At 40.7% G+C, this 237,206-nt stretch overlaps 2 protein-coding genes, 1 long non-coding RNA gene, 1 other non-coding gene and 2 pseudogenes across 8 annotated transcripts; 3 read left to right on the top strand and 3 right to left on the bottom strand.

Annotated features, from left to right (window-relative positions):
* Nucleotides 1–21,132: 21,132 nt before the first annotated feature.
* Nucleotides 21,133–31,724, top strand: Hey2 (hes related family bHLH transcription factor with YRPW motif 2). Its single transcript, XM_052169854.1, has 5 exons — nt 21,133–21,333; nt 23,289–23,367; nt 23,495–23,578; nt 26,377–26,458; nt 29,516–31,724. Exons 1-5 carry the CDS (start codon nt 21,251–21,253, stop codon nt 30,205–30,207), a joined length of 1,020 nt encoding a protein of 339 aa, XP_052025814.1. The 5' UTR covers nt 21,133–21,250; the 3' UTR covers nt 30,208–31,724.
* Nucleotides 31,725–40,655: 8,931 nt separating this feature from the next.
* Nucleotides 40,656–41,293, bottom strand: LOC127674230 (cell division control protein 42 homolog; annotated as a pseudogene).
* A 1,833-nt stretch (nt 41,294–43,126) lies between these two features.
* On the top strand, nt 43,127–43,947 carry LOC127674231 (60S ribosomal protein L7a-like; annotated as a pseudogene).
* Nucleotides 43,948–46,885: 2,938 nt separating this feature from the next.
* Nucleotides 46,886–46,957, bottom strand: Trnae-cuc (transfer RNA glutamic acid (anticodon CUC)). The gene has a single exon. It is a non-coding gene; the product is annotated as a tRNA-Glu (tRNA).
* An 8,646-nt stretch (nt 46,958–55,603) lies between these two features.
* Nucleotides 55,604–224,300, top strand: Ncoa7 (nuclear receptor coactivator 7). Of its 3 annotated transcripts, none has more exons than XM_052169264.1 (16): nt 55,604–55,891; nt 82,231–82,351; nt 129,286–129,506; nt 152,335–152,414; nt 163,562–163,669; nt 167,394–167,507; nt 168,486–168,611; nt 170,551–170,735; nt 173,023–174,065; nt 174,862–175,030; nt 207,408–207,555; nt 215,125–215,256; nt 216,495–216,647; nt 221,348–221,443; nt 221,832–221,905; nt 222,199–224,300. In XM_052169264.1, the coding sequence occupies exons 2-16, from the start codon at nt 82,293–82,295 to the stop codon at nt 222,332–222,334; spliced, it is 2,844 nt and encodes a 947-aa protein (XP_052025224.1). In that variant the 5' UTR covers nt 55,604–55,891; nt 82,231–82,292; the 3' UTR covers nt 222,335–224,300. The 3 variants fall into 3 exon arrangements, with proteins under 3 accessions (XP_052025224.1, XP_052025225.1, XP_052025226.1); XM_052169265.1 differs by having other exon boundaries at nt 173,056–174,065; XM_052169266.1 differs by lacking the exons at nt 55,604–55,891; nt 82,231–82,351; nt 129,286–129,506; ... (6 more) ...; nt 174,862–175,030; nt 207,408–207,555 and adding an exon at nt 213,741–213,892.
* On the bottom strand, nt 70,407–80,847 carry LOC127673576 (uncharacterized). 3 transcript variants are annotated; one of them, XR_007975218.1, is made up of 5 exons: nt 80,380–80,847; nt 78,239–78,442; nt 77,377–77,567; nt 74,149–74,243; nt 70,407–73,596 (listed from the first exon to the last, which is right to left on the bottom strand). It is a non-coding gene; the product is annotated as an uncharacterized LOC127673576 (long non-coding RNA). The 3 variants fall into 3 exon arrangements; XR_007975217.1 differs by having other exon boundaries at nt 70,407–74,225; XR_007975216.1 differs by having other exon boundaries at nt 70,407–74,243.
* Nucleotides 224,301–237,206: the final 12,906 nt, after the last annotated feature.

A 237,206-nucleotide genomic window follows, 5' to 3' on the forward strand; every position in this document is an offset into this window, starting at 1 on the left:
ACCCCCGAAAAAAAGACCAAATAAAAACTAAGCAGAAGATATAGGAATGACGTTACATAATTATCAAAGGAAATATCAAGCAAGAAGATATTGTAATTTGTAACACTCTTCACCAAACACTAGGGCACCTAAGTTTCTGAGGAAAAAAAATTTCTAAGTTTAAATCACATATTGACACTCTCATACACTGATAGTGACTTCAATATCCCACTCTCACTAATAGACAGGTCAACTAGACAAAAAAAGAAATAAAAATGCTGGAGCTAACTAACAATATAACCAAAAGGGACCAAACAGGTATTTACAGCACATGCCATCCAAACACAAAAGAATATAACTTCCTCTCAGCAGCTCATGAAACTTTCTCCATAATGGACCACATACGTGGACACAAAGCAAGTTTCAACAGACACAAGAAAATGAAATAACACCCTGCACCCTATCTGATCACATACATTACAACTAGATAGCATCAGCAACATAAAAAAATAGAAAGCTTATAAACCCATGAAGACTGAAAAACTCACCACTGAATGAAAAATTTTAAAATTAAAAGATTTTTTAGAATTGAATGAAAATGAACACACAACATACCCATATTTATGGGACACAGTGAAGGCAGTTCTAAAAAGCAACCTTGTAGGGCTAACTTCCTACAATTAAAAAAATTAGAGAGATCTCTCATAAGAAATTTTAGTAACACATGTGAAAATTTTTTTAATGAAAAGAAGAAATACACACCCAAAAGGAGTGGAAAGATTGCATCAAATTCAGGGATGAAATCAATAAAACAGGAACAAAAAAAAATCAGTGAAACAAGAGTTGGTCCTGTGAGAAAATCAATAAAATCAACAAACCCTAAGTCAAATTAACTAAAGGGCAGAGATAGAAGATCCAAATTAACAAACACATAGAAATTATAATCCACCATATAAACAGACTGAAAGACAAAAGCCACATAATTATCTCAGTAGATGCAGAAAAGGCCTTTTAAAAATTTAAGGTCTCTTCATAATAGCTCTGAAAAGATTATGAATACAGGGGGCATACCTCAACACAATAAAGGAAATTTACAGTAAAAATACAACCAACATCAATTTACATAGAGACAAACTGAAAGCAATTAAAATCAGGAATGAGAAAAGGTTTCCACTCCTCCAATATCTATTTATTGTAGCACTTGAAGTCTTTTTTATTAGATATTTTCTTTATTTACATTTCAAATGTAATCCCCTGTCCTGGTTTCCCATCCAAAAAACCCCTATCCCACGCCCCCTCCCCATGCTCACCAACCTACCCACTCCTGCTTCCTGGCATTCCCCTATACTGGGCCATCAAATCTTCCCAGGACCAAGGGTGTCTCCTCTCACTGATGTTCTACAGACCATCCTATGTTACATACGACGTTGCTGAAGCCAAGGGGCCCTCCATGTGTACTCTGGTTGGTGGAACTCAGAGTTCCTGGGTTCCACCAGGAACCCAGAGTTCTGGATTCCACCAGGAACCCAGAGTTCTGGATGTACAAGTTGGTTCATATTGTTGTTCCTCCTATAAGACTGCAAACCCCTTCATCTCCTTGGGTCATTTCTCTAGCTCCTCCACTGGGGACCCCATGCTCAGTCCAATGGATGTGAGCATTCATTTCTGTATTTGTCAGACATCAGAGCCTCTCATGAGACAGCTGTATCAGGCTCTTGTCAGCAAGCAAGCACTTGTTGGCATCCATAATAGTGTCTGGGTTTGGTAACTGTACATGGGATGGATCCCCAGGTAGGGCACTCTCTGGATGGCCTTTCCTTTAGTCTCTGCTCCACACTTCGTTTCTGTATTTTGATGGGGATTGCATTGAATCTGTAGATTGCTTTCAGCAGGATGGCCATTTTTACTATATACTAAAAAACACAAAGACCCAACAAAGAAAGAGAACTTCAGACCAATTTCCATTATGAATATTGATGCAAAAATACTCAAAAAAAATTCTCACAAACTGGATCCAAAAACTAGTAGCCAACATAAAACTAAATGGAGAGAAACTTGAAGCAATCCCACTAAAATCAGGGACTAGACAATGCTGCCCTCTCTCTCACTATTCAATATAGTACTCAAAGTCATAGTCAGAGCAGTTAGACAACAAAAGGAAGTCAAAGGTATATAAATTGGAAATGAAGTCAAAATATTATTATTTGTAGATGATATGATAGTATACTTAAGTGACCCCCAAAATTCAGCCAGAGTACTCCTAAAGCTGATAAATAACTTCAGCAAAGTGACTGGATATAAAATTAACTCAATCAAAACATTTGCCTTCCTCTACTCAAAGGATAAACAGGCTGAGAAGGAAATTTGGGACACAACACCCTTCACAATAGTCACAAATAATATAAAATATGTTGGTGTGACTCTAATTAAGCAAGTGAAAGATCTGTATGACAAGAACTTCAAGCTTCTGAAGAAAAAAATCCAAGAAGATCTCAGAAGATGGACCTCCACATAAAACCAGATACACTGAAACTAATAGAAGAGAACATGAGGAAACGCTTTGAACACATGGGCACAGGGGAAATTTTCCTGAACAGAACACCAATGGCTTATGCTCTAAGACCAAGAATTGACAAATGGGACCTCATAAAATTACAAAACTTCTGTAAGGCAATGGATACTGTCAATAGGACAAAACTACAACCAACAGATTGGGAAAAGATCTTTACCAACCAGTTATCTGATAGAGGGCTAATATCCAATAAATACAAAGAACTCAAGAAGTTAGACTCTGCCTGGCAATGGTGGTGCATGCCTGTAATCCCAGCACTCTGGGAGGCAGAGGCAGAGGCAGGCAGATTTCTGAGTTCGAGGCCAGCCTAGTCTACAGAGTGAGTTCCAGGACAGCCAGGGCTATACAGAGAAACCCTGTCTCAAAAAAGCCAAATTAAAAAAAAAATTTAGACCTCAGAGAACCAAATAACCTTATTAAAAATTGGGCTACAGAGCAAAACAAAGAATTCTCAACTGAGGAATACCAAACGGCTGAGAAGAACCTAAAGAAATGTTCAATATCCTTAGCCATCAGGGAAATGCAAATCAAAACAGCCCTGAGATTTCACTTCACACCAGTCGGTATGGCTAAGATCAAAAACTCTGGTGACAGCAGATGCTAGCAGGATGTAGAGAAAGAGGAGCACTCTTTCACTGCTGGTGGGATTACAAGGTGTTACAACAACTCTGGAAATCAGAAAACTAGACATTGGAGTACCAGAGGACCCAGCTATACCACTCCTGGGCATATAGCCAAAAGGTGCTCTAAAACATAACAAGAACACATGCTCCACTATGTTCATAGCAGTCTTCTTAATAATAGCCAGAAGCTGGAAAGAACCCAAAAATAAAATAAAGTTCATGAAAAGAAGAGAGGAATGAATACAGAAAATGTGGTATATTAACACAATGGAATACTACTCAGTTATTAAGAACAGTGACTTCATGAAATTCTTAGGCAAATGGATGGAACTAGAAAACATCATCCTGAATGAGGTAACCCAATCACAAAAGAACACACATGGTATGCACTCACTGACAAGTGGATATTAGCCCAAAAGCTCTGACTACCCAGCATACAATTCACAGACCACATGAAGCTCAAGAAGATGGAAGACCAAAGAGTGGGTACTTTGATATTTTGGTCCTTCTTAGAAGGGGTAACAAAATACCCATGGGAGGAGATACAGAGACAAAGTGTGGAGCAGATACTGAAGGAAAGGCCATCCAGAGACTGCCCCACCTGGGGAATCCACCCCATATATTGTCACCAAACCCAGACACTATTGTGGATGCCAACAAGTGCTTGCTGACTTGAGCCTGATATAGCTGTCTCCTGAGAGGCTCTGCAGAGCCTGACAAATACAGAGGTGGATGCTCTCAGCCAACCATGGGACTGAGTACAGAGTCCCCATTGGAGGAATAGAGAAAGGTCTGAAGGAGCTGAAGGGTTTTGCATCCCCATAGGAGGAATAACAATTTGAATCAATCAAACCTTCCAGAGCTCCCAAGGACTAAACCACCAACCAAAGAGTAGACATAGAACAGCCCATGGCTCCAGCTGCATATGAATCAGAGGATGACCTTGAGGGACATCAATGAGAGATGAGGCCCTTGGTCCTGTGAATGCTTGATGCCCTAGTGTAGGGGCATGTCAGGACAGGGAAGGAGTGAGTGGGTAGGTGGAGGGAACACCCTCACAGAAGCAGGGGGAGGAGGAGGGGATAGGGGGTTTTCAGAGGGGAAAGTAGGAAAGGGGATAACATTTGAAATGTAAATAAAAAATATCTAAAAGAACAATACTAATAATAAATAAAGTTCATGAAAAGATTCTGGTTTTGTATTTTGTGGGTTCTAACAGTTAAGAGTTTGTCTTGATTCTCAGAAGAACTTTTGAATAGTGCTGCATGTTTCTTGTACACATTTTGAAGGGAAAGAAGAAAGGGGAAGGGATGAAAGAGTAGGATATCTAAGGTAGGTAAGAGAAGGAAATGAAAATGCTCTACAGCACCCCATGTGTACTCTTTGGTGGTGGTTTAGTCCCTGGGAGCTCTGAGGGTACTGGTTAGTTCATAATGTTGTTCCTCCTATAGGGCTGACAGCTCCTTCAGATCCTTGGGTCCTTTCTCTAGCTCTTCCATTGGGGACCTTGTGCTCAGTCCAATGGTTGGCTGAGAGCATCCACCTCTGTATTTGTCAGGTACTGGCAGAGCCTCTCAGGAGACAGCTATATCGGGCTCCTGTCAGCAAGCACTTGTTGGCATCCACATTAGTGTCTGGGTTTGGTGACAGTATATGGGGTGGATCCCCAGGTGGGACAGTCTCTGGATGGCCTTTTCTTCAGTCCCTGCTCCACACTATGTCTATGTATCTCAGCCCATGGCTGTTTTGATCTCCTTCTAAGAAGGACCAAAGTATCTATCTTTCCTTCTTCTTGAGCTTCATATTGTCTGTGAATTGTATCTTGAATATTCCAAGCTTCTAGGCTAATATTCACTTATCAGTAATTGCATACCATGTGTAGTCTTTTTGCAATTGGGTTACCTCACTCAAAATGATATTGTCTAGGTCCATCCATTTGCCTAAGAATTTAATGAATTAAAAAAAGAATTAAAAAAATAAAAAGAAAAAAAGAATTTAATGAATTCATTGTTTTTAATATCTGATTAGCATATGTAGCAGAGCATGGCCTTGTTGGACATAAAAGCATGGTGTCCCAGTGTAAGGGAATATCAGGACAGGGAAGCAGGAGTGGAGGGGAATATCAGGACAGGGAAGCAGGAGTGGAGGGGGTTTTCAGAGGGGAATCAGAAAGGGGATAACATTTGAAATGCAAATACAGAAAATATCTAATAAAAAAAGAAGAAAAGAAAATGCTGTACAGCACACCAACTTCCAAGATGCTTCTTTGAAAACACACAAGCCAAGAAAAGTGAAATTCCCAAATTACATACAGTGAGAACAATCAATGACATATGCTTGCAAAAAAAAAAAAAAAGAAAAGAAAAAGAAGGTATTAAAAAATTAAAAAGGCATTAAAAAGAAATTAAAAGAGATTCAAACAAAAAACAAAATAGAGATTCAAATGAGATTACCTTAGTAGAAAAATTGTAAACATCTAGGAATAGAATTAACATACCTGATATAAAATCCCTGATATTGAGAAAAAACTTGATAATAAAATTGAATGTGGAGGAAAAGGACTAAGGGCTTAAAGCAACTGGAAGAAACAGGAAATATTCGGAAGGTAAAGAAGACAGATAGACATAGCAGTATAAAAGTCTCAGATACAAAGAATCCAACATGTGACTCAGAGAATGTATTAAAAAGCATTCTTAAATCATTATTCTTAAAGATGATCACATTTAATTTAAAAATCACTTACATTTTAAGAAAAATTTTACATAGAATAGTGTATTCTTTTTTTTACTCGATATATTTTTATTTACATTTCAAATGATTTCCCCTTTTCTAGCCCCCCACTCCCCGAAAGTCCCATAAGCCCCCTTCTCTCCCCCTGTCCTCCCACCCACCCCTTCTGACTTCCCCGTTCTGGTTTTGCCGAATACTGCTTCACTGAGTCTTTCCAGAACAGGGGGCCAAATAGTGTATTCTTTATGAAAGTTTTTTTTATTAAAGTATTATTATGTGTTACAGAACTCAGTCCTCTGCACCAATCAGTCATCACCTGTCCAAGATAAGTTTTGCCTACTTACAAGTGTCTATATCAAACTCTGGCCTATGGACTGTTGATATTTTCTCATTATAAAAAGGAAATGTGGAGGGTCATTAGACTCACATCTGTGATTCCAGCCACTATTTCTATCAATCTTATGCGTTCTTCCCTAATTGCCCATGGATTAGGGTCTCTGGTGGCACTAGATTTGCAGGTTGGGGAAAGTTATCTGAAGGGGATCTTCATCTATGGAGCCATGGGAAATTCATTGTCTATGTTACTTACTGGCTTGCTTCCCCTGGCTTACTCAGCCTGCTCTGTTAGAGAACCCAAGAATACCAGCCCAGAGATAGTACCACCCACAAGGGTCCCTTCCCCTGGTCACTAATTGAGAATATGCCCCACAGCTGGATCTCATGGAGGCGCTTCCCCAACTGAAGCTCCTTCCTCTGTGATATCTCCAGTCTGTGTCAAGTTGACACACAAAACCAGGCAGTACAGTCTACATTGGGTGTGGACTCTTCTAGTTCAATTGCATTAGAGTCACCTATACTTTGTAAATATATGCCAATAAACTCATTGCTTCCCCGGATCAACCTCAGTGGAATCAAGCTTAGTTTTTTATGGGACTTTATAAGAAGGAGAAGTTTACAGATTCTCAGGGAGAAAATTCTCACAACAGTAGCATTCCAGTTCCAGGAATGCCCATAGAGTTAAAAGACACTTTTCTTTATAGCACAGGAAGTGAAACAAGCATCCAGATATGATGCTTGGTTGTCCAATCCCTAAGCCTCACAGAGATATGACTTATGTATGTAATTACATCTATGTGCATTTTACACAACTAGGTTTACATCTCAGATGAGGTTCTCTGGGAGAATACACAAGACATTTTGTAGAAAGCAGCTTCCAGGTCAGTCTTCCCCTCCTTGGGAGGTATATAGTCAGTGTTCCTGACACTGTATTGAGTCTCGACTCACTCAGGTGCCTTCTCAGCTAGTTACAGAAACCTCTAGACATTGGGGGTGTGTGTGCTGTACAATATGGCACTCTCAGCAAGGATATGCAGCAATGCTCAGGGATCATATTGTTCTCTCTCTCCCTCTCCTTCTCCCTCTTCCTCCCCTCCCCCTCTCTCAGTAGTATCTTCCAAAAAAAGAAGCCAAAGTATCTTTATTTGCAAGTGATATGATTATATAGATAGATAACCCCAAAAATTCTACCAGGAAACTCTGACAGCTGATAAACACTTTCAGCAATGTAGCGGGATACAAAATTAACAAACAAATTCAATAGTCCTTCCATGCAGAATAACTGACTGAGAAAGAGATCAGGAAACAAAATCTATTTCAACCTTTAAATAATATAAAATGTCTTAAAGTGACTATAGACAATCCTATGGAAGGCTTTTTAAATAAGAACTTTAAGACAGTGAAGACAGAAATTGAAAAGGATGTTAGAAGATAGAAAGATCTTGCATGCTCATGAATAGGTAGGATTAATATAGTAATAACGGTCATCGCTCCAAGCAGTCTATAGATTCAGTGCAGTCCCCATTCTTTACAGAAACTAAAAGGACAATTTTCAACTTCATATGAAAACACAAAGGTCATGGGATAGCTGAAACACTCTTGAATGACAAAGGAACTTCAATTCTCAAATTGTACTACAGAGTTTTAGTGATTAAAACATATCAAAAACAGACATGCTAATCAATGGAATATAATGGAAGATGTAGATTTAAGTTCACACACCTATAGATACCTGATTTTTTTATATATAAGAAGTCAGAAAAAACCCACTAGGAAAAAGACACTACCTTCAACAAAAGGTGCTGGTCAAACTGGATGACTGCGCATAGAAGAATGCAAATAGATCCAAACATATCACCCTGCACAAAACCCAGCTTCCCACGGACCAAAGACCTCAACGTAAGGCCATGTACAGTGGATCTGATAGAAGAGAAAGTGGCACTAGAACAAAAACACAGGAACTAAGAATAAATTGATAAATGGAACTTCAAAAAACTGAAAAGCATTCGTAAAGGTAAGGTACACCATCATTCAGACAAAGTAGCAGACTACAGAATGGGAAAAGAATTTACCAACTACACATTCAATGGAGAGCAGATAAAATATATAAAGAACTAAAAATAAATCAAGAAAACAAATAACTCAATTTAAAAATGGGGTACAGATCTAAACAGAATTCTCCAAGGAAACTCAAATGGTTGAGAAGCACCTTTTATATGTTCAACATCCTTAGCTATTAGGGAAATGCAAATCAAAGCTACTGTAAAGTTTCATCTTACACCCATAAGAATGACCAAGATTAATAAAACAAATGACTGCTCATGCTGGCTCGGATATGGAGTAACGGGAACACTCATCCATTGCTGCTGAGAGTGCAAAATTCTATGGCCATTATGGAAATCAGTGTGGTGGTTCATCAGAAAGACGAGCATCAGTTTACCTCGCGATTCAGTATATTACTCTTGAGCATACACCTAAAAGACATTTTACCCTACTACAGAGAAACTTGCTCAACTATATTCACTGCTGCTCTGTTCATAATAGAAACTGAAAACAACCTAGATGTCCATCAATAGATGAATGGATAAAGAAAGTATGGCACTGTCTGGGGATATGGCTCAGCAGTTAAGAGCACTGACTACTCTTCCAGAGGTCCTGAGTTCAAATCCCAGCAACCACATGGTGTCTCACAACCACGTGTAATGGGATCTGATGCCCTCTTCTGGTGTGTCTGAAGACAGCTACAGTGTACTCATATATATATATAATAAATAAACTTTTTAAAAAAATACGGCATATTAACACAATGAAAGGTTGCTCGGGTATTTTAAAAAGGAAATCATGAAATTTGCAGGTAAATGAATTGAACTAGAAAATGCCCTGAATGAGGTCAATCAGACCCAGAAAGACAAATACGGTGTGTATTTACTTATATGTAGATGTCAGCTGTTAAGTCATTGATAAACACACTACAATGTATAACCACAGAGGTTGGGTGGAGTTTAAAGAACTTGTAAGGGAATAGCTTTCCCAAGAAGGGAAATATAGATCGTTATAGACTGAAAAGGTGATGTGGTCTGGAACAGGAAGTTTGAATGGGGAAGAGGCAGGAAATGGAGAGGAATACTAGGAAAGACAGCTTAAACTAAGGGCCATTTGTGGGGTTGTATGGAAACCTAATACAGTAGAAGCTTCATGTTATATATCATATATGAAGGCAATCTTAATAAAATATCCAAATAATGAGGTACACAGAGCCCTAGATGGACATTGTTTGTCACCAAATGAAGCTTCCAGTATTGGAAATATATTATATTTAATTGAGTTCTCGGCCAAAGGGATCCCAGGGGAACCCCAAGCAACCCAGACTATTGACAAGGCTATTGGTTGTTCAAATTGAAAGCAAGGCCCCATTGCTGAAGACAACACCTAAAAAAGTCACTGAACATGGAGATGTCAAGTTGAGGGCCTTCATCCCAACTTTCTTGGTACTGAAAGGTACTTGCTTGTTACCAAAGAAGAAAGGTAAACACCAACACAGCTACAAACAACTTCGATTGACAATGGTGACCAGCCAATAAGAAAAGCTGGTGCATTAGCAGCACAAAACTTGCAATAGTAACCAACCAAGATCTAATTGGTTTTAAGGCTTCCTCCATTAGATGCAATTTATCCCTGATATTGCTGGATGGCCAAAATCCTGAGACTAGATAGTCCAGAGACCTAGGGAGAATACGGTATGTATTTACTTATATGTAGATGTCATTTGTTAAGTCATTGATAAACAAGCTACAATCTGCTGTACCAAATACTACTGTTCTGCTGAAAGAACATAGCAGTAAAATGACTCCCAACAGCATTGAGCTATATTCATAGATCCATGACTTGCTCGGCCATCACCAGGGAAGCTTCCTCCTGCAGCAGATGGGAACATGTATAGAGACCTACAGCCAGCCAGTCTATATGTGGAGAAGGAAAGACTTTGGAATACTGGCCCAAGAACAGATGCCTCCAACAAATTCCTGGCCTCGTGGCTTAGGGAACCCCTTGGAATGGCACACAGAAAGAGTATAAGAGCCAGAGGGGATGCGGGACAGCTAGACAACAAAGCAGTGTTGATTCCATTCTGTTGAGTGCTTTGTGCTAAGAAAGTTCAAGGTACTTTGCCAGCACTATAATTTTCTGAAGCACGAAATAAAACCCACACAGAAAAATCGAAGCCTTGTGGAAAAAACTTAGGGATTAGCTTTATAAAGCCATTAGCCCGGGAAGAAAAGGCACCCAGTGCTAGAAGCTCTTTCTGAACAGACGCTTGTTGTCACTTAGGAATGAAAGGAAAAGAAAACTGATGCTGAATTATGGAATACTAGGAGTTTCACATTTAACTTAATTGATCTTTAAATCAAATCAGTGAGCTATATATTTTTTGGATAGAAAACTAAGAGGAAAATTAATGTGGCTTAAATAACATAGGCTATTGACAGAGGGAAGAGTTTAGCTCAGTCTGCATGATTCCAAAGGTAATGCTCTTTCCAGGACACACACAAAGTAGAAGAACAAAGGCCACCAATCTAATAATAGTTCCTTTCGTCTAGGATTTCGTCCTTATCTTTGAAGAGAACAGAAGAAAACAGACTTTCCAAATGAATTGTTCTTGCAATACCCTCCCAACACACCAGCGTTCAGGTCCCCATTGCATATTTGAATTGTGCATAAAGAGTTAGTATTTGGTCATTCACAAGAAATATTCCTTTTAAGGTAGTATGTGATTCACTACTATCTATCCAGTGCTAATCACACAACGCATATCAACTGCCCTTTCCAATCACAGTGCCATGACCATCATTACCATGGGAAGAATCCTAAAACTAAAGAAAATCTGTAGATTCCTCAGTGAAAATAGGAGACAGGTTGGGGACAGGCATGGCTTTGGAAACTGTAAGGACAGCCAACATGAAAGCCAACCTTAAACTCAAAAATATGCCACTTATGTGCATACTAAAATTGCTAAAGATTTGGTTCTATACAATTCCTTACAGTTCTGACGTACTGAGCCGGGTGTGTTAGCACACACGTGCAGTTTCAGCACCCTAGGCATGAATAATTAAGCTCATTCTTGACTTACTATTATTTATTAAAATGCATTGCTTCAAAATTATATCAGATTATTGAGGGGCTGACAGATGTAAAAAAAAAAACAATAGATAAAATTGAATAAGAAAATATCAGCAAGTAGATGCAATGTACAGAATGAAGCAAACTCTCAGTTTGTGAATGCTTGGTCGTCAACGGGCAGTCTGAGGACAGTCCCAAACCATTTGAAAACTTAGTGGCTTCTTGAAGGCATAAATTCTGATAGTGTCATTTATCAATCACTCATGTAAGGGTGTTTTACCGGGAATATCATGGGCACCTAGATAATATTGGAGGGGAGTGAATTCACTCCTACATATAAAATATGATACAATAAATTCCAATCTGAATAAAGTTTTTTAAATGGGAAAAATAAAAAACATAGTACAGGGCAAATGGAACTGACCACAATCCTTGTTACTATAATCTCGGAATAGCAAATTCTCCAGAGGGCAATACACTGTGTTGCTTTCAACTACCCAAAAGATGAAAACACACTAGGCAGTTCATTGGCAAAGTAAAATTTAAAATAAAATAATTTCTGAAGAAAAAGTCTCTGTGAGGCGGATGCACTTCTCTGATTTGAGAGGCACTATCTAGCTTTCTTCTGTCTCTTAACAGGAATACTTATTTGCTCTCAGGTGACAAGAAGAAAGCTTTAATTCTAACATTTTCTTACTGAGCATCATGGCTACTTTCCAAATACATAGTCAATATTTAAATACAAGTAACATCCATATTAGCAAGGCCTTTGTGTAGAAGGATGTAAGGGGTTATTATCTAACAGTAGCTGGATGACACATGTTATAAAATCCATGAATGTTTGCTAATGAAAGACTTCTGTAGAAAGGTGAATTTAACCCAGTGCTTCTAACCCTGTAGGTTAGGACCCAGTTCACAGGAGTCACTAGAACCAACCAAAATAGCAGATATTCATATAGTGATTTATAACAATAGCAAAATCACAGTTATGAATTACTAGTGAAAATAATTTTATGGTTGGGGGTCACCACAACATGAGGAACTGTGCTAAAGGGTCACAGGTTTAGGAGGATTGAGAACCACTGTTGTAACCTCTGAGTAGTAGTAAGAAAGATTCATAGCTCAACCTTTCACTGAGAGCATTTCAGCTGGACAAATCGAGGGATAGATAGCTGGGTTGCTGTACTTTGTGTTACTTTAAAGTCAACGAAGCTTAAAAATCTCACGTTAAGAAGTTCTCTTAAATCATTGAGGGTATAACCATGTTCTGACTTTAATTATGACATGATAAATTTCTAACCAAATCTGTAAATAGTTGTATGCATGTTGTGAAGTAGTTATATGAATATTCCACAGAGCAGGTGTGTGTGTGTGTGTGTGTGTGTGTGTGTGTGTAATTATCTTATATAAGGAAAACTAAAGAATTCAATCAAAAGCAGTGTTCCATGTGCAGAGTTCCACCTAATAGTACTCTTCCATAGTAGCTTTTCATCTCTGTAATTAATACTTGAGACGGACAACTCACAAGTTAGAGAGACATATTATAGCTCACAGGTTAATTGGTTGAAACCCATGGATACTTGGCCTGTTGCTTTGGACCCATGGTGGCATGGTAGGAGCACACAGTTCAGGAGATCTATCCACGTTATGGAGGCCAGAAATCACAAAGTCAGGAAGATGTTGGTTGTCGATATCCCACACATGGGCATAAACGTTAATGACCTAACTTCCTCTGTACATCTCTATTTCCTAACTGTCTAAACACCTCTCAGTTGGCCACAGGCTTCAGACCAAGCTTTCAACACATGGGCCCTTGGAGACATTTAAAATACACATTATCACAGCCTCAATAGGAAACTGCACGGAGACACAATCACCATCAAATACCTCACTTTACAGAACTGGAGTTAAGAGTACTTGCTATTCATGGGTTAAGAGTACTTGCTATTCATGGGTTAAGAGTGCATACTACTCTTGCAGGTGACCCAGAGTACAGTTCCCTGCACCCACTTGTGGCTCACAAGGTTTGTGACTGCAATTCCAGGGGTTCTGATGTCCCTTCTGGCCTCTGCAGGAACTTTACACATGTGGTACAGACACATGCAGGCAAAATAATCACACATAAGATAATAATAAGCAAGTCTTTTTTTAAAAAAATCCTATTTCTGAGGCTGTGGAGATGGCTCTATGGGTAAAGATATTTGCTGTGTAATCCTCCAGCATCCATCTAAAAAGCCAAGTGTGCTACCAGAGGCCTTTAACCCAACATTGGGATTAGGGCAGGATCAGAGATAGGCAGATGGTGGGAGCTCACAGGACAGTCAGCCTAGCCAAAACAGTGAGCTTCCAGGTCATTAAGAGACCCTCATTCAAGGTAATAAGAAAGATAGAAATAAAGGAAGATGCTGATGTTCTTTCTCTGGTCCCCTTCAGACTTCCATGCATCTAATTGGTCATGGGCATCCACAAACATACTCACATGCTTGTAACACACACACACACACACACACACACACAAATCCCATTTCCCAAGACATATCTAAGGACATGCCACAAAGCCAGCTAAGTAAAAGCAATACTCTTATTATTTCAATGGAACTTGAAGACCAAAGTTTTTAGGTCATCTCTGCCCTTAAAAGTCCTTTTTCCTCTGGATTGAAGCGGCTGCTACAGAACACCCTCCCCAACTCCCGTCAATGAATCTTCGCTGTCTTCGGGTGCATAGCATATAGTTTTCTGTCTACCATGTTCTTGGCTCTGTCAGACTTTATTTAACTCTGCTTGTGCAGAGTTCCCTATTATTTTTTCCTACTATTTCAGGGAGAGAGCATTGAATCTAGCTCACCGTGCCTCACCCGCGTTGCTCAGCGGAACATTGCTCACAGGAGCCATTCAATATCTTAGTGGGCAGGAAACAAACAAAGGGGCACTGTCCAAAAAAAATCCCGTGATGATTAATAAAGGCTGATTTGTCTACTCTCTGCATGTAAACTACAGTTTTATGAGTAACCTGACCCATAGCTCTTTAGTTTCATTTTTAGATTATTCCCACTACCACTGGCAGCTGCCCACGCACATACAGCCCTATCTACCTAGTCCCTTCTGTGCTGTTCTCAATCCACACATTATAACAAAGGAGAAAAGCATTTCAGGGTGAAAATTAAACTACAGATATTCTTTCCCCAAGTGATTCCTTCAAAATAACTTTATGGTTAGAACTTTTAAATTTTGTTCAAAACCTCATTGTCTTAACCAGAGAGTGCACATAAACATACTTGAGCAACATATCATCAGTTCCCGTGGTTTTCCAGGGACAGCATTTGGACACCAGAAGGAGCCGCTTTCCTCTGCTAGCCCTCTTTGTACAACAATTTTATTTCCATTACACTGGGAGGTTCGGAAGTACTAAGATCTGATTTCCTAAGGTTCTGTATTTTAAAAGCTGCATAAGCAACTGCCTTAAAATGTGATTTATAGAGTAAACAAAAGATAAGGAGTTATAGATTCTAAAGTATGATGGGCAATGATTTTTAAGAACAAATGTCCTACCAGATATATAAACCCTCTAAATCCCTCTGTGTAAGTGGTAGTCAACTAGAAAGCACGCCCTCTCAGACTAAAGCTGCTGGATTGTATTACTATTACCAAAGCCTTTCAAATGCTAACAACTCAGCCATGGCAATTTTTAAACTTTCAATTTTGCACTATACTCCTATATAGATAATTGTATTTGTAGAATGACTTATACATACATACCCACATAAATCATTTATATATATTTTAGTAATGTTTTGTCTTCTGAAGTCAAGCCTTCAAATATTTCTGGTCTTGTATCTCCTGAATGCTGGGAGTTTAGATTCATAAATTAATAATGTTCTCAATTAAAAGTGCCATGGAAACACATAGTGTGTCTTTCTTGCATAGGCAAGGCGCATTGCAGCTGAGCCTGGAGCTGCGTGTAAAGTCCCACAACATGCTATTGCCACAGTGTCATTGCCCTGGTCCATGTCGTAGTCCCCCAACAAACTGTTATTTTCTTTAAAGTATTTATTTGATAGAAATGCAATGGCCTATTCAACAGAACACCAGATTCATCTCTTTAAAAAATGCTTAGTCTAGTATTCCCAATATATTCCCAAGCTGTTAAATCATTTTGATGCCTCAAACCAGAAGACACAAACTGCAATGCTTTGTATATAACCAACAGATACAGAGAACTAGCCAAAGATTTATCTAGTAGAACAAATTTAGCTATGTCTAGGGAGAAAAACAAATAAAAAGTGTTCTTATTCTATGTTTTTTATATTGTCCATAGTTCAACAGGTTTATAAAATACTGAGGCCTGAAAATAGCTTGTGCTTTTCTCTCCATAGTAAATCTAAAATTAGTGAGTTATTTTCAACCAATATAATTTTTTTTTAGAGACACCTACCACATTAGTCATATGACAAGGGTATGAATGTGAACACATCTAATGGAAATGTTCTGACAGATAATGTTAAGAAAATGTAGACATTTGTTTGTATTCTGTGGGCAAATAATTTTTATGTTTCTATGGTGGTTAATATTTCAAAATGTTTTACTTTCTTCTGGTAATGCCAGCCTAGCAGATCCAGGAATCCTTATCTTACATGACTTGCTTCTTTAAAGTGAGGAATCCCCACGCCTTGAAGTACCATTGAGACGTTGATTCTATTAACGTCAATTAATTAATCCTGACAGCTTACTGGATGGTTTGTTCGGTAATTTAGAGCTATTGTTTTCATGAACACATCCTGCCAGTGTTATTTTCTTGCTATAAATAATATAGATACTTAGGGAAGAATTTTAGACAAGGAAAACAATTGTTTCAAATAATTCGACCTTTTGAGCCTGTAACCTAGGCAGCCAAGCAATTTGGTTAGAATACAATTGCTGAATAAAACGTCTTTATTTTTTGAAATGCTAAGTGTACGCACTTTTCTGATTATAAAAATAAGAAGTTCATTATGGTTCTCTTCTGCCTTGGCCAACAGGATACTCCAGACTGTGAGCGGCCATTCAGGGTTTTCCCACTTTCCTGCTTGGGCTTGGTCACTTTGTATCTTCACAGTCTCTTCATGTTGTCTATTCTATTATTCCACTGTTACTAAACTCAGTGTTTATGAGACAAAGTAGCGAGTTCATTGCTTTTGATGAGAAATTCATTCCAAGCTTCTATTATGCACCCACTATGTGCCAGGCATCATTTTAGATGATGGAGATACAGTCAAGAATCATATTCATGAGAGAAGTGAGCATATTTCCCTGCGTCTATAAAACAAGAAAGGGGGAACAGCTGCTAGTCAAACCAGCAAGGAGCAGAGAGAAATTTACAGACATCCCTTTGCAGAAAAACCTGTTACCATCAATTTGCCCTCCTGGAAGAATTTAGTTAATACAGTGAGGGCTGATGTCCTCTGACTATTGCTTATTTGGGTATGGAAAACTCATTCCTTGCTGCCCAACCCTCTTCTCAAGGCTCCTATAATAAAGCCAGCCCTCACCCGTGGGCCTGTGCTGAGTACTAAAAACACTAAGATCTCAGGAAGGAAAAGCGTTTAAGTAGATCACCCCTTTGTGTCACAAATCAGCCTAAATAACACAATTTCCAGGAAAGGGAGTTTGAGGTCTTGGGTTTCCTCCCTTGCAATCTTTGATATTGTAACAAGCAATCGCACCTAGAAGGGCTACCCATAAATACCATCCATGCTGTGCACCTAACCTGGCAAGAATACTTGCTGAAAGGAAACATTGTTGAAGAGATGATTTCAAGATTGGTGGGCTTGGACTTTTAACTCGCTTTCAGCTTTGTGTTGTTTTTCTGGCTTGGCTATTCCTGTCACAAAGTGACCCTAGGCTGGTCTGCTTGCTGCCTGCCTTAGGTTGAAAAAGGGTATTGAAATTTACAAGGATCTTACCCTTGGCCCCCACTCCCAGGGCACAGCATTCTCACACCATTTTAAGATGGTTCCTGCTCACTATCGCTCTGAAGTCAGGCAAGGCTGCTCAACAAGGCTGCCCACAGATTAGCACATGCTTATCACCTGCCTGGCAATTGCAAATGCCCTTCCTCTGAGAGAGAGAGAGAGAGAGAGAGAGAGAGAGAGAGAGAGAGAGAGAGAGACAGAGACAGAGACAGAGACACAGAGACAGACAGACAGAGAGAGACAGAGACTGACTTCTTGATGCTTGCATTTCAAAGCCCTGGGCTCCCCAATTTGAACTGTGTGCATGTAGACTTCTTACACTTACATAAAGACCTTAAAATATCAAAACTGCCCTAACTTCACAAATTATATAGACCTTGCTGAGACAAGCAAATGTTCCAGTAGTGCATATTTTTTGTTTTTTATTTTTAAGAAACAGTGAGCAGCATCTCAATGCAAATAAAGAAAACACCACAGGACTCCCTGTGAGAAAAGAAAGCAGCCCAATATCCAATTCATTCCCAAAATTCCTCAGGAGAGTTTTTAGAAGAGCAGCAAAGAAATCACTTCATTAGTTTGTGTACTAAAATTTCCAGTTTATGGGGCAAGGTAAGACTTGCTCAAGTTTGCCAAACTTGATGTAAGTACGAAAACTCACAATGTAATAAACGGGTAGATCGTTGGGAGAAATATCAAAACAACTGCATTTGGTCTCCCGAAAATCTCTGCTTTCCTCAAGTTCCTTTCCTACTCAGTGAGCGAAATTACTTAAGCACCAGGGACCAGATGACCAATTTAGGGAGGGCAGGTCTACATCTCCCATTTCCCCTTAGATTTGTTGGCCAACAGCCTTATCTTTCTTTCCTAATGGCATTTCTAAGACAGTCCCTCCTCCCCATATCTATCAGTCTAATATCCCATTGTTCAAATCTTTCAAAAGGAAAGAAAAGCAGATTGCTCTGTGCAAAGAATGTCTTTTCTTCTACCCTGGTTCTTAGTAAACTTTCCAACAACTCTCTCTCTCTCTCTCTCTCTCTCTCTCTCTCTCTCTCTCTCTCTCTCTCTCTCTCTCTCTCCCCACCCCCCAGTGTAGCAGAGCAGAGCAGAGATGGGGTTAAAGTCTCAAGGTTCTCTTTCTTTCCCCTTGCTTACACCACCCCAGTTCCTCTCCCACTCCACCCAAGCTCGATTTTTTAAAAGTAGGCTGAAGCTCTAGCAAGAATTTATTCTGTTTCTACCTCTGACCCAGACGTGGACATAGAAAAGGCGCCAAGGCAGGCGACAGGAAAAAGGGATGCTTGAGAATAACCGATATAAAAGAAAACTACTCTAATTGGGATTAAATATTTTAAAGATTAACTAGCGAGCTCTGTGGAGACTTAAAACTGCTGTCTTTTGCCTTATTCATTCTTCTTTACATACACGTTTGGTATAGCAGGCTCGATTCTAACGCTTTTAATATATGACCCTTGTTGGTTAAAAAAGCATTCAAACCAACTTTAAATCCGTGCGTGCTTTCCGAGTGTCTCCGACATATTCTTTTATGACACTGCACCGCAGTTAAGCCTTCAAAGAGAAAATGGAAAAACTTTAACCAGTTGCTACTTTATTACAAGCAAACCATTTCCTGCTTCATTTTTTGCAACCATTATAATTAAATGCACTAGTGTAATGAGAAAAAAAAAAATCTCTTAGGGTTGTGCCACCCCAGCCCCACACTCCTATAATGATTTCAGGTTTTGCTTCGGGTGTTTGGAAGATCCCACAAATTCTCTCCTGTGCTCGCGTGGCAAACTTTAATTTCAAGGAGTGGGGGAGTAAAGCGCTGGGAACTCTCGCTCTGGTCCCCTACTCTAGCTGGGAAAGGGAGGGCTGCAGAGCTCACACTCAGCTGAAACACTGGATAACCACAGGGTGCAAGCCTGGATTGTACTGGGCCAGCAGCCTCAAGCTGCCTGCTCTGTATCCGAGCAAATGCCCTGCTGTCCCTAAGCACCCAGGCGACCGCCCAGAGACTGAGTGAGTGTCAAGCTGGGGAGTCCGCCACCCACGGTTCTGCGGTCCAGCAGCGCTGACCCCTTCCTGCCTTGCCAGGCCCTGCCCAGTCCCCGATGACCCTATGATTTGCCTGGAGTTGAGTTTCAGAAGTCAGGACAGAAAGTTTCAGGTTTCTGTTCACACGGTTATTCAAGACACCGCGGTGAGGACCTCACAAAAGAGACCAGGGCCTGTAGGGAAGGGGTTTTGTGTTTTAAGGACACGCTGGCTGCAGGTCCTTGGCGTTACTCCGGCTCCTTCCCACTCTGCATCAACCCAATCTGCGCCCGAGTCCAGTCTTTTGCTGTTTCTTTTTCTCTTGTCCTTTCCTGCAGCATCGGTCTAGTGTAACCAGGGAGTGGAGTTTGAAAAGGGTGCCCTTAGTCAGATTTCCAGAAAGATAATTATCTGTGTAAGGTGGAGGGTCTTGATGATTGATGGATGTCTCTTTCTCAAAGGCCTTTTTCCACCAAGCACAAAGCAGGCCAAAAGCACTCTCGTTGGACCCCCACTAACCTCCCAGCGCTGCAGCGCCAGACGGTCCAGCACAAGCCGGACTCCCCGAGACTGTCTTGCTCACTTCCTGAGTGCACGGAAAAGTCGGTAGAGCCTGCTCAAAAAACAAACAACAACAAAAAGCAAAAAACAAAAAAAAAATCCAAAAAACAAAACAAACAAACAAAAAAAGCCCCACAGAGAGAGGTAGCAACTTGAAAACAGAGTTTGAACACACCTAAAGTTTAAACAACCCATGCTGTCCGTGCACTAAGAACTAGAGACCCGGGCAAACTTTACAAAACAAATTCAGTGTATAAGTAAGCACGAATCTTCTCATCTTCTCGCCCCGATGCTAAAGAACTCCGTGGCTGCACACACCTGAGAAATTGGAGTGATGACTGGGACATTTAATTTGGATAATCGAAATCTGAGAACATTGAACTCGAAAACCTACTCAGATTTGTGTCCTAAAATCCCGATTCCCATCAGTAAGGAGGACACTACTCAAGCCTACCATTTACTGGGATAATTACACACACACACACCCTCCAGTTTTTGTGTCCAGAGACACAAAGGAAGTAGCCAAGGTGGCAAATCCAACAATGCACCAGGACAACCTCCTGCAGTAAGGCACCTGGACCGGTGAGTAGGCGTCCTTAATCTTCCCACAACCCAGAAGCTGCGGAGCTGGCAGGGTGAAAAAGCAACTTTGACTTAAAGCTTTCAAAATCCCCTGAGGGTCAAAACGACTGCTCTGGTCCGCCACTCAGCAGCTTGGATCCAGAAGAGGGACAGCCCAGAAGGGTGGATCGCCAAGCCTTGCACCTCCACTCCCACCCCGACGTCACACACGCTCCTTCGCACTCAGCCACGCGCTAGCGGTTATTCTTTAAACCTAGGTTAGAAACTCGGCGGGAGAGATCGCGGCTTGCACTTGAGGGCCCAAACCCCGGGAACCCGCTCTGGACAAGCCCGCCCCGCGCGCTCTCGCGCCTGCACCGGCTCCAGCCGCTGCAAGCTGCCGCCTGCGCTCTACACCCGACTCCCAGGTGCTGGGCCGCGTTCCCACGCCTCTGCCGACGCCTTTCGGCTGTCATTGGCCAGCGCGGGTCCGCCCCTCCATATTAACCAATAGAAAGCCACACCGTCCCAGGGAGGCGGGGCCTGGAGAGTGGCCAAGGCGGGCACACGGGGAAGCGAAGAGGCCCCGCCCGCGCTGGGAGGCGTGGCCAGTGCCGGGTCCTGCGCCCTGTCTGGACTGAGGCGTGGGAAAGAGCCTCCAGGAGCCGACCGCGCCGCCGGGGGAGCGGCGCCTGCAGAAGAAGCAGGGCAGGGAGGGAGGGAGGAGGCCCGCCGGGAGCGCGCTGCGTCCCGTCCGCCTAGGCGTCAGTAGCTGCTCCTTCTTCGCCGCGATGAAGCGTCCTTGTGAGGAGACGACCTCCGAAAGCGACCTGGATGAGACCATCGACGTGGGGAGTGAGAACAATTACTCCGGGTGAGCGCGGAAAAACCGGAGAGTGTCCGGAAGCTTCAGGTGGAAAGCAGACCGTTTTCCCCGGGAAGTGGGTGCTCGTTGAGCTGGAGTCGGGTGGGACGAGAGATGGGGTTCGCACTAGGCACGGGACGCAACTGGAAGGGAACTGGACTGGAGCGTGCAGGAGATGGGAGGGTCCCGGGCTGTCAGCACAGGGCACCGCATAATGGCACGTCCGGGCGACGCCCCCGATACTGGAACTGTATTTAGGGACAGTTCCAAAAATAGGTCAGGAGAAAAGAAAAGCAATTGCATTTCAGTTTTGAGAGAAACTGGGATCGCGATTTGAGTTTTTGAGAAGTTAAAGTGTCTGTGCTGTTAAAGCTAAACAGGCTGAGTTGCAGGTTGACAGAGGGTGATCTGGCTGACCTACCTGCTCGTGAGTGACAGCTGTAAGGAGCAGATGAGGCAGCAGTTGCTTTGACTGCTGGTTCTTTAGTCTCTTGAAGATCAAGGTTCTGATCACAGGAGAAAGACCTCCCGTTTCCTGTGACAACGAGATTACCCAGGCATTTTAGAGCGGGGCGGGGGGGGGGGGGAGCAAATGATAATTGCTTCTAATTGGCATGCCCAGAAGCACCTTAATTATTTATTTGCAGCTGTCACTCAAAGAGTGAAATCCTTCCCGCATATAGAAAACTGGATTTATTTCACGGGCTTATTTTAAGATGTAGAAATCAAATCCTGAAAACAGCAAGAGCAAAAAAGATACTTGAGAGAATGTTTACCAACTCTCTCATTCTTAAAGTATTCTTTTAAAAAATGAAACCGGAGGCTGTCGTGTGAAAGGGTGAAATCTGAAGGGGTAAAGAAGGAGTCCATTGATTTCGAATTAAGACCCAGAAGTGAGTGAGGCAAGAGGTGGTAACAGAACTTCTAAAAACAAAAGAGGACACATAACAGGACCTGGAGAATTTAAAACACTAAAGAAGAATAATACCTGTGAATTTCAAAGCGACAAAAAGCCCCGGGAGACTATACATTAATCAACCAACTACATAACCAAATAATCAGTTGATTGAACCTTGCAGTGTAAAAATACCTTTTAGTAAGCTCAAGGTGAATTGCAACTTCTTGAAATGTAAGCTTAGTTTCAAGGCTGGTGATACAGTTTCATTTTCAAAGTTTAAACGAGCAAAGTACAAATCTAAATTTTGAGTTTCTAAACAATGATATGGTTAGGGTATTCTTTTAAAGGATCAATATGCAAAACTTAAAATCTGTTCTTTTTAGGTTATCAAATATGAGTTGTTTTTGGAATAGTACAAGTGTTAGGTTTTGTTTTAAAAGTTGCATGTAGAGACACATTTGGCATGTGGGGCTCCTGAACGTTTAGTATGTCTGGCAGAACGGATGGGAGGTACACATCCAGATGGATTGTTGACTTTTAAGAAATACATGAGGAGGAACGGGACACACTAATCTGGCCTTTCACCCTAACCGGCTATCATTATTTCATCAGTGAACTCAAAAGCTCAGGTTCATTTTTGCCACTTGAATTGGCAGCAGAATTACACATAACATTTTGGAAATCACGATTGCTTATTTAGTGTATGTGTTCTGCAAGCGGCCCATCACCGTCACTGTCAAGTTCTGTTTGCAGAGGTGTAAGTGGTTCTTCCCCATGCATCCTGTGGGTCCAAAGGATGGAGCTCAGGCCAGATGTTAAGGCAATTGTGGCCAATTGCCTTAACTTACTAAGGTGTCTCAAGGCCTCAATAACATTTTAAAGGCATAATTACTATCTGAAAACTAAAATAAAGCCCCCCAAAATAACATATATTTGAAAAAATCAACAGACGAAAAAAAATAATATAATGCTCAATCAATCAGAATATTAGTGGGTGCCATGAATCGGGGCAGGGAAGGGGGTGATTACATTGATACAGCACCTGACTAGTCTTCCTCCTTCACAGGCACAGTGCAAGTTCAGTGATGAGGCCAAATTCACCGACAACCACCTCTCAGATTATGGCAAGAAAGAAAAGGAGAGGGGTAGGTGACCCCCCCCCCACCCTTATACCATGGAATTAAGCATGTGTGTCACTGCTGTGATTTTCTTACTTGGATAATTTTTCTGTGTATGTACCCTTAGATTTTTGCTTTGCTTTCTTTGGGCTAGATCATAGAAAAAAGGCGTCGGGATCGAATAAATAACAGTTTGTCTGAGTTAAGAAGACTAGTGCCAACAGCTTTTGAAAAACAAGTAAGTTATCCCACCCCACCCCACCCCCAAAAAACAGCTCAGAGCATCTGACTTTCTCATTTGGGAATGTAGATTCTTCTTGAAGATCATTAAAATAATGGCGTGTGCTCTGCACACCCTGATCCGGCATAGAACAGCTATTTCAATAAAATGCTTTGTTGTGGCAGAACTATTAAAAACATAATCCATCATGAAGTCGAAAACATTTCCATTCTTTAGCGTATTTTCCCCTTAAGGGTAGCAGTGTTCCTGCTTTCTCTGTTCTTTCCGTGAAGCCAGCAGGGGTTTTGTTTAAAACTGTGCTGTATATGGTATTGAAAAACAAAAGTTTTGTACGTGAAATATCATTTTTCCCTCAAATTTGGAAAGTACCATTTAAAAAAAAAAAAGAAAATCAAAGTTAAGGAAGTAAAGCTTCTGTTTTGGTTTCCTAAATTATTACTAATACAGTTTATTTAGCAAACTACTTTCGTTTTTAATTCTTGGGTTAATAGAAAATTGTTTGATTTAGGATATAATTTGGAAGTTTGGAAAAATAAAATTAGGCATAAATGTTGCTTTTCAAAGATCAGGTATTCTTTTTCATAAAAAAGATAAAAAGCAATTGCCATTTGGGAAAGTAGAAAACAAACACACTTTCCTTTGTGGCTTTGGGTCGTTTCTCTTATTCTGCCTCTATGGCTGATGCAGAGGCTTCTAAGAGCGTATTTCCAAGTATGTAGCCATTTCTGTGTAGAAAGTGTTTTCAGTTGAGTTCCTAATGGGTGTTGCTTGTTTATGCCGTTTTTGTTGGTTTGTTTACTTTGTGATTCTGCAAACATTGTAAAGCAAGCCCCACAGAGAGCCTCTGGAGGCCATCCAGGGCCGCCGCCACCGTTGGCCACTTTCACAGCTGCTACTCAGACATCTTCATGGACATGGTGAACAAGAAGAAGTACCGGACATGTTCTGCTACTGTTAACTCTATGTATTTAAGACAGAGAAAACATAGACATAAACTGCAATTCATGTGCCAACGCTGTCTTTGATAACTTACATGGACTATAAATTATGCTTCGGATTAATGTGCCGCAAATGAAATGAAGATAACCTTTGTTGCTTGTTTGTTTTACTTTTTGGAGTACTTTTTGAGTCCTGAAACATCTACACCGTGACATTAAGAGGCAGTCACTCTGTGATCTTTTCCCTTAGTCTTAGTTTGTTAGGCTCTTTTCTTAAATATTGACTTAAACTTTCAGAGCAAGTCTCAGTCCTTTGGCAGCTAGTTACTGTAAACACACACTTTCCCATTTACAGGGTCTGGCTGCCAACCCCCGAGAGCTGGCCCTGCCACAATTAAAGGAGAGTACTCTTTAGAGATGCCAAAGAACTGACACTCCTGCTATTTACTGTTTGCTGATATTTTTTTTTTTAAGTATAGGGGGAAAAAGCATATTGGTTTAATTATTCGGCTCCTCTAGGAAGTTAGTTAGAAGCCACCAAGCCCCAAGTCACCCATAAGTGGGGCATTTCTTTCAATTGGTTTCCCAAGACTGCTTTATTTAAGAAGAGGAACAATGACAATGTATTTGCAAGACTATGTTTTTTGTAGGTTTTTGTAAGTTTTTTTTTCTTCCAATAATTTACAATTTTTATTCACTTTAGATCCCAATCACAGCCTCATCCTTCCTCCCTTCCCTGTCCCACCTTAAAGTCCCCCTATTGTCCCCTCCCTTTCTCCTCAGTAAAAGAGAGCCCCGTCCCAGGACTTCTAGTAGTCGCAGGACTAAGCACACCCTCTCCCACTGAGGCCCAACCAGGCAGTCCAGGTAGGGGAAGGGGACCCAATGGCAGGCAGGGAACAGAGATCAGGACAGCCCCTCTGCCTCACCCCCCACACACACACCCCGCACCGCCCGCCACTTGTTAGGGGACCCACGTGAAGACCAAGCTGCAAGGAATATTTTAAGAGTAGTTTTGAATGATTGGTAAATCCTTAGGCACAAAAGATGCTCCTTAAGTAAACTGCAAATTGGTCCTTTCTGTTTGTGATCCTAGAATTCACAGTGACACCTGCTGGTAACCTTGAGCGTCCTTTCCTAGTGCCTTTCCTTTACTGGCTATCTTAAAGACTTACTGGGATTTTTTTGCTATTTTTGAACCTTCTACTTTTGATGCTTTGTTAAAGTACTATATCCATATTCCTCAAGAATTAACATTCAACTGTTTAACTGCTGTAGACTTTAATAGAAATGACAATAAAATGTCCCTTAAGAAAATATATCATTAATGAAGGCAGAGTTCAAAGTTCAAGAGCTTTGCAGTTAGCAAAGTGTTTGTAAGATGATTTTAGGAACATAATTGCTCTTACTATTCAGTCAATCATTCCTTTGACTCCTTGTTCTGGTCTTTGCAAGTTAATGCCATCAGCTGTGCTGTAGTAGTTGGTGTTTTAAATAGAAAGTTTAGAATGAATTCAGAGTCTGCCCAGATGACTAATGAACTGTTCTTCTAGGAGACACAAATTTGGGCTCAGCACCCATCCTGGGTGACTCACAAGCACTTTTAAGTCCAGCTCCAGTAGGTTCTGATGCTGGCCTGTATGCATACACACATGCACAGACACATACATATACATACACACAGACACATATATTACATGCACATATACAATTAAAATTTTTTCAACTTTTTCCTGTGATGAAATTAAACATAGAATTTTATAAGAGGAAAGATTGGAACTATAGTACTAAGTTCAATATTTAATGTTCTAAGATATTTCTGTAGGACTCATGAGACTTTATTATTTGATTCTGAAGGGATCTGCCAAGTTGGAAAAGGCTGAAATACTGCAAATGACAGTGGATCATTTGAAGATGCTCCAGGCTACAGGGGGTAAAGGTAAGATTTGGTACCGTTCTTCACCCCTTTTCTACCTTTCTCTTTTCTTCATCTCCCTCTAACGTTATAAGGAAGTCACAGTTGAACAGCCCTCTGATGAGCTGAGATAGGCAGTCCCAGATTAAAGCTGTGGAAATCAATGCTAATGGCAGGGTTGAACTCCTGGGAAAGAACCTCTAAAACAAAAGAAGCACTAGACCCTGGGTTTGTGTTTGCTTTCATAATACTGTGGGAGTAAAGCTTCCTTCACAGCAGCCTGGTCAGACGTTTGTTTGGGATTTGAGAAGTTCGTGCTGGAATCTGGACAGAAAAGCAAAACAAACACACCAAAGATCCAGATATGAACAGGGCTGGGATGTATGGCTCTCCTCTCTCACTGTCATTCAACCAAGGCTAGGACCCGGATAATTTAGCCATTTAAAGGAAATGACTCTGGAATTATTTTTTGTCACTGTTGCCCAGACTATTTTGGCCTGTCTTGACTTTACACCAACCATAACATTTGAAGTACAGTTACTAAATCTCTAGTAGAAACATCAACAGAACAGGCTCTTCCTGGGGAGAACTCATAGGAGTAGATATCCACATGCCACAGTAGACTGTCCTCTATACTGGGCAGTTGTACCTCATAGAAGAATTGTCAGGTCAGAGTAGGACCCCCATGCTAAAAGAGCAAAACAAAAAACAAAAAAAGATGAAATCATGAGAGTCATAATACCCATTCAGATTCATTTTCCTGCTTCCACTCCAGTCTGACTTCAGGTCAGACTTATGGCTTAGCAGCTCTTCAAGCATACCTTTGATATCCATCTCAGCCAGATTTATTCATAACTGAACAAAGAGAGAAAGCATCAAGGTATAAGTTCTGAGGCTGAAGGCTTCCACAATGCAGCTTAGGCTTCCTCTACACAGTCTATGGCCCTAGATTTGAGCAAGGCAGGGCAGGGCAAGGAATTAAAGGCAAATCACTTTTACTAATCTGAAAACTGATAGAACATCAGACTTGACCCAAACCATCCCATACTGATGGCTGGAGGAGAGACTTCTGTACATGATGTCTATAATCTGTCTCGGGTCACAATGTCCCAAGAAACTGTCTTGAGCCAAGGACAGTCAATATAGGATGCAAATGTTCTTGTAACATAGAAGCCAGTGGTTAGATCTTAGAAGTCAGTTGTTCCGCCCAGCTTAGCTGCACCTTTGACCTGAGTTAGAAGTAACCAGCTGGTCTTCGAGGGTTAAGCTAGCAGCATGTGCCCACAGGTCCTAAGTAGTGTGACTGTCTCTAACCTGCTACCTTGGGATTCCAGGAGAGCAGTGAAGTGAGAGGTGGTCATGGAAGGCTATGGATGACTCTACCTTCTCTCGGATTGGCAGCCATAGGGTAAAGAATTGCTATCAAAGGCTCAAATATTTGGCATGCATTGTACATCTGAAGAGTAAGGTTGTCCTCTCACCTTACTCATTCTATTTGATATTACTTCTTACTCATGACTATTTGAGCAGTCCTAAATTCACCCCTGATGAATTAGTATGCAGATATTTCCAACCATATGCCATATAAGTTGTCTGACTGATGGGTCCCTAAAGAGGTCATCCCAAGAAGAATGTGTAGGCCTTGAACAAGAGGGGATGCCAGTGTTTCCTCACATGCCCAGCTCACAGTTGCCTCTGGTGTAGAGGAAGGACATGGGTTCTAAGGTACTTGCATGATGGTGACTTCTGGTTCTCCAGTTCGTTAGCTCTGTCACAGGGGCGGAGTCAACTCCTCCTCTCTGAGCCCCAGTTTTATCCTTTGTAGCACAGAGACAATGGTGAAGGCCTCCTCACATATGGTTTTAAATTAATTTGCTTGAAGCCTAGAAACCTTCCCTGGTACAGAGGAAGTGTACAGAGGAAGTATGGACTCAAGACCCACTTACATGAGTCAGCTGCTTATCTGTGTTTCCCTCTGCGTCCAACATAGAATAGGAATTACATAATTCATATTCCTTAAGATGCAATAAGACTCAGCCATATTCAGCCATAGAGCAAGCAGATATCAAATGTCACTCACTTTACAAACACCAGCAAAATTCAAAAGATCATAATAGTTTCTAGGGAAAAACCCAAATCTCATTTTTTTTCAGAATCTCTGGCCTGTGATCAATGCCTTCCTCCTTTTGAGAAAGTCAGAAGCTCAAGCCTGCAGGGGACCCTAAAGACTGTCATGTGGGGTCCTTCCATGGAGGCATCCTCATGAGGAACAACCTTTCCTCCTAATCCTGGGCACTTTCTTAATAACTGCTCTGGGGTCTAAGGATAAAAACCAGTTTTACTGCTGATACCCAGCCCTTCATGATAGTCTCTTCCTCAGCTTAGTGAAATTTCTCCTGTCCTGATGGTAATATTTGCCCCAAAAACCCTTTTTATCATTTCCAGATTAAGCAGTAAACATAACAAGTTTCTCATAATGCTTCGAATATAAAATAGTCTAAAGAAAATAGGTAAGTTTTGCTCTGTCAAAGTAAAAAGTGATACATTGTAAATGCTTCTGAAGAAAAAAAAAAAAAAGAGGAGGCTATTGGTACTCAGAGACAGAGTATGCATTTAGCCGTGCAGGTCCTGGGTCCTATCCTGGAAAAGCCAACTCCTTGAGACTTTTTCTATTTCCAAAAAACAAATAAACAAACAAACAAACAAACAAAAACCATGTTTTTTGAGGGAAGTCATTATCCCACAATACTAAAGCAAAGACATCTCTTCCCACTCTGGTGGGGGTCGGGGGGAGGGGGCAGGTATTCGAAACATGAATGCCCCATCTTGTTTTTTCTTATTGAGACATTCCAACGCTAGTTTAACTACAACACTGCTAAAGTTGTTGTGCATGCCACATGTAGAGTATCCTTTCTTTACTCCTGAAGAAAAAAAGATCATAGTAGCCATTGTATTTTCAGAAGAGTCATCTCATCTCTAGAGAACACGAGAGTGCCATCTAAGAAGATGGCTATTCGTGTGCCGTGTCATTTTCCCCGACTTTTGCCCCCTCACCTCTGACTCTCCTCAACCCCTCTTTAGGCTACTTTGACGCCCATGCTCTTGCCACGGACTTCATGAGCATTGGCTTCCGGGAGTGCTTGACAGAAGTCGCTAGGTACCTAAGCTCGGTGGAAGGCCTTGACCCATCGGACCCACTACGCGTGCGCCTTGTCTCTCACCTCAGCACCTGTGCTTCCCAGCGGGAGGCCGCAGTGATGACGTCCACCATGGCCCACCATCATCACCCCCTGCACCCTCACCACTGGGCAGCTGCTTTCCACCATCTCCCCACAGCCCTGCTCCAACCCAATGGACTCCACACATCGGAGTCAACCCCATGTCGCCTCTCCACATCTTCAGAAGTGCCTCCTGCCCATGGCTCTGCCCTCCTCACAGCAACGTTTGCCCATGCAGATTCTGCTCTTCGGATGCCATCAACGGGCACCGTTGCACCCTGCGTGCCACCTCTCTCCACCTCTCTCCTGTCTCTTTCGGCCACTGTGCATGCTGCAGCTGCAGCAGCCACAGCCGCTGCGCACAGCTTCCCTCTGTCCTTCGCAGGGGCCTTTCCTATGCTCCCATCCAATGCGGCGGCGGCAGCCGCTGTTGCTGCTGCAACAGCAATCAGCCCACCCTTGTCAGTATCTGCAGCCTCCAGTCCTCAGCAGACAAGCAGTGGGACAAACAGTAAACCTTACCGACCCTGGGGGACAGAAGTTGGAGCCTTTTAAGTTATTCTTGAATCTCTTTGCAATAGTAACTCATGCCCTCCACTTTGGAATCAGCTTCAAACCTCTGCACCCTGAAGGTAGTTATACAGTTACGTACAGATCTACACAGCAGCAATAAAGCGATCTGAGAAGCAAACTTCACACAAATGGAAATGTAGTATTGTTTTTTTCTTTGTTTAAGGCAGCTTGGCAACTAACATCAGCAACCTGAAAGCGGCACACCTATTTCCATTTAAACTTTTTTTGGGAAATACACTGATGTCACGACCCAGTGGTGCATTCATACTCCTGACTTGGAAAAGAAAAACGCCATAACTGAGTTCTCCTGATGCTAGAAGGGAGAAGAAAAAGAAATACCATGTTTTCTAAGTGCCTGGACTAAGGAATGTATTGTAGCACAAGATCAGAAGGGTATAGCTGTCTGGTTGAGAAAGGGAAGGAGCAGACAATGTGTTGGGCTGCAGATCTCGTGTTCTTTGGAAACCAACAGGTTTTATTGGAGAGAAAGATGAATGAAAATTAAGCTGAATGACCTAGTTTTATTTTTGTTTTCTTTATATAGACTTGCCAAGCAGTGACATTTAGCAATGCAATGAAATAAGCAGTTCCACCATAGGCCCATTAACAAGCATTTCTGCTCTGCCTTCAAGCGCCCATACCTCTGTTGAGCCCTGGCTGAAAGCACAGTGCTTCTTTATGTAAACTTACAGGTATACAGTGCTAGAAGCCGTCACCCACTGTGCCCACCAGAGGCTCATTCACACCAACTCGAAAACTCTTCAGTTTGCAATAGTTTGGATTAATTTATTGTTTCACCTGGACTATTTTTATATGTTTAACTTCTCCAGTTTTCTCCTGACAACATGAAATGTCTGTTTTTTGGTCTGTCTGGGGCGGAGAGTGTTGCATTTCTGAAAGTAATGAAATGAGTAGAGATGATATGGAAGGGAAAAGCTACATGGTGTAAATGCCCTGGTCAAGTTAGAGACTGTATTTGATCCCAAATCACAACGAATGTATGTAATGAGTTGTACATAAATTATTTTTGTCCATGCCTAGACTAGTGCTACATAATGGTGTTTTGGTTTTGATTTTTTTTTTATCTTGTTTAGTGACAAAATAATCTCTTAATACATTGAAGTTGAGCACATAAGATTTTATATTTGAAAGATAAAGACACAGCACGTATCCTTATGCACTTCATTTCTCTGCTGTGTGGAGAAAGCAATAAACAAGAGAATGTTAAACATTATGCAAAGTTATACTCATAAATATGTTTTTAAAATCGCTGTACCTGGTCTTTTCTGTATTACTTTGTAACTTTTTTCTATGCAAAAGTCTATGTGTCACTAATTAAATGACGTCCTTTTTTGACTATGTCATGTGGATGAGTTGCTCTTCAGAATGGCAAGCTGACATTGCCTTAGATGTGAGGCCTTCCTTTACTAACTCAGCCACAGCATTGTGCCATGTGTCTCAAGATCACTTAACTTACAGAATTCACACATTACTTTAAAATAAACTATATGGAGCTTATGGGTTAAAAACGGGTAAGAATTTCAAAGGCAAAAAAGGTGTTCATTGTCCTCTACCTTGTGTTGCTTCTTCCTTATTTATTTATCCTATTTATCGACAGGGTCTCGCTGTGCAGCACATACTGGCCTGGAATTTGCTGCAGAGCTTAGCTTGGCCTGAAAATCAAGATCCTGCTGCCTCACACTCTCAACAAGTAGCATCATTTAATCATAACCTTTGCTCTTGGAAAGGTATAAAAAGACTTCCAAAATAAGAGGATATCAAACATAGAGAATGAGCTAGAATGTGTGTCATATTGTATAGCTCAAACACTAGGCATAGTCATGGAACACCAGTAGACAGATAGGTGATAGGCATGGAAATGCATCCCGACGGTGAGTCCCCTGTGTCTTTGAAAGTTTCATTGATAAGGTGGAGATGTTGTAGTTGTGGCCCCCTCTTCAGAGAAGGCTTAAGTCAGGCAGAACTCCTAAATCCCTGGGCCAAAAAAAGCACCAAAAGTATGAAAAGAGATCGTTGTATCATTCATGTCAACATGCTCAGATGAAAAGATTGGGGTGGAAGGGCAGTCACAATAGAGGACAGTCATGTTTGCTTTTGGAAAATGAAGTATATGGTATTGTGATGGTGATTTCTGGCTTGTGAAGCTATGTACTACTTAATTTAGGTTGATCATTTTCATGTTTGTTACAAAAGGATGTACAAAAAGGATATAAGTCTTTTAAAAATTGTTTCAGGGGAAAGGGAAGAACTTTTAGGAGTCAGTTTGTTGGTGGGTTTTATGTAACAGTCCCCAAGTTAACTCAGAGGCATTTTAGTAGAACAGAAGGAAGAAAGGAGAAATTTGAGGTTTCCCCAAACATAAAAGCTATGTGTGTGCACACTAGAACATAGCTTTGCGTTTCACATCAGCGAGTATGTACACATCTTTAAACAGTACTACGCAGGTTTGGAGTGGTGTAAAGGAACCTTACCCTAACTGTTATAGTGGCTTTAAAAGGAACAGGCATGATGTGGTGCTGGGAATTAAGAAAATTTATCTGGCAGCAGTGAAAGAGGGGGTTATTGTTCTTTTTTGAGATCATTGACACATATGGCCTTTCCTATTTTATTTGAAGAGATGTGAAGAATTTTAAAGTAATATCAAAGAAATAAAAGTCCAAGTATTACCTAGAATAGTGCCCACTACTTCACATGTACATGGGGATTATAACAGGAAGGAAGCCTTTGTTCATGTCTTTCTATGTGACTTATTCCAAGTGCCCATCATAGGTTATTTCAATTCAAGACTAATTATCTGAGAGACACCATCCCAAAGGATTATGATTTCAGAATTGCATGTTCCCGTAGGTCTAAGTCTTTATCAATTGCTGTTGATTTAACATCATCTTAAAAGAATATGGACTTCTAAATATAAACTTTACAGATTGATTATAAAACACTTTAAGTGTAAAAAGGAAACCATGCATTTTGAGTTTGAGCCAATATACTAATGATGAATGCAATTTTAGAAGTAACAGCTAATGATATAAAGAGCTGGCTACCTTAACGTTCCCTTAAGTAACTTTGTAAGTGTGGTGATCAAAAGATACCGGGTTTTTTGTTTGTTGTTTCCATGTTTTAGCTGCCCAGTGACACTATGCCACTTCATTTCCCTAAAAGTGGTATTAAACTTGCCCTTGTGATGCTCTTGAGGTCTAAACAATCCCTGAGATTGTGAATGTTCCTTCCAACTGCTTCAGCAAAGCATCACAGCAAACATGGAGTTTGAACCATCGCTATAGTTCACAATCCTTGAAAGGATATGTCTTTGAAAGTCAATGGAAGATATTGAAAAGTGCCTGGGTGATCTGTTGTAAGGGCAGATCATGTGGGAAGTGATGTCTAGGTACAAGGCTTTCTCCCATGCCCTCAAAGGAAAGGGAAAGAAGGGTTGGTTAGGGAATCACTTTGTTAGCTATGTAACCATTGGAACTAGGACCACCCTAAGACAAAGGACAAGAAAGGAACTCAACTGAAGCCCTAATAAGGAGTAAGTCATGTTCCAGAAATCTGTTCTTCATTCAAGCCCCATACCTCTATTATAGAAGTCACAATACTGTATCAACATCCTGAAAGCTAAAAAATGATATTAACTGTCTGGTATCATACCTAGCACGTTGACTGTGACTCCATGTGGGTCTGTTTACTTTCTCAGCCCAAACTTTTGGCTATGGCTTTGGTGATATTTTATTATTTTTGAACTCAGAGTCATCTAGAATACCCCCAGGATCTCACCCTACCAGGGTTGACTGAATATAAAAATAAGTCTGCATATAGGTTTAGCATGAAGCTGCCATCTCTCCTTAGCAGGTGAGAGGATAGAAAATGAAATAACTTGGGCTAGAGAGATGGCTCAGCAGTTAAGAACACTGACTGCTCTTCCAGAGGTCCTGAGTTTAATTCCCAGCAACCACAAGGTGATTCACAACCATGTGTAATGGGATCTAATGCCCTTCCTGTTCTGGGTGTCTGGGTATAGTGACAGTATACCCACATACATGAAATAAATAAATAAAACATTAAAAAAAAGAAAAAGAAGAACTCACGTTTACTCCATAATGCCATATTAAAAAATTCTTTTGACAGGTGCCTTGCCCTTTTGGGCAAGTGAATTTACCTTCTGTGCAGAATACCAAAGAGTTTTTGCAATCTTTGTAAGATGACTGACAACATACAAACAGAATGCTGAAGAATTAAGAAAAGATGTTAAAGTTATTATAAAAGATAAGAGGTGTGTGTGTGTGTGTTGATCTATTCAAAAATATTTATTCATTCTAGATCCATTTTTTCATAAAGCAAGCCTTCATTTGGTCTGTGCTGACCTGCATCCATTGTAAAGTCTCATTACTAGGAAGGGCTCAAACTGCCCTGAGTTCTTTAGACTAGAGTGGGGGGGGGATGGTTTTTGTAGTAATTGCAGTTCGGATGTACACATGATGTTTCAAAAATCCTTATTCCCAATGATATCTTTGATTCTAAGATCTTAACCTTCCATGTTTGGCTTGAATGCTCCTGCCATTCTTTGAGTCTGTGGTAATAGCAGGAACAGTAAATGCCTTCAGCCGAGTGCATTACACAGTTTAAGGGTAGAAAAAGATTTAATACCTTTACTGAGTTATCTCTACATGGTCTTATGTAGGCTTTGAATTGTAACCATTTTGTGTTTTCATTATAGTGAAAATGAAATGGCATTTTATCAGATGGGAAAAAAACATTCAAGTAATAATGCCTATCATTTACAATGTTTCCCTGGTGTAAGAGTGGTGATAGATTTTAAATTGCTATAGGCTCCTGAAGCAATGGGGTATCCTCAGTTAACCCCTTCTTCCTGATGATAAACTATTGAACTGATTACTATTTACTGTATTGCAGAACTGCTTCCTAGATCTTTCAGCACATCTTTAAACCTTTGTCTCCTGTTAGAAAACACCTTAACACTTTTTCAAAACCAAAACAATATGATGAAGGAGACCGTGCTGCCATTGTGTAGACTTTGTGCTGAACCAGGATGCTGGCAAGCAAGCTCATCCTGGCCAGTCTTTCCCAGACAGGTGCTATAAACAGGCTTTTTTGTTGGATGAGAAGGTAATCTGGCAAGATAATAGAAATATGTTTTCAGTCTAAAGGGTAAAACATAGGCTGTATTTTACTCTCATCATGAACACTTTCGTCAAGCTACAAGCCACTCCTAATGAGAATGAAGCTAGTCAATTTTTATCTCACAAACCACCATTATTATGTTTTTGTTAGTTTTACATCTTTCTGCTGGCAGAATGATAGGCATAGAGTAGTACAAATGTCTAAGTGTGGCAATAAATCAAAACTCAAACTAAGCGAGGAATGAGTACAGAAAATGTGGTATATTTACACAATGGAATACTACTCAACAATTAGAAACAATGAATTCACAAAATTTTTAGGCAAATGGTTTGATCTGGAAAATATCATCCTAAGTGAGGTAACCCAATCACAAAAGAATACACATGGAATGCAATCTCTGATAAGTGGATATTAATTAGCCCAGAAGCCCTGAATACCCAAGGCACAAATCGCATAACAAATGACTTCTTCCATGAAGAAGTATGGAGAAGGTCCTGATCCTGGAAAGGATTGACCTAGCATTGGAGGGGAATATAAGGACAGAGAAATAGGAAGAAGGTGATTGGAGAATGGTTTATGGGACATATGGGGAGGGGGGATCCGGGAAAGGGGAAATCGTTTGGAATGTAAACGAAGAATACAGAAAATAAAAATATTAAAAAAAAAACCTCAAACTCAGTTTATTGACTATCAGATGAGGATATGAACTCATAGGCAAGTATTATCCATGGCATACATTCACCTTTTGCTGCTACCACAGAGAGGCTTGAAGTCGACTGTGCCCATCAAATGAGGGCTATGAAATCACTAGTACTACTGTTGAATCAACCTGTACATAAGTTCAATGTAGTGCACCAAGGAGCAGATTTGAATCAGGTGTTTCCTGAGGGTGACTCTTGTGAGAACAGATCTAGACACGAAAACCATGAATTACATGGTTCACATAGATCACAGCTTCACCGTTGATGTGATGTGAATCTCAGACTCTAAGGATATCCAAGAAGTAAAGTCATAGACATGGCTCAATATAAAGTATGTAGCCACTTCCCAACACAGCAAGATCCTGGAGAAGGCCTTTGTCCAGGTGCATAGAACGTAAGAAAAAAAAAAAAAAGAAGCAAAGTTCACAAATTGTCCTCAAGGTAAGATGAAGTGAGACAGCAGTGAAGATTCAATATCTACTTGTTCTTTTAAAACAGCTCTGGGGGAAAAGTCCTTGGTGTGTCCTCTGCTGCCACGGAAAGGACATCATAACAAGTCAGCCGAGTGCTCAGGGAAAGCACACCTTCACAGCCACATCTGGGAAAACTCATGTTTAATTACTTTAGTCAAGTCTATTAATCACTTTTAACATGTGAGAATGTAGTAAAATTCTTGGTACTTATTCAACAGACCACTTCAATTCCATATTTATAAGTCTAGTCGTTACCACTGTTTCCTTCAATACTTATATCTTTCTTTTCTTAAGTTTCAACTCTTAGAAGCTGGGAGATGACACAGTCAGTAAAATGTATTCCATGCAAGCATGAGGATCTGAGTTCAGATTCTTAGCACACACATCAGGAAGGAAAAACAAACTAAAACAGGTGGTGTTGCAGAGATGGTTCAGCTGGTAAACACATTGGTTAGTTTTCCAGAGGCTCCAGGTTCAATTCCCAGCACCCACATAATGGCTTACAAGTGATTGTAATTGCAATCTGAGAGGATCTGTTGGCATTGTCTGATGGTCATAGCCACTAGACATCCATGGTACATAGACATACATGTAAGCAAAACAGCCATAAACATAAAACAAAGAGAAAAACACCTCGATGTGCTGTGCATTTTTTTCTACAAGCTCAGTACTGGAGACTTGGGACCAGAGGATCCCAGTAGTTCACTGGCGGCCAGTCTAGGCATCCATGAATTCCAAGTTCAGTGAGACCCTGTCTCAAAAAAAAATAAAGGGAGAATGACTGAACTATAGAACTTGGAACTTATTTTTGAGTCTGTGTTAGTTTTCTTAAAAATCTTTCTCACTAGGAGTTTCTGAAGACTAAATAATAGCAATAAGACTTTATACATAGTGAACGATCAATAACATTAGTGCAGCTTCTGCCCAAGTAATGTGAAGACCCAGAAGTTCATATGCAAAACCTCTACTTCCCACTCACATATCTACATTCAATGCATCCCAAGGAATGCAGCATACATTCTGTTTACATTAAATTACTATCATGTGCATATTGCTTCTATGAGCAAATTTATAGATTCACAGGCTTAGAAGAACATAAACTTGGCCAATGCTTCAACTTACACATGAGAACAACTGAGACCCCCCAAGTAAGATAAACATTTGTGCAGTTTCACCTACTGGCCTAGCTTCTAAGATGTGGTTCTTTTGGAGACAATGTGACCATAAAGTAAGCATTTTCATTCATATCTTTTATATTTTAGTGGATTTTGTTTTGCTGTGGATGAGGTAACTAGTTCCATTTGTTTTTAAAGATAGTGTATCTTGTGTGTCCTGTCTTCAAGAACAATGGTTTGAGCTTTTTTGTTTGTTTGTTTGGTTGGTTGGTTGGTTGGTTGGTTTTTTTTTTTTTTTTTTTTGGTCTGATTGAAAATAGACACTCTGGGGAAGTCTTGGATCATTAAAAGAAAATCTTAACTCTGATGAATACTAATGAATTTGAGATTATATTACTGTTTTTAGATGATGTTCTACCATATCACCAAGTTCATAACACCCAGGTCAATGGGATTGTGTTCTACCACGCAGCCCTTGAGGCAGAATTGGTGGCTTATCCCTTTACCATGTGTCAGTATGGCTTCTACAGAAACAGCATCCTCTTGGTCTTTGTTCTGAAGATGAATTTTTAAGGTCAGATTGCAAAGCTGGGAAAGACCCATCATGAAGTGGTCTTCATTGTTGTCCGTTGCCTCTCTCATTTAACACCCAGCCTTACTGGTTTTCTTCTTGCCTTGCTGCAAGACCTTGCCTGTGTCCCTTTCAATTAGAATGTTTGTTCTCTTTAGGTGACTCATCTTCAAATTTCTGATCAAATGCATTATTCTGTTGGTATCACTACCCCAAAAAGAACCTCCTTGTGTCCTTGCAAGGCTGCATTCTTCCTTTTCACAGAACTTAGCAATTGAAAGTTGTCTGTGACTCTGTGATTTCCTATACTAAAGAAAAATGATATGGGATGTTTGTCTCCCATTGCATTTCTAGGGCCTCTTTGTTGTTTGTCTGGTACAGAAGAGTAGCTCAACATATATTTGTGTAGATTGAATAACTGGATGAATCCTTGGATGCATAATGGAACGAAGAATGAATGAATGAGAGTCCTAGTCTAGACTAATAGAACTAATTTGCATTTTATTTCTTTAAAGACTCCCACTGAACTTTAATCTGAAACAACAGTAAGTACATGTATAAATAAAATCAAGCACAACCGATGAGAAGAAAAATCTTGACAGACAGACAGAGAGGGAGGAAGGGAGGAAAGGAAGAAAGGAGGAAAGATGATTATTTTCTATTTCCCCTGTAGGCAAACAGATCCTAGATTTCAGCCATATTCTGTCTTAATAGGGCTACTTGGAGAATGAATTTGTATCACATGAGGCTAGGATGCCCTCTTGTGGTATATTTTCATATTTATCATTTTTCAACCTGACTGCTTTTTTCCCACCTTAAAAGCATTTTTTCCTGTTAATTGTTCCATGCAATTATCTCAAAAGCTAACTAGAAAATTATCATTTCTTTATTTTTCATCTTACTTAAATATTAAACCAATGCCAAAGAATAACACACATTAGGTTCAGATCATCAAATGACTGTGAACCTGCAAAGCCCTCTCTGTTCTTCCCAAACTGGTTTCCATCTTCCTTATTCCTTTAAATGCCCTGTTTTATTAAGAGTGTTACATCAACTGATATATCAATAAATAGCATTTATTTTTTTAATCTTTTGTGAAGGGTTTTTGTTTGTTTAATACATCTGAAAAGAATTCATATGCAAAGAGTTGAGACACATGAAAGCCTTGGATCAGCACTAATGAATCCACATGATCAGGACTGGGGAAGGAGATTACCTAAACATTTTTAAAAACTGGAACCTGCAAACAAAATAATCTGATAAAGTCTCTATTAACACTTATAAAGAATCATGAGGCTTTCTCCATTTTTCTTGAGAGAGCTTCGCCCAGTTGTTCAAAGTTTCCTCATGGGCATGAAAGAAGAAAGGGGCTAGCCTTGACTGGTCGCCATGTTAGTTGAAAGTATGCTCCCCACCCCATATGCTCATAGCCTTTTAATGAAGCAGGCCTGTAACTCGTCATCTCAGAGGAGCCAGCCATCATCAGTAAGGTGTGCTTCCTTACACCATCCGTAAAGAACTCTACAGACCAGGTCTTCAGCTCAATCAGTGAGTTGTAAATCTATGCTAAGCATATAAGAAAATGACTACAGGGGCAAAAGAACTTCTTTTTTTTAAAATTAGGAACTCAATCCATTTGGTGTATTTCAAAAGGTACAATCCTTTTTTTCATTTATCAATGAAAGAAGTTAGAAATCATCCCCCTCCCCAAATCAGCAAATGGCAAACAAATAGCCTTGAAAGTTACAGACACATGTAGAGTGCACCCTAGAAAGAGGGGCAAGACAGCTTCCACCCACCCTCATGAGTTTCATCAAAGACTGGATCCACTTAAGGGTGGAGAGAAAAGGCAACTTTCAAGAAGGAGTATGTTATTAAACGAGGCATTTCTATACTCCTTCCTAAGAGCACCACATAAGGACACAGTTGCTAACCTAGACCTAGGGAGTGGGATGTGGAAATAATCTGTCCTCCTCCCCCACGGGCTGTCCTCTAGTTGACAAATTTTAAAATACAAGTCTAAGAAACAACCCATATAGAGCCCAAAAGGAGAGAAGTGTTGAGGAAAAAACAAAACAAAATGAAAATAGAAGATACTAAGATGCCCCACATTACTCTCCAAAATGGAGCCAGCAAGGAGCTTTGACAACTTGAATTAGTCTCTTACAGTCAACACAAACATGCCTTGCTTTTAAACAAATAAAACAACAAAACAAAACATTTGAGGGATTTGGTTGTTTTTTCAAAAACAAGGAAAACAAAAACTAGCACTCCATGCTTTTCAGACAATACATAATTTTTCAAAATTAATTATTACTGTAAGAGCAGGGGGTGCATTCTAACGGGCCTTGTTTCACATGAGTGCACGTGGGTAGGTGTGGGGCCTTTGTCACTACTGCAGAAAAGAATTTTAATTTTTAATCTTTAGTTTGATCCAAACATTGCTTTTAGTATGATGACAACACCAGCTGTGCAGAAAGGGCTCTGGACATGCATTAATAAGCAGCACACACCTGTGGCTCTTCTTGGGTTCTGGAGGCTCCAAGGCAGCCAATACTGCTTCACCAAACACATTCTTTATCCCTTTCTGTGTGAGGGTGAAGCACTCCACATACTTGACAGCCTTCAGATCTCTCGCCAGCTTTTCAGCAGTCTCTGGAGTAATAGGTTTCTGTTTCTTCTTGGCAAGTTTCTCAATAGTAGAGGGGTCATCTCTGAGATCCATTTGGGTCCCAACAAGCAAGAAAGGAGTCTTTGGACAGTAGTGAGTTATCTCAGGTACCCAGTTTTCTTTCCCATTTCCAAATGAGGACGGAGAGACCACAGAGAAACATACTAGGAAAACATCTGTCTGTGGAGAACATAGAGGTCATAGTCTGTCAAAATCCTCTTGCCCTGCAAATTCAAAAAGTCCAAGAGTCTTTTTGATACTTGCCACCCATCATAACCAATTTTGACTGCATAGTTGTCAAAAATAGTTGGTACATATTCCGATGGAAATTTGTTTGTTGTGTAGGATATCAGGAGACATGTTTTACCAACAGCACCAAGATACAATCACGCTAGAGTCTTATTTATTTGAGCTTGAGTTTGGGCTCACTGCGGACACCGACTAAGCCCTGAGCGGAGTATCAAGCAAGCATTTATAGAGTTAAGCACACAAGCACAGGGTATCCAGCTTGGCATGTATCTGACTGGGGGTGGGGGGCTATTATGGAACTTGTTGCCCTTTAAAATGATTGATTGATGCTGGAAGCCAAACGATAAACTTAACTTCTGCTTTCCTCCTGATTGGTTGTTGTTAGGGGGTAACCTGGAGAATAGTGCTAGGTCTCTAGGGCTTGCTGGGAAGAACCTGGAAGCTAGTGCTAGGTTCAGGCTTGTTGGTTAACTCAATTTTAAGCTTAGGTCAGGTTCTCTAAGATGGATCCTGAACCCAAGATTGAGTTGGTCTGGCTTGCCACACCTTCATCTTCTCCTCAGCTTCTCAGCAAGACTCTGCTTCCTCTACTACCTCCTACTTCTATGTTTTTAATTATTTAACCTTTATTTTTATTTTTTTTTAATTTATGACTGTTTTGTCTGCATATGTGTCTAATTACCTCATGTATGCTGGGCCCTCCTGGAGTCCAGAAAAGGATATTGGATCTCCTATGGTTGGAGATACAGGTGATTGCAAGCTACCATATGGTTCTGGGAAGAGCAACCTGTGTTCTTAGGCAAGGAGCCAGCACCCCGGCTCTTTCTTAAGTCTTACTCTCTCTAACATCACAGTTGCTACTTCCTTTATTAGTTATGCTGCTCTTTTCATTTCCTGAGTTTATTCCTTCATCACCTGTCTATTTACAAATTTCCCTTTTTGGAGATTCCAAATCCTCCCAAGCTTGGTGGCACAAGACTTCTCACTCCAGTTTAAAAATGCTGTGTTGGGAAGAAGCTGGGCTTACCATCTCTGCCTGCTGGCCTTCTGATCCCAGCATCTTCTGTGTGATCCCCTCGACTCTACTAATCATACAGAGCACACATCCTGAGATCAGTGGTGGTGATGATTGTTCTACATTCCAGATCCTGTAGCTTCAAGGCCTCTTGAATGCTGAGTTCTATCGAATTCCACGTGCAATGTTTAAGCAGGTCACCAAGTCACCTATAATCTGGCTGCATGTCCCTATCTGAACTCATCCTGCATTGAGTCCCAGCATGTGTCCCTCATCACATCCCAGGTGCTGTCGCTGTGTCTATGGCAGATGCCTGCTTTGGTCACTGTGATAGTTAATTTTAGGTATCAACAGCGTGGGATTGAGCATTCAATAAATGCCAATGATAAAGTGCACTATTGCCACGCTCTGTTTGCTGGAGGGATATGAGGAGGTGTTCCACGAGAGGTAGCCTACTGAGTATGTGGGCTGGCTAAGGAAGACTGTGGTGTCCTCCAATCACTGAAGTCCTGGAGGGAACAAAAGCCAATGTTTGCATCAGTATGTCCACGAGCTGAGACACTCTGCTTTTCCTGCCACTGGACAGCAGAATTAAGACTCTTGGGGTTGAGATTTCAAGATTTATATGAGGTTCACAAGTCTTCAGCTATGGCTGAAGAATTCTACTACCATCTTCCTTGGCTACGAGGCTTTTCAGAGTTGGACTGAGCTCAACTACTGCTGCCTCAGGCTCTTCAGCTTCTAAATGCCCCAGCATGGTACCTTTCAGCCTTCATAATCATATAGTCAGTCCCCACAGTGACTCTCTTTTCTTCTATGTGTCTACTTAACCAGCTACCTATCTGAGATGGTTAATTTAGATTGTCAATATAATTGGGGTAAGAAATGCCTAAGTTAGAAAATCAGGACAATTCCCTCGTCTTTCTCTCTCCACCAACTGAGCAAGATGCCCAAAGGAAAGAAGACCAAGAGGAAGAAAGTGGCCCCAGCTCCTGCTGTCGTCAAGAAACAGGAGGCTAAGAAGGTGGTCAATCCTTTGTTTGAGGAAAGGCCCAAGAACTTTGGGCAGGGCATTGGGCAGAGCATTGGGGAGGGCATCCAGCCCCAAAAGAGACCTAACACGCTTCATCAAATGGCCCCACTACATCAGGCTGCAGCAGCAAAGAGCCATCCTCTGTAAGTGGCTCAAAGTACCTCCTGCCATTAACCAGTTCACCCAGGCCCTGGACGGGCAAACAGCTACTCAGCTGCTTGAGCTTGCCCACAAGTACAGGCCAGGGACAAAGCAGGAGAAGAAGCAAAGACTGCTGTCCCGTCCTGAGAAGAAAGCTGCTGGCGAAGAGGATGTCCCAACTAAGAGTCTCTCTGTCCTCCTAGCAGGAGTCAATACAGTCACCACCTTGGTGGAGAACAAGAAGGTTCAGCTGGTGGTGTTTGCCCATGATGTAGACCCCATTGAGCTGGTGTTTTTCCTGCCTGCCCTGTGTTGAAAGATGGGGGTGCCCCTACTGCATCATCAAGGGAAAGGCCATGCTGGGGCGCCTGGTCCACAGGAACACATGCACCACTGTTACCTTCACATGGGTTAACTTGGAAGGCAAGGGTGCTCTGGCTAAGCTGGTGGAAGCTCTTAGGACCAATTATAATGACAGATAAGATGAGATCTGCCACCACTGGGGAGGCAACGTCCTGGGTCCTAAGTCTGTGGTTTGTATTGTCAAGCTGGAAAAGGCAAAGGCTGAAGAACTCACCACTAAATTGGATTAAATGTACACTAACTTTTCTGTACATAAATATAATTAAAAAATTAAAAAAAGGAAAATCAGAGATTTGATCTTGGGGGCTTTGAGCTAATCAGTGGAGTAATCCCTTTGTGGATTCCTAAAATGATGGAATTACCATGTCGTGGGGGCATCAATACATGGGGATGTGTTGTTAGAGGGCTGCTTCACTGTTTCCAAGTTGCCATGGTGTGAACTACTGCTCCACCATACTATCCTAGCCATGACTGGCTGACACCTCTGAAAACAGGAGTCAAAAAAAAAAAAATTCCCCTTTTAAGTTCTCTTGGATATTTTTGTTACAGTAACAAGAAAGCTAATTAACACCATGCCATTTATCTGTATGTCTATCATTTGTCTCTCATGCTTATCTATAATCTATTATCTACGTATCATCTATCTCTATCATCTATTATCTACCAGCTGTCTATCATCTATCTATATTTATCTATCTATAATCTATCATCTATTACCTGTATATCTGTCTATCATCTATCTATCCATTTATCTTCTGTCTATCATCTTCTAGGGGTCTATTATCTATCATCTGTCTATCTGTCTATCTATTACCTATCTATCTATCTATCTATCTATCTATCTATCTATCTATCTGTAATCTAACCTCTACCTATCATCTTCTAGGGATTCTGGCTCTCTGGAACACCCTAAAATTATCACCATGCAGGACCCCCCTTACATAAAATGTACATCCTCAGGCAATCTAGATACCACCCGCCTTTCTGTTCATTTTGGAAACCAGTGTTTGAGTTCTAGTTTCAGCTGGGGCCCACTTATTTTCTTTGCCACGTGACCATGGTTCTTTGAAGAACCTGACACATCACCATCAGTGAATAGTGCCTATTATTTTGTTAGTGATGATAATGGTGACAAATACACTACTGCCTTATTTTCACAGTGAAGTGAAATTCTCCGAAATCAAAAGACAAGAGCGCGTTTTCTCTTAACTCAGTAGCACTTAAGCCATGAGCTTCATGTCGGCAAACACTCAACGTTTTCCTCCTTAAATCAATCACCGCACAGCTAAAGGGAAGGCAAGACACTTCATTTGGTCTATTTTGAGTCTTTATTTTTTTAATGCCATTGTAAGAGTTTGGATTTGAGCACAAAGTGGAAAAAACAAAATACAAATCCAAACATTCCCCAAAATAAAACAGCAAAGGAGAAGCAGAATAAAGTTTTAGGACCAAAAATGTGGAGGTGAATGTAAGACCATTCGTATTCTCTTTGTATCTACTATTCACGTAATTTCTTTCTGAGAAGTCCTAAAGCTCCAATTTGCCTCAAATTATAAAAGTTCCCATTCAAATTTTGACTCCTGACATACGAGTTGCAGGATAACATATGTAAGAGGTAGACTGGGGACTACCCTTCTGAATTTAAGAAATTTATCACAATGGTGTGATTTTCTTAGAAAAAAAAATGAAGTAAACTCCTAAGGTGTTGTCAAGCTTGGAAAATGACCCATAATAAATATACACAATAAATCTCTCAAAAAATATTAATATAGGCTATTACATATTCTGTTCTAAAGTAAATACTGGGCATAGTGGTACATTACTTTAATCCCAGCCCTTGGGAGGCAGAAGTAGGTGGATCTCTGTGAGTTTAAGGTCAGCCTGGTCTACATAGTGAGTTCTAGGGCTACTTAGTAAGATGCTGTCTAATAAACAAACAATTTTAAACTAAGAAAAAAACCCAAGCAGATAATTCATCATTCACATTTACCAGAAAGATCTTTTTAAATTTATTAAAGAGAACAAGATAGACACACCTCCGCTTTAAATAAATATGACATCAATATATAAGAAATAGAAATTGACTCAAAACACAAGCATAAATCTTCCCAAAATTATATTCTTCTTTTATCAGTCACACTCAAGAGTAAAAAAAAAAAAAAAAAAAAAAAAAAAAAAAAAAAAAAAAAAAAAAGCTTTCTAAAAATCCCTGCTTGTATACACATCCAAATTATTATCAAAGGCTGGAAATTGTAACAGATGAACAAATGTTTAAACAAATATATTTCAAGTGCTTTATCATTAAGGATCCTTAATACTTGTTTAATTTTCTTTCTTTTTTTTTATTCGATGTATTCTTTATTTACATTTCAAATGATTTCCCATTTTTCTGGGTCCCCACTTTTCGCAAGTCCCACAAGCCCTCTTCCCTCCCCCTGCTCCTCCCTCAACTCCTTCCTATTTCCCTGTTCTGGTATTTCCCTATACTGTTGCATTGAGTCTTTCCAGAACCAGGGGCCACTCCTCTGTTCTTTTTGGACATCATTTAATATGTGGATTATTTCTTGGGTATTCCAAGCTTCTAGGTTATTATCCACTTATCAGTGAGTTCATACCATGACTGATCTTTTGAGACTGGGTTACCTCACTTAGTATGATGTTCTCCAGCTCCATCCATTTGTCTAAGAATTTCATGAATTCATTGTTTCTAATGGCTGAATAGTACTCCATTGTGTAAATATACCACATTTTTTGTATCCATTCCTCCGTTGAGGGACACCGGGGTTGTTTCCAGCTTCTGGCTACTACAAATAGGGCTGCTATGAACATAGCGGAGCATGCGTCCTTATTACAAGCTGGGGAATCCTCTGGGTATATGCAAATAGACATAACATGTTTTGAAATATAGCTATTTAAAACATTAATAAAATAGAACCTTTGTTATCGACAATAAAGTAGCAATAAGAAACAAATTACAGTAAAAAAAATTTAAACTCAAAGTTTGCCTGTACATTTATTTGTTTATTTTATGAATATGCGTATGTATGTAGTTGTCTTCTTCATACTCAGCAGAACAGTGCTTAGAATTGAACAACCATTTCAGATGGTTGTGAGCCACCAGGTCGTTGCTGGGAATTGAACTTCTTGATAGAATTAGAAAAACGGTATTTCCCTGACCGGGAATCGAACCCGGGCCGCGGCGGTGAGAGCGCCGAATCCTAACCACTAGACCACCAGGGAACTTGTCCTGCTTCCTTCTGTTGTTTTATTTGGTTCATTTAAAGTGTCGGATGTATTTCCAATCACTAGAGGGCAGATTTGCTCTGAACTGTGTGCCTGCTCTTGATTGCCTTAAGAATGAGCACCAGAAACTGGAGCCCTTTTTCTGCGGACCTCAAAACCGCCTATAGAAGGGACTTAAATCTGATACCCTTCTGCCTGCAGTGCTGGAGAAATCCTGAATTTCTCTTACTATTGCGTTCCATGAAATTATTTCCATGCCTCGGTAACTTTCGTCCAAATCTTGCCATTAGCTTGTTTTCTTGACAGTCTTAGACACGACTCAAATCTAACCTGTCTCTGTTTGTACCTTTGTATCTTTTTTCCTTTATTTACACGTGAATAGTAAATGTCATTAATACCAACAAAAGTGGCAGAGAGGACACCTCAAAGCCGTTAGTGTGTAAATGCAGGCACTGAAGGGCATATCACACATGTAAACTAATACGTGTACATATATTATTATATGTATCGCATGATCGTGCCTTATTTGGCAAATGCCATTTGGGTTAACGACGCGATTAGCACTGGAGTGACTGTTGTGAGCTATCCTCACCATCTTCAGAAGATTCCCATCTGGGCAGTCGCTTCAGTGTACACTAACTCAGCCAGGAAACTGTGGAATTGCCAAGAGTTCAAGAACCTTCCAGGCAGCCCCCATCTACAAACCCTCAAGAAATATGAACCAAGAGAAATGTAAGCCAAGAGCCCGTTGTGCAGCGAGGTGGGAAGGGGCACAGTAGGCACGACCCCACGAAGAACTGGCTCCCCAGAGCCTCCAGAGCCACTGCGATCATCAGAGTCCGCTGAGCTGGGCTTAACTATTGCCTCTTGTTTTTCTAGCATGTATTTCAAATGATGATTAAATAAATCATTGATATGATCTAAAATGACTTAAATACACAAACAGGAAAGTTAAAGAAAATCGCTAAGATTAATTACTAAAGTATCACCAAAGAAGTCCACACTTTTTTTTTTTTTTTAAAGACAGGATCTCATTTTTTTGAGACAGGGCTGCAAGCCCTGGCTGGCCTCGAATTTACAGAGATCGTCTTCCTCTGCTCCCAAAATCTGGCGTTGAAGTTCTGTGATAACCTTATATCGTAGTTTTAAATTTAATTTATTTTATTATTTTATTGTTTGTTTTTCCAGACATGATTTCTCTGTGGATCCTGGCTGTCTGAGAACTCGCTCTGAAGACCAGGCTCTATCTCAAACTAAAAAAAAAATCCTCCTCCTTCTGCCTCCCAAGTGAGAAGATTAAAGGCTTGTGCACCGCTGCCCCATTGGCCCCTTGTCCTATTTTATATAGAAAATGCACTCCCATTTTGCCAAACAATTTCAGTAGACCAGGGTCATGTGAACCTGTGCAGTGTGTTCAGAGCTTTTCACAAGTGTCTCTGCATCCCTGAAATGCAGCTAGTACTAACTTAGATGTGATTCAAGTGTTGCATTCTTATTGGCTTCTCGAACCTTAGTGTAAAGAAATAAAATCTCAATACTTTTTAAACATTGATCCTTTTTAAAATGATAATATAGTTCTATTGAGTACATAAAATGATGTCTTTATTTTTTACTGTTGTAGCTAATTGAATATTTTAAGCTTGACTAATGTTATCTTATAGTAGTAATAAGCTAGAGCCACTAATGGCTAGTATTTTACTATGTTTGGTTGGATTTTTTTTCCTGAGTCACTTGTGGTTATTGCAATGTCATGGTAAATATTTTAACACTTATCATCTCATAAGAACTAGCAGTAAAATGATCACACTCAGGACATTTGAGTTCAATACAATGCTTTTATTATAAGATCAATAATCAAAAGTTTCATTTGTCCTGAAACATCCTTTATAGTTTTTTTTTAAATATTCAGGATCTAATTCAGTTTCATTTCTTTAAAATGTAAGCTTCGATTTTCTTTTAGCAACACTGATTTTTTTTTTTTTTAATAATGGAGGACAGTTATTTTGGAAAGTCTCTCAACCTAGATATTTCTTTTGGCAGGAAACCTACCATAAATGATACATTCTCTTCCATGCTTTTTATTAGAACAAGTACAGTGCAAGATCTTCCACTCCTTTGTAATGTTGGTTACTCCAGAACAAGAATGTCTCGTCCATGACACACACAGACTATAGTCATCTGAGATGAGAGAATCTCAGTTGAGAAAATGCCTCCGTGAAGTTAGTCTATAGGCAGCCCTGTAGGGCATTTTCTTAATTAGTGCTTGGCATGGGAAGGCTCCACACATTGTGGCTGGCACCCCTCTACACTGGGAGTCCTGGCTCTATAAGAAAACAGGCTGAGCAATCCCTGAGGAGCAAGCCAGCCATCATGATGGGGTAGTGTAAACCAAAACAACAACAACAACAACAACTAGAAAACCTTTCCTCCCCAACTTGCTTTTGGTCATGGTGTTTCATCATAGAAATACAGGTGTGTCACAGCAGGTCACACTATTATGCTTATGTCCTGCTATGAGATGGAAGACACCACCTTACATAGCAAACGAACTTCATGGATGATTAAATATCTTGTGGTGGAGAAAATCCTCCTAAATCACCTTGGGAGGACCCAAATCATCATGTGTCCCTAAAAGTGAAAGAGGGAGGCCAGAGAGTGCTCTGGTAACGTCATAGGAGACTCAAGTAACTATTACTGCCGTCAGTAAGCCAGTGTTCAGGGACCTGGAGCCAAGAAAGTGGGTAAGGATGGAGAGGCAGACTCTTCCCAAGCTTTGGATAGAAGACAGGCTTGCTATCAGATTGGCTTCGAGATCTGCACTGGACTCCTGAACTACAGCCCTTTAACAAATGTGATGTTTTGAGATCCAAGTCTTTTGGGAATTTTAAAAGCAATTATAGATTAAATGGTAAACTTGATGACTTGGTGGCGGTATCTGCCATATTTCTCGACTGTAATGACATTAATTAATATTGGAAAAAGCAAGTACAGCGTGAGGACGTGATTCTTTGCTACTCACAGATGCTTCTGCATTTGTGGAAATGCCATTCAGAATCAGTTTCTTGCTGTAGCGCTAGTAATTTGGGGGCCACTTAGTTTTACTCTTCTTTTGTAAAGAAGAACTTCCCTTCCTCTCATTAATATTTACTCCATTTGAATGCATTGTTTGGGGCTCATTTATTATCTTGTTTTGTGAGTTCATCCAAGGTACTTTAGGACTGATTCTTGTAGTGTCTGGAATATTGCTATACATAGAATACTTTGTCACTTTCTGGCCAAATACAATTCAGTACTAAATATATTTTGTACTTTATAAAGTAACCTAGAGAAGGTTAAAATATCTTCTATTCTTTAAATGTTCTTTTTTGTACTTTTTACCAAGGAGTAGCACATTGTAACTATTTTTCATTTTTATCAATTTATTTTAAAACATATTCATCATGAGTAACATTCTATCACCATTGATAACTGTACAGTATTGTTTCTAATAGCTTGTTCTTTCCAAAGTAGAACAACAAATAATCGAGCCAAGTGATCAGTTTTTTTTTATTAATTTTCTCATAAGGGAGCCAATTTCTGATTTGTAGATTTCATTCAAGCACTGTATTAAGGCACCAAAGTCACCACCGTGAACAAATGAGACTGCCAATTTCAAGGATTTATGCATGTGTGTGTATGTATGTATGTATGTATGTACGTATGTATAAATGTTAAGTATGTGTTGTGTAAGTCTATGTGTGCCACATATATGCTGGTGCCTACAGAAGACGACTTTGGGTTCCCTCAAGCTGGAGTTTCAGGCAGTTGTGAGCCAGTAGAAGGGAATGCTGAGGACCAAACTCAGGTCTTTTGGAAGAGCAGGAAGTGTTCTTCCCACTGAACCATCTCATCAGCTCTTGACTGCCCATGTCATAGCTTAACTTGAGGTGACAGTCAAAGTAACCAGAAAATTACAGATAGCAAAACAAATGTATCAGATACTGTCATACATTTATTTAATAGATTCAAATCTATCTTTTATAATGTATGTATATAGATAAGACTATAAAATGATACAGTGCCCTGGAAAGTAGTTTAGTAGTTTCTTATAAAATTGAGCAAGCACTAACCATATGACCAAGTACATGAACTCTTAAAATCTTAATGTCTCTGCCCCCCCCCCCCATTGCTGGTATTACAGGTATATGGCCTAGCATCTGGTTTCTTTTATGTTTTCTCAAAATCAAGAGAGTATCTTAATGACCCAATAGACTAGTGGTTCTAAACATTCCTAGCACTGCGACCCTTTAATACAGTTCCTCATGTCATGGTAACCCCAACCATAAAATTATGTCATTACTATTTCATAACTAATTTTGCTACTGTTATAAATCATAATGTAAATATCTATGTTTTCCAATGGTCATTGGTGACCCCCAATGTGAACAGGTCATTCGACCCCCAAGGGGTCACAACCCACAGGTTGAAAAACTCTGCAAGTGAGCAATGATCCCGGCTTGTGAAAATGAGCTGCTGCCTTCACCCTTATTATCTCTTTAGATATTAATTAGAAGTTAACTAACTTCTTTAGATGCAGTTGTCATCAGTGTCACTGACAGCTTGTGTCAACCAGCCCAAGTCCAAGGGTTGGAGAACATGTATTTCTCTCTGAGCTAGACACAGAAGGCTAGTTCTAAATACTATCACTCCAAATACTATCACTCTCTGTGTGGTAGCTGTTATGATCTTGAACATTGTGCAACTTCAAAAGAACCACACCAGGCCAACTAGTTGGTGACCCTTGGTGACGTGGTCACAGGTAAAGGTGAGCTCAAAGGATTCTGGGAATATTATGGCCGTTATCTTGGCCACAGGTGTCATGTTGTCATCTATGTGATGTCACAAGTTTCAGAGGTGCTGGTACCAACAGTAGTAACCTCAACTTTTCATCCACTGCACAAATTTCAAACACCTTTGCACAGAAATATATATCACTATCAATATTTCAGTGAGCCTAATTCCTTATTTCTCTCTCCCCCTCTCTTTCTCTCTCTCTTTCTCTCTCTCTCTCTCTGTGTGTCTGTGTGTGTGTGTGTCTGTGTGTGTGTATGCATGTATGTATGTATTCCTCTATTATGATCCACCTTATTTTTTGAGACCCCCTAGCTTTTCTGTGAGCACTGGGGAATTGACTCAGGTTGTGTAGCAAGCACTTTACCAGTTGAGTCATATTCCCAGACTCCTAAGCTCATTACTTAATCAGGGACCTTTATCAGCAAATGTTAAGAGCCGTATTTACCTATATTCTTGAAATTCCAGTTCCACGAGACACGGCCAATATTGCATTTTAAAACAAACACTAGCCATTTTCTTCAGTGCAGAATTCTCTCCAGACAGAGAGGTAAAAATGATACTATTTGCATATTGTCACTGATGCTCTCTAGGCACACCCAAGGCCTCTAGAAAATTACTTTGAAGAACACAGAGATCCAGGTGCCTCCCACTGGCTTAGTTCCCACTTCATGAAGACAAGAAGACCAGAGCAAATGAAGTAATTCACTAATCCCTTCTCTCTTTCCTTCTCAAAGAGCTCCCTACCCCTCTATCTATGTAAAAGACTCACTATATAAGGACTATTTGCCACAGAAGAGCATGTCTAGTGCACTTAAACTGCTGCACCCTAACTGCTCCCCTTTATCAGAGGAAGAAGTCCTTTCCTTCATATTTGCTGCACGCTTCAAGTCCCAACAGTTCACCACTTTCTACTAACCAGGTACAGTGAGAGGTGCTATGGAGACAGTTTTATTTTAATCCATTACTTTACTAATTAGAGATAGGATTTTGCTATGTAGTGCAGGCTGGCCTGAGACTGATAATCCTCCTGTCTCTACCTCCTTAAATGCTGGCATTATAGAAATGGACGAGAGATACACGTTTTGAAAAGAAAACCTTTATTACCCTAACACATGCTATTATAGTAATAGCTGACCTTTATTGATTACACATTCTACACACTACCTATTCTTCATGAATTAATTCCTTCCCTATATATCCATCCTATGAAGATGGTGCTGTGATCATCCACCTTTGAAGATAAAAGCACCAGAGCGTTAGAAATTTATCCAAAGCCAGCACATGTTGAAGCTGTAGTCCAAAGGTAATCTGTGAATTCTTAAGGATTGTCATGTTAATATATATTCTAATAGTATTTGATCTAGCTGCACTCAAATTACCCCCGATTCTTTCTGTATATCGTTTCTACCCATTGAAATTTGGTAAGCATTCCAGACGAATTTCCTGTAATAAGGAAATGTTGTGTCCTGTGTTGTCCAAAAGGCAATCACAAGCTTTATTTTGTGTTTTAGAACTTAATGTATGATTAACAGACTGAAAATCATAACAGCTGTATTTCATGAAGTCTGAATGACCACATTCGATTGATGGGTACTGTACTGAATGCAGAGGATGCTAATTCTGATTTCTGCGCAAAAACTCAGATAAATCGGTCAATACTCAGTAACAAAAAAGAATGACCAAAGAAGCACCCCACCCACAACCATGTGAGTACAACACCCTATTCTGTTCAGACTTTCACTGTAGTGACAAGCTATAATTAGCATGTGATCCAGCATGTAATCCCAGAGGAGCGAGCAAAGACAGTAACATTGTTTGCCATTGCTTTGGAAAAGTTTGGGAACACTCCATCAGCAAGTCACCACTTTAAATACATACTCAGTGCCTAAGAGAAAAGAAATCAAGGCTGGTTTTATTTCTCACCAGAACCTTGGGTTCGTAGGCACAAAAGGTGCTGACAGAGTTAAAGGGTGGCAAACAGTAACTGCAGCTCAGTGAATAGCTCCTGCAGAGCCCGCACTCAAGGTTGACACACTTGGTTAAGCAAACAGCAAAGTTCTTGTCCTGAGTGATTTCAAGTTGTTTTTCATAACAGCACTATGTATGTCTTCCTTCCCGAAATTGGGTCATTCTGAATTGGGGCTTTAGATTCACCAGCCATTATCAGAACAGGACTGAATCATGTGCCTCTCCTTCCACTCACGGCAATAGAGCTCACTGTTCCACCCTGACCTCCTAGGTGCTAGCCACCTCCCCCCAAAAAGCTAACCTATGTTATTATCGAAACTTAGACATGACATGATTTTTCTGCTCTTTTAAAATTTGTATTTTATTTTTTTGATTCAGGGTTTCATATAGCCTAGGTTAGTAGTTGAGGTTGGCCTTGGATTCCTTGTCTTCCTAATTCTGCCTCCCAAGAGCTGGGATTACAGGGCTATGTCACCATTCAGTGTGTGTGTGTGTGTGTGTGTGTGTGTGTGTGTGCATTTTTATCAGATTTATTTTTATCAAGTTTAGATTTCAAAATCATAACAGAATTCATCAAAGAATTTTGAGACCATCACCTTTTCACTGGAGACTTCCAGCTATGTTTTTCTTCTGATACAAATAGAATCATGTCTTTATATTTTAGGAACCCATTTCTTCCTTTGCTGAAGGCTGTATCATTTACCAAAAGGTGTGTAAAGAGCACGGAACATGGAAAGAAGTCTCTCCTACTCAAAGCATAAATATGTAAATCTGATGTCAGAATTTTCAGATGGTCAGTGTAAAAACTAGGAAGTGATTCCATATTTGCATGACCATGTAACATCACTTGCTGCTGAAATCTGAAAGTCATGACTGTTCAGTGCTTTGCTCCACCCTCCAGAGAGACTGGCAGTACCAAGAAGCAGCAGCAACCAGGGGAAGCCTCTATGTACTGTGTGAGTTGATGGCTTAGGACACACCAGTCATTCATTCACACACACTTTTTTCTTCCTGTATTTAAGAGTGATCTTCACGACCAGATCCTCTGAGTCATCTTGCAGTGAGAGCCACTGGACTGTTAATGGAACAACATTCAATACCGGCTGGAAGCCCACAGGAACAGGCCCCTGGGCTCATTCAAAAACCCTTCCCACTGAGCTGCTCTCCAGACTCCTCCAAGAGCCTGCTGGACTGCCCAGTTGCTACATTGCTTTGCCTTAGTTATAACGATTACAATTTGGCAGCTTATAGGATGTTGTACTGAGGACAGAAGAAGACGGTGGGCCTCTTTTCCAAAGGCAATGCCAGAAAAGACAGAGGATGAATTTCTGGTTACCCCTGGTTCTAGAGCTAGAAGGGAAAGGAAAGGGACTTTAAGGCTCCAGCAAGGACTCTAACTTCAGCTGTGCCCATAAGCGCTAACTTCCCTCCAAGATCCAGCCAGTAGCCAGCTAGAAGGGATGAGATTAGGGGCCAGGTAAGCAGAGCAGACCGTTCTCAGTTCACGGACAGCTTGACCATGGCCCCGGGGCCGCGTCACAAAGGGCCGGGCCTGCGGAGGCCGCGCGCGCAGCTCTCCGGGGCACAGCCGCTGGGCCAGGGTTGGGGGGGCCCGAGCCACCTCGAGGCTGTCCAGCCTGCAGCTCCGAGGTCGCACTGGGCAGGCAAGATGTCACAGCGGCAGGCCGAGCCGCTAAGGCGGGCCGCTGAGCTCCCGGGCGCCCGCCGCAGCAGACGAATGCTGCGCGCGCCCCGGGTCGGGCGGAGCTAGAGGCGGGCGCCGGGCGGGCGTCGCGCCACCGCAGCTCCCCGCCTTCCGCCCCGTTCGCGCCCCGTGCCCTGGCCGTGGGTGCCGCTGCAGGCATCTGGGTGAGGCCTCCAGCATCCCGGCGGAGGCTGCTCGGGCCAGATCGACACCCCGGAACCCCTCAGGAGCGCACCCCGCCGCTTCTGCAGCCTCCCTTCGCTCCTCCTCGGTGGGAGATCCACCCCCTCCCCCTCGTCCTCTTCCTCCTCCCATCCCGGAGGATGCGCTCCTCAGCGCCCAGCGGCAGAGGCCACAGCTCCCAGAAATGCGTGCTCCCGAACCACTTCGCCCAGACCCGCGGAGCCCGCGCCCCCGCCCAGTAGGTAGGTGGCCGAGGCGGGGCCAGGCCTTGGAGGCTACCGGCTGCTGATGCTGCGGCCAGGAAGAACCGGAGCCTCCCTCCAGGGCTGCCAGCGCTCCGAGGTGTGCTAATGGCGCTGGGCGCAGCACCCGGGGGACCCGAGACGCTGTGCTTGGAACGTTCGAGGCCGAACCCGGGCGCAGGGGCGCTGGACCCTCCTCGCCAACAATCAGGGGACCCTCCGTTGGGGGCTGAGGGAGCTTGGAAGGATAGGTTGGTGCGGGGCTTCTTTGAGAGGAGAGCGCTGCCTTTTTCACCAGCTCAAGTAGACTGTGTCATTGCATTTTTAAAAAGGAGAATCAGCAAATGCGTTCTTCCTGTCCTTTTTGCTAAAATGTAGATGACCACAGTTGTTGTTTTAGAGGTATTTAGAGGTGGTTGTGGATTTTTGTGTAATTTACAGCTAGCCGAGCGGTATATAAAGTCATTGGTGCAAGTTTAACATTTTGGGTGCCAGTTTAAGGAAAGTCTTTCTAGAAATCAGATTACCTAAGTGATGGATGAGGCTGGCGTGTTCTCTTAGGATCTGGCGGAAGCCCATGGGTTTGAGAGCTGCAAGTTTGATACAGGTGTCGGGAGTTGAGACTCTGAAAGATACGCCTGTTAGCCAGCAGAGGCAGCCTTGTCTCCAGCCTTGCCTTCAACTCCGAGCTGACCCTTGCCTTTCTGAGAATCTGGTTAAGCCTTTTTACCCCCCTGTTCTTGAAGTAAAATTCATACATTAAGGCTCTTAGTGAAAATATTTCCTCTCAGGCTGCCGTTTTGGATTTTACGTTAAGCAAAAAGTTTAGAATTTTTTTAAAAAAAATTGCCGTTATAAGCTCCAATTTTATAAGCACTATTTCGATTAGAGAGTTCGGCAAACTGAATCAATATAAATACAAAGAGGACCATCATTACCAGTTCCTCCTGCCCTGCTACTCCTCTCCCCCAGTTCTCCTTTTCCCATTCTATAATTTTCCCGTCTTGAATGCCTTATAGCTGTTTGTTGGTTATTTTTTGAATGAATGAAATTGTATTTCAAGGTACATATTGTATATAACCCAACCATTTAAAATTATAGTATGTTTGTTGTTATTGCTAGTGCAGTTAGCTGTATTTTTAAAAATGGCTTCTTTCTATAAACAGGGTAGCTTGATTATTTTTCATTGACATTTCTGGTGTCAGCAGTAAGGAAGGCAGTTCTCTGTCTAGGTTTACTTCTTGCCCACTTTCCATTATTATAGCAATCGACACTGTTTCAGTTTTACTTTCGAAAACAATTTAAAGGCAGACTTTAAAGAAAATTCTTAAGTTATTTCAGAAGGAGCAGTGATTTGGTTAATAAGTAATAGGTAACTTGTTTTAAAGTTGAGCTGTGGTTTATTTTTAATATATATATTTCATTAACACTAAAGAGGAAAACAAAACATTTAAAAGTGTCTGTGGCTCGAAAGTAACCTCATATATATCATGTAAATAGAGATTTATTTGTTTGTTTGTTTATTTTAGATGCTAGGGACCAGATCCAAGATTAGTTTGGAGGCTTCTGGTGTATTGGGTTAATACTGTTTGAGCACCATCCTCAGCCTTAGAAACAACATTTTAGCTATTTTCCTCTATAGATTGAGGTTTTTGGATGACCCAGTGCCTTTTCTCCTTAAAAATGTTTAGGAGAAAAGAGAAACACAACAACAACAACAAAACAAACAAAAATTCCACAGAAAAGACCAAACTCTATGCAAAGACTGCTCCATCCATTTCTGTTTGCCTTCCGTTTGCACTGTGAAGGTTTGCGTTTTGACATTTGTTTTACTGTCACATAACGTAGTGAGTCATCATTAACGTCTTGTCACTCTCTCCTTAGCACATTGCCTTCCCCACCCTAATTTCCATGCATCTTCTTCCTCACTACCCAGAATATTACCCACAATCCTATTTTCACACTTTTTTGGTAAATCCCAAGTACTGTTTCTTATCTAATCCAGTTGGATTGTTTCAGATGGGTGAAGAAAAACTTTTAAATAAAAGGTAGGAAGACCGGAGGATATTGTTGGAAGAGGAGGTGCGATTAAACCAATTTGTTATAATATATGAAAACAAAGCAGGTTGCCATGCCCAATAAAGATAGGGGCATTTTTAGAATCTTTCCTATAATCAAGGTATTGAGTAAATTATTTGTGTTGTTTGTTCCGGAAAACCTCTTATTTTCTAAGAGAGCTTGTGGTTCTGATATGCCTTTTACTTCTTTTAAAATGATGTTTTTATATGTGTGTGGCTGTCTTGCCTGCAGATGAGTCTGTGTACCATGTGCATGCAGTGCAGGTAAAGGGCAGAAGAGGGAGGCATATCTCCTGGGGCCAGAGTTATACACTGTGGTGAGCCACTGTGTAGATTTGGGATTAAATCCAGGTTCTCTGCCAGTCCTCTTGACAGCTGAGATATTATCCCTCGGCCGCGCCCTACTTCTGCACACATCTTACTTTTAACTTCTGGACAGTTACTTGTTTATTTAACAGTATGTGAACTTGAGAACTTGAGAACTTTCATGATGTTCTATGACGGTGTGCTCTGAAATTAGTCAACCAAATGAGAGCTTTTTTCTCGTTACAGAAGGAGGCAGCTTCTAATTTTTTTTTTTTTTAAATCTGTGCCCTGAATGGAAGTGTTGCATCTTTAGGATGTGGTGACTCATGTGTTGAGGCTTGCCTCAAGAGCCAGCTGCAACACTGCCTCCACATGCACCACAACAATGCAAGTCTAAGCCTACATTCTGCATCTAGTCTTTCTGTATCTTCCTCCTGGTGTCTGTCATTTTAGAAACTTGTCCATTTTTTGTTAAATGTGTGTTTTCTAACTCTCACCACCAAATAATTCTTTTTAAATTAAACAGAATCCTCTCAATTCACACACATAGAATCAAGATTATTAGTATTATGGGGAAAACACTTGGAAGTAAATTTAATAATCTTCCATTTCGAATATAGGGACTGCATGGTTGAAGAAGAAGATTGTTTTCCTCACTGGGTACATGAAATACATCTGTTTCTTCACACACAACAGACTATGGATTGTCTATAAAGTTGATTTGATTAATTGGTTAAGAAATGGTTTCTAGATGTTCGGTTGAACAAAGGCCTTGCCTGTCTTCCTCTTATTTAGACCAGGAAAAGTCTAGCTAGAACTGTCCAGACTGTGCAGTCTTGGTTTCCTTGTTCAGCATTCTTGACTGCTTGACATCTCTTTCATTGTTTGCATTGGAAATGATTCACATAGTGGACTGTGGAAAAGAAACTACTGTTAGATCCCTGTATAGATGGGACCAAGGGAGGAAGCGTTCTTATCTTACAACAGTTCCTGTTTAAAGCCCATGCAAAGCATTCTGTGGAGCTCTGGGTGCCAAAGCCATCCATCCCCTGAACAATTAATATGTGCAGTATCATTTCCATTATGCAAAGAAAGAACCAGATGTTCCTCTTTCTGTCTTAGTGACTTGCTTGAGGCAGATTTGCAACTTAAATTCTAATAACAATGTAAAAAAATCATATGATTAGTATTATTAGTCTTCTAGCTTTCTCTTTTTCCTGCTTCTGTTTTACCCTGTTTCTCTTTATTCTGATTCTTAACTAATTATATTTCTCATATTTTATTGAGTGACATTATTTTAGATGACTCATTCTTAATAGAACAAGAAGAAAATTAAAAAATATTAAACTGAATAAATGAAAGAATTGCAGATGACCCCCAAACATGTGGTGCTTCTGATGAACACATTTCAAATTGGCTACATTAAATGAGTTTTGCACAAGTATTAAAATTTTGAAATATTAGAGCTGTGTATATAGAGGTACTGGCTGGTTTTGTGTGTCAGTTTGACACAAGCTGGAGTTATCAGAGAAGAAGGAGCATCAGTTGAGGAAATGCCTCGATGAGATCCAACTGTAAGGCATTTTTCTCAATTAGGGATTAATGAGGGAGGGTCAGCCCATAGTTGGTAGTACTGTCCTGGGTTGGTGATCCTGGATTCTGTAAAAAAGTAAGCTGAGCAGGCCAGTAATCAGCACCTCTCCAAGGCCTTTGCATCAACTCTTACCTCTAGGTTCTAGTCTTGTTTGAGCTCCTGTCTTGACTTCCTTCACTAATGAGCAGCAATACGGAAGGGCAAAACAAATAAACTCTTTCCACCTCAACTTACTTTTTTGGTGTTTCATTGCAGCAATAGAAACACTAACGCAGAAGTTGATAGCAGAGCACTGGCATGTTGCTGTGACAGACCTGACCTTACTGGGGGGGGGGGGGGGATTGTAGAAGGACTTTTGAACTTTGGCCTAGAAAAGCCATTGAGTGTTGAGACCTCAGTGGGCTGTTCTCTAGGAGCTTGGACGATAAGAATGTTGAAAACAGTCCAAATGATAGAGGCCTGCCTTGTGAAATTTCAGAGGGGAGATTAAAGACTCCATCAGGGCCATTTGCTATTCTGGTTTAAGATTCTGTGGTTCAGGTGAGCTGGAGCTGAAGCATCGGCTATGATAAACAAGATACCAGAAGTATTAAAATGCAACCTTTACATTACTGGGACAATTGATGCTATTTAGGTGATGCTAAGAAATTAGCAGTGATAAGAAGAGACTAGCATCACTGAGATGAAATCTGGGAAGTGAGAGGAGAAGCTGTGTTCCAGAGGCGGCCAAGGTTGTATCTCCTGGCAGCTGGGTTTGTTAATGTAAGAGAGTCACCCAGGTGATACCAGTTTTGAAGGCGTGAAGGGGTTATGGAGAGCAGTTGAGGCTTGGCAAAGTGAGAGGTCAGGAGAGGCTATTGGTGAAGGTGCGGGGCTGAAGGAGTCATGCAGAGAAGTTGAGGCTTGGCACCAGTAAGAGAGCCTAAGAGAGGCTAATGGTGAAAGTGAAGCCCAGTTGCAGCAGAAGACAACAGTGTTTTGTAGATGTCAGTACCAAAGGATGACCTGCAAGAACAGTAGGCAGCAGTGGAACCAGCTGGAGCCTAGAAGACAAGTTATGTGTGTTGCAGAGGGCAGAGCCTGAGAAGTGACCCAAGCCCTTTAGAGGCACCCAGAAGACTGAGCTGATCCCAGACATTGGTTGGTTGGAGTTTATTTTTGCTTTATTTGATTGCGACTGTGTAATGATTTTTCCCTCCTAGAAATAATAGAGTATTTTACTGGAGGCCACAGTTAAGAGATTTTGAATTTTAAAAGACTTTGGATTTTAAAAGATTGGATATTTTAAAGGGACTGAAAATTTAATGTGTTTGGATTTGTAAAGACCTTTAAAGTTATGTTTTTAATGTGAGATCTTGGGGATGATTAAGAAAGGAAGGGTTGGGCTTAATAGTGATGTGTTTGTGTGTCCAGTTGGCAAGGGGTCAGTTGTACTGGTTGGTTTTGTGTGTCAGCTTGACACAGCTAGAGTCATCATAGCAGAATGAGCCTCAGTTGAGGAAGTGCCTTCATGAAGTGCAGCTGTAGGGCATTGTCTCAATTAGTGATCAATGGGGGAGGGTTCAATCCATTGTGGGTGGTGTCATCCCTAGGCTGTTGATCCTGGGTTCTATAACAAAGCAGGCTGAGCAGGCCATGGTGAGTAAGCCAGGAAGCAGCACTTCTCCATGGATGGCCTCTGCATCAGCTCCTGCCTCCAGGATTCTGACCTGTCTGAGTTCCTGTCCTGACTTCCTTCAACGATGCACAGCAATGTGGAAGTGTAAGCCAAATATACCCTTTCCTCACCAACCTCCTTTTTGGTCATGGTGTTTCACAGCAGCAATAGAAACCCTAACTAAGACAAATGGGAAACAGTATTCTGCAGTTTTATAAAACTAAATTCCACTTTTGTAAAGTCAAAGTCTACTTATTTTTAAACTATTGAACATCTGCAGGTATTTGGAGTTGGTGAGACTGGTTGACTTAGTTCACTTATATCTGGAGTGTCTGGATTCTAGATAGATTTCAAAAGTCATTTTTAGCCAAAGGGTGAATCCAACTAGCTCAACAATTTCTGTACTGGCCAGTCTGACCACTGTGCCCACAGACTGTGTGACTTAGCCGTGTTCTCTTAAATTACAGCATTCATTTCTTCTCAGAGTCTCTTTCTTGTACCACAGTATTCAAATGATTGTATTTCCCGAGTGAATTGGCCAGATTCTCTTTACTGTGTAGTTATGACAGGTAACTTAAAGTGGTTGAATTGTGCCAGGTGAGTAGTTATTTACTATTGTGTGATACTGTGTTTGATGTGTTTGTCTCCCAGGCTCCCAGGCTAACATTATCCCTCCCCGTCTGTCTCCATCATTTCTGGAAACCTGGATTCTGGCTTAAAATCAATTTTCATTCCAGTGTAACTTTGCACGATAGCAGAAAGTTAGAGGAAGGTTTTGAATAGAGGCATCTGTCATTTAATTCCTTCTCATCTGCAATCTTTCTTTCCTATTCATGGGTATGTGTAGCCAGAGATTGTAGCTGAAAACCCTCCAGGGAGATTTTTTTATTCTTGCATATGCAACTGTGAACAGGAAACCTACTCTCTCCTATTTCTTCAACTCAGCCTGTTCCCACTGCTGGTCTGGTACCTCAGGTGTTTAGGATCTAGAGTGTACATTCGGCTTCTATCTGTACCTTAGTTAGCCTTCCTGCTAATGTTCCATCTTCAGACTCTCTACGTGGTCCCTACAATGCATGCATTGTAGTTTGCTTTTTTGGGTTCAGTGACGAGGACTTCATCTTCTCTCCCATACTCCTTGATGCTATTTGACCCACAGCCATTCTTACGCAAGTGCCCTTCATCTGCTGACTGGACCCTTTAAAAACATCTCATGGAAATTCAGTGTTATGTGCAACACACTCACTGTATTTGTTTGCTATTGTCCCCATGTTAAGAATGTTATTTTAGTGATATAAAACTAGTCACTTTTTGTCCATGCATACTTCTGTTTGTGGTCCCCTCTTCTTATAAATACATCAGTGTCTTGGCTAGATGTGGTAGTGCACTTCTCTTCCCCAGCCCTTGGGAGGCAGAGGCAGGTAGATGGATTCCTCTGAGTTAGAGGCCAGCCTTGTCTGTATAGTGAGTTCCAGAACAACCAGAGCTACCTAGTGAGACTGTGCCAAACCAAACCAAACCAAACCAAACCCACCAGTCTCCATTTTTCTTGTCAAGCCACACAGTTCAGGCTTCAACTCCAGAGGCCTTTCTTCATTGAGATTCTGTAAACTCATGGAGCTGTAATGGCCCCAACAGGGCTTGTCCTGATAACTGGGCATTTCTTGTAAGTAATAAAATTGTCTTCTTATTCACAGTAAACAGTGATTTTAATTATTAAGTAAGTCTGGTCAGCAACATAAAACAAAGTTAAAATATTAACTCTTTGTCTTTCCATCCTACTCAACTGACACCTATTATATGTCCTTAGCATGTTTAGTAATCATGGGTAGATTTAATAACTCATCATCAAATATTGTGTCGATATTCTTTAAAATTAACTTTTGTATTCATCATGATCTCTCTTTGGGAGAATGTCTTTCTTGTCTCCAAACATAGGCTTTTCTCTGGAATTGGTATTACAAGGAGCTAATGATTTTATGTTGCTTTAGTATTTTGCATGCATACATGTCTGTATGAGGGTGCCAGATCCCCTGGAACTGGTGTAACAGACAGTTGTGATTGCTAGGAATTGAACCTGCCTCCTCTGGAAGAACAGTCAGTGCTCTTAACCACTGGGCCATTTCTCCAACCCCAGAAGTTTTACTTTAAGTTATTTTATTATTTTATCTTTATGGAGTTTTGTCTGAATCCACCACTTGTGTGCCTGATGCCCAAGGAAGCAAGAAGAGGCTGTTGAATCACCTGGAATAGGAGCTACAGATGGTCGTGAGCTGTTATGTGGGTGCTATGAATTGTTTCTGGGTCCTCTGTAAATGCAGCCAGGGCTGTGCCACAGTGCTCCATACCCAAATACCATCAGGAAAGAGCCAGTCACATCTGTGTGCCCAGGTAAGACCACCATGTCTGTTCCAAGCGGCCCACCGGGAGACCTCAGGATACTGGAACCAAGGAGTAGCCAGGAACAGGATCTTTCTGGTTTCTATCTGGTCTGCTCCTGGAACTGATCCTGTGCCACAGCGCTCCATACCCAAATACCATCAGGAAAGAGCTGGTCTCCCAGGAGTACTGACATACCTGTGAGCACAGGTAAGATCACCACTTCTGCTCAAATTCCTGGCCTAAGAGGGACCCACGAAGAGCCATCAGGACACAGGAACCAAGAACAGCCTGGGCCAGGATCCTTCAGATTTCCCTTTACACCCCTGAGCTGACCCTGTGCCACAACTCTCTACACCCAAATTCCAATTGGAGAGAACTGGTCTTCCAGGAGTACTGACACACACGCTTGCAGTAGGGATAAGCCACAGCAAGATCAGCTAACACCAGAGATAACTAGATGACAAGAGGCAAGGGCAATAGCATAAGCAACAGAAACCATGGCTACTTGGCATCATCAGAACCCAGGTCTCCCACCACAGCAAGCCTTGGATACCTCAACACCAGAAAAGCAAGACTCTGATTTAAAATCATATCGCATGATGATGATTGAACACGTTAAGAAGGACATAAATAACTCCCTTAAAGAAATACAGATAAACAGCTAGAAACCCTTAAAAAGAAACACAAAAATCCCTTGAGAATTACAGGAAAACACAAACAGGTGAAGGAATTGAACAAAACTTTCCAGGATCTGAAAATGGAAATAGAAGCAATAAAGAAGTCACAAAGGGAGAAAACCCTGGAGGTAGAAAACCTAGGAAGGAGATCAGGAATCATAGATGCAAGCATCACCAACAAAATACAAGAAATAGAAGAAAGACTCTCAGGTGCAGAAGATACCATAGAAAACATTGACACAACAGTCAAAGAAAATGCAAAATGCAAAAAGCTCCTAACCCAAAACATCCAGGAAATCTAGGACACAGTGAGAAGACCAAACCTAAGGATAATAGGTATAGAAGAGAGCAAAGATTCCCAACTTAAAGGGCCAGTAAATATTGTTAACAAAATTGTAGAAGAAAACTTCCCTAACCTAAAGAAAGAGATGTGCATAAACATACAAGAGGCCTACAGAACTCCAAATAGACTGGACCAGAAAAGAAATTTCTCCCGTCACGTACTAGTCAAAACACTAAATGTACAAAACAAAGAATATTAAAAGCAGTAAGGGGAAAAGGTCAAGTAACATATAAAGGCAGACCTATCAGAATTACATCAGAGTTCTCACCAGAGACTAGGAAATTTATAATATCCTGGGCAAATGCCACACATACCCTAAGAGAACACCAATGCCAGCCCAGGAACTCAATTACCAAAGATGGAGAAACCAAGATATTCCATGACAAACGAAATTTATACAATATCTTTCCACAAATCCAGCACTACAAGGGATAATACATGGAAAACTTCAACACAAGGAGGGAAACTAGACCTTAGAAGATGCAAGAATGTAATCTTTTAATAAACATAAAAGAAAATAGCCATACAAACATAAAAACATAAAAAAATAATAGCAACAATCACTTTTCCGTAATATCTCTTAACATCAATACATTCAGTATCCCCAGTAAAAAGACATAGACTAGCCAGGCAGTGGTGGTGCATGCCTTTAATCCCAGTACTGGATTTCTGAGTTCAAGGCCAGCCTTGTCTACAGAGCGAGTTCCAGGACAGCCAGGGCTACACAGAGAAACCATGTCTCAAAAAACAACAAAACAAAAAACCCCCAAAACAACAGAAAAGACATAGACTAGAAGACTGGATACATAAACAGGACCCAGCATTTTTCTGCATACAGGGACTATTTTCCAAGCAAATAGTCCCAAGAAAACGAGCTGGAGTAGCCATTCTAATATCCAATAAAATAGACTTTCAGCTAAAAGTCATCAAAAGAGATAAGGGATGACACTTCAAGCTCATCAAAGGAAAGATCTACCAAGAACAACTCTGAACTCTGGACATCTATACCCCAAAAGCAATGGCACCCACATTCATAAAAGAGACTTTGCTAAAGTTCAGAGCACACATTGGACCTCACAATAAAAGTGGGAGAATTCAGTACCTATCTTTTATCAATGGACAGATCATGGAAACACAAATTAAACAGGGACACATTGAAACTAACAGAAGTTATGGACCAAATAGATTCAACAGGTATCTATAGAACATTTCATCCTTAAACAAAAGAATATACATTCTCATCACTTCATGGTACCTTCTTCAAAATTGACCATATAATTGGTCATAAAACAGGCCTCACCAGATACAAGAAAATTGAAATAATCCCATGCATCCTATCAGATCACCATGGACTAAGGTTGGTCTTCAATAGCAACAAAAACAACAGAAAGTCCACATACACATGGAAGCTGAACAATGCCTTACTCAATAACTTGGTCAAGGAAGAAATAAAGACTTTTTAGAATTCCATGACAATGAAGGCACAACATACCCAAATTTATGGGACACAGTGAAAGCAGTGCTAAAAGGAAAACTCAAAGCTCTGAGTGCTTCCAAAAAGAAACTGGAGAGAGCATACACTAGCAGCTTAACAGCTCATCTGAAAGCTCTAGAACAAAAAGAAGCAAATACACCTAAGATGGGTAGACAGCAGGAAATAATCTAACTCAGGGTTGAAATCACCCAAGTAAAAACAAAAGGAACCATACAAGGAATCAAAACCAGGAGCTGGGTCTTTGAGCAAATCAAGATAGATGAACCCTTAGACTAACCAGAGGGCACAGAGACAGAATCCAAATTAAAATCTGAAATGAAAAGGGAGATACAACAAACTAGGAAATCCAAAAAACATCAGATCCTACTACAAAGCCTATATTCAACAAAATGGAAAATCAACAAAATGAAATGAACAATTTTCTAGACAGATACTAAATACCTAAGTTAAATCAGGATCAGATAAACCATCTAAACAGTCCCATAACCCCTAAAGAAATAGAAGCAGTCATTAAAATCTCCCAACAAAAAAAGCTCAGGGCCAGATGGGTTTAGTATATAATTCTATCAGACCTTCAAAGAAGACCTAATACCAATACTCTTCAAACTATTCCACAAAATGAAACAGAAGGAACACTACCCAATTCATTCTATGAAGCCACAGTTACACTACTTATTCTACCTTGGAGATGGAATCTGTCTAATCAGGAACGTGTTAAATTTCCTTTCATAGAGGACTTCCCAAGAGATTTTTTTTCTACTTCTATCATGTTTAGTGTTCCAAATAGACTTTAAAAAGTGAAAAAAAATAAAAATAATAAAAGGAGCTAATGTTCCAAAGAGCATGTCATGAAATTTAGGGCTCTAAAAAGAAGAAAGAGACCCTTTGGAAGTTGAACGTGTTCAATAGATGACATGTACCATCCAGAAAAAAAATCCCATCATAAAGAATAACTAACGTTAGTGACACATTTTAAATTCTAACCTAGAGGGTATGCCAGGCACTCAGTTTATTACCAAATGCCCTGAGTGGGGTGATGGATTTCATGACTTATTAACAATCTTTGACAGTGTTTAGCCCTGTTTGTGTGAAATTTCTGTCTGGTAAATTATTATCACAAGCAAATTCTTGTGCCGGGTGGCACAGGAAGAATTCAGGAGAATTCTGCAGTTTGTACTCACTTCGGGTCTCCTTGTTAACCTCTGTAATTCTGACCTCATTTTGCAAACATTGGGTTTACAGATTTGTTTTTGCAAACAAGTTGATGGAATTTGCCAAGAGTGCTCCAAGTACCAGAGACGAATTCTCTTGAACCTGAATGGATGTATCCTCTACTTCATAGTGGAAACCATAATTCAGACTATTGCTCTATCTGTTGGGAGAGCCTGCTCAATTCTGTATTCTTAGGGATATCTATCTGAGCTGTGATGATTTCTCCAAGGAGTACCCATTTATTAAGTCCTACTGAAACATAGCTAGCAACGTACTTTGATGTTTTAAGTCACATTGCAAATCTCAATATGCCGTAATGTATGTGTGTGTGTGTGTATGTGTGTGTGTGTGTGTGTGTAGTTTGAGTAGAAAAATGAACAATTCACAGGAATTTTAAAATAGCTAAGATATGAGCAAGCATTGACTTTATTGCATCAAAGAATTGAGTTTATTGTAATCAGATTACAAAAGTCAGAAACAGCTGACAAAGGAAGCGCTGTTTCATATCACACAGAAGGCTAGAGGGTGTGTTGCTTCTTCTATTAGGTGGAAGACAGTCTAGTCTTAGAATTTCTCAGGCCCAGTGGTTCTCTTTTGAGGGCACAGGATGGTGATGAGAAGGCCAGTGGTAAGCTAGATGGGGGGCAGAGTGGACACTACAGCAAACAATGTAAAGACCATCCTACCATTTGTTACTGCCGTGTGAACTGAGGCAAGTTAGTTTCTCTATCTGTCAAGTGCAGATAATAATAGTATCTAGCCTCCTACATCACTGAGAACATTAGATCATTTATATAAAGTCCTGGAAAGGCTGCCTGGTTGGTGCAAGGCAAGCGATTCTGTTAGCTGTTGTCATATTATGAAAATCAGAGAGAAATCTAACATTGAAACCATTTTTTAAAAAATGACAGTGGTCATAAAGGCCGTGGTGGCGCACGCCTTTAATCCCAGCACTTGGGAGGCAGAGGCAGGCGGATTTTTGAGTTCGAGGCCAGCCTGGTCTACAGACTGAGTTCCAGGACAGCCAGGGTTATACAGAGAAACCCTGTCTCTAAAACAAAACAAAACAAAAAACAAAAAAAGTCAGTGCATATATACTTAGTCATCAAAATAAAGCTTTTAAACAATATTTAACCCTGAGTGATATGGTCATAGTAATTATCAGATCATGTGTCCAGTGGTGAGCCCAGTTTCTCTGGGAGGCATGGTTAGGGATAGTAGAGGTATCAAGAGAAGAGACCCTAATTTGATTTTATGGTATAGCAGCATAGAAAAAAAGGCCCAAAACAGGATTAAAGCAGTTTTTTTCTATTTGATGAGAGCATGATTTATATTTTTCCCACATTTTGCTTGTTTGTGTTTTGCAATGATGATTATCAAATACTGCAAAACATATAGAATTTCTGTATTCTTGCCTCTCATCTTTACAGATTGTATATTCAGCTGGATATGTTTCATTTCCCCGTCTTTTCAAAACTACTGTAAATTCACTTCCTTAAGATCTTCACCCACATACAATCTGCTGGGATTTTCTTGTACTTAACTTGCTTTGTTTGTGTATAGACCAGTCCCAAGGTCTCTCTCTCTCTCTCTCTCTCTCTCTCTCTCTCTCTCTCTCTCTCTCTCTCTCTCTCTCTGTGTGTGTGTGTGTGTGTGTGCAGAAGATGTGTTCATGCATCTGTCTGTCTGAAACACAAAGGTTCAACTGTTCTACTAGCAAGCTCAATGCCTAACCTCTCCAGAAAAATAAAGCAAGTGAAAAGATTTTTGTGCTGATATTTCACAAACACTGTCTAAGCCACCCATTCTAAGCATACCCATTCTGAATGCTGGAACACATAACTGCCTAATTGTTCTTACAGTAAACTCCCAGGGACTACACCCTTCATTACTTTGTGGCCTTCAGGTTTGTTTTTAGCACAGCATTACTAAAATACACACAGAGCACAAGACCATAGATAGGATGCTACTCTGCTCTGTGATGTTCTCGGGAGTGATTGAGGAGTTTTGGGTTTGTTCATCCACTTTGTACATGCTTCTTGTTTACAATTGCTTGTTTGATGTAGATAGTTTCATGAACCTGTCAGAGGATGTATTTAAGGTTTATACATTTATTAGAAGTTTGTAGATCTCACACTTTCTGGAAAGGATGAAAATCCTAGAAAGTGTTTTATCTAACTCCTCTTTTAGTTTTGACCAGTGGTTCTAAAATGGGACTCACACACCTCATCACCTGTAAGAAGACACATTTAGAATGGCTATATCATCTTTGATTTCTGTTTTATATCTCATATAAGGGGTATATCATGAACAAGACATGGGTTTGTTGTCATTGCCATTGATGAAAATAGGATTTTAAACTCAGACACTTCTGATGTGGGATATGCTTCAGTACAGATCTGAATAGTGACAGGCACTACTGTTCTAGTACCTGTGGTTGGTTTCTGTTGTTTAACAATAAGTTAGAATCAATTTAAGGCTGGAGAGGTGGCTCAGTGGTTAAAAAGCGCTTACTATTCTTACAGAGAACCTAGGCGGGGTTCCTAGCAGCCTTGTCAGGCTTCTCATGACCACTCGTAATGACAGTTCCAAGTGACCCAACACTGTATACTGGCCTCAGGGGTCTGTCTCACATATGCACACCATCACCAACCACAACACCAGGTAAATAAAGTTTTTTAAATTCTGTGTCCAGTCCCAGCTAGGAGTTGTGCTTCACGTTCCTGTGTGTCTTAGTTTTCCATTGCTGTGAAGAGATACCACAACCAAAACAACTTATAAAAGAGTTTATTGAGGCTTATTATCATCATGGTGGGTAGCAGGGCAGCAGACATGGTGGGTGCTAGAGCAGTCACTGAGAACTTGCAACCTGATCCACAGGCATGAGGCAGAGAGAACTAAGTGGAAATTGCGTTTACTTTTGAAGCCTCAAAGCCCACCTCCAGTGACACACCTCCACGGAGCCCCACCCCTAATCCTTCCCAACTGGTTTGATCAAGTGGACCAAGCCTTCAAATATGTGAACCTGTGGGGGCCATTATCATGCATACCACCCCAGTGTGTAAACCTGTCTTAAACTGCAGGGGGTGGAAACAGTCCACACCTTTTTGGGATTCACAGCCTGGCTGAAAAGTGTATAAAAGAAGGAAGTAGAAAATGCCATGTCATTCAAGGTTGCACTAGGAAACTGGCAGTGTGATTTTGTTCATTGAAAATCGTTAAGGTATGATGCACACATCACACACAGGGCATAATATACAGTCACAAATTCTAAGACTACATTAAACTCATGTCGAAATAGTTTCTTGATAAGCAGGTGAGGTTTTATGCTCTTATCTCCCGATTACTGGCGTTATCTGGACGAATGTCTATTGTTTCTCAGTATACTATTTGCCAGTTCCTTAAATGGGATTCTGATATTTCCTTTAAATGATGAGAGATAGCAGCATAGTAGTCCTGAGGGGAAAGTAAAGTTTTTTGATAGCATGCCTTTGGAATAGTGATAATTATGACTACATTATCACTTTGGAATAGTGATAATATAGAAAAGTAATTTAAAATCAGCATATTTTCATGTTAGGTTTGTAATGACAATGTATTATAAATAGGGTGGCTTAAAACAACAAACTTAGAAGCTGGAGAGATGACACCGTGGTTCAGAGCATTTGTTGCTCTTGCAGAGAACCCAAGTCAAATCCCAGTACCCAGATTGAGGCTCAGACCTGTAACTCCAGTTCTAGGAGATCTGACAGCCTCTTCTGGCCTTTGAGAACACAGAGAGGATGGTACACATGCATACATATGCGCAAAGTACTGAGTATACATAAAACATGCTATCTACAAAACATAAAAATGTATTTACTTATAGTTCTGAAAACATATGTCCTCCAATCTGCCTATCAGCAAGGACACATCCCCTCTGACACCTGTACAGAAATCCCTCTTTGCTGCTTCTGCTTCTGGTCACTTGCTCTTCCTTAGCTTGTAGCCATATCATTCTAAGCTCTGGCCCTGTCTTTACCTAGCATTCTCTCCGTGTTTTAATGCATGGACATTTATAAAGAAGCCATTGTATTGGTCAGGGCTCCACACATTGAAGAGTGACCTAATTTTAACTAATTGCAATTTTAGTGACCTACTTTCCAAATAATGCTGCCCCCCCCCCAATGAAGGACTGAAGATTATGAGTTTAATCTGTGGTTTTGTGGTAATTCTATTCAACTTATAACATTGAGGAATATATAAGTCTTTGGACACGTATCCCAAGACTACACAAGATGTCAGTTGATGTCTTCTCAGTGAATATTCAATAGCCATGTAAATTAAGTGTGGGACAACTGGAAGAAAAGAATGGCTCTTGGGTGTTTTGTCATTTGTCTACTTCTCTTTGTGGGTTCTAATATCTCAGCGATAGCTGGGAATCTATATAAACACAGTTACATTTTGTGTGACTTTTGGTCTTTCTGATGAAACTCCCTATGTGGGTGAGGATGTTACTGCAAGGCATTGGGTTTTCAAACTGCCTCATAACAGCGTCCAAACCTCAATGGCATTAGAGTCACAAGTATTTACTTCACAATGACCAGGCTGCGGGCTGACTGCGGTTTGGCTGATCTCTGCTGAGTTTGGCAGTGCTGAGGGCCAGGTCTGTTCTACATGTCCTAAAGCTGATAAAGGAACGTCAGCCACCCAAAGCCGGTTCATTAGATAGAGAGCAGTGACTCACCAGACTTGGTGCTTTGGGTCAGAATAAGTAATTTATTTTATTAGTGCTCACTGTCTATTCTGCCCGTCAGACATCATGTGACAAATTTAGTGGGTATCAGGAAGTACCCCCTGTGTGCTGGATAATGTTGGTTGTCAGTGTGGCAAAATCTACAACTCTCTGGGAAGGAAGTCTCAATGGGGGATTAGGTTGGCCTGTGGTTTAATTGAATTAGGAGGACACACCCTGAACGTGGGCAGCACCATTTTAAGCATTGGGCACTGGACTGAATGAAAAGAAGGAGCAGTCTCTGCTCATGACCGTGGATACAGTATGGCCAGCTGCCTCCTGACTTCTTAGAAATGGACCATAACCTGAAACTGTTAGCCCAAACAAATTGCTTCTCCCTTAAGTTTCTTGTGTCAGAATATCTTATCAAAACAGGAAGAGAGAGAGAGAGAGAGAGAGAGAGAGAGAAGGAGGGAGGGAGGGAGAAACAGCTCTGTACTAGTGTAAAAAGCACAGCAAGCATGATGGGGTTGGAGTGGGAGGTACATAATGAATAATCCAGTCTACCACAGATAATTTTATACAAGATTCTATAGAGAACTTTCTATGGAGTAACTCTGCATGAAATAAACCTTTAAAGAAAGGTATTCACTAAATGCTTGTTTCTTGACCCAGATTTTTGGAAAAATATACCTAATTTGCCCCACCCCCCAAAAAAACAAAATAAAACATCGGAATACTTTATCATGCTGGTTCAGTATCAAACTGTGCTCATTTCAGACTGTACTTACTACGGCTAGCTGCTTGTTGGACATGCTTGCTTGCTTGCCTAGGACAGGATCTTCTTCCTTGTTTCAGCCTAGGCAGATATAGAACATATTCTTTATCCTACCCTGGGCTTCAAAAGGAGGCCATCTTCCTGCCTCAGCTATAGATGCTCTGTGCACGTTGCCATCCAGAGCAAAGCTGACCAGGCTGCAGGCAACACCTCTCATCATTACCCAAGGTGAACAAGGCAGGCTGTGTGCACTCTACTGCTTCCTGGAGAGTATGCTGACAGTATTTTCATACAGAAAGAAGCCATACGCAGTGTGCACAACACTCCAAACGCATGTAAGAAAACAACTGTTTAAGGAAGCCTCACACCTCAAAGACCTTCTAGAAATATGCAGATTCATGTGGCTTGACTTCTTCCTCTTCCCCTTCTTTCTTCTCCTCTTTCTCTTCCTCCTCATCCTCTCTTCCCCCTTCACAAGATAAAGAACCAAAGAAAAAGCACCAGAAATGCCAACAGATGTAGAGACAGACATGTTTGCATACTCGGGAATCCTGTAAAAACCAAAACCATAACCCAACCAAACAAAACCCACCTCAATTTAACATTAGGAGACAAAGAACCTCCAAAGACAGTTGATCTAATTTTGTCCATTAGCAATCTACTGCAGAGCATAGGACCTACCCTTAAGAGTAGTTTGTTTCCCCAGTGAGACTTCCTTGGAGAAAAAAAAAAAAAACTTTTTCCGTTTGCAGGTGGCTCTCAATTGAAGGTAGCTTCTGGATTAGGGATGGAGGCTTGTGTCCACTTCTCCCTTTAGTCTCAGACCCCTTTTGATGCAGACCCTGCAGGCCATTTGCCTGCTGCCACAGTCTCTGTGAGTTTCTATGTGGTTCAACCCTGTTGTGCCTACAAGATCTTGATTTCTTTTGCTGTCCTCCCATCTCATTGGCTCCTACACTCTTTTCCTCTTCATGCACAGGGTTCCCTGATCCCTGAGGGGAGAGATTTGATGAAGACATACCTTTTAGGACTCAATGTTCCATGGTCTCTCACTCTGCGTTCTCTCTGGCTGTGGGTCTCTGTACTTTTTCCCATCTGCTACAGGAGGAAACTTCTCTGATGATGGTTGATCAAGACATGAGTATTACAGAATGTTTTTATTAGTCATTTTATTGCTGTGCTCCTTTGGCAGAACAGAAGCATTTCGTTTTTCTCTAGGACCATGATCTACATAGACTCAGGTTCTCTGTCGCCAAAGCAGCATTGGGTATGGGTTCCATCTTGTGGAGTGGACCTTAACTCAAATCAGGTATTGACTGGTTACTCCCACAAGCTCTGTGCCACTATGACACCAGCCTGTCTTGTAGTCAGATCATTTTTTTTATAACAAAGGACTCGTTGGTGTTTACCTTTCTCCTTTGGTAGTGTGTTGAGTACCTTCTAGTGCCCTGAATACTAATCAATAGGGGTGTTGGCCCTAGCTTGTTTGGTAAGTTGTTTGGTTATCTTTGGCTCTAGGGCTTTTCTGTCTTACTGGGCCAGCCCAAGAGAGCACCTGGGTTGTTTGAGGGGTTCCCATGGGAGCCTTTTGTTCAAGAACTTGATTAGCTATAACCTACTTCCGGTACTGGCAGCTTTATTTAGTAGCCAATTTGGGGTCTTTCTACTTATTTATGGGGCAATTTTATTTAGATTCTTTTCATATATGTATACATTTATGAAGCTTCTACTCTATTAGTTTTTCATATGACTCATCAGAATACCCTAATTTTTATCTCCTTTCTCCCTGCATTCTCTCCGTTCCTCCCTCTTCCCTCCCTGTTTGGTCCTTTCATTTCAATATGCTAACTCCCCATCCATAACTATTCTATTTCTCCTTCCTATGGAGTTCTCTCCCTCCTAGTCTCTTACTTTCTACCTCTGATGTTATATGGATTTTAACTTGCTTCTCAATGACTTAACAGTTAACATCCACACAAAGAGAATACTGTAACCACGGGCTTTTCCACCTGCACCCAAGCGCCCAGAGTAATGACTCTAAGACTTCTTACATATGAATAAATGCCTAGGCCAATAATAGCTTTGACTCATTTCTGCTAGCTCACAACTCAATCATCCCATTTATTCTGAGTGCTACATGGATGCTTACCCCGCCTTCAGATTCATACGACTCAGATTCATTACTGACAGGTGATGCTTCCATACATTGCACAAGTGAGTCTCTCTACAGAATACAAGCCATCTTTGTTTTTGTAGGTCTGAGTTACCTCACTAGGGATGATTTTGTTTCTCATTCTTCCCATTTGCCTGCAAATTTCATGATTTGATTTTTTTAATACCCAATGTATAAATGTACCAAATTTTCTTTATTTATTTATCTGCTTATTGACTTCTAGGTTGATTACAATTTCTGGCTATTATGAATACAGTAAAATTGAACATGGTAGAACAAGTTTTCCAGTAGTTAGATGAAGTGTCTTTTGGGCTTTTGGGTGTATGCTCAAAAGGGATATATGTGTGTGTGTGTGTGTGTGTGTGTGTGTGTGTGTGTGTGTATGGGTATGTCTATGTGTATGTATGTGTATATGTATATGTATATACTGAATCTTGAGGTTCATCTTTCTGAGGAACCACCACACTGATTTCCATAATGGCTATATAAGTTTGCACTCCAACAATGGGAGAGTGAGTGTTTCTTTTTCTCCACATCCTCTCCAGCATGACCTATCACTTCTTTTATTGATATGGGCCATTTTGGTTGGTGTGAGATGAAATCTCAAAGTGGTTTTAATTTGCATTTTACTTGGCTAGAGTCACTCAAAGATATTTTATATTATTTGAAGCTATTGTGAAATGTGCTGTTTCCCTAATTTCTTTCTCTGTCTGTCTGTTTTTGTATCTTGCTACTTTTCTGAAAGTGTTTCTCAGCTGTAGAAGTTTTCTAGTAGAATTTTTGGGGTCACTTATAAATACTATCATATCATATACAAATAAATATATTTTCCCTTCTCCCCTTCCTATTTATAACCTCTTGATCTTTATCAGCTGTCTTATATTTCTATCTATGACTGCAAGTTCCATATTGAATAGTTATGGAGAGTGGAAAGCCTTATCATGTTTCAGATTTAGTGGAAATACTTTTGAGTTTATCTCCATTTTAAGTTGATAACATGGGCTTTCTGCAAACAGTCTTTATTGTGTTGAAGTATTCTACTTGTATCCCCAGTTTCTCTAAGATAGGGTTTTGGTTAATCATAGGAAAATGAGGTCAATGCAGTTGGCTATACTAATATCCCTAACCACCATCTCCAAACATTGTACTCCAGCCATAGTAGACGGCTAGGGATTCTGCAAGCCCTGATTGTTCCCAGACATCCACTTCTCCATCCTGTTCCAGCCAGCTTCCTGTGCGTTCCCCTGCTGACTCCTGCTCCTCCTTCATAACCCAGCACTGACATCACCTATGACTGTCCTTGACACCCTTCCTCTTCCTGGAAGCCATTGGCTCCCTCTGTGCTGCAGGCCTCTGTATCTGCCAATACCAGAACATGCACTTTTCATCTTTAATGCTTGATGAGCCACTGCCTCTAGCCCTTCCTGAGCTTCCAGGCTGCTGAAGGGCTGCCTTCCCTCTGCACACCTACTATAGGGTATTTGGTCCACAGTAGATGTTTTCACAGGAATCCACTCTGGTTCTGCTGAGTGAGTAGCTTTCTGAGGACATGCTGAATCTCAGGGGTCCCTGGTTCCTATTTGGGAATCATCTCATAATATCCTTGAGATCTAGTGCATAGTTTACATGAGAATTTTACTCTAGAGTTTACTAGAGGATTCTCTTTCTAACTTAAGTTGAAATTAAACTCTTTCCCATCTCCAGGTTTGTAGCATTTCTTACATATTTGATCACTCCTGATTCCTGGTTTTTTTGTCTTGGAGAGATCTTGTATGAATTTCCCCTTCTTAGAACTTGTAAAATAACCAGTTCTGATTAGAGGTAGATGTTCATTTATAGAATGTAGTGCTTGGGGTGGGATTTCCTCTCTGTTCTGTAAGTATACATCAAAACTCTCTCATTTAATTCATGTTTCTGAGGAAGAGAAAGTGAACAAGAATTGATCCCCCCACTTACCTTACTGTTCACACACTTAGGTGCATTTCCCTAGGGACAACGCCCTTGACAGATTCTTAACCTTCCCTTGTTTATTAATCTGCCTCAGGCGTAACCTTTGGCTTTGTCTGGCCATCTCACCTCTGCTGTGTGTGCTCTTTGTATGCCATTCCATGTTTGTTTATTTGGGCATTGTCTCTTGGTTCTCTTGAAGGTTTGTGGTGCAGATTTGGATTTGGTTCTGTGTCTCTCTTCCCATCTTTTTCTTTTTGTTAAGAAAAACATTCAAATTTCTGGTGAGTTTTGAATAGCCTTCCATGGTTTGAATGTGGCTGTGAGAGAGAAGGAACACCTGTCGTTTTTTGTTATGTATAATTTTCTGGAAGAAAATGTCTCCATAAAAGGTATATCTTGGTCACTTCTGCAGGGGCCAGATTGGGTGTCACTAAGCCCCTAATGTGTGTGCCTGACTTTATTCAGCTGTTATCAGGAACAATGTCCTTGGGGAGACAAACAATGGGTGGGCGTTGGGGACTGCCTGCCTGGTTATATCTGCCTGCTCAAGGACTACAGTGTGTCAGATGTGGGCCCAGAAGCCTTGCAGCACATTGCAGTCCACATTAGCTTGCTACAACAGGGAGTCTCCATTAGCTCTGCCCTTGAATATGTTGGTGATACTTCAGTCTCACACAGAGGACACTGTACTCAGGATTCAAAAAATATCTTATCTGGATCGTAGCTTTAAGGAGGGGAGGGGTTTCTGTGTTTTTTGAAAAATGAACTGAATTTAGGTTGATATTGGCCATTCTGGTTTAAAATTGAAAAGAAAAAAGAAAGAAAGAAACATTTAGATGAATGATTTATCTTGCACTCCCTCAGAAAACACTTTTATGTCTGCAATAGACCGTAATTGCGGGAGACTCTCGTCCTGAGTGTATTGATATGGGGAACGTTAACATTAAATGAATGAAGTGCTTTTAAGAAGCCCATTAGAAGCACTTACCCAGAAAATGCCGCTCCTATTAGAGACTGAGTTAGGGGCGCTGCTTCCTCACTGGAGCGTGAAGTCTGCAGAGGGCTGCTCTGTGGTGTTCCCCAAAGTGCCTTCTCAGCCAATGTGGACCTCTTCCTGTTCTATCTGCTGCTGTGTTTCCAGATGAAAGGAGTACTTCTGTCTTGTTTTAAGAATCATTTTAAAATTCAAAGACTGAAAAAAACCAAACAGAATTAGCATATTTTAATTTATCTAATAGAATATTGGGGGTGGGGAAGGGTAGGGCTTTGGCTTAATTAGTTGTAACCAGAACAATAGCACCAGATATCAGTTCACGGATTGTTCCCTTGTCTCCCTCCCTTGCCAATTTTTGTCAACATTTTTCTTCTGGAATCAAAATATTGGCATTTGGCATTGGCCTTTAATATAAAAAAATTTCCAATTAGATTGTCATGGTTCATATTTATTCATGAGAAGAAGAAGTCTAAAAAACAGAGATCATAACATATTGGAGCTTTGTGGAAGAGAACTTTAAAATAGGCCATATGGCCCAGGTAGATTGGAGAGTTGAGGCTTTGAATCAATTCAATACTCTGAAGGAAGCTGAAAGGAGCCTACATCACCATCAAAATTTTTATTATATATATAATAAAATAAATATAAAATAAACTTTATTATATATTTGTTATATATTGTATGTAATATTTATATACCAAACACTTTTAAAGTTTACCCTGTGTTGAGCTCTTCACACCAATTCTGGATTAATGTGACCTCTTGCTTAAAAAACTTTTGTCAGAATTGGTACCAATTGTAGTACCATATACTTAGGAAAGCCAAAGGTAGCCAAGGTGTTTGGCGTGAAAGCAGCTTACGGTTTGGACTGTGGAAGCTAAGGGAAGAGGTGTGTCACATATGATGCAATGCCCTGAGGTAGAAGATAGCAGGTGACTTGCATTCCTGACGAGGAGAGAAAAGGGCACACAAGAAAGGCTTGTGCTAGATCTGGTCTGGAGAAACAAGGTAACCTCGAGCCCAGGAAAGGTATGAAGAACAGGGTAGAGTTGAGAAAGAGCCCAGATTCAAACCATAGTGTGGGATAGAGCTAACTAGAGCTAGAGGTTCGGCTCCTGCCTTTCTCCTTTTTCTTATATCACCCCAGATTCTCGGATGGACATAAAGTACTTTAGCTCACCATAGTTTGGCCTCCATGCCCACTGCTCCTTGGACTCAGTTCTAGCTGGTAAGCCCAGCTACACTTGTCTTGCCTGCATGGTGTTTGCTGGAAACATTAGCCATTTTATCCCATGTTACATTTTTTGGGTCATCTCCCATTACTTTTGACTCCAAAATTTATTACAAGACACCGAAGAATACAAAACTGGATCTAAATCCCTGCTTCATTCTCTTGAGTGAGGGAAATTAGTTGATATCTCACATCCCCATCCTCACATCCCCAACCCACTTAAAGACAGGATTTCTGAGTGAAGTGGTTCTGAGGATTGACAGTGAAGATAATAGGCTGTCATAAGTGACGGTGGTCGATGACAGCGAGATTGGTTCCTTTCCTCCATCTTGGGGGTCCCTTATCTCTATCTATCAATCACAGTCTTAACTATCCTGTATGCTTTGTTATGTTACTGTCAATGTGCTAGATCCTGAAGTGTTTTTTTTTTCTTTGATAGCTCAGAGTTGCTATGATCCATTGGCAGTTTGCTCCTGTTTGTTTTCCCCATGGGATTAATTTTCTATTTTTATGTTTCTGATGTCACAGCTTGTGCCAAGCATCCAGGGTAATCTCATAATATTAGGTATTTTTCTTTTCTTTTGTTCATTTTGCCTTTAATTACAACCATATGCTGCAGATTTCTTATTCTTTTCCCTCTTTAGTCTCCTAACCAAGTGCACCAAAAGACTAGAAAATGTCTCTAGTTGACGACCCACAGGCCCTTAGAAGCCATACATGAACCCCCTACACACACACACACACACACACCACACACACACACAGGATGCCCTCTTCCTGTACACAGAATGGTAGCTCTATTGTCACAGTCTACCTGGTCGGGAAGAAGAAACATGTCGGCCTTCATTCCTCCTTCTCCTGCCCTATCCATATTGAATAGACCACCAAATCTCAATTTGCTCACCTCTTAAGTGTTCCTCACATTCATTCCTTTCTGTACCAAGTGCTGTCGCCCAGTTTTCAGCCTTGTTCTCTTTAACCAAATTTAACCCTAAGTTCTGACGACTCTCCTGCCTTCATTGTTTGAGGTCACTGGATGAGAAAGTCGGTATTCTCATGAATAGCCATTGGAGTACTTTGCTCATGGCATAACTGCTGCAAATACAGTCCTTGGAGTTCACTTAGAGCTGGCTAGCAACAGCTTCAAAGAGTGGGAAGTGCAGGGTGCCTAGCAGGGGTGATGGTGGGTCATCTTTCGTCCATGACTTGTATCCTTTCTCCCAGGCCTTTCTCTTCAGTCCCACGCTGCTGTGCTGCAGTGGCCCTGGGCAGCAGGCAGCTCTTCTGTTCTCTTGTTTGGGTTCAAGCAGAACCACTTCCCTGTAGCTGTCTTGGGAAGCCCACAGTAGCACCCACATCCTTAATGTTTGAAATGAAGGTGTCAGATGGCTTAGTAAGGCTGAGTGGTTTGTTTTTTTAATGTTGACTGCTTTGGGGAGGGTGGAGTCTCAGAGATGGTGACTGGGCAGTTAAGAACATATGCTATTCTTGAAGAAAATTGAGTTTGATTCCCAGCTTTCACAGAAGGCAGCTCAGAACTGCCTCTAATTCCAGTTCCAGGGGATCTGAGGCCTATGGCCTCTGCAAGTACCTGTACTTATGTGCATGTATTCAAACAGACACACACATGTAATTAAATCTAATTTTTAAAACATTAAGGCTTTTAATTGACAAAAATTGCATTTTTATCAAGTCCAACTGGACACATTTTGAGCTATGTACATCTTAGAATGCTAATTTTAAGTGTTCTTTCTGTAGTCTCCTGTGACACCCATGTCTCCTCTGAAACAGTAGATTCTTGTAACATTACAGTTCTGTATCAGCCTCACATAAGACAGTGGATCCCATTAGAGTAAATCTAATGCCTCATTTAGCTTGAAGCACAAACTAATAGTGCCTTTTCTATAATGTATGTTGAGTGTGCAACTGAACTGAATTAAAATAAAGACAGAGACCAGTTTGTTTTGTAAATGTGCTTTGCTTTCTTCACATTTAAATGTGAGCCTGAGCATGCTCAGTAGTGTGTGAATGCCAAAGCACTGTCAGTAACTGAACTTGCTGAACCTGGTAGTAAGTGGACTTGGAGGATTTTGGGCAGAGGACTAGCGTGATGAAAGTGGTGTTTAGGGAAGACTGCTCCATAAACAAGCTTTTGTTATTGATTTAAGCCATCACAGCACGGGGAGTTGAGGGTGTCTGTCTAGAGAGAGGCCGAGCAAGCCTCTAAAGGCATAGCTTTCAGAGTAGTTTCCTCTGGGCTTCCGTTTCCACAGTTGCTCAAGTAGTTAAAAAGAGAATACCAAAGTTACTTTTACTTTTGAACAAAGCATATTTCTATAAAATACTCACGTAAGCCATCTTCATACTATTCGTGAGAACTATTTAGAGTGAATTGTGGGGAAAGAGAGTTTGTGAGTATGGTATTTTAAAAATAAATTTGTAAAAGCAGTTTGTAGCACTAGCCTGGTCTTCTGGTCAGTGAAGTTTTTGTTTTGATATTACTGTTAATTATGAAGAAAGCATTCTGGTTTGGTTTCCCCTCCCTAGTCTGCTTTGTGGCTTAGCATTCTAATTGTAGTGTTGTGGTTTGCCTGACTCCCAACCCATTTGCATTTTGTACTTAACTCATGTGACTGTTTCCTGGTTAAAGTTTATCCTTCGTTTGTTTTGGACCATGTCACTCTGCTTTATTCTGCATCTTATTAGCCATTATAAATGTCTGAACTGATAGTTGCTTTATTTTTTTTAATTGCAGGAATATGACTCACTGATTAAAGAGGACTGTTTCCAAACACTTTGCACTTTTAGCTGTGTATTATGGATACTAAGGAAGAGAAGAAGGAACAGAAGGAACGGAAACAGAGTTATTTTGCTCGGTAAGCATTGACTTTGCAACATTGTATCAGTGCAGTGCTTTAAATCACTAACAAAGGAGACGACTTGGGCCTGGAGAACCTCTTGGCCCTAGAAGTGTGATTGTTCATCAATAGAGCTGGTGACCAACAAATGTTCAACATCCTCCACTTTGTCCTTTTCTACTTTTGATGGTTCCAGCCTCTCAGAAGGTATAGCAGGCTGGTGCTGGTCTGCAGGATGCTTGGACTTTTGTTTTAGCACTAGGTTCTTAGCTCCTGCTGGTCAGGAACTCAGTTGGCTGATCACTAATGTAAAATTTCTGTGGAGAGTCACTACTAAAAATTATGTGTTTTGCAGATGGACTAGATGAGATGATGTCCCTAGAGTCTGCATCTTTGGCTTGTCACAGGCTCAGGCAGCTGTTTGGCTGCCACTACTCATAATTAAGTGATCGATAATGCTGTTGGCCTCAGAGCCAGCCTAGGTTTCAAGTGATCATTATGGGCTCCTTAATTGTTATGCTTAGGAACTGAATTTAGCCTTGTTCAATCCCCAACCCTCAATCTATGTTTGTAAAAATGCACTTTCTGTTTACTAAAATATAAGCCTTAGAACTAAAAGCAAAGGATTTCTTTGGTCAATATATTTATCCAGAAATTAAGTTGTGTTTTAGACTTTTAATGCGATAAAAGCAATAGATTGATGACTTAAAGTGCATGAGTGCTTTAGCTGTACAACTTCAATATAAGCCGAGGACGGAGGTTATTTTATCTTCATTTTACAAACAAGAAATATAAGACTCAGAAAATGTTTCATCCACTTCATTCAGCTCCAGAGTCAGTATTCAAACATAGGCTGTGTCCAAAGGACCCGCCCCAGTCAGAATAATAAATCACAAATCGGGCACTTAGGAAAGGAAGAATTGAAGTATTTACTGTAGCAGAGTATTTCCTGCTCTTAGGACTAGAGTAACAAAATAGGGGAAGGAAGAAGTCAGTCACAGGATGGATGAGCCATTAGGAAAATAGTGCACTCAGGGTCAGGACTGTCTGACTTTTTGTGTTGACATAACTGGCTATTGCCTTGTAGATGTGTGTAATAGAGAAACCCTGCATCCTTCAGTCATTTCCCCCTTACGTGTTTCACATCTAGGAAACTGACACTGATGCCACCTGCATGTGTGTGCGTGTATGTGTATTGTGCATATTTAGTTACATGCACTTCTATCTTGTGAGTGGATTTATTTGGCGAGTATCCCAGTTAACCTCTACTGGTGTCTTCATAAAATGGATACTATGTGTTACCCAATTGTAACTAGGCTCCTTTCCTGACTCTCCCTGATACTTTTTTAACTACTCAGTGAATTCTTAGACTCAATTTCTCAATCCAAGACTATGATGTAAATGAAATCATGTACCACATAACCTTTGGCAATTAGATTTATTTTCCTCTCTGTGATCCACTTGTGATCTATTCAAGTTGTTGCCTGTATTGGTTACCAATCATTTATTCCTTTTTGTCAAACGATTTTCTTCCATGGATGGACAGATGTTAGCTTTTTTGTTGTTTTTCCATTGAAGAACATTCCTCCCCACCCCCTGCCCCTCCCCCCACCTTTGGGATGTTTATAAACAAAGCTTCTTATTGCCACCAGTCTACAAAATTTGTGTGAACACAAGTTTCCATTTCTCTAAGTTAAAAACTCAGTTGTTGGGTCAATAATAATTTAACACTTTACTTTATAATAAACCACCAGTCTTTCCAGAATGAATGGTTTTATCACATGACATTCCCACCAGCCATGTATGAGTGATGCTGTTTGAATTGTCACTAGCATTTGACAGCATCAGTTCTTACTTTAGCTATTTCAATGAGTGTGCAGTAAGAGTTCATTGCAGTTTTAATTAATGCCTGATGAACACTATATATACTTATGAGTGGCTGTTCATAAGTATACTGCCACTTCTGGATCTTCAGTGAAACTTATCTACATGGTTCCCCCCCCCCATTTTTCTAATTGAATCTCCTGACTTTTACTGTTGAATCTGGGGGGCTTGTTATACATTTTATGTATAGTCTTTTATGGGATGGGCAATTTGATAAATAATCTGGTATAGCAAGTAGCTTTGGGTTGTTTTTTTCTGTTTGTTTTTTTGTTTTGTTTTGTTTTTCATTTTAGTAGAGCAAAAGTTTCAGATTTTGTTCTGGTTCAATTCATCAGTTCCTGCTTTTGTGAATTGTGCTTTAGGTGTCAAGGGTGACATTTCTGTCCCTGTCCTAGATTCTAAAGATATTCTTTTCCTCTTTGTTTTCTAAAGGTTTTTAAATATTTTGTTTTATATTTAAGGTTTTATTTCATTTTGAGCTGGATTTTGTATGCAGTGTGGAATTCAAGCCAGCGTTCTTGGTTTCCTGGCCCTTCTTTTTCCCTTCTCTCTACTGGAGCCCTGTGGGGACAGTTCTAAAAGTGGTTTCCTAGTCTGGCTACAAAGGTATCCGCACATCGCAATACTAACCTGGTTGATGATGAGCAACCTACTTCATGCTACCTTCTTGCTCTATAACTCTGAAAGGAGTCCCCCTAAACGCAGACCCACACAGGGAAGAAGCTTTTCAGTCCATAAGCGTCCACTAATTTGGGATGTGCACCTTGTCTTCTTCTGAAAGACCGTCAGAGGAAAGGCATGCAGGAAAGGCTTTTGTGTGACCTTAGCAGTTTCCTGGGTAGACCAAGGTGAACATCAGTGGGACCTTAAGACAAATTAACAGAGAGAGCAATGGCGAAGGAGAGAGAGACAGACAGACAGACAGACCGAGACAGAGACAGAGATACAGAGAAAGGCAGAGGTACAGAGAAAGGGGGAGAATGGGGAGAGACAGGATAGAAAAGAGGAGGAAGAGAGAGAAAAAGAAGAGGGAAGGAGAGAGAAAAGATGCAGAGAGAGGAAGAGAAGGGGGAAGGAAGGGAGGAGAGAGAGAAAGAGGTCACCTTGTAGTTTAGCTATACATGAAAGCCGGAAATGGTGACATTTTTAAAAAGCAAAGCAAAACAGCAAAAAGCCCCTACAAAATTTAAAACAACCCCCCAGAAAAGAAGAACAACAAAAAAGAAGTAAAAAGGAGCCCCACCCCTAGAGTCTAAATGTTTCCAAATGCTTCCTGATGAAACTGGAATTGTTATAAGGAGGAATTGCCCAATGGAACTTACTTGAGAGCCGGTTTCTGGCCACACAGGCGGATTTTTCTGGGGCAGTGTACTTCAGGGCAGCCCAAGCAAGTCCATGCAATCTCTGGAGAAACACAAAGTCAGGCCAAGGGCAAGGCCAAATTGATGCAATCCCAGTCTTTCTCTAAAGTCAATTACATACTTCCCTTAAAGCTCCTCTTATGCAGAGAAAAGTAAAGGCGAGGTCTGTCCATCTCTGCTCACCAGCACTGTATGAATCTGAGGGCCCAAACCCCCTTCAAGCCAATTTCCTTCTTTCCAGTTAGTAAACAGTAATTGGATTCCTTTTGTGCTATTCATAAGCATTGTATGACTTTGTTTGATAAATACCCTTTCAGCAAACCTCTCCTTCATTGATGTGCCTTTCACTTGCAACAAGGTTAAACTGAAGAGTCTACCACATAGTGCCAGGAGCTTGGATTCCTAGCTCCCGAGAGTCTGAAGGAGGCAGAAGTACGCAAAGGAAGGAGAGTCTCAAGTTCAACAGGAGCTTGGACTTAGGAGTGAATCCCAGACCAGCCATAGTGAATTATAAAGAAGTTATACTTGAATAATCCTGTATTGAATAGTTATTTGAAATCTAGCTGTATAGCTATACATCGAAATTTCCTAGCCAGACAAGGCTAATATACATTGAGACCCAGTCCCAGAAAGAAAGGAAGGAAAGAAGGAAGGAAGGAAGGAAAGAAGGAAGAAACAAGAAAGAAAAAAAGAAAAAAAGCCTCAAAACATCAATAACAGAAATAAACAAAACCCACCAAATGAAGAACAAAATTATTAAATAAGTTTATTCCTTGTACTGATAATGTTCTCTGGGATGATATTTAAGTATGGTGATCCTGCTTGCCTGCGTTTCCATTGTTGTTAAAATGCAGGTATTTCTTACTTTCCTGCCAAATGGCCTCCCCCTTCCCCTTCCCCTCCCCCCCCTCCCCCCCTCCCCTCCCCTCCCCTTCCCTCCCCCCTCCCGTGTTTATTTGATATTATTTGCATCCTGTGATTTTCATGTTTGTTTCTGTGTGTATGTATGTACATATGTGCATGTTTGTATGGTGTTTGTGTGTGTGTGTCTGTGATGTATGTGGTATGTGACTGTGTTTGTGTGTGCTACATGTATGTATACATGTGTTCTGTGTAGTGTTTGTGTGTGTGGTATGTTTGCCTATATGTGTGTGTTGTTAGTGTGTTTGTGTGATAAGTGTGTGTGTGGTGTGTGTATCTGTACGTGTCTATGTAAGTATGTATGTATGTATTAAGGATTGTTCCCAGGGTCTCCAATGTTCTAAACATACACACTACTACTAAACAATACCTCAAGCCCATCTTTAAATGTTTTGTCAGAACTAATGACCTCAATTTCGTCCCTGAGAACAATGATAGGAGAGACTGCATACCTCCCACAGTTCTCTCTACCTCCTGACAGGTGCTGAGGCATGCACCTGCCCAATCCATACTCAGAAAAATAAAAAGTAGAAAAGAGCTTTTTTACATTTGGAAATACAATGTTTCAGGATCAAGGGTTACTTGATGACATTAAGCCAAGTGGTAAGCCAAGGTTCCAGGACTTTCTGGGAAGCTGCTGGCTGCGATGGGAGGGTTGTGGGAAGACTAGGTTACTTTTTACCTCTACAAGCTCTGGGAGGTCTGGCAAATAGACCCCGAGTGACTAAGCTCTACACAGCAGGCCCCAGACTTGCTGGCTTCGCCTTCTCTTGGCTTATCACCAAAAGCAGAACCACCCCTCACACCCACTCTCTCCTCTTAGCTGCCCCTGTCAGGGCCAGCAGTATCATCCCAGCCCCCTCTGTCAGCAGCTGCAATGATAAAGAATCCAGAGCACAGAACACGCTTGTGCACCCATTCCCACTCCTGATAACTAAAGCTGCACTCCCACTGCCAGCCTCTGCCCCAGCCTTTGCAATCCTGAGCCTCCCAGTTACCGATGTGCGACAGTCACTTCAGTAAACAGCCTTGGACAAGTCCTTGAAATGTCTTTTACATCTCTCCATTTGCTAAACACAAATACTACATGGTAAAGTTTTTATTTTATCATTTCTTATAACCACTGAGCCATCTCTCCAGCCGGGCATAGTGGTGACACGCCTTTAATCCCAGCACTCAGGAGGCAGAGGCAGATGGATCTTTGTGAGTTTGAGGTCAGCTTGGTCTACATAGTGAGTTCCAGGACAGCCACAGCTACATAGTGAGATTCTATCTTGAAAACAAATATGCATAATATATATTCACTTCTTTCTTAAAGCTTCGTGGTAAACTTTCCCTTTCCAATAGAGAGAAACCAAGACAGCTGTGCAGAGCGAAAGATTGCCAGGTGCAGTGAATGAATGCTTATACAGTTAATTCCAGGCCTTCCTCCGAAGGCTGCCGGCACATTGATCCTCAGCTGGTCCTCATTCCTGCAGGCTGGTCTCATCTGGTGAGCTGCTTCTGTTGTTGAAATCAGGGAAGGAACTCTTATATAATAAACCAAAGTAGAATCTCGAGCTTCCCTGAGACACTTAGGTAGTACAGTTAGGGAGTAGAAAATTATAAAGTAGAATTACAGTTCAAAGGGCCTTGAGAAATCTGAGTTTCATCTATTTAACAGTTGGGCCCTATGCCCATGAGGCAAAAGTATTAATGATGTGCTACTGGCTTAACCCCAGGGTACTTTATACTCAGCGACTGGTAATCAAAGTCACTGTCATATATTAGGGAGGCATGCCTGAGTCGCAGACTCTCTGCAGGGTCCTTGTGTGTCCTTGTAGGGGCAACGGGTAGTCCAATGGTCACTCTTGAAAATGTGGAAGATGTTGAGGTAGCCAGAGGCCTGGACTTGTTACCTTTATCTGTGATCACCATCTTTTTCCAGGATTCACTGTAAATATTACCGTCTTCCTCCATGCCTTGATGTAAGAAAGGCTTGTGAAAAATGGATCCATATGATCTTTATACCAAACATCTGAAAAATACAAATCTTCATGCCTGAATGGGATTTGGCTGTTATGTAAATTGGGACCTAAAGATGTTGATATCAGGTAGGCATAAAAACAACATCTGGTCCCACCACCATTGTCTGTACCCATCCAGAGCTCAGGCTCCACAACCCTGCTCAAAGCTGCATGGCCCCTTTTGGCAGACAGCATCTTGTAGAGCACAGCTTCTTCAACTGTAGGCACACCCCTGATTAACAGGATGTGAGGATCTTGAAAAACTTGGCACCAAGAAAAGGTTTCTCGATGTAGAATGACCAAAGCATAACTGAAAATCAAACATAAATTGAGTTCTGGGGAGTTTTGGGCGGTTTAACCCTGCTCCATTACACAGCTTCCCTACAGCCTAGGATTCAAAAGCAGAGTACATGGGTGTGTACTGTGGTGCCTCTCAGGGCTGGGCACTGTTGCCTAAAACATCTCAGCTCCTATTTGAGACTGCGGTCTGTTGTGAGCTGCCGTGTGTTTTACTGTATATACAGGTGCTCTGCTTTTGTAGAAAACACAGTTTAATTATAGAAAACAAAGACTACAGTATTTCCCTACTCTTCTTCCTTAGCATCTAAGTATCAAGTTAGTATGTCTGGATTATATACTGTGTTATAATACCTGTTTTTTAAAAGAATTATTATTATTTTTTGATGTATTTATGTATATGCCTCCAAATGAATGAAGAGGCCAGAGGAATGTCAGGTCTCCTGGAGGGTAGAGTTACAGGCAGTTGTGAGTTTCCAGATGTGGGTGTGAGGAATTGAACTCAGGTCCTCTGCAAGAATGATATGTGTTCTTAACCACTGAGTCATCACTCCAAACCTTAATGCTTGATTTTTTTTTCAAATTGCAGTTTGAATTACTAAGCAGAGTTTAACTTAAAAAAAATTACATGAATCTAAGTTTGGGATTAGGATAGAATGTATAATATAATAGTTTCTGTAATGGCCTTAAACATACCTGTGCCCTTTGTGCTGAGTATTTATGGAATGACATTCTCAGCCTTCACAATTATAAAATAAAAATGTGGGTCTTTTCTGAAGAATATTGGAAATTCTAAATGTCAATTACCAGCTAAGAGTTATTTATTTATAGAAAAATAAGCAAAATCATCTGTTTCATTAATATTCAAAGGTGCCTTCCTCTTTAATAAATAATAAAATTATACAAATGCCAAAATTATTTTAAAGTGAGTGGATGATTAATTATCAGTAAATGTTTAATCTGTATTTGTGCTTTATAATACTTATATATGTAGGGTCATGCACAAGTTTTTCAGGTAAAAAGGATAATGTTACATGTAGGAAAAGTTTGAAGAGTTCTTTTGTAGGTTAACTCAGGCTATGTGACTAGCTGTTCCTTATACTGTGGGTGGGACAGACATCCACGGGGAATCCTGGCAGCTTAAAACTAATTTAACCCATTGTAAATTAAAATGGGAAAAAATTCACTCTAGCTTCTTGAATTTCGAGTTATTTATAAAAGACCTTTGTAAAGTATTTTCTTTGAAGATATCCTGTATTATGTTTAACCAAGTAAATCCATCTATAATATTGTTGCTGTTAGCATATTAACCAACCACAGTGATAGGAAACACACTCTGCATATTTCACCTCTGTGACAGGTTTTTGAATTCAATCTTCTTCAAAGCGACTGGTTTTTCATAATAGACAGAAATATACCTGACACAAATTCTGACCGCCTATGCTGCCAAATTGGGAGAGGACAAAGGGGAATGCTCTTCCTCCTCACATTCTCAGGGCATGAATTGATCCTAGAAAGAGCCCATCGTGTGGGCAGAGTGGTGCCATGTGAACTGTTGCCCTTTTAAATTTAAGTCTGTAGACGATTTTATCCCACTGGCCATCATTTGACTGTCCATTTGAAGTTTTAGGAGAAACTGATTACCAGTTGGACTCAGTTATTCCTTCAGATCACAGGTTTTCACTGTATTGATTCTTGAAAGGCAAATGACACAATTTTAAGAAGGTGGTCACTGTTAAGTTTATATTTCTTGCTAGTTTGTTTTACCCTGCAGCTTCCCTGTCCTTGCGGCTCCTGCAAGATAATGGTGTATGTGCACATTTACTGGTACTTTACGAAGTGCCTTTGCAAACATTTGTTCTATGTGCCCATTGACCATATGGGTAGCTTGAATACATGGGATGAATCTACTGTTCAGGTTGACTGTTGGGTAGCCTGCTTAGAGTGACCTACAGCTCCGCCTAAGGGGTCTGGAATACATTCTGCAAAGTTCTGATTGGTTTATAGTTTATAGTCCATCTCCTCTCAAAATGCCACCTGGCAGGAAAAGACTCTTAATGGTTCAGTACTCCTTCCAGGAGCTAACACAGTCTTTGTTAACCAGTGTTAAATATTTAGTGACCACGTGAAAGACAGAATATGTCAAACATCATCTTAAATGTAGAGTTTAAATGGATAGCGAGCCTTGATTTTTATCGCCATAAGGTTTGCTGTACTCAGTGATTTTATATTAATATATATATAATAAAATAATATATATTAATCTTAAAAGTATTAAGAATATTTCATAAGCCTTGCTTTCTTTGGATGGTTTACTCATCAAACTTTTGTGTGCACAGTGCTGTTGTTTAAATCTTTTTTTCCTATCAGACCAGGCAGCTCTTAAGGAAATATTTACATATTCTTACCGTTGATTACTGGGAAAAACATCTACAGTCAAGTTTGACCTGCTAATGTTTCCTGGAAATCATTAACTTTTTTCTAGTGATTAAAAAGGAGCTTCTGAATACTTAGCCATTAGCAGTTAGAATCATGTGTTTTGCTTCCCTTTAAGGAGAAGGTTGAGCAATTTGATTGAATTCCAAGTACCATTTTTCTTTTCAAGCTGTAGGTTACAACCCACTAGGGAGAGGTAGGTCATGCGTTCAATTCAGTAGATGGAAGCAGCAGTTAAAATCTTTAATTGACACATAATTATATATAAGATATATAACATTTCATTCAGATATACTTATGAGATATATAGCATTTCAATGCATGAATAGAATGTGTAATGATCAGATTAGAGTAACAGACATGTTTATAGACACAAACATTTATTGTATTTATTTCTTTGTATTCAAAAGCTCCTCTGCTATGTACTTGACTGTTTCTCTTGGAGCCCAGGCAGCCTTGAAGCTCCTGGATAGTTGAGGATCACCTTGAACTTCCAATCATTCTGTCTCAGATTCCCCCAAGTGCTAGGGTTATACCACTGCTATACCACTTTGTTTGGCTGGACCTAGGCTTTTTAGAGGCTTCTGTGTTGGCTCCCATAGTGGTTATGGAACTCGTCGGTCCTACCAACGGCGTGTGTGAATTTTCTCTCTTCCATTCTCCCCACTCACTTACAGTGTGATTGCATGTCATCTCATTATGTTTTAAATTTCATTTTAATTTTTAAATCTCATGCCTAGTAATGTTGGAAATTTGTATTTGTGTGTTATTTGCTTTACTTTTGTTTACTTGCATCATGTTGATGGTAAGAGTCACTGTGCTTGTCATCATGCTTGATGGGAGGTGCCTTCCCATGGTGAGTCATCGGAAGAGACCATTTTTATATATTCGTTGGCCATTATACATCTGCTTTAGGGAAATGCCTATTCAGATTACTTCTTATATTTTAACCATATTAACAGATTAGGACATAATGGTTTAGAGTGGGTAACCTGGATGTAGTAGAAATAGTAGTTTGTTATAAAGTGTCAAAATAAACAGCTTGTGAAAGTTTTATGCATATTATATATATTATATGTATTTTAAGTATACACACATAAACACTAAATCCTTTTTATTGTGTACCACACTTTAAAGTTTTTACATTGTTTTATAAGGCCCTTTGGTTAGTATCTTGGAAATGAGTTTGCTTTATACCTTTGAGTGTCTTTGAAGTTATTTATCTGATGACTATTAACATTTGTATCTTCTAAGAAGGTTCTTAAGCAATTCTTAAGTTCCAGTCTGTGGAGCTACTTACTAGCCATGGATCGCAGGCATAGGTTTTGTTGTTGCTTTTTTTTTTAATGTCTCGAATATGGATGTAATAGTACTATGTCCTTGGTGAGGTTGTTCAGACGATTGAGTAAGCTAAAATTTATGGTCTTGGGCTGCTGAGGTGGCTCTTACAGAGGACAGGGTTCAGTTTGCACACCTACATGGTGGCTCATAACCATCCATAACTTCAGTTCCAGATGATCCAACACCTTTGGAACACAGCAGGTACTTGATGCATACATCTTGAAATGCATACATGGAGCAAAATCACTCATACACATTTTTAAAAATTTCTAAAACCCTTAAAATACATGAGCTTAAGAACAATACTGTAAAAATAAGTGCATATTAAACTTTGCGTGATGGCATCTGCTTGTAATCCGACAAGAGATGGAGAGATGGGAGGACTGTGAATTCAGGATCAGGCTGGGCAGCACAGCAAGGCATGTCTGATATAAGAGAAACACCTGTAAATTCAGAGTTTGTGTAATTCTTGAAGTTTTTCAAGAAACGTGTTTTTGATGATGTCCACCACGAAATGACAGATTGTCGGGGAAGATGAGTGTGGTGAGCTCATGGTACCCTGTACCATGATACCTGGTGTGTGTGTGTGTGTGTGTGTGTGTGTGTGTGTGTGTGTCTTTGTACTCACATGCGTATATATTCTGTATGCTTTTGTATTTATTTTTTTTAAAGACTTACTTTAAATCTTAAAAGTTGAGATTTAATCTTTGTGTGAATGTTTTGTCTGTGGCCCTGAGATTACTTTGTCTCGTTACTATAAACTGAGTATTTGTGCTATTCTTCCTAAGATTTATAAAAGTTCTTGATGCAGTAGTGTCAATAGGAGGAACTCTTGGGTCATCAGGCTGTGTGATAGGGCTGATAAGAATACAGGACAAGAAAGGGCCCATCGGTTAACCAGGAAGAGGGCCCTCTGCAGGAGTCAACTTCATCAGCACCTAGACTTCATTCAGTCATGAGAAGTAATAGTTTAAACAGCACAGTCTGTAGTATTTTTGTTCCAAGCGGCAAATATCATGGAAGACATGTACATATCCGCCGCCTTTAACTGTTGTCGGCACAATGAGTTTCACTAAAACTGGGCTGTGGACTGGAACTTTGTATTCCATACCTCCCACTTGAAATTCATCCGTTGATAATTTTAGCAGAAATCTTATTTCCCCTCTTTTCTTTTTCTTTAAGCTCTCTCCAAATAGTCCACACTGTCTTCAAACTTATCATCCTCCTGTCTCAGCTTTGTGAGTGCTGAAATTATAGATGTATACTACCATATTTCACTTTAGGAGGTTTCCTTTTTTCCTCCTAAACGCTTGTCTGAAAATTCCAATAAGACATGAGGATGGTCCTCCCACCATCCTCATGTCTTAAGTGCTGACTGTGGGCCAGCATCTTGGCTGATGAGGTCCAGACAACTCCCATTTGTGTCCTAGTTGTGATTTAGCATGTTGGCTCCCTCCTATCTCCACTGTTTCGATCTCTTCCCCTGATTTCTATTTCTTATACTTTGTTCCATTTTCAAAACCTTACTATGCTACATCCTTCAGCATGCTCTTGTTGTATCTTATAATGTGTATATCACTCCGGACTCATCCTCTTGAGGCTCTTCCGGTTTCATTCTTCTTCTTAGTGGGCCCTGAGGGTGTTAAGGACCTTAAGGACCTTTCTTAACCTCTCTTGGGACCCTTGGAGTATATCCAGTAAAGATGTTCTTTTCTCTGCCTTGTTTGTAAAGTATTATTTACTGTTAGTTCTTTTCCAGTTTCTTGATTCCTTAAAAAAGTCTAGCCCCATGTGTCATACTCATAAGTTATGAGTTGTTTGCTGTGAATAATAGTTTGTAGATTATTTACTCTTTGACAGAGACCGATTTGCATTCTGTGTAACCTCATATTAACCCCACGAAGTAGTTCCTATTATCATCCTTACGGACAAAGGTGTTATACCTTAGATGTGGTATGCTACTATCTCAGGGTCACATAACTGATTGGCTGCGGATGCAAGTCTCTCAGTCCTTTTATCTGACCTCTCTACCACACTTGATCACTATGTTGAATTCTAATGAAGCCGTGTTGACTTGCATTTTTTGGAACCTTTTAAGTTCAAAGTACAAGGATAAGTAAGAATTACCAATTAAATGATAAAAGGATTTAAGTACTGGAGTTGTATACTGTGATTTTTTTCACTGAAAGGTTTTCTTAAGAACTTTGGAGCAAGCTAGAGGTGCTATGGTTTTGAAGGAACTGTCTGACACAGCAATAACAGAGTCTTCTGGCCTTGTCTGTGTGTGGTTTGACAGCAATTCAATTGTTGTTTGTTTTGTCTGTATATTTAGTGTAGGATCTTCCAGCTTAGTTATATGTGACATGAAAGTGCTGACAAGTCTTTAGCTGTGGGGCATTTTTACACACTTCTCTTTTCCTTTGTTTATAGTTCAATATAGAGATTACATAAACAAGATGGTCTTGGCTCACTTTGGGGAGCACTTATCTTTATTTTACATTTCTATTATGTAATGTTTTCTCAGATGACATCTTCATGTCGGTATATCTTGGACACTTTGATTACATTCCTCCCCAACACCCCACTACCCTCTTTTCTTTGTCCTTCCCCATAGTTTCACTTCTCCATTTTTGTCCTTTGTTCATGCATGATTTTATGGATAAAGACCAGGAGCCACAAATGAGAAATGTCTGACAGGATTCATTTAGAATGGTGCTCTCGGGTCCTGTCCTTGTGGTTCATTCTTGCTGAGCTACCACAGCATTGTGTACTTGTCTTCACTTTTCCTGTCTCACACCTAAATCCAAAAGAAACTGGAATGTGTAGCAGGGGAGGTTTGGGAGACCTGATAAGGTAAAGGTTGGGCCATGATTTGCAAACTTGATTTGCATCAAGCCCAAAAGTGAAGATAACAGGGAGCACCCATTTCAGTGTTTCAGGGTGGGGGTGGGGTGAGGGTGCATTGAATGAGGAACTTTGACTTTTGTTCTGAAGCAAGACAGTATCTAGTGGCTGCTGAGGCAGGAGGGGGTAGAGGGGAAGAAAAGGGTCTTTGCTCAATACATTTTGTTACTTGCATATGCAACTGATTTTATTTGAAGAAAAGTCATAGATGACTTGGAGTTGGGAGATGGGGAATGTGGCTTAATGGCTGTAAGATGAGTTAGAAAGTGTTTAGGTACGGAGAGGAGAATGGTGGTCTAGGTTGTTTAGATCATATGAAAGCCCTCAGATGCATATGGATTATATAAATAAAAATTTCAAATGTTTCTAAGAGTTTTATTTATTAGAACACTTGGTAAGGTGGATGGACAAATCGTAACCATTTGAATTTATGAGGTACTGAAAAGCCATTTATTTGTTTTAAATATTTTCTAAACTAAAGAAAAACATTATGTTGATGAATCACTACTAGGTTTTGCAAATATAATTTGACCACATATTTAAATACACTACAGAAAACATCTATAGTATGCAACAGAATTGAACCAAAATAGATCCCCTTGGGAACACATGAAGTCATTTACATCCAGTAGCAGCTGTAGATGATTTACGTCAGCTCTCCTTCCCTCATTTTCTACATGTGTGAGACTGTCTGGGTTGACAACTACACAGAACATATGCTTTACAGTTTACAGCTACAAGGGGTTTGTTTTAGATGTTACATAACATGTGATATGAGGCAGCTCATATCACATGTTATGTTTCAGGGTAATTTCATCAGCCAAAGAAACAGACTGCTCTTGGAGTTATTGTTTCCAGAAAGTAATTGCACAGATGCTACTGGGGTCCCTGGTGAAAACAATCTCCATTTCAATGGCTCCATTACCAACCTTCCTTCCTTCCTTCCTTCCTTCCTTCCTTCCTTCCTTCCTTCCTTCCTTCCTTCCTTCCTTCCTTTCTTCCTTTTTCTGTCTGTCTGTCTTTTAAGGGCAAAACATTTCCTTTAACTTTGTTAACCCAACAATTTAAACAGATAATCAGAGAATTTAATTTTTGTTTGTTTGCTTGTTCGTTTTGAGACAGGATCTCTCTACCTAGCCCTGGCTGACCTGGAACTCACTATGTACACCAGGCTGGCCCTGAACTCACAGATATTCACCTGCCTATGCCTCCCAAGTGCTGAAATTAAAGGTGTGTGCCACCACCCCTGGCTGAGAATTTAAATTTTTAAAGCCACAACAGCAGGTATATATAATTTGGATATTTTTTTCTTTATAGCAGTAGGTGTAATGTGGTGCTACAGAGATACTCACAGATTAGGAGCACTTACTGCTCTCACTGCTCTTGCAGAAGATTCAGTTCCATTCTCAGTGTCAACTTGACTGCTGACAATCAAATGCAATTCCAGCTTCAGAGTATCTGGTACTCTCTTCTGACATGAGACTTGCACATGGTACACATTCATACATGCAAGCAAAAGACTCATGCATATAAAAGATAAACCTGAAAAAAGATTTAAAAGTGAGTATATTTGAGGAATAAAAATAAGGTAAGATCTGGTGGTGGCATATGCCTTTAACCCTAACACCTAGGAGGCAGAGGCAGGCAGATCTCTGTGGGTTGGAGGCCAGCCTGGTGTACAGAGTGAGTTCCAGTTCCAGGATAGCCTGGGCTACACAGAGAATGCCTGTCCCAAAAAAAAGGGCACAAATATATGCAAATACATTATACATGTATGCAAATTCATCTAGATATATGCAAATACATTATATAAACATATTTTAATATTTAAAATATTAAGATTATATATGAAATATACATGTTTATATTATCTTTTAAAAAATATTTATTTTAGTTTATGTATGGGTCTTTAGTTTATTTATGGGTCTATGCCTGCATGTGTAGGTCTATGCATGGTATGTGTAGAGGTTAAAATAGGGCATCAGATTCTCTGGAGCTGGAGTTAGGTTGTGCATGCCATATGAGTGCTAGGGAAAACAGTGCTCGTAACATGGAAACATCTCTCTAGCCCCTGTTTATAATATCTTTAACAGATCATTGAAATTTTGAAGTGATCAATTGAGTTATAAACCTGACATATATAATCTTGCCTTCTTCATCCTGTTTATATTAATGTACGTGAGAAATCATTTGGTGTTTATGCTATCTGATGCAACTTAGTTATGTAAGACCCCTTCCAGTTCTTTGACTCAATAAATGTGAGTGTTTGTTAGCATCCCACAGTGTTTGGATTTGAAATGTGGCACCATCTGTGTTACGGGACGAAAGGTCTCCACTGCTTGTATGCACCTGTTGTGCCCAGAGGGCAGAGTGTCCAGCAAAGCAAACCTGCTCCTTGCTGGAGTGAACATTCCGTAGAGACATTAGACTAAGCAAAACACGCACGCCCTAACCATTCCAACTGTGCTTGCTGTGGGGAATGTAATGGGTTATTATCAAAAGTACTTAGAAGGGCAGCAGGCACTCTACACAGGAGGGACATTCGAGGAAGAACATGGGACAGAAATGATACTTAAATGTCATGTGACATTCTTTATACCAGGGACAATGTGTGCCATTAGTGTTTAATAATTTGATTATGAATGGGTAATCTTTGGATTTAGAACGTGAGCTCTGGACAGAGAAAAGGAGATCCTAGTCTAGCTAGGGGAAATGCTTAGCCAAAGGGGCCACAAAGTGACGAAAACCTTCCTCCTGTATTTCAGGGCTCTCAGGGCATCTTGAACAGAATGCTTTAAAGGAGAAACGTTCAAGAGAGAAGAGATTCGTGGCTGCATGGCCATTTTAAGTTTGAATAGCTAGACAAATGGAATAGCCATTAAGAGGGAACTATAAAAATGGCAGTCTGGAGAAGAAACCTAATGATATAAGTAGGCGTGCGCTAGGCTTGAGATGCTTGAGAGATAGCCAGTGGGTCCACTAAGTTCACAGTTGGGTGTGGGAGGCTGGAGAGAAACAGTGGGTTTGGGCTGACACGGAAGCTTAAGAGTTCTTGGCCCCAACCATGGGAAGGGATGGGGTCATAGAGGCAGACGGCATAAAGTCAATATAGGATAGAGCTTGGGAATAAAGAACCAAGTTGGAACTTCAGCACTTAGTGGTCTAGTACAGAAAGGAAAGCATAATGAGCCCAAAGGAGGAGGAGTCACGGCAACCACATAAGCAGAATGTGTCAGAGCAGAAGGAAGGTTCAGCCGTTTAGAAAGCAACAGCAGAGTGTAAGTGAAGATGAAGACTGAACCTGAGTTGACTTCCTGCAGCTTGACCATCTGCACGTGGTGAAGACTAAAAAGGAATACTGTAGACAGCAGGGTGACAGCCTGGGCTATGTGTAGGGCTGTGTAAGATAGATCTCACTTTATGGAAAGAGATGAGGGACAACCTGGGCTGTAGGAAAAAGTGGGACAGACTGGGCTACTTGGACAGAGACAAGGGTAACACAGAGGGAAAACTGGATCAGCCTGGGCTATGGGAAGAACTACATGGTGTAGCCAGTGCTGTGTAATGTGAGAAGTGGGCCAGCCTGGGCTATGTGTGTTGGCATGCCTATGTCTCTCTCTCCTTTACCTGAGGCAATGCCCACACCCTGTAGGTAATGCTCGAGGAAGTGAGACAGCCTGTTCTCTGAGGACTGAGATATGGGCCAGGCTGGGCTACCTGCAGAGTTATGTGAGATGGCCTGGCATATGCAGAGATCTCCCTATGACATAGCCTGTGCTATGTGGAAGAAAGTACAGGCTGTGGGTATGTCCCCTTGGTTGATTGACAGATTGTAGAGGACTCTTATGCAATTGTAGCCTAGGCTATCCTGCATGTCTCTCTATATTGCTCAGAAACTCCCACATTTCATTCCCTGTATTCCATGTTGACCCACTGCTCAATCCTCCTAGCTTGGGCTACCCCTCACCTCTCTCCACATTGCCCAAGTTGGCCTTGGTCTTCATGATTGTAGCCCAGGCTGTCCTGCTTCTCCCTCTGTACAGTTCAGGTGGTTCCACTTTTTCTTGCAAGTGTCCCAGTCCAAACTACTATATTAGGACTGGCCATTTGGAAACTGTAGAGATAACTCCACTGACAGAGTGTTTTCCTGCAAGTGTAAGAACCTGAGTTCAAGTCCCAGAACTCATGTGAAAAAAGCCAAGCATGGTGGCAAGCACTTGTAATCCCAGAGCTTGGACACACACACACACACACATGACCACACACATACATGCATATATATGACTATATACATATATGCATATACACACAACTATATACACACACATAGACATAGACACATACATATATGACCCCATACACATACATGGCCACATATGTACACACAGTGACACAGGCACATACATATACAACCATGTACACACATACATGACCACAGACAGACAGACAGACAGACACACACACACACACACACACACACACACACACACGGACGTTGCCAATGAATAACTGAATAAAAGTAGCTCCTGTGTACAGGAGGGAGAAGGCTGTTGTGTGTTGGTGGAGTCCAATATTCTAGGCAGTTCTTTTGGAGCTTTGTCTAAAGGAGAATCCAGAAATCCCTGCCATGCCGCGGGGGAGATTATAGAACTCTGAGAAGGACGTTTTAGGATTGCGGAGGAGGTATGCGGTTAGGGTTTGGGCCCATAGGGACCTTCCGTCAGAGACATCTCTCGGGGAGATTAGAAGACTGACCTCTCTGTAATGGCAGAAGTAGAGTAATGTTCATCAAACAGAGCATGTGCAACACTAGATCATTTATGGCCTGGCCATCTTGGGCCTGTAATATGTTGTATAATGTGGTGGTATGTGGGTTCTCTGTAGTTACTTGTTCACAGTGCTAGGTGCTTTTAAAATGTCTGTTAAAAGTCTTCAGGACAGCTCCCTGAGGAAGTTGGTTATTACTTTTCTTGTCTTCACAAGCAAAGAACCAGGTTTGGTTACACAGTAGCTACCACAGCCACACAGCTAGCTAGCAAACAGTGTGGCCAGGTCTCTTCCTACTTTGTTCAGCATCAGAGCTTTGACTTCTACTTCCTTCATAGTATCCTCCAGATACATTATCAAAATAGAGAATCCTCTTCCATAGTAGAAAATTTCAATTGTAGTATCTTATGAGAAATTCATTTAAAAATCTTAGTAGGGGCTGGTGAGATGGCTCAGCGGGTAAGAGCACTGACGTCCGCTCTTCCGAAGGTCCTGAGTTCAAATCCCAGCAACCATATGCTGCCTCACAACCATCTGTAATGAGATCTGACTCCCTCTTCTGGAGTGTGTGAAGACAGCTACCATGTACTTACATATAATAATATAATAATAAATAAATGTTTAAAAATTAATAGCTAAGTTTACTAGTCCAAACTCAGAATTTTAATTCTAAAAATTTAATTGTTAGTTTCCAGAAACTTTCATAACTATTAATATTATTATAATATGCCTCATATTATCTATCTAGAGATGGTTGAAGAATTCCTACATGTTTCAGTTTACTAAACATTTTTGGTATGTTTTATAGTTTTATATGTCATTTAAAGAATTGGATGTAGAGTTAATGCCAGGAATTAGAGCACCCCTGGTGGTATTAACGTTTTTCCTTGCTGATATGAATTTAATAAATAAATTGGCAATTTTATAAACTGATTTTAATATATAAGTGTGTCAGTGGAATCTGTTATAGATGAGTACCAGTCTTTCATGTCTACTTCAAGTGAAGTCTGTGCTCTTGATGGTACTTGTGGCGATGCTGGTAGAGCACTGAGAAGCCTCTTGAGGACACTGTGGGCCTGTTGCGGTGCTCTGTCCTCTTCTTAGAACTAAAAGCAGCCAGCCAGCAGCAGACCTGTTTCTGCATGTTCATTTGAACAACTCACAGTGAAGCACTTGTGTCTGCTCAGTTCTGATAATAGCAGCTTATTTCTTTCCCTGCATACAGAGCTCTGGGTATCTCTAGGACATTTCATGAGCCTGGTGTTTCTCTGTGTGTTATCTTTACAGGAAGAGTAACAGTACCCAGTGATAAGGCTATTAGCTGATGCTCTGTGGAGGCTGAGAACTAAGAAGAGATGGCGTTTTCTAAGTCTCGGGCTCTGTCAGCTGCCTACTTTATTGGTGTTTTCCCACTCTTCTAATACAGGAACCCTTTAGTTGAAAAATCTTGTCTAGCCTACCTGGTGAGGACTGGAGTTTCCATGACACCACAAAAGGCTTCTTCCAGCCCAGACTTGACCTTTCCTGGCTTTGCAATGTCCCAGGGAATTCCCAGAGTCCCCAGTTCTTTATTTGAAAAATTCTCATCTGTAGAAAGATTTTTCAGATTTTAGTTAAATAAGACATTTTCATGCCTTACTGAGACCTTGGCATGCTATTTTGTGAACTCTGTCTCAGTACACTCAACCTGGAAGCACTGTGAAAATCATGCCTACAGTAGTGTGCCCTTATTTTAGTACCCACGGTGACTAGCTTCTAGCAGCCACTAATTGGTCCTTAAAAGATAACAAACCCGTTGTCTAATTCCTGTTGCTTTGTTTTTGTGGTATCAGGCTGCTCAGTATGTTTCTCAGCCATCTGGTGGGTTTTTGTTTTTTATGTGTGTGTGTTTTTGACAACCAGATGAGGTTTGTACCTTTTTCCTCTAAAAATTTTTGGGACTGTTCAGAAATGATTGGTAATGGTTCTACAGCTCAAAGTTCTCTATGATGCTCTAGAGCCAACTGGTAATGGTTCTGCACCTCAGAGGATTGCTATCCTATGGGGTTAGGTCTTTCACCTTGTTTTTCAATTTCCTCTGCGCCATGGAAGTGTTTTCTTTTTTGGTTGTTAACACATTTATTTGATGCAGCCACAAATGTACTGGAACTACAATATCACATTGGTTTAACCTCTTTCACAAGCTACCTTTTCCAGTGTGCCAAGGCTGTGAGTCTGCTGGTCCTCGTCTCATGGTCCTCTCAGCATCCCTGACACTTCTGGTTCACTCTCCTGCATTGTTTAATTGCAGCTACTTGTTCAGAGATGCCGTTTTCCATCATTCTGTTGCCTGTCCTTTGCTTTCCTTTCTGCTCAGCTATGCATCGTTTTGCCCACTGAAACCTGACTTCATCAGACTGCATTTACTTCTCGGCATGCCTTCCTCTGTGGTGGAGTTGACAGAACTTGTTGTTAAACAACGTTATATCACTCTTGAGCCATTTCTCTAGCTATGAAATAGTATTCATCTGTCCTGTAATATAAGAAATATACAAAGGACTTTCTAGAAAAGAATGCATGGCCTAGTATTGTAATATTGCTTCTAGTGTAGATGCAATGGATTAGTATTGGACCTCAGAGGTGTAGGGCAGTAAAAAGGACTTCTAAAAAAGTCTTGGCTAGCAAAGTATGGTAGCACAGACCTTTCATCCCACTAGTGGAGAGGCAGAGATAAGCAGAGCTCTATGAATTCCAGGTCAGCATGGGTCCAAGCCAGTAAGACATTGTCTAAAGAGTGGCATTGTGTGTGTCTTCAAGTGTAAGTAACCATTTTCCATGAAGGGAGGAGGAGGATCACCGGCAAAGAGCAGACCATGTGGAGGTGAACACTTATGGAGGTACACAGGTTTTACATGTGACACCGACACTGATAGAAGCTTTGTTTTCTCTCAGAGAAGTGTGTTTTTTGAGAGGATAGTCCTTTTACACAGTCTATTCAATAATTCTATATATTCCATTTAATTTATAGCCAATATATATTAGGAAGATAAGATGAAAAAATCATTAAAGACCCAGCTCTTCAAGATTCATCCTGACAATGTAAAGGCCCTGGGGAATCCCTTCCAGTCTCTTCCCTCAGTCTTTTCATTGTGAGTGACAAATTCCTCTGGAGTAATTGTTTTGATAAGTCTTCAAAAGGTCTACATGTTGTCTCTTTGTATACTAAACCATTTTTCCTTGATAAAATTTTGGTTGCTTTCAATCTCCCTAAATATATTACTCTTAAAGATAAAACCCTAAGAATCCCCATCAAATATTCTCGAAACAATTCCAGGACCTATTTGTAACTTTTCAGGTAAAACACACAGGCAGCTGCTCATTGTTCTTCTACAGATGAAAATTTCCCAGTGAGTTGGGAAATGAGTCTGTGAGGCCACAATCATTGCTTCTAACCTGACTGTTGGCTGTCAGTAAAGAGCCCTCAGCTACTTTATGAGAGTCCATCATTTATAATGCTTAAAGATCAGTTTCCTGTGAGCTTTGAGTGATGGACTACGTAAAAGTCACACCTAATTGGAGAGAAGTGTGCTAAGTTTACCCTTTGGAGAATTGCTGTTCCGTGTTGGAGGTTCTTTATCAGGACTCCTGAAAGCTACCAGGAATTCAGTGTTCCTGTTTGCATCACCTGATGCTCCAGATGTCAGGCCTGTGGAGTGACATTACATTGTCGTCTCCCAGCATACTGTGGTGTCTTGGCCACTTTTCTGCTGGATATTCTACCTACTCACATGTTCTTACTTGTTTCTGATATTCTCTAGAACTCCAGGTTTTTGTTTATTTGTTTTGTTTTAATCTTACATACATTACTTTTCAACCCTGAGGCATCATGGTAAGAAGAGAGATTGAATTTTTTAGTTGAAGGTTTTGGTTCTAGAAATTTCATGGTTTGTTTCCTTGAAGTCATAAAATTATCTGCATTGCTTATTTAGCTTCACTGAAGATAAAATGGAAAGTTAAGAAAAAATTATAGCTTTCAAGTGTCAGGGCACAGACCAGCATGTGTGAGATTCTGACTGTGTTATTCAGACTGAAAAAATGCAGGGTTTAGTTAGGTGAACACATAACTAGACTCTCAGAAGTACAAAGTATCCGGGCTGGTCTTTCATTTCAGAATTTCAGTAGAGGTGGAGACAAAAGGTTCCCTGGGAACTTAGCATTTTGGTGCACCCTAACACTGGCTATCTGCATTTTCTATGTAACATCCCAAGTAAACATCCCTCAAAGGAGCCTGCTTGTTTAGCCCGTGCTGCCTGGAGATGTGTTGAGCTCTCCCCTCTGAACTTAGCATGGCTGCCTCAGCCTCTGTAAACAACTGGCTGCGGTTCCTACCTGAAGCTATTCTCTGCCTGCCCCCAGTCTTTGTTTGCAGGTACTGTATCATTGTTTCCTCTGGGAAAAATAAAGGACTTTTAAAAAACCTACCATGCTAAACTGGCAAGCTTTAAGCCAGCTGTTCTCAACCTGTGGTTCGTGACCCCTTTGCGGGGCTGTCACCTAAGACCATTACGTTCACAACATTACATTCACAACAGTAGCAAAATTGCAGTTGTAAAGTAGTGTCAAAAATAATTTTATGGTTGGGGATCAACACCACAACATATTAAAAACTGTTTTAAAAGCATTAGGAAGGTTGACAACTACTGTTTTAAACTATTACTCAAAAATCACCATGAATAAAACCGATACTAAGAAATGACAGGGCCTTTAAAATCAAGTTGCACTTCACTTTAATTCATAGTGGAAGGGAATTAAAAGAAACGTAGGTGGGTTTTTTAAAAAAAATAAGCATAGGTGCTTGGTTTATTACCAGAGCACTCTTAAGAATCACCTATCTATATATCTCATAGCACTGGCAGAGAAAATGAAATAACTGAAAAGATAAATGATACTTATTAAATATGTGTGGTCATAATATAGTTTATTAGCTTCATGCTGTTAGGAAATATGAAAGGTTTAGAGTGAACCATAGTCCAGGGCACTTGACCAGTATGTGTGAGATTCTGAATTTGATATTCAGACTTAAAGAAAAAAAAAGACTAAGGGATTTTTTAATGAACAACAAAAGATTTTTGTTCTCTAAATAATGGATCTGTGGTATAATGGTTTAGATTTACGTTGTTGTTCATTTTTTTTAGGCTTTCAGGGCTGGGAAATGTGTTACTACCATTTACCTAAGCTAACTTCTTGGTAGAGATGAGTTACTGAGTCATAGAGGTTCCTATTTAACCAGGGTCACGGGACTCTTAGCTGTTGTAAGCCACAGACATTTGCTTCTAATGTCAGCCCCAGCTTTTCTCTTCCTGAAAGACCTAACCAAAGGCTGCTATGAGGTTGGCAACTCACTCCAGAAGCTAATCTCCTACCCAATCAATCACTGGCAGCCATTGTTACATGTTCTTCCACCAAGACACTTAGGTACCCATTTTGTCACATGATACAACTTACCAGCTTTCCCTTTGCCAGGGAAGCACAACTCATCAGCCTGCATTTGGGAGTCATTCACATAGAGAAAAAACAACAACCTTACCTCTTATGCAAATGTCACTAAAATGTAACAGAAAAGAGAGCAAAGTGCCTTTGGGGATTAGCTGATTCATAGGAAGGTAAAGTCCAGGACTAGATTTGTCTAGATTGTAGCGCTTCAGTATCACATGACTCGTTGCCTGTGTGGAAGTGCTCTCATTCTTTGGTCTTTTCTATCTTTGGTAAATGCTGCTGACTCAGAGTCCCCCATTGTGCAAGAGCAGGTGCTGCTGGTGTATTTACCTGCTGGTCACTCGGGTCCAAGGTGTCATGTGATTGTATGAGCTCCAAGAGCTTTCTGGGAGCACGCCTTGGAACCCTGAAGCCATGGAGACTAGCTAGGCTCCATGCTGTGACTGGGCTCAGTTATGAGAAGTGTTTGTTTCATTTCTGGACATGGGGTAGAGCCCCACCCAAATCTACCACTAAGTGAAAGGTATAGTTATTGGTATTTGAGCTGTGTCAAAATACCAAAGAGAGATAGAGTACTGGGCAGGAAAAGTCTAGTATAGCTTTTTGTAGTGTGTAACGCACTAAATTATGAATCATATTTAAAACTTTTATAAAGCAGAATGATGTAGACCAAGTTTTGATGATGGGAGTGTTTTAAGAATTTTTTTGGATCAACTTAGCAATATTTTGATACCTACCATTTATCTGTAATTTTCCATAATAATCTTCAATTTTAACATGTTATTCTATATTTTTTCTACAATTTTATCAGAAATATTTTCCATGTAAATCTTCAATTCCATCATAAAATGTTTCTACTTCCTTTTTTAAATTAATTTAGCAGTGTTTTTATGTCTACCATTTTACTCTTTAATTTTCCATGAAAATTTTCAATTTTAACGTGTTTTATTTCTTCAGGTTCATCAGAAATACTTTCCATGTAAATCTTCAATTCCATCATAAAATGTTTTTACTTCCTTTTTTAATAAATAAAAGAATGAAAAAATAATTTTTATGGCGGTGCTACAAATTGAACCCGAACTTTGCACATGCTAATCATGTGTGTCCCATTGATCCCTATCTGAAAACCTGACTATGGTGTTGTGGAGGCCAAACATACACTTGTTTTTTTCTTGTTTTTATTCAATAGATTCTTCATTTACATTTCAAATGATATTCCCTTTCCCAGTTTCCCCCTTCCCAGAAAACCCCCAACCCATCTTCCCTCCCCCATCTCCATGAGGATGCTTCTACACACAAACCACTCCCACCTACCCCCCTCTCACTTTCCCCACGCTGGGACATCTATTGAGCCTTCAGAGGACCAAGGACCTCTTCTCCCACTGATGGCCGACAAGGCATTCCTCCACCACAAATGTGGCTGGAACCATGTGTACCCCTTGGTTGATGGCTTAGACTCTGGGAGCCCTGGAAGCTCTGGTTAGCCAATATCATTGTTCTTCCCATGAGGCTACAAACCTCCTTCAAACTCCTCCATCAGGGACGCTACACTCAGTCCAATGATTGGCTGCTAGCATCTCCCTCTATATCTATAAGGATCTGGCAGGGCCCCTCAGGAGACAGCCATATCAGGCTCCTTTCGGCAAGCACTTCTTAGCATCCACAATAGTGTCAGGGTTTGGTGACAGTTTATAGGATGAATCCCCAGGTAGGATAGTCTCTGGGTGGCCTTTCCTTCAGTCTCTGCCCCACATTCTGTCTCCATAATTGCTCCTGTGAATATTTTGCTCCCTTTCTCAGAAAAACCGAAACACCCACACTTTGGTCTTTCTTCTTGAGCTTCATGTGGTCTGTGAAATGTATCATGTTTATTCTGAGCTTTTGGGCTAATATACACTTAACAGTGAGTATATACCACAAACATACACTTGTAATTCCATTGTTAAACACATATTTCTTGCAATAATTTCTATTGAGTTTCCTATGTTGAGATTCTATGATTTAAAAAAAAATACTTCTTGGGAAAGGAAATGGAAGAGATAGTTTAGTAATTATTGTATCACCGTAAGTTACTTATAACTCATTTATAGTTTTAAGTTTACACAATTTTACATAGAATTTAGAGGACCTAACTCATTGTTTAATGATAAATTCACCCTAAAAGAATATCTGAATTAATATTGATATAGATTGCCGGGCGGTAGTGGCTCACACCTGTAATCCCAGCACTCTGGGAGGCAGAGGCAGGCAGATCTCTGAGTTCAAGGCCAGCCTGGTCTACAGAGTGAGTTTCAGGACAGCCAGGGCTATACAAAGAAACCCTGTCTCAAAAAAAAAAAAAAAAACCAAAAAAAAAAAAAAGAAAAAGAAAAGATATAGATAAATTAATATATTGATATATTAATATATTGATAGGTAGGCTTGTTTATTTATATAGTATTAATAATGATAATTATGGGTAATGCTGAATTTTAAGGCACTTTTATCCTGTGCCTTCATGAATTATAATAAGTACATAAGTCAAATGTTGAGATGCTCTTTTCACAGGACTCTTTAGCAGGATGAGTGCACGGGGAGGCTGTGTGAGGATGGGTGGAAAGTCTTTGGTCAAGAGCAGTGACATTTTCCTCAGTTTCTCTTTTATTTGAATTATAATTGGTATACTCCTGGAGGAGTCTCAGAAATAGTTGAAGATGTGCTTGTTTTCTCCCAACTGATGAAGGAGGGTTAACCACCCCAGCTTTTCATCCAGAAAATTTTAAGGTTTCAACCCAAGCTGAGTTTTACCGTGCTTTATCCAGGAGCATAAAATCCACAGTCCTTGTAAATGTTTGCATTAAAGCACATGTATTAGAGGGGATTTATATGAGTAAATCTATGAGAAATTGCCTTGGCATTTGTCTATAGCTATTAAAAAAACCCAACCAGCCAAAAACAATCAAATAAACAAACAAAACAACCAACCAAACAATAGTTGGAAGAGCTGGCAGGGTAGCTCTGAGGTCTCGGCATAATTTCCAAAGCCAAACCAAAAAAAAAGGTCTCTTGGTAAAGATGTTAGAAACCATGCTTGGTCAGTGTTTGATTATTCAGCTTAGTCAAGTGAATTATAAATGAGTTCATGGTAGAATACTGCCCAGTCTCAGGGGCATTGTCATGTGCTGCTCAAAATCCAACAAAACTCCAAGCATCCCTGTATCCTTTCAAATGCAGTTAGGTAGGGTTTAATTTCTCTTATTACACTATGTACCACAACTTCATTTGAACTGTTGGTCCTTTTTAATATCTGTGGCAGGTAAGATTCCAATGCGTGAAACCTAGTAGGTAGTCTCAGAAATTTGGAAGGGTGAGGCAGGAAGATAACATGAATTCGGTGCTAGACTATAGTGTGCTACAGCACAGGCATCTGTTCTAACTTGGCAGCAGTGTGGTAGCCTCCTGGGAGCAGGGGACTACCAGGTTACTTAAAGAGGGGAGAACTAGTCCAGTTGGATAATTTGTAATTAGCTCATTCTATCTTTCCAATACTGGCATCTATTCATCTTATTTTTATATTTTTATTCACTTGTTTGTGGTCCACTTTCAAATATCTATTTCGACTTTTAAGTGCACGCGCGCGTATGTGTGTGTGTGTGTGTGTGTGTGTGTGTGTGTGCATGTAGAGGTCCATGGTTAGAACAGGTGCCATGGGTCCTCCTGGAGCTGCAGAGGTGGCTGTGATCTGCCTAACCTGGGTGTTGAGAACTGAACTTGTGTCCTCCTAAAATGTCGTACTGTTTGCTGAGTCATTTCTCCAGCCCCTATCTCCCACTTTTAAATCACCTGAGAAAAATGTAATATGTGTGTGGCTCACATAATATGTAACTGGTTTTGTTTTGGTCTAGCCTCAACAGTATCTCGTTCAAAGAAATAAAGATGATGGGGAAAATAATCAAAATAATTCAAATATGTGGTTCATTTCTCAGAAAATACATTGGGTATATTTTTTAAAAATTACTTCTTTGACACAGGAACTCAGATAGTCGAGAGTCACCTTAAGCTCACTGTGGCTTTAATTCCTGATATCCTATCTTCTGTACTACTGGGATTGCAGGTGTGTACCTGCATTTAATAAAATTGCCGTGGGCCCTCTCTTCTCTGTCTACTTAGTACTTGGCTCTTGTTTGCCTCCTCGCCTTTCCCTTTACCTGTGCAAAATCTCTCTGCACATTGGCCGACTGTCATCTCCTGCCGTCTTCGTCGAGCCTCTTTCTTGTCCATTGGGTCCTCTGTTCTCATCATTACTATTATCATTGTCTCCCCTACCCCAACAATGTAGCCCTTATCTGTCCTTGCTTTGTAGACCAAGCTGTCCTCCAAACTCAGAAATCTACTTGCCTCTGCCTCCTGAGTGCTGGGATTAAAGGTGTGTGCCATCAACAGCTGCTTTTGTTTCTTCTTCTCATCTGTGTTATTTCTGTCTGCTTCTTCACATATGTCTTAATAAGGTCAGAACAAGGAAAGGGAAGAAAGCAAACCCATAGTTATGTCACAGAACTAAGGAAAAAGGCCAAGGCATGGTGTCTTCTCTTTGTTGTTCATGTAAAATTATCTATTCTATCATTGAACTGAAGATGCAGATCAAAGGATGTATCAATTAGTATGAAAAATACTAGATTGTGCACTATGATGGTTTGAATAAGCTTAGTCCAAGACAGGGTGTGGCACTATCAGGAGGAAGTGTATCAATGTCAGGGGTGAGCTTTGAGACCCTCCTGAAAACAGCTTGCTCCTGGCTTCCTTTCAATGAAAATGTAGAACTCTTGGCTTCTCCAGTACCATGCCTCCCTGGATGCAGCCAAGCTCTCACTTACGTGATAATAGACTGAACCTCTGAACTTGTCCTTTATGAAAGTTGCCTTGGTCATGGTGTCTGTTCACAGCAGTGAAACTAAGACACACACTAAGCTTCACGTAGTTAGTATATTATTGTGAGTGTGGACCAGGATCCTTTGTTTCTTTGTCTTCATTAGTGGCACATACATCAGCCTACTTCTGTGAAGTGGCAAAGTACTGAAGATGGGGACACTGAAAAAAATGTGGTGTCTTTTGCACCACCCACAGAAGAAATTTATTGCAACAACCTTAGGCAAAATGGGAGGCATGAGCTGCAACTTGGTAGAAGTCATTCTACAGGAAGCAGCACTTTACAGTGTGAGGCTTCGGCCTTCTGATGGTCTGAAATGACCCAATACGAGAGAACACTAACAGTACTGTAGAGTCCACTGTGACAGGTGGGTGGCGGACACAGTAATCTTCAGACACGGGTTCGGGACAACTGGGAAGGAAGGAAATAAAAGCCAGTGGAAAGCAGGGGCTCCTGCTTCCGGACTCCACCCTGTTTTGTTGTGTGGTACTATCAGTCCCTGTTGCTGTTTCCTGGGCCTTCAAAGGGAGCCTGAAGTCCAGCTTCTCCTGTGGATCATCAGCCTCTTGAATGCTCATCATTCATTCATGTGGATCTCAAGCAACACTCTTGGATAACGTAGAGAATGTTGACTCTTCTATCCCTTGTAAGCTGTAGAATTCTGCCTCTTAAAATGAGTCTTTAGCAGTCCAGCTGCTTTCTTCTGTGCTGTGTTTGAGTTTGGTTGTCTAGCAAAAAACAAGAGTATGTGTTTTCTGATCGTCTCATGTTTTCTGGATGTTGCTAATACAGTTTAGTTTGGATATCAGTCTCTGATTAGTTCCTATTTCCATCAGATGCTCCAGGTGTTAAGTGTTCATCCCTACAAGGATGTCCTCTTTTCACATTTTTACACAGAGGTCCCAGGTCTCAGGGTAACTAGGCTTCTGTTTGACTTGGCTAGAATTCTGGGAGCCTTCCACGATCCTCTCCCCAGACTGTTTCCCTGGAAGGATTTGTGTTAACTGAAGAAAACATCTCATTTATACTTATATTTGTTACAAAGGATTCAAGTCCAGAACAGCACAAGGAAAGAGTTGGCAAAGACATGGAAATCTAGGGGGTGCTAAGCTACTATGACGTCTTCAGGAACAGTATCTTTCCAGCCTAAATGTATTCAGCACCCTGAAAACTCTCTGGACTTTTAGGGGCATTTAATGGAGGTTTCTTTATGTAGATCTGATTCCTTAGATCACTGGTCATCAGTGGCCAAATTCCCTTTCCAGTTTCTTTTGTCTCTCTTGAGATCAACCTTGAAAGGACAAGTCTGGAAACCCCCAACACTCTGGTTACTTTGGTCTTGTGATGTCTACTCCTCATCTTGAGTCTCTCTGGGTATCTCTCCCATCCTTGGCTTCGAGTCATTCCTAGAACAACAACAACAACAAAACACCTCTTTTTCCAAGTGTTTTAGGCTCTCAGAACTGAGATAAAGATTATAAATTTATATAATAGGTAAATTCCTCAGAATTGAGCAAAGATTACATATTTATTCCTGTTATTCCACAGGTGTTCTTTGTGGTTGGATACTTAGGGGATGATGATAGATAGCCTGAACATGACCAAAATCCGGTTGTATGGTGTTGATCCTGGAGAAAGGTCCCCTCAGAAATATGAAAGCAAGGACCAGATTTTTCTTCAAAAGTCTCTTTTGTGTTGACTCTTATATACAAATAAATTATCCTTATCCCAAAGTTCTACATGAATATTAAGAAGGGGAGAGAGAGAGAGAGAGAGAGAGAGAGAGAGAGAGAGAGAGAGAGAGAGAACGGCTTTGCATGATTCTTTACTCCAATTTGTGATCAAAAGAACCTCCTAAGGAAGTGACTAATAGGCATAATCAATTGAAAAAAAAAAAACCTAAGACATTGAATAGGCATCTTGGGTATAAATTTAGCCCATCTCTCAAAACTAATTTTTAAAAACGTTAAACTTAATGTTAGATGGTTCTTTTTTAAGTATTTACAGTGGTGAGCTATGAGGTCATTTGTAGCTTGTGACATTGAAGCTGGGATCCCCAGACCTTATGTAAATAAATTCTTGGCTTGGAAAGAATATCAGTGGGATTCTGTGGAAGGTATGATTGATTGGCTGAGAAAGGAGATTGCCTTGAGCTAGTGGACCAGTGGGCTAACCATGCAGCAAGCAGTCCAAGAGATTGTGTCAGACAGGGAAGACGTTAAGGTCTAGCACGTAGCACACACGTGTGCACTTGGCCTCACATCTCACCCTGACCCTGACTTGCACATGCATGTTTTAAAGCACCTTATCATGAAAAAATATGTATATGTGTTTCCAGAATTATTTAAAGGTAACATAAAATTAATAGGACATACTCTTTAAGTCAAGAGGAGAGGGAAATTTTTAGCTATAGAAAATTTTAACTTGAATTTCTCTCCAGCGACTGTCTGAAGTGAGTACGGCCAGGAGTGCAGGGAGCCCAGGAGTGGCACAGCAGCTGCGACAGGGTCCTTCTGGGGTCCATCTGCACCCAGGAGCTGGGCTGAGCCACAGTCCTGTGTGCCAGGGGAGAGCTGGTCTCCCAGGGGGTTTTGGAGGGGTAAGGGGATAACATTTGAAATGTAAATAAAACAAATATCTAAAAAAAAAAATTAAAAAAGCTTGAAATAAAAAAAAGAGAAAAATTTTTAACTTTATGCTACTCATAGTTGTTTTCTGTGAGCATGTCCTTTCTGCTGATTGAAAGCAACATGGTTCCTTACTAGGCTTGCAGAGGAGAATTTGTGCAGAACTCGTTGTTTTCAGAATCGTTCCATTTTAGATTCTGTTTTCGTCCATGTTTATGCAATCCAAGCAGTTAACAGGAAGAGCAGTTAAGCAGTGGCTTTCAAGCTTCCTAGTGTATACGACACCATCTCTTGGTACAGTGGTTCTCAGTCTTCCTAATTCTGTTTAATACAGTTCCTCATGTTATACTGACCCCCAACCATTAAATTATTCATTGCTATTTCATAACTGTAATTTTGCTACTGTTATGAGTAGTAATCCTTCTTCTGTGTTTTCTGATGGTCTTAGGTGATCCCTGTGAAAGGGTCATTTGTCCCCCTCAAAGGGGTCAAGAAGCACTGAGTTAAAAGCTGGCAATGAAACTCGTTACATCATTGTGTTTCCGCTCGAGGGTTTTCAAGGTGGCCGTATGTTAATTGTTTGCTTTTCACAGAAATGTACACAAGAAAAGAATTCTCTCAAAAGAATTTTATTACAAGTAAATTGTGTGTTTCATTAAACTATGTTCCACTGTTGTTTTCCATATCAACTCATTGTTGTATTAGACTCTTGGCTGTCATCCTGACAGACCACACCAGGCCAAAGCAGTTCCATGTGAGAGAGGTTTATTGTGGGGGGATGGGGTAAAGGGGGCAACAGTGAAAAGAGAGAAAATAGAGAGAGAGAGCTCGAAGGTCAAGAGGGGTCTGCCTTTTATTTAGGCTATGATGTAACCACTCTCAGGTAAACATGGAAGGTAAACCAGATGAATACTGGGAATATATGGTGATTGCCATGGTAACACATGCATGGGTCCCTGTTGCCTATGGGTGATGTCTTGTAAGCCTATGTCTTAAACAAACAAACAAAAGACAAATCTAAGGAGTATTGTTGCCTTCATATTAATATTCATATCCTAATCTGACAGACCAGTAATGTTTCCCTTCATAGCAAAGGAGACCATGAAGATAGTATTAAATTGAGGCTCTATAAAAAGGAAGGGTATATGGGTGGGTCCTCTGCACAGTCACAAGTACACCAATACGGAGGCAGAGGACACCCGACTACACAAGGAGGAAGCAGGACACAGAAGTGAGAGTCGAATATTGCTGTCTCTGAAAGTAAGGAAGAATTCTAAGAAATGCTAGTCTACCAGCTGAACCAGGCAAGCACAGAGATTGCGGGTGGCCATCCTGCCCACTTCTTGATTTCGATCGGGTGCCACTGATTTCAGAGTTATGATTTCCAGAACTGTAAGACCAGGTGTGTCATTTTTGGGTTTTGCTTTGTTTTGTTATTATGATTGATGTTGTTGTTGGTGCTGGTGGTGGTGGTAATGGTGTGTGTGTGTGTGTGTGTGTGTGTGTGTGTATTTGTATTTGTGGAGGTCAGAGACTAATTTGCAAGAGTCAGTTTTCTCCTTCCATGTGGGTTCCAAGGATTGATCTTCTGCCATCAGTTTTGGTGACAAGCACCTTTCCCTGCCGAGCTACAGTACCATCTCCTCTGTGTTCTTTTAAGCCATAGGTCGGTGTTAATTTGTTACAGTGGCTATAAGGAACAGATGCTGCTAGTCAGTGAGTGAACCATACTAAAATAAGTAAGACCCTGGATAATATCATTGTAAAACAAAGGTGAGTGAGCAGTTTGCAGTTCTTAGCATTTCTGTTTTGGACTATGATTAGCTTGTTTTGCTGTGTTTATCAGCTTATTTTTGGCTGATAAGCAATGAAATCAATATATAGTCAGTTATATTTACATATCAACTGATTATCTCTAACATAGTGACTCAATTAATATTCTTTTTGTCCCCCTTTCTCTCCATCCCCCTCTCTCCCAACTCCAGTTTATAGCTAAGAGATGTGTCTCTTGAAATGATGTAACTTAATTCCGTTTTTCAATTTTATGATGACTTTATTGGTGTTAAGTGTATTTTTTAGCTCACGGTGGGTTTATCTAAGTCTAGCCTACTGTATCCTGAGGAACACCTGTATGCCCACTCTCCTAACCTTAGGTTCCCCTAGAACGTTTCCAGTCTGTGCCGTAGCACCTAGATTTTCAGAATGGAGCCATATTATTCAGAAAGCCATTCAACATGCAAAAAGCCTGTCTTGTTTTGAATAGAAGGCACACATTTTACCCAGTATACATCTAATCTGCAGCCTTTTCGTTGGAATTCTGTCACCGGAGGGTAGCTGAAAAGGTCCCAGAAATGTTCCAAATGAACTAACTCACCCCCAAGACTCTTCTGAGAAGTTCAGAGCTGTTTTTCACAACTGTACTTAGGTTATCAAAGGTACCTAAGATACGCTGTCCCATCACTGTCTTAGTACCAGAAGAAACTCCTCAAAAACAGACATTGTGTTCTTACAGCTTGTTGTAGCATCAAATTTATTGGTCTTCATTAAATTGCAGTTGCTCATTGAGGCCAAGAGAAGTTTATGTCTGTGTGCACCTATATGCAGAGATGTCATAATGATGGATATCTTTCTACCTCTCATGGCCCTTTGGTTTTTTATTGTTTTTAATTTAATTTTTGCTTATTCACTTTACATTTTCCTCACTGCCCCCCTCTAAGTCTCTCCCTCCCACAGTCCTTCCCTCCTGTCCCCACTGCTCCCCTTCTCCTCCTAGCTGGCACCTCCCCACCCTCCCCCTGCACTTCCAGTCTCTTCCAGGCTAGGCGCTTCCTCTCCCACTGAGGCCAGGCAATAGAACATACCCCACAAACACAAGCCACCGCTTTTGGGATATCTCCCACTCCACATAGACCCTCAGGAAAATGAAGCTGTATATCTGCTACAAATCTGTAGGGAAGCCTAGGTCCAGCCCAGGTATGTGCTTTGTTTGGTAGGTCAGTCTTTGAGAGCCCCAAGGGTCCAGGTTCGTTGACCTTGTCAGTCTTCCTGCAGAGTTCCTATCCCCTTTGGGGCCGGAAATCCTTCCTCTCATGGTCTTCTGAATCTATCGTTTTAATTTACTGGGGAATTTTCTGATTTGGTGCGGGAAGGATCTCATTTTGATGATTATACATAGTGAAGAAAAAGAATTTGTATCTAAAATTTGTGTTAGTGGAGTTGGATACATCTACAGATTTTTCTCAGTAACTGTTCAGAATTTTTGCTTTTATTTGGTCATAATTCCAAGAGAATTTTCCTAAGTATTTTTATACATTTATATTATTTAAGTGTATGAGTATGTGTGTGTATGTGAGTGTGTATGTGTGTGTGAGTGCATGTGTGAGTGTGTGTGTATGTGAGTGTGTGTGTGTTTGTATGAGTGTGTGTATGAGTGTGTATGTGAATGTGTGTGTATGTGAGTGTGTGTGTATGTGAGTATGTGTGAGTATGTGTGAAAATGTGTATGAGAGAGTATGTGTATTTGTGTGTGAGTGTGAGTGTATGTGTGTGTATAAGTGTGTATGAGTGTGTGAGTGTGTGTGTATATATGAGTGTGCGCAAGTGTGTGTATGTGTGAGAGGGTGTGTGAGAGTGTGTGTGTGTGAGAGTATGTGTATTTGTGTGTGAGTGTGTGTCTGTATGTGAGTGTGTGTGAGTGTGTATGAGTGTGTGTGAGTGTGCGCGAGTGTGTATATGTGTATGTGTGAGTGAGTGTGTGTGTGAGAGAGTATGTGTGTGTGTGAGAGTGTGTGTGAGAGTATGTGTATGTGTGTGTGAGTGTGTATGAGTGTATGTGTGAGTGTATGTGTGTGAGAGGGTGTGTGTGTGAGAGTATGTGTGTGTGTGAGAGAGTGGGAGAGTATGTGTATGTGTGTGTGTATGAGTGTATGTGTGAGTGTGTGTATATGTGTGTGTGTGTATGTGAGTGTACGTGAATGTGTATATGTGTGTGAGTGTGTGAGTGTGTGTGTGTGTGTGTGTGTGTATGTGTAAACCTGAGTACATTATCCTCAGAGGCCAAAAGAGGGCATATGGAGCTGGAGTTACAGGTAGTCATCATCTGTCATCATCATAGGTGTCAAACTTGGGTCTTTTGCACAAGCAGTACATGTTCTTAATTGCTGAGTTTTTTCCAGCTCAAGTGATTTTTTAAAAAAACTACCACCCCCTCAAGTTTGATTATTATAGTTAGCAAACATCACAATTTTGGATTTGTAGGGAAACTGAACTCCTAATTTACAAAACCTTAAAAAAATGAACTAGAATGGAAAAAGTGGCACTCTTTTAGAAATGACAATTAGTCTGTCATTCACAACAAAGTTAAGGATTTATAGAGTGAGAAAAAGGACGCCAGCCTGCTTCCGTGCTGGCGACATGCTGAACTCCCTTCATGTTGTCTGGGCTGCACTTTTTATCTTCTCTCCTTTGCTTGGATCCTTACAAATCTCCCAGTAAAACAAAACCAGCAGCAGCAGAGATGTAGCTCATGTTTTCCAGATCTTACGAACCAAGCGCAGGGTGTGTTCAACTTCCTGTACCATTTAACCATCTCCAAAAACAAACCAAAGTTAAATTTTATGTCAAAGACAATGAACCCAAGGCTTAGATTTAGTAACTTGCCAAAGATGTGCACCCCAGGAACAAAAGATTATTGAAGCACAAAGGATTTTATACAATTGCTGGCCTCATTCCTTCACTTTCTCAAACTTAGATATGAGTCAGGCTTAGAAAACCTTCTGTAGGTCAGAAGGTCTATTGACAGGGTGTAGCCAAGGAACTGAGGGGCAGACCAAAGTCCCTTGAGGGAGCTAGATCAGCTGATTCTGGCAATCAGAAAGGGGTGCGGTAGGGTGGGGCTGCTGGCCACAAATTCACAGCAACAATTAAGGTCAAAAAGAAGGATATACCAATAAACAAAAGTTGGCAAAATGTTACCATAGCTGCTGATAGTTATTATGTTTCTATTGGTTCTTGCTTTTGAGATTACAAAAGATGCTCCCCTGAAGGGGTTTACAGCCCCATGGGAAGAACAAAGGTGTCTGCCACCCAGATGCCCCAGGACTCCCAGGGACTAAACCATCAACCAAGGAGTACACATGGTTCCAGCCAAAAATGTGGGCATCAGTGGGAGGAGTGGTCCTTGGTGGGGTGAAGACTCAATAGAGGCCCCAACAAAGGGAAATCAAGGTGGGTGGAGGTGGGAGTGGGTAGAGTGGAGGGGCATATTCTTGGAAGCAGGGGGTGGGAGGAGGGGTTGGAGGTTTGGGGGGATGGAGAAACCGGAAAGGTTTTAGCGTTTGAAATGTAAATGAAGATTATATTCAATTAAAAAAAAAAGATGCTCCCACCTCATTTTGAAAGAGTTCAGCATCAAATTATATAATTATGGGAGTTCTACTGTCCTCAATGGGCAACTGTAATCTTGAATCCACCAAAACCTACCTGTGTGTGTTTACCTTTGAATGTGTTTACCTGGGTGTGCTTACTTGTGTGACTATGTGTTTGTGTGTTTACCTGTGTGTGTGTTTACCCGTGTATAGTTGGTCTGGGAGGGTTTTGTTGTATTTTCCATTTATTTCACAAAATGAAGTAACAGTAGAATACTATTATGTAACATTTTTCATGAGCTCATGCTACAATTGACTACATCTTTTATGTTAGAATTTATTTCCCTAGAAGTCAGTTTGAGGGAGAAGTTTTGTATTAAAAGGACTCAGTACACATCTCCCATGGTTGGTAAATTTTGACATTCTATGTTTTCTTTCTAGAGCTATTAGCCTCAAATTGTAAAGCAGCGGGTGTATTTTGTTGTTGTAATTGCTGGCTTATCATGTTAATTATTTTTGGGTTTTGAGAGATTTTATATGTAAATGATACAGCCTATTGAATTTTGAACTTTCCCAAGTTTGGGACCTCTACAGTGGAAAGAAAATACACTTAAGATGTGAGTCTTAAGGCAAACAAAGGGAAGTGTAAGATGTTTGAGTTGGTTTACTGTAGATTTAAAAATAATTTTTTTATACATCAGAATAGCTTTAGCATATTTCCTAATTTTCTCAGCTAAATATTAACTGTTAAAACCAGGCAAGACCTTAAAAAAATCTCAGTCCTTTGTTTACTTTGCTATAATTCCAAAGGAAGTCACAGAGCTAATTACTGAATGGACAAGGCCAGACCCCAGATCTGTATTCAAATCAAATTTGAGCCAGCTCTTCATCAACCATGAAGCCATCCCTTCTTCAAAGAGTTTGCAGATTTCCCCCAGTCCACTCCATCATACCATAAAGTCAAAGGAGACAGTGTTGTGTAAACACCCTTAGCAAAGCAGCCTGCCAGCCAGGGGCAGTGAAGCTAGCCTTGATTTGTAAATGCCTGCTCCACAACTAGACTGTGCCCTGTGACCTTGGGAAATGGACCCAGCTTTTCTCAGCCTTTCTTATCTATGAGACAAGATAAAACTGCCTGCCTTTTGCATTTATAACATACATGTAAAGAAGGCAGTTCAGAAAATTAGCCCCTTAACTTCTGTTAAAAGAAAGATCTTCCAAGGTTTTCTTTTCTTCTTTGTTTCTTTCCTTCATTCCTTCCATCTTTCTTTTCTTCTTTCTTTCTTTCCTTCTTTCTTTCCTTTCTTGTTCTTTTCTTTTCTTTGTTCTTTCTTCCTTTCTTTCTCTCTTCTTGAAGATTTATTTCTTTTTATTTATGTGTATGCATATTTTGCCTACCCTTATGACTCTGTACCATACACACATGCAGTACCTCAAGAGGTCAGGGATGGGGGTTAGATCCCTTGGAACTGGAGTTAAAGAATATTCTTATCTGCCATGTATGCTGGGAATAAAATAAAACCCAGGTCCTCTAAGATCAACCAGCACTCTTAATCACTGAACTATATTTCTACCTTCCAAGGTTTTCTTTTCTGTGGGGGTCCCTCTGTGCAGCCCTGGCTATCCTGGAATTCTCCATGCAGACTAGGCTGGCCTCAAACTCAGAGATCCAACTGTCTCTACCTCCTGAGTACTAGGATTAAAGGTATGTGCTGCTAAGTCCTGTCAACTCTACAAGGTTTTATTGATAATCTTTATGAAAAAGTAAAACTCAACTTTTGGGCAAAATGTTTATGCCAAGTTCTTATAGAAGGAAAGACTCTTCAAGACTTCTCTAAATAATTAAAAATTTAGATACCTCTTATACGTGGTATAAAAATTTAAAACTAGAAAAAGAAAATACAATGAAAAAATTCTCATTCTCTTCTCTCTGTCCTTAGTAGCTATTTTTTTCGTAAACTCACGTCACCATGAGTATGTGCTCATGTAGCCTGTAGACATAGCCCAGGCATACACTCACTGGGCTTTGAATACACTTCTCATCTTTGCTTCTTCACTAACCTCTGCCAATAGGGCTGCAGTAGCTATGATCAGAGCTGCCAGCAATGGTAGGATTGGTCTATGCTTTGTTCCATATTACTACTAGCGTAAGTCCATTAAGCACTTGAAATGTATTATTTTTGTATTAACTTTTTATTGATAATATTTAAGCTTCACATCATGTACCCCAGTCCCATTCATCTCTCCATCCCTTGGTATTTGCCCTCTGCCCTTGCAAACTCCTCCCCTCCCCTCCCAAGAAAGTAAAAAGCAAAAGCAATACAAATTAGAACATAAGAAAATATCTGGTTATGGTAGCTGTAGTATGTCACTGTGCCTTACACGGTGTACCCCTTTGTCCACACATCTTTACTTGCAAATGCTCATGGCCATGAGTCATTGGTCTTGTTAGAAACCCCTGGCTTCTGCTACACTATCAATACTGGATTCTAACTGGGACTCTTCTCAGATATCCTGTTACCATGCAAATCCTGCAGCTTTGGATCTGTAAGACTGACCCTTTCACACACTCAGTTCATAGAGGAGGTAGATGTTAGGGCAGGCCAGCTCAAAGCCCCTCATCTGGTCCTGGGTGGTAGCTTAGTTGGTCAGCCTGTCCGCTCTCCCAGACCCACACTACCAGGGCAGACTCTCAAGCACTGTCCAGGTTCACCTAATGCCACATCTGGAAAGGGATAAGGCCAAGTTTCCTGCTCTCTTGCCCATGAGGCTGGATCACCCTCACCCACACTACCAGAGCCAGCTCTACTGTGCTTCCAAGTTGAGGTACAGAGCCCACTCTCCTGAGTGTTGAAGCCAGCAAGGAGTGAGGCCAGCTCTGCACAGTCCCTGGACATCACTGTGGTCCCAGGAGGCAACCCAGACCAGGGATGTCCATGTGATCTTTAGTGTTAATGTGAGGCATGGACATCAACACCGCTGCTGCTGCATGACCACCAACCCAGACGTGGGCCTCATTGGCAGCACAGGCTGGGACTTCATGACCTCACGCTGCTCACATCAAGCTATTTCACTCCTCCTTCCAGCCTCACCCTCCACCGTTCTCTTTATAATGGCCAAGCAATTCAGCTTCTCTTTTCTCTCTGGTCTCTCTGGTCTACAATATACAAGTTATACCACATACTTTATATTGTAGTGGCTCCTGATATGAGAGGGCCTTGTGGCTGGCTGGCCTCTGCGTCAAAATATATTATTTTACAACTGAATTTTAAATATTTAGATAATATTGAAAGATCTTAATTTAGTAATAATGGGCCAGCAAGGTAGCTTTTTTTAAAAACTTTTTTAATGTTTTTATTAGATATTTTCTTTGAAAGTAGGTTACTATCTTGCTTTTACCAGAGTGAAGTTTCCCTCCTTGTATTGATGTTTTCCTCCTATTATCTTTTGTAGGGCTGGGTTTGTGGAAAGATATTGGATAAACTTGGTTTTGTCATGGAATATCTTAGTTTCTCCTTCTATGGTGATTGAGAGTTTTGCTGGGTATAGTAGTTTTGGCTGGCATTTGTGTTCTCTTAGAATCTGCATGAGATCTGCCCAGGATCTTCTAGCTTTCATAGTCTCTGGTGAGAAGTCTGGTGTAATTCTGATAGATCTTCCTTTATATGTTACTTGGCCTTTTTCTCTTACTGCCTTTAATATTCTTTCTTTGTTTAGTATATTTTTGGGTTTTGATTATTATGTGACGGGAGATATTTCTGTTCTGGTCCAGTCTATTTGGAGTTCTGTAGGCTTCTTGTATATTCAAGGGTATTTCTCTCTCTCTTTAGGTTAGGGAAGTTTTCTTCCATAATTTTATTGAAGATATTTGCTGGCCCTTTAAGTTGTAAATCTTTACTCTCAGCTATGCCTATAATCCTTAGGTTTGGTCTTCTCATTGTGTCCTGGATTTCCTGGATGTTTTGGGTTACAAGCTTTTTGCATTTTGCATTTTCTTTAACTGTTGAGTCTATGGTTTCTATGGTATCTTCAGCATCTGAGATTCTTTCTTCTATCTCTTGTATTCTCTTGTTGATATTTGCATCTATGTCCCCTGATTTCTTCCCAAGGTTTTCTATCTCCAAAGTTGTCTCCCTTTGAGATTTCTTAGTTGTTTCTACTTCTGATTTTAGATCCTGGATGGTTTTGCTTAGCTCCTTCACTTGCTTGTTTGTGCTTTCCGGTAATTCTTTAAGAGATTTTTGTGTTTCCTCTTTCATGACCTCAGCCTGTTGACCAAAGTTCTCCTGTATTTCTTTAAGTGTTTTTTTTGCGTTTCCTCATTATTAGCTTTTGTATTCTCCTGAATTTCTTTCAATGATTTTTGTGTTTCCCTTGCAAGGGCTTCTAACTTTTGATCCATTTTCTCCTGAATTTCTTTAAGTATGTCCTTCATGTGTTCAAGTACCAACATCATGACCAGTGATTTTAAATCCAAATCTTGTTTTTCTGGTGTGTTGAGGTATCCAGGACACGCTGCTAATGGAGAATTGGGTTCAGATGCTGCCATATTGCCTTGATTTCTGTTAGTAACGTACCTATGTTTGCCTTTTGCCATCTAGTTCTCACTCATGTTAGTTGGTCTTGTTGTCAATGCTGGACTCACCAGTGCAAGCTGCCTCTTCCCAGCTGGTCTCCAGGTGCACAGCTGACCTCCTGCACTGCCTGGAGACTGGGTGCTGTGGCCCAGGCTGTTGTGGCCCAGCCTGTTCCAGATCCAGAGGTGGAGACTGGAAGGCTCCAGCCAGAGGCCTCAGGACTGGATCCTCCTCTCTGTAGGGCTGGACCGGCTTCCTCCCAGCCAGGCTCCAGGTGCACAGCTGGCCTCTTGCACTTCCTGGAGACAGGGTGCCATGGCCCAGGCTGTTCCCGATCCTGAAGTGGAGACTAGAAGGCTCCCGCCAGAGGCCTCAGGACTGGATCCTATGCTCTGTAGGGCCAGACTCACCAGAGCTCGATGCTTCCTCCCAGCCAGCTTCTGGGTGCACCAGATATTTTCTTTATTTACATTTCAAATGTTACCCCTTCCTTGGTTTCCCCTCTGAAAACCCTCATCCCATTCCCCCTCCCCCTGCTCACCAGCCCACCCATTCCTGCTTCCCTGTCCTGGCATTCCCCTATGGTGGGGCATCGAGCCTTCTCAGGACCAAGGGCCTCTTCTCCCTTTGATGTCCAACAAGGCCATTCTCTGCTGCCTATGCATCTGGAGCCATGGGTGCTTCCATGTGTGCTCTTTGTAGCTTTTTGATAAAAGTGCTAGCTTCAAAAACATGGCACCTGAGTTTGGTCCCCAGTCCCCACATAACTGGTGGAAGAAAAGAGACCCTGTTCCACAGAATTAATTCTGACCTCCACACAAGTGCCATGGCATACACATCCATGTGTGTGTGTGTATGTGTGTGTGTGTGTGTGTGTGTGTGTGTGTGTGTGTGTACTAATTATTTTATGGAACAGTGCCGCACTAGATAGCTATTTCTGTGGTACAATTTTCAGAAACACATGAACTTTGAATTTAAAATTAAGAAAAGCCAAATGTTAATATCAACTAAAGAAGGCTGTGGTTCTATTGGTTATCTTTGTACTGAATTCAAGGCTGCATGGATGCTAAGTAAACACCCTATCACAGAGCTGTATCCCTAACCCATCCATTTAATATATTTTGAATTATAACATTGCATGATTCTGTTCAAATGAAATATCTGCCTCAAGAGGTGGGCATCCCTTCTTGAAAACACAAAAGTAGCGATTAGGAACAGGTATGACGAGCATCTCTGTGGGGGAGTGATTTGAAGCCCAGTGAGCGAGTGGCTCCGTTGTGTGCTTGCCCAGTCACACAGCAGTAATGAAGCAGTAAACATGAGCCTTCCCTCAGCCTTGAGCATCGGTTAGCAGAAGTCCTTTCTTTTGGAATGCTCACTGCAAGGGCTAGTGCGTGCTTTAGTGTCTCAGCACTCTGTGTTCCTCTCTACATTGCTGCCCAGAGAAGGGAACTGTAGAGTCAGGAAGGTTTTCAGAGCCATGTCTGATCAGTGCCAGTGTCCCAAACTCATCTTCTATACGTTAGGAAACTGGTTTGATTCAGTTCTATAAATTATTTAACAGTATCACCTAGTTGTCCTGCTAGCTGTGGCAAGGACAGTAATGGGAAGAGAATGAGGTATGCTTATATCATGGGAGTGCCTTTTGCTTTACTGTTTAAAAGAAAAAAACCACTGTAAACAAGGTCTTCTGAATACCACGGTAGGAAGATAGAGAGTCCAGACCATGGCTCACTTTGTTCTCGGGGAAGGTCTGTCACTATCATCTCCCTGTGGGAAAACTGATAATTAAGGTCAAAGTCCACCATGACCAGATAGCCACTGAGTTCTGCTCAAAATGTGAGACTCTGTTACCAGGTTTTCTTCTTTTCTGACCTTGACTGGGAGGGGGATATTCTAAGCCCCCACACTTGCCTCTACCTGAGAAAAATCAGGTAGCATAAAAACCTGGAGTTCTCAATGCTAATGAGGTATTTAGACAGGCCCTGAGTGCTCAGCCAATGAACTTCTTCCCTACTTGGGTATTCTGCTTGGCAAAAGGTCTTTAATTCCTGGTTCATCCTGAGGAAGGTATATGCATTCTCACTCACCACCAAATAAAGCAGTTTCACCCAGCAAGGACCTTCTCTTTGTAAAGGATCATGCGGGGTGGGCATGGGAGGGCTTCTTTCCCAACTCCTCCATACACTGGGCACTTATGTAGAACCAAACTGGGATCCACCCCTGTCCTGTGCTCTTCTGGGAACTTCCTGCCTGACACCTGGGGACGCCCCGAGGGGAGCTGCCTACCTGGGACTCCTTTCCCAACTCCCAACTATGCCAGCAGCACCTGGGTACACAGGCAACTGAGAACCACAGCAATCCTCCCAGTGGCGGGCTAGTGGTGCTCTGTGTACCCTAAGGAGAGGGCAAACACCCGGCATGGCATCTCCCCTTGCTTCTAGCTTTCCTATTAGCTCCCTCAGTCATCACACTTAAGAATTATTCTGACTTTTCTACAGTTTGAATGTTGTAGTACAGTATATCACTTTTATGATAAAACAAACAATAATAGTATTGGAGAAGTCATCCAGGCAGAGCATCTGACATACTCATTGGGAAGAGAACAAGAAGAGAGGTAGACTTGCTTGGGAGGTTTAGCAGCTAGAAGGGATGTGGTTTAAATGGAACAGTGGAAGGGAAAGATAAAAATGATTGTTCTTGTACTTGTGATTTCTTTTAAAGAAAGTGTAATCTAACCGAATAAAGATTTGTTTTCTTCATTTATGCCTATAACAATCAAATGCTAAGTATAATCCAGTGCTTTGAAGATGAGCTCCAGGCTCAATGATAAATCCTGTCTCAAAAAATAAGGTGGCCAGTTATCAAGGAATAGGCCTAGTGTTGAACTCTGGCCTCCACACACACAAATACACGAGTGCACACATATATACAGATCTCCACACAGAAATGTGCACATAGCTCAAGTACACACACACACATTCTCAATGAAATAAAGGAGTTTGGTTTTCTATAAGACATTTGTTTCAGTTGATCTCAGTGCAGCTATAGAAAATCCCTACTGTGAGACTAATGTTACTGTGTTAGATGCGACTCTAAAAACAAAGGAGAAAACTTAAAAAGCTCCAGAAAGCAGAGTCTGAGGACTCTTATCTTGGCCACACTCATCAGGCTGCCTCAGTCTTGGAAAAGGTGGTAAATATCTATTCCCGTGTCTGGAAGGACGGGCTTCCTATCAGAGTTCCAGGAATTCCTCTGATTTCCAGCTGCAAGACCACAATGTTCCAGTTCGTTATAATGATTATGTCCAAAACAATGATTACCCTATTCAAAAACAAAAACTGATTTTAGAAAAAATTCTAAAGCACTAAAATGTACTCTGCTTTATTCTAAACTAGAATTACTATAGTATTACTATTTTCTATCCATTTTCCCTTTCTGAAGTAACAACTGTTTGGCTATACCATTGGCAATATTCTGTAAAGACAGAGACAAAGACAAGTAAAACAATATATCTCATTTTCTAATTTCCATGAGCAAAAATTAGTGTCTAATGAGATGTTCCCAAACACTGCTGCTGCTCATCAAAACATGTGCCCCAGATCAGAGTGGATTTAATTATCACTGGGAGAGGGTGAAACGGGGACAACAAGAGGAAAAATCCAGAACATGAAGAAAACAGCATATCTCAGGAGACAGAGACAGAACTAATTTTATGCATCTGCTTTCTTCTAGAAAAAAAAAACGTCATTTTTGAATGATGTGAAAGGTTCAGTTCAAGCAAGGTTTGATGATCTCATTGCATAGAGCAGGACCAGCCTGCCCACCCACACCCAGCATTTTGAGAAAGAAGTCAGGACTTTACAGAAACCACGCCTTATAAAGAGATGCTTGATCTCTCCACAGAGCCAGGGCATTGCAAGTTAAACTTCAAGTGGTAATTTGATACGAAAAGTATTATTTTAGTAGAGGCATTATCAGACCTAACTTCATGAAGAACCACCTATTCTTTTACCAACAAAATGGCTTAAAACCTGATAGAAACTAACAATGTGCTCATTGAAAATAATCTCTTATTGAAGTTCCTTAACTTTAATTTGTAGTTTTGTGTGTGTGTGTGTGTGTGTTCAGATAAGTACACAAAGAGATGTGTACTCCCCTGCTCATTTTCCCCAGCTGTCTTGTCTTTTAGACCATTTATACAAGTAAATGAAAGCCTTAGATGCTCAGTGAAAGATAGCATGTAGCACACTGGCCCACTTCCTCCAGCTCTAGGATCACCCCCATCTTGAACGGACTCAATACATGCCTAGTGCATGCTGCCTCAGTCTCAGTGAATTCATATGCACATCCGTCCTGTTGATTTAGAAGGCTCGGTTTTCTTGGTGTCCTCCATCGCCTCTGGCTCTTTGTTTCCTGCTTCCTCTTCTACAGGGTTCCCTGGGCCCTGACTGGAGGGATTTGATGCCAACATCTCCTTTAGGGCTGAGTGTTCCAAAGTCTCTCATTCTCTGCATAATGTCTGGCAATGGGCCTCTGTATGTGTTGCCATCTGAGGCAGAAGGAAGCTTTTGATTGATGATGGCTGAGCAAGGCACTTACCCTATCCATATCAAGGAGTGGGCCTTGAGTCAAATCAGACATTGGTTGGTTACTCCCTCATTGCACGAGCATATCTTGCAGGCAGGACACCATTATAGATCCAAGGGTTTGTAGCTGGGTTGGTGTTTTATCTTTTTTGGTAGCATACAGAGTACCTTCCTACCTGGACTAATGATGTTAGCTGGAAGGAGTGACAGACAACTCTATGTAGGTACCAGCTTCACTTCTCCATGTTCAATAAGCTGTGTGTTGTCTTCAGTTGTGGAGCCGAGGGCAAGAGAACTGTGTAGCAGAATGCAGACTTCAAATCTGAAGTCTCTTTTTACCCAGGCAGTTAAGCATAATGCCCAGGTTCAAGAGGTTAGAGGCCTTATGAAAGAGCTTAAGCTCTGTAGAACACAAACTTTCTCAAGGACTTGTTGCCTAGAGGGTGCACCCCAGTTCGTTGCAGAGCATGCATTCCTTGGGAAACATCTGCAGGGGCTGGATTCAGTGAATGAGGATTATTTTCAGTGCATACACCTTGGCCTTGGAAGTAACTAAAATCATCGGATATGTTCACTAAGTTATCAGCCAGTGCTCATATGAGTAATCACAGTGATGCTCCTAGTGTCTATCCATACTGTTACCAGGGGATTTTAGATCTTAAGAGATGTAGCACTGTAGGGCTCTTATCATCTATATAAAGGAAAGAGTCACACAAACCAGAGTCAGGTGTTAGAATTCTTGATCCTGCCTGTAAGCCAGAATAAGATACGTTTCATACCTGCTTGTCTCTCAGTTCTTGGGTACAACAGAAAACCACGCTTTTCAAAACATGCAATGCCCCAAACGAGCCCTTATAGATGGGTTACTGTACCTTGATTTAATAACAATATTCATCATCGCAGGGCCTATAGAAAAATTTCATTTTTCTTAGACCTAGAACATATCCCATACTTCTCTGACATTTATTATTGTGGATGCAAAATTGAGCAAAGACCCCCTGGTCTTCATGTTAGAATAGTTAAGTGGCTAGAAAAGAAAAATAACTTGAATAATTTTATGAGACTCTGCCTTTAAACTACTATCTCCTCCTCCTTTTGCCTCCTCCCCTTCTTCCTCTTCCTTCTTTTTAAGTGAAAACAACTGAGGATAAAGCTCAGTCATAGCATGCTTGCCCATCATGTACAAAACCTGGATTCAATCCCCAGTTCTACCAAAAGAAAGGTGGAGGAAGACCCAGGCCTGTAAGCCCAGCACCTAGAGCCAATCTGTATGCTTGCTTGCCAAGAATTGAGAGAGGAGGGAGGGAGGGAGGGAGGGAGGGAGGGAGAGAGAGAGAGAGAGAGAGAGAGAGAGAGAGAGAGAGAGAGAGAGAGAGAGAGAGAGAGAGAGAGAGAGAATCAGAGAGTGTTTTATATATCCATTTTAGAGTCCCATAGCATAAAATTAGTATGGCATGTAACAACTTCTTCAATGTTTCTCTCTTTTCATTCATAGACTAAAAAAGAAAAAACAAGCCAAACAAAATGCAGAGATAGTCTCAGCTGCAGCCGTAAAGAGTCATTCCGGGAAAGATGATGCTAATTCAGTCATTTTGGAACAAGACAAGTCCAACATCGCAGCAGAAGGGGACCACAGCACTGATGACAAAAAGAAGAGAAAAAATAATCAGTTAAAGGAAATCAGGCGCACGGAACTGAAGAGATACTACAGTGTTGGTGAGTACTTGTGACACCGTGGAAGTATTTTCTTTAAAAAGCTGTCATAGGCTGAGCATGGTAACATTCAACTAAAATCTCCGTGCTCAGGACAAAGAGGCTAGAGGAACAAAAATCAAAGCCAGCCTAGGTTACATGAGACTTTAACAATAGCAACAACAAATTGTGATGACTGTTAAGCCAGATGTGAAGCCAGCCTGGATGACATGGGAAGCTCAGGCTAGGCTGTTCTCTGTGTGTAGATAAGCCTAACCAAATCTCAAAAATAAACAAAACCTTCCACCCTGAAAAACTAAAATCTGTAATGATTTGTCAAAAATCACCATTTATGAGATAACATTATACTAACAGTATGGCATATAGAACAAGTACCCATGCCCCTGGCTCTTACTGTATGTGTTATATGATATAAAAAGGATAGCTGTGAACCAACATACTCCACTCAGCGCTGGACATTGGTTATCTAATAGTCTGTCACATGGTTTACACTGATGAACATTTTCCCTGTAGGAGCAATATACTTTTTTCTCTTGTTTTTGTTTTCTTCTGAGTCTGTGTGTTTGTGTGTGTGTGTGTGTGTGTGTGTGTGTGTGTGTAGATTATTGATAGGGATCAAATGTTGAATTCAGAATCTTCTATTGCTCTCTCCTTTATTTTTGAGACCAGTCTCACTGAGCCCAAAGTCTCTCTGGACTTGCTGGCCTGCTATCCTCCTGTCTCTGCCTCACAGCCCTGGAGTTTTAGGAGACCATCACTATGTTCAGCTTTTTACATGGATTTTGGGAATCAAAATTCAGGCCCCCAATTGTACAGCAGGCACTTTGCCCACTGAGCCAGGTTTATTTCTTTTCCTTAGTGGTTATACATAGGTCCATAAAAATACTGATAGTAGTGACTGCAGTGTTTGGAGGAGACAAGACCTAGCACATGTTTGGTAGAAACAACCACTAAACACAAAACCCCTCATTTAGAATAAGTCCACAATGTTCTAGAGTTCCTTAGACTAGCCATTGCTGCAAGTGCACAGGGAATAATGGCTTGAGTAGCTGTATCCATCATATACCGATTGCTCTGTCTTATGCAGATCTGAATATAGTTCAAAGAGCGTACAGAGAGAAGGTATTAAGAGTCAGAAATTTGGCTTGATATTGCTAGGCAAAGAGAGAAAAAAGGTGTAGTGGTGCTCAGAGAGCATCCTGCAGCTAAAGTCATGAGATGAAGTAGTGCAAAATAGTAGGCAGATCTGAAGACCTGAACTTGATCCAGACCCTGAATAATCTTAGTCCAGATTGTGATGGACTTGCAGAGAGACATATCTTCTACTGTGTTTACCATAACTTCTTAATGGGCCTAATGTTATATGGTCAGTGTCTACTTTAATATGTTCCGGAATCACCTAGATACAAGCCTCCAGGGCACATCTGCAAAGCGTTATTTAGCCTATGGGCATGTCTTCAAAGGATTCTTTTGATTAGGTTAATTGAGGTGGGAAGATCCATCTTAAAAACTGCTAGCTCCATTCCTTGAACACAAATATCTACTCTTCTCTTCTTCCTGGCTGAGGAGACATGACCAGCTGCTTCAGGCTCCCACAACCTTGACTTCCCATCAGAATGGCCTTTACACTAAACTGTGTGCTTGCGGAACAGTTTATGCTTTGCAAAGCGAGGTGTCACAGCAGTGAGAAAGTGAGAGGAACAGTACTTGTCAAGGTCATCCTGCACTTCACTGAGGTGGGGCAGTGCTTGTCAAAGTCATCCTGCACTGCACTGGCGTGGGACAGTGCTTGTCAAGGTCATGCTACATTACACTGAGGCAGCACTGAGAGCTGCCTCATATGCATTGCTCTAACAGACAGATGAGGAATCTGCTCTCAGCCATGACCATGGGGCTGCTAGTACTGCAGAGGGCAAGTGACCTATGGCTAAGCTGGGGGCCATTGATGTCAAGCCATCAATGCAATGTGCTTGTAAACACTGTACAGTCCACCCTAGTGAATGGGGCTCTCAAGTAATTAATAAGCTTACACTTAACATTTAAACCATCAGTATACTCCACTACTTCTGAGAAGAAGAGAATTAAGAAAGTTGTGTCGCGTCCTGCTTTGTGTGACTTCTTGCTTTGTTAATTTCTGCTGTAGGGGAATCCGTTGAAAGTGTGTTGTTGAGTTTAAAATAACATCCCTGTCTTTATTCTGCTTGTTCATTATGACCCCCCAAATCAGTTCAGTTACCATCTCTTCTGAGACTCCCTTCCTGACTCTGTCCAGGCCAAGCCAGTTCTTGACCATTTTCATGGATGGTCAGTGCAGTGTGGGATGACCTTGACAAGCACTGTCCTACCTCAGTGCAGTGCAACCATTCTCTGGTTGCAGATTATTTAGACCCTATAGTGTCTCCGCCTTGACAGGTGCTCTTTGTGCATGTCGTCTATGTATATGATGGACACACCTGTGTTCATTTGTGTCAGTGGAGGCCAATCTTGGGGCCATTCATCACCATCCACCGTGTATTTTGTACAGGGTCTCTCACTGGCCTATAACTCATCTGGTAGGCTAGCCTCGAAGCCTCAAGGTTTTACCTAGCTCTGTCTCCTGGTGCTGAGATTACAAAAGTGGGTCAACCTACCAGATTTGTGTATGTAAGTGTGGAGGAGTGGGTAGGTTTCGAGAAACACGCTCTGTAGATCAGGCTGATCTCAAACTCAGAGATCCATTTGCCTTTGCCTCCTGAGTGCTGAGATTAAAGGCATGTGCCACCACCTCCAGGCCAGACATTTTTTTATATAGGTACTAGAGATTGGAGCTCAGGTCTTCATACATACAAGGCAATCACTTTACTCAGTTATTTCCCTGTCCTGACAGATGCGTTTTAAATGTGCATTCTGTAGAACATATAGATGAATGAATACTCTTGTCTTATTTGGCTCCATTTATGGAAAGTTCTACAGGATATTGGTTAACAGTGCAGTCATTTAGTTGAAATTGCTATGTGGTTTTCCTTGTTAATAATAGTAAGAGATGCCATTATGTCATCCTTCAAGAATGACAGTGATGGCCACTGGCTCGGAGATTTGGGGAATTCCATCAGGAGAATCCAGTGCTGGGATCAATCCTCTGGGTGGGTCACTAAATTTCAGGCTTCCTTTGCTCTAACCACATTTGACCATAGTTGGAAAACGCCCACTCAGCTCCCACTCAGATCTGATTGGCCTCAGTCTGTTGCCTTTCAGAGTCCCATTCCAGGATGTAGTTCTATACCACTAGGGGGAGCATCAGACCTTGAGCCAAGAGTCATTCCTGTTCTACTGCCTCTTTCTGTGTTGCTCCTCTGTGGCAGGACTGTGAGGAGACTTGACAGTGGGAGGATCTTGTCTGCTAAGGATTTAGATTTGCCTGGTAAAATGCAAGGAAAGTTGGAGGAAGTGCCATTATTTCCAGGACGAATCTGAATTGGTGAAGACAGGCTGTGCTGAACTTTGGGAAATGAAGTGCTGAGGAGAGATTCTGCTCACTGGAAGAGCAGTATATGCTAATTAGGAAGAAAAAGAGCAGTCAGTACAGGGCACATTTGAAACTCAAGAATGAGGAAGTATTTTGTGATGGATTTTGTGTTTAGAGATGTGATTCTGAAAGTCTAAGGCGTTTCTTTCAAGGGGTCTAGAGATGCCTGTTTATTGCTCTTTACAGATCTGAGGTGAAATCTATATGTGAAAGAGGTGATCCCAGGAGCAGAGGCAAAAGTGAGCTAGTGGTGCTAAGCGACAGCATGAATTCAGAAATGCATAATGGAAAAGGTATAGGTGGGAGTTGTCCTATCACCTGGGTACAGAAAGTATGAAGCAGTCTGTCTGTCTGTCTGCCTGCCTGCCTGCTGGTCTGTCCTTATCGTAAGACAGAGTCTCACTCTGTAGCTCTGGATATACTGGGATATACTATGTAGAGCAAGCTGGCCTCGAACTCACAGATCCACCTACCTCTACCTCCTTGTGCCATGATGCCCTCCCTGCAGGATTGTTTTATTTCTTGAATTTTATGCATTACAGAACTATTTCAAATATTGGCATACAGGAAAGAAACAGAATTCAATAGCATGACAAAGCAAAAGCAAAGGCCTTGCAAAAAGATTATTAATTATGCAAATACAGAGTTTGTTGAAAGCAGTTACTTCTGATGATTGCCTTTTCTGCATATGCAATGTAATTATCAGAACTAAAGAAGGATATTTTGATAAAATGTTTTTGTTTTTTCAAATAGATTAATCTGTGACTCGTTGAAGCCTCGGGTAATACATCATTACTATCTCCTTACACAGTAATAGCATGCCAATAAGGACTATTATAGAGGGACTGAGTCACTAGAATTGCCTCATCATAACAATATGGTCCCGATTCTATAAATGTTCTGTTCCGTTTTTGAGAAAAAAGTAGGAAAGGAAGTAATCACATTAAGACAGTTTGCATCAGATAATCTGAGATTTAGTACCTAGCACAGCACAAAGTAGGTAAACATCAGAACGTTTCTAGAACAAGTGAATTCTACCTTTCTGTGCTTGCGCTTATATTTGCTAATATATAGGACACTTACTCTATTTATATGGCATAAACTCTTAAGAAGTTGTGTAGGAGCCGGGCGGTGGTGATGCACGCCTTTAATCCCAGCACTCTGGGAGGCAGAGGCAGGCGGATTTCTGAGTTCCAGGCCAGCCTGATCTACAGAGTGAGTTCCAGGACAGCCAGGGCTACACAGAGAAACCCGGTCTCGGAAAAAAAAACAAATCCAAAAAACCAAAAAAGAAGTTGTGTAGGCAGTGGAGAGATGCTTCAGAGGCTAAGAACATTTGCTGCACTTACAGGGGACCCAGATTCAGTTCCCAGTACCTTCATGGAACTTCATGACTACCTATAACTCTAGTCCCAGAGGATCCAATGCCTTCTTTTGGCCTCCTAGATACTGCATGCATGTGGTACACAGACATACATGTAGCCCAAACACTCATATATAAAATAAAAATGAATAATTTTTTAAAAAGAAATTGTTTGATGATTCTGTGTCTTACTGTGATTTTAAAATTAGCTGTTACTAAGTTTTTAGGAAAATTATTTTCAGACAGAGTTTCAGTGTGTTGCACTCGCTGGCCTGGAAGTCACTGTGTAGAACAAGGCGACCTTACACTCAGAGCGATCATCCTGCCTCCTCTGCCCCTCTGCCACTGCCATACCAGGTTAAAGACGTGTGCATCCATGGCAAGCCTCGTTTTATACAGTTCATCAGAACATTTCTAAATCTCCCAAAAGATGATTAACTTATTGCCACATCAAACTCTACTATTAAGTTGGCATAAAATATTTTTACTTTAAAAGACCACTTCATTATTTTTTAATGTTAAGATAGTGCACGTCTTCCCTTCCAAATCACACAGGTAGGATAAGAATATGAAAAAGCCATAGATTTCAATGTAGGACCATTGTTCATTTGAAACATGTTCATGGAAATACAAGGATAAGAAGAGATGGATTTTATGTCAGGAAAATAAAGCAATTTGGAATAAAGTATATTATTAAAATAACATAATGTGTTAATTAACACAAGTGTTAATGCCAGGGGTCCTGTAGAGCAATTTAGAAACATAAAAAGATTTGGTTCTTTTCAAAACCGGGTCAGTTTGTGTAGACTTGACTGTCCCAGAACTCATTTTATAGACCAGGCTGTTCTTGAAGTCATAGAGAACCACCTGCCTCTGCCTCTTGATTGCTGTGATTAAAAGCATGCACCACCATCTCCCACCTACTTTAAAAGAATATTATTTGGAAAGCCATTATAATGAAGATAAAGGAAATATGAAAGCGCTTAGCATTTTGTGATTGCCAAAGCCAAAGATTTCTTAAGGAAATCATTTGTCATGAATGTAATTCACCTTCTTCCCAGGAACCTTCCTTTCCTCCTCCTTCCCAGGCACCTCCCCTTCCTCCTTCCAAGGTACCTCCCTTCCCTCCTTCTCAGGCTCTGCCCCTTCCTCTTTCCCAGGAACCTCCCTTTCCTCCTTCCCAGGAACTTCCCTTTCCTCCTTCCCAGGAACCTCCACTTCTTCCTTCCCAGGAACCTCCCTTCCCTCCTTTCCTGGCACCCCCCCCTTCCTACTTCACAGGCTCCTCCCCTTACTTCTTCCCAGGCACCTCCCCTTCCTCCTTCCAAGGCACCTCCCCTTCCTACTTCACAGGCTCCTCCCCTTACTCCTTCCCTGACACCTCCCTTTCCTCCTTCCCAGGCATCTCCCCTTCTTCCTTTCCTGGCACCTCCCTTTCCTTTTTCCCAGGCTCCTCCTCTTCCTCCTTCCCAGGCTCCTCCCCTTCCTCCTTCCCAGGCTCTTCCCTTTCCTCCTTCCCAGGTACCTCCCTTGTCGCTCACCCCTTCCCCCCTCCCCCCCCGCCCCCCCCCCCCCGTCCTGCTCTCCATCCTTCTACACTTCCTTTCCTTTATTGTTTCCTTCTTTCTTTTTTCCTGAGATGTCATTGTATAGTTCCTAGGCTGGCCTCAGATTCATGGTAATTCTGCTGAGCTTCCCGATGTGGTAGAATGTGTGTATCTTAACATCAGCCTCGTGTAGTTTCTCATTTAACAAGCCTGTCATGTCTACTACATTCATTACAGTTTTCTATCCTGCATTCAAAAGAAGATGAACAAGAAAAAGCTAAAATGCTGAAAATTTCTACTGATCGTTTGCTGTAGACTCTTTGCTTCTCATGAAAACAGGAAAGTAACCAAGAACTGGGTTCTTTCCCATAGTGGCAACCTCATCAACTTTCCACACAATGTATCACTTTTTCTAAGGGTTTTGTTTTGTTTTGTTTCTTTTAAAACCACATGGTTGAGTTTCATATTTGCCATTTGATTTTTGCTTCAATTCACAGGATTAGAAGGGCAAGGTTATATTATTTTTATAAGTTTATTTCCAAACATAAATAGGCCAGGCCATTAATATATGATCTTCAGCTCAGGAGTGTAAAGTCTTCTTGTACTTTCAATTTTAAAGATTAGAAGGACACAGGATTAAAATAAACTTTTATGTGAAAAGAATATGTCAAGAGCCTAAGGGGTTGGGGATAAGTCTCAGTGGTAAAGAACAGGCTTGTAGGTCCAAGACTTAGTTCAATTTCTAGTCCAAAAAATTACCTTAGTAATACTGTTGTAAAATAACCAGGAATGTAGCTAAAAAGGAAAGTGAAAAGAAGGAAGATGTCAGATGTTGGGGGATATGGAGGAAGGGTCTGAGGGGGAAAAAACCCCACATTCTGCATGAAAAGACAAAAAGAAGCAACCACAGCCTCTGTGAGACTGGAAGTCTGCATTCGGGAGTGCAAACACTTATTTGAGCATAGAAATCAAAGGAGTTCATCATATGTAGGACAATGTGAAGGAGAAAATGTAGGCTAACTGTAGGAAGGATTTATGGGTCATGGATAAATGGCTTGTAAAATAGTTCTAAGTAAAACTATAAAATTTTGTTATGAGGCCAGGCACAGTGGTACATACTTTTAATGCAAGGAATTGGAAGGCAGAAGCAGGCCAATCTCTGTGAATTTCAGATGAGTTTGATCTACATAGTGAATTATTGAATAGCCAGAGCTATAGAGAGAGACCTAGTATTCTGTTCCAGTCTTCATTTGAGAGGTGAAAGTTATTTTTCATGTTCAAGTTCGCAGACATACCAACTGTCCAACATGTTGCTTGTATCTCCTGAAACAACCAACTGAAAGGGAGCCTTGTTCTTAATATGAAATCACATCAAAATTTTGGCCTTAAGAAAAGAAGTCATATTAACTGGTTGCGAATACCACAAGAATTAAGCTGAAAATTCATGGTTATGAGCATGAGTATAAACTGCATCCTGGTTCCCCCAACGCCCTGATCTAGCCCCTCATTTTGATGCAGAATTGAACCAATTGTATAATTCTCAGACTGACAGATACTGGGAGACAAGAACAGAAAGAAAATAGAGAGAGACCCTCCACCGGGAGGAACACCTGTCTCGGGTGTTTGGTGCTCTTTCACCTCATGACCTTTATAAGTACTTCGCAGGTGAAGGGTCTTCTTGTTTCCAGAGTCTAAGAACTTCATAGATACCTGTAGAGTGGCCATGTTGATCAAGACCTTGATGCCTCTGCAGCCTCCAGCATGGGCTTCAATGCAGTGGTGGTTTTGTTTTCTGTCCCATGCTCTACTTCCAGCCTATTTGTGAAACTTACTTAAAAAACTTAAAATACTAGCATGGGTAAGCCTTCGTCTAAAGCAAAATTGTTCTAAAGTTTAGAACAGAGTTAGACATTCTAGTGGTTAGAGAGTTTGAGTGTCTGTCTGGAAGGTAGTAGCAGGGAAGTAAATGGCTCTTAGTTAAACTGGCTTTGCCTCAAGAACTTTATTACCTAAGTACCCCCATGTGTCTACCAAACACAGCCTCCTGTAACCTGTTCTTGTCATTGTTGCAACAACAACAACAACAACAACAAATTGCTGGTACTGACCAGGAAGCTGTGTATTAAAAAGACAGGTTCTCCTACATTTGATCTTGAGTTCAGAGATTAGACTTGTCATAAGCATAGCCCATCTGCATGACACACATTCATTCCCTGATGTGTAGTGCTCTGTATAGTGTAAAATCTCACAGCATGTGAAATACCCACATGTGTTGCACAAGAGCGCATGATCACTGGCCGTTTGACCTTGAAAAATCAAATTATCACCAAGTGAAGCAGAAAAGACTTAAGGGGAAAAGATACTGAAGTCTCAGAGACTAGGTAGCTTATATCCCACAGAACTGTCATAGTCTCTAGGCTGGGAAGTCCTTCATGATCAAGACACTAGTAAATTCTGAGTCTGTGGGGCACTGTTTCCTCCACTAGGTATATGAGGGAAACTGGGGCAGGGTCTCTTTTCTGGACTCATTCATAATGCTTAGTCTGAGTGACTGGTTTCCATCTCCTAATACCATGATCTTGGGGGTGAGAATTTCAACACAGGAATTTTAAGGGACATGTAAATTGGAACCACAATAAACAGATTGATGGTAGAGAGTAATCTAGTTAAATCTTTGTGGAGGACAGTGTAGCTATATTTACTGAGAGCCTTGTTTTTTGAATACTCTTTGGCTCAAAAGTTCTTTCTGCTAAAGTTCACCATAAGAAAGCAGTCAGGAAACATTAAAAGATTTCACTGTAGTGACTATCATACTATTTGAAATAGCATGAAAGTATAATTAACATGATGGATATAAAATGTATTACTAGGTACTATTTTTAATTAATTAAGTGAAAACTTCTCAAAACCATGTAGTAGGAAATAGTTCTAAAATGTGGTTCTATTTTTATTAAAATGACAATTCACATATATAAGTATATAAAATTCAGATGAAGAAGAACTGGAAATAGATTCTCTAGAAAGTAAACAATGGCTGTCTCTAAATGGGAGACAGATGAGTGAACTGTGTTTCTGCTATTTTGTTGAATTGTGTGCTGTGGTAATTCTGTATCTTTCTAAGTTTGTATGTTAAAATGAGCATTCCCTTGGACCAGGAAGGTAGCTAAGTGGGTAAAGACGCCTGCTGCCAAGCGTGAGGACCTTGGACCCATGAATGTCTGCTGTGGGCTGGATGCTTGCTTTCCTGATGGACTTCATGACTCCTCATGATGTACAACAGAAAGAAGCAGCTTGTTTTACAGAGTTAAAAAAAAATGAGATGTTAAGGAGTATACCAAAGCGAGTGTGGGCTAGAGTGTGACAGACACTAATGCATTGCCCTCTGCCGACAAAGCCAGAGAGATGCCTTGGGCACTGTTCTCAGCCCTGCAAGTCAACTCTGGAGCAAAAAGCAAGCCAACACAAACTAGAGCATTCTTGGTTCTTAGCACAGAAGAAAGAAGAGACTGCAGGTGAGCTTTCTTCCCCTGGGCTGTAATTTTAATGATGGTGGAGTTGACCCTTATACTTAAGTGAGTTCACTACTGCTGGAACATGAGTATTACTTCTAGACCTGCTCATATGGACAGGCATGCTCTAAACACCCACTGAGCCTATGGCTAATATAAATCAGATGATGACCAAAACTGCTGGAATCCTCTGTCCTTACATATTCACGTTTGTGGGCTGTCATGGCGGACATGGCTTTCATTACTCATCCAGGACAACCGCCATGTGTGTGGTAGAACAGTCTCTAGATAGACAGTTCATCTGCCCTTGAGATGCTTCTAGATTTCCATTCAGTATGACTCAGTTTAGTTAAACATTAACAACATTAAATAGTAGCACTGCTAACCAGTCATAACAATATACTGGGTGTGCCATACTTGAGAGAGGAAGTAGTATGTAGTCCATGATTTCCTCTGTGGCAGATGGTAAAATTCAGTGTAGCACTTCTTCATGCATACTTTTAATTTCTTTTAAAAGTTATAACAGTTCATAATTTCATTTCTTCAGATTTTTTAGTTACTCATCTCATTGACTCCAGTTAGCAACATTAATATATTAGGTGTGTTTAATATATTAGACAGACCGATAATATGAGTTGTGATGTAGAAATCCAAGTCCTATATTTTATTCAAAGTCGTTATTTATGACGGTATTGTTTTTATTAATTTATTTATTCACTTGACATCCCAGTATAGCCTATCTCCTTTTCTCAGTCCTTCCCTCTCAATTCCCTCCCCCACTACTCCCTCCCCTTCTCCTTAGAGAAGAGGAGATCTACCCCCCATGGGCACCAACCTGCCCTGGCACATCAAGTCTCAGCAGGACTGAGTGGGAAGTGAGGCCCAATAAGGCAGCCCTGCTTGTTTGTTGGTTAATTTTTTTTGGTTTATGTTCATTGGTATTTTATCTGTAAGTATGTCTGTGTGAGGGTGTCAGAAATCCTGGAACTGAAGTAATTGTAGTTACAGGCAGATGTGAGCTGATACATGGGTACTAGAAATTGAACTCGGGTCCTCTGGAAGAGCAGCCAGTGCTCTTGACTACTGAGCCATCTCTCCAGCCCCATGGTTTTAATCATTATATTATATTATTATTATTATTATTTTATTATTATTATTTATTTGCCTTTAAAAGTGAGTCTTTTCCTGTTTCCCAGGCTAACCCCAAACTATTGAACTCAATTCCTTCCTCCTGTCTCTGCATTATGAGTAATTGAAACTATAGGTATATGTCTCCACATCTGGCTTAATTATGAAATCTTGAATCTATTTTATATTATATTATATATATATTATGTTATGTTATATTATATTATATTATATAATCTTGAATTCCAGTGATCTAACTTTTTGTTTACTTAGTCTCATTTAGCCCTCTTTGTAGATTGCTTTTCCAGAATTGCCTTGTGTAAGGCATCCCTATTTTACATATTCACTCAAATTTTCATGGGGATTAAAAGATAGAACTGGGCTCATATGTTGTCTATTTGGTGCCTAAAGTAAACCTACCCAACAGGTATTTATAAAGAAATCTAACATTTCTCAATGTTTATAATGGTGATTTTACTCTACACTAAATGTCCATCTTTTTATTACATGTTGCAGTGTCTTAATTGCTATAGTTTTACAAAAGAACAGGCTGCATGATTCTGAATTATTTCTATTTCTTACTAGTATTGTGCTATATTTATTGCTAGGTATGTTCTTAGTAGACTGAACCATGCCTGGGACTTTCCCATTTCAATTTCTATTACAACTGTTGAGTTTGAGGCCAGCCTGGTCTACAGAGCAAGTTCCAGGAAAGCCAGGGTACAGAGAAACCTTGTCTTGAAAAACAAAAATTATTATGTCTGAACATTTTTCTAAGCAATCTTATAAATTTTGGCATTCTTGTGATAATGTTGGTTCTTTAGAAAGAAAACTATTTAATAGCCATTTTTGCTTTTCATACTTAAAACACTTACCCTTTACTTAGACTATAACTCTAAGATAATTGCATATAAACCCTAATGTAGAGATTCTTAATTGATCTTGGCTAGTGTTTTCTTTTTCTTTTTTCTTTTTCTGTTTTTTCTTTTAATTTTACTGTGGTACCAGGGATCAAACCCAGACTTATGAATACTAGGCAAGTTCATTACCACCTAATTACATTGCCAGTCCACTAGTTTGTTTTTCGTAATTGCTTTTGGTTTATAACATGAAGTCTTGTCTCTGTTTATAAAGATCTACTTTAAGAGAATTTAATTTTCCATGACAGCCTGGATAAACACACAAGTACCTGGAGCACATTCCAGTGTTTCTGCATTATACTGCTAAGACAGTGAAGCCTGCTCTTTATCTATGGGGTTTCCAAACTGTCTCCATGGCCCCTATTGTTTCTGAGTTTATGGCCATTCCAAAGTTAGGGTTTTTTCTTTATGAATAACTAGACTTGGATTCATATGACACTGTGTTCTTACTTAGTGTCCTGGGAGAGTCCATATTCATGAACCTTCCAGGCTTTGCAGGAGATGCTCTTAGGGGCTGATTCTCAAAGCACATGGGAGAGGGAAAACATGCAATGGAACATGCACAATGCCTGTGGGATCTCTTCAACAAGCTTAGAGCTAAGCCGCAGCTGTAAACTAAGGTTCAAGATGACCTTAAGTACTTAGCCAGCCACTGTAGACCTGTAAGTATAACACTATTCCTGGGGAGACATGAACAAACTAGTCCCCTATCTACTCATCCTATATAAGGAACTAGTGAGTACTTGAAGTTCTAACTAGAGCAAGTAGACAACAAAAGGAAGTCAAAGGTATAAAATTGAAAAGGAAGAAGTCAAAATATCACTATTTGCAAATGATATGATAGTATACTTAAGTGATCCCAAAAATTCCACCAGAGAACTCCTAAAGCTGATAAACAACTTCAGCAAAATGGCTGGATATAAAATTAACTCAACAAATCAGTAGCCTTCCTCTACTCAAAGGATAAACAAGCTGAGAAAGAAATTAGGGGAAAAACACACTTCACAATAGTCACAAATAATATTACATACCTTGAAGTGACTCTAACCAAGCATTGAAAGATCTGTATGACAAGAACTGCAGGCCCCTGAAGAAAGAAATTGAAGATCTCAGAAGATAGACAGATCTCCCATGCTCATGGATTGGCAGAATTGATATAATAAAAATGGCCATCTTCCCTAAGCAATTTACAAATTCAATGCAATCCCCCATCAAAATTCCAAATCAATTCTTCATAGAGCTAAAAAGGGCAATCTGCGAATTCATTTGGAATAACAGAAAACCCAGGATATTGAAAGCTATTCTCCACAACAAAAGAAATTCTGGGGGAATCACCATCTCTGACCTCAGGCTCTGCTGCAGAGCAATAGTGACAAAAACTGTATAGTATTGGTACAGAGATAGGCAGGAAGATCAATGGGATAAAATTGAAGACCCAGAAATGAATCCACACACTTACGGTCACTTGATATTTGACAAAGGAGCTAAAAACATGCAGTGGAAAAGAAACAACATTTTTAACAAATGGCGCTGGATCAACTGGAGGTCGGCATGTAGAAAAATGCAAATCGACTTATTCTTATCTCCTTGTACAAAATTCAAGTCCAAGTAGATGAAGGACCTCCACATAAAACCAGATACACTGAAGCTTATAGAGGAGAAAGTGTGGAAGAGCCTTGAACACATGGGCACAGGGGAAAATTTCCTGAACAGAACACCAATGGCTTATGCTCTAAGAACAAGAATTGACAAATGGGACCTCATAAAACTGCAACTTCTGCAAGGCAAAGGACACTGTCAGTAGGACAAAATGGCAACCAAAAGATTGGGAAAATATGTTTACCAATCCTACATCCTATAGAAGGCTAATATCCAATGTATACAAAGAACTCAAGAAGTTAGACTCCAGAGAATCAAATAACCCTACTAAAAATGGAGTACAGAGTAAAACAGAATTCTCAGCTGAGGAAACTCATGGCTGTGAAGCACTTAAAGAAATGTTCAGCATCCTTAGTATCAGGGTAATGCAAATCAAAACAACCCTGAGATTCCACCTCACACCAGTCAGAATGGCTAAGTTGAAAAACTGGGGACAGCAGATGCTGGAGAGGATGTGGAGAAAGAGGAGCACTCCTCCATTGCTGGTGGGATTACTAGCTGGTACAATCCCTCTGGAAATCAGTTTGACGGTTCCTCAGAAAATTAGACACATCTGAGGACCCAGCTATACTACTCCTGCGCATATACCTAGAAGATACTCTGCCATGCAATAAGGACACATGCTCCACTAGGTTCATAGAAGCTTTATTTATAATACCCAGAAGCTGGAAAAAACCTAGACAATAGATGAATGGATACAGAAAGTGTGGTATATATACACAATGGAGTACTACTCAGCTATTAAAAACAGTGAATTCATGAAATTCTTAGGCAAATGGATGGAACTAGAAAGTGTCATCCTAAGTGAGGTAACCCATTCACAAAAGAACACACATGGTATGCACTCACTGATAAGTGGATATTAGTCCAAAAGCTCAGAAAAAACACTATACAACACACAGACCACAAGAAGCTCAAGAAGGAAGACCAAAGTGTGCGTGCTTTAGTTCTTCTGAGAAAAGGAACAAAATACTCACAGGAGCAAATATGGAGACAAAGTGTGGGGCAGAGGCTGAAGGAAAGGCCACTCAGAGACTGTCCTACCTGGGGATTCATCCGATATACAGTCATCAAACCCCAACAGTATTATGAATGACAAGAAGTACTTGCTGAAAGGAGCCTGTTATGACTGTCTCCTGAAGGGCCCTGCCAGAGCCTTACAGATACAGAGATACATGCTAGCAGCCAACCATTGGACTGAGCTCGGGGTCCCCAATGGAGGAGTTAGAGGGGAAGACTGGAGGAGCTGAAGGGGTTTATAGCCCTGTGGGAAGAATAACAATGTCAGCCAACCAACCCCCCACCCCCACCCCTAGGGTTCACAGAGACTAAGCATCAACCAAGTGGTACACATGGTTCCAGCCACAATTGTGGTGGAGGAATGCCTTGTCAGGCATTGGTGGGAGGAAAGGTCCTTGGTCCTATGAAGGCTTGATAGATGCCCCAGCGTGGGGAAATAGAGGGGGGGAGGGAGGGAGGTGGCAGTGGGGTGGGTGGTGTGCCTCTTCTTGGAGGCAGAGGATGCGAGGATGGGTAGGGGATTTTCTGGGAGGTGAGGAAACCAGGAAAGGGTATAACATTTGAAATGTAAATGAAAAATAAATTCAATTTAAAAAAAATCTAGAGATATCTTAAAGTAAGAAAAAATGACACTAAAGTCCAACTTTGTGAACTAATGTGTTTATTGGCGTTATTTACAGGACCATGTATGAGAGATTACTTAAATGATCAGCGATAACTCAAAGGTACCTACATTGTCTAAAGCCCACCCAGTATGCCTGACAGCTCAGGAAAGCTGGAATCCTAGAGATCTGCTCAACACATCAGAGAGTCTCCTTCTCAGCGGCTAGTGCTGCTTGTATAACCTGGGGGAGGGGGAGAGGTTAAGGCCGCTCCTTCAATCTTTAGTTTTCAAACAGTTGTAATGTTGTTGCTGTTATGGTGAGGGTTTTTTTTTTTTTAATGCAGTGGAACTTATCAGATGGTTTTGGTGGTGAGAGGGGCATGTATCCAAGTAATCACAAGGCTAGTTTTTTTCTTTGAAATGAGTTTTAATAATCTGTCATCTCAGTACCACATGACTCTTTGATAATGCCTTGGAATTTTTAACACTCGGCTATTTAGATGGCTGTTTAAGTATGTCATTTGCACATGACCCATTTTAATGGCAGCTGCACTTAACTCTGTACCTGGCTCTGAGATTCATCCTGCATCACACACATCTTCCTGCTTCCTCAGTGATGTTATCAGGAAGTTCCTTATGCTATAGCTGGCAAACTTGATACAGACAGTTCTTTATAGTATAGCTTGTTGACTTGATACAGACAGTTCCTTATGGGATAGCTAGCAAACTTGATATAGTTCTTTATGGAATAGTTAAACGGCGTGACATACACAGTTCTTTAAAGTATAGCTGAAGGACTTGATGCAGAACACTTCTGAGTTCCCCTCTTTCTATTATGCTGCCATTGGAAACTGCTTATTTTGATCTCAAAGTGAAATTATGATCAGATGTTTGGTGACGTGAATGAGCTAGCACATGATTTGATTGCCTGGTTAAGGTCATGAAACTGTTACAGTTGAATGCATCCATTTCCACTGTTGGTACATGCCGATCATAGAGCAGGGGCTCTATTTTTTAAAAGATCTGGAGATGCAGATAATGTTGCCTTTGCCTCTTTGATTCTCTCTCCTTGGTGCCATTTAAACCATCTCTCCTCAGTAGAGTGAGTGATGAGGGTACGATTTTATCATCTGGACTTACATCCTGATAATCTTACCATTATTTATTTAAAAATTTGAGAACATTTAAGGCTGAAATTAGACAGGGGTAGCCCTCAGACTCTCTGTAGCCGGTGGTGGCCTTGACTGCTTGATCCTTCTGCTTCAACCTTCCATCGTCGGAGACTACAGTGATTATACGCAGGGTCTCTTGCAAACCAGGCAAGCATTCTACCAACCGAACTACATCCCTGTCTCAAACAAAGCAGAGACTCATATATCCCATTTTCATTTTATCTTATAGATAGAGCTTGTAAAATGTTCAGAATAGTTTTTTGAGGAGTACAGGGTTAGCTGCTTCTTCTGTTCATAGGCATATTTTTAATTTGCTACAAATCCTTGAAATAAGGGGGAGAATTTGAATTTGGGTAGGTATAAAGGGGATATGGGATGCCGAAGGCTGGAAGTGGAAGTATGAAGGTCACTGGGAGACAGGTGCATCTTTGAGGATAATCATAGGTTCTCACCTTCAAATCTGGCGTTGAATCTGTCTTTTCCTGTGGCCATACCTGCCCCTTCCTAACTCTCATCAGGATAAGAACCCTCTTTTTTGTGGACTGTGAATTTCAGAGCTTGATTTAATTCACTGGGGTACAGAGTTGGCCATTTTTCTATCTAACTGTGAATACAATTTAGGAAGTAAAGTGGAACTTTCACATTGTACTGCAATGGACAAAGATGATTATGATTCTTAAAATTGGCCAGTTACTTTCTGCTTTGTTTGGCCTACCATAGAGCATTTTGTTTGGATCATAGCTTTGAGAGGTACATGTGAGTTTTTCCAGTGTAATGTTATTGCAGTGAAAGCTGTTACCCACAATCAGTCATGTCTGGGAAGTTGATCTGTATCAGGAAGTCTCTTCTTCCTTATGTATCAGAGGATATCGTGGCAGCTCAAGACATTGAAGACTTTGAACTCTACCTCAAGGATTTCACATTTATAGATTCTGGAAGGGGTGTGCACTCGTGGTGTGTGTGTGTGTGTGTGTGTGTGTGTGTGTAGGCCAGAGTTGTATGTGAAGTGTTTCCTTATTTATTGAAAATGTGTGACTATGCAGACACAGGGCTCACAATTCTGCTTCCACATCTTCAGCATAGCTTGATGGTGTGCACATGCCACAAGGGCTCTACTTTACTTACTTACTTACTTACTTACTTACTTACTTGAGATGGGATCTCATTAAGCTTGGAGATCAACTAGAATAACTGGCCAGCAAGCTCCAGAGGTGTGCCTGTTTCTTTCGCCCCCTACAGTGCTGAGATTACAGATGTCACACTTCTGCTTTCTCTATTAGAGATAGGAGTCTTGTCATCATGCTTGCATAAAAGCACTTTACTGACTGAATCATCTCACCTGTTGTTCACTTCTCTTGAGAAGTGAGCTGAGACAATGGAGCCTAAAAATGACACAGACTAAACTCTCATGAAATCGCCAATGTTATTCAGAGCATCCATTTATACTCTTGAGGGTTAAGAAGAACCACTCAAGGAAAGTACAGTCACAAGGACAAGCTGCATGTGGCTAAAATATGTTTTTCCACAGAGGCATGTAAACAAATAATATGTAATGAATAATTACAATGAATTATAAATGATATGTAATGAATAATAAAAACAAATCATTTAATGAATACTCTGAAGTAAACTCACTCCTATCCACTATACCTGGTAGGGGCAAAAAAATCACATTCTAAGAGCAATTCTGTTTTTTTGAAGAATCTGACATCATAAGACTCTTCTTTTGTTGGAGTTTTATCATGAACACTCAGGACTCCTCTACCATACCTCCATCCTTGACCATGTATACTAAAAGTTTTATCCATAACATATTTTCTTTTGTATTTTTGTAGTCTATTAACTGCCCACAAGTAAGTGGGCCTGCAATAGTTCTCCTCATTTCTTGGATCTAGCGAAGAAATGTAGTAACAGTGACTTATGAAGCCACTGAGAAAGGCAGAATGCGTAAAGATAATAGACAGGAGATGTTAAAGGGACTGAACAGCACAGCAGATGTGATCAGTTAGGAGAACGCTTACTTAGCAGGCAGGAGGCCTGTGTTTGACCACAGGTGCTGCATAAAACCCACTGTGGTCATGATGCCAGCACTCTGGAGGCAGAGGCAAGATCATCAGGAGTCAAGGGTCATCCTCAGGCATGTAGTAAGTTTGAGACAAGCCTGGGCTAGATGAGTTCCTCTCTCAAAAGAACAAATGAGGGAATGCCAGGAGCACATAGGGCACAGGAACAGCGGAACAGCTGGGACGGGGTCCTTCTAGTCACTATTTCAACCCAGGAGCTGGGCTGTTTCACAGGCCTCTGTACATGGGTCCCGCCGGGGGAAAGCTGGTCTCCAGGGAGTGCTCTGACTTCCAGGATAGTAAGAATGCTGATGCAGGCTTACAGGCCCACAAGAGAAACAAGCTCTAGCCAGAGATAGTAAGACCAACTAACACCAGAGATAACCAGATGGCGAAAGGCAAGCACAAAAACCCTACCAACAGAAACCAAGGCTACTTGGCCTCATCAGAACCCAGTTCTCCCACCACAGCAAGTCCTACAAACCCAACACACCAGAAAATCAAGATTTGGATTTTACACTCTAAGATCAAGAATTGACAAATGGGACCTCATAAAATTCCAAAGCTTATGTACGGTAAGGGACACACACTGTCAATAGGACAAAACTGCAATCAACAGATTGGGAAAAGATCTTTACCAATCCTACATCCAATAGCAGGCTAATATCCAATATAAACAAAGAACTCAAGAAGTTAGACTCCAGAGAGTCAAATAACCCTATTAAAAAATGGGGTACAGAACTACACAAAGAACTGAGGAATACTGAATAGCTGAGAAGCACCTAAGGTTCAATATCCTTAGTCGTCAGGGAAATGCAACTCAAAACAACACTGAGACTCTACCTCACACCAGTCAGAATAGCTAAGATCAAAAACTTACAGCAGATGCTGGTAAGGATGTGGAGAAAGAGGAACACTCCTCCATTGCTGATGGGATTGCAACCTGGTACAACTACTCTGGAAATCAGTTTGGCAGGTTGGACATTGTACTACCTGAGGACCCAGCTATACCCATATACCCTGGCCATATACCCAGAAGATTCTCCAACATGTAATAAGAATACATGTTCCGCTATGCTCATAGTAGTCTTATATATGATAGCCAGAACCTGGAAAGAATCCAGATGTCCCTCAGCAGAGGAACGAATATTAAAAGTGTGGTACATTTACAATGGAATACTGCTCAGCTATTAAAAACAATGACTTTATGAAAATCTTAGGCAAATGGATGGAACTAGAAAATATCATCCTGAGTGAGGTAACCAAATCACAAAAGAACACAGATGTTATGCACTCAGTGATAAGTGGATATTAGCCCAGAAGTTCAGAATACCCAAGATACAATTGACAGACCATATGAAGCTCAAGAAGAAGGAAGACCAAAGTGTGGATACTTTGGTCCTTCTTAGAAGGTATATCGAAACACCCATGGTAGGAGATACAGAAACAAAGTGTGAAGCAGAGACTGAAGGAAAGGCTATCCAGAGGCTGCTCCACCTGGGATCCATCCTATATAGTTACCAAACCCAGACACTATTGTGGATGCCAACAAGCACTTGCTGACAGGATCCTGACATCTGTCTCATGAGAGGCTCTGTCAGTGCCTGACAAATACAGAAGTGGATGCTCACAGCTAACCAATGAGCTGAGCACAGGGTTCCCAATGGAGGAGCTAGAGAAAGGATCCAAGGAGCTGAAGGGTTTGCAGCCCCATAGGAAGAACAACAATATGAACCAACCAGACCCCCAGAGCTCCCAGGGACTAAACCACCAACCAAAGAGCACACATGGAGGGACCCATGGCTCCAGGTGCATTTGTAGCTGAGGGTGGCCTTGTGGGACATCAGTGAGAGGAGAGGCCCTTGGTCCTGTGAAGGCTCGATGCCCCAATGTATGGGAATGCCAGGTTAGGCAAGTGGGAGTTGGTGGTGTAGTGAGCAGGGGGAGAGGGGATTGGATAAGGGTTTTCGGAGGGGAAACAAGGAAAGCGGACATTTGAAATGTAAATAAAGAAAATATCTAATAAAATCATTTTTAAAAAAAACAAATGAATAAAATAATAAGTAGCCTTTGTCATGATCAAAGAAGAGAATCTTTCTGGAAATTGTCCTCTGACTACATGGGCCTGTGGCACCCCCACATACACACAGACTTTTTTTTTTTTTTTTAAGAGAGAATGAACATATAACCTTGTGCCAAAAAGAACATTTGCAGGAATGTTTCTGGGAGTGGTAGCCTGGGGTCCATCTCCCATGTAAACAAAGGCCACAGATTTCAGTTTCTCTGAATTTTAAATGGAATTTAAATTTCTCTGAATTTTAGATGGAATTAAGAAAACGGAAGAATGTTGTTAACTTTTCATTGCTTGCTTTCTTGGATACAGGTGATCCTGTTTTCACGCGTGTTATGAGAATCAAAAATCCTGTGGTTAAATTGTTTGAACATGGTCTATACGGAATGTTCTTGTCTGAGTTCAGTAGTTCAGTTCTCTGCCCATATGTGGCCACCTGAAGGTGGTTAGAATGGGTATTCCTGGCACTTTCTTCATTTGCTCCTCTTGACATTCCATTTTACAGTTTATGGAAATAGTGAAAAGCTGGAAAACTCCTATATGATGTAACTTTTTCCCTGTTCTGATACCGTCCTCACCCAGCATCCCTACATGTTTGCACAGGTGATCCAAATGTCAGTAACTTCTGGGTTGAGGGGGGGGGCTATAAAACATTAGATGTAGGTGGCTGAATTATTCCCATTTCTCAATTTATAGGAAATCATGAATGTTCAAAGACGGGGTTATTCTTATTTATTTGTCACTTGTTTGTATTCTGTTTCTCCTCTGCCATTTTTTCTTGCCATGCCAGTCATTCTACTCTATTCAGTGTGATAGATTTAATTTTATTAATGTGATCTTGAACACTTTGTATGACTGTTTTAGACTGGTATGAGTGCTCCTGGTCTTTCTATCCTGTTCCTCTTGGTGTGAATTTGTGACCATCTACCTCTGCCTTGTTCTGATAACTGTGCTCTAGAAATTCTGGAGCACAGCTACCACGTTTACTCACCTTCCATTCAGGCTACCCTCAGAGGACACAGTGATGAGCATCCTCAAACAGATTATCGTGGTATATATAAAGTGCTTTCCCCACAGGAGACCCTGCGCATCTGTGAGTTTAATTGTTCACAGGGACACAACCTGTAGGTGCTTGGAGCCACAGTGCCTGCATCCAGTTGATCCAAATTTCAGTAATTACATCTCTGGTAGCCATTCATGTTTTTTCCAAGATCAGATTTCTAGTTCTCATGGCTTGTCAGGTGATTTCTAATTTTGATATGCATTTTTTTCTCTCCGGATAAAAGTTGGAATATCCCTTCTTGGTTTCAATTTTTACATTTTCTTGTTACTCCTATTTTGTTATGCAATTGGAATATGTCTCCAAATTTTTATATTTGTATTAAAATATCACAATGTATTTAAGTATAACAATCAAGTGGGGTCATATGAAGCTGGCAGTAGCAGACCATTTTAACCTGTAGTAACAAAATAACCTTGGCAGTATTTTAATTATTAGTGTGCCTGGCTACCATGTATAAAACCTGGTTCACTCCTCAGCATGGCATAAAATAAATGTGGTGCATACCTGTAACTCCAGGGTATCAGCGATGGATGCAGGAAGATCAGGCGTTCAACAACATACTTGGCTACATAAAAGGCTCAGTTCTAACCTATGATACTCTAGAACCTGTCTCAAAGTAATAAAACAAACCAAAACTAAAAAAAAAAAAAAAAAAAAAAACACAACAAAATCTGTACTCCACCCTAATCTGTTGTTAGAATTATGATTCTTCTATGTTTATATTACAAAAATGTTTTAAGAAATATGTGTTTACTATTTCTTTTATTTTTTTTTTAGTTTGTCCTCTTAAATTCTTAAAAGAAAGATAACTTAATCAGAGTATGAAGATCTTATGGCTATTATTACATAAGTCACTTTCTAAAAGACTAAAGTTATTTGCATTATGCGGAGTTTATATCGTGATTATACTAGTTAGCTGCAACCTCCTTCCATTAGACATTCCCATCTAAACTAATATTTTAATAACTTGAAACTTTACCTTGGTTTTGCTTGTATTATTTGGTTAAAATGGGTAGTAATCATTTATTCTGTTGATCACAGGTGTTAGTATACTTCATGAGATTGTTCCATTTCTACCCATCACCTATTTTCCTACTGATATCATTTCTAATATTAATTTGATGGTAGGTTTTCATATAATAATGCAGTCTGCCTTCAATCCCTGAAAATGAAATTATTCCTCATCAACGTATGATTTCTTCCTCAGATGACAACCAAAGCAAAGCTCATGATAAAAAAGAGAAGAAGATGGTATTTCAGAAGCCACAGGGCACCGTGGAATACACTGTAAGTGCGATTGGGGTGGCTGGAGTGACCACAGGTGCTTTGTGATGTAAGCATGCTGCTTTTCCTTGACTGACTTTGCCCCTCACTAGAGTCTCCTTGAATGCCCATCATAATGTGCTTTCTTTTTTTTTTTTTTTTTTTTATTTATGCCACACTTATATAAACCACCCTTTTTTTTTTGTCTTTTTTTTTATTTGATATAATTTATTTACATTTCAAATGATTTCCCCTTTTCTAGCCCCCCCCCACACTCCCCGAAAGTCCCGTAAGCCCCCTTCTCTTCCCCTGTCCTCCCTCCCACCCCTTCCCAGTTCCCCGTTCTGGTTTTGCCAAATACTGTTTCACTGAGTCTTTCCAGAACCAGGGACCACTCCTGCTTTCTTCTTGTATCTCATTTGATGTGTGGATTATGTTTTGGGTATTCCAGTTTTCTAGGTTAATAACCACTTATTAGTGAGTGCATACCATGATTCACCTTTTGAGTCTGGGTTACCTCACTTAGTATGATGTTCTCTAGCTCCATCCATTTGCCTAAGAATTTCATGAATTCATTGTTTCTAATGGCTGAATAGTACTCCATTGTGTAGATATACCACATTTTTTGTATCCACTCTTCTGTTGAGGGATACCTGGGTTCTTTCCAGCATCTGGCAATTATAAATAGGGCTGCTATGAACATAGTAGAGCATGTATCCTTATTACATGGTGGGGAATCCTCTGGGTATATGCCCAGGAGTGGTATAGCAGGATCTTCTGGAAGTGAGGTGCCCAGTTTTCGGAGGAACCGCCAGACTGCTTTCCAGAGTGGTTGTACCAATTTGCAACCCCACCAGCAGTGGAGGAGTGTTCCTCTTTCTCCGCACCCTCTCCAACACCTGCTGTCTCCTGAATTTTTAATCTTAGCCATTCTGACTGGTGTAAAATGAAATCTTAGGGTTGTTTTGATTTGCATTTCCCTAATGACTAATGAAGTGGAGCATTTTTTAAGATGCTTCTCCGCCATCCGAAGTTCTTCAGGTGAGAATTCTTTGTTTAACTCTGTACCCCATTTTTTAATAGGGTTGTTCGGTTTTCTGGAGTCTAACTTCTTGAGTTCTTTATATATATTGGATATTAGCCCTCTATCTGATGTAGGATTGGTGAAGATCTTTTCCCAATTTGTTGGTTGCCGATCTGTCCTCTTGATGGTGTCCTTTGCCTTACAGAAACTCTGTAACCTTATGAGGTCCCATTTGTCAATTCTTGCTCTTAGAGCATACGCTATTGGTGTTCTGTTCAGAAACTTTCTCCCTGTACCGATGTCCTCAAGGGTCTTCCCCAGTTTCTTTTCTATTAGCTTCAGAGTGTCTGGCTTTATGTGGAGGTCCTTGATCCATTTGGATTTGAGCTTAGTACAAGGAGACAAGGATGGATCAATTCGCATTCTTCTGCATGCTGACCTCCAGTTGAACCAGCACCATTTGTTGAAAAGGCTATCTTTTTTCCATTGGATGTTTTCAGCCTCTTTGTCGAGGATCAAGTGGCCATAGGTGTGTGGGTTCATTTCTGGATCTTCAATCCTGTTCCATTGATCCTCCTGCCTGTCACTGTACCAATACCATGCAGTTTTTAACACTATTGCTCTGTAGTATTGCTTGAGGTCAGGGATACTGATTCCCCCAGATTTTCTTTTGTTGCTGAGAATAGTTTTAGCTATCCTGGGTTTTTTGTTGTTCCAGATGAATTTGATAATTGCTCTTTCTAACTCTGTGAAGAATTGAGTTGGGATTTTGATGGGTATTGCATTGAATCTGTATAGTGCTTTAGGCAAAATGGCCATTTTAACTATATTGATTCTACCGATCCATGAGCATGGGAGGTTTTCCCATTTTTTGAGGTCTTCTTCCATTTCCTTCTTCAGAGTCTTGAAGTTCTTGCCATACAGATCTTTCGCATGTTTGGTAAGAGTCACCCCAAGATACTTTATACTGTTTGTGGCTATTGTGAAGGGGGTCATTTCCCTAATTTCTTTCTCAGCCTGCTTATCCTTTGAGTATAGGAAGGCCACTGATTTGCTTGAGTTGATTTTGTAACCTGCCACTTTGCTGAAGTTGTTTATCAGCTGTAGGAGCTCTCTAGTGGAGTTCTTTGGGTCACTTAGGTAGACGATCATGTCGTCTGCAAATAATGATAGTTTGACTTCCTCCTTTCCAATTTGTATCCCTTTGACCTCCTTATGTTGTCGAATTGCCCGAGCTAGTACCTCAAGTACAATATTGAAAAGATAAGGAGAAAGGGGGCAGCCTTGTCTGGTCCCTGATTTCAGTGGGATTGCTTCAAGTTTCTCTCCGTTTAGTTTGATGCTGGCTACCGGTTTGCTGTATATTGCTTTTACTATGTTTAGGTATGGGCCTTGAATTCCTGTTCTCTCCAAGACTTTAAGCATGAAAGGATGCTGAATTTTGTCAAATGCTTTTTCAGCATCCAATGAAATGACCATGTGGTTTTGTTCTTTGAGTTTGTTTATGTAGTGGATTGTATTGATGGATTTCCGTATATTGAACCAACCCTGCATTCCCGGGATAAAGCCTACTTGATCATGGTGGATGATCGTTTTGATGTGTTCTTGGATTCGGTTGGCAAGAATTTTGTTGAGTATTTTTGCATCGATGTTCATAAGGGAAATTGGTCTGAAGTTCTCTTTCTTTGTTGGATCTTTGTGTGGCTTTGGTATCAGCGTAATTGTGGCTTCGTAGAAGGAGTTGGGTAGTGTTCCTTCTGTTTCTATTTTGTGGAATAGTTTGAAGAGTATTGGTGTTAACTCTTCTTTGAAGGTCTGGTAGAATTCTGCACTGAAACCATCTGGTCCTGTGCTTTTTTTGGTTGGAAGACTTTCTATGACTCCTTCTATTTCTTTAGGCTTTATGGGACTGTTTAGATGGTCTAGTTGGTCCTGATTTAATTTTGGTATTTGGTATCTGTCAAGGAAATTGTCCATTTCCTCCAGATTCTCCAGTTGTGTTGAGTACAGGCTCTTGTAGTAGGATCTGATGATTTTTTGGATTTCCTCAGTTTCCGTTGTTATGTCTCCCTTTTCATTTCTAAGTTTGTTAATTTGGATACTTTCTCTGTGCCCTTTGGTCAGTCTGGCTAAGGGTTTATCTATCTTGTTGATTTTCTCAAAGAACCAGCTCCTAGTTTTGTTGATTTTTTGTATGGTTCTCTTTGTTTCTACTTGATTGATTTCGGCCCTGAGTTTGATGATTTCCTGCCTTCTACTCCTCCTGGGTGAAATAGCTTCTTTTTGTTCTAGGGCTTTCAGGTGTGTCATTAAGTTGGTAATGTATGCTCTCTCCATTTTCTTTTTGGAGGCACTCAGGGCTATGAGTTTTCCTCTTAGCACTGCTTTCATTGTGTCCCATAGATTTGGGTATGTTGTGTTTTCATTTTCATTGTGTTCTAAAAAGTCTTTAATTTCTTTCTTTATTTCTTCCTTGACCAAGGTGTCATTGAGTAGAGTATTGTTCAATTTCCACGTGTATGTGGGTTTTCTGTTGTTTCTGTTGCTATTGAAGACCACTTTTATTCCATAGTGATCAGATAGGAGGCATGGGATTAGTTCTATCTTTTTATATTTGTTGAGGTCTGTCTTGTGACCAATTATATGGTCGATTTTGGAGAAGGTACCATGAGGTGCTGAAAAAAAGGTATATTCTTTTGTTTTAGGATAGAATGTTCTATATATATCAGTTAAGTCTAATTGGTCCAAAGCTTCAATTAGTTTCATTGTGTCCTTGTTTAGTTTCTGTTTTCCTGATCGGTCCATTGAGGAAAGTGCAGTGTTGAAGTCACCCACAATTATTGTGTTAGGTGTAATGTGTGCTTTGAGTTTTAATAAAGTTTCTTTTATGAAAGAGGGTGCCCTTGCATTTGGAGCATAGATGTTCAGGATTGAGAGTTCTTCTTGTTGTATTTTTCCTTTGACCAGCAAGAAGTGTCCCTCAGAGTCTCTTTTGATGACTTTGGGTTGAAAGTCAATTTTATCTGATATTAAAATGGCTACTCCAGCTTGTTTCCTGAGACCATTTGCTTGTAAAATTGTCTTCCAGCCTTTTACTCTAAGGTAGTGTTTGTCTTTGACCCTGAGGTGTGTTTCCTGTAAGCAGCAAAATGTAGGGTCCTGTTTACGTATCCAGTCAGTTAGTCTGTGTCTTTTTATTGGGGCATTGAGTCCATTGATGTTAAGAGATATTAAGGAATAGTGATTGTTACTTCCTATCATTTTTGACGTTATTTTTTAAATTTGATTGCTTAACTTCTTTTGGGTTTGATGAAAGGTTACTATCTTGCTTTTTTCAGGGTGGAGTTTCCCTCCTTGTATTGGTGTTGTCCTCCTATTATCCTTTTTAGGGCTGGGTTTGTGGATAGATATTGGGTGAACTTGGTTTTGTCGTGAAATATCTTAGTTTCTCCATCTATGGTGATTGAGAGTTTTGCTGGATATAGTAGTTTTGGTTGGCATTTGTGTTCTCTTAGAGTCTGCATGAGATCTGCCCAGGACCTTCTAGCCTTCATAGTCTCAGGTGAAAAGTCTGCTGTGATTCTGATAGGTCTTCCTTTATATGTTACTTGGCCTTTTTCTCTTACTGCCTTTAGTATTCTTTCTTTGTTTAGAACATTTGGTGTTTTGATTATTATGTGACGGGAAGTATTTCTGTTCTGGTCCAGTCTGTTTGGAGTTCTGTAGGCTTCTTGTATATTCATGGGCATCTCTCTCTTTAGGTTAGGGAAGTTTTCTTCCATAATTTTATTGAAGATATTTGCTGGCCCTTTAAGTTGTAAATCTTCACTCTCATCTATGCCTATAATCCTTAGGTTTGGTCTTCTCATTGTGTCCTGGATTTCCTGGATATTTTGGGTTACAAGCTTTTTGCACTTTGCATTTTCTTTAACTGTTGAGTCCATGGTTTCTATGGAATCTTCAGCATCTGAGATTCTTTCTTCTATCTCTTGTATTCTGTTGTTGATATTTGCATCTCTGTCCCCTGATTTCTTCCCAAGGCTTTCTATCTCCAAAGTTGTCTCCCTTTGAGTTTTCTTAGTTGTTTCTACTTCTGATTTTAGATCCTGGATGGTTTTGCTTAGCTCCTTCCCTTGCATGTTTGTGTTTTCCTGTAATTCTTTAAGAGATTTTTGTGTTTCCTCTTTCATGAGCTCAGCCTGTTGACCAAAGTTCTCCTGTATTTCTTTAAGAGATTTTTGTGTTTCGTCTTTCATGACCTCAGCCTGTTGAGCAAAGTTCTCCTGTATTTCTTTAAGTGTTTTTTGCATTTCCTCCTTGTTGGCTTTTGTATTCTCCTGGATTTCTTTCAATGATTTTTGTGTTTCCCTTGCAAGGGCTTCTAACTTTTGATCCATTTTCTCCTCAATGTCCTTCATGTGTTCCTGTACCAGCATCATGACCAGTGATTTTAAATCCAAATCTTGTTTTACTGGTGTGATGGGGTATCCAGGACTTGCTGGTAGAGGAGAATTTGGTTCAGATGTTGCCATATTGCCTTGATTTCTGTTAGTGACGTTTCTGCGTTTGCCTTTTGCCATCTAGCTCTCACTGGTGTTACTTGGTCTTGTCAGTGCTGGACTCACCAGTGCAAGCTGCCCCTTCCCCGTTGGCCTCTGGTGCACAGCTTACACTCTGCACTGCCTATAGACAGGGTGCTGTTGTCCAGGCTGTTCAGATCCCGAAGCAGGCACCTGAAGGCTCCCGCTGGGGCCCGCAGGATTTATTGGAGCACACCGACTTCTCCCAGCTGGCCGCCCGGAAGCCCCCACTAGCCTCTTGAGGGACCTGGAGATGTGGCGGCCACCCAGGCTGATCTGAAGCGGAGAGAGTTGAGCTGGGGGCTTCTGCCTGAGGCCTTGCCCCAGATTGTGTCTGTGGACCAGGTGGAACCCGTGTGCACCCCCAGGGAGCTCCGAAGGTGAATGTTGCTGTGACCTCCCCTGTGCTCCGCTCACTCCGCTGGGCAGCTGATTTCCCCAACCGGGCTGGCGCACACTAGGTTAGCCTTGTCGCCTGGGCCCTGAGTCCAGGCAAACGCCTGGGAGGCCAAGGTCCGAGCAAAGTTCCCCTAGGGCTATGTCTGTTATTTGGGTCCGCCAGGTGACCCGGATGGCGGGCGTGCGCGTCCGCGCTCCGCGAAAGCACCGGGAGAGTCTGTTGTGCTAATAACCTCCTGGGCTGGTTGACACACAGATGGCCCACCAAGCCGCCCAGTTCTTGGGGTCAGTCCTGTGCCTTTTGGGGCCTAGACCCCCGTTTTGTTAGCCTCAGGCTACGCTTGTTAGCAGTCTCTGCCCTCCCGAGCACTCTGGCTCCTGTAGGCAAAATGGCGGCGCGTGCACCGGCCGGGGCAAAAAAAAAAACTCCTGGCTGGGTTGGCGCCCCGATGGCCACTCGAACAGCCCAGGGCCTGGGTGCAGGCCAACGCCCGTCTGGCTCAGACCCCTGCGGTGTTGGGCCTAGGATTATGTTTGTGTACCTCAGTCTGACTGATCTCTGGAGCCCGGGATCAAGATGGCGGTGAGTCTCTCCTGACTGGCGGGCAGCCGAGTTCTGAAGTCCATAATGTGCTTTCTTAAGAGCCGTTTTAGGCCATGTCTTTTCCCCTGTGTTGTAGTAATTTTATGTGGGAAGGGGGGTTCTGACCCACTCTATCCCATTTAACTCCAGCGTAAATAGCACAGAGACATCAGATTTTATTAACAACCTGCTAGCACTGTGCTGGGCAGGCCCTGAGCTATTCTTATGTGACTAATCTATTAAAACCAAACGAACGCCCCATTACTTGACAGTCCAGTCGTGCTCTGTTCCATGGGTGCCTCAGGGTGAGCTTTCCATGGCCACATGCTCATGGTCATTCTCATGGTTCATCCTACCTCATGGTGACCTTCTTCCTTTCCTTTCCTTTCCTTTTTCCTTCTCTCTGTGATCTCTCCTCACATCTCCTCACTCAATCCAAAGTTCCGCCTTCCCCTCCCCTGTGCCCAATCACAGGCTCTAGCTTTTCATTTACCAATCAGAGATTATTGGGGAGTATTCTTTACAGCACAATGGTCAATACTATGCCCATGGTCAGACTGCAGCCTGATCTTGGGGTACAGAACTCAGCATCTGAATACACAGTGCATAAGACCAATCCATGTTTTCTCTCTGGCTACAATGTCTGTCACCCCACTAATTATCAACCTTGCATAGGATCATCTGGAAGGCCTTGAAGGGATCCACTTCATGCACCCTGCTAGAAACTTGGTTTAAAGAGATGACCTTTCTCAACGGAGAAAGAACATTTTCAGTTTAGGAGGCCCTCAGCTTTGTTCCACTAGACAAACAGATAAATTTTCTTCAGAATGGCCATGACTACCAATTGTAGGTATTTATCCCAGACATCTCTAAGATCTAAAGGCCTGCTTAACATATCTACTTAGATCTTCTCTATGCTTGATCCTTTCCCAAAAAACATGATTCATGATTTGTGATTCAAGTATTTATACGAGTCAGCCTCTCTTAGACATGCCTTCTCTGCTCTCTCCATGGCCACTCCCACCTCTTCTCACTATCCAGAAAGTCTAGATTAGGGTTTTTTTAAAAAAAAAAAAAAAAAGATATGTTCTTTATTTACATTTCAAATGTTATCCCCTTTCCTGATTTCCCCTCTGAAAACACCCTGTCCCATCCCCTCCTCCCCGTGATCACCAATCCATCCACTCCCACTTCCCTGCTGTGTCATTCCCCTACATTGGGACATCAAGCCTTCTCAGGGCCAAGGGCCTCTCTTCCCTTTGATGTCTAGCCAGGCCATCCTCTGCTACATATGCAGCTGAAGCCATTGGTCCCTCTAAGCATACTCTTTGGTTTGTGGTTTAGTCCCTGGGAATTATTGGGGGGAATGATTGGTTCATATTGTTGTTCCTCCTATGGGACTGCAAGCTCCTTCAGCTCCTTGGGTACTTTCTCTAGCTCCTCCATTGGGGACCTTGTGCTCCGTCCAATGGTTGGCTGAGAGCATCCACCTCTGTATGTGTCAGGTACTGGCAGAGCCTCTCCGGAGACAGCTATATCCTGTTAGCAAGCACTTGTTGGCATCCACAAATGTGTCTGGGTTTGGTGACAGTGTATGGGATGGATCCCCAGGTGGGACAGTCTCTGGATGGCCTTTCCTTTCTCTGCCCCACACTTTGTCTCTGAATCTCCCCCCTGTGGGTATTTTGTTACCCCTTCTAAGAAGGACCAAAGTATCCATACTTTGGTCTTCCAGGATTTTTTTTTCTCTTGTTTATCAATAAGTCATTTTAACTGCTTTTTTTTTTTTAAACAAAATCTTAAACATTTGATTTTTTTGGGAGCCTGATGATGGAGTGAAAGCCTGCTACTCACACAGGCAGAGAAAGCACCCAGCTGACCTTTCTCCTCAGCCAACGTCCCCAAAAGAAGCTTTCCTTCTCCGTGCTGTCTCAAAAACCCCTCAAACTGAGTTTTCCTCCTTACTATTTTCTGTACGTCTCCATCCATCCTGCTGACTTCCTTGTAATCTCTATGTTTTTCTCCTATGTTCATTCCCTGTCATCTGCTTACTTACTTAACATTTTTTACCTGTGGTTGATTTTATTTCATCCTGTTTGCAGTAAACAGAAATCTCAGATTGCTTTTGGCAAAATGGCCATTTTAACTATATTGATTCTACCGATCCATGAGCATGGGAGGTTTTCCCATTTTTTGAGGTCTTCTTCCATTTCCTTCTTCAGAGTCTTGAAGTTCTTGTCATACAGATCTTTCACATGTTTGGTAAGAGTCACCCCAAGATACTTTATACTGTTTGTGGCTATTGTGAAGGGGGTCATTTCCCTAATTTCTTTCTCAGCCTGCTTATCCTTTGAGTATAGGAAGGCCACTGATTTGCTTGAGTTGATTTTATAACCTGCCACTTTGCTGAAGTTATCAGCTGTAGGAGCTCTCTAGTGGAGTTTTTTGGGTCACTTAGGTAGACTATCATGTCGTCTGCAAATAATGATAGTTTGACTTCTTCCTTTCCAATTTGTATCCTTTTGACCTCCTTATATATAAAGAACTCAAGAAGTTAGACTCCAGAAAACTGAACAACCCTATTAAAAAATGGGGTACAGAGTTAAACAAAGAATTCTCACCTGAAGAACTTCGGATGGCAGAGAAGCATCTTAAAAAATGCTCAACTTCATTAGTCATTAGGGAAATGCAAATCAAAACAACCCTAAGATTTCATCTTACACCAGTCAGAATGGCTAAGATTAAAAATTCAGGAGACAGCAGGTGTTGGAGAGGGTGTGGAGAAAGAGGAACACTCTTCCACTGCTGGTGGGGTTGCAAATTGGTACAACCACTCCGGAAATCAGTCTGGCGGTTCCTCCGAAAACTGGGCACCTCACTTCCAGAAGATCCTGCTATACCACTCCTGGGCATATACCCAGAGCATTCCCCACCATGTAATAAGGATACATGCTCTACTATGTTCATAGCAGCCCTATTTATAATTGCCAGATGCTGGAAAGAACCCAGGTATCCCTCGACAGAAGAGTGGATGCAAAAAATGTGGTATATCTACACAATGGAGTACTCTTCAGCCATTAGAAACAATGAATTCATGAAATTCTTAGGCAAATGGATGGAGCTAGAGAACATTATACTAAGTGAGGTAACCCAGACTCAAAAGGTGATTCATGGTATGCACTCACTAATAAGTGGTTATTAACCTAGAAAACTGGAATACCCAAAACATAATCCACACATCAAATGAGGTACAAGAAGAAAGGAGGAGTGGCCCCTTGTTCTGGAAAGACTCAGTGAAACATTATTTGGCAAAACCAGAACGGGGAAGTGGGAAGGGGTGGGTGGGAGGACAGGGGAAGAGAAGGGGGCTTGCGGGACTTTCAGGTAGTGGGGGGCTAGAAATGGGAAATCATTTGAAATGTAAATAAATTATATCGAATAAAAAAATGTAAAAGAAAAAAAAAGAAAAAAAGAAATCTCAGATTGAAGATGTGTGTTAGGGCTGAGCCATACCACAACTAGAAACAGGTTTTTCCAGTAAATAACACAATCTACTGGATCACAGTGTGCAGAAATATACTGCAACATTTAGCACTGCTCACTGACATGCTTGGTTTAATGTCTGTCATGTGCCTTAATTCTCTTACTCAAGGCTGAAACTAGACCTTGGCCCATGCGAGGCTGTGTTTCCATATCCTTGAATCTATAGAAGATAATGCTGCATAAGGGTCATTTACCGTGACCCTACTCTATGTGCCGTGAACTCGCCTTTGTAGTTACACTCCCAGCTTCTGGAACCCAGCAGCTGTATTTATAGTAGACTATAGCATACAGTTATAGCATACTATATGAGCACACAATTGTAGTTCTATTTAAATTCTCTGTGAAACGGCAGTGCTGACAGTCTGCTTTGACTTCTTAGAAGAAACTAAATGTTGCTCTTTAGTGACTGTGTTTTTCTAATAAATCCTTGTTTTATTTAGACTGACCATGTAAAACTCTACAGCCAGTGAACAGCAGTACGAGACTGGGTGCAGATACTCAGTCTTATGTTTTATGTTGATGCTAAAGCCTGAAAATCCTTAGGGTTAGATGTGTTTTCTAATAGAAAATAATACACCTAAGTTTTGCCAAAGGAAAGTTAGAACTCTGTTAGTGCATGGTAACGGCAGATGATGAGGGAGTCCCTAAATGACCTGCAGTTAAGATGCTTTTGTATATAGTTTTATTAAGTATTATAAATGAGCCAGACATGGTAGTCTCACCTAAAATCTCAGGTCTTGGGTAGCTGAGGCACAAGGGTTCTTGCAAACTTGAAGCAAAGTTGGACTACCTAGTGATTTTCAGGCTGAAGTGCAACTTTGTCTCAATACAAAACTGAAACACAACAGCAACATAAAACAACCAGCACAAGGAAGGACAGAAAAAGGAAAATGTAATAGCTGCTCCTTTTCATGGTAGGTCTGGAGAGAGCTATTATGTTTTGTTCACTGCTGTCATGACCAAGTTGGTGCTTTATATCTGTTTGTTGTCTGTTTTGGTTTTGCCTTACACACTCTGACACTTGTTCATTTCATTCCTGTAGGCCGGAAGCCAGGACACCCTCAACTCTGTTGCACTGAAGTTTAACATCACTCCCAATAAATTAGTGGAATTGAATAAACTCTTCACACATACTATTGTTCCAGGCCAGGTAATTATTTTTTATGTTGAACACTGCTTTAGAAATTTTGCCTTCATTTTTTGTTACCATAGTAAATAACTTAGTATTGATGCCACAAAATTGTCTTCAGTGATGACTCATTCATCTCCCTTAGAGCCAAGAGTTCTGAAGGTGTCTTAGCTCTGACAGTTAACTCAGAGATGTATCCTTGTGTTTACAGGGGCATAAAGAGGAGTTTTAAATTAATGAACACTTTTTTTCCTGTCAAATATAACAGGGATCCCTTATAATGTTTCACTCTGATTTGCACGTTCAATTCAATCTATTAGGAATGCATGAACATCATTTTATTTTAATTCAGAAATAATTTTGTTTTTTAATCTTAATTTGTTCCATAATTGTCCACCTGCCAAAGTAAAATAAAAATATTAATAAAAATTGTCATGAGAAAACCTATATTGTGCTTCAAGGCTTTCCTAACTTTAGTCAGCATAGATAAGCTGACAAATGCACAGTGCTTCCTTTTTAGTTTGACACATTAAGTTTTTGGTTCTCTATACAGGATGTCATATTTAGCTGCTATTTCTTTTTTTTTTTTTTTAAATCCAAAAGTACATTTAACCAATGTATTAATGGCTCAGTCATTGGAAATGCCATCTCTAAGATCAAGTACAGCCTTATCCACAGAATCACTGGATATCTAATTCTATCTCGCTAGTGGATCAGATCAGTCAGAGCCAGTTTGATTCACTCTGTTTCCAGAAAATTTGACAGTTATCTTTCTGAGGTTGGTTTGCTGATCACCTTGAGATAGAGAAGAACTAGGCTGACTTTGATGGTGGCAGGGATGAGGACTTTCTCGTCAAATAAACTAAATTCTTACCCTAGACTTGTTGTCTCAAAAGGCAAATAGTAGGATTAGAATAGCTTTATAAAAAATAGCTTTTTTTATTTAAAAAAAGCATACAACACTGAAAAGCATACAGTGCTTTTCAGGAGGCTCTGAGTTGGACTGTTCTGTTGCTTTTTCCAAATGTGGTTTAATGTACAATGCATGTACTTTGGTATTCTTTTAAGTGTCTTTCTGTGAGTATACACTTAAACTGGTTTCCTACTTATAAAACACTTATATATACTGAATTTTGTTCTCTAGGTAAAAGAGGCAATTTGTTTTATGATAAAGAACATTAATACCTTAAATTTCCACTTCTTTTGTATTGGAACAGATACAGGAAGAAAATCTCTTCCCAGCCCATGGTCAAGGCCCAATTCCTCATTGAAGAAGCCCACTCAGCTTCCCAGCTTTCTCACATGCTGTCTCCTACTGTGTTGCCTGATACTTTCCCAGAGTTCAGAGGCATTCATTTCTGTAGTTAAACTACATAAGATAAATGCAGACACTATGTACTAAGACCACACATCAGAATCATTTGTGAGTGGGTTTCATAGACCTCAAAGCCTTGGCAGTTGCCATTAACTGATACTGAAGGTGTGGTAAGGAGAAACCCTCTAAACCTCCTCACTGTATTCATTGGTAGCACATCATGGAGGCTCTGTAGTTCAGTAATGAGGCTTGCATGAGACTCTGTAGGAGAGTGCTTACACCCCCAAGAAATGGGCTTGGCTTTATCTTACAGAAGCTAGTTTCTACTAGCCGCCGATATACCTCTCTGTTGCTTTATGGACACTCAGAGCTGCTTTTGGTCAACCTCTCAATAGGTGTTTAATAATTGTGCGGCACATATTTTCGGCAGTATCCAGTCATCAATCAGCTTACATCCATTGTCTTAGATTTTTCTCACCCCTATCTTAATGTATTTTCTGGTTTTAGCTCTTTTATTTTTCTAGATTCAAATGAGGGTTTTTTTTGACACCCCTCCCACACACTCCCAGGGTGTAGGCGTGTAAGTTTAGGTGCACACATAAGTTAGTGTGACAAAAAACTTGGGAGGCAGTTCTTTTCCTCTGTGGATGAGGCAGCATTGGTCTTGTCTCTGCTACTCAGCTGTGTGCTAAGGCTACCTGGTCTGCAAGCTTCCCGTGCTTCTCCTGCGTCCTCCTCCCGTCTTCCTATTAGGACTGCCGGGACTGTAGATGCACTGCTGCGTCTGGCCTTTTCTCTGATTCCTCAGGTCATCAGGCTTGGACCTCGAATAATGAGCCATCTTGACAGCTCTCTGAAGTGAAGTTTAAACAGCTAATGCTAAAATAGAAATGTTACCACTATTGATATGAGATCAGTTGTTAAATGATTGGCTTCAAGTTCTGCCAATAACAGCAAAGGGTTTTATTTTAAGATTATAGTTGATTTTGTACCCAGATGTAACTTGTTTCATTGAAAGAATATTGAATTATGATATCATAATCCCAGTTCAGGAGACAGACTTTTTGTAGTGGAGATTATTATACACTTGTTGGGCTAGTTTTATTTATATTTGATAAAATACAAAGCAGAGAGAAAATGTAGGGATGACTATATTGGTGCTGCCTTGTGCCGTGCTCTGTATAGTCACCAGCCTGGACTGTCCCAGGGCTGCCTAGCAGGAGTGTTCTATGCTGTAGCCTGCTGTGCTGCTTTTTCTCTCCTCATATAGGTTTAGCAATTACAATGTAGACCACATCTCCCAAAATGCTCCAAATTCTGAAACTAAGCCCATTTGGGGCACTTTAGATTTTGAGTTTTCAGATTATTAAAGCAGGTTAAGTCTATGCAGATATATATACATACATATATTTTTAATTATACACTTTAAATATATTTAATATATTAATAAACAGATATAGTAAATAATAGAAAAGTATATATTTCTTTCTTATACACACACACACACACACACACACACACACACGTATAGAATCTTAGGGTTTCTTAACATCATGACCAAGGAAACTTTTATAAAGGGAAACATTTGATTGGGGCTGGCTTACAATTTCAGAGGTTTAATCCTTTATTATCATGGGAGAAGCAGGGTGAGATCCAGGCAGACATGGCACTGGAGAAGATGCTGAGAGTTCTAGATATTGCTCTGCAGGCAGCAGAAGGAGATTGTGTTCCACAATGGGCAGAGCTTGAGCTCAAAGCCCTCCCCAACAGTCACACACTTCCTTTAACAAGGCCACGCCTACTCCAACAAGACCACACCTCCAAATTGTACCACTCCCATGGAACAAGTATTCAAACACATGAGTTTATGGGGGAAGGCATACCTATTGAAAACACCACCACCACCACCACCACCACCACCACTACACACACACACACACACACACATACACTGAAGTACTGGCCCCAAGTATTTCAGGCATAATCAAGCTGTTGTGTTAGTCTTATTCCTTGGAAGGCTCTTTCCTCCCTCCAGTTACTACCGTGCAGGCTTTACCTGGTCTGACCAGAAACTTACTGGTTCTCCTGCAGTGTCAGCATTCTGTAGCCATTGCACTGTGACATTTATATTGCTAAGTAATTTTTTTAAAGATTTTATTATATGTAAGTACACTGTAGCTGCCTTCAGACACACCAGAAGAGGGTGTCAGATCTCTTTACAGATGGTTGTGAGCCACCATGTGGGTGCTTGAATTTGAACTCATGACCTTTGGAAGAGCAGACGGTGCTCTTAACCGCTGAGCCATCTCTCCAGAAGAGACCCCGTGTTGCTTGCTCCCTGGGTCTTACTGAGGCAGTGTGATACACAAAGGTGTGAATTCCCTGAGTGTGAGTTCAGGAATGAGTTCAGCCATGCTTTCTTGTTCCCAGGTCCTGTTTGTGCCAGATGCCAACATCCCTAATAGTACCTTACGGCTTTCATCATCCACCACTGGTGCTACTGTCTCTCCATCATCATCCGATGCAGAGTATGATAAGCTGCCTGTATGTATGCCAGCATCTTATATGTGGGAGTTTATGATTAGTTGTGGAAATCCATACACTGTGGTTTTAAAAGATTACTTCTGATAACTTCTGTAAAGTGGTGCTGTTCGGAAAGTTGCTGTCAGTTGAGAGAATGTATCCTATCTCAGCACACCTTTTTACAAAAGGTCTCAAAGGTAAAAGTGCATGCTGTGTGCAAAGGCAGTGGTTGTCAACCTTCCTAATGCTGTGTGACCCTTCAATTCCGTTCCTCCTGTAGTGTCAACTCCCAGCCATAAGATTATTTTTGTCACTACTTCATAACTGTAATTTTGCTACTGTTATGAAGCATAATATAAATACCCATGTTTTCTGATGGTCTTTGATGACCCCTGTGAAAGGGTCATTCAATCTCCAAAAGGGTCACTACCCACAGGTTGAGACCACTGTGCAAAAGCAGGATGCTAAATCCCCAATTAAGGGAGTACATTGCGCTTTTCCTTGAGAATTGGAATCAGTAATCTACAATGAGTTCTTTCATTTTGGATATTTTCAAAAACATTTAATGAAACAGTTTTATGGGCTTACATATATTTTTCAATCTTAGTTTGATTGGGATACTTACCGATCTTACCTCTAATTTAGGAAATAAATGTTTTCAATTTGGGTAGAAGCTGGTGATGTTAGCATTAAAAATCACTTCAGCTGTGTCATGATTTTAGTTTTCTGAACGTTGATGCTTCCAAAATTATCCAGCTTTTAGTGAACTTCTAAAGAAAGGTATTACTATTCTGTTTTCAAAGTCGAGAATTTATATCAGGTTACAAATAGTAGAGAAACTTTTGAAAACAAAAAATAAATAATTTGTGATATTTTTGAAGGATACGTGTCATTTTCCTTTTTAATGTTTAAGGAAAAGTGGAGATAGCATACTTATGGTGTAATATGTTTTTGCAAGGTGATTCTTGCCCTTAATCTTGGACATTTTTGCTTTCATAGGATGCAGATTTAGCAAGAAAGGCCTTAAAACCCATCGAGAGGGTCTTATCATCGACTTCTGAAGAAGATGAGCCAGGGGTCGTAAAATTCCTCAAAATGAACTGTCGCTATTTCACTGATGGAAAGGTATCTGTCACTGTGATTGCTTGCTTGTCAGGAAATCTGCAGAAACTAAACTAGAAGGCTCACTGCGGGATGGGAGGCTCCATTAGAATATTTTACCACAATTGCAGTGCACGATTTGAATTTGACAAACATTCATTAATGTTTGCTGCTGGTTGCTTGGCCACTTTCCTACTTAAGTGAATGCATTAATTAAATTGGAACACGATGCCTTTTGATTTGGGATTTGCCTTTTTTTTTTAATAGCTCTTGACCTGTAAATTTTTAGGGAGATAGTCTGAATTTAATAGCAAATACTTGAAGGATTTAAATTCTAACTCTTACCAATTGCTGCATACAAGATGCAAGATAAGGTGCTTGAACATCCTTATTGTATACATTTTCCTTATTGTATACATTTTCCATCTATCAGATAAGAATGATACTAAAATTTAACTAGTGGGGTATAATACTTAATGGAGATGATTCTCATTAGAGGTAATTATTTACCTCTAATCTAGGCAATGGAACTTTTCAACTTAGTGTTAATGCTGGTGATGTTAGTATTCAAAATTACTTCAGCTGTATCTTGTTCTTACTTTTCTGGTTGTTGATGTTTACAAAAGAAATCCAACTTTTTGTAAACTTCCGAAGAAAGGTCTGTGTTGTTATTTCTGTGCTTAGAGTTGAAAATTCGTATCATATTACAAACATCCAAGAAACTTTTGAAAGAAAAAACTCCTGAACTGCAAATAATTCAGAAAGATAATTACAAGACTCATCAAAGTTATCAATTGGTTTAGACTCTGAGTGCCTCCTATGGGTCCCTCATAGATACTATCTTGCTGGTCAACTGAGAAAGCTCCAGATTTGAGATCTGCAGGCTACTGACTAATTTCCACAGCACAGCTGTACCAACTGGAACTACGAGTTTTCCCTGCTTGCTGTTTATATTCAGTTTTGCTGGAGATGAGACTTGCAGTTGTGTAGGACAAAAATATTGGGACTGTTCTTTGGCACCGTGATTCTGATTCTCCTTCAGCACTACACACGAGTCATACACTAGAAACATGGTGATGTCTTGCTGAGTGGATTGTAAAGCAATCAATGGATCATCAATGGGCTTGGGACAGTCTGTTATCTTTCTGATAGAGAAATGGGAACCCATGAGACATGAGTGTATGGGGCAAGTTTGCTTTTTGTTTTCTTTTGTTTTGTTTTGTTGGTTTTTTTTTTTTTTTTTTTTTTTTTTTGCAAAAGCAAGGGGTTTATTTTCCAGTAAATCGGGGGTCGACCCTCAATCAGTCCCCTCAAGATGAGTGACTAGAAGGCTACCCAGAATGGCTATTTCAAGCAGTTTTTGTACTTTTTAGGGGCACAGGTTACATCAGCAAGGTTACAGTTCAAACTTATTGGCTAAGCATACTGACATTTAAATCTATTGATTAGTAAGCTTGACGCACATTTGAACTCTATCTGGGACCCTGCAGAGGGTCAGGTGACTATCAGTCAGTACATTCTGAGAATTTTTTTACTCAAGATTGTTCCTATGGGTGGAGAACTTGGCCTAGATAGAACTAGGCCAAGCCTTGGCCCAAAATGGAAGGGGGGAAGCTGTAAGGAGGGTGTGGGACTGGAAAACCGCTTAGGGTCCCTTGTTCCCCCGCTTTTCTTGTACAAACTCCAATCCTGGAGCTACGCTCAGGAGTCTTGGGTAACTAACTGGGACAAGAACTTAACACAGCCATCCAGTTGCAGCTGTATGAACAATAGGGAGCTGTCACTGCTCCCATGGCACCCCATCTACCAGCATTGATTTCTAGGGTTCCTAACATGGTTATGATTGTCACGCAGGAAACTGTGGCTCACAATCAGCGGGAAGACAAAGTAACTGACGATTCTATTATAGCTGAGGAATACTTTTTCTATCCCAAGTAACACCTTCTGTTCCTTCCTTCTGCAGGGTGTGGTTGGGGGTGTCATGATTGTCACTCCTAACAACATCATGTTTGACCCTCATAAGTCTGATCCCTTGGTGATTGAAAACGGGTGTGAAGAATATGGTCTCATCTGCCCCATGGAAGAGGTTGTCTCCATTGCCCTGTACAACGACATTTCCCACATGAAGATCAAAGACGCTTTGCCATCGTAAGGGCCATTTCTTCTTTTTAGACCAGTGGCTAGAAAGAGCTGTAAAAGTGGAATTTCAAAGTGAGGGTATTTACAGAAGCCAGGACACTGAGAAGGAAACTAAGAGATGGAGATTTTGCGTTGTGAAATTGAAAAAAAAAATGGGAAATAGAAATGATTAAGAAAACTTAGTAACATTTTCAAAATAGTAAAGGAAATAAATATCTACTTAAAATCTACCTAGGGTCAGTGTAGGGGTTTGGGGAGATAGAGAGGGAGAAGGGAGGGTCAAGTGATAGGGAGTAGGGAGTGACTAAACAACTCTAGCCATCCTCACATTTGGGTTTTGGGGTGGGGGTGGATATTTAATGTTCAGCTGCCACAGAAAGTAGGAAGGGAACAACTGTGAGGATTATTGATTCCTTATTAGTTGCCTGGCTAAATCTAGAGAAATATTAATTAACAGAGGAATGAGAACCAGTTGGCACCATTATATACTTCGTGTCAACAGTGCCTGGCAGCTGCGAGAACACAAAGCTTATGTCTTGCTTGTGGGCTGGCAGCTTGGGCTGGAGAGAAGGGAGGAGAACAGAGGAGTGTGCACGCTTAGGTGGGAGGCTAACTGGAATACAGGTGAATGTGTCAAGCGGACCATTTTCCATGAGAGTGGAGAAGTCAAAGAGCATGGATCTTCATGGAAGAAACTTTGCCTTGTTCATCTAGGATGTAAAGAGTTCTTTAGTCTGCAGGACACCTCAGTCTTTAGTCTGCCAAATGAAATTTCAAGTTTCAGTATGAGAGGATTATATCTCAGTTATTTAACTGTGCAACCAAAGCATTTTCTGGGATAGGTTAGCCTTATTAGTGTATTCACATTTCTACAGAACAAATGCTCAGCCACCACCGTATTTTAGCATAGGCTCCTAGGAACGCTTATTAAATTGAAGGGTGAATTAAGTCTTTTAAGCCATTAAGTAGAGCCTAGCATTTATATGGGGTTTCATTTCCTAGTGGGAAAGGCCTGAGTTTTCCACACAAATACTTCATAAAGTAATTCCAGGGAGGGAGTCTTTGTATAAACTCAGAACTGCTTGGAATTTAGTTACCTCGTGGCCATGATCATTTGTTTTAAAGCTGTAATGGCCAAAGTACTACTTAAACACCCTTCAAGAAAGCATACTTAATTCTGAAATTAAAAGTATTCACTTTGGAAAGGAGTTTTGTATCTTTGTGAACTCAGCAGAGATGCTGCTAGTATTGTAGGGGAAGATACAAGGGCCCTCAAGATTATTCCAGGGACACTAAAATGTGTATTTTTCTTGACCAAGTGTAGTGGTACAGGCTGTAATCCTAGCCCTTGGGAGGTCTAGGAAGGAAGACTGTAAGTTCAAAGCCAGTCTGGGTTGCAAAACAAACTCACAAAGCAACAACATAAAAACTAGTAAACTACCATTCTAACTAAAACTTTGAATATCCTGGCTATTGATTTTGAACTTGGAAGAACATACTTAGCAAATCTTTTATATAATTCAAATCTGAGTTCTAAGTGGCTCCTATTAGAGGGCAGTAACTACCTATATCTTGGGGTGAATGTTTCAGTTGATAAATTACAAATTTTAAAATGGCTTAGAAATATATGCAATATTTTAAGGACTTTTCTGTAAAAGTTGTTTTCATATACCTCTTTAAATTGAAAAGTGATATTACATCCAGTAATAATGAAAGTTAATTTTTGTACCTCCTTTGCAAAGTAGTAGTTTCTTTTTAAAATTAGAAAATTTCATTTTTAAGACAAGAAATTATATATATATATATATATATATATATATTCAAAGTCAATTTATAGAGAACAGATAAATGAACAGCGATATCTAGGATCCTTCAGGATTCTGCTGTTGATTTCTAATTTCTACCAATTTATAAACAGGGAAACATTTGACTTAAGGAATTTTAGTCATTGATGCTAAATCTCTCCTTTGTGCTCTCCTTCATAAATGTCAGAAACTTTATTTCGTATTGAAGAGTCTTTCAGGTAACATCTGTATGCTCAGAATGGATCTGTGATCTATCAGAAGGTACAACTCATGTGGCTCATTCATTCGTCAGTCCTTTTGGTTGAGTTATATTTTGTTTTGCAGTCAATCTCTTGGTTTCATTTTCTTATTTTGAAATCACTTTTAGCATAACTTTGAGTTGTAGTATGTTTTTGGTTTGTTTTAGTTGTGTCGTTTTGTTTCTTTCCTCCAGTTCATCTTTGCTTTTATTTTTAACATTCCATGTGCATCCACCGTTTTTGCCCCTACAGTGACCTACCTCGGGATCTTTGTCCTCTGTACAGGCCTGGAGAATGGGAGGACCTGGCTTCAGAGAAGGATATCAATCCATTCAGTAAATTCAAGTCCATCAACAAGGAAAAACGGCAGCAGAATGGGGAGAAGACCCTTGCTTTAGATGCCAAATCAGTGGGCTCTCCTCGGGAGTCAGTGGAGCACACATGCACAGATATGGAGCCCCCAGACGACTCCGAGTCACAGAAATTAAAGAATCTGGAATCTTCCAGGGGAACAGCCAGTGAGCCTCCCACAGGGACTCAGATCAGCAAGGGACCTTCCAGCATGCGTGCTGCCTTGGAACCTACAGCCAAAGAAAATTGTCTTTTAGGAGACGAGGACTTTGTTGACTTGGAAGAACTTTCTTCTCGACCTGGGAGCGGAATAGACAAAGGAGATGCCACGAAAGAATGTCTTTCCTATGACCAAAAGAAGGATGTGCCACAAACAATCATGCCTGCAAAGGAAGGGCACGTGCAGTCAGCCCTGGACGTTACAGGAACAGAGCACGATACCGAACTGAAGGGGGCCATAGATTTAGAAACCGGTGAGAAGCAAGACGAAGCACCAGAAGTAGACAAACAGTCTGGATCCCCGGAAAACTTTGGGGAGAGCACGCTGAATATACACGAAGACCTAGATAAAGTTAAACTCATTGAATTTTACCTAAATAAAAACAAGGAAGGGTCACAGCTGTTGGAAAATGTGCAGAAGTCAGAACTAAGTGACCCCAAAAGTATCGAACCAGGAGGAATAGACATCACACTCAGTAGCTCTCTTCCCCAAACAGATGATTCCCCATCTGAGGGCAACAAAGAGCCAGGTACACTCTGGGTAAAAGGGGGAGAAACTCTGCCCCTGAAACTAGATCCTAGTGCAGAGGAAACTGAAATTAACAATAAAAAGGTTCTGGATTCTTTGGGATCATCTCTAGACAAGATCTGTCATGGTGCACAGATGGATAATAAATCTGAGATTCAGTTATGGCTGTTAAAAAGAATTCAGGTACCCATTGAAGGTAAGATGCTGTTTGGTTGGGTTTTGGTTGGATGATTTGATTGGTGTGTGTGTGTGTGTAGTATGTATATATGTATGTATGTATGTATGTATGTATGTATGTATGTATGCATGTTCCCATTTGTGTAGCTCTATATATGCACATGGAAGCCCTATGTCTTTGCTTATGGTCCACTTTATTTATTGAGGCAGACTATCACTGAGCATTAATGACTGAGGTAAAAATTTATAAAACAATTTATAGAACTTGAACTAGATATAGATTTCTATTTCAGAAGTATTTAACTCTTTCAAACAGTTTTCTCTTTGCCTTACCCTGCATGCCTAAATCTAAAGAAGTTGAAACTGTATATTTGTGTATGAGAGAGATGGGGGTGGTGGACAGCAGGGAAGGACAGAGGGGGGAGCGGAAGGGGAGGAAAAGAGAGGATGGCTAACTTGTGATGACAACTTACAGAAATCCCCCTGCCTCTGCCTCCCAAGTGCTGGCATTAAAGGTGTATGCCACCATGCCCAGCCAAAAATGCTTTTGAGAGATTTCAGTTCTAAACCAAATTTCTGTGTGGTGTTATGCTATTTGTCCTGTTTTTACGCTTACCTTTAGTGTGTAGCATGCCATATAACACATACCAACCTGAAACGTGTAAGCGTGTTGTCCTTGTGTGTCAAAGAAAGTCTGATGGTTCATGTAGCCGAATCCTGCTCCCATGTGTGGCCAACCCCTCTTTGTAAGCTGAGAGTTTTTTAACGGTCACTGATGTTATCTGGGTTGACGAATGCTTTCTCATGTGATTCAGATATACTTCCCTCAAAAGAAGAAAAGAGTAAGACCCCACCCATGTTTCTGTGCATCAAAGTGGGAAAGCCAATGAGAAAATCCTTTGCCAGTCATAACACCGCCATGGTCCAGCAGTATGGCAAGAGAAGAAAGCAGCCTGAATACTGGTTTGCTGTTCCCCGGGAGAGGTGAGCAGAGCAGAGCTGAGGCAGTACCCACTGCCCCAATTCCAGCTGCCTGTAGATTGTTTATCTCTAAGTAATTTATTTTATTCTTGAATAAAAGCTTTTGCTTAATTATAACTTTTTTTTAAAGCTTCTTGAAGGGCGAATACTTGTTTTCTTCCACAAATGGTCATTTTGATGCAACTGCAAAATTGATTTTCAAATGATGGAAGATAAAAATATACTCAAATATCTAAAACTGGACATGCTCTTGGGAGGGAATGAATGAATGAGCTAAAATTGGACATGCTCTTGGGTGGGAATAAACGAATGAGCTAGAGCTGATCCAAGCTCTTGAAGAGACAGTATCTATTGGTAGTCATTTTAAAAGTGCTTACGTGGGAGAGAACTGAAGATTCTGGGGCCTTCTGAAGGGAGTGTTTGACTCAGGAGGCAACAAGAGAACTATGATGTGTGGTCCCCCAGGATAGATGGCAGGGTTATGTGGCTTTAAGGAGATTTAGTGTGTTTACTTGTTGGGGGTGGAGGCTCCTTATTTTTAAAGTAGTACTAATTATATATATTTATTAGTATAATATTTATACAGGTGTGTAACAGTCTACAAAGTCTACTCTGGGTAATTAGCATATCCATCTCCATGACACTTATCATTTCTTTTTTGAGGGAGGGTTCACAAATCCTCCCTTTTTAGATACAGAACATATTGTTATGATCTCTCATGGCCCCATTGTTCTAGAGAACTCCAGAGCTTGCTCCTTTTATCTAACTTATCATTGCTAAGGTTTCATTCTTGCCCACCCTTGCGCACACAGGGGAGTATGAAGGCTTCTTTCCTTGCCTGCTGTGTTTCACGTACTCCTCCAGCCTCAGCCATGTTGCTGTAGATCACAGGCCCGCGCTGACTTAGTAACATTCTTCTGTGTTTATGCCACCATACATTTGTCCACCAGGTGTCGTTAGACATGACAGGTAGATGGATGCCACATGGTGACTGTTAAGGAATCAGATCTACAGTGAACATGAGAATGCAGGCAGAGCATTGAGTCTGCATAATACCCAAGAAGAGATTTTATTGGTTTGGGGACAGATGATAGCGGCATAGCAATCTTTAGCAGTGTACTACAAATGGTATGTTTCTAGAAGATAAAATAGCTTTAAAAGAAAATTAGAAATAGTCTTTTTAGAAATTGTTTTTTTTTAATATGTGGGATGGAATAAAAAGACTTAGAATAAAGACTTACAAAGGACTTAATTTTAACTCTGTAATCCACACATCTTTTCCTGACTAGCCATCAGCATCATCATTTGGACAGGTGTTTGATTAATGAATAGAACTCATCTATCTTCTGTATCATGAATTCTCACAAAGCCAAATGAGACTCTGAGCAAGGCCACACTTTCCGGACGATTATTGCCTATGGTAACAATTCTCACCAGAACTCACCTCATTTTAATAAATTACAGTTTAATGTGAAAATAATAGGATTTTAATGAATAAATTTGCTAATATTTAATATCCCTTTCTCTTAGATACAAAACTTACATTAATAAGGGCAATAAACATAGTTTGTTTTGTATTTATATGATGTACCCTCTAACCATGCATGCAACCCCCAGGATCTCATGGAAGTTTTGAAGTAGGACTCTTGGCAATGGGCATGACCATTTCCTACTGTTGCTTAAAAACGCTTTACAGAAGAAATGCTAATTTCTGAAGCTCTGTAATAAACTGTTCTCTCAGGAGTAGAATATTGTAAATATAGATCTATCTCTGAAAAGATTTGGATCCTTTATCATTTTATAGATAGGGAAGAAATAGCAGCCATATTTGTGGATCGTATAGAATTCGTTTGGTGGGGGAAAGGAGAAGGAAAGATATTGAGAGATTGGCTGATTACTTAAATATATTTTTTTCTGAGAAAAAAATGTATTATAGCATTTGGAAATTGAGTTTCTTCCAGAATGGAACTGCATGTACCAAGACCTCTTGTAGGATAATTTAGCAATCCCACATATAATTCTTTTTCCCATCACTCTTCAACTTGGAAGGTACTTTTAATGCTGAAATAGTATTTTCCTTGGACCTCTTCCTCAAGTAGTTTTACAAGTTTCTTAATGTAGGTCATTTGTTGAATTCCATCACACTGTATATTGCCATGGCTTATTGACTTGTCTTTGAGTAGCAAATAGTTTTCTTTCTTGAATTTGTTATTAATTAGCCAAATATTGTCTTGGGGACATGTTGCATTTGTTAATTATGATAGCTTTTATAATAAATATTAGGGAATTTTCTCATAATTATTCCCTTTTATATCTCAATGTGTCACTGGCCCTAAGTAAATTCGCATTTTAGACTAAGAGAGGACAGATAGAGTGACCCTATAATTATGTCCCACCAAGACTTCCAAGTGCTTAGCATGAAAAGTACATTTAATTTAGTAACAATTTATAGAATTTTTAAACTTAAGCTCATCTGAAGAACTTAATAAGGACTTAAGGACTGCCACAAAGTGCCTTCTCATTCTGCTGATAGATTCTGGATTCCTTCACTAGCCCTCTGCTGAGTAAATCCATTCGTCTTTTGGGTGTCACACTAACAGATGTTGCCTTTCTAGATCGCATTGACCTCGCATCGCTCTTAGAGATGTGACCTGATATTCTTCAAGATGTGTCCCTTTGAATCATCCACTGTCCCAGTGCTCCTGGTTACAGGGAAATATGTTGAGATTTTCACATCACTGTTCCTCCCTATTGTTCCTAGCGCTCTCCTTAAGTAGATGTTAGATTTTTTTCCCTTCTTTGTAATTATTACTAATCAATTAATGCTGCTAAATCCACTTCTTGTTCCTGTGCAGTGTGTTGTGACTCCCTTAATGCCAACAATAAAAATAATAGTTTGTAAGTCAGAAAACAGAGTCAAGCAACTCTACGCATAGTGCCTGGTTATTTCTTTTATGATTGGTAATTTTATTTTTGTTTTCTGTACCGATTCTTATTAAATCATAAGCATTAGAAATTGGAGAATTTAATTAATTTAATTGAAAACTGCCCAAAACATAATGGTCTTATTCCTTGGTGGAAGTTGTCAGTACATCTAAGATCTCCATGACTCCAGGAAGACTGGTAGCTCCTTCATACTCAGTCAGATAACACTGCTTCAATTGCACTCAGATTCTCCTGTGGATTAAACAGAGGACAACCTTAACCTGTCTCTGTCTCCACTACATTTTGCAAAGTCAGCTACTTCTCTTGAGTCATCTGAGAATGATGATGGTGTTCTTGGGATATATGTGAAATTTCCAGATTTCAGTTTACATACCTGCAAGATCCCAGCTTTCTTTGCTCTAACTCTTGGTCCTAATTTAACCATGAAGGCAGTGAATAACTTCACTCTGTTAGTAATCTAATTTAAATTGGGAATTCCTTATCAGAAATGTTTGCATCTTGATGTACTTATAGTATCAGCATCATAACAGATTATTATGACTGACATGTCTTTTACAAAATGTTCCTGTGAACATCCAAAATAGGATGCCCACTCTTGGTCCAGCCAGTTCAACTATCCATTTACTCTGATCTGGATTAGGGAGAGTGAAGGAGGGCATTTGGGACACCCAGTAGCTGCTCTCCCTGGCCATGCTAGGCATGCTGTATTAAGTGGTGCTCTGCATGGTTAACTAATACAACCGTTCCACAAGGCATTCTGCATTTTACCAATGGAGGACCTGGGATGCACTGTCTCCATCTTACCCCAGAGTATGCATCCAAATTATATTCATTACACTATTCATTTGTGTGGTTGAATCATGGAAATGAGGTTTAGGAAAGGATATTTAACACACTTGAAGTCAGTTCATGGCTAGTGTTTAAGTTAGTATTTTATTGCTATGAAGAGACACCATGACCATGACAGCTCTTATGAAGGACAGTATTCAATTAGGGCTGGCTTACAGTTTTAGAAGTTTAGCCCATTATCATCATGGCAGGAAACATGCAGGCAGACATGGTGCTAGTAAAAGAGCTGAGAGTTCTACATCTTGACATGCAGGCAGCATGAAGTGAACTGAGACACACTTCCTCCAACAATGCTACACACCCATATTGCCACTCCCTATGTAGACCTGTGTGGACTATTTTTATTCAGAAATACCACAGCCATATAGATAGCATATCCAAGTGTCATCTCCCTGACATGCATTTTGTCTGGTCTGTATTTCTGTAAGGAATGTGATGAGAAAGGATGTGTAGACTGTGCCCTCCTTGGTATACTCTTTAATTGACCCGAGGCAGTCTAATCTGAATAGTGCATGAAAATAAAGAATGTGCCTAACATGTTCATGTTCTCATATTAGACTTTTTAAAAAATAGATGAAATCTGTTTTTTTATCATTAGATCATTATTATGATGAACTTTCTTGATAAATTAAGCAGGCATCTATCTTCCATAGCAAACCTGACAAGATCTAGGTGCATGACTGTGAATTACTCTCACCATGAACATTGCACCTCATACCTAAAGTACAATTTGCTATTCTCTTTTTCCCTTTAAAATGCATCCTATACCTCAGAGCAATGATAATTGGAATAACTATTTTGATCTTATTATACTACCCTTAAATTATAAATTTCAGGACTAAAGTGAAACCTCTTGTTTAAAAGCCCTCTGCAGATGGGCTTTTCTTTCTAGATTTTTCTGAGTTAACTTGAATCTATAGCTTTACCACTTTCTGAATCTGTCCAGAACAAGGGTGGGGCCTCTTCAGACTACCATTGGTAATTTTTGTTTTGGTTTGGAGTTTGATGTTTTTGTTGTTTATTTGATTGTTTGGGTTTTCTTTTTGAAAGAGGTCAGGTAGGAGTATCTCATTATGTCCTTGTGGCATTGAACATTGAGTATTTTCTTATTCTTTGAAATTTTCATACATGTATACAATGTATCATGGCCATATCTGTCCTTATTCTCTTCCCCCACCTCTTCCCAGGACCCCCTCCCCATCTCCCTCCCAACTGTCTTGTTTTAAAATTACTAATTTATTTAACCCAATTGAATCAAGTCATTTCTTCCCATGTGCAAATGGGTATGGAGTTACCCAAGGGCAAAGGGAACCACCAGTGTTCACACCCACAAAGAAAAGTAACTTTTTTTTTCCTTCCCTAGCAGCCATTAATTACCAATATCTCCTCAGCCAGAAGTAGGCCTCAGGAGCCCCTCCCACCTCCATGCTAAGTCTTGGCTTGATGTTGAGCTGGTAGCCACAGGGACTGTGAATCTGTGTGGCCATCAGCCATGCCCTGTCCAGAGGTATGTCTCAGTGCTCCTCTCCATCCTCAACTTTTCCATTATGTCCACCCTCTCCTCCGTGATGTTCCCCAAACCCTAAAGGTAGAAGGTAGTTAACGACATCCCATTCATGCCTGAGCACTCAAAGTTGCTTCTTCTCAGAATTCCAAACAGGAATGAGTCTCTGCACTAACCATTCACAATGTACTCAATCAGAAGCTTCTCTAACCAAGACTGTTAGAAAAATCTATGCCTATGAACATAAATACTTAGAAGGTGGTTTGTCTATGTGACCACTTAGGAATATAACATCTATAGGTTCTCGGGCCTATGTCTTTCATTGCAGTGGGCTTTGACCTTGTTTATAGTATAAGATATGAGTTATCTCCTATTGAGCAGGCCTCAAATCTAATCAACAAAGTGGTTAGTTACACCCATAAACAGTCTTGTCATTATTACACCAGTGGGAACCTCTTGCCTAGTAGAAAAGTCAATATTGGAACACTCAAGGTTCCGCTCTGGGAAAACTCCCAGCAGCCTGCACTTTCCAGCAGATACAAAGCTAGCCATCTGAGGGAGAGAGCGCAATCCTAGTCACTTCAAAATTGTTTTCTTTAAATTGTAACCAAAGTATGTGGTGGCATCAATCCTAGGATTTTACCACTCGATTAGTTAGTGTTTGTCAACTTGACAGAAAGCTCGACATACCTGAGGTGCAAGGCTCTAATTGAGGAACTCCCTCCGTCATATTGACATGTGGAGATGTCTGTAGAACATTTTCTTAAGTTCTAATGTATGTAGGAGTATCCAGCCCAGTGTGGGCAGTGCTATCTCTAGGCAGGCGGCCCTGGCCTGTATAAACCAGGAAGAACAAGCCAGTCAGCAGACTTCCATGGTCTCTGCTTCAGGTCTTGCCTCCTCCAGGGTTTTGCCTTGAGCTCCTACACTGTCTTCCCTCAATAATGAGCTATGATCTCTGAGCTGAAATAAACTCTTTCCTCCTATATTGTCTTTGGTCCGTGTTTTATCATAGTACTGACACACCATCTAATTATGGTTGGACAATCAAAAACAATGGCAATAGCATATATTGTTTTAGGTGTCTCTGGATCTTTACTGACCAATAACTCAGGGGACCTAGCACTGAAAAGTCCATTTAATAATTCCTATCTTTTTGGAATACTATTTTGGCATTTTTGTTTGAGATATCAGTATATTGCGTGCGCGCGCGCGCGCGCGCGCACACACACACACACACACACACAGCCTAGTGGGGACTCATAAAGCTTCTTAGTTTTGGTTAACACCTGCCCTGCTTCCCCTTCCCCTACCCCATCCTCAAACTTTCGCTCTCCATGTCCACTGCACCAGTGTCTTTCATATCGCATGTGTTTTACTGTTCCCTCTTATATAATTTATTTGGCTTGTGAGTTCATTGGTTCCTGAATAGCTTATGTATGAGCTCTTCATTTTGGTTGTGCTTTTCCCTGCCCCCTCCCCCTGTTTCCCTGTCTACAACACTCTCTGTATAAATTCTTCTGCTCCCAGGATTTCCTTTTTCTACTTTAATTTAATTTGCATTCTACTATCACTTTTCCCTAAATGCATCCACTTACTACCAGGGGCCTGTCTGTAATTTCTTCGTAACTCCCAAGCTAAATACATACAAAAACCAAAACCACTTGAAGCTAGTACCCACAGATGAGAGAGGATGGGTGGCATTCTGGCATTGTATTGTGGGGGCTGGAAGTCCTCACTCAATAGACCTGTTTTTAGTTACATCTATTTACCTTCAAGTGTCTTTTTTTTTTCAACACAAATATCCAATATTCTATTGCGTATACACACCATATTTTTCTTATTCATATGTTGGTGGACATCTGCATTGATTTCCATTCCCTCCTAATGGGAATAGTACAGTAATGAACATGGATACATGTCAGTACCAATGTAGAAAGACATTTGGGGGGGGGGTGTATGCCCAGTCATAGTATAACTGGGTAATATGGTAGCACTATTTCTAGGATTGTGAGAATCCTTCAGGCTGTGTTATTTTATATATAGACTATGACTCTTCGTCTTCCCTCACAGCCACACCAGCATTTGCTATCATTTGTATCCCAACAGTTGACTTTGAACATTTATCCTCCTGCCTCCATAAGAGAGTCCTGGAGTTTCAGAAATGCACTATCACACCGTATAGTGTGCAGCTATGTATAAATAGTGTTCTTTTTTTTTTTTACTTTAAGTGTGCATGCCTGAGTATCTGTAGATGTGCCACATATGCGCAGGTGCTCACAGATGCCAGAAGAAAGCTTTGAATCCCCTGGAACTGGACTTACAGGCACTTGTGAGATGCCATCTGAGTTCTGAGAGTATCCTGCTTCTGTGGATCTGGATTTTTTACTTGATCCTAGAAGTCTTTGGCCATTGTCTTAGTCACTGTTCTGTTGGTACAGAGACCCTTCAGTTGAGGTGGCTTATAAAAGAAATCATGTAATTGGGAGCTTGCTTGTAGTTTCAGAGCGTAAGTCCATGACCATCATGGCAGCAGGCAAACAGGCTTGGTGTTGTAGCAGTAGCTAGAGCTTACATCTGATCCACAGGCAGCAGGCAAAGAGAAAGCTAACTAAGAATGCCGTGAGCTTCTGTGACCTCAGAGACCCTGCCATCACCCCAGTGACACGCCTCTTCCAAGGCCACACCTCCTCCAACAAGGGCACAGCTCCTAATTCTTCCTAAGCAATCCACCAATTGAAAACCATTCAACAAAAAAGAAAGAGAGAGGGGGGAGAGAGGGAGGGAGGGAAGGAGAGGGAGGGATGGAGGAAGGAAGGAAGGAAGGAAGGAAGGAAGGAAGGAAGGAAGGAAGGAAGGAAGGAAGGAAGGAAGGAAGGAAGGAAGGAAGAGCCTATGGTGGTCATTTTCATCCAAACCACCACGGGCATCCCCAACATTTAACACTGCCACCTGCCACCCATGTTTCCTTTGAACCTTTTGCTTTAAGACTTTGCATCCAAGAAACTGCATACCACCTACTATGTGGTTCATATTCCATGGTATCCATTACATCACTACATGAATAGCTGAGCCTTTCATCTAAGAGATACTTTGGTCATATTTAGTTGTTCTTTTATAACTAAAATACTTAGACTTATAAAGTCCAGAAACAAAAAGAAGTTGTTTTCATAGCTATTTCACAGAGCTTACACACACACACACACACACACACACACACACACACACACACACACGTGTATGTGTGTGTACCTTTTGGCCTTTTCTCTTTATAATTTTTTTTTCTTTTTCTTTTCAAGACAGGGTTTCTCTGTGTAACCCTGGCTGTCCTAGAATTTACTCCGTAGACCAGGCTGGCCTCAAACTCAGAAATCTGCATGCCTCTACCTCCCAAGTGCTGGGATTAAAGGCATGCACCACCACTGCATGCCTTTCTGTATAATTCCTTAACACTATGAGGTCACATATGTATATTGTTATATAAACTACCTTTACTTAATAAAATATCTCCTCCACTAAAATTCTATCTGCATGAATTTAATGAGCTTTATATTGGTTTTATAAGAAGCAAAACCATAAAGAAAATTAATTCTCCTATTCAACTCATTTTACAAAGGAAGATGCTCAAGTGCTAAAGACCCCTAAGAAGACCAAAATATGCCCCCAATAGCACACTTCTTAGGAGAACAAAGGACAAATTAAAGCCATTGCAAGCTGACCTGGTTTTCTAGCATACACTCTTTAACCACCATTAATATGAAAATTTCTGATCAGAAGTCACATGGCTTGTAATGGGATGGTGGCTAAATTGGAATTGTTAATAACCATTGGTGCCAACAGAATCCTTGCTTTGGACATTCACTAATATATCCTTTCTGGAACAACGTTGCTTCTGCTTAACCTAACAAGGATAAAAATCCTTCAGTTTTTAAAGTGCTGGATATCATTATATAATCTTTTCTTTTCCTTCTATTCTTTTTCCTTATTATTTACTTCAGTGCTCAGGACTGAACCAGCACCTCTACTTTCTACCACCAGCACATCCTAAGCCTGTGCTGTGATCTTACTGGGACATTTTAAGTTGAGAATGCCGCTAGGAAAGAAAGAGACAGAAAGAAAACCAAAAGATTTCCCAGCTAAACCTAGCATCTTCCTCTTTAATGCCAATCTAGGAAAAGTGCTGGAGAGATACATGGTTATTAGTCATCCATGTAAATATCTTCCATGTTTTTAGAAAGTTAATGTACAAAGCCTTGAGGGAAATATTGCTTGGTCTTCATTCTTCATGATCTTTGTACTTTTATTTTTCCATTCCCTTAAAAGCCCAGAAATTTGTCACCTTCCAGAAGTGCCTTCCAGTAACTTCAGTACACAGCTTTGGCAGATGTCTTGAGCTAATCATTGACTTTACAGACCCCCAGTGCTCTTGAGAAATAACCTTCCTAAGGCAGCTCTGTAGAGCAGGGTTGTGCTCCTGCGGAGGGTTGAGAGTCAGCATCTCCAGAGACAGCGTAAGGCCTGATTCTAAGAGCACCATTCGTCTGCACTAGTGGGTGCTCACTCAGTTTTTGGAAGTATCAGGGAATCCCAGTGGTCCCTGTGACTTATCCACAGCTTCACCTCTTGGCATTTTAGTTACTTTTGGTCACTCATGGTCTAAAAATACTCTATGGTACCATATGATAGTAAGGTATACTGTGCACATAATACACACACACACATATACTGTGCATATAATACAGAGAGAGAGAGACGGACAGACAGAGTATTCACAGCTTTCATCTATTGTTACAGTTTACATCTTGATACTTTAGAAACATAATAAATTTACTGTCGGTTTGTGCATATAGTAAAAACCTAGATGCATATATGTTCTGATAATATTTCAGGAGTCATATAACCTCTCGATTCTTTATAGATGAGGGGTCTTCTGCTGCCGCCTAAATGCATAAAAGAGTGAGCTGGGGTATAGACCAGGACGGAGCCTTCTCACAGCAGCTTCTGGAGCCAAGAGCTGTGTGGGCATGCACACCTGCTGTTCTTCCATCTTTTCGTTTTTCTCAAAGCAAACTGAGATATGGATTATGTACTTCCACTGTTTAAATCTAATCACTGTTTATTGTAAAAACGTTAAATGTTAGCAGACGAAAAATAACACATCAGCTACTGAATCCAGTCTATGGGATGTTAGCCCAAGGCCTCCAGATTGATGTTGATATAAACGTTGCCTTTATTTAGTTCTAAGTTATCTGATAGCTACGACTATTGTTTTGCATAGTAATTTTCAAAAGGGCTTTCTTAATATTTTTGGTGAGCCACAACAATGAAGAACCCTTTTTCCAACTCTATGTAAGCAGTGTAACAATTAAAAATCTTTATAAAAAGATGTAAACAGTATAAAACCTTTTCTTTGTGTGTGCATCATGAAAAATATGTACCACAATGAAGCCAGTGACTATATCCATCACGATTCATAGAAACCAGTTTCTTCCTCCCTCAGTCCCTTGCTTCCTCCATTTCTGTCATTTCGTGTTTGAAAAGAGCACTTATTAGCAGATTTCAAGTGCAGTAGTTTCCTTTATATGTATGTATATATAGTATTATTTATATGTGTATATAGTATGATTTTCTAGTTTTGTTACCTCTGATCAAATAGAGTCCTGAAATATTAAATGGGGATTTCTAGAAGTAAGCATTCTAATTTCATGGAGCTTAGAGCAGTGATTTCCTCTGGTGCCTTCACAGCCCATCCCACCTGGGAACTGACTCAACACCTGGTCTATTCCTTGGATACTGTATCTACTACCATTACTTCTGATCTTTACTAGTACTCAGAATTATAAAGTATAGGCTGTCCAGTTATCCCAGACCTCATGATGTAAGCACTGAGTCACCACACATCATCACAACAAAGGCAAGGACTTACAGTAGGACATTTTGAGATGACAATTCTTCACTCAAAATTTTTATTAGCACATTATTATAATTACCTTTTATTCATCTCTTATTGAGCAAAACTTAAGAATTAATCTTTATCATAGTTATAATAAAAATGGAGTATATCTAGGATTCTATACTATCCAATTTCTGTTATATTCTGGGGGGGTTGTCTTAAAACAGACCCCCATGCATAAGAAAAGACCCCTTATATTGTTAAATATAGCTACATTCTTATTCACAAGTATAAAGATTTTCTTTTGATAAACACTCAGAAATCTGTAGTAACAGACCCAGCAAGGCAGTAGTGACCGATCACTGATTGCTGGAGTAGAGACCTCTGCTAGATGGACTGACAGGAGTGTGAGGTAGGTGGACAGTCCTGGGCTTGTAATTTGATGCTAATTCCACTCCTCAGAGGGGCTACAGATGAGGAGTTGCCTTGTGATCCTTCTCCCCACTTTAACTTTTCAAATAAAGGTTTGAGCCAATGATTGGGCAGGAGGAAGGGGGCGGAGCTGAGAGTTTGGGGGAGGAGAAAGGACCAAGGTGGGGGGATGGGGAGGGGAGAGGAGGGGAGGAGCTACGGGGGATGGAGGGGAAGGGGAAGGAGTTATGGGGATCAACAGAGAGACTGGAGAGAAGCTTGTGGCCTGGAAAAACCTTGAGTTCTATGGAATAATATGGATGGGAATAGAATCGTGTAGTGGGAGATCTGCCCAATCTAGGCTTGTAGCTTGTTTTGTTACTGATTGAGTTGAGATTTCTTTTTACCGGGTAATTGGGTTGGAAACAAAGTAGCAACAGGTAGGCATTTCCACATGGATATTGCCATGCCTAGGCACTGTCCTTGGGAATATTTGCCTGGATCTCAGATGTAGCTATAGCAGCAAAGCCTTTTGTTTCTACTTGGTCCCATCTCTCTGGTCCCTGCAATTGACAAAACAGTCCTTCTAACATCAAGATCTGCCCTTGCCTCTTCCTAGCTGATAGTATAAGTGTGCCCAGGATGGTAAATCTCAAGTTTTAGCAGCTGTTCACACACATCTTTCCCTCCATGTATGTTTCTGTGTCTGCCCACTCTCCATACCTGTGTTCATCCTAGCTGTCTTTAAGAGACTCAAATCCCTGTGGATGATGATGATGATGATTATTGTTATTATATTTATATTTATTATTTAGCCAGTGATAATATCTGTGAAATGAGAAGTATAATATGCTACTTATAGTTAAACTAATACCTTCTGTATTAGATAACTATTAAAATGTGTTCTGTGTACTTTGGAGAGATTGAGGTCACCCTTCCAGGATTTACAAAATAGTGGCCTTAAGGTAAGATCTAATCCTTGTAGCCACACCCAGGACTCTGACTCACTCAGCCATTCAGTAAGCAGAGGAAGGGACTGCCTGCCCTGTCTGTTGTTGCTTCTATAAAGATTCCTCCCTTGTCAGTTGAGTTTCTGTCCAACTCAAGGTCCTATCTCAAGCCTGTGGCTTAGGTGTGTTGTGGTGCTGAGTTAGGAGAGAAAAAAAAAAAAAGAGCCAAAGAAAAACCTAAAGCAACACATGAACAGAAAGTGTAATAAAAGCCAGGTGGTGGTGGCGCACGCCTATAATCCCAGCACTCTGGGAGGCAGAGGCAGGCAGATTTCTGAGTTTGAGGCCTGGTCTATAGCCTGGTCTACAGAGTGACTTCTAGGATAGTCAGGGCTATACAGAGAAACCCTGTCTCAGAAAAAAAAACCAAATCCAAAAAACCAAAAAGAAAAAAAAAGTGTAATATATAAGCAAAAGATCTGTAAAGTAAAAATAAAAGAAATGTGAGATAAAAAAAATAAAAAGCACCCTCTAAAAAATGTCATTGAGTTCATTTTGTATTGACCATCTATTGCTGGGCATGGGGTTACCCTTAAGTGTGGTTTGAGTATCTGGTAAGATTCATTTTTCCTTTGCCAGCATTTCTTTCTTTTTTTTTCTTCGAGACAGGGTTTCTCTGTGTAGCCCTGGCTGTCCTGGAACTCACTCTGTAGACCAGGCTGGCCTCAAACTCAGAGATCCCAGAGTGCTGGGATTACAGGTGTGAGCCACCACCACCAGGCTACCTCAGCATTTCTTAATTAGAGACAATGTCTGGGATAGGCTCATGCCTGTCCACACACCCACCCAGCACTGAGGCCTGTGCAGGCCCTGTGCATGCCGCCTCAGGCTCTGAGAGTTCACTTGCGTATCAGTCCTGCTCTGTTTATTGTCGGAGTCCAGCCTCAACACAGGATCAGAGTTCTCAACTGGAAGCGGGGATATCTGGAAGGTGCATAATAAACAGAGAGACAACTTTTCAGGTATAAACTGACAGGCAAGTTTTTAAGACTTAAAGTTGTTTTGTCTCTCTCAGCCTGAAGCTGTGTGTACTTTTGTTCTGTCTCTTCAGGCTGGGGTTGTGCTCTCATTCACTCCCTTTCTTACACACACACACACACACACACACACACACACACACCACACTCTCTCCTCACATTTTCTCTTCACTCACTCTCTTACTTACTCACCATCCACACCACACTCTCTCCTTTCACCTCACACTCACCTCAGTCTCTTGCCTTTTCTTTGCCCCAGTCTTTTATTGATACTCTAAAAGCAGGTATTTAAAAAGACATTGCATAATCATTCCTGTGATGGTTTGTATATGCTTGGCCCAGGGAGTGGTACTATTAGGAGGTATGGCCTTGTTGCAGTAGGTGTGTCACTGTGGGCGTGGGCTTAAGACCCTCACCCTAATTGTCTGGAAGCCATTCTTTCACTAGAAGCCTTCAGATGAAGATGTAGAACTCTCAGCTCCTCCTGTACCATGCCTGCCTGGACACTGCCATTCTCCCACCATGCTCCCACCTTGATGATAATGGACTGAACCTGTAAGCCAGACCCAGTTAAATGTTGTCCTTTACAAGACTTGCTTTGGTCATGGTGTCTGTTCATAGCAGTAAAACCCTAAGGCAACTGCCAAATCAAATTCAAAATAACTGCATCCCACAAAGAATTAAGAATTACAGTTGTTCTCCAAAGTTTCAAGCTTCCCCTATTACCAGGCCTGTAGCCAAAATAATAATAATTGCAAACTTATCATTATTTAAACTTTAACTTTTTACTTTTAACTTTATACTTCAGAGATCAGAGCTCCAAGGTCAGCTACTTGCATTTTCCTGTGAAGCTCTAATGATAAACAGCATGGAAAAAGCTGCCAGGCAGTGCCAGAAAGAATCAAGTTAACCCTTAACTCAGTAGTTCTGCTAGTTTTCTGCTTCTGCACATTGCACACAATGACTCTCCTAAGAGACATTTTGACTTAGTTTTACTAGCATATAATTTTATGCATTCTAGACTTGCCTATCCAGGAACTGCTTTCAAATGTAGTATTAAACTCATTTCATAACCTCAATAGTTTTCTCCTTTCTCGGGGTCCCAATATTGGCTCCGTTTCATTTTCTAATAGTTTCTTCAAACTTTCTTTGTAAGTCAAACAATCTGGATCTGCCATTGTGCAGTTATTACATTGTTTCCAAGATGAGAACATGCAGCATGCACCTGGGCCTTTAGGACTGTGCTGTGCCCCATGCTTCAATTTTTAATTGTTTAAGAATCATTACATCAAGGAACATCTAGTTTCACAGAATTCACCAGAGCGGGATAAGAAGGGAGTAGGAAAGTGATATATAATAGAATAATTATGCACACCAAGGCAACTGAAAAACAGTCACGCACAAATGAAATCTATATAGCTGTTGTTATATAGATAATACGGATAGGGTTAGGAGAAGTGGGAACAATTTTTTTACAAAGAGCTGCCACAAGCTACTGAGATATCTCCATCCCAGGCTACTGTGGGCAGTCCCTTATTTCTGATGGTGGGTCCCCTGGAGGGATGTGTCTTCCGCTTCTCAGGGTCCCAGACACCATCCTTTCTTTCAAGGAGTTGCCATGGGCTTCTGAGATGACTCCATTCTGGCCTGCTGTGGGCAGTCCCTGTCATGGTGTGCTGTACCCAGCAGTTTTTAACCCCCTCTTCCTTCCCCATCCCTATTTAGCCCTCCTGTTCCAATACCCCTCCCCACCCAATCCATCCATAACCTTCTATTCTATTTCCCCTTCCTAGGGAGATCCTTTCCTCTTTGCTAGTCCCTTACTTTATGTCGGTTGGTGAGGAAGATATTATAGGTATATTTCCCAAACTTCTGCATGTGCATATATAATATGTTCAGTATTTCATCGCCAAACTCAGCCCTTCCTGTTCTTGACCCTCCAAATCCTGTGGAACTCAATCCCCTCCCCCCAGATAGTTTCACTTCTATCCATGTCATATTCATACACGATTTTATATATCGATATAAAATATAGGACCCATAAATGAGAGATATGCAAGATATTTCTCTTTCTAGGATTGGCTTTATTTAGTTAATAGTATTATCTCAAGTTGCATCTGTTTTCCTGAAAATGACAGACTTTTGACCTTCTTTATGGCTAAAACAATTATGTATTCCACCTTTTTTTTTACCCATTTCTTGCTTGTGCATATACCATCTTTTCTTTACCCATTTCTCACTTATTGATGGTGCCATAGTGTAGCTATTATGAATGGTGCTACAATTAACATTAATGTGCAAGCATCTCTGTTATATGTTGACTTGCAATCTAAGACCCTGTAGTGGTAGTATAATATCTGGGTCCCTTTGTTGTTTGTTTAGGAAGCTCTGTGGCGTCTCTCATAGACAATTTAATTTCTCTGTCCCACTTTTCTTCCTTTCTTTCTTTCTTCCTTGGTCTCTTATGGTGTAACAGTTCTGTCTGCATTAAAGAGACCTTTGAAAGAATTCACCAAAGCCTGACTACAATAACTATCTTCCTTTCTGCTATATCCAGTTTGACCTTAATACAGCTACAGAAGCAACATACTCTTCAAATGCTATATCTCCGTACATGTTCAGGAAAATAGAAGTATTTTCTTTTTCCTCCTGTAATGAACTCTTCTGCCTCCCTCAATAAACTCAGATCAACTGTGACATCTGACAAGCCTTCTCAGACCCCAGCCATAGACATTTCTCCACTAGGCTTGATGGAAAAATACTAATACTCTTTCTAAAGATGGATGATAGATAGATAGATAGATAGATAGATAGATAGATAGATAGATAGATAGACAGACAGACGATTGATAGATGATAGATAGGAAGATAGATGATAAGAATCAGCCTGTATGAGAAATGAAAATGGACCCTGTGTCTGAACACAGGAGCACATTTGAGAGTGTGGCAACAAACAAGGATCTTGAGCAACTATAGAGCTTGAATTAATCATAAAACCTCTAGGAAGATGCTAGAAGAGATTTTTAAAGCCAGGCAAAGTTTTTTTTATAGTTTAAAAAGTCACCCCCTTCTCGGCCCTTTTGTCTTGGCCTCATTTCAGCCTCAGATTTACTTCCTTTTAAAAGATTTGCTTTTCTCAGGACCCAGTACTTGACCAAGTTTTCTGCTTCCTTATTAACATGTAGTACAATACACTGCTTCAGGACCAGTTGGCAGCTACAGTGGCTGTAATTGCTGGTAATGGTGCTAGCTCTGAGAAAACCCCTGGATAATGTCCCAAGGCTGCTGATTCATCAGGGACCAGACCACAAGGTGAATCACTGAGCTCCTCAAGCCTCAGCAAGCTAGCTAAGGTCAAGGCTGTAAGATTGACATATTGTTGCTGTTTTGCAGTTGGTGACTAAAGAAGACCAGTTTCACTGAAACAACAAGGAATGAAGCGTCGGTTTTTAACCCTCTACTTCCTTTCAGAAAGTGTGTGAGGCAGACTTGATTTACCAGTGACATATACTAAAACAGCAAATAGATAAGAACAGTTGAGTTTAGGGTTGAAATATTTGCTAGCACAAATAATGCACTCTGAAATGAAAATGAAGAATGGGAAGGAACTTTGAGGGGGGAAAAAAAAGAAAACCTACAACCTTTTTTTAAGGGTGGAGAAATGCGTCAAGGTTTAAAGATCAGTGTGAAGGACACCAAAGGATGAAAAAGTGGGAGAATAGGGGAACAGAATGGGGAAAGTTGGCAGGGAGTGGGCAAAAGAGAAAGTATAAAGAACTAGATCAGCTAGATAGATACATAGAAAGATAGATAGATAGATACATACATACATACATACATACATACATACATACATACATACATACATCATCTAGATAGATGCAGCAGGACTCTTATTTACACAGTAGAGAATCTTTCATTTAATTAGGGCGTGGGTAGGGGAGGCTGAGAGCTTGGGCTAATAAAGAGCGGTCCCTGCAGCGCTGTGAGGAGTAGGAAGGGAGCTACATGTGATCTGTGACTGTGGGGTGCACAAGAAAGAGTCTATTATACATGGGAAAGCAACCCAACAACAGCTTCCCTAGAGGAGAAGTTAAAGAAGGTGGCCAGTCTGAACAGGAGACTGGGACAGGCACACAGGGTCAGAACAAAAGGGGGGGACCATATTGGTTTAGAATTGTATGAATCTGGGAGGAACTGAACAGTTGAGGGAAGTTGAGGCAGAGAGAGGTCATGAAGGTAAAAGACAGTCAGGAAGCAGTGGACAAGATGGGATCCAGAGGAACAGGGTGGGGGGTCTGGGGACACAGATTTACTTCCTGTAGTCCGTTGTGTTCTAGAAACTAAACTAGGTTGAGGTTAGGAAAACCCCATTAGGTAAAAAGAACCAGTCCAAGAATTCAGCTAAGTAAACTGAAGGCAATTGTAATCAGTCATATCCTCTTCCTGTTCCCTAAACAGTTGACATAATATAAACAAAGGGAAGGGACTTAAGCACAGAGAATTGGAAAGAGAGATAGGATATTCCTTCCATTTGATCTCCATGGACCTTTGAACTTAAGTAAACCTTCCAAACCAATTTAAATTTTCCTCGTGTGGAGTAGGTTGTTTAAATTTTTCATTCATTTTACTTTCCCTCGGCTTCTTCAAATGATGTCCCCGACTACATAATAAACTGAGGGTGTATTTAATATTACATCAGAAGCTAATGTTGAAAGAAGTAAGGGTGTGTTTTTAACCCTTGAGGTCTGAAAGAAAAGCTGTGACCATTCTCCCCTGAGAATGTAACTCTGCAGTTTGCCCTCTCATCTTCTACATGGCTCTCAGGCAAGGGCCGGCTTTTACAGCCATTGAGACAGGGTCCATTCCCCTGCTACTTCCTTGAGTTGAGTCCACATGTCAACTGGTAAATCCTGGTCCTGAATTTTTATGCTATGTGGCTACCAAGGGAATAGAATTTTAGTAACAAAAATAGGAACTGGTATTCAGGAGCCCTGACTTAGGGACACTCCTGATGTTAGATAAACTTTGTGAACAGCCCCAAACCAGGAAGTAATTGTGATGATTGACTTTTCTATGGAAACAAACAATAGACCTATCTACAGAATTCTTTTAAAGGCAGTCAACCTGAGCTGGCTAGAACATGTCTAGGGACAGAGTTTGGGCACATCATTCCACTGCTGGTAATTTAAGCATACAGAGCTTACTTATCTGTATATTTGGCAACTCTTAATTTGCAGGATCTTGATTTGTAGAGTTCTTGAAGCAGGCAGCCACAGCTTTTCTTATAGAAAGAGTAACTTAAGATTTTTCCTATAGGATGTTTTGCCTTTCCTAAGCATTGGTAAAACATAAAGACACTTCTCTATTTATTACTAACACCTTTATGACTCTGAGCTTTCCCCTTTCTCTAGAGACCACCCCGCTATGGAAGGTACAAACACAGAGCTCACTCAAAGTATTAGGCTGGTCTTGGCCCACAACGGAATACTTCAGGATACGCCACTCTGATCATTCAGAACTTTCATTGATCATTCACCAAAAATTTGACAGTACTTGAAGAGGTTGAGATAGATTTTTTTTAAAAAGGACTCTTTGCCTGAGCATACCAGATTGCTTTCCTGGCTGAGAATACTTCTAGAGAGAATGGTGCTGGTAGAAAAGAATACATCAACTTGGGACAGACAGCTAAGTGTAGTGTCTATTAGCCTACCAAGGAGCATGCTTTGCCTCTGAGCTCACTCAGTACAGTGTCTCCTCCTAGCTTGCCTCACCTTCCCCCTAATATGAACCACTGCATCCTAGGGGCTTCACTCCCCTTCTCTCAGCTTCGCATTCCTATATAAACCCGACGCTTTGGCTCAGCTCTTGGCACACTCTGGCCTCTTTGCCCTCTTGGCGTTCTTCTCTTTCTTGTTCTCCCCATCTCTCTCCTCTCATGGCCTGCTTCGATCTGGACTCGTCCAGGTGCTTCTGGCTGTTCTCTCCCTCATATCTACAATAAACATCAGTCTTCTTATCCAAGCCTTGGAGCTATCATTTCCTCATTTTCATTCCTCCACCTAAGTTTGTTACAGCCTCCAAGAGACACACATACACATATGCTTCTATTTTCTTCTTTAGCATGGCTGGTGGAGGGAGACATGGTTGAAATTTCAGCAAGAGATTCATGACACTCAATAGCATCATGGCATATCCAAATGTGTCTCTTAAAATAACCAGGACAAGGCTGGAGCACTCCCCAAGGCCCCTGAGGATATCCCCCCTCAAGAATGATGATGTAGGGAAAGGGATGCTACCCTTTCCTTTGAGTTTATCTCTATTACAACCATCAATACATATCAGAGATGCTCCAATAATATGAACTTCCAAAGACACTATGAAGAATTGGGTTCCCCCTAAGAGGTGCTCTGAACCTGTATGAATTTATAGTCTTGCCTTTCTTTCTTCTTACCCTTTTGCCCTGATTCACCTTCCCAGTGGCTTGTGGGAATCAGTTGTCTCTTTTAAGAAGATAATGGTCCAGTTATGTTCGCACTGTGAAGCAGTAAGCCAGCCTTATCTTACTTCCCTTTAGAATTAAACTAAACCATTGAGATGGTCACCTGGTGCATGTTGATGGCTTTGTTACCAGAAGGGGAAGCCACTATAAGTTACTAAGATTGGTTCTTCCCTAAAATCTGTATTGCCCTACACTTTCATAATTTGCCTTTCTTCTAACATCTCAGAAGGAATGGAGAACCAAGTCAAAGCTGCCACTCATCTTGAGTTCCTTGCAGTTTTGCAAGGAAAGTCCAACAGTCTCAGCATTTGTCACAATGGATGTTTTCTTCAATAGGTGTCATCCTGCACATTGACTTCCCTATGAGAGTGACGTGCTTCATGTTTCGAAAAATAATAATAATAATCAAAATTTCTATGTCATTACCTAGAAAAAGGACTGGAGGAACTCAGAAATGATGGGGGATGAAAGAATTTGCAGTGTACTAGAAAGAACCCTGGCAGCTGCTTTAGGAGGCATAGTCCTGGTTATGATACAGATGGCTGCCTTCAGAGTCCACATCCCTTACATATAAAGATTGTAGCTTGAATTCAAAACCCAGTCCCAGCCAGAATGGATATTGCCAAAAATCAGGGTCAGTAATACAGCCTGTGGGTGCCCAGGAAGCTCCGTCTCAGGTGCAGTGCCCGGTAAGGCACTAAAGCACACTAAAGCTTAATGTACAATAGAAGAGTACACACTGGAGGCACGAGTAACTCAATGAGAGAGTGTCCAGGGCTGTGCGTGTGGCTCAGTGGCAGAGCTCTTGCTGAAAGACCATATGTATTCACACCTACTTATGAAATACCAAAAGTACACAAATGAATAAAGCCGTCACCTTTGCTTGAGGGACATGGGGAGATGTCTCATGATTTGCCCTCTTGAATGTTGGTCCCGAACTTCTGCACCTGTGTCACCTGTGGCTGTGTTTGATGCCTAGCCCTAGACCTCTGTGGATGGAATGGAAGTGTTAGGAAGGGATTACTGGACTGGGTTTACTTGAGGTAACTAGTGATGACTTAAAGGTAACAAAGCCATCAACATGCACCAGGTGACCATCTCAATGGTTTAGTTTAATTCTAAAGGGAAGTAAGATAAGGCTGGCTTACTGCTTCACAGTGAGAACACAACTGGACCATTATCTTCTTAAAAGAGACAACTGATTCCCACAAGCCACTGGGAAGGTGAATCAGGGCAAAAGGGTAAGAAGAAAGGCAAGACTATAAATTCATATAGGTTCAGAGCACCTCTTAGGGGGAACCCAATTCTTCATAGTGTCTTTGGAAGTTCATATTATTGGAGCATCTCTGATATGTATTGATGGTTGTAATAGAGATAAACTCAAAGGAAAGGGTAGCATCCCTTTGCTCTGGGTTAGGCTACCTCAGGAAACAATCACTTCCATGATTTGGCATCTGAGGAGATATCACCAGAAGCAAGGAAAAACTGGACATGCATGATGTTTCTGATAGCAGAACTTAGTACTACGACAACTTTGTGGCTAGGTAGTTTGTGGGTTGTTTTTTCTGAGTTCACACTGCATTAGAATGCACTTGTTTTTGTCCAGAGTGTCCTCATCTCGTTGATGTTCTCTGTAATTTTTTTTATGGCCAACAGGAAAACATCAGGCCCTAGCTGTGAGTGACAGGCCAGCTGTGAGTGACAGGATAGCTGTGACTGATTGTCCTCACTGTGCCTGAGGGACAGGCCAGCTGTGAGTGTCAGGCCAGCTGTCAGTGACAGGACAGCTGTGACTGATTGTCCTCGCTGTGCCTGAGGGACAGGCCAGCTGTGAGTGACAGGACAGCTGTGAGTGACAGGCCAGCTGTGAGTGACAGGAGAGCTGTGAGTGACAGGAGAGCTGTGAGTGACAGGCCAGCTGTGAGTGACAGAAGAGCTGTGAGTGACAGGACAGCTGTGACTGATTGTCCTCGCTGTGCCTGAGGGACAGGCCAGCTGTGAGTGTCAGGCCAGCTGTCAGTGACAGGACAGCTGTGACTGATTGTCCTCGCTGTGCCTGAGGGACAGGCCAGCTGTGAGTGACAGGACAGCTGTGAGTGACAGGCCAGCTGTGAGTGACAGGAGAGCTGTGAGTGACAGAAGAGCTGTGAGTGACAGGAGAGCTGTGATTGACAGGAGAGCTGTGAGTGACAGGAGAGCTGTGAGTGACAGGACAGCTGTGAGTGACAGGCCAGCTGTGAGTGACAGGACAGCTGTGAGTGACAGGAGAGCTGTGAGTGACAGGAGAGCTGTGAGTGACAGGACAGCTGTGAGTGACAGAAGAGCTGTGAGTGACAGGCCAGCTGTGACTGATTGTCCTCGCTGTGTCTGAGGGACAGGCCAGCTACCAGCAACACTGAGGCCTGGCAGTCTATATCCCATGTGTTGAAGCCTCTTTTATGATTTCACAGAGAAATGTGCCACAAGCAGTCAGGAAACCATTTGTTTTGTTTTGTTTTGTTTTTTTATTTGATATATTTTTTATTTACACTTCAAATGATTTCCCCTTTTCTGGCCCCCCCACTCCCTGAAAGTCCCATAAGCCCCTTTCCCTCCCCCTGTTCTCCCATCCACCCCTTCCCACTTCCCTGTTCTGGTTTTGCCTTATACTGCTACACTGAGTCTTTCCAGAACAAGGGGCCACACCTCTGTTCTTCTTGTACCTCATTTGATGTGTGGATTATGTTTTGGGTATTCCAGTTTTCTAGGTGAATATCCACTTATGAGTGAGTGCATACCATGATTCATCTTTTGAGTCTGGGTTACCTCACTTAGTATGATGTTCTCCAGCTCCATCCATTTCCCTAAGAATTTCATGAATTCATTGTTTTTAATTGCTGAATAGTACTCCATTGTGTATATATAGCACATTTTTTGCATCCATTCTTCCATTGAGGGATACCTGGGTTCTTTCCAGCTTCTAGCTATTATAAATAGGGCTGCTATGAACATAGTGGAGCATGTATCCTTATTACATGGTGGGGAATCCTCTGGGTATATGCCCAGGAGTGGTATAGCAGGATCTTCCGGAACTACCACATTTATTTTCTTGTTCCTAATATGAACAGGCACTGTTTAACAAATGTCTCTTCTGTAGACGTTAGAGTGAAGTATATTTTGTTCTCCTCTACAGCTCTGCTTACGTCCAAAATTTCATGAACTTCATTTTTAAAGAGAAAGCCTAGGGAATTTTGTATACTTATCAAACCTCTCTGGAATAGTTAATTTCATGTTTATTCAATAAATAGCTAGTAAGGAGACACAGGGAATGAAAGTAATTTAATTCCTACATAGGACAATGGAGTTTTCCAAAATTAATGTTTGTATGATTATAACTGCCTCAGATTGTTTCTTTGATAGTGCAACCCTAGTCAGCAGCCGTACTACCCTGAACACAGCCAAGCCTGTCCGTTCCTGGAGGTAAAGCAGGGTTGGGCTGGCTTAGTCAGTCCATCCTCAGTTCTGGGAAGATAAACAGCAGCTTGATGTGTGAAATGACACTCACCCAAAGGGCATTGCTCATAGCTATATTTGTGACACTGTATCTGGGAACCAGTTCACGTGTCCGACTATATGGAATGGCTGTATAAACTATGGAGGTGACCTAGTAAGGTGCTGGGTAGTTATAAAGAAAGAATGAGGAAGCTGCTGGAATACTGATGTTGGAAGATAAAGTGGAGAATAATAAAAAGAAAGGGAAAATCTAATTATGCATTCACCACAATCACCTTTATTTTCGAGATTGATGGGGAAATTTGTTTTTTATTCAAATTGTCTTTTTTTTATTACCTAATATATTCTGATTACATTTTCCCCTTCCCCTGCACCTAGTTCGTCTCAACCTCCTCTCCCATTTAGGACCACCACCTGTCTCTCATTACAAAATAAGCAGACCTCTAACAGATACTGACATAACAAGGCATGACTTGCCATGATATAACTGTAGTGGCTATTTCCCAGGTGTCAACTTGACTACATCTGGAATGAACTACAATCCAGAAATGAAAAGGCACACCTGTAATCTCGATGTTGAGTCTGGAAGACATGGGCTTTTGATCTGGATCTTGATGTGGGATGACACAGACTTTTGATCAAGATCCAGAGGGTTAGTGGTTATGAAAACCCACTAAGGCCCAGGCAAGGTTGTACATGCTTTAATCCCAGGAGACAGAGGCAAGCAGATCTCTGAGTTCAAGGCTAGTCTGGGACAGAGCAAGTTAAGTAAAGAACAGCTTAGGTCCAGGCAAGGTGATGTAAACCGTTAACCTGTGTCATACCTTCTGCTAGAGCCCTACATAAGGACAATGGAAGAAGAAGTCCTCTTCTTCCCCTGCGTGCACTTACTTACTAGCACATCTGTTCGACTCCACTTCTTCAGGATTCTACCTTATACAAAGGATCAGCTGAAACATGTAGCCGTGAGTGTGGGACTGAGCAAGTACTAGACTCTTGGACTTCCCACTCACAGCTGTCCATTGTTGGGTTAGTTGGACTGTAGACTGTAAATCATCCCAATAAATTTATTTAATATTTAGAGACATCCCACAAGTTCTGTGATTCTAGAGAGCCCTGACTAATACAATAACATAGTATATAAAACAAAAACTGATATATAGGAATAAGAAAAAGACAAATGTAAGGAAAAGAGAACAAGAAATATGTACTGACTCAAGAGACCACCCAAACAGTCAAGGATCCAATAAATTATGGAAGCTATAATATAAATGTGAAGGATGTGTAGGTAAAAAGAGAGAATACATATACATGGGTGTTGTATATATGTACATATGTAGGTATATATATATCGTTCTGCTTCCACTTCTGTAGGAGTGCCTGAGGGGAAGGATTTGATGGAGATACCCTGTTTAGGACTGAATGTTTCAAAGTCTCTTATTCTCTGGATAATGTTTAGCTGTTTGTCTGTATATTTGTGTCCTTCTGCTACAGGAGGAAGCTTCTGTGATGATGGCTGAGCAAGTCACTAATCTATGAGTATAACAGATTGTCATTAGGAGTCATTTTATTGCTATGTTCTTGTTTATTATTTTATGGAGAACAGTGGTGTTTGGTTTTGCTCTAGGTCCCTGGGCTGTTTATTCTCACGTTGTTGGTTACCCAAGCATTGTCAGGCATTGGGTCCATCTTGTGGAGTGGGGTTTGAGGCAAATCAGATATTGGTTGGTTACTCCCATAAGCTTTGTGCCATGGCTGCCCTATCATATTTGTAGGCAGAGCACCATTGTAGATAGAAGGGTTTGTGTCTGTTTGGTGTTTTACCTTGCTCCTTTGCTAGCTTATAGAGTTCCTTCCTATACCAGAGATACTAGCATATAGGAATAAAGGCTCTATGTACTGACTAGCTCAGCTACTTCATGTTCAGTGCATTGTGTAGATGTTGTCTTCAGCAATGGGACTTTGCTGTCAGTTTGTGGAAAACAACCTACAATCTTGGCAACAGCATAGGTTGTTTTGGGGGTTCCCATGAGACTCCTTTGGCCAATAACTCAACTAGATATAACCAAATCCTAGTACTGAGACCCCTTTGGCCAATAACTCAACTAGATGTAACCAAATTCTAGTATTGGAAGCTTCATTTGGTGACAAGAGATGTCCCATTATGTGATGATTTTACCTAGATCTCTTCATATTTGTATGTTTTTAACAAAGCTTCTACTGTATTAGGCTTCCATACTCTTAATTTTAGCCATCTCTCACTGTATTTCCTCCTCACCCCCCTATTCCCTCCCCATTTGATCTCCCACTGTAGAGATAGATCTGTAACTATTCTCTTCCCCTTTCCAAGGAAATTCTATTTGTTCCATTCTTCCTAGTTCCAACCCATGTGTTTCAATGGATATGTAACTTTGTTATTGTTGAATTGACAGCAAATATTCACATGTAAACAAATACATACTGTATTTGTCTTTCTGGGTCTGGATTATTTCTCCCAGGATGACCTTTTTTTTTTTTCTATCCACTTTTTCTATCCATTTACCTTCAGATTTCATGATGTCATTTTTAAATGCCTGAGTAACACTCCATTGTGGAAACATATCACTTTGGTTTTTTTGGTTTGTTTGTTTTGGTTTGATTTGGTTTTTGGTTTTTCAAGCTGGGGGGTTTCTCTGTGTGGCTCTGGATGTCTTGGAACTCACTCCATAAACCACACACTGTCCTCGAACTCAGAGATCCACCTGCCTTTGCCTCCCAAGTGCTGAGATTAAAGGTGTTCATAACCATGCCCAGCATATCACTTTTTCGTTTTTTTTTTTTAATCCATTCATCTATTGATGGACATCCAGGTTGTTTACAGTTTCTGGTTATTATGAGTAGAACAGCAAAGAACATGGTTCACCAAATGTATCTGGTAGAATGAAGCATCCTTTGGGTATAGGCCGAAGATTGATATAGCTAAATATTGAGGCAGATACATTCCCGTTTTTCTGAGGAACTGCTACACTGATTTTCATAGTAGCTGTAAAAGGTGCTAGCCTACCAATTATAGATGAATGTTCCCCTTATTCCACATCCTTGACAGATCACCTCTTGCCACCTCCCCTTCCTCTCCTCCCATTCCTCATTGGATTACACAGATCATTCCTTCCAATCTTTCTTCTCCCAAGTCATCCCATTATCCCTGATGCCAACTCTAGCACACATTCCCTAACAACCGCCTGACCACTCCAGCCAAGGAAGCACCAGGCTAACTGTAAATCTTCACCCCTTTCTCCTTTCCTCCAAATTCATTTCCCTGGTCACATCCCCAGCTTGGTAGCAGACCACCTACTACAGCCTTCCTTCCCCTTCTCCCATCCCTAGTAGACCTCACAGATCTTCCACTGCAAACTTCTTCCCCCCCCGCCCCCCCCCCCCCAGTTATGGCTTCATGCAACTCTAGCAGACATTCCCCTGAACCCACCAGCCATGCCTACCAGAGAAGCAATTTGGCTAGCAAAGCAAGTAGGCAAGCTTTAGATTTCCCCTGTCCCTCCTTTCCTTCTTAACCAGTGCCCAGTCTTATCACCAGCTGTGTAACAGGCTTCCTGTTGTGGTGTCTCCTCACCTTCTGACCCTAGTCCCAGGAGACCAAGAAAGATCCTGGTAGAACACTCTGCTTGCCTTTCTCCCGTGGACCCTTTCACAGGCCTCCCAGAGCCCATTCACATTCCTAAGGGAGAGCCACCAAATCCTAAAATCACATTTTACTGAGAACCACCAATGGCCACACCTAGCATATCCCAAAAGAATTTCCCACCAGGCAATGCACAGCCACCACACTCTCGTAAGGATCAGACAGGGCAACAGAAATGAAGGCATGGGCAGCTACCTACCTAAGACAAGACTGGTTATCAGTATCTAGAATTACCCAATCCCAGATGCCTAGACACTAGCACAAAAACACAACCAACAGCAGCCGTGACAGTGTATCTCCACTAGAGCATGGCAACCCTAATACTACAGCAGGCCCTGAGAATTACCACATAGCTGAAGCACAAGACCAAGACCTTAAAACAGTCTTTATATGTTGGAGGTCCTCAAAGAAGAAATGAATGGATTCCCTAAAGGAATGTGTGAGAACAAAATGCAGACAGTGGAAGGAAATGAACACAACAGTCCAAGGTGTGAAGCTGCAAATAGAATCAGAAAAGAAAACCAAAGCTGCAAGAAACCTAAAGACAAAATTTAGGAACTTGGGCAGGAACCTATGCAGCAAACCTCCCCAACAGAACAAGTGTGGGAGAGAGAAACGCAGGAATTGATGACAGAAAAGATGGCTACCTCAGACAAAAAAGATGTTAAACCCAAAAAACTTCCTTGTACAGAACATCCAGGAAATCTGAGCCACTGAAATGCTACTTTTAAAAGTTATTTAATAACTATTAGTTATTTATATCACCTGGCCAGCCCCGTAAATACAAACAGGATCCTATAGGTTTTTTAATCAGCTCTAGAAAGATTACTGAGGGATTGATTACCCTAATATATTTTCTGCGTGCTAGAGTGTTACTTCCCCTGCTGTGCTCCCCGCATATTTGCTGTTTGAGTCTCACCCTGGTTATTTCTGCTCCATCAGCCTGTCCTCAGGGTTCGTTTGTCCTGGACACATGCTCATGATCCATCCCGCCTCATAGTGGCCTCTCCATTGCCTTTCACCTTCTCTTCTCTCCTTATTTCTCCTCTTTTCTCTTTCATGGTCCCTACCTGTGAACCCCAGCCAGAACCTGAGACCCCACTTACCTCTATTCTTCCAAGTAATTGGCTATAGTCACTTTTGTTTAACTAATAGATTTAAATTAGACAGCAAGGTTTAGGTCACATCATCTGATGTAAGTGAGGATCTACTGGGTGGGCGGGGGTGGGAAACCAGATCTTGTTGGCCAGTATTTTCTGATTTAATACATAGCAACACCAGATCAACCCCCAACAGAACACTATTAAAAGACCAAATCTAAGAATGCTAGGAATAGAAGAAGAAACCCAGATTTAAGGCACAGAAAATACTTTCAACAAAATCATGGGAAAAGATTTTCCTAATCTAAATAATGAAATACCTTTCAAGATACAAGAAACATACAGAATGCTAAATAGACTGGACCAGAAATGAATTTCCCCTTGACACATAATAATCAAAATATTTTATATACAGAATAAAGGAAGAGTATTAAAAGCTACAAGGAGCAAAGGCCAAATAACATAGAAAGAGAGACTTTGAATAACAATTGACCTTTCTGTGGAGACTCAGTGGGACAGAAGGGCCTAGATAGATGTTTTACAGCCTCTTAAGATACCATGGATGCCAGCTCGGACCACTATACTCAACAAAACTTTCAATCACAATAGATGGAGAAAATAAGAGAGTCCATAATCGTAATAACACCAAATTTAAGCAGTATCTGTCTACAAATCTAGCCCAACAGAAGGCACTAGAAAGAAAATTACAACCTAAAAATGTTAATCACTCCCCTAAAACCACAAGGAATACATTATCCCAGACCAGCAGGTCAAAGAAGCAAAAGAGGGATGGACACACAACAACAAAATAACAGGAATCAAACAAACAAAAATTCATAATCTAACAGAATGGATATGAAAAATAGGATCTACCCTTTTGAAGAATCCAAGAAATACATCTTAATATTAAAGATAGATATTCCAAGCAAATGGACCTAAAAAAAATTGCTGTAGGCGTTTTAATATCTGACAAAATAGAGTTCAAATTAAAACTGATCAGAAGAGCTAGGGAAGGGCATACTCCTAAAAAATCCACCAAGAGGGCATTGCAGTTCCTAACCATGTACCTAATACGAGGGCACCCAAGTTCATAAAAAGAACGAAACAGTTGGTTCTTTGAGAAAATATTGACAAACTTATAGCCAAATTAACTAAAAATTAAGAGGGAGAATTTAACTAAAAATTAAGAGGGAGAAAGAAGCTTATATAAGAGGCAAAGGGAAGACATAGCAGCAAACACTGAGGAAATTCAGAGAATCATAAAGACATGCTTTAAAAGCCTGTAGTCCACCAAATTGGAAAAATCTAAAAAACATATGAGTTTCTCAATATATGCCACCTACCAATGTCAAATCAAAATTAAATAAGCAATTTAAACAAATCTACAACCCCTAATGACATAGAAACAGTAATTAGAATTCTACAATCAAAAAGGCCAATGGCCAGATAGTTTCAGTGCAAAACCCCAGTATTCCTCAGGTTTCTCACACGGTAGAAACAGAGCGCTGACCAATTCTTTTTATGAGGCCACAGTTACCCTGATACCCAAACCACATAAAGACACAACAAAAAGTTACAGACTAATTTTTGTTATGAACATAAGCACAAAAATTCTCAGTAAAATACTACCAAACCTAATCCAAGAATACTTCAAAAAGATCATCCACCATGATCAAGTGGGCTTCATTCCAGAGATGCAAGATGCTTCAACATACATACATGAATAAATGTCATCCGCTTTATAAACAAACTGAAAGACAAAACCACCGCCTAATTAGATACAGAAAATGTCTTTGACAAAATATTAATAGCTTTTTATAAAAAAAAATTCTGAAAGAATTAGGGATACAGGAATATATCAGAACATGATGGCAATATTAGCATTTCATAATACTCAGGCACACGTACTTCATAACTTTGTCTTGTGACAACTTTCTATGGTTTGAAGGAATGGATTTTTAAAATACATAAAAACTAGGGCTAGAGAGATGCCTCACCTGTTAAAAGTGGTTGCTCTTGAAGAGGACCTAAGTAGCCCTGAGCATCTACATGACCACTAACAAATGTCTACGGCAACAGTATCAGAAGATCTGACACTCTTTTCTGACTTCCATAGATACTACACACACACACACACACACACACACACACACCCTCCCCTCTCTCACCTAGTTCCCTCCCTCTGCCTCCTATGACTTATTTTGTTTCCCTTTCTACTTGTGATTCAAACATCCTTACTTAAGAAAATAATAGAAAAGATGGCACAAAATGTACACTGCAGTTTGTGTAATGAAAGACATCCACAAGCCAACATGCTGACAGTGTAGAAATGTAGACTGGGCATGGCTCATTAACTTTTAAGACAGAGTGTAGTAATTCAATTTCAGTATAGTAATTAAAGATATACAAAGACTAGCAATTCGGTAAATGTGTTATTATGTAACGCTACATATAGTGCAGTTATTTCTTGGATCCCATTCCAAAAAAAAACTTTGTTACCTGAGTAAACATGGACAAGAGCAGATAGGCAGGTGCAAGTCTAAAGCAGTTTGATTAGAGCTGCAATGGGGATTATATTTGTTTTACTTCTATCAGTTTTGTGAAAGTATTTTGATACTATCAAAACGTCTTAAAAAATAAGCCATCCATAAACTGACTTTCTTCCGGTTTGTTTTGGGAAATATTAAAACAAAAACTCGTGCCATCCTGTGCTTTCACTGCCCACTCTTGGGCGCTGCGACCTGCTGCCTCCGTGGTAGCCCCAAGCAGAGACCGCCCACCTCACTGCTCTTGTGCTGCGGATTTTGCCCATTCCCAGCCATCCACCAAATCCCAGCGGTCCCAAATCCCAGTAACTCGGTAAAAATCAAAACTCTAGAGGCTTGGAATTTATAAGTCAGATTTATAACAGTACATTTTCACCCCCACAAAACACCCACGCAGTGAACTCAGAGCAAATTGATATTGATATAAATTGCCCACCCAGGTAAAATAAATTATCCTGCAATTACCCATCCCTTATAAGATATTCTTAGCTACCTGTGGCTATTTAAAGACACGTGGAATCTGGATCTTCTTTTTCTTCATCCATATTCCCTCCCCTCTCTGTCCTCTCTCTGCAGTCCCTAAATATCTCTCCTGCCTTCCTTTTCCACCACCCAGTCACAACCTTCTTGTTGTATTAATATTTAAATTAATTGGGGGGGGGACATTCTGCTCCACCAGTTTCTTCGAATTAGAATTGTTTTGTAATTACAAGGGACTTTAAAACCCATGTGGTCCTCTATGTTGCCCTATCCCTTACTATCAATGGTTATAGATTGAAAACAAAAACAAAAAAACTAGTGTTTGGGACTGGTCCATTCAGGGTGGATACTGCAGGCAGGGGGAACTAAAGCCCCCTAATTCTGCTGAGCACTGAGCAATTCCTTTCTTGATTATAACTAGAGAGATGCCTCTGAAATGTGTTTCCTAAGTATAAGAAATCAGAGAAACAAGAAGCAAAGGACTTGCCTGCATCACAAGAGATAGCTCTTCCCAAGGGTAAAACTGTACTGTTCCTAGTAACTTCTTATTGGTTTAGTGGTTGGAGGGGTTTTATTAAAACTGTTATATAAAGTATCTTGTGTTATAGCTTTGTTTTTGTTTTTAGTTAAAGCCTCAAGTCAACCTTTTCCCCCTGTCAGTATATATCCAATAAGTGAAAGTCTGCTGAAGAAACATGTGGTGTACTATTTCATTGGGGATTTTCCATTTTCTGCATTATCTCTTGATCTTTCTTTCAGATTGAGGCAGTTTCAGTAGTGATCAGTGCTTGTGGGCTTTTGTATTGTTTTGTAGGTTCCTATTTTCTGAGTTTGGAAGCCACTCACAAAGGTAACCTTGACAGTGGGGAAATTCCTACTCAGTAAAACAATTCGCCAAGCAGGAAAAAGGTTGTTGCAGGTCCTCAAGGCGCCCGCTGCCTGCCAGGGTCATGGACTCAGTGTTAACATGCATCACGAACTTGTTTTCCAGGGTGGATCACTTGTACACCTTCTTTGTTCAGTGGTCTCCTGATGTCTATGGGAAAGATGCCAAGGAGCAAGGCTTTGTGGTGGTGGAGAAGGAAGAGCTGAACATGATTGACAATTTCTTCAGTGAGCCGACCACCAAGAGCTGGGAGGTAAACACCTAGACAGGAGAAGAGGCTGTCCTGGTTCCCGAAGTGCCGAAGCAGAGGAAACGGTCTTGTGTTCACAATCCAAAAACTATTCATAGCTGATACTATTTTTAATTTTCCTAAAGTATTTAAGATACATTTTGAAACTTTGTCTCCTTTGCCATACAAGAGTGGCTAGCTTGATTTGACTGGAAGTTGCAGTTTGCTGAACCTGAGTACTCTGTATCATATTACATATATCATATATCATATATGATCATATATCAAGTACCTCTTTGGTTGGGGAGCCTAATGGTATAAAGATGGGTAAGACATATCTCTGTGTCTAATAAGCTTACAGGACTAAGACAGAAGAGAAGTGGACAAAGAGGGATATATGTCACACCTTCCTGCCTCTAAGCCTGTTTTTTATTTTCATGGATGTCTCTGGAATCTGGTCCTTTGACTCTATCTTACTCTGTTCCTATCTTGAATCCCTTGAAGCAGTTTTATTCTCCTATCTTAGGTAGATGGTGAATTCATTCAGGGACATCTCACTACCAGTTATCAGGACAAGTCGCTTAGGGGTCCTTACATCCTTTATACCCATCTAGACCATTGTATTCCTGGAGAATATACCCTCATACTTACTCTGATCCTAGGCAGTCAGGCATTGCCACAGAAAACCTAACGACCGAAGCCAATCATGGTGGCACAAGCCTGTTCTGCTATTCCATGGACAAGAATGGAAGGATCTTTTGAATCCAAGTGTTTGAGATCAACCCAAGCAGCATAGGCTAGGCCTCATCTCAAAGGACAAAGCAAAGCAAATACCGCAAACCAAGCAGAATGGTACCAAGACAGATGAATAGTTTCTGGATCTGTCTGGCTCCTCACTCATAACTAGAAATCTTTCCTTGTAGGAACCTCTCACAGGTCATCTTAAGCTCCCTAGCCGTCTTCAGCGTCCATGCATCCTAGCATTGGGCCTCCCTCTGCTTTATGACAAAGAAGGAATTGCACAAATGTATTTTCTGATCCTCCCCCTCCTGCATTTTAAATGATCAATTATTAGAATCTTAGTTTCTGGCTCAGAGAAAAGAGACTCTTTTTCTCTCTAAGGCTGCCTTCTGTCTTACCAGCCATGGCTATCTTTTGTGTTTAAATGCTTTCTCCTTCCTGTGTGGTTCCTTATCTTTTATCAGGATATGATATTTTGTTGCCTTTTTAAGGGGGAAAAACATCTCATCTCTTTTATTCCTGTGTATGTGTCTGTGTGTGTCTGTGTGTGTGTATATGTATGTGTGTTTGTGTCTGTGTGTGCATGTGTATCTGTGTATGTGCCTATGTGTGTGTCTGTGTGTAAGTTTGTGTCTGTATCGTGTCTGTGTATGTGTCTGTGTGTGTGTATGTATATGTGTATATGTCTGTGTCTGTGTGTGTATGTGTGTGCGCGCGCGTGTGTGTGCTTTACTCTACAGTCAGCACTCACCTTCCCCCACTCCCTTCTGGGGGTCTGTCATTGGTTTGAAAGTAGCCAAAGAGGTTAGGGTGGCTGTCTAATCCTCTGGGTTCCCCTGGCTCCCACTCTTGTACACCACCGTCCATAGCTTTTGTACTCCTGTGGGGTCTGGGGATTGGACTCAGATCCTCATGCCTAAAAGACAAGCATTTTACACAAGGCAAGCCATTTCATCACTGAGCTATCCCCAGCTCCTTCCCTTCGTCTTCACTTTTCCTGCTGATCTCCTCTCTGTTGCCACCTAACTTTTGGATAAAAACTGCATGTCATTGTATCCAGCTTCTCAATTGCCCTATTCCCTGCAGTGTTCATTGCACGAAAGCCCCATACACCCCATACTTACCACCTATTTTTAATTAACTATTCATGCTCCTCTTTCCTACAAGATGCTATGATAGAGCTCACAGATGCCTCCTAGGCCAGCAGACTATCTAAGAGACATGTGACTATCCCATCCTGGCTTCCCTTCTGGTAAATATTAACAGAGGGGATGCTCTATAAGGAACAGTTAATTTTCTTAGTGGGGCTATGGTCTTTCTCAATACAGAGCTCTAGAAAGAACATTTAGACCCATGATGGGGACTTAACCCCTTCCTGACTAGAGCTGAATAGCCTGAGCCCAAGGTACCTCTTGTTGAAAGCATTTTCTTCCCTTTCTCCGTTCATTTGGGATTCAGATCTCATCTATCGTCGGCTGTAGGGGGAGAAGGGCACACTGCACTGACACCCAAAGACAAGAGGCAAAGGAAGCATGAGGAAGGACATAGTTCCATTCAAGGGTCTTGAAGAAGGAGCGTTTGGTCAGTTAGCTCCAGAGCCACTGAGAAAAGTGAAAGAGTGAAAACTCTTTGGAAGGTTGTATCTCGACCTTTGTTAAAGAAGAGAGGAAAGGCTTCTTTGGGACCTCGTTGTCCATACCAAAGCTGATGATCTGGGGAAAGACAGGGCACTGGAGTAAGTTAATAGGCTGGGTAGTTCCTTTTTGTCTTTCTGTCCATAAGGGAGACAGGACCCAACCGAGGAGAAGACTCCATGTTCCCTCGTTCGGTACAAGGAAATCTCAGAGGCAGTGTCATGCTGTGAAGGAGATTTGTCAACCCCCTTAGGAGTTAATGGGTTTTAATCTTCAGGATACCCAGAATAACTCATTATCTTTCAACATTTTTGTTTCTGCTCATTTTATTTTTTTATATCTTAGTGGCATCTAAGCCACAAACACAGGTATAATACCAGATCCTTCTCCTTCTTTATCGTGACTGGTCTGCTCATTTCTGATCAGAATCCCATGGCCTCACACCCTCTCCATTGCCAGACCCTCCTTATCCCACCAGGATTGCTGCCCCTTGCTTGGACTCCAGTCTCAACCACCCCACCCACCAGCCTGTCCTCACTTGTACTCAAGGCCTTCAAACACACCTATGTCTTCTTTTCATAAGAACAATGCATGCCAGGTAGAAAAAACTTAGAAAGTAGAGTACAGACATTAAAAACATAAATATCTAATCATATCTGTGCCTTTCATACACTTCTTTGGACTTTATATCTATTTTGTTTGGGAACATGGGTTCTCTTTTTACTCCACACAAAGATTCTGTTCTATATATTTGGCATTTGGCTTTTCCCACCTGACATAATCTTAGAATTGTTTTAAGTTTTTGAAACCTTAGTTTTTAATTCTTGCTTTTGTTTGTCCATTTGCTTGTTTGCTTGCTTGCTTGTTTTAATAGGTCTATACTCAGTCTATAAGTTAGACTAGCCTCAAACTTCCTGCTACAGGCTCCTAAGTGTTGTAATTATAGATATAAACCATGCATCCTCAAACTAGTTGCTAGTATTTTTATAGCTGTTATAATTTATTTAACTGTTTCCCACTTGAATTATATTGTTTCAATCATTTCACAATAATGAGGTCTTTCACCTTAATTATTTAGAGAATTTCCTGGATGTGGAATTATGAGAGATAAGGACAGTAGATTTCTATGACTCGTAAGTTTTATGTGTCAGCAACTGAACTTGCCATCAGCATGAGGGATTTCCCACTGGGTCTTGACAGTGAAAAGGATTGTCAGTACTATACTTTTTCTTTCTCCTAAAAATGCCTGCAGTATTAAAAAGTGAGTAGTGTTACCTTATTATTTAATTTTCATTTCTTTATTGATGAGCTAAAATTGAGTATGCTCATACACAAATAGCCACCTGTGAGTTTCTTGCTGCTTCTGTTTTTCTACAGCCAATTTTTCTAGAGCAGTGGTTCTCAACCTTCTTACTACTGAACCTTTAATACAGTTCATCAAGGTGTGGTGACTCCCAACCATTCACTGCTAGTTCATAACTGTAATCTTCTATTGTTACGAATAGAAATGTAAATATCTGATATGTGGGGTATCTGATACATAACCCCCAAAGGGGTTGCAGCCCACAGGTTGAGAACCACCCACCGCTCTAAAGGGACATTAGCAGTTCTCTGTTCCATGGGGTTCTTGTGCTGAAAGAGACTTTCTGAGTGTTTAACAGATATTTCTTCATTTACAGTTTGTCTTTTGATGTTGCTGGCAGCTTTTATGTTTGTGTTTTCTGTTTTTTCTAAATCTATAGGTAGTCCTATAGTCAGCAGTTAATTTTTAAAATATGTATGATAGGTATTATTTTTAGTAATAATTTTCCCATCACTATTGAGTGATTTTTGAGATTTCATTCGGTCTTAAAAGGTTTTACCTATGTACTGTGTGTGTTGTTTATTCAACTTATCTTTTAAATACATAAGTGTATTCACGCACTCCCAGGCTTAAAGCTATGAGTACCAAGTCCCCATCCCCCCACTCCCATGGCCTATAGTAATTTTTGACCACCTGGCCCATCACTGGATTTCCGGTGAGGGAGGGTGTTGTCTCTCTCCATGTATGTGTGTGTTAGTGTATGTGTGTGAGGGGTGCTGTATGATATATACTAGCAAGCATGTGCTGGTGTGCCTGCCCCTGTGTGTGCGTGAGAATGTAGGAGGAGCTCTGGCATCTTGCTCTATTAGTTTCTCTCTACCTATTCCTTTGAGACAGCTTCTCCTACTGAACACTGAGCAAGGCGCGCAGGCTGGGAAGTCCCAGCAATCCTCCTGTTTCCATCCTCCACAGCGCTGAGATTACAAGCTTGCCAGTGGCTGTGTCTAGCCTTGTACAGATGCTGGCATCTAAACTCAGCCCTTCATGTTTTCCTAGAGGTACTTTTTTACACTGAGCCATAGCTCCATCCTCTGGATTTCTAAAAAGCCGAATCCTTGACCCTTACCTCAGGGTACTTTGGTTTAGTAAGTCTTTAGGAAGGATGTTAGAATCTATAGTTTTCAAAGCTCCAAGATGAATCTGAAAAACAGCTAGGTTTTAACACTACTCTCCTATGAGACAAGACCTGTTCAAGACACTGAAGTTCTTTACTCCTTCAGATCTCACCCACCACTCTCGTCTCTTCCTCTAGGGCTCTTTGTTCTTCCGCCATCAGGAACCTAGAACATCCTTCTCTGTGCCCCTTGCTACAGCCCTGCACCTGGCATATCTCCCCACCCTGCCCACAGATGGACCCACCTACTCCCTGGTGAATAAGCCTTCTCTGAGCACGCCAGGTGTCCCAACCCTTCTTTGAGCCTTGAACATATTCATCTCCTTTATTGCATGTCGTGGCATTTGTTTGGCTGTAATTTCATCTTCTGTCACGCATCCATAGGAAACTATGGGCTGTGTCCCTGTGCCTGGCAATGTACCTGGCATGCCCCAGCATCCAGGAAGCACTTAATTAATGTGTTCTATCATGAAATGCCAGGCACTGAAAACTGTGCTTCTCCCAGGAACAGAATTCAAGTGATTTTTGCCCTGAATTATTAGGTGTGTGCATGCAGGGTCTGTCGTGGCTGATGTGTTGTGTCCACTCCTCTGCCAGAGTATAACTTAGAACCTACCCCAGGACCCTGAACCTTCAGGAGCCCCTGGGACTGAAAGTCCCTGGCTGTGTAGGAAAGTAAGGTGAAAATTGATCTCTTGTAGATCTGTATTTCTTTCCAAACCTTTGTCATCTGATCTGAGGATCAAAGAGAACCCAGTAGAGGACTTTATCAGTCTCTAAGATGCATCCCATAATGCAAAACTATAAACTGTACTTTTCCACCTGTTTTGTCAAACTGCACATAACATGCCATTGTTTGTTGCCTCTCTTTCAAGTTACTTATGCCAACAAACTCTAAAAGTAACATAGAAATAGTTGTTGCTCTAGTGAGCCTGGCTACCAGTCCTGCCAAAGGCTCCTTTTGTTCTTAAGGTTCAAACTGATGCTGGGAGCCGACCTGCACCAGTTTAAAATGGAGGTTGATCCTTAAAGAAGTAGGTGAAAGAAAACCCGGAAGAGACAAGGAGAGGATGGCTCACTTACCTACCCTGAGGGCATATGGAGGAAGAATTCAGGAGAAGAGAGGAAAAAACCGCAACACGGGACAATGGGGTTTTATTGCACTGCTAGGTTTCAAAGGTGAAAGTGTCATTTTACGGACTCACCGCTCTGTCTGACAGGAAGTGTGCCTGCTCTAAATCCTAATTTGGGTGTGTTCCTATAGAAACGTTGAACCCCCCTCCTGAGGGAAACAGAAACTCAATCAGGCAGGAAGCTAGAAACCGAGAAAAAAAAAAAAAAACAGTGTAGTTCAGCCTGGCAGCCAGTGGCTGGTGTGCAGGCAGACAGATAAAGACCAGTTCCTCTCTGTGGACAGTCTTCCCTCCCAGCACCATGCGAGGCAGAAGACTGCCCCTGGATATTCAGATTTTCTATTGTGCCAGGCCTGATCAAGAGCCTTTTGTGAAGGTAGGTGTGCATTTGTCCTGTGCTGGGAAACAGGGTACCTGCTGGGGAGCCGGCTGTTCTGTCACTGGCTTGCATTTGGAATTAATTCTAGTTAGAAAGTATTAAGCACGTTCTTTCATTTGCTGTGGAGGCTTTTGCTCCCTATTTCTGAAATCTGAAACCCATACTTGACTTGTATTTCCCCAGCCTCAGTTTGGACTGTTTATATTTTGTTGACTTTGAAACTAGAAACAAAACAAAGTGCTTTGTTTAGTATGTTTAAAATGTTAGTTTTGTGGTTCTTTGAAAGTGTTTCTGTAACTTCTCCATCACAAGATAGGAAAATCCATAAGTGTATTTCCCTACCCAAAATTCAGCTCAGAAGGTGAACAATTTGTATGTGTCATTGTATGTCTTGGAAGCAAAACCACGCAGCACTGCCTGACAACTCTTGCTAGACGTAAATTAGATGCCTTTTCTCTGTAATATAGCTGTCGCTACTACTCTACCTGGGCATTTTATAGAGCTACTTACCACTCATATGTTTCATAAAGTGATTTGCTGAGAAGCTAGGAGGGACAAAATGTTTTTAAGATGAGAACACTAGAAGTTCATGAAACCAACTGTATTTAAATAACAGCTGTGTGTAATATAATGTTTTTCAATCTAGATGGGGAAGTTTTGGTCATTGTGAATTGCGGAGAGTGAATCGTAGCCTGGTTGTAATTTAGAGTGAAGTTCTCTGTGACTCCCATTTGCTTCTGGTGACTGTTATCATCCATCATTTCTGCTAGTCTTAGCTGCTATGTACACAGCCAAGACGCTTGATTGAAACCTATCCTTATCGCCCCAAGCTCTCTATTTATAGACTTTCTGAAGGATCTCTGATGCTTTCCTTTACAATTTAAATTTGAACTCTAAGGCTAAAGGAGCCTGGCTTAATTGTTTTCAGGAATATAAATCTTGTGGAGCTACTGAGTTCCCAGCAGGAAGACCAAAATTGGAAAGCTTATGACTTTAAATCATGCATACTAAATGCTCAGCTGTTGTGGCTTAAATTCTGCATTTGTCCTGGGTTTGAAAATTTGTCATTTCCCCCTCCCAACGTCCTTTTCTGTTTATCCTCTGCTACCCAACACTCCACCTTTTAGTCAGCTGCATGCCTCGGGGGTTGTTTATTGTTGGGGGGGGGGGGGAGGGGGGAATGCATCTCGTCCAGGCTTCCACATTGGCTGTTTCTGTCCTCACTTCAGATCATCACAGTTGAGGAGGCAAAACGCAGGAAGAGTACTTGCAGCTACTATGAGGAGGAAGAAGAGGAGGAAGAAGGACTGCCCATCCTACAGCCCCACAGTGCGCTCCTGGAAAACATGCACATTGAACAGGTGGGTTCTCCGCTGACTGAACACTGGGCTTCCGGGCCTTATGGAGTGTCCTTTGCCCCTGGCCTGAGGGAAGCAGCTAGGGGATGAAGCAGAGGCGCAGAACCTAACCATCACCAGCATCCCTTCCCCACTTCTGAAACCTTCTTCATGGCCTTCCTGGGAGCTGACAAGACCTTAACGAAGAGAAGGCCATTTCTTAACATAAAAAATGGAAGTGCTCTCCCATAGTCCTGATGTACCTAAAAAGGATCCAATAAATTAAATATATTTATTATTTAAATATACATATATATTATAAAGATATATAATTAATCTGTGAGTACTTTGCATTTTCTGAAAAGTTTGCTACTTGAATTTTGTGAAATATTTGTGTTTAGTAAGATGAATGTGGTATCTCTTACGTTTTTCACCAGTTAAGTTAGGAACATGAATTCCTGAAACCTTAAAGAATCCAGCCAGGAGCGCCCTGGGACTAGGCCAGATAGCTATAGAGGTGGGTTTGATGTTGCCCTTGACGCTGACTTCCAGCACTTGAATACATTGCGTTCTGTAACTGCCTCGATAACATTTCTTGGAGAGACTCTTTATTAGTATTTATGGCACCCAGCTTAAGCTAAATATAGTTGACAGATGCGGGAACAAGGTGGACAAAGTCCCTATGAGCTCACATGGAAAATACAGGTGTTTCCTTGGTCTATAGGACACCTTAGTCAGTAGCAGCTTTAAGCCTATGAAAACCTACAACTGGAAAAATATAAAATGTCAAAAAGCCAGGTTGAATTATAAGGAAAGAATATATTTAGTTAATACCCCTTTGGCTGGCTTGGTTTGTCTGAGTCTTCAGATATAGTCTTCTCTGGATGCACCACATAGTCCTCTAGTGACGTTGTAGCTGTTTTGGTTTGTATAACAAATTTCTGTGACATTCAGATTAGCACAGATTTGCCTAAGAATTTTTTTTTTTTTGGTGTGAATGTCTAATCAGTGACACTGGAAGCCAACAATCAGGCTCTGAGTAAGCAAGATATCTCCTGGGTGGCATCCTGGCCAAGGGATACACTCTCTAGATTTCCTTTTTCTTTCTCGGCTAGTGGTAACAAATATTTGCCAGGTCAAAACAGGTCAAGATGTGAATGCACGGTCCTTTAGTTTGAACCACAGGCAATTGGCTCATGCACTGCTTCATGACTGATTAGTGGTTAAGATGTCCCTTTGTATTTCCTTCCCTGGATTGGCAGCTGGCCCGACGCCTTCCAGCCCGGGTACAAGGCTATCCGTGGAGACTGGCCTACAGCACGTTAGAGCATGGAACAAGCCTGAAGACTCTCTACAGGAAATCAGCATCTCTAGATAGTCCTGTTCTTTTGGTCATCAAAGACATGGATAACCAGGTGAGGCCTGTTCCTCTCACAGAGGAGAGATAGGATTTCAATGTAGCTCAAGCTATATAACATAAGGTGTTTTCCAACTCCTGATCATTCTATATCTACTTTCTGAGTGCTAGAATTATTAGTGTGTGTCACCATAAATGGTTATATAGAGCTATCAATCAAACCCAGGGTCACATGCATCCCAAACAAACTCTGCCAATTGAACTGTATCCCTCCCTGAAAAGGTGTTTTGGTGGTAAATTTTTAGACAACCCAACAGTAGAGGGACTGCTATATTGACTCCTCTGCTCAGGCTAAATGGATTTGGACATTCTTGTTTTATGTCTTTCTCTTCTTGTTTTTGTTTGCTGGTATATTTTGAAATCCTAATATAAAGAAAATAGAACGATTTAGTTTTATATTTTCCTTTGTTTTTTTGGGACAGAGCCTTCTAATCTAGGATAGGCTAGATTAGAACTCACTATGTAGCCTAGGTTGGCCACTAGCATTCCACAAAATTGTCTTGCTTTAGCCTCTTGGTGTTATAGACATGAGCCATCATGTCTAGCTTTTTTCCTATAGTGAGATCAAGGCTGGAAATCCGGCCCCCTCAAAGATAGACTTTCCTCCCTTTCAATTTTTAATAATGAGAGATGAAAAGACTTAAATATGACTGGTCAAGATACTTAGTTTGAAGTAACTTTGAATTAAAAGGTAACTTCTTGACTTTAAATGTGATTTTTGGGAGGTGGGGCATAAGCTTTGAGACAGGTTTCTCTACATAGCCCTGGCTATTCTAGAACTCACTCTGTAGACCAGCTTGTCTTCAAACTCACAGAGATACACCTGCCTTTGCCTCCTGAGTCCCTCCTGGGATGACCACCACCCAGCTAAATGTGATGTAGTTACTACATCCATGATTCTTCTTGGAGTTTGAGGAGAGTAAAGCTACAGCGTCTGGTCATGTTCTGCCTCAGCTTTCTCTCCTTCCATTCCCATCCTATCAGTGCACAAAGGAGATGGAGTCATATGTATCTTGAAAATGTCACAATCATGTGTACAGTTAGCAAAGACAATCCCAGTGATATACCAGAGTTTTATCCTAAGGGTTTTAAGAAGTGCCCATTGATGATGCCTACTAGGTGGGGGATAGTCAACGTCTGATGATTGGGTCTGGGGTTCAGTGGCTCAGCAGCCATGGGAAATCCTTTCCTCATTGGACTCTTACCCGTGTGGTGGCTGCCCTTTCTATGAGCTGTTCCAGCTATTACGTAGTACCTCATCTGTTCTACACTGTCCCCTTCAAATCAGCTTACATTGTGCATGGAGTATGTGCAAACCATTTTCCTTTCCTGTTCAATTATGCCATTACATGTTACATATCAAAGTCACTGACAAATCAGTTAGTTTAGTCATGTTATATCTAATCAACACCCATTACATACAGGACATCTTAGGTTGGATATTACTCACCCAAGCTTCTTGGGATAAAAGTGTTTTGAAATTGGGGTAGTCATGCAAGATTTGTATATGTATAAGGGGATATCTTGGAGATGATAAACACATACACAGAGGATAGATAGATAGATAGATAGATAGATACAGAGAGGGGGAAGGTCATAATTTTGTTCATGAAACAGCAGGTTCAGGGTGCAGATTTTTCTGCTTATGGCATCATGTTGGCACTCAGAAATTTTGGGACGTGGAGGGGTTTTCTGATTGGGGTTAGTCAACCTGGAATGCTCAACTGAGGAGCTTGCTGTGAAGCACAGCTCTCTATCCTGTCAACTTGCCTCCCTGAATGAGGTACATATGTGGTTATGTATGTATATAAAATCATGTGGCCTACATCTCACCCCTACCCTTGGAAGGCAGAGGAGGTGAATCTCTGTAGGCCCAACACCAGCCTGCTTTACAAAGTGAGTTCCAAGACTGCTAGGACAACACAGTGAGACTCTTGTCGGAAAAAAAAGATTATGGCCCTGATGAGGTTATGGAAGACACAGGCTTTAACTTTATAACTTTATTGCCATAAGAATTATGGAAAGTAGAAGAACTATTTTTTACTATTTATATCAGGATTGATAACATCTTATTTAATAATGATCCAAGGTGAATAGTGAGAACAATTAAGATAAAAATCAAAATAATACCACAAAATGTTTAAAGTCACAAAGAAAGTTATGAAATGTTAGAATCACTGGTGCTATGTCTTGGATAAGATTGTGACTAGATACACATCAATTACATATAATATATATATATATATATATATATATATATATATATATATATATATATATTCTCTGTTTATCAGTAGTAAACTTGTCCACACTGAGAAGGTATCAACGAGGACAGCTTTTCTAAATGTCCTGCCAGCAGTGATATAATAGAGGCCTGAGGTTTCCTGGTGCTGCAATTCTTTGATACAATTCCTCATATTGTAGTGGTGCCCAACCATAAAATTATTTTGGTGCTACTTCATAATTGTAATTTAACTACTGTTATGAATCATAATGTATATGTCTGATATGCAATCCCATGGGGGTCATGATCTACAAGTTGAGAGCCACTGGAGTAGAGCCTTATCATATCACGCACCCTGCGTCTGCACATGCTGTTGTGAATATATGGACATTAGCTCTGCTCATTCCAGCCCCTTCCTGAGGAAATAGGGTGGTTTTTCTGTTTATGGGAATATGACAGACATATTAGAAACTAATATTTCACATGCAGAAGGAGAATGAGGAGCTATAAAGAGTTGTGGGAATCATAAAAGAAAAATTCCTTTACAGTCTCTGGAAATTGTCCTGAAGGCATGCAGCAAATGAATAAATATTTACTTAAGAAAATCTAATAAATCTCAGTAATAACAATGAAATTCTTTGCACTTGAGACACAACCCAATTCCCTCCACTCCACCAACCCCAGTTCAAACCTGTAGTTTTGCTCTGGAATTGTGTGGCCCAGGAGATGGGGTCCCCTCTTCTCTCAGCTTCCAGTTTTCTGTCCCTTCTAACAGGCCCAGCACTTCTTATATCCCTCCCAAGTTCATTGTCTCAGAGATGAAAATTCAGACAAGGATAGCCTGGAGGCAGAGGCCTTTCCTCCACCCAGCCCGCATACTCGCTTTTCAAGACATGATGGTTATGAATGCCAGAACTTCACAGCACTAGATAGATGCATGTTTGAGACCTGCCAGGGCCAGAACAGCACTCTGCTGCTAAAGCAAAGTTGTTTTTCTGAGAAAAGCAAGCAGACGTGTAGCTGAAAGTCCAGTTCAGTGCCTTAGGGACTTGTTCCAGGGGGGAGAGGCTGGCCATAAGACATGAAGCCCTGACCCCTTCCCACAGAGCTGGGGGTGTCTTTCAATGAGTTCAGAAGTTCAAGGCCAAGAATAGGCCAGCAGTGATCACATTTTGGCTATAAACAGTTGAGAAGAGTTGAGTTCACCATGAAAACACACTTCCCTGTTCAGTTGTGAGCACCACAGAAAAAGCTGAGAGGAAAAAGCAATTAGCCACTCGCGGGCTCTATGTAAATCTTCATTCCATTATTTACAGTTTTCTTTAGTTGTATAGATTCCTTTTTCTCTGTTATTGCTGAGGGTACTGTATTTCCATTATACACAAATGTTATGTACAAATTGTTTTGTGTTCCTTTTTCTCTAAATAAATTAATAGAAAAAAAGAGCATAGATCTTTGTTTATATAGTTCCTGGGCAACAAACCCAATAATAACCCTGACATTATTCAATCTTTAGTTCTTAAATAGATTTCCATGATGCTGAAAAAAATTTAACTGAGAAATATTATTTAGATCCCTGCAGAGGGCTAGAGGCAGCATTTCCTATTGGTTTATCTGAAAGAAACTCATTTCCCACCTGTTAAAGGATTCTGTTATTCTCATGCCATATTGTAATCATGCTTAAAAAAAAACTGTGTGCCACCCTATTATATTCTAGTTCCATGATTAGGAGAAGAGAATGTAATTGTTTATATTTTATTATAAGATACGTTTTATTTGTTCATTTTTTTAGCACTTGTAGAGAAAATTTGGGGGTAGGAAATATGAAAATTTTTAGAATTAGAAATCTGTAATGCTTAGTATTAGATAGAAAGAGAGAAAAAGACACCATACAGTGATTTTGAAGCAGATAGAGTATTTTTTAATTGTAAGACATTTTTAAATACACTCTACTAAAAGCAATGTTGTTCAAGTAGGCTTTGCAGTGGAAGTCACACGAGGCACTGGGCTACATAGTGAGTTCTAATCTAGCCTATCCTGCATTAGAAGACTCTGTCCCAAAAAACAAAAGAAATATAAAACTAAATCATTCTAGAGATGTGATGGTATCCTGTCAAGCACTCACTTCAGTGTGTAACACACTTTCTTTTTTTTTAATGTCATTCTCCACATTCTACCTCAGCAGCCTTTTAACCGATGGATTGTTGGCCTCTAACAAAATAATGCCTCCAAGCTTCTCCAATGGATTCCCCATGGACCAGGAAGCCTGGCCACGTGGGTTCCAGTTAGAGCTGGCGGTACTGTGGCAGTTGTTTGTGTGATTTTTTTTCACTTAAAGAGTTCTGATTTAATAATAACCTTTGCTGAAAGAGTTATAAGATCTCGGAACGACAGTGTGTCAGAAATATTTCGGAAGGTCTCTCTATGGGAATTTAATTTTGAAAGTAATTAAGTCTTCTGTTTTCTTTTAATAGATATTTGGGGCATATGCGACTCATCCCTTCAAGTTCAGTGACCACTATTACGGCACAGGCGAAACGTTTCTCTACACCTTTAGTCCTAATTTCAAGGTACCTGGATAGGTGGAATACTTGGATGGCCAGGGTTGTGTTGTCAGCAGTCAGGGCAGAATGGGGTGCTCAGACCCTGGGATAGTGGGTGTCCTGCATTCTTTGCTCTCCATCTTGTTCTCCGTGAGTGTAGCATACAGACTGCTTAGAGACCCAGCGTTAGGAGTTTCTCAGTCTGCGATGCAGGGAGAGATTGAAGATCAGAGCCAGCACATTATGGAATAGTCTTTACCATTTCGTAACCATTGGTGATCTAGCTGTAGCCATTCCATCAAGTGCTTCCTTACTCAAAGGTGTGTTTCCCTTATACACAACACGACTTATTCAAAGTGTCTTCTCTGCTAATCCTCTGAATTGAAATGGTGCTCTTTTGTGTTTTTGCCCTTAGGTCTTTAAGTGGAGTGGAGAAAACTCATATTTTATCAATGGAGACATAAGTTCTTTAGAACTCGGTGGTGGAGGGTAAGCCTCTTGTCATCTTGTTACTTGGGGATCATTTTGGCCCAGCTAGTCTATTTGCTTAGATAGTTAGGGCAGTGTGCTAACACACACCACTGAAAATCAAAGATAAATCATGTATTAATGTGCCTGAGAATGTGCCTCTAAGAGAGACCTGTCTACACAGCTTGCTCTTGTTTTGTCAGCAATTTAGAGTTCTGTCTGTCTTGGGCAAAAGGAAAGAAAACCTGGCAGAAAAAGGCAGAAAGCATGTCTTTTCGTAAGCCTTGACCTCTCTCCCTTTAACCTTGTTACAGGGGACGGTTTGGTCTGTGGCTAGATGCTGATTTATATCATGGACGCAGCAACTCTTGCAGTACTTTTAATAATGATATCCTTTCGAAAAAAGAAGACTTCATAGTTCAGGACTTAGAGGTATGGACATTTGAATGAAATCCAGTCTGCCTTAAAATAAAACATAGGAAGGACTGGGTTAGATTAGCCGTCTTACTAGAAAACGAGTCCCAGCCCTGGCTGCCTCATCCCACAGCGATGCTTTCTTCCTGCCGTCATCTTAGAGCGTCATAGCGACGCAGACAGATTTTGGAAGGTACCTGTGGAGGGCAGACGCTGAAGACAGAAATCTCAAGTCCAGATTGTTTAAAAAAAAAAATAAGCAAAAAGACTTTGTACCTCCACTGCTTTCAAATTCACACCATGGGAAATCAGAGTGTTTATAGATGTATGAGTTGAATGCAATTTTTATTTTTGGTAACTGTGAAAAAAAATAAGATACTGTGGAAATATATACCTGCCTTGTGTATTTATCAGCATAATTTTACCAAATGTTAAATGTTATTGTTTGCCATAGAAAGCTGAATCTGATTTAGAGAAATTATAAGGATATAGCACTTAAAGGGAATATCTGATTTTGAATAAAAACTTTTATTTATTATTTTTAGTATATTGTTTGAAATATGTTGATTTTTTTTCTTTTAATGTGCAAATCCTGAAATTAATTAGGGCGGAATATGTTTTATGCTATGTTTTATGCTATGTTTGGGAAACAAAGCTCTTTTGATTTGTATAGTTTTATATTCATGTTTTGCCCTGATTATTTAGGGTAATATAGTCTTTATTTATTGAGAGAGAGAGAGAGAGAGAGAGAGAGAGAGAGAGAGAGAGAGAGAGAGTTTTTCCAAAGCTCATTACCAATGTTTTTTGATCAGACTATTATTATAGACCAGCTTTTTATTTAGTATTTCAAGGTACTCTTTGAATACACTAAGCATTTGTGTGAAGTAGAATATGGCATCTCTCACAGTTGTAAGTTGGTGTTTATTGAAATACAGATCTTTATGAACATGAATGTACAAGTCCTACTTCTACAAAGAGAATGTTTGCTTCTTATGAAATTGTGTGAACTATGTATTAATAACAGTAACTTAATTTCTTAATTTTTTCTTTTTCACTTTCTTTTCTTTCTGTTTTTATTTTACATTGTTTCTTTCCAGGTGTTTACATTAGTGGTACCCATTTGTTTTAAAAGGGAGTGTTTAATTTGTGCACTTTTAATGTTGTATAAAAGATGTCAAGTTGGACCAACTTTCTTGGTTTCTGGAATCTAATTGGAGAAAAAATAATTCAAAGAATTATACTCATATCACAATTGAAAGAAAAAATAAAATCTATTTTTTAAATATAAACTCATTTTCACATCATAAGACATCTTTTATGTTAAATAGTTAAGATATAAAATCATTAATGTTATCGATTGCCTCCCTTTTATGAATGCCAAAGACTACTAATGGAAAAAATTTAAATAATAGCCAAAGCTGAAAAGTAGTCTATTGCAAGTTATTTCCCCAGTAATTTTTGAAAGGAAAATAAGCAAACTGTGTTTATATATCTGTTTATGTTCAGAATATTTTCAAGTCTTCCTTCCATTTTAGACTCCTTGTAAGACAGCGCTGTCCAGTGGCCTATGTCAGGCTGATTTTTACGTTCACTGCCATTCCATGCTAGTAAAATTAAAAGGAATGCTATAAAAATTTAAATCTCTAGACCATATCTATTCCCCCCACCCCCAGTTCTCCCATTGAGTACTCTTGCTTAAAAATACGCAATTTGACTTTGGTCTGTTCACACACGTGAGATGGCAAGATCCCAGGAATGTTATGTGGTGATTATGTTCACCGTTTGTAACCATATGCTGTTAATGAACAAGATGGTCATTTTGCCTCTAGGTTGCTCTTGTCTCATTAAGTTCATGATGCTATTCTCATGAGAGCATATCCAGATGCTGTGTTCTCTATTTAAAACAGTATTGTCTGAACAGGAATGTGTGACCCTTTGTTATGGATTTCAACTACATGTATTGCTATTCCAATATTTTCAATAAAGGAATTTATGCATTCAGTATGCATTTCTTTCCTAAAGACTCATTCATTGGCCATTTATAGGGTACAGCCTGACTTCAGAGATGTGACAGGATCCATTCCATGGCTATACAACAGAACAGTCATCTGGTTATTCCCAGTTCTGTAAGAATTATGTTTAGATTATAGTGCTAATAGTTTATTGAGCATGCACTGGTATTATGATTAAAACAGTATTACCTTAATTAAAAATACTTCATTTTGCAGCTATAGAGATGATTCTGTGGCTTCCAGAGGTTTCTGCACTTGCTGACAACTTAAACCATTTCTTAGCATGCATATTGGGCAGTTCATAACTGCTTGTAACTCCGGTTCCAGGGAGATTGTGTTCCTGCACAAGCAACTGCACTCGTGTGTATGCACATAGGCACATACACTTACAGCCTCGAACTCACACACGTGCATTTAAAAAAATAATAAAAATAATTTTCAAAACATATTTCATTGTTAGAAATCACAATGATTATCTGAACTATTGGGAAAATGGTGTTTACAGAACTGTTTGGTACAGGTTTGCCATGAATCTTCTATTTGTAAAGATTTTCAGTGTCTCCACGGTACAGTGCATTGAAGCATGATGAGGCATGCCAGTCTGGAAGTTTGTAGTAGGAAGGGGTTGAGGAAATAACCAACAATAAACTGGAATTGGCGGACACTTCATAGGAAACTACCACTTCATTTACGGTAACTCTCCTCCAGTTACAGTTCATGGAATCTATTCCTTTTGTATAGTTACAGGAGACCACCCTTGGTTTTATGATAATAAATTTAATAGTATTAATAATCTAATGTCTCATATGTAGACACCCTTCATTTATAAACCTGTTCTATCCTACATACTAATTTCCATTAAGGATATTTTACACACTAATAACTTTCTGCCCCCACTGAAGGAATTCCAGGCAGTCTTTATTTCCTGAAATTTTCTCAGTTCACAGGTATCTATGCAAAATCCTAGGTGAGGGTGGGGTATGGTCCCAGCACACAGGAGGCAGAAGCAGGCCAGCCTAGTCTACATAGTGAGTTTTACACTCGCAAGGGCTATATAGTGAGACCTTCTCTTAAGCTGCCTTAGGTTTTTATTGTTGTGAAGAGACACCATGAGCATGGTAACACTTTGAAAAACATTTAATTGGGGCTGGCTTACAATTCAAGGTTCAGTCCATGTGCAGCTGAGAGTTCTAAATCTGGAGCCTCAGGTAGTACGAAGGAAGAGTGAGCCATTTCTGAAACCTCAAAGCCCACTCCTTATGACACACTTCCTCCAACAAGACCACTCCAATCCAGGCCACACCTCCAAATAGCTCCACTCCATACCAGTCTATGAGGGTCATTTTATTCAAACCATTACGAAAACAAGCAAACAATAATAACAACAATAAAATTGGTTGGAAGAAAGCCAAGGGTACTTACAGAAAATTCAAAATAAGGTCAACAAGCATACCTTTTGTGTGACTCAAAACCGCCCATGACCATCTCCTCCCAATCAGAATTCTTTTTCCCACTGGCGAGTGCTTACCCTCATGGTAACTCTTCATCTTACCCCCTTGTCTGTGGCTTTGAATAGATAGTTTCTTTAACAAAAAAATTAACCTTCACAATCCATACTGAACTCTAAGGTCATATTCTCTTACCTTTCATTCTAAGCTGTGTGGTAACTGAGAATAAAGCAGATGGCCCTCCCTGATTTGGCCAATGAAGACATCAAAGTAGTGCTTATTGATAGGCTCTTGATATTAGCACTGTCTAATGGAGCATCCTACAATGATGGACATGTACCATGATTTTCGCGACTATATTTACTTACTCATTTGTGTATATTCGTACATAATGATAGGTTTCCTTATGACATTTTACAAATACAAGTCAGATACTTTGCTCACATGCACCTTCCACTGCATGGAAGGAACTATGTCTCCCGGTGGTTTCCTTCCATTGCTTAAATAGCTCTCCTCCTAATTTCATGTCATGTCATGTCATGTAGTGTGTGTGTGTGTGTGTGTGTGTGTGTGTGTGTGTATGTGTGTATCACATACATATGAGAAAAAAATGGCAATATTTTTCTTGCTTATTTTGCTTAACACAGTGCTACAGACCAGACTTTCATCTTTATCTGAAAGAGGAACAGTTCCTCTTTATGACTGAATAGTGTGGTATATTCATCAGAGTAGAAAGGATAATGAAACAGAGACTGTAAAAACAGTACGAAGTATCAGAATAGCAAAGAAGTTGATTCTTTGAAAAGATAAACAGAATTGACAGACCCTTAGTAACCTTAACCAAAAGAGAAAGAGAAAACATGATAATAAAGACAAAAAGAAGGATGTCACAATAGTTACTGTAGCAGTTTGAATAGGTTTGGCCACATGGACTCAGGTGTTTGAATGCTTGGCCAACAGGGAGTGATACTATTAGGAAAAGACATTTCCTTGCTGGAATAGGTGTGGCCTTGTTGGAGGAAGTGTATCATAGTGGGGCTGGGCTTTGATGGTCTTCTCTTGATTGCCTTCCCTTCAAGATGTTGAACTCTCAGCTCCTCCAGCCCTGTGTCTGCCTGAATGCTCCACCTTGATGATGATGTACTGAAGCTCTGAACCTGCAAGTCAGCCCCAATTAAATGTCCTTTTTAAGAGTTGCCTTCGTCATGGTGTCTCTTCTGCTCACATGTGGCTGCTCAACTTTAGCTACAATTTTATAAATTATGAAAGTCCTTCCATAATTCAAGGCATATTTTAAGTGTTTCAGTAAAATATTTGGTTCTTATAAAGAATAGATATTAGGTAGGTGAAAATTCCATCTTAACAGCATTGGAAACCCTAATGAAGATAGTTACTAAGGAAATCCAGAGGATCATTAGAGAATATTTTGAAAATATTCCATGGAATATTCATATTCCTTGAAATCTGAGATCTGGAAATAATAGTGAATTGGATAAGTTTCCTGAAACATTTGATTTAACCAAAAATGAATCAAAATAAGTGAACCTACAATGAGCAATACCACTGGAGCAGTACTAAGTCTCCCAACAAATACAGCCCCTGACTAGACAGATTCTCATATAAATTCTACCTAATAATTATTCTCTATAAGAACTAAATATTTTACTGAAACAATTAAAACGTGCCTTGAATACACATGTTTTGGCCCTATACTGGACATGCCACTGCTCACAGCAGCTCTGTTGAGATGCCATACTTTTGACCAGGCAACCATCCACAACACCTGATGGAGCATGGGAGGAAAATATTCACTTCTTACACAGATTAAATGTCCAGTTTCAGAACTGTCAAGAATAATGAAGATCCAAAAATACCTTATGTAGTGCTATTCAATGGACAATCATCCTTAAAAGTTAACCAGCCTTCATGCCCCCCCCAATCACGTGTATAAATTTTAGTATTAACTGTTTGATGAATTGGAAATAGATGGTGTTTAACCCAGAGACTCACAGCTGGCCCAGGTACAAAAATTTAAAAGACTGTTCAGCTCATCCTTTAAAAGGATGTTCAGCTCTCAATGAATATATTTACTGCATACCTCTTCCCAAGTCTGTGGGAGCAAGGGTTGAAAACTTCTGAGAGCCAGAGGGGTGGCTGACTACAAGGAGACACTGTCTTCTGGACACAGCAAGGTAAGTTTATGTATGAAGGAAGAGTGGACTAGGCCTGCACAAGCCCAAGCCAGTCCTATTCCCAGCATGGAGAGGGGAGCTGGGCACACATCCCCTTCCTAGGTACAACTTCTGGGAACTTGACCACTGTCCCAATGAAGACCACACATCCAGGAATATTTGGGCACCACATTTGCTCTTAAGAGTTTTAAAAAGAAATAGAAACTTGAGTGGATGGGGAATGGATTTTGAAAGAGCTGGAAGAGATGATTATGATGAAATAACATTGCCTAGAAGTCTCAAAAAATAGAGAAAATTAAAACTAAATTTATTAAATTAGAATATGATACATATATGTACATAGGAAACGTGTTTTTTTGCATGTGTTAAGTAAAATACATAAAAGATAGTTCTAAGGTCTTAAGGCTTCAGGAAGTTGGTTGTCAAATAATTTTTACATTTCCAAAATTGCTACCTAGAAATGGTTCAGAGGCCATTTAAATGAAGATCAGACTCTAGTTTTGCACTTTTGTGCTGGGAATGGGAGAAAATGAAAAGTATTTGATTAACTAGATTATTCTGTTCTAACTTTCTTTTACTTAGGAAGGAAAAATTCAGATAAAAACAATTTTACAATTTTTTACCAGGGATATTTTATTATGGCACTGATCTCCTAGGCAAAGTAATACAGTGTAGTATGTAGGTATGTGATAAGTGTTAGCTGGATCTTAAGATTTACAAATGCTAGCAAAATTTACTTAAACTCTTTCTGCCTCAGTCCCGTCATCTATAAAATGAGACTAATAGTACCAACCATAGTAAAGGTTATGAAAGGAAGTGAGCTAGAACCTGGAGCAGGGTCTGAGCATCTCTCATCCCAGCTGCTCAGCACATTAAGTCAGAAGATCCCTCAAGCTTGGGAAATTGAAATCAGCCAATGCAGCACAGCAAAATCCTACCACAATTAAAACAAAAAAGAAAATATCTTAGAATAAAAATGTCACTATTCCACTAGGTACCACATAGCAATACTTTGAGCATTAATAACTACATTTATAACTGTGTTCCAGAAGATTCTATTGCCTTGTAACATTGCATTCATCTTAGTTTGGAGAAATATCCGCTATGGTCCTGGTGTTCCTGCAATGACAATACATTTCTTATCACACATGCTTTCATTAAAGGACCCTAACTATGCAATGTGTTTTACTTGTTACAGGCTTAGTCTTTCCCCTTCCCTCCAACCCTTTTTCTTAGATTTATTCATGGTACTGTAGAAATACTTCATTTTTATGTCAACATAAGGAATCAACATTCCACTGTGTGGACATACTGTTCTACCAGTATTTGTTCATTCTCCTGTTTTGTGCATTTTGGAATTTATGAATGTGTGGTTCCATAACATGAGAACACAGTGGTTTGTAACATGACTGCACTATTTACAAACCCATCAGAGCCTTCCCCTGACACTGGTAGACTTCACTCTTAAGAGCGTGCAATGTAGGCTCACTATGTAATTTGCATTTCTCTGATTACAATTAAATCAAGCATCTTTTAAAAGATCTTTCCTAGCTGTTCTTATGCTCTCTTTTCTGTGACACCTCTTTGGGTCTTCTGCACAATTAAAAAAAAACAAAAACAAAAATCAAAAACCTTGGAAAAAATCCCATGACATCCTTGCTGTTCTTTTTAGGAGAATAAAAAACATTAGTCAGACTGTGACTCATACTTGGTCCTGAGGAGGAGAACAATAGTTAATTGGAATCAGGATGTCGTGGGCTTTACAAAGTTATTTCCTTAAGTCTTCCTTGAACGGGCAATAACCATGAACAGGATTTAAGAGGAATGTCTTTGTTAGATTGGGGCTTTGCTTTGCATAGTGCACATGTGTTTGCACCAGTTTGGTTTGTGGATTTGGGTGTTTGTTTATTGTATTGATTGATTGGCTGTTTCTGAAGCACGAAGCAGTTCACTTGGAATAAGAGAAAACATCTATTGAGCACTAGTGTGCTGGGCATCATTCCCAGAACTCTGAAGACATTATCACAGTCTTTAATTTGATATAAATGGAAGCAATACATACAATGTTATTATATTTTCTAAATGAAGAAATGAGAGCCCTTGAAAATGGAATGACTTGTTCAAGTTGGCATCACACAAAATGGCAGAAATGGGTGTCAAATTGAGGGTCCTAACTCTCCCATCACACTCTCAACCCCACATCATAATTACAGGAAGTAGCACCTCATTCAGGAACACAGCAAGACAGAGGGAGAGCAGGTCATTTCCCTGAAGCACCTGGGGGAAGTGATGAACATTTAGGGTATACTATGTAGGAAGAAATCTGGAGGGCAACTGAAAGAGTTGATAGAAAAATTAAGATCAGAATTTACTGGCAGTGAAAAGAATGGAAATGACCCTTACGAAGGGGCAAAGTTCACAATTCAGAGTCTGGATGGGCACAATGTTAGGAATTTGTGACAGGAGTGAGTTGTGTCACATCAGAAATTCAGGTAAAGGGCACAGGGAACCAGGTGTTTGAGAAGCTGTGACTCATGGGTCTGGAAACGTTCCTAGAAAATGGCCTGAAGTAGGTAGCATTTGTGAGTCATAAACTTAGGTCCATAGATATAGGATAATAACCTAGAAGCTGATAGAAGTGATAGTTTTGCTCAGAGTGTAGCTCAGGATTCAAAATGGCAGATGGTTTGGCAGTTGTGTGGTTTGGTAGGTAGGTAGATAGGTAGGTAGGTAGGTAGGTAGGTAGGTAGGAATTGATAGAAGCTAAAAGAATGCCAATCTTGCTTCTGAACTTCTCTCCTTGCACCCTGGGGGGTATCAAGAACGATCATGTTTTGTTTATCAATCCTCACATTACTGTGACTGAGGAGGAAAGGGAGATTTCAAGCAAGGCCAAAAGATGGTCTGCCTCTGTGAGGCAGTTGAGTATGGGAATACTTGTGATGAAACCTAAGTAGAAAATGGTTGGGAATGGGAAGTAAAACAAAGTTTGCTCACCAGAGAAAAGCCTGGCCCATCACTAAGTAAGGTGGTCACGCTTACCTCTATTCCCCCAGCTTCATCTGTCTATCCTTTTATTCTCAGCTAACATTTTGTGATGAAAGCTAAGGAAGCCCAGAGATTTCAGTCCACCATTTTAAGCTCATGAACATGTGTTTCATGTGTCTGCCATCATTTTGCCTTAAATGCTCAGAGATATGCTCATTTCTAAAGGGTTTTCCTTTATGCTCCCTGAACATATAGCTTCCAATACTCAAGGTGGACACTGTTTTTTTTAAATGTCTCTGAGGTGAAGAGATGGCTCAGCAGTTAAGAGTGGTTGTTGCCCTTGGGCAAGACTCAGATTCATTTTCCATGACAGTTTACAATTTTGTAATGCTGGTTCCAGGTTGAATACCTTCTTATGACTTAAGACTCTGTGGACCCTGAGTATGCATATGATACACATACATGCATGCAGGCATAATACTCTTACATATAAAAATAAAATAAGTAGAACAAAAGAAAATGATTTTCATGCTTTCCTTACCTCTTGCAGGCAATAAACTTGTCTCCATTCTTTTAATTTTTGCCCATATTTAGTTTTGGATCTATATTTATTAAGACATAAATTTGAGGGATATGGTGGTGCACTGCTTTACTCCAGCATTTGAGGGGTAGAGGCACCTGGATCTCTATGAGTCCAAGTGTAAGACTACCCTCGGTCAGTGGTACTTACTTTGAGATGCCCCCGAGTGGGACACCGAGACGCAGATTGATGCAAAAGCAATTTAATTTATTTTCTGGTGCATTTCGGTTGACCTTCAATTAGTCCCTCAAGGCGAGTTACTAAGGAGTCAACCCAAAATGGCTATTACAAGCAGTTTTTATACGTTTTAGGGGGATGCAGGTTACATCAGCAAAATTACAGTTCAAACGTATTGGCTAAGCATATTGACCTTTTAATCTATTGGCTAGCAAGCAGGACACACATTTGAACTCTACCTGCGACTTTCCAGAGGGTCAGGTAACTATCAGTTGATACATTCTGAGAATTTTTTTAGTCAAGAATGAATGTCCCTGTGGGTGGGGAATGGAATATGGTCTAGCCTTGACCCCAGGTGGGAGAGGGAAGCTGCAAGGAGGGTGTGTGACTGAAAAATCAATTAGGGTCTCTCATAACCCCCTGTACATCCTCCAATCCTGGAGCTACGCTGAGGGGTCTTGGATAACTAGCTCATATTCTTCAGGTCCCAGCCTCAGGCTCTCATATCATTGGTGCAGGACCATCAGCTGCTCCTATTCTCTCTTTAATGAAGGCTATAAGCTTATTCAGTATGCAGGGCCCAAAGGTCAACAATAGCAGGAGAACAATTACGGGGACCTAACAAAGATGGTTAACCAATGGGAAGAGTTAAACCAAGACTCAAACCAGGCCTGACTCTGTTCTCTTTCTCTCTTCTGCTTGGCTAGCCCTTTTCTCACCTTGGCCATTGAATCTTTAACAATCCCAGAATGGACTATTTAAAAGCAATACTCCTCAGCTAAGACAGCACATAGCCCTCCTTGCTGGAGAAAAATCTAATCCCCTCCTATTCTGTAATAGTATTTCTGATAATGAAGTCACTGATTCTTGAAGGTGACTGATGGAAGTTTCTATTCTCTCTACATCTAAATCAATGGCTGCCCTCAGACTGTCATAATTTTTCCTTTGTAAGATCAAAGCTGAGGTTCCAGTGGCTGCCCCAGCCACCCCTAACCCTCAACAGAAGGAGACAGTGTGTGCTGTAACAAGTTTAGCAGACAGGCACATAGGATAGGGGAAGGAACCAGAATCCAAAGGCACCATCAGATGGTAATGAGAATGGGCTTGAGCCCATTGTCCATCTTCTGTACCATCCAGTCAGGGTGCCCAGGGAACAGGGAATCTGCAGGTTTCACATGGGCACACAGGCTGCAATACATCCACCTTGAGGGCTATGGGACTCAGCACCAGTCATTCACTCGGGTTCCAATGACAGTGCCTGATGTCTCCTTATGCAGACCCAGCCATCAGTGTGGAAGTGGTGATACTGTGTCTTTCTGTTTACAATTTGCCCCTTCCACAGGTGTAGAAACCAGGTTATAGCAAGATTCAAATCAACACCTCCTGATACTATGTCTTGATGTTCCCTAAAGGAGTAGAGTCCTCTAGACTCCCTCCGAGGGCCTGAAGTGTCCTCCAGACTCCCCACAGTCATGACATTAAGACACACGTGTGCCAGCTATAATGGACCTCACCAGACCAAAGGCTTTCCAGCCATACTGTGGGTCAGGTAACTATCAGTCTGTACTTTCTGAGAATTTTTTTAGTCAAGAATGTTCCTGTGGGTGGAGAATGGAACTTGGCCTAGCCTTGACTCCAGGTGAGAGGGGGAAGCTATAAGGAAGGTGTGGAACTAGAAAAGCCCTTAGGGCCCCTCAAAGGCCAGCCTGGCATACTTAGTGAGATTCAGGACAGCCAGGAAGCCAGGGCTATTCTAAGAGAACACGTCTCAAAAAGGAGATACAAATCTCCTACATCCAGCTACATGTTTTCTTTGACAGTAACCAGAAAGAACCATGATGACTGATTTAGAGATGGTTTGGCCTTGAGATTAAGAGGAAATATGTACAAGTATGAAGTTGACAAGAAGACTGATGTTACCATCAGCAAGTTAGAAGTGCAGACTTACACAGTATCTGTTTACTTTGGTAGATAAGGATAGTGCCTCTGGGGTGATGGAGAGGTCTTGCAAACAGATCTCTCTACCTTCAATCAAGTAAATTATTATTGCCAGACTGGTTCAACTCCCTGGGCTCTATTTTCTGTTTCTAAATAATGCTAACACTTTCCACCTCCTCCTCTTCCTCCTCCTCTTCCTTCTTTTCCTCCTAAACTACCACCACCTCCTCCTTCTCTTCCACTTCTTTTTTTTTCCCTCCTCTTCTCTAAATGGTTATCAAAATCAAATTAGCTTCTGATACAAATATGCCTCCAAAATTATAAAATGACATAAAGTCATGTTAAAACTCTCAGGTAATTCACATTATACTTGGATTATGTTGAGTTCTTTATTAGAAAAGCAAAGGACAGGTATAATCTTTTTGATTTTTAAACAAGGAATTGCTCTTTTTTTTTTCTTTTTGATTTTTAAACAAGGAATTGCTCTAAATGAGATTGTTGTCCTTTGTGGACTTGCCTCTTTTTCTTTCTTTTCTGTTTTTGTATTTAAGGGGGAAAGCATCTGTATTATAGATGTATTTACAATGTATCTACAATGTATCTGCATTGTAAAACGAATCTGCAGTGCATGCCAGAGAGAAGTAAACAAACACTACTTATCAGGGAAGTACCAGGAATGGGGAAACTCTTGGAAGAAAAGTTTTTGGGGTTTTTTTGTTCTTTCATAAATGATTTACAGATTTACACTTATCCTTAGATCAAGACTTCCCTTGAATCTTTTAGCAAACCTCAAATAGCTACAACTTGGGGCTTTGGGCCACCTGCTAATATTTCTTCAAGAGCATTATAATTGGCCTAATCATCAGAAACTAGAAATCTCTCTTTTCCTACACACAGGCACTCCATACTTCCCTTCTGCTCCCCACTCATTCCATCAGATGAGAATATGTATATGTATTCATAAGTATGTGTACATGCATGTGTGTGCATACACATGAACACAAGTATACACTTATCAAATAGCACAGGCTCAAATATTTCCCTTTCTACTGTATTTCTTATGCAGAGATATGATCATGCTTATTTTTCTTTTAACTTGGTCCATATATTTACAAGCTATAGAAGGTCTTTGTGTATGTGTTCAGGAAATTCCTATCTAGAACTGGCTGAAAAGTGATGTTGATACCCATGTGATGGTTTGTATATGCTGGTCCCAGGAAGTGGCACTACTAGAGGGTGTGTCCCTATTGCAGTAGGTGTGGCCTTGCTGGAATAGTTGAGTTAGTGTGTGTCTGGGCTTTAAGAATCTCATCCTAACTGTCTGGAAGTCAGTATTCTGCTAGTGGCCTTCAGATGAAGATGTAGAACTCTCAGCTCCTCCTGTACTATGCCTGCTTGGAAGCTGCCATGTTTCTGCTTTGGTGATAATGGACTGAACCTCTGAACCTGTAAGCCAGCCACAATCAAATGTTGTCTTTATAAGAGTTGCCTTTGTCATGGTATCTGTTCACCCTAACTAAGACAAGTAGGAACTCACTCTGCCTTTCTCTCAGCTCCCTGGTTCTTGTTGTCTTCTAGTGAAAGCATTTAGATGCAGCACACAGAATGATGTGGAGAAGATAGTTTACTACAGAAGAACTTGAGACGTTCTTGGCAGGTGAGTGGACAATACTCAGAGAGATTGTTATTCAAATCTACATGTTTAAACAGACCTTACACTGTTCTCAAGTTTCTGTTACAGACATGTCTCCTGAGGGACATTCTCCTGTCAGGGTAGTTGTTAGGCCGATTTGGATTAACTGTTGGGGAAGAGAGTAAGTTGTGTTTGTTTGGAAACAAAAAGGCTCTTTATGGTAGTAGCCTTCCTGGCAATAAAAAAGTCTTGTCTCCATCAAGGGTCAGGAATATAGTTCAGATGCCACTATTTTAACCATAAATCATGCATCACAATACTTGTAAAAATTGAATCGGTGAAAAAGCAAAATTTGAAAAGGAGGCAACGATGTTTCATGATGAGGAAATATGATAAGCCTTAACCAAAGGAGACAAAAGAAGAAACCTCTACCTTCCTCCTTGTTGTGGAGAGCTATGCTTTCATACAATATCTTTTGTTTTTTAAATTTATGTATTTTTTTATTCTTTTTTTCCCTAACAGTCCAGTCTTTATACTGCTCCCACTCAGCCCTCTGACTGTTCCACCTTCCATACTTCCCCCCTCACCCCCCCACTCCCCCAACCCCACCCCCACCCCCAATCTTCCCCTGAGTCCAGACCTGGACGTCCTTAAATTGGAGCTGGGTGGGTAGTAGTGGGGCATGCCTTTAATCCCAGCACTCTGAGGCAGGCTGATCGCTACAAATTTGAGGCCAGCCTGGTCTACACAGTGAATTCAAAGACAAGGAAGGCTGCTAGACCGGGCTGTCTAGTCTCAAAACAAAACATCAAAAGTGGGGAGGAGAAATTGTAGTGTTTTCTCACTCTTTGACTTTTCAAATTCTAAGGTGAGGCAGGAAATTCTAAGGCTGAGGCCGTGAGATTAGCATACGAGAGGAACCAGAACTTCCCCCACTGAAGCCTGGCCTGCTGCAGATAGAGCGCGAATGAAAAAGCTGGCACCACACTAATGCCAGCACAGGTACCAGCTCTTCAGACAGGAAGCCATTGATAGTCTAGCTCTGGCCTGCTTCCTCTCTTGGAAGTGTGTTCCTTCTTAACAAATTGTTCCTGCTTCCACAAGTCTTTGCCCAGCTTTTTGTTCCAGGACATAAGTATCTGAAAATCCCCAATAGTGGATAAGTGTCCACCACTCTCAAATATCACTGTTGGTATAGAAGGAGTCCTGATGATAAAGCAGGGTCTACCACAGTGATTTTTCAAGTTGGCTAGTTTCTAACTAGCTTCCTAGACACATCTACTGCAAGTGAACGGTTTCAGAATTAAGACAAGCCACCAACTCTTTCTACATTCTACTGTGCACCGGAAACACAAAATAGCATCAGACACAGATGCGGCAGCTCAACAGTTTACTTCTTAGAGATTTGCCTGAAAATGCCTTGAATCTTCTGATATCAGAGTAGCTCGTCTCCAACATGTATGGAATGAGATTTTTCTTAAAAGTAGAGAATTATTAAATGAAATAAAAGAGGCTTATATGAAAACCTGAATTGAAAAAATTAAGATTTTTTGATGACAAAAGTAATTCATTTTTGTTGATGAAAATAAGTATATATATATATATATAAAAGCACCTTCTAAATTTATCTTTTTAGAGTCTACCATGTAAAAACATCCTAGTGAATCCTTATGTATTTCTAACATGGCATCACATTGAGCTTAGTTAGTCTCTTGGGACCTATTCAACATGGGGTTTTATCATAGTTGAGTGAATAAAAAGCTTAAACTTCCACAAGTTGCTTAGGTTTGGATCTGACAACCCTGACTGGGACAGCACACTGCATATTATATTGTTTCACTATTAGAATGGCTATGTACTGCAAGTTACATGTTCTCTCTATGAGAAAGGCTTACTGCTGTAAGACCCCAAAAACTGAGGGTGCCCCAGCACCCCACACC

This window comes from Apodemus sylvaticus, chromosome 23, assembly GCF_947179515.1.
Source record: "Apodemus sylvaticus chromosome 23, mApoSyl1.1, whole genome shotgun sequence".
NCBI lineage: Eukaryota > Metazoa > Chordata > Mammalia > Rodentia > Muridae > Apodemus > Apodemus sylvaticus.

Excerpts from the sequence above, each read along its gene's own strand:
- Hey2 (XM_052169854.1), top strand. The coding sequence starts at position 21,251 with ATGAAGCGTCCTTGTGAGGAGACGACCTCCGAAAGCGACCTGGATGAG. Across the intron at positions 21,334-23,288 it reads AGTGAGAACAATTACTCCGG|GCACAGTGCAAGTTCAGTGA; the intron begins GTGAGCGCGGAA and ends CCTCCTTCACAG. Across the intron at positions 26,459-29,515 it reads CCAGGCTACAGGGGGTAAAG|GCTACTTTGACGCCCATGCT; the intron begins GTAAGATTTGGT and ends ACCCCTCTTTAG.
- Ncoa7 (XM_052169264.1), top strand. The coding sequence starts at position 82,293 with ATGGATACTAAGGAAGAGAAGAAGGAACAGAAGGAACGGAAACAGAGT. Across the intron at positions 215,257-216,494 it reads AAAACATGCACATTGAACAG|CTGGCCCGACGCCTTCCAGC; the intron begins GTGGGTTCTCCG and ends CTGGATTGGCAG. Across the intron at positions 221,444-221,831 it reads CCTTTAGTCCTAATTTCAAG|GTCTTTAAGTGGAGTGGAGA; the intron begins GTACCTGGATAG and ends TTTTGCCCTTAG.